The 288,358-nt window shown below is 37.4% G+C and overlaps 5 protein-coding genes, 9 long non-coding RNA genes and 3 pseudogenes across 33 annotated transcripts; 11 read left to right on the top strand and 6 right to left on the bottom strand.

Moving 5' to 3' along the window:
• Positions 1-15,374: 15,374 nt before the first annotated feature.
• Positions 15,375-16,097, bottom strand: LOC112203811 (annotated as a pseudogene).
• A 28,912-nt stretch (positions 16,098-45,009) lies between these two features.
• On the top strand, positions 45,010-45,834 carry LOC121049518. The gene is made up of 3 exons (XR_005800594.1): positions 45,010-45,084; positions 45,259-45,440; positions 45,749-45,834. It is a non-coding gene; the product is annotated as an uncharacterized LOC121049518 (long non-coding RNA).
• An 84-nt stretch (positions 45,835-45,918) lies between these two features.
• Positions 45,919-51,492, top strand: LOC112202557. 3 transcript variants are annotated; one of them, XR_005800593.1, is made up of 16 exons: positions 45,919-45,992; positions 46,082-46,192; positions 46,276-46,418; positions 46,499-46,516; positions 46,642-46,678; positions 46,758-47,933; positions 48,492-48,593; positions 48,760-48,815; positions 48,896-49,081; positions 49,171-49,417; positions 49,506-49,612; positions 49,687-49,805; positions 49,903-50,026; positions 50,118-50,176; positions 51,020-51,071; positions 51,162-51,492. It is a non-coding gene; the product is annotated as an uncharacterized LOC112202557 (long non-coding RNA). The 3 variants fall into 3 exon arrangements; XR_005800592.1 differs by having other exon boundaries at positions 46,499-46,678; positions 46,758-47,921; XR_002937432.2 differs by having other exon boundaries at positions 46,499-46,678.
• Positions 51,493-84,987: 33,495 nt separating this feature from the next.
• Positions 84,988-90,660, top strand: LOC112202558. Its single transcript, XR_002937433.2, has 3 exons — positions 84,988-85,097; positions 90,473-90,529; positions 90,614-90,660. It is a non-coding gene; the product is annotated as an uncharacterized LOC112202558 (long non-coding RNA).
• Positions 90,661-90,761: 101 nt separating this feature from the next.
• LOC112202559 lies at positions 90,762-93,629 on the top strand. 2 transcript variants are annotated; one of them, XR_002937434.2, is made up of 3 exons: positions 90,762-90,951; positions 92,919-93,008; positions 93,526-93,629. It is a non-coding gene; the product is annotated as an uncharacterized LOC112202559 (long non-coding RNA). The 2 variants fall into 2 exon arrangements; XR_002937435.2 differs by having other exon boundaries at positions 90,768-90,951; positions 92,922-93,008.
• A 3,144-nt stretch (positions 93,630-96,773) lies between these two features.
• On the top strand, positions 96,774-97,388 carry LOC121049104. The gene is made up of 2 exons (XR_005799325.1): positions 96,774-96,949; positions 97,312-97,388. It is a non-coding gene; the product is annotated as an uncharacterized LOC121049104 (long non-coding RNA).
• A 485-nt stretch (positions 97,389-97,873) lies between these two features.
• Positions 97,874-101,358, bottom strand: LOC112203810. The gene is made up of 6 exons (XM_024344727.1): positions 100,713-101,358; positions 100,259-100,573; positions 99,706-99,929; positions 98,816-99,574; positions 98,081-98,293; positions 97,874-97,984 (listed from the first exon to the last, which is right to left on the bottom strand). The coding sequence occupies exons 1-6, from the start codon at positions 101,356-101,358 to the stop codon at positions 97,874-97,876; spliced, it is 2,268 nt and encodes a 755-aa protein (XP_024200495.1).
• Positions 101,359-107,565: 6,207 nt separating this feature from the next.
• Positions 107,566-111,261, top strand: LOC112202555 (annotated as a pseudogene).
• Positions 111,262-119,971: 8,710 nt separating this feature from the next.
• LOC112202556 lies at positions 119,972-122,580 on the top strand. 8 transcript variants are annotated; one of them, XR_005799065.1, is made up of 5 exons: positions 119,977-120,505; positions 120,636-121,010; positions 121,292-121,337; positions 121,864-121,990; positions 122,100-122,580. It is a non-coding gene; the product is annotated as an uncharacterized LOC112202556 (long non-coding RNA). The 8 variants fall into 8 exon arrangements; XR_002937423.2 differs by having other exon boundaries at positions 119,973-120,184; positions 120,340-120,505; positions 120,636-121,990; XR_002937426.2 differs by having other exon boundaries at positions 119,973-120,505; positions 121,292-121,990.
• A 311-nt stretch (positions 122,581-122,891) lies between these two features.
• On the bottom strand, positions 122,892-192,085 carry LOC112202553 (factor of DNA methylation 4). 2 transcript variants are annotated; one of them, XR_002937421.2, is made up of 10 exons: positions 191,575-192,085; positions 191,440-191,477; positions 126,912-126,983; positions 126,696-126,806; positions 126,074-126,139; positions 125,759-125,989; positions 125,226-125,438; positions 124,888-125,129; positions 123,099-123,196; positions 122,892-122,910 (listed from the first exon to the last, which is right to left on the bottom strand). XR_002937421.2 is itself a non-coding variant. In XM_024343564.2 (9 exons), exons 1-8 carry the CDS (start codon positions 191,882-191,884, stop codon positions 124,890-124,892), a joined length of 1,281 nt encoding a protein of 426 aa, XP_024199332.1. In that variant the 5' UTR covers positions 191,885-192,084; the 3' UTR covers positions 124,283-124,584; positions 124,888-124,889. The 2 variants fall into 2 exon arrangements, 1 of the variants encoding a protein (XP_024199332.1); XM_024343564.2 differs by lacking the exons at positions 122,892-122,910; positions 123,099-123,196 and adding an exon at positions 124,283-124,584 and having other exon boundaries at positions 191,575-192,084.
• A 1,151-nt stretch (positions 192,086-193,236) lies between these two features.
• On the top strand, positions 193,237-196,866 carry LOC112168165 (4-hydroxybenzoate polyprenyltransferase, mitochondrial). The gene is made up of 9 exons (XM_024305288.2): positions 193,237-194,013; positions 194,324-194,459; positions 194,795-194,916; positions 195,030-195,099; positions 195,205-195,354; positions 195,621-195,756; positions 195,902-195,998; positions 196,202-196,273; positions 196,373-196,866. Exons 1-8 carry the CDS (start codon positions 193,646-193,648, stop codon positions 196,269-196,271), a joined length of 1,149 nt encoding a protein of 382 aa, XP_024161056.1. The 5' UTR covers positions 193,237-193,645; the 3' UTR covers positions 196,272-196,273; positions 196,373-196,866.
• Positions 196,867-197,258: 392 nt separating this feature from the next.
• LOC112168154 (protein transport protein SEC24) lies at positions 197,259-205,655 on the bottom strand. Of its 2 annotated transcripts, none has more exons than XM_040506865.1 (14): positions 205,229-205,655; positions 205,083-205,145; positions 204,402-204,455; positions 204,138-204,310; positions 203,824-204,010; positions 203,541-203,689; positions 203,311-203,465; positions 202,434-202,515; positions 202,209-202,324; positions 201,010-201,108; positions 199,564-199,687; positions 198,395-198,672; positions 197,821-198,035; positions 197,259-197,740 (listed from the first exon to the last, which is right to left on the bottom strand). In XM_040506865.1, exons 1-14 carry the CDS (start codon positions 205,554-205,556, stop codon positions 197,526-197,528), a joined length of 2,238 nt encoding a protein of 745 aa, XP_040362799.1. In that variant the 5' UTR covers positions 205,557-205,655; the 3' UTR covers positions 197,259-197,525. The 2 variants fall into 2 exon arrangements, with proteins under 2 accessions (XP_040362799.1, XP_024161042.1); XM_024305274.2 differs by having other exon boundaries at positions 203,541-203,686; positions 205,229-205,654.
• A 14,213-nt stretch (positions 205,656-219,868) lies between these two features.
• LOC112203809 lies at positions 219,869-223,451 on the bottom strand (annotated as a pseudogene).
• An 11,683-nt stretch (positions 223,452-235,134) lies between these two features.
• On the top strand, positions 235,135-236,963 carry LOC112168164. The gene is made up of 3 exons (XR_002924118.2): positions 235,135-235,588; positions 236,645-236,703; positions 236,918-236,963. It is a non-coding gene; the product is annotated as an uncharacterized LOC112168164 (long non-coding RNA).
• Positions 236,964-240,479: 3,516 nt separating this feature from the next.
• Positions 240,480-242,199, top strand: LOC112168157 (blue copper protein). Its single transcript, XM_024305284.2, has 2 exons — positions 240,480-240,738; positions 241,674-242,199. Exons 1-2 carry the CDS (start codon positions 240,552-240,554, stop codon positions 242,165-242,167), a joined length of 681 nt encoding a protein of 226 aa, XP_024161052.1. The 5' UTR covers positions 240,480-240,551; the 3' UTR covers positions 242,168-242,199.
• A 253-nt stretch (positions 242,200-242,452) lies between these two features.
• Positions 242,453-248,449, bottom strand: LOC112168162. Of its 6 annotated transcripts, none has more exons than XR_002924108.2 (9): positions 248,179-248,446; positions 246,545-246,826; positions 246,148-246,390; positions 245,816-245,897; positions 244,564-244,685; positions 243,767-244,075; positions 243,360-243,419; positions 243,064-243,127; positions 242,453-242,762 (listed from the first exon to the last, which is right to left on the bottom strand). It is a non-coding gene; the product is annotated as an uncharacterized LOC112168162 (long non-coding RNA). The 6 variants fall into 6 exon arrangements; XR_002924109.2 differs by having other exon boundaries at positions 246,148-246,663; positions 246,784-246,826; XR_002924107.2 differs by having other exon boundaries at positions 245,761-245,897; positions 246,148-246,826; positions 248,179-248,449.
• Positions 248,450-263,886: 15,437 nt separating this feature from the next.
• On the top strand, positions 263,887-266,068 carry LOC112168161. Of its 3 annotated transcripts, none has more exons than XR_005800248.1 (5): positions 263,887-264,418; positions 264,818-264,899; positions 265,104-265,179; positions 265,445-265,549; positions 265,772-266,068. It is a non-coding gene; the product is annotated as an uncharacterized LOC112168161 (long non-coding RNA). The 3 variants fall into 3 exon arrangements; XR_005800247.1 differs by having other exon boundaries at positions 263,890-264,418; positions 264,821-264,899; XR_005800246.1 differs by having other exon boundaries at positions 263,893-264,899.
• The last annotated feature ends 22,290 nt before the right edge of the window (positions 266,069-288,358 follow it).

Raw genomic sequence — 288,358 nt, 5'->3', positions numbered from 1 at the left:
TTCCATGTTTCATGCCTATCAGCGGTCTGAGCATACCCATATATGCCTGTTAAACGCCATTCATCCGGTGCTCCTCTTACCCTAATGGCTACGTCAACGTGCCTTGAAGAATAATTCCTAATCCTCACCGGTACATCATTCATCCATAAGAAAGCCACTCCCCTTGAATTCTCATCATCTTTAGGCCAACCCAAACAGTTATCAAACCCTACCTTGACTCGTAGAGTGTCCAGTTGTTTTGTATCGCAAAGAGTCTCCGAGAGAAAAAGAATCTTTGGTTTCTCCTGCCGGATCAAATCGATCAGAGCTCGTCGCCTGGAGTTTCCTACAATCCCTCTGCAATTCCAAGCAAGTATGCGAAAAGCCATCTCCTCACTAGTGCCAACGCCGCCGTAGGGAACCCTAATCGGCCTAAAGCAATCAAAGTTGCTGTTTTGCTAGATGTTAAGTATACTTGGAATCACTACATGTATTTTATTGTTAATTATTTTGTTATTATCAGTAGTGTGTATTACCATGTATTGTGGAATGCTATAATATGATGACCAGGAAAAAAAAAGGTAAAAGAAGAAAATCTCCAGTGTGGGGCCATATTTATAAAGGAAAAAAAATGACACCACCTTTTTAAAAAAAATTTGGTGCACGTTTCCCACCATTCAAAGAGTTGCTAAGTGAAAACATAAATAATGTAAAAGATGACGTGGCACTTGACAAAATAAATGTGAGGGGGTGATGTGACAACCATGTCGGTTTGGTAAAAATTTTCTCATCAATAACATATTGATATATGCCCTATGCTCTAAAGGAAACTGGAACAAAGGGCACTCTCAAGCTGTGGGTGGCTGCATAGTGGCTAATGAAGATTTTGGTGGCTTTTGTGAACAATGAGCAACCTTAATGGAGGGTGTCCTTCGGCCAATTTTGTATTAGTGAGCCTGTAATTAGAGGGGAACAAATAACTGTTCTGATTCATGGTTTATGGAGATGCAGTATTGCAGCAACCAAAATGTTGTTAGTAAGAAAATTAAAGAACAGTAGCAACTGTGAATCGTCTACTAGACAATTAATTAAGAAACAATCTAAATCCTCAATTACAGCAACATCATATATGAACAAGATCAAATAATATATTACATGTATTATTTCTTATTGCATAGTACAACTGAAAGCAAAAATTGAATCGAGAAACATTAATTTCCACAATGAATAAAACAAGATCAAATAATATATTACATGTATTATTTCTTATTGCATAGTACAACTGAACGCAAAAATTGAATAGAGAAACATTAATTTCCACAATGAATAAAAACAATCGTATTATTTCTTATTATACTTGGGGCTCATTTGTTAACTACATACCTTATTGTTTTGGTAGTTTCTTCCAAAGGTCGGAGGCCAAATGGAGATTGATGAATGGTATATATGAAGGGAAAGAATACCAGAAGAAAAATGGTATCAAATGAGCCCTTTAGTAACTATATATGTATTATCAACATATGAAACAGAAGCACAAAAAGCTAGCTTCTGCACAATACGTCATTTGATTTGCTTATTTCTCTCTGTTTTTAAAAAAACAATCTTTAGTAGTTGGCTGAACCACGGGCCGACTAATTCGTGGATTTGTATTTGAATTTGATGGGGGTTCCTTGCGCAACAAAATGCCCATGGCATTAGGTTGAGAAGAAGTAGAACCAGTAGTTGGTTGAGTCGCCACGGACTGACTACTAACTGGTGGTTTTGAATTTTCCTTGCGCCACAAACTGCCCATGGCATTGGTTTGAGAAGAAGTAGAACCAGAAGACATGATAAATGGCTTGCTGCTTTATCTTGTATGAAAGATATCTTAGAACTTATGGCTTATACACAGGTCACATATGTCTATATATAGTTGAGGAAGTGAGTTGCTTGGTGTACAATTTTGGTTTGGGAAATTAAAGGGATGTTGTGTTGGGATTAGGGAGAACCTTACCATGGATGGATTAAACTTGATAAGTAAACATTCAAAACAAAAAGAAGAAATTTACCAAGAAAATTTCTGTGATCGTCTGTTAACTCAAACATAATCGTGAACTATGACAGCAAGTTCATGTTGTGTAGTTTACAAGAACTTGTTGCTGAAAATTGGGGTATGGAAACAAGTAACCCTAATGTCAAAGCAACACTATTTCCAGTTAGTTTCATTTTCTATGAAGGGTTTATTGTGGTATTGAACCAACTTTCTGACCTTGGATTGACATACAGAACTTTTGTACAAAGCTAGGACTTGTATTATTTTAAACAGATTATAGAATATATCTCTTTCGAATTCCCTTCTTGTTCTTCTTTTCTTTACAAACATTGCTGCATCGCAGCATACTTAGAATTTGAAATTTCCGTCTCTGCCGGCTAGCTGTTATACAGAATTACGTGATTTCTTGAGGAATTGCTTCTCTAAGGGGCGCCCGCTTTCCTTCTTATTTCTCATTGTTTTCCTTGAGAAGATTAGTTATTTGAATTTCCTTCTATAATTAACTAACGTTATTAATTAATTGACTTCAAAACCAATCGGTTAATAAAGATGACCAGAAAATACAGATTAGCCCACAGCTGCACTGCACACGAATCCATTCGTGATCAAATCCATACGTACAAGCTAGGAAATTGATTGGGACATACTAACTAATGAGATCTCAAATGACGTACAGAAGAAATGGTGAAGAGCGACCGACCAAAGAGAGTGCAGCAAGTTCTATCTACTTGACCATTCACAGACCCCAGAAACAAATTCACAGAAGACTGGGGAAAATCTATAGTAGTTCCTGCAGGAATTGCTATGCGATTCAGAGGAACTTGCATAACTTCACTCAGATAAATTCTAAACCGCGTTTAAACCAAAGGTTTGGCGGGTCTGAGTCCCATCTTCATTGCCACGTTCTGGTACACGTAGCTTGCTTGGTATTATATCTTTGGCCTGTAGATTTCGTTCCCAATTCATTGTTTTCTCATTAGTTACTTTATTTCATTCGGGCAACTCTTGAGACCAAGATAGAAATCCCGCGTCGTTTCCTTGCAGATTTCTGAGGGTATTGGTTTCATAGTCTTCTGTTAAAGCTGTTTCGGGGAAATATTTGAGGACATTCGTTCTACACCAATTTTTTCAGGCAGTGGTTGGGTGCTGTTCACACAAGCAGGACCGTCATAAACTGCCTAATGAGGTGGAGCGCTAGACTTTTGTACACCGTATTTCATTTTTTAAAAGTCTTCATTTCTCAAGGGCAAAAGTGGTTAGTGGGCTTGGGCCTGATGCTAAGGATAGCTGCCTAACATTCATTTTAAGTGTTTCTTACAATTAGTTTAAGTGAATTTCCAAGTACCACAATTAGTCCATTGATGAAGGTATACATATTTAATTTTAATCTTGTATAAGAAGACTGGCCATGATTTTCCTTATTAAATAAGTGTGCGTCAATATTCTAGTGAATGGTACTAGTTATGTCTAAACTACTTGCCCATTAATGTAGGACACAACTATATGATGTTATTCTATGTATCATTCAATTTGCCTATGGACTAATGAAATATTCTGTTTATTTGAAAAAAAAAAAAAAGCTCAAGTTTCCCATTATTTTGCTCCCAGTCTCCCACGAACCCTTGGAGTTTATATCAACTCAACTAATGGGAAGAGTCTTCAATAAGGTCTTTGTTTGGTTCATGAAAATGAAATTCTGGTATGTTTAATGAGTTAAATATATATGCAAAATGAAAATTTTAATTGCACATCTTGAACTACTATTTAATACACATCTCTATGTTTTTTTCTTTTCTTTTTTGCTCTTTTATCTCCATAACTTCCTATATTACCGCTGGTGATAACTAAATATAATGGCAGCTCTGCATCCACCACCACCATACTCCTTCATCAGCCCACTCTACCAAACTTTCTCATAAACTCACAACTCCATCACTCAATTTCCGTAATTTGTGATGGGTTTGTCTAGGAAAATGAAATACTGAAACGACACATCAAGCAAAAAGAAAAGCAAAGAATCAGGATCATAGCTCGTAATTGAAGACACCAATCGAGCACCTCCATCTTAATTCAATAATTCATCAAGCTTGTGTCACAATAATATAGCAATATATATATATATATATATAGACACACACACACACTTGTGTCACAATAATATAGCAATATATATATATATATATATATATGATTAATTTCCTTTTGTGCTCAATTTGGATCCAAGTTGAAAAAAGAAAAAAATTGTGCCTCAGTTACTTTGACGAAATCATTATCTTACCTTTCATGCGCTAAACCTCATCCTTCTTTCTCAATTTGTGAGTAAAGTTTACATGGAAATTGAGTTCTTATGTTTTCATTGCTTGTAGAAATTAATTCCCAAACATTACTTTTCCATTATTGAGAATGCATATCTTTTTATTGAAATTGTGATAGTCATGCAATAATAGGCCATTCTGTAATGATTGACACGTTCTTTATTAAATTGGTATTGTAACATGAATTTTATTGTCACTAAGTATATTATAGAAAATTTATTGTTTGACAATAAGAAATAAAATTGAAATTCATATCACCACTTTCATCTCTCATTATTCTATATATGCAGTTGCAAGAAAGGTTATGTATCAAAATTCATCATTGTCAAAAGTAATGGCAGAGATCCTATTCATGTCCAAAACAAACCCAAAATACATTAAATTTGTACAAATAACTTTTCTATTTTCTTGTACTAGACTATTGGTTGTTCTTGTTGCTACTGTATTTCTTTGGTTGGCGATCTTTTAAGTCGGCCTATAATGTGCCCAATTGAGAAGCATGTACCTATAGAGGAACCTGATCTGGTTAATGAAGTTGTTATGACTAGCCTCCTCTCCAAAGAAGCTGAAGGAATTGTTGCCAGAACTGCTGAACAAATATGCAGATGTGCCTACAAATTAAGAAGCTGAGGATGCCAGATTCACTACAAAGTTCTCTGCTAAGTCTCTTGGCATGATCAAGGCTCCATGAAGCCTTTTGGTGACTAAGGAAGCTGTACATGAGGAGAAAGTTGAACCAAAGAAGAAAAGGGGCACACCGCCACTTGGTTCCAAGAACAAAAACCCCACCAAGTCAAAGAAGGTAGCTGAAGCATAGGAAATTTCCCCAGCTTATCTTATAAAGCCTCATAGCCCTAGTTTGAAGGGCAAGGAGAAAATTTAAGTTTTATTTTCTTTTTAACTTAACCTATTTATTATGTTATTTCATAGTTCATAGGCTAATTTTAATAAGTGAACATTTGATGTTTTAATGAGTGTTGCCTTTTATATGTCACTTTTCTTATTTGCTTGTCTTCATGACAATAAAAAGATATGTAACGTGTCACTCTGGTTTGAGTTAAATGAGAAATCATTGTGATTTGATTAAAAAAAAAGTCAGCAAGTAATTAGCGAGGAAGAAATAACTGTTCTGGTTCACGGTTTAGGGAGATGTCCCTGTGCAGCGACCAACATTTTGTTAGTTAGAAAATTAAAGAACAGCAACAACTTTGAATCGTCTACTAGACAATCAATTAAGAAACAATCTAAATCCTCAAGTACAGCAACATCGTATATGAACAAGATCAAATAATATATTACATGTATTTCTTATTGCATAGTACAACTGAAAGCAAAAATTAAATAGAGAACATTAATTTCTACAATGAATAAAAACAATCGTATTATTATACTTAGGGCCCATTTGGTAACTACTTTCCTCTTTTGGTAGTTTCTTTGTACCAAATGGAGATTGTTGATAGAAATGGTAAATGTGAAGGAAAAGAATACCACAAAGAAAAATTGTGTCAAATGAGCCCTTCAGTTGCTGTGTATTATCAACATATGAAACAGAAGCACAAAAAGCTAGCTTAAAAACTGGTGCACATTACGTCATTTGATTTTCTTATCTCCCTTTGTTTTTTGCTAGACAAGCTTGAGCAGTTGGCTGAGTAGCCACAGGCTGACTAACTGGTGGATTTGAATTTGATCCGAGTTCCTTGCGCCAAATAGCTTCACGGACACTGGGTTGAGAAGAAGCAGAACCAGAAGACATGATAAATGGTTTGCTGCTTTATCTTGTATGAATGATGTCTTAGAACTTATGGCTTATACCCAGGTCACATGTCTCTATATATAGAGTTGAGGGAGTGAGTTGCTTGCGTACATTTTTGAGTTTGGGAAATTTAAGAGATGTTGTGTTGGGATTAGGGAGAACCTTACCATGGATGGATCAACTTGATAAGTAAACATTCAAAACAAAGCATGAATGATGACAGCAAGTTCATGTTGTGTAGTTTACAAGAACTTGATGTTGAGAATTGGGGTATGGAAACAAGTAATTAACCCTAATGTCAAAGCAACACTATTTCCAATTAGTTTCGTTTTCTATGAAGAGTTTATGATAGAATTGAACCAACTTTTCGTACCAAAGAGTTTTGTGGTTTGGTGTTCAGAGAATAAGTGGGTTTGAATGGTATGTGATTGCTTCTAGGATTGCTTCTCCCAAATCACACATTCCTGGAAAAGGAAAAGAAACTTTTGGCTGATTATGGTTTTACACTTTTACTTCACGAAGGTTTCTTTCTTGTATGTTTTTATATTAGTTGTTTGATCTTTGATCTGAAGTGGCTTCTGTAAATAAATGTTATTGACTTTGAAAACCATCGAAGAAGATGAACAGAAATCAGGGATAGGTATGTGAATCAGAAGATGTATATGATCAAATTACAGAAGAAATAATCAAACTTAACGGATCAACAATTAATTCTGGTCGACCATGCAGGCATTTTCTTATTATCTCCTGAGAAACAATCGGACATGGCATGCCAGCTGCACAGATCGATGACCAAACAAACAGAGCTAGAGAGATTGAGGCACAAGGAATCGACGCGTACAAGTTATATATGTAGCTTACTGCATCCAATTCTGCGAAAATAAGCCCAAAGCAAAAAATTGAACCCGCAATGTCGGCAACGACCATTAGAGCAACCCAACCAATTGTGAGGCTTTAGGGGAAATATATGAGCAATACGGCAGCAGTTTTTTCAACAGTCGAAATTTTCTATCCCTCTTTCCTTTTTCTTTTTCTTTTTTTTCCCTTAGTTTTTCTACGGTAAATGTAGTAATATGGATCTAATTAAAAGATTGCTCTCAAATGTGGTTCGACTAAGACCTACGGATGGGTATTTTAGCCTGAAAGCCCGGCCCTTGTTACGGCCCTACCTAAGTGGTCTGGCTTTTTTGAAAATCTGAGTGTTTTAAAAAAGGGAGGTCATATTCATATTTTCAAAATTGGTACTTAGACCTCCCCACTTAATAGGCATTCAACTTACTTTTACAAATAACCAATATGTCTCCCTAATTTTTCCAAAATGCTCATCGTCTTATGAAATCAATAAAAGCCTTTAATTTTTAAGAGGCTCTATTCATACCTTCAAAATCGGTAGTTGCCTCTTAATTTTTTAAAATTTTGCAATCCTATTTTACATTTGATACGAGAGCTGAAAAAAATAAAAATAAAAAAATAAATAAACTTCAGGTGGTAGTCGTTCCTCTATGCTACTTTTATATATCTCTCTCTCGGAAATACAAGGCATGGCGATTTCCCAAGTTTTTCAATTTCAATACAGTGAGCAATTTTTTCTTTTGATTGCAGAGAAGTGTGTCAACATGGAGTCGTGTATGGTTTTCATGTTAAGAATTGATTTGTGGGCATTGAAGTCGAGTAACAGAACTGTGGGGTGAAAATTTTGGGATTAGTTTTAAAAACTCAATAAGAAGGTATCTCATCGAGAATGGTATATCTTGTCAAAGAGGTGATATCTCGTTTAGGAAAAGATATCTTGTTGAGTAATAATAGAACCCATCGAGGAAGATCTTGATAAGGCAAATTCCATTGAGGTCAGATTGGAATTCATCGAGGAAGATCTCGACAAGGTACCCTTTGAAGAGGATCTCAATAAAGTAAAATCCTTCAAGGAGGATTTCAATGAGGTGACCAATTTCTTGACCGCCAAAGGTTTCACTCCCGCTCCAGTCCAAAGAAGCAGGTGATAAAATTTGCTAATTGATTTTCAAAAATTTAATGTCAAATCCCTAAACTGATGTATATTTTAGAGTTTATGTTGGAGGAGAAAGTTTTCTCCAAGTTGAAGACTACTACTGTTCATAGAGGTAAGAAGAGACTTATGTTTCCCTCTTTCGTGTCTTTATTGGTAACTTTGACATGAGTTGACAAAGTCAACTATTACTTAGAAAAAGAGAGAGATCCAAATACCAAGTTTAAAGGTATGAAGGGGCGGAACTAAAATTTAACTTTTAGGGGGTCCAAACATAAAGTATTAATCATACAACCGAATTATTATAACATAATTTGAAACTCAAAAATCTATTAGTATCGTACGGCTTATTTTGACTTGCTATAAATTATCTCGAGAGGTTGAGAGCAATGATAGGGTTCCTTGGCGGCGTTCTAGCAATTTTGGGTGGAGGGTTTGGATTTTCTGCTATCTCTATCTACCTTGTGGATGACAGCGGCGGTGGAAGGTTTCTTTATTGCTAAAAGGGTGGGGTGATAGGAACGAAATTGCTCCTTGTTCCTCTGGTTATCTTTGCTGGTGAAGGCTGGTGGCACGCTTGGAACTACTGCCTAGATCGAGAGGTTCGGGTACTGACCCTTGGTGGCACGTCGGCTACTATTGTTACTGACAATGGAGAGGTTGCGGTTAGATTTGCAGCTGGGGGGTACCGTTAATCTCAAGTAACTGGCTATGTCATTGGCCATGCCACAATCATAAATATGACACTGAACATATAACTGTCAAAGTCATTGACCAAGTAACTGTCAATCACATGCCACTTGTCAAGTCACTAGTAAAGTCACTGTTATATCCATGTCATCGGTCAGGTCACATTGCATGTCATTGACCATGTCACTGTTATGCACATGTCACTGACCAAATCACTGGCTAGGTCCCTAGTTAGTGCCAACTCACTGTTAATCTCAAGTCACTGGCTATTTCACTGGCCGTGTCACAGTCATGAACATGTCATTGATCATGTAACTATCAAAGTCACTGATGATCTTCTCATTTTCACAATTTTGTATAGGTTATACAAACAAGACACATGGGTCGGAGTAGAAGAAAACAGAGGGAAGAAAGTGAAGAAGAAGATAATTATGAAGAAGAAGTAGAAGTTCCAGTCAAGAAGAAAAAAGTTATGAATAAGAGTAGTGAGTATAGAAGAAATTTTAGAAATTTGTTTATTGCTTAAGATGCAAGTCACTGACCAGTTTGTTGGCCACATAAAACTTCAAGTTAGTGAATTTGAACAGTATAACAATAAAGTAACATTTTAACGTGTTGTATACTTACGAGGCTTCTTCTTGTGAAAATGAGAAGATTATCATTGACTTTGATAGTTACATAATCATTAACATGGTCAGTGACATGTTCATTACTATGACATGGCCAGTGACTTGAGGTTAACAGTTTTACCTGGCCAATGACCTGGATATATCAGTGATCAGAAAATTTCAAAATATGTTAGTGACATGTAATGTGACTTGGTTAGTGACGTGTATAATAATGGCATGGTCAGTGACATGCAATGTGATCTAGCCAGTGATATGTGATTGACAGTAAATTAGCTACTAACTTGTGATCAACATTGGACGTGACCAGTGACTCAGTCAATGCAATTAACATACTCTTACTAACTGCTGCAGAGCTACTGAACGAGCACCATAGGCGACAGCTCCTGTATAAAGCCCTCTTACAATCGAGGTCAACAATATGATGGAACCTCCTAACTTATGATCTCGCATTCTTCTGCCAACGGCCTTTACCGGAAACCAAGCAGACATCAAATTTATCTTCATTATCTGTTTAAACTCATCTTCAGATAATGCAGATATGCTCTTGCATCTCTCAAGAGCAAGTACCACTTCCAACATACACATCGACATAAAATTGTCAAATCTTATTTCAAAGGTGAGTATGGGGAATACAGGACTAACAAACAATCATCAAAAGAACACCTATTTTACATTACACGATACAAATGCCTCTTACAGTGGAGATATAGAACCACTATGAGATGACGGCTAAGATAATACGCTTGGCTTTTGCCAGCCAATCACAGGATCTATTCGGTTCCAGTGGTCTTCCTCTTAAACACATCAATATATGTCTCTAGCTAGTTCTTTTCTGCTCTACTGATAACAAAATAGAATTGGCACTTGTTAGAATTATCTAGTTTACATGCCAATTCAAGTGCTGTAGTTCTAATAGTTGTTAAAAATTATGAGCAATGCCTCATCTTGTAGAAAATAATGACATGCAGCTTTAAATTGATAGTTCTAAACTTACCTTGAAGAGTAGGTAACGGTAGACGAACCAACCAGTATATCCTAGCCCTACCAACTCCAGGACCTTCGGAAGCTGAGGCAGCAGAGAATCAATCAATTCAGAGTGCCTTGATTGATATTTAGCGTAAGAAAAACAAATGTTCAGAAAATCTATAATGCAGAATCAAATCAATTAAGTGTAAAGGCATTCATCATTTTTGATGAAATAAAATTGAAGAATCTAAAGCCTTGTGGTTTTTTAAGAAATAAAATCGAATAGACAGCACCAACAAGTATTGAAGACAGCCACACAACGACGATTGCCCCACCTCCATACAGAAGTATTGTTGACTTGTTTTCAACTGCATGCCTTTGATGAAGAGAACATAAAGTTTATCATTCTTAAACCAACCATAGGTGTCACTCCCTTTACAACAACAAACAGCAAAATCTAAGTACATAGAAAAGATTCAATGCAAAGGGAAACAAACTGCTTGCTATGAAGTAGTAAGCTTATTGTTTACCTTCTCCTTCAAGTATGATATCAGTTCACCAGTGTAAACAGAAGTGGATGTCTCTTCCGAAGATGATGCTGCGATCTGAAGGGAACGCCTCTGGGACTCTGAAAAACATAAATAAACTCAATAAGCTTATAGTCTCAATTCATTTGATGCATTCCATAAAAAAGAGAAGCAGACAGAAAAATAAGAAGTTAAGAACTCGACTCCAAAGTATTCAATGAATACTGAAGAGGACTCAATACTCATGAGCTAAACTTAGGAACTATAGAAACAACCAAATGAGCCAAGAAATTGGGATAATGACGTGTGATTACACTCCAAATCTTCTAATTATCATCTCAAGGTGAAGTCTTTTATTACATGCATGTGCTATAGAGTTGCACAAACAACAAGCATAGTACATTTGCCGACTGTAGCTTTTGCACAGTACATGGGACTTAGATGATGCAGCAGAGAGCAACAGTAGGTGAGAGTATGATTTGGGTGGTTTGGGAGAGTTGAGAGAATAAGAAAGCAGAATGATTTAGAAGAAACAAAGGGTTCTTAGCTGTAGAAGGGAGAAATAGAGCGAGAAAGGTAAGGGGAGAGAGAAACCAAGGCACAAGCCTTCAAAAGGATTTAACTTTAATTCATTCAAATCTGATTTTGCTTACAATAGATAACCATATTTATAGGCTCCAAACACAACCCTTAGACTCCTAGCACACCAAAAGACTACTAAAGACTTATTAATAATAAGACTCTTCAATACTTATTAAATAGACATAAAGACACACTCAAGACCCTTGAATACTCACCCTAAGATTTTAATACTCTTAAAAGCACTAGGCTCATAATTATTCTACATAAAACTGAAAATTAACCTGACAAGACCCTTAGACTACCATGGAGACTTTCCTTCGGACCAAAATGGGGTGGGCTTAATCTTAGGTTTCCAAAGCGGATATTTCTTTTCTAACCAAGTCATTGCTGCTGCATTAATTCTCCCCCTCTGAAAAGAACTCGACTCAGTCGAGTTTGGAATTGGACCAAGTATAGAATCATCACTTTCAGTCTGTTTAAGGAGGAATGTGCCAGCTGTCTTCTTGAGCTTTATGGTTGACAAACCATTAGTTGGTAAGAATTTGAACTCAGAACTTCCATCTTTGAAGGAATATGTGTTGTTATAGCCACAGTGTTGTACCTTCTTATCATATAACCATGGTCGACCCAGAAGAATATGACACACTTTCATGGGCAGCACATCACAGGTCACGCTGTCAACCAATTTCCCAATAGAGTATGTCACCAAACAACGATCATTGACCTTGAGATTTGTGTTATTTACCCATGCCACTTTGTAAGGACTTGGATGTGGTTCGGTAGGCAACCCAAGCTTGAGAACAGCTTCCTCAGAAATGACATTAGAGCAACTCCCTCCATCTATAACTAGGGTACACAACTGACCATTGCACCGAACATGGGTCTGGAAAATGTTACTCCTTCGCCAATCTTCCTCATGCTCTTTTTGCGTAGTGAGAACCGGACGTAGTACTAAGCATGGGTCATACACTTCTACCTCCATCTCTTGCTCAGCTTGCAATTCAACAACTTCATTTGCCTTTTGTTCAGGGTTGGCGGATGTAATAGGATCTTCCTTATCTGCAAAAGCAACTAACCGATTTGGGCATTGTCCCATCAAGTGTCCAAAGCCTTTACATTTCCAGCATCTAATTTCATTCCTCATATTAGAGGCAGGACCAGCAGCCTTTTGTGCACTCTTAAGAGTAGAACTCACTAACTGGTTGGAAGATGAGGAACCACCATGAGTTTTCTCATTTGAATCGCTAGTTGTAGATTTGAATCCTCCAGAAGATTTGTCAAGTGTCTTCCCTTTGTTTGAAATTGACATGGACGATTTCTTCTTATACTCTTCCTCCATTTGGTATGCAATATGGACAGCATCATTCATAGTATAAATTCGATTTGCTGCTAATCCCGAAGAAATATGAGGATTCAAGCCCTTGCAGTACATCGATATCATGATGTCTTCATTCCATGGAAAATCTGATTTTGCAGCCAAACTAAGGAACTTATTTGTATACTCTTCCACTGATAGGCTTCCTTGCACCAATTCTACGAATTGCAAGTGTACCCGTTGCTTGTAATTAGGTGGCACAAAGAAACGTGTCAAAGTCATCTTTATGTCTTCCCAAGTTCTAGTCACCGCAAAATGAGTTTGTTGGTATTTTTCCCACCAAACTCTAGCTGTCCCCTTCAATTTAGCTTCTGCAAAAGATATTTTTAGCTCCTCTGCCAACTGATGCCATTTGAAGTAACTTTCCAAACTATGTAGCCAATCAAGGAACACCTCAGGATTGCTGTCTCCATTAAAATCAGTAACATCCAGTTTCACACCCTTTGCTGAACCAGATTGTCTTGAGTCTTCGTGCCTAGAATCTGAAAATAAATTCTGGCCTATGCTACTTTCACCATCTTTTGACTTCTCTTTAACCAAAGCAGACATAGATTGAAAACCATGTTCCAAGGAATTCAATTTTTCAAGCACCTATTTGAACATCTTCTTATAACCTTCAGATTCTTGAGACAAACTGTCCACTTTGGATGAAAGCTCTGCGTTAGTAACCATTGTAGATCTAAGTGTAGGGATATGAATGAGCAGTTAGGATGTTTTGCTCTGATACCAAAACTGATGCAGCAGAGAGCAACAGTAGGTAAGAGTATGATTTGGGTGGTTTGGGAGAGTTGAGAGAATAAGAAAGCAGAACTATTTTAGAAGAAACAGAGGGTTCTTAGCTGTAGAAGGGAGAAATAGAGCGAGGAAGGGAAGGGGAGAGAGAAACCAAGGCACAAGCCTTCAAAAGGATTTAACTTTAATTTATTCCAATCTGATTTAGCTTACAATAGATAACCATATTTATAGGCTCCAAACACAACCCTTAGACTCCTAGGACACCAAAAGACTACTAAAGACTTATTAATAATAAGACTCTTTAATACTCATTAAATAGACATAAAGACACACTCAAGACCCTTGAATACTCACCCTAAGATTTTAATACTCTTAAAAGCACTAGGCTCATAATTATTCTACATAAAACTGAAAATTAACCTGACAAGACCCTTAGTCTACCATGGAGACTTTCCTTTGGACCAAAAAGGGGTGGGCTTAATCTTAGGTTTCCAAAGCGGATATTTCTTTCCCTGGCACCATTTCCCACTCCAAAATATGAAAACTCTGATTGGCTAATTAACGTGAAAAGAAAGAAAATTAAGAGTAAAAAAAAAAATGGTCATTAGTTCATCCACTTTCAATGCACTATATCAGCAACAAACCCACAATTACTAAGTGCTAAGGCGCACACAGGTGTTGGAAAAGAAAGAAGGAAAAAAAAATCTTACCACCTTCAGAGAGTCTGTCGAAAGTTGATACTGATTTCACTAATGGAGCTAAAGATGAAATCTTGCAGGCGCATTATAAAGTATTGAACTTAATCAACTCAAATTCAGGAACAAACATTCACCTTCCTAGCTTCTTCATACCTTCATTATCTGTTTATTAAAGAACATCCACAAAATTCCTCCACTTACCCATTGCCTCTCTCATATAACATTTATGACATCCCACATAATAGTTGACATTCATATTCATCTGTCAAACTACTTTAGTTTCTAAAACCATCAAGAACAGGAGCAGAGCCAGCTACTTGAATTTGAAGTCCACCCAGTTATCTAGAACATGCTGATAAGCTCATTGAAACCCACGTAATTAATTCTCAAACAAATCCAATCCCCAAAACCATTTCCCACTCTCCCACATTTTTATCAGCTACCAAAAACAGCAACAAAAAAACACACACAACTTCACCAGCACAACATTCAAGAACAACCCACAAAACCCAACAAGACAAAAACCTCATAAACCAAAAACACAACCTCAAAAATCTTGCTTCCAACTTCATTCCAATTAAACTACATCAACCTTAATCTCAGCACATATAAATGCTCAAAACTGAATGGGAAGTAAAGAATGACACAAAAATTCATAGAAGAAGGCCTTTACATTTCTATTTACAAGATCGTTTCCAAGAGGCATCATTTTTACTACTGAATGTAAAAACATATGCAAGAGGGGAAACAGATTGACCTTGTTGTCAATCAATTCAATTCTACGTAGGCATTTTTGTTTTTCCAGCAAAACTATGGTTTCTTCCAGTTTTGTCTTCTTCTTTTTTTGTAAACAAGCCTTCAAACAACTCATTACGAGCAGCAAACTCTTCAGATGAAAGCCCTTTAACATTATGCAGCAAACTCTTCAGCATACTGCATTTATAAACCTCACTGCACAAACCCTAAGCAATCAGGAATTCTATACAAAATAGGTAAAATTGACAACTCAACTACACGATCTTCCTCTTCAATTTACTATCAAGTACTAAAATACCGTATCCGAGTGTAATCATCTTTCAATTTTCAGTCTTGAGTAGAATGTAGCACACTAAACATCAATTTCTCAAACAATTTTATGAAATGCACAATTACGAAGAAGCACGATAATAGATTTGATTCAAACAGTGGAGCTAGTAAAATATAAACGCAGATGCCTTACTTCTAGTTTCTTCGCCGCTTCGTGTTCTTAAGCACGGTCCATTGCTTTAGAATGTAAGCAACTCCCTCTTTAAGTGTTGCCTTCCTCCCTGCTTTAAAATTCCAAAGCTCTTGTATCTTATACCTCCCACTGGAATTATGATCATTCAATTCCATTAACGAAGTGGTCACCACCTTGTATACTTCATCCCCCAACGATCAGTCTTCAAATTTTTCAACTTTTTATCTTCTTCATCAATAATTTCCTGTATTTACATCAAAATCAAACAAAGTGAACAATAGTAAAAGAAATGTCCAGTATGACATGCTAAATTGAGGGATGTATTTAGTTCATCATATACCATTCTTTTTCCTGTCTCATCCATAATAACCTTGTATGGGTTCCATTTAGAACCCCCAACATAATCCTCCCACATAGAGCACAACTCCACTGCCCTCTCATTTGCTTCTTCTAATGCAGTATATCTTCTCTTGGCTGCAACTTGAAATGCCTTCAAGTCAAGATCACCCAATGTCTTCACGCCAATATATATTTGTGAATGATTTTTTAGTCCCTACAGAGAGCAAAAATTAGACAAAATCCAAAACACTTGTTCTAAAAAATAAAAATAAAAAGGTAAAAAAGAATCCGTCTATTTTGTTCCACCCAAAATACCCAATACATAGCTGGCACACTACATATCCAAAAATGCCTTCCCCTTTCTTCCCAACAAAATCGATTATCAAAAATAGTGAATCAACAAATATGACTGAGAGACAAACTTATTCAAGGCATTCTGATTTTAATCATGCATTAGTTCCAATATATAGTGTAGGGAAATAGTTTATAAACTATATCGAAAACATGCTTAGAATATGAACATACATCAATTAACTCTTTACGGGCCCCCTGTAGCTCATCATTATTGCTCCTCTCCTTGAAAATCAGTGCATTGTAAAATTCTGACAGATCAGTAAGCTCCTACTCTTTCTCCTTTAACATTTGTTCAAGTGCTTTAACATTCTTCTGGGCCTCAAAATCCTCATTCACTGCCTGTTTGGCTTGGAGCTGGTCTTTCAATTCAATTATTTCTGAGTGAAGCTTCTCATTTTTTTCTGCAATTACCAATAAAGCGCAAGAAATATCAGAGATTTATTCATCCAAATCTCAAGGTTCCGAAAAGAAAATAGACTACAAACCTTTCTCTTTTCTGCAAGCGCTATCAGATTTTCTGCTTTCTTCTGCTCTGATTCTTCTCTCTCATTCTTACATAAATAACCACAGTATTAGCTCATATCAAATAACATATGCCGAGAATATAAGCCAATCATATTGTGGCCTTTAGATTACCCAAAGGAGTGAACTAAACAAATAAAAGATAAGAAAAATGATGTATACTTAAACTAGAAAACAAAGTAGAGCATTACTAAAAATGGAACTTGAAAATGAGGTTGACGTTGCATCACCCCATGGTACCCTCTCACTAACTTAATCTAAATCCTACTCGAACAATTTTTTCTAATTCATTATATCTTCATCAAATATTAGATAAGTGGACAAGAATAAAGTTGGAGGAAACTTCATTGGTTTTTTATTTCTTTCACGTCATTTCTCCCAGTTACCATTCTCTCCTCCCTCTGAAAATTTGATTCCCAATGAAGGCACACAATAGTCCACAAACTATATTCCAAATCAGAATGCGTATGAAAGAATATCATATACAAGCCGGAAATATATGTGAGTAGTAAAACCATTATAACAGTCCAATAGAGTCTAAGTTGATAGATATTAACATTTCAACAGTATGATTACCATATGCTGTAGCTCCTTGGGGCAGTGCTCCAGCTCATTCTTTTTCATATCAATCTGATTCTCCAATTCAATGTTCTTTAGTTGAAGCTGATGCTTTTCTCTCTGCCATAGCTGGTCAATCATGAAAAATACAAATTAATCTCAAACTTTCATGTACACATGTGATTGCTCCAACCAACCAAATTACCAAGTAAAAGAAAACAAGTACAGCAAACCTCTCTCTCTTCTGCTAACATTAGCTCCAGTTCATAAGTGTCCTTCTTTCCCTCTGTGCTAGTTGTCTCATTCTGTAAGAGAGGCTACATTAGCTCCTAGCATGTCAACTAAACAAGTTCTGAACACTAGAGAAATAAACAACCAAAAAGTTATTTTGCAAAGGCAGAGATGCTAATTAATCAAGACAAGTATCAGAACCAAGGAGCAAATAGTAACGGCTCCAACGAATGCCTATGCACCCAATGATCAAGACAGTGTTTTCTGAAGCTCAACCTCTTTCTCAAGATACTTCTTTTCAGCTTCAGATTTCAAGAAGCCATATCCTATTCTGAGAATGCCTTTTCAAAGTAGCCATGTACATTATTGCAAAACTTTCTATTTAAACAACACATAACATGAAAAGATAAACATTTCCAATTTTACAACTTCATGACTCATAAATTTTTAACCTTTCTTCAGGAACAGAATCAGAAATATCAACCTTAGACTCACAGATATCTCATTCTGCTGTGTGATACAGTAAACCTAATACACAGACACGAAATCGAGTAACTATGAGAGTGAATTTTACTAATATCAAAATTCAACTATAGAGACCCAGGGCCTCTAAAACTTTTTTTTTGACTTTGTCAAGGGGAACCCAAAGGCTTCCTAGGCCCAAGATAAACCACTTCGGCGCATGTGAAATTCTCCAACTGTGCATTGTAGCACAGTGCCTAGCCACTTTGACAGTTTCGGGGTTCGAACCTAGGTTGGGGAGCACACCCAACTAGGCAAGAACCACTAGGCCACTTGCAGTGGTTCAGGGCCTCTAAAACTTTGTTACCTGGTGATGAAGGCGGAGGAAGTGAAGGTATATGAGAAGGCTGAGCCAGGAAAGAGAAACACTTGGTGCGTTTGGGTTGTGGGTTTTCATCGAAGTAATCTAAGGCCAACCCAGCAACACAGCACTCGGCTTCTTTCTTAGAGGTCAGCATAGCTTTAGTGTTGAAGGTGAAGCCATGGACGAGCACAGAGGCTGAGAAGCGAGGTCGGTGAGGTGGGCCTTGCTGGTTGCTGCTGTACTTGGGGAAGGTCCAACCTCTGGCTTGGCACATCTCCTGAAGCTTGGATTTGTTCAAGTTCATGGTGATTCTTAATTTGGAGGCTGCTAAGGCAATGTGGGTTCTTTTATTGCTTTTGAGCTTGTTGCTGAAATGGAAATGCTGACCAGAATTGAGGGTGAGAGGTTTTGGTGATCAGGGATTAGGCTTGGTAGGGATTTTGGTTACAACAGCTAGCTATGAGCCCAGCTGCCTTCTTTTTTTCTTCTGTTTTCTGTCTTTCTTTTAGAGGTATGAAAACACAGAAAAATTTGATCAAACTAAAAACCCAGAAAAAATATTTGTTTGTTTTTTTCATGAGAAGGACAAATGTTTTTGTAATTGTCTCTTTTATGCAATGAAAAATTAGCGCTTTATTTATTGCCCTAGCTACTTTTTCATTGTTGAGATCGAAATAAATCAAACAATACAACAACCCTAAACAGACTTAATTTTTTTATTTGAGCAGTTAATTTAGTTCTCAATAATTTTCAGGTAGTCAAACCATATTGCCATTGACCTATTACTACAAGAATTTTGACATCTTTGATTTTATAAATATTGTGAAATATCCTTGGTGGATCGAAGGAAATCAAATTTTAGCAACTTTTCAACTCCAAAAGGAAACCAAAACATAGTGAAATTTGTTTCTCCCTTATTCGCTATAGTGCATCCATCGGGATTTCGGCTCTACCTCTAAATTTCTTTTCACATGTATCGGGAAAGGCTTTTGTTGAATTTCGAGGTTCGAGCCCCTTTTGCATGGAATTTTATATGACAAGTGTTTTTTTGGTTTCAACGTACTATTTAATTTCATTCTTGCATTGCTTTGTTGCCACTTGGTAATTTTCTTAAATTAGTCATTAAAGTAAGTTACTTTTTGAAAAACTTAATGCTGGCTAACCATTTCTTTGGTATTATTATTTCTTAGGTCCCGAAGGAGATCACTTGTCTCCAAAGAGCGCCCAGTCAATCATGTTTCTTTATTTTTTAATTGTATTATGAAATTACTCATGTTTAATTAAAATGAAATACTCAAAATGCATCTTGCATAGACACATGGGCGTGCCAGCTGCTCTACCTAAAAATTCCTTGTCCTATCCACTAATATCTCGACATGTGTCATCTCATTTTTTTTTTTTGTCCCTTCTCTCGCTTTGAGGGTTAGGGTTTTATCTTCCGCGACGAGGATAAAGCAGAGTCTTTGTGACGGATGTTTTGGGGGGTTCGTGTTATTGTCAAAGGCTATCTTGCGTTGTCTCGGAGTCTTTGTTCAATGGAGAAAGTTGTCGGAAGCTTTGCTAAGAAGCTTGCGTTGGTTGAAACGGAGGTTGAGGTGATCTTTCCATCAGAGATAGTGGAGGAAGAGCCACGGCGGTGGTTCCTGGTTGCTGAATTGCTTTCTGGGAAGTCGTATAGGGTGGAGTCCCTGATGAGCACAATGAAAAGCTTGTGAATCCCTAAATCGGAACCACCGGATCGGACGAGAATTAGGGCTTGCCCTCTAGGAGGAGGAAAGAGGATTTTATTTTCGTTTAAATATGAAGCAGATTTGAAGAGGGCGTTGAGGGGTTGCCCGTGGTCCTTTGACAAATATCTACTAGCGGTGGCTGTTACTGATGGCAAGGAAGATCCGTTGTCTGTCTCCTTGTCCATGCAGTTTTTCTGGATTCGGATTAGAGGATTGCCACCGAGGTATCTAGAGGAGGAGATGATGGCAGGCGTGGGTAGGTGCATTGGCCAGACCATTGGGCAGTTTGTCAGGGCGTCTAAGGGATGTGGCGTGAGTTGTCTAGGGGAATTCTTGAAAATTAAGGTTGGTGTGAATGTCGATATTCCTTTACTCAAATGGGTGATCTTTATGTTGGAGACGTTGGAGTTTCAAAATGGATGGTTTGTTAGGGTTGTTTTAATTCAGTTGTTAATAACTCCTATTTGTGAGGAGCACGTTTTTATTCAGCTAGGTTTTTGACTTTGTCTTCAACTAATTAACCACGATCTTAGGGTTGTTACAGACGTGGATTGTTATTTGTTTCTGTTGCTTGTAATGGCTTTATAAGCCAACGTACTTTCATTCAATAAAGTGTGTGATCATCCATCAGATTAGAGAGTTTGTGTTTGCTTGGAACTGGTTTCCAACAATTTGGTATTAGAGCCCCACACGGGGCCTGATTGTGAGAGAAAGAAGAGATAGAGATAGAGAGATTGAAGAAAAGAGAAGGAGAGATGGCTACAGAAGCAAAGTAACTTTGTTCAACCAGCGATTCCAAAGTTTGATGGTTATTATGACCATTGGTTGATGTTGATGGAAAACTTCCTTCGTTCGAAGGAATATTGGAGTTTAGTAGAGACAGGAATTGCTATGCCTCCTAGTGGGTCAAAACCAACAGATGTTCAACGTAAGCAGATAGAGGATCAGAAGCTGAAAGACCTCAAGGTCAAGAACTACTTGTTCCAGTCTATAGATCGAGCAATAATGGAGACAATTCTTGTCAAGGATACAGCAAAACAGATATGGGACTCGATGAAATTGAAGTACCAAGGGTCAACCAGAGTGAAGATAGCTCAACTACAAGCCCTAAGAAGAGAGTTCGAGGTTTTACAAATGAAGGAAGGAGAAGGAGTTGACGAGTATTTTGCTCGCACTCTAACAATTGCCAACAAAATGAAGATTCACGGAGAGAGGATGGAGCAAGTGGTTATAATTGAGAAGATCTTACGATCTATGACTGCTCGCTTTGACTATGTCGTTTGCTCAGTGGAAGAATCTAATGATTTGGACACTTTGACAATTGATGAACTACAGAGTAGCTTGCTGGTACACGAACAAAGAATGAAGGGCCATGGAGGTGAGGAACAAGTACTCAAGGTCTCGTTTGAGGACAAGTTTGGAAGTAGAGGAAGGGGACGAGGAGCATTCAGGGCAAGAGGCCGAGGTAGAGGCAGACTAGGGTTCAACAAAGCAATGATTGAGTGTTATAAATGCTACAAGCTAGGGCATTTTCAATACGAATGCCCTAGTTGGGAGAAGGCTGCAAACTATGCTGAGTTAGATGAGGATGAGGAGCTTCTTCTGATGTCCTACGTTGAACTCAACAATTCGAAAAGGGAAGTCGTGTGGTTTCTCGATTCAGGTTGTTCTAACCACATGACCGGGAACAAGCAGTGGTTTGAAGATTTGGATGAGCAATTCAGACATTCAGTGAAGCTAGGGAATGACTCAAGAATGCCGGTGATGGGAAAAGGTAGAATCAAGCTCGAGGTTGGAGGAGTAACTCAGGTAGTAACTGATGTTTTCTACATTCCTGATTTGAAAAACAATGTTTTAAGCATTGGTCAGCTACAAGAGAAGGGGTTAGCAATTTTAATACAAGATGGAGCATGTAGGTTCTATCATCCTAGAAGAGGGCTCATTATGCAGACACAAATGTCAGCGAACAGGATGTTCGTGTTATTAGCAAACTTGACACCTCAGCTACCTACATGCCTCAACATAGCTTCTGAAGATACCTCCGATCTTTGGCATCGAAGATTTGGTCACTTGAGTCACAAGAATCTTAGAAGATTGCAGTACAAGAAACTAGTAAAAGGGCTACCTCAGTTCAAAGCTTTAGGCAAGATATGTGAGAGTTGCATGGTTGGGAAGCAGCACCGAGAAGCTATGCCTAGAAAGAGTCAATGGAGAGCATCCCAACAACTCCAGTTGATACATGCTGATATATGTGGTCCCGTAACTCCTACTTCAAACAGCAACAAAAGGTATCTCTTGACTTTTATCGATGACTATAGTAGAAAAACGTGGGTATACTTTCTTGCTGAAAAATGTGAAGCCTTTACAATCTTCAAGCATTACAAAAATCTTGTGGAAAAAGAAATAGGAATGTCTGTATGTTGCTTGAGAACAGATAGGGGTGGAGAATTCACATCGAAGGAGTTCAATGATTTTTGCAAGACTCATGGTATTAGGCGTCAGCTCACTACAGCCTATACACCCCAACAAAATGGGGTTGCAGAGCGCAAAAATCATACCATCATGAACATGGTTCGATGTTTGCTATCTGAGAAGGAAATGCCAAAGTCTTTCTGGCCAGAAGCTGTTAGGTGGACTGTCCATGTACTTAACCGGAGTCCTACCTTGGCGGTGAAGGATAAGACACCTGAAGAATGTTGGAGTGGAGATAAACCAAGCGTGGAGTACTTCAGAGTGTTTGGTTGCATAGGACATGTGCATGTACCAGATGCAAAAAGACTGAAGCTGGATGACAAAAGCCGCAAGTGTGTGTTGCTCGGTTTGAGTGAGGAGTCAAAGGGCTACAAGTTATTTGATCCTACAACTAAGAAAGTTGTGATTAGTCGAGATGTGGTGTTTGATGAAAATGAGAGCTGGAACTGGGGGAGAAATGAAGAAGAAGTCCGTCTTGATGTTCTTGAGTGGGGAGATAGTGATGTTAGTGATGAAGAAATGAGTAATTCTGAAGGTAGTGAAGTTGACACAGAAGAGGAGCAGCAGAATGTGGAATCTAGCTCAAATGAGTCTCCTAAAACAAGTGTGCCAAGTTCACCTATAAGAGATACACCGAATTCACCAAAAGTAAGGAATCGGAGGGTGCCTGTGTGGATGCAGGATTATACAAGTGGAGAAGGCCTATCCAAGGAGGAAGATGTGCAGAACTTGGCTATGTTTATCTCTCATGAAGATCCAACAAGGTACGAAGAAGCTGTAAGAAGTGAGAAGTGGAGAACGGCAATGGATTTGGAGATTGAGGCCATAGTTAAAAATGATACTTGGGAGCTGGTACAACTACCAAAAGGAGCTAAGAAGATCGGGGTAAAATGGGTGTACAAGACAAAGCAAAATGAGAATGGAGAAATTGATAAATGTAAAGCTCGCTTAGTTGCAAAGGGTTATGCGCAAGAACATGGAGTGGATTATAACGAAGTGTTTGCTCCTGTGGCACGTTGGGATACTATACGAATGGTTTTGGCTTTGGCTGCTGAAAAGGGTTGGTTGGTATTTCAGCTAGATGTCAAAAGTGCTTTCTTGCACGGGGAGTTAAAGGAAGCTGTGTTCATTGAACAGCCACAAGGTTATGAGCAAAAAGGTGAAGAAGAGAAGGTGTACAAACTCAAGAAGGCCTTATATGGTCTAAAGCAGGCACCGAGGGCTTGGTACAGTAAGATAGAGGGTTATTTTCTCAAAGAAGGCTTCGAAAAATGCAGCTATGAGCCTACCTTGTTTGTCAAAGTGGAAGATGGAGGGAAAATTCTGATTGTAAGTCTTTATGTTGACGATTTAATTTTTACTGGTAATGATGCTTGCTTGATCGAGAAGTTTAAATGTTCCATGAAGTCGGAGTTCGAAATGCCAGACCTAGGAAAAATGAAATATTTCCTAGGAGTTGAGGTTCAGCAAAGTTCGAAAGGTATTCACTTGTGTCAGAAGAAGTATGCTCGAGAAATCCTTGAGAGATTTGGTATGGGAAATTGCAACTCAATTAAAAATCCCATAGTTCCTGGTACAAGATTGACAAAGGATGGTGAAGGAGGCAGTGTGGATGGAACGTTGTACAAACAGATGATCGGTAGCCTCATGTACCTGACGGCTACCAGACCGGATTTAATGTACAGTGTTTGTCTTATCAGCAGGTTCATGGCTAATCCAACTGAGATACATTTGTTTGCTGCAAAAAGAGTGCTTAGGTATCTACAAGGAACCACTGAACTAGGAATGTTCTATGAGAGAGGAACTGCAGATGAACTGATGGCTTATACGGACAGCGATTATGCCGATGATCGTGATGATAGCAAAAGCACCTCAGGCTATGTGTTTATGCTGAGTGGAGGTGCTGTGGCTTGGTCTTCGAAGAAGCAGCCAATTGTAACTCTTTCTACTACGGAGGCGGAATATGTGGCAGCAGCGGCATGTGCTTGTCAGAGTATTTGGATGAAGAGAGTGCTCAATCATTTCAGTCCTTGTCAAAGTAAGTGTATTACTGGGTTTTGCGATAACTCATCTACCATTAAGTTGTCAAGAAATCCAGTTTTTCATGGGAGAAGCAAACATATATATGTGAGGTTTCACTTTCTACGTGATCTCACGAAGAATGGTGTTGTTGAATTGAAGTTTTGTGGTACGGGTGAGCAGCTTGCAGACATTATGACAAAGCCTTTGAAGTTGGAGAGCTTTATAAAACTTCGAGGGCTGCTAGGAATGAAGTTCTTGAATGAGTTAAACTGATTGCTTTCAGCAATTTCAGTTTAGGGGAGAAAATGTTGGAGACGTTGGAGTTTCAAAATGGATGGTTTGTTAGGGTTGTTTTAATTCAGTGGTTAATAACTCCTATTTGTGAGGAGCACGTTTTTATTCAGCTAGGTTTTTGACTTTGTCTTCAACTAATTAACCACGATCTTAGGGTTGTTACAGACGTGGATTGTTATTTGTTTTTGTTGCTTGTAATGGCTTTATAAGCCAACGTACTTTCATTCAATAAAGTGTGTGATCATCCATCAGATTAGAGAGTTTGTGTTTGCTTGGAACTGGTTTCCAACACTTTAAACCTCTGGGGTGGGCAGAGAATGCCAGATTTGATCTTGAATATGAGCGACTTCCACACTTCTGTTTCTTCTGTGGCTTACTTTCTCATACTGGAGGAAAATGCCCTAGACGTAAGGCTGGGGAGTTAACAAAGCAGGCCTACGATTCACTCCTCAATGCGGCGAAGAAGGAGGAGTGGTTACTGGAACAGCTCCGATTGCGTTCTCAAGAGCAAGGGCTATCTGGTGGGGGTTGTAGGTTTGGGTTGAGGCCTCAGAAGAAAACTGGATGGATTATGACTGCGCCGGAATTATCAGTTGCTGGTTTCACTCGTACTAGGGCGGAGAGAGACGCCGATATGTCGGAGCATGGGTCTGTTTCCGCTGGAGCAATGGAGGTGGATCTGGTGGCCTCTCAGGAGGATGAGCCGGCACAACCGTTAGCAAAGAAAAGGAAAACGGTGGCGCTGGGTGACCGGATTTCAGATACGACGGCGAATCATGATTCTGGGAATGTTTTGAGGGATGTGCCTGTGTTCATGGCGCCGAATGTGGAGTCTGCTTTAATTAATTTCCCTATTGGGGGGACTGAGATAGGGAAGATGCGTGAGGCTGGGGTGGAGTTGATTAATGTTCCTTGTCTAGATCCGGATCCCCTTGCGTCCACCATTTGTGATTGAGCCTGTCATTGCGTCTTTTTTGAATTTTCCTAGGTGGGACTATGGGGTTTTGAATGTTAATGGGTTGAATGGGTCTTCATCTGTGGCGAGGCCCAAGAGAACAAAAAAGAGTGTTTCTCATTTGGATGATAAGAGAGTCAGCGAGATTGGGCTAGAAGTGGTTAGTGATTGTAGGCAAAAGTGTGGGGCCAGCCCCATGCATCTTCTGTACGTACTAACAAGGTGGCTAGGAAAGGGTATGTGATGAGTAAGGTGGTTGTGGGTTCAATTTCTCCGAAGAAGAGTAATGGGCGTACTCGTGAACGCTCGTCCGTGATGGCGAGTAAACCTTTAAATCTCCAAAATACCCTTGGAGTTAACAGAGAAAACAGACTGAATGACCAAAGTGATATGCGATGATATAGTTCGATGACCAAAATGAAGTTTTTAAAAGTTGAATGACCAAAATGTCGAGCGAGCCATAGTTCGATGACTAAAGTGATATTTCTGCCTTTTGCATAAGACTGGTGATTTTCTCTTTCCCTGCAAAACCCCTAGAAAACTCAGCAATTGAGTCCCAAATTAAACCCCATTGGCCCGCGCCCCTTCTTTTCCTTTCTCGTTCGCTCACCTTCTCCATTGTCTTGCTTACCACGAAGAAACCCACTCACCCTCTAAACCATTCCTCCTGGAGGAATCCTCCATTGCCATGCTAAATCATAACTTAGTTTGGAAGCCACTCTTTTGATTTGGTCGAGTGTTGCATTCGAACCAGTCCTCAAAATGACGTCGTTTCCGCTCTTGTCTCGGGCATAGCGTAGGCTTCTAAAGCCTCCTTCACTCTCTCGCTCCCATCTCTCTGCTGTAGTCTCTACCTATCACCCAACCACCAAACCCAACCCTAAAGAAATGCCCTTCATCCCATTTAATCTCAGGCATCGTTGGATTCCCAGTTATCTTGATTATGATCTCAGGCTTGTAGCACACATATCCACTTCATCGAACAAGGACGACAATCGGGTCAGCGATGACCCGAAGGACCAAGCTTCTTGGATCGACGCTTATTTGCCCAGGTAGGCCCGCCCTTATGCTAAGCTGGCTCTCCTAGACAAGCCCATTGGCACCTGGTTGCTTGCTTACTTTTTAACACACTGCTTAATTTTACTGCATTGTTTGGTTGGATTCATAGCAATTTGGCTTAGTCGAACTAAAAACGAAGCAACTTATTCTTTTTTATTGCATTCAAAGTGATAGCAATTTTGGGTTAGTTGAACTAAAAAGTAAGTAATTGTAATTTTTACTGCATTAATTTTGTCGAAGACTTGAAGTAATAGCAATTTGGCTTGGTTGAACTAAAAAGTAAGGCGCTTTCTTTTTTTAATAAGTGCATTGTTTGGTTCAGGTGATAGCAATTTGGCTTAATTGAACTAAGAAGTAAGGCGGTTTTGGTTAAAATTAATGGTCTGAGATACATGGATGTTAGTTTGTGCAGGTTAATAACATTGGCAGCAAGCCCGGGACACCTTCCTGTATTAAGATGTTGACACTATTTGCATGTGGGGCTTTGCTTTTAAGGGGCGCTGGATATACCGTAAATAATCTCCTTGATCGAGATATTGACACCATGGTAATACTCATTACCCATACACTTTTTTTGAGTATGACTACCCTCTTGTGTTGGTGACTGGTGCAGAAGTACATTGTCAATTTTCTGTGTAGACATGATGGTGTACATACGAATATATTAGAGTTTTGAGTGGTATTGGATCAATTGTTAGTTTTAGATCAAGAGGAGAGGATGAACCGCCGTGAGGATAACAAGTTTCATTTGAAGGTGGAAGGGGTTTACCATACTGTGAATCAATGTTGTATCCACCACCGTAAGGTGTTGGATCATAATCATCATAATCATCAATTTCAGGGTGATTGAACTCATGGAAACAGAGTAAGAAATCAGAAATTGAGTCACACCAGTCTCATAACTCTGTTCATAGAATTTTGGGGGTCATATTGAATTGAAATGGGGTTGCTGTAAGCAGAGGCAGAGTGGTAATTGGCATGATAATATGGAGTTGGGTTTGGATATTGATATTCAAGCAAGTTCTGAAAGCTGGGATCTTCATAGCTAGAATAAGAAATTGGAGCAGAATCATCAGGATTATGAGTATAAGAGGTTAAGTAATACTCACCATGATCATCATGACCAGTTTGATAGTAGCTGGAGCTGTAGTAGGCCATTTTACATCCACACAGAGCTTATCTATTGAACTATGAACTGAGAATTGGAAAGCTGAGAACTTTGGATTGAAAGATTTGGATTTTTGAATTTTTAGTTTGTTCATTGGGGGTTTGGACTTTGGAGGATTTAGAAGTGGATGAGTCGTGCCAGTATGCCATCATGTGGAGGCTGCACTAAAGTCACTCCATTCGTTGTTGTTGGTGGCTTGTCTCTGTCACTCATGGTCCCATAAGAAAAAACGGATCCAATTGATCCAACGTTACCTCTGTTTGGCCCTTGGGTGATGCTAAATTGCTAGTCATGCTATAGTTTGATAGAACAATACAAATCCAATTAACAGTGGAAAGTGTTGTAAATACTAAAATTATGTGGCTGTCCACGAAATTAGTTTGGGACAACGGATCAATTGTTAGTTGCTAAGCTGTTTTTTTTTTTTTTTTTCAATTTGAGATGCTTAATGCCTAGGGAATGCTAAATCAAATGACTGATATGGAAATTGAAGGGGAGAAAAATTGCAGGGCTTAAAAGTTAAAAAAAAACCTTTTGTTTCTCTAGACATGAACTTATTTGTAACTTTCTCTTATCAAAGGGTTGTAATTCAGGTGGAACGTACAAAGTTGCGGCCAATTGCGAGTGGTCTTTTGACACCTTTTAAAGGGTTGTGTTTTCTCGGATTTCAATTGCTTTTGGGTCTTGGAATTCTCCTCCAACTGAATAATTATAGGTTAGTACCTCACTTTTGGGTCTTGGAATTGCTCACTTTTAATCTTTAAATCTGGATAAGCCACTAGTAACTTCGAAAATATGAAGAGTGGGATATTGTATTGATGTTAACAGCAATGTTTTAGGGGCTTCATCTTTGTTGCTAGTTTTCTCCTATCCCCTCATGAAAAGGTTGACATTCTAGGTAAGCTAGGCGACTAGACTTACTATTTGGGGGAGTTAGGTTGTGAAGGTTTGGTCTTTTGGTTTTCAATCTCGAACCAATCAACTCATTTTGTTTGTAATGAAGGTTACCTATCATTTTGTTTGGCGGCTTGTGCCAAATATGATTTTGGTATAAGACATCATTTGATGGAAGTGCATTTTGGCCATGAATAAGTAATGAAATTATTTATTCTCTTAAAAAAAATTAAAAAAATAACAGACCAGAACATTTTGATCCAAAAATATTGCATGTTTGAAGGCCGATTTCACATACCCGATGCCATCTCCTCTTCGATCATACACACGTCTAGCACTAACATGAAGACCAACCCCAGCAACCATAGCCGATTTTGGTATATGAATTTTGAGACTTTTAGTAATGCATGAGAAACAAAGAGATTAAGAGATTGATGATGAGAGGTTAAGAGATTGAGAGTTTGCTAAAGATATTTGAATGATTTGATGAAGGATCAAAGATTGAGAGATTAATTAACTGGATATGGCCCTAGTGCTTGAAGAGAGGAACTAAAGAAGAAAGGTTTGGAGATTTGGTACGTAGAATAGAAGACGAGAGTTTAAGAAGGAAAATATTAAGAAAACCTCCATGTAGAATGAAATGAACCGTAGTTTCTCTCAAAAGGCGTTGTGCGGGCATCGAAGGCAATGGCTCCGACCATGATCTCATTTTAGGACGTCTCCGTTTGATTTTACCAAAGATTAGCGAATCTCTCCTCTCTTCCCTATCATTTGATACTGCTCCTCGAGTTTCTACTGTTTTTTTTGGGGGGGGGGGGGGGGGACTAGGCGTCTCTTCATCATTGGTTCAATGGCTTTCTTGGGCCGGTGGCCTGCATCTGCGATTTCAGTTGAACATGAGAGACTTTCTGTTGCTCTTGCCCGGGCTAACATCTGGGCTCGATTACTCACATTCCTATCTAGATAGGTTTGATAGCCAATTTGCAATTCTCTGCATAGCGTCGTCAAGCCCATGTTCTTCGGTGATGCAAAGTTTGGTGGTTGGCGACTTCCATTTTGATGACGACAGTGTGGGTCTATCCGTGGTGGACTTTTTGGGCCGTCGGTTGACCCTAGTGCTTTGCAAATGGATTTTGGGTCCAAAATACTTATTGGGTTTCTATACCCATTATTTAGTGTTTTTTTTTGTTAGCTAGCCTATTACTATTTAATTTTTTTTTGTTAGCTAGCCAGCCTATTACTATGGGGTACTGGTTCATAGTTCAATAGGCTTACTTTAAATAAGTGAGTAAGGCACGTCAGATGGATGGTCATATCTTATGTATCACAGTGGTGTTTCACCACAATTTCTTAGTCTATCTATATATGGTAGTGGAAGGATATGTAAATATGAAATGGTCATTCTGGCCTCTCCTTTATATCAATGAAAACCCCCAAATGGTTTTACTCAAAAAAAAGAAATATATATATATATATATATATTTTTTTTTTTTGACAGAGTAATAGAGATTTCATTTAATCCCAAAGCCAGAACGACACATACAAATAAAGCCTATATGCTTGTACCCTAAATCAGTGGCCAAGCAGGTAAGGGAATATGGGTACCATCCACTAGTACAATGATGCTCATTTGAATTTACGAGCCTACACAACTACAAATCTCAGCGTACACTAAGAAAACTATTTCGAATCTCCCTTCGTCAATGCACTCAATTGTGGTACTCGAGGAGATTCATTAACTTGGTGTAAGAAGAAACCATAGCTATATAGACTAAAGCCCACTAAAAAAGCAAGCCTAAACTGGGCCAAAACTCACTACTTTCCCCAAACAAACTAGGGAGTTATTGGAATTTAAAAAGAAAAACCTTAAAAAACTAGGGAATGATTGTAAATAGATAACACTAAAAAACAAAGGTTAAAGCCAAAAAGCAGCCCCAAGAGATTGGGCTCAGCTCAAAGCCCAGCAGCAGAAAGATGACCTGAGCCCACCAGCTCCAGCCCCAAGAGATTGGGCTCATCCCCAACCTCCAGTCATCGACCATGCTACCCTGATCAAACAACGTCATGACCTTTGTCACGAAATCGCACAGAAACTTATTAGCCACGCCGCCACCACGATCCGCTCAAATCCATCGTAGCCACGCCGCCCCAACGATCCTCCCAGACCACTAGAGCCTCACCGCCACACTGATCTACCACAAAACTGCCATAGCCACGCAGTCACAGGCCCTAGAAATCCCCTGCCGAAGATGCACGCCGCCACAGATCCTGGAAACACTCGACCCCCACTGTCCCTGCCTAAGCTGACCAAAACCGGACTCCACCGTCGCCCTTTCCACTCAAAGCCTTGAACGTCACCCCACCCATGAGACTACCCAAGCGATAGCTGTCAGGTCCCCGCCAGGCAACCACCTAAAACTGGCATGGCGAAAACCAACGCCGATCTCAAGCACCGCCGAACGAGAAGGAAGTCTCGAAAAAACCTAGACGCAGGCGATATCTGTTTTAGGTTTTGATAATAGGGTATGGTGTTTTTTTTTTACTTTTAAAAAGGAAAAATATTAAGAAAGAAAAGGAACTAAAAAAGGTCGCATATAAAGATAAAAAGTGTTTTCAAAATTTAATGCCCTATATATGGACGTTAATAACTACAATATCAAGTGTTTTCAAAATTTAATGTCCCGCATAACGAAAAAAAACTATACCAAATGCGGTGTATGCTTTTTAAAAGAATTAAGGAACAAATATATATATATATATATATATATATATATATATATGAGAGTTTTTCTATTGCAACCTCTAAATTTCTCATTCTGTCCCTTTTCTTTTTAATAATCAAATTACTTATTTATCTTAACATAAAATTACTATTATAGACAACAAAGATTTTTTTTTTTTTGTGTGGTTATTGTCACCCTATTAACTACTTTGTTCACCATACATTCTCTTCTCACCCTACAGATATTTTTAATGGGTCCTTGACCCAAAGCACAAAATTGAGCAAATGTATTCCTACTTACTCCATCAGCAAAATTTTATTCTTACTAACCCAATTTAAAGTAAAATGTCAATTTTGCCCTTAACCTAATTAATAAACTACATTTTATGCCTCTCTCTCTCTCTCTCTCTCTCTAAAATTCTCTGCTTACTTCGACTTCCGCCAGCGACACAAACCCCGCAGCCGACGACATCAACCTCTCCTTCCCAACAACTTCTTTGACGTAGTCGTCTGCGCCAAGACCGCCCTTGAGCTTACCTCCCAACACAGGGTCTTTCTTGGACGACGCCGGAGCCCTGTTAGCGTTTGCTATCCTCAAATCAAGACCATCCATCTCTGTCGATCCTCCTCCACGCAGTGGTCTCTGCGGCGACGCCATCAGTTCGGCCTCAGCGTCAAGAACCGACATTGCTATCCGCCATCAGTTTGAACTCAGATCTCGATTTGTTGATAGGCTGCAAAGAATCACAATTGCGAACTTAGGGTTCCATCTTGGGTCTGCAACCGGCGAATTCGAAGGGAGAAGACTGGGTGCCCAAATCAAATTTTTTTTTTCTTCTAAAGAAAAGAAAATTCCATTTTTTTTTAGTCAAAATATTGCAGGTTTGATTACTATCCATATTTGTTATACATGACAAAAAAAAAATCTAGTAGTATAACACAAAAGAGTAATCTCATTTATTGGGGGGCAATAAAATATTTTTCAACATTTAGTTTTGTGTGATGCCCCGGAAATTTATATTTATTTTCCGAGGATTTTCCGGAATTTAATTTTTTTGGTTATTGGACGGTTTCGTGGCTCATGGATGGAGCGGAAGTGTTTTGGGCGAATAATTATTCAGAAAGCGTCATTTTTGGGGGGGGGGGGGGCAAATGTTGACCTTTTATTCGTTGGGTTTCTCTGAAAATTTCCTTCATGAAAGTTGTAGTGCACGTCGATACGAGTTCGTGGATATGTGGAACGCGGAAATCGGAGTTCATATGAGAAAGTTATGAGCGTTTGAAAATTCATAAAGTTACTATAAGTAGGAGTTTCCATTTTCAAAACTTACTGTTTCCATTTTTCCATTTTCCTTTTCTGGAAACTAGAAATGCTCCGTTCTCTCTCCTCACCCACGTCTGACCCGACCTGAATTTTCCAGCCAACTCCGACTACCTCTTCCGGTGAAACCTTCCAAATCGGTTAGTCGTTGTCGTCCGCTCCTCCCTATGGTGTCCTCTAGCGGCGATTCGCAGTGGTGACAGTGCTAGAAGGCGGCGAAATTTGGTGTATTCAGACCCGATTGGAAAACGCAGTTCCAGCGACGTCGTGGCTTCATGCTTCTTTAGTTGAGTTCAGAGAAGGCGGTCAATCTGTGGTGGTTGTTTGGATCGATTTACGTGGAAATCAGTTCAACTCAGATTGAGCAAAAATTCAAAGCTTGTGAGGTAGTTTTCGACCCTTTATGCTGGTTTTCTGACTTAGAGCTAGTTATGAAAATTCACAAGCATGCTTAGATGAACAACTTTGATGTTGGGAGTTTTATGAAATATTGAGTTTTGGCCGGCGGCTGTGCGCCACCGCCTGTGGGGCCGTTCTGGTGGCCTTCCGGCCATGTAGGGAACCGTTTTTGGTATTATATATGTTCTACTTATTGATACGAGCGTTTCGATATATAATATGAAAATTTTGGAGTTCGTATGGATTTGTTATGATTTTTACGGTTTTAGACCGTTTGATGATTCGATCCGTGAGGATCCGAGCGTCCGATCAACTTGTGGTTTGGACATATCGATTGTGGAAGTATTCCAAAGACATTGGGTGGTCTCAGATGTGGTTTCACCTCGATTGGCTCCACTTTGGGGATTTTAGTTCAAAACAGGGGTTTCAGACTTAAATCGTTTGTGAATTGTTAATAAGTCGAGACCTTATGTGTTTAGGTACTTGACAGGCATGTGTTGAGCGGATTGCAGCGATTTGTGCTTGTCTTGGTTAGTGTGTGAAGACGTAGCGGGATTCTGAGGTGAGTAAATCTCACGATATTTGTTATGAGCCTAGTTACCATATTGTCTTGGAGTTATAGGATTAACTGTGACTATAGTGGTAGTAGTGGCATTCTTGAGTGGATGATCATGTATATATATATATATTTGTGTGATATATATATATATATATATATATGCATTTGTGGAATCTGTGTGATGAGTTGGATGATAGCTATCTGTGTGATAACTGATGAAATTGTGTATTGAGTTGTGATTGTAGGATATCATGTGTTAAGATACCATGAGTCTAATATGACTATCTTAAGTGAGATTTAAGATATGGTAAAGCTTGTGTAGGAATATCTATGTGATGAATTGATGACATCAGTGTGATGAATCTTTGTGATGATTATCATGTAAAGCTTGTGTAGGAATATCTGTGTGATGAATTGATGACATTAGTGTGATGAATCTTTGTGATGATTATCATGTAAAGCTTGTGTAGGGATATTTGTGTGAGAAATCGTTGAAGTCTGTGTGATGATTGCTATCTGTGTGATAACCAGCAATGAGTCTTTGTGATGATTGCTATCTGTGTGATGATCGCTATCTGTGTGATGATGATAGGAGCATAAAATGCAACGAATTTATAGTTCAAACCTTTATACTTTCGCTTAGTTTATTCCTTAAAAAGATCAATTTAACTTGGTTATTTTCTTAGGTACTTTGAGCAGTTAAGGAGAAAAGAGAGCTACAATGGTGAAATCAAGTCACTTCACATGAAGTAGTGATGCAAAGGATGGATTCTAGTCATTCATTGGTCCTAAAACTCAAGGGAAGATGGAGAAAGTTTCCGTGAAAACAGTTGCAGAGAAGCAGAAAACAGAGTACAAGAGTCTGCCTTATTTTCTTCTGTCTTGGGAAGCTGTTTTGAAGAACTTTCGAGTGGAATTATGAAGGAAGGCCTAACAATATTTGAAGACCATATGTTCTACTATAATTAAAGGCAAAGATTTGGTCCAGAATGATAAAGAGGAAGGCGGAGGCTGTGCTCAAAGTTGGTACCCCGAGAAGACTGTTTCTATCAGCTTTTCAGGAAGCTTTTTTAGGGACCTTTCTACTGGACTTAAGGGATGAAAATCATGATTTTCTCTACCCAGATTTGAAGAATATATGTTTTAGAGAATTTCAAAATCAAGAATAATCCAGAAAGGTGGCGGGATGCATAAGTTATGATGCTGCAAACATGAGCAGAGGATAAGGAAAATCTGGAATTTATGACAGTCTTTCTGCGAAGCATTTTCAAGACCGTTGTTGGGCCACGTTTCAAGAAGCTTTCTAGAAGTTTTTTTTGTACGGTTTTGAAGAGTGACATCAGGAGTATTATGTGGCAGAATATCACCTTCGAATCTGCTAGGAACCCTTGTCAAACATGGAGAGGAAAATCAATCCTAGTTGAGAAAGAAAAGTGAATTAAAGGCTATATTTTCTGAAGATATTCTTGGCAGATTTTGGGACGAATTTTATTGGATTTTTACTGCATTATACTTATCAAGGGATGGTTAGAAAGACTTAAGGAAGGTCCAAAAGAATGTGTGGAAGCTAAGCAAGTGGAATTGGAGAAGAATAAGGAGAACTCAACTCGGTTTTGAGGAGAAAAGCTAGGGGTTTGTAAACCATAAAAATAGGAGGCTTCTTAGCATCATTGGCATACGATATCAGACAGATTTCACGCCTCAAAACACCCCTAGCTCTCTGATTTTTGAACCATACAAGCATAAGGAAAACAAGCCGCCAAAGTCACCATCTGCCACAACCATGAACATCCATCTTCAAGCAACATCCACCGTGCCTCTTCACTCCCTTTTCTGCGACTTTGTCTTCTTATTTTCAATATGTTACTGTGTGTTTTGCCTTAAAACAATGAGTAGCTGAATACTTTTGTGTTAGGGGCTAGTTGGAAGCCCTAAACTATGGTTCAAGTTTCATAATAAATTTCTATGTTTTAGTTACTTTGTTGATGAGATTGTTCTTTGGTTCTGGATTAGATGAGTCTTTTATATGTATGTTTTATGTGGTTGAAAACATATAGGATATGCGTGTAATTGGTGCTAGGTTAAATAGCAATTCACCTAATAGTTTTGTGATTTTAACTGAAGTAGTAAAGCCTCTTGCCTAGGTGTGTACCAAAGATGAGGAATGCAACTAGACACGCTTGTTGTACTAGTTTGTAGACTTTGAGTGACATCCTTCCATATGTGCTTAATGCTTTAGAACTTGCTAAATGTAGGAGCCGCTTGTGATCTCTATGTTGCATGTTTTCAAAAGGTTAAAATAACGGCACTTGTTATTGTTATAACATTATAGGGAAGTAATATAAGGTACTTAGCTTGCTTCTAGCTTTGCAACTTGGTCAATCTCTTTCTCATGACCTAGTAATAAACATAGGAAGAAAAATTGGAACTTGGATTGTGTTTAGTGGTGGATAACGAACTCCTAACTGCTCATCATCATATTCACAAACTTTACTTTAAATTCATCTTTTGTTCTTACTTTATTTTCAGCATAATTAATCAACAATTCCCCCCATTTGTGTTTTTCAATTTGTTCTATATTGTAGTTTAACATTCTAGTTTATTTTGTTTTGTAGGTTACATAAATTGAAGGTGAACCCTTGATCCTTGGCGTAGAACGATCCCTTACTTTCACTGCTACAACTTGACAACAAAAAGGGTTTTAAATTGCGGGCTATTTTTAGCAGAGCAGATGATCGGCGATATATGTGTGATGATTAGTTGGATGATCGTTATCTGTGTGATGACCTGCGATATCTGTGTGATGATTAGTTGGATGATCGCTATCTGTGTAATGATCAGTAGGATGATGGCTATTTGTGTGATGATCGGTGAAATCTGTGTGATGATCAGTGTGAGGACAGCTCGGTAGTGGAGTTGAATTGTTATTAAGTTAACAAAGATCGAGATGACTACTGTGATAGTCAGAGCTACCTATGGATGTCAGAGTGTGGGGTTATGATGATTACTATGACTTGTTTTGCTTGTTTTGAATTGTGATTGCCTTGTTTTCTTCTTGATTTGATTGATTGATGGTTTGATTTATCTTGAAGACCATAGTGGTGACGATTGTGCTCTGTGTGAGATAGGAAGGTGATTCATTGTTTTCACCTTGATGTCATGTTGATGACAAGGCTTCTGGTGGGAATGAAATGAGTATGATCCTTGTGACTCACCATTGTGCGTCAAGGGATTTCCAAACATTATCTGAGGAGGTTTTGTTTGACGGGAAATTTGTGTAATGGGATGCTAGGTTGAGAATCTGAGCATGTAGTTTAGTCACGAGTTGACCTACGTAAGCATGAGATGGAAGATTATGAAACAGATGGCTGTAGGTGTGAGATGTATGCTTATCGTTGTTTAGGTTGAGGTGACTTAAGAAATGTGTTTTGCTTTGTGGTTTTGAGTTTACTCATACTGGCTTGCAAAAGCTTACTGGGTTTGTTGTGTGGCAACCCGGTGCACCATTCAAATGGTGTAGGGGTTAATCTTGCAGGTCAGGATAATCGTGGCTGAACCTGAGGTGGCGTGCTGGCAGCATAACGGTAGGAAGCCAATTTTGTGACTTTACCGTTATAAAGACTTCCGCTTGTAGTGAACTCTGAAGAGCATTTACGTTTTATTTTGTTGTTGATAATTTAATTCGTAAGCTCGTGTAATATGTGACTCTGTGGAGCGAGTCAATATTGGAAATGTGGGTTCAGGGCATCAATATGTACTTGACTTAAAGGGTTTAGGGAAGATGTCTCCATGTATTTTGTATTGATGGCTGAACGATCGCGCATATATAATTATGAGATTATATATCGATTTTTATTGTGTTAAAAATAGGGGGCGTGACATTTTGAATTGATGTAATCTCCTCATCTTGTTCTTTAATCAAAGTTTTATTTGTCTAATTTTAGAGAGATTAATTCTCATTCCGGTGACTTAAAAGTTTATTAGGTCTAATAGTGGGTTTGTTGGAGGGGTAATAAAGCTTTATTGGGGGACAATAAACGTTTATTAGAGGGCAATAAACCTCTCCGGTGATCTCTTTGGGGACCTCCAGCAAGGGTTTTAAAGAAGTCCGATGGCCGGCGACCAGTGATTGGATTCCAGGGACCGGTGAGGCGGTGACTTGAGTCTCACGGCCGGTGACTGGACTTCGGCGAAGTCTTCTATGGCTTCTCTCTCTCTCTATCTCTATGTAACAAAGGGATGAGGCCAAAATAGTCTAAAAAAATAATAATAAAAACTTAATTGGGTATTAGGAAAGACCTTATTAGAGTCTTTATGGGTAAGTGGGAAAAAAAAAGTTGGTGGTGTAAGGGGAAAAAAAAAATCCTCCTAGAATTAGGGTAAATGGTCAAAAACCCTTTTTTAATTTCATGTTTATTTTGTTCACCCATTTGCAGTACCCAAAATACCCTTTTTGCATATAGGGTTTAACTCGAATTCTTTTTCTATTTGGCTCACTCTGCGTCTCTCTCAATTATTTTTGGCTTTCTCCTTGTCTCTCTCAATCAATCTCATAAAGTCTTAGTCACTATGTCTCACTGGATTTAACGATGAATGAAAAGATTAAGAATAAAATTTAAGCACATATTCTGTAAGGATAATAAGAAAAACTGATTGTAATTTTTAAATAAGATATTGTCCTTTATTGTAATTTCATATTAGGATATTTTAGTATTTTATCAAGGGAAAATGGCCCAAACAGTGTCCCACCTTTTTGACATTCTAAACTTTCATACCTCAGCTTCCAAAATATCAGATTGGTATCTGTGGTTCTCACCCGGGCCCAATTTCGGTATCTGGAGCAGTTAGCTCCGTTATTGTGTGTGCCACGTGGCATATTTGAAGGGTATTTTCGTCCCTTCATATTTTAATATATTATTTTATTTTTTTTTCTGATCTCTAAGTTTTTTTTTTTTTTTTGGTAAAATCGTCCAAACAGTGTCTGAAATTTTCCAGACTATTAATTTTCATACCTATACTTTAAAAAACCTCAAAATGGTACCTGAAGTTTTGGCCCCGACCCAATTTCCGTACCTAGCAACAGTAAAATCGTTAATAGAGTTAACTTTTGAAGGATATTTTTGTCCTTTCACTATTCATCTTCTTCCTGGTTCGTGTTCTTCCTCTCCGACCTCAAATCCTCCTCATCTTTCTTCCTATACTACGTTATTAACATCCGCAATTTTCATTTTTCATATAGAAAAAAGGGTTTTACCCTCTTAAACCCCATTTGACATTTATCTCCCACTCCCAGTGTCCTACTCGCCGACCCCAAATCCAAAATGTTCTTGCTTCAGTGGCGTTGCGCCTCCGCCCTCTCCGCACCCCTCCAACTCCGGCACTACACCCAATCTGCCGCAGCCGCTCTCATCGACGACGATTCCAACCCGGAGTCCTTCCCCAGACCCGACCCAAAATACGACCAGACCATCCTTGTCGTCCCGCGCTTAGTCTCCTGCAAAAGCATCTCCACGAAAGAGCAGAAGGCCGGCCGCGTCCCCGGCATCATGTTTGAGTAAGATGACGACCAGCATGGCGGCAACAAGCGGTTGATCTCCGTCTACACCAACTAAATCCGCAAGCTCCTCAATCATCTCAGCCGCTTTTTCTTCCTCTCGCGCCTCTTCCACCTCGAAGTCCGCTCCGACTTAGATGCAAATGACGTCGCTGAGAAAGTCCACCTCTTCATCCAAAGATACCCACCATTCCAATTTCTTCCTGAGCTTCTTAGGCTCACTGTTGGTGCTCGGAGAAGAAACCCATTCGATATTAGGCCTCTCTTTCTTAATCTCACTCATAATCCACTCCATTACAGTCCTTTACCAATCTGATCTTATCTCTTTTTGTGCAGTAGTAGTGGTAAAGAAATTGGGTAGCTTTAGCCTTTACTATAATCTTCTTGCATAAACCCAAAATGCAGGAAATTGTGCAGATTTTCTGGGAATAGAGCAAAAGAGAAGGAAATTGGGTTTAAAATTGTTTGATTTTTGTTTCCAATTTATCGTTGTCTTGTGTCATATCATAAAGATATAGAGCCAAATTGATTTTCGTTGTTTCCAATTGTTGTTTCCAATTGGGAGGAGTTGTTGATGAACGTTGAATGAAGATGAGAGAGATGGCAGAGAGAACAGAGAACAGAGAACAAAGAAAAGATGAGAGAGAGAGAGAGAGTCATTGTATTTTCACGGAAGGAGGAGTTCAGTAAGGAGCTTAGTAAGAAGAAGAAGAGGGGTTTCGATTCGGGTTGTGGTGGTAGAAAGATGAGGAGGATTTGAGGTCGGAGAGGAAGAACACGAACCAGGAAGAAGATGAATAGTGAAAGGACAAAAATACCCTTCAAAAGTTAACTCTGTTAACGATTTTACTGTTGCTAGGTACGGAAATTGGGTCGGGGCCAAAACTTCATGTACCATTTTGAGGTTTTTTAAAGTATAGGTATGAAAATTAACAGTCTGGAAAAGTTCAGACACTATTTGGACGATTTTCCCTTCTTTTTTTTTACTTCTCTCTCTCTCTCTCTCTCCGCAACTCGTCTCTACTCTAACCACGGTTTAATCTCTGCTTTTCTACATTTTCGTTCCCTTCTGAATCTCTTGCTTCTCTACCTCACTCTTTTTCTCTCTCGTTTCTAATCATAATGAAGGAAATCGTGGGAAACCCTCTTCATCAGAAAGCCTGGATCATTTGATTTTGATGGGGCATCGTTATTCGGGTATGGACTTGGAATCGGAAGGAGTTAAAATTAGAATAGTTGACTCCAATTTCGAAGAGGAAGAAGAGAAAGAGGGACCAGGTTGGGCCACTAGAGGGACGAAGGCATCTTTGGGCTTCTGGGTTTGGGAGAGATGGAGATGGGGTGGTGGGGGTTTGGCTTGTGATGGGGGCTTTGAGGGTGTCAAGAAGGAAATAAAGTTGCATAGAGAGGAAGAGGCAGCCATGGATTGAGTTTGGTGAAGATTGTGGACATTCTGATTTTGGGCGCAGATTTGGAGTCGGGGTTCTGATTTTGGCTGTTACCGGTTGTAGTAGTGGGGGGGGGGGGGGGGGGGGGGGGGGGGGGGGGGGGGGGTGGTGGGTTGGACTTGAGCGCGGCAGTTGTGGCAGTGTCGGTGACGGGTTGGGGTTGCGGGTCCAGTTCTGGAGCCTTGGCGAAGCCGTTCTTGGAGGGTTGGGCGGTGGCCATTTGGGGAGAGAAGGGTTAGGTTAAAGTTAGACAGTAAGAGATGGGAGAAAACGGGAAAGGGGTTTTGGTGAAGCCCAGTATTGCAGAAGAAAAGACTATTAATTGGGGAGTTGTTAAGATTTTTGTTTTTGGTTAAGACCAAAATCCAGTTTGATTATCTAATGTAACAAACCCAGATCAAAACGCAAAGCTCAATTCCTCTCTTTTCGTCCTTGCTTCTTCTCATCCAATCCCAATCACGAGCTCTCATCCTTTTTCTTCCTCAAAAACCCAGATCACCATAAAAAAGATAAGAAAAGTCCAAAATCCCAATTCTATCAAAGCTAATTGTTTTGAAAATGAGTTGAAAACGATAAAGAATGAACAACAGGAAGATGCTTGATATGATGCAAGATCACCAAGACCAGCCAGATTAGATGAAAAGAACAAAATAGAGAGAGATTAGACTGAGGAGCAAAGGAAGAGAAGAAAGTAGGAAAAAATAAAAAGATACTTACAAAAAAAAAGAATTAAAATATGGAGGGATGAAAATACCTTTCAAAATATGCCACATAGCTGACACCACGGAGCTAACGGCTCTAGATACCGAAATTCGGTACTGGTGAGAACTTCTGATACCAATCTGATAGTTTTGGAAGCTGAGGTACAAAAGTTTAGAATGGCAAAAAGGTGAGACACTGTTTGGGCTATTTTCCCTTTTATTAAATCAGAAACTTGTAGGGTGAGTAAAACAGTTAGCAGGGTAGCAATAACCGCACCCTTTTTTAATTGAGACATTCAAATTTCTTTCTATATAACTTTAGTGAGTGACGTTTTCTTAAAAATTTGACAAAAGAAAATTCTTAAAGCCTCCTAAAAATGTTAAACAAGATTCGAAATTTTTTTATGATTTACCATCTAAATAACTAATAAACTGGATAAATCTTGATCTGAGAAGTAACATAAATACCAAATCATAAAACAAGAGACTAAGGTCACATGCTGGCGTAAAATTAATTATTGAAAATGAAATTAGTCTTCAAAATTAAATCTACTAGAGATCGGATAGCCATAGACATACGTGTCCAGCGACGAGGTGTTAAGAAAATTCATGCCAAAAATGGAACACTCGTAGGGCAATTCATTCGAACCGGCACATTGTGATTGATACGCGCGCGTGGGAGTTGACATTAAGATGCAATAGAGTTAACAAGTTCGCATTGGACTAAAAGTCCATCCTTCACAGTATTTATCAAGAAAGTGTCACGTCACGAGTCATGACCGCCGTAAACAGAATAGCAACGTGCCGAAAAGAAAATCAAAAGCAGAATGTTGATGATCATGCCCTAATTAATTAAAGTTGGAGTTAAAAAATCTAATTGAACAGTAGAGACAGAGACATGCATAATTCGAATTGAACCATATATATATCTACGAAAAATTAGTGATTAGTGTCCAAAACTAAAAGTCCATTTCATGATCTAGCTCCATATTAATAAGAGATAATTATATGGAGCCATGGATATATTAGAGCCCAGTTTTCATATATGCATGGCTTTTAGCTCCCCATTTGCAACAAATTAGAAAAGTAACGTTTCATTCTACTATTTAAATTTAACTAAAGCAACATAATTAAAAAACAAAATGAAATAATGAACATATATATTATATTTCTTCTATATATCTATTACACACAGTGGGATTTTACAATACAACACTTGAATGAAATGGTTACATCTGGGAATCTGATTGAAATGTGTACAAAGAATAAAGATTCTAAAATGTAAATAAGTTTAATTGTTTAGAGCAGACGCAAATACTTCGTACGTTGCCATGAATTTATGCATGTTTATCAATTGACAATAACCTGAAAACATATGTAAGAGACATCATTCTGCACAACTGCGATCCGGCCTTGCTTCTGTTTCTATTTGCCGCAGACATCTTGCGCAGTCGGTGGAGATCCACCACTTCCATTAGAACTACCCTTTACACTTGAATTTTTTCCAAACATTTCTTGAGGGGAAGGCATGGTTGTATCTAGTTAATAATAATCTTGTGTCTATACGTATGTTGCTCAGGCATATTTATATACAAATTAATGAGCTTGCTAGGGAAATTGGGGGGAACTTTACTGTAATGAGTTACGTAGCCTAATGTCCAAGTAACACAGAAACTTCAATTTCTTTACCATAATGAGTTTTATTAAACTAAACCAAATTGTCTTACCAAATAGGACGTTCTCACGAGATATGGTTAACTTGTTTTCAGTGCAATACGAAGCGATGCAAATATGCAATAGGTCCTCAAACAGAAGTGTAATTTGTTGAACGTACGGTTGGTTCTCCATGCTTTCTTCCCTATTTCTCATTGATTACCTTAATTAGATTGTTTAATTTGAATTTTCTAAAGTTTTTAATCAACTAATGTCATCGTCCACCAGAGGTCCAAAACCTTCAAGCTGATTAGGTCGGTCCATCGTTTTCAGTGCAACACGATACGATGCAAATATGCAATAGGTTCTTAAACGGAAGTGTGTATTTTGTTGAACGTACGGTTGGTTCTCCATGCTTTCTTCCCTATTTCTCATTGATTACCTTAATTAGATTGTTTATTTGAATTTTCTTAAGTTTTTAATCAACTGATGTCGTCGTCCACCAAAACCTTCGAGCTCATTATAGCTAGCATATTGTTTAAATTACAAAATTAAACTCTTGTGAATGCACGTGGATAGCGGAGCTTCTTCTACCCACCCAGGTGGGTGCTCACCTAGGGTCTCCAACGGTGCGTGTAATATACGCGCTGTTAGGATCCTAAGCCAAAAAAACGTCTAGGTCGCAGTAAAACAAGTTTTACCACACTCACCCTTGCACGTGATATATGAGATAACGTAAAACAAAAAGAGATAAGAGAATTTTCAGCCGCATAGAACGGTTAGAACCCAAATGAGAAGAGGAGACGCAGAAATTGGGAAGGAGAGATCGAATCAAGCTGATTAAACCTCAGCATCGGTGCCTTCTGCCGATTCTCCTCTTTCTTGAAGTCGACGCCGCCGTTCCCGAATCAGGACCTCCCCTTTCCGGCTACTTCGGTGCCTTCCGCCGATTCCCCTGTTTCTTGAAGTCGACGCCGTCCCGGAATCAGGACCTCCCCCTTCCCCTCATTTTAAAACTGCCCCGCTGATTCCCCTCTGTCGGTCTGGTGTGATCCTATGTCAATGGTATAGTCGTCGGCAACAATCGCAAGTTGGCGTAAATTGAATCCGAGTGAGTTCGAGTCACTGGAATTGTGAAGGATTCCATTATTTGGGTTACTGGGTTTTGGGCGATTTGATCTTTGGGGCTGCGCTTTCAGGACCAGAACAACATTAGCAGGTTATTCATCTGTGATTTTTGTATAGTCAATTGTTTTTGTTTATATTTGTTCCTGCGTATCATAAATATTGAATAGTGAATTAGAGTTTTAGCAGAATGTATCACCGGAATTACTGAACAGGTGATGGGCTTCATGATGGAGGAGCATAATCAGAAGAATTTTGAAGAGTCCAACTCAGGACCAAAAGGGGTACATTTGGTGGATTCGGCTAATTTGGATGTCGCATGTTTAGAAACAGAAATTGGGAGGTTGACATACACAGTTGATTGCATGGAACCCAAGCTGGAGGATTTAAGATTACATGTATATAACTTAGAACATGCGATGCTTGAAATATTGAACGGTGATTGTATTGAGGAAATTGTTTCTGAGGTTGTCGAAATTGTGAGTTTAAAGGCCAATAAGACTCATAACCTGTTGAGTCGAACTGTTGGTACAACCTTTGTGGAGCAAATGGATGAGGATTTGTTTGGTGAACATGGGAGAAGCAGTGAAGACCCACTAAAAAATTGACCAAGTCACCAGTGCTGGATGGCTATGCTGATGAGGGACCCCATGAGGAACTCATACATGATGAGGTAGCTTCGTGAACACTCCCACCCCCTTGATAAACTGATTAATGTACATAATGCTATATTCTTTTTAAGCCATTTTTCAACTAAAATTATGTGATACTATTAGAAAATTATATTGTCACCGCTCTCATATCAACGCCGCTCTAACTTGCAAACTCTATTTGTTGGTGAACACAGCACAAACCTGACCACGTTACGAGGGTTAAACAGCAGCCCCAAAAGACTCTTCGTTCTCGGAAGCAACAAAGGAGTAAACCCAAAGCCCCAATTTTTGCAATAAGCGGTCTCATCACACCTGAGAATGCACATCTCATGAAATTTTTATTTAGGAAGAATGGAATTGGAGAAGACAAGTGGAGGTAAAAAATCATGCTATTATTTTGTGTAATTACTTATCATTATAATTGTAGGCTCTGATATATGTTCCTAAGTTATTGTAATTGTAGTTTAGTCTGATATGAACCTGGTTATCTCTTTATTCATGAAATTTTATCCACTGTTGTCAAACTAATATTGGATTTAATAGCATAATACTATATCTAAGTTCATCTGTGTATGTTGGAACCCGGTCATGTTATTATACTGAAAGTAGGAGTAGGAGCCTTCAGTTAATCAATACAGGGTCAGATTTATATTCCTAACTAAACACTCTTAAATATTCGTGCAGTGAAGTAGTAGCTAGTTATGGTGACTACGCCGTTACTAGAAAGGAATTTCAGTGTCTCTCTCCAGCAACTCCACTATCTTGCAAGGCTAGACTCTCATCTATTTCCCATTGTACATATAATTGATTAGATATTTATTTTCACACTCATTTAATGTCCAGTTATTATAACCAGGTCATAAACATATCTGCGGCGTATTTGAATGAGCCGGAGTCAGAACATTGGTTTCTCCCTTCCTTTTTTGGGGTATGAACATCTGTTGCCCAAAACATTGCTAGAAAATTTGAAATTATTGCATCCTCATGGTTTGGCTAACAAATCATTTCATATCGCAGGAACGAGCGAGGGTAAAAGATGAATCATGTAGCTATGCTAAGTGGCTCACATCAACCATTGAGATGTGTGGTCTGAAGAGGTTTCATCGCCGTCTCCAACAATGCTCCAAGGTAAATTTCTGCAGCCATAGTTCCATTATACTTGAATTTTTATTGAATGTATATTCTTTACCGTATTGAGGACTATGATGTAGATATTCATTCCCTTGCACGACAATATGGAAGACCACTGGATTCTGTTGGTCATGCACCTCCCTGGAAAAAAAAGGCAGAGGTGCTGGACAGCTTCCCTGATGTAAGGTCATGTGAAAGGCGAATGGATCATGCAAGAGATGTGGTTAGTTCCACATAGACAATGCCCCTTTTTATTAATTGCATTCTTTGTCTATGATTATGATGTGATATCAATGTGGGCAGATGGCAATGTTGCAGAAGGTATTTGGTACTGAAACAACATGGTCAAACTCCAAATTTTATCATTTTCCATCATTCACTCTTAACTTTTCGGACTTTAACCCAACGCATGAACAAAAATCTGAGAGCGGGGTATTTGTTATAAGGCACATGCAGTACTACCGTGGCATGTGGTCAACAATGGTTAGTACTGCAACTTACCTAACAACTTTTTTGATGCAATAGACTGATTAAATATTTACTTTTTGTACTTTGGTGTCAGTTTCATTCGGAGGACCAGCGTACTCGATTGGCACTTGAAATTGTTCTTCATCCAAGGAATGAACACCGTCAAATATTGATTGGAGCAGCAGCAGGAGCTTCGATGCCGCCAATAGGTGAAAGTGAGCTATTCAAAAATATTCCTCTTCCACCAACCGGAAGAAAGTTTCGTAGCCACCGTAAGCGGCGAGATCATGTGTCGAAGGACGTCTAGGTTATATCTTGGTCTTAAGTATTAATTAAATGACAGTTTGAGTAATTTATTGTGAGAGCCCATACCCAAAACAGGGTCATTTTTATTTTGTTTTTGTTTGGTTGTTGCGGTAGTCATATTTTCAGTTTTGGCATCACTTTATCAGTTTATCTAGTGCTACTGTTTTCATAGACTTTGTGGTATCCTTGTGTATTATTTTTGTTTCCATGGTCTAGTGTTTGTAATTTTTGTTTGTTTGTTTGGCAGCAATTTGTCTAGTCTTCGTAATTTTTATTTTAGATGCATTACTTATAGTTATATACTGTGTTAGCTTTTTTATTTGAATCCTTTTCTTTTTATTTCTTGAAGCATCCAAACTAAGTTTGAAATTTTGGCCTGGAACAATTTTGAAAGAGAAGAAATTTTTGGTGGCTGTGTATGTTTATGTGTTTTTGATTTAGAGCTTTCAAATATTGAGATATATTTTGAAATGGATACACAACTGCTCGGTACTATATATAGCTATTGAAGTTTCGAGAAGTATGAGTCAAGGTTAGCACTACTACAAAGCTTTAAGACGATGTAAATAGTAATATAGGAATTCCGTCAGAAGTTAAGGTTTCCAGTTTTTAAGGTGATGCTAATCTGCATATAATCTTGCAATTTTTACAACTTCATTAGTATTCCCTGTTTCCATTTTAATTTAGGTTGATAAGGTGGTCTGGGTTGGAGCTTTTTCACTGTTTTGTTTGTTTGGACTTTGGAAATTGATATTAACTCTTACTTTACGCAATTGTCTTGAAACTCTTACTATAATTTTATAAATGTATATCACTTCTCTTGATAATGACAAGGATTCTTTTTTTGAGATCTCTAGACGATTAATTTCTTTGAAGTTGTAAGTTATGAAACAGGGTTTTGGTTAGATTGCTCTATGGTCTCTTACCGCTGGATCTCACCGGGAAAATGCAGGTATATCAATAGGTATAGATTTTCAACTGCTATTTTTTTTGTTGTTGAAGAAAGACAAGTTGATTTGTACCAATTATGGCAGACGTTCTGATTTTGTTCATAGTTTTCTGTCCTGAAGCTTATTGATTTATGTACCTGCTATGATTCTCATATTGGTAAGGTGATTTTGTACTTTGCACACAGTGTTTTGAAAATGGAAACTATGGGAAGAACAAATTGAAGTTAGATTTCAACTATAACAACCAGTACGTTGAAAAGAGTGGTAATACTGGAGTTGAGTGGATTGAATCAGAAACTTCCTTTAACACCTAGAAAACTATACTTCTGTCCAAAATTTGTGTGTGATATTATTTGCTTTCTATGACATAGTCAGAAAACCTAGAATTGGAATTTGAAGTTTTTTGATAGATTGTGTTCCCTTGGGGTTCAATTCTCCAGGTGGTTTTGGATGCCACACCTAAATTGAAGAAATTTTTGTATTCATTTTCTTTATGGCATTGATATTCGAATAATTGTTGATTTGCTTTTTGTGTTGTTTCTGGGAATTCTTATTAGTGTGTTATTGTTTAGGGTTTGATCTTGGAATTTCAAGATGCTGGCCAATTTTGTTCATAGAATGAATCGACCAACACCTTTTTGAGTGTAGAGTGTAGTACTCTTGCTGCCTGCCAGGTTTGTTTACATTAGTATGTTCTTTCTGATACCATGAGTGGCATGTTGTTTATATTAGAATGAATGGACCAACACTTTGTGGGTGTAGTACTCTATGATTACATAGATACTGTCCTCTTCTTATCCTTTTCGTTGACAGTTCTTACTTGATCAATGCTCTCATCAGGGAATTCGACTGAAGTTTCAGGCGCATCTGACATTGTTTCATCAAACTTGTTGCAGGTACTTTAACATTATCACTACCGAAATGTGTCACTGTTATAACTGAACGGAACTTTGAAATTTTGATTTTGATGAGGCAGGTAATCCTGTTGAATGACAATACTGAAGTCCGCACTATTAGATTAGGACTTCAGTTGCCTGAGCCTTGCATCGACATGGAGATTATTGTTCAAAGCGTTAGACTAATGAAGGTTGATGGTTCTGTACTTTCTCTGAACATAAATCACAGCTCAAGACATCTTGCTGTGGGATCTAGTAAAGGACATGTAAGCTTAGTATCTAATGTGATCATTTCCTTTCTCAACCAGTCTTCTCCTATTCCCCTTAATTGATTGTGAATATCTTCTCCTCACAGGTTTCAGTTATTGATATAGAAGGGCCCACTCTATTATATAAAATCCACATTGCAAGTGAAATTTCTACCCGCATCATCTCTCTGCAGTTTGAAACCTGCAGTTTTCATGGTTTCGACAAGAATGTCTTAGCTGTTGCAACAGAGGACTCATCTGTTTTGGCTCTTGATAGTGATAATGGAAACACATTGAGCACTAGTCTGGTTCATCCCAAGAAACCCACTAGAGCACTTTTAATGTAGATATTGGGTAAGTTTTTCTCAGGATGGAATCTTGTCATTTTGACAACATTGAACAATCTCACAGAAATTTTCTTTTAAATGTATTAATGGTCTAGACTCCAGCAAAGGGAGTAGTGTTGAGGATGCCATGCAAAAGCAGTCTTTGCTACTGCTATGTTCCGAAAAAGCAGCATACATATATTCCTTCACACATGTCATGCTGGTAATTAGTACTTCATCTTATGTAGGCACTACAAATCTGATTATGTCCTCTTATCTTTCTTTCTTTCAACTCAGGGAGTTAAGAAGGTAATATACAAGAAGAAATTTCAATCATCTTGTTGCTGGGCATCGACATTCTACACCTCTGATGTTGGCCTTATACTCGTTTTTACAACTGGAAAAATTGAGATAAGGTGGTGACATGTCATAGTTTTTTTCTTTTGTTTTTCTTTATTTGAATATATTCACAAGTAAATTACATAGCCTAAAAACCTGTCTATGAAATGTTAGGTCCTTGCATGACTTATCTTTGATAAAGGAGACTTCAATAAGGGCCTTCACATATTCCACATCAAAACTAAATTCACATGCTGGCAATTCGATATGCTCTTCATCCGAAGGAGAACTTGTTATGGTATAGTATTAGATTCCAACCTTTTGATAACAGTTGCTTCAGGGGTGATTTAGTAAAATCTTTATCATATGATTTTCTCATCCTTGCACAGGTGAACAGTGATCAGGAAATCTTTCTCTTCTCTCTCATTTTCCAGAAGCAAAGCTTTAGGTAAATGTATATTTGAAAGTTTCTATAATGATTTTGAGTGACTAATTGCTATTGTAATTTGTAGGGATGGCAATAATCCCCATAGGGTAGGGTACCCATCGGGTATTCGACCCTAATGGGGAGAAATTTTGGGGAAATCGGGTAACGGGGATGGGGATCCCCAGTATTCGAATTCTGAAATCGGGTACGGGGTGGGGATGGTATTTTGATCCCCATCCCCATACCCACCCAATAAGAATTATCTAAAATATATATATATATATATATTTATTATATATATTTTTGATATTATTTATAAATATATATATATCTATGTAAACTTCATCTTTTTGTCAATAGTTAAATTCTGTCAATATATTTTTGATATTATTCAATTCACCTTGTTCGAGTGAATGAGTAAGTTGTTAGGTTACATGAAGCAGTTGATTGTGGAATTTTTTTGTCGAATGCAGACTTCTATTGTTTTTTTTCTAAGCAAGACTTATATTTGTTTTTGTTTGATTGAAATAAAATTTTTTATTTTATGTTGATGTTTGATTTTAACTTCATAGTTTACAATCGATAATTATTTGAATGAATTTTTATATAATAAATTAGTAATATTGTTAACGGGGATTGGGGTGGGTATAGGGACCTAATCCCCAATGGGGACGGGGACGGGGAATCCCCAGTTTCTTATTACGGGGATTGGGGCGGGTAAGGGGATGGGGAATGAAGTCGGGTATGGGGATGGTAATTTAATCCCCTTACCCTACCCTCCCCATTGCCATCCCTAGTAATTTGTAAAGGAAAGCTCTTCTAGGCCATAGTTTTCTTACTTTTCAGTGTCTTTCCTCATTCAAGGCTTTTAGACTCCTTCAACATGCAGCATTATGGCACACAATGGAATGAGGATGTGAGTGGCCTCAAAACAAGAATCTAATGTTGCATAAGGTATTACTAATTATACAAAACAAATATACTTATACACTGTTCGTGGATGCAGTATGTTTCAGACGAGCACCGCGCAAATTTGGTCCTTGAGTGTGTCAATCACCCTCGCAATAAGGTGGAAAATGTAAGAGAAATGGTGGCAGATTGTTTGTCGCAACGAGGGGGGGATGCGGTGGATGGAAACAAGCATGAATTTTGTAATCTGTGTTCAAGTTGCACATCTGACCTGCAGTGAAAACTGGGTGAAATAGGTCATGGAACTGTTTTTATTTATTTATTTATGCATGAATTACCATTGGGTATCCAAGGTGATGACCAGTGAACCATATTGAATGATTGTGATTTAAATTTGAACCTAAAGTTATGGACAAAAATAATAATGACATGGCTCGTCTTTGCTTGAATGCATCTTTTTATTTTTTATTTTTTTTTATGGTTGTGAGGACCCTGTTCAATTTATCGTGCCAAGTCTAGCTACAGTTAGATTATGGTATCAGTCATATCGATGCTTATCAGCCAGTACTTTACACAGTAACTTGAAAAATTACATATCAAGTACTGAAAACTTTTTCTGTTCCTAATTGAACCTTACTACTTCACAAGGATCCAAACATTGCAGTCACAGTAGAGCTTGCCTCAAATGAGATTCCCAATATTTTCTTAATTAGCTGAAAATAAAAGAAACTCCTCCTACCTCTATCTGTAAATAGCTGCATTTAATATAAAGAATCATGAAAAATGAGAATGGCACTATGAAATATGGGATCTGCCTCACATTTTCTAGAATCAATTGATCTATGAGTAATTGTCAACAGCCAAAAGAGGTATTTTTATTCATTGAAGATGCTATATTTTACAGAGTCACCCAACAATACTACGTGTATTTCTCAAATTATTTGCTACATGGAGCCCTAAAAACTTGTGAGTAGGAAGCTCACCTTATCTCTGACTGTTTCATTATGCATTGAATTCTTATCCCAATATCAACAACCCCAAACATCTCAACCATAATGATGAAAATCAAACACATAATTAGTCACCTAATCAATGATTCTAATCAAATTTGCTAACCAATGTCCATTCAAAACTTACTTGTATAGAAAGCTGTGATCATGGAGTCCAAGAACAAGCTCAGAAGCCCCAATCTCCCTCACCATTGCTGCAATCTTCTTCCTTTCTTCATCTCCTTCTATCACAACCATTTTGCACCAATTTCTGTATTGGCACCAATCATCACATACACTGGTTTGATCATAAAAACTAATCAAATGGGCGACTATATATCTGAATCCTGAATAACACATAAAGTTTGAAACTTTGAATCCAAACTTTTTGAATTAATACCTTTCCTTAAATTGAGATTGAAAGCCCTATTCAGTCTCCTCCGTAGGTAAGAACCAAAATCAAACCCCTAGATCTCTTTTACTGAAAGAACCCAGAAAAACCCCAACTTGGAAATGAGGCTGTTCCCACACACCCAAATCAACCCCATTGCCAAAATCTCCAAAAACAAAACATAGACTAGCAAACATATATACAACAACAACCTTATAAACTGCCAGTAGTTACCTCACAAAAACAACAACAAATCTGCGACTAGGTAAAAAGATTACAAAAGACTCACCTTAACTGTTCCAATGGTTCTGCAGATAGTCCATTGATAATGTAAGTTTCTTATCTTCTTCGTTTTTGGTCTAGTCCCTTAAACGAACTTAAACCAGAATGTTTGTCATAAACTGTTTCGCCGAAATTAAAACACAAGTAAATACTCATGATGACCAGCGAATAATGTCTGAACAAAAACAAGTACATAGACAAAATACTCATGCTTTTCTGACTATAAAGTTTCGCACTACTGATCTATAAATATATTAGTACCACAACTATTTCATTGCCTGTCAGTCCTCCAAACTTCTGGTAATGAATTTTCTTGGAAGTCTTGAGAACATGTTCACATACCAAGATTTTACTCTGACCTCCGGCAGGCTGTGTCAATAAAAGAAATGTTTATTGTCAAGTTATAGAAAAGAAAAGTTATCTTTTCAGATACTTTAGCATTATCCATGTTACTATAGTTCAACACAGCTAATTAAGCAAGTAAGACCAATACACACCTGCAATTGATGCTCAGAAAGGCTGCACGAATGTGTTCCCACCATTTAGATTTGCAGATGGAGCACTCAAGGAAGCCAAAAAGGTGTCGTGACCGGTAAAAAAGTCAAACGTCCTAGATTCTTCAACATGATGCAACATATGTTGACTGCTAGTTTGATTGAGGAAAGCATCATCCTCATCAATCTGACCAATCTTTGTGAAACCAGCTGGACCCTTGTATCTATTGGAACCCGGAGTAGACTGCAAGCTAGCATCAATGGAACTGTTCCGTGCTCTTTGGAGATGAGGTTCATCCTTCCCCCCCCCCCATTTTGTGCAGCTAGCAGTGCACAAGTGCGTACATTATGACCTGGCCGGCTGCAAAATCCACAACCCCTCCCTCCTGGCTGATCCCTCTCAACCTCAACACTGGTGGAATGCCTGGAATGAGTGCCCTTGGTTTTGCACACGTTCGGAAAAGACCAATTCTCTCTTACTCCTCCTTCACTCTCAGTTTCATAGCATACCAGAGCAATTGATTTCGACCGCAATGTTCATTTGACCACGAAATCTTCAATCCACTGCTAAATCAAAACCCACGAAATTGAATTACATATCAATCCTTAACCCTTAAAATTGCCCCAAATTGAATTGATTAAATTGAAATCATACTCACATCGAATTGATTGATTGCCTGGAATTGAAGAGGGAGACTGACAGAAGTAGAGAGGGTAAAAGTCTGAAAGACTGAGAGGAAGTGAAAGGATTCGTCCGGCGAACAGGTCATACACTCGGCCACACGGGGTTCCAGTTCGCCACTTCGACAGTTTATTGCTTCGGGTGGGCTTGACAATCCTACACCCAATTGGTAAAACCAAACATAAAAAAAATATATACCAAATTCTTCCGGTGGGCTACAGTCCTCCCAAGCCAATACCACTAAGTTACCTCATATTTATTTTTTTTATTGAAATCTTTTTAGTAAGTTATACCTCAAAATTTATGTCAATAATTAACATTAGTCACATAAACATTTGCATGTCAAAAAAAGGACCAATTAACCCAAAAAAAAATTGTGAAAATATATTGTTAAGTTATTTTTCAAGTGGACGTAATAATCATTTGAATAATGTATTAATATAGTAAATGAATAGCTCAAGTTGATAATTTTACACAATACCTACTAAGACGCTATAAATATATGTGTAATCTCAAATTTATCAATTAATACATCTCATAACCAAAAAGGCTGAGGAAATAGAATTCATGAAATTCAACCGTTGGATGTTTTCATGACATGAAGAAATGGTTATGATCAAAATTTCAACTATTTTCATCTTCGTTTGGGTCTCGATCTTTGTGGTCAACGGTAAACCCTAAACCCTATTTATATTTTTCAAATTAAATCCATTTGATTTTCATGTCACTAATTGCCACCAAATTTGAGATAATAAATTCAGTTTATTATAAATTGAACCAAAAAACAAAAAAAACAAAACAAAGTGAAAACCAAAAGGGGGTGAGATTTCTCCAACCGCACTTTTCTATTTTTTTTTAATCAATTTTTATAATTTTAAGTTTCATAAATTCATTAAAAATATTTTATGTGTTTCCAAAAATTCCCATGAGCTCATCACACAATTTATTTTCAAACTTTTAAATTTGAGATTTCTCCTCAATAAAAATTTTGAAAAATTTAAGATGTCACTATTAGGTTTGTAACCGATGTAAGTTTTGTAACTATTATGTTGATTAATGATGTATCCACCAACAACCATGCCATTAATTTCACACGACATATGTAACTACTCGATGGATACATCTAAAGAGTTGAAAATAAACTTTATCAACTGATTTGGTTATTAGAAAATAATATCAAGACGCCTAGTACTGTTGTATATATAACTTGTTCATTACATATAGGAATATGACTTTCAAAATCGATTGCGTGGTGAAAACTTAATTTCGAGAAGCCGACCATTGGATGAGTGGATTACATTTTTTTGATTCCCAATTTTGATTATATGGATTGCACAAAATCCTTATATGCATACTAATGTGATCTAACTTGTTTAGTAGTTATATCGAGAAGTAAACCTTCCATGAGCAACAAGGTGGACTGGTGGAGTAAATAGAAATGATCAAAATCGACCGTTAGATGTTACCATGATAAGAAGAAATGGTTATGGTCAAAATTTCATCAATTTTCTTCATCGTTTGGGCCTCGATCTACTAGGTCAACTCTAAACCATAAATACTACATAAAATTAATATGCTCATAACTAGTCATTCGCAATTTCTTTTTTCGATCTGTCAGCTATCACACTCTCGTGGATATGAGATATATCAACTAATGTAAAACTTTTCAGGAAGTTTATCTCTTCGTGGTATAGCTTCCCTTAGGGATGTATAAGTGTATAAAGAGTTGATCGCTTTAAGGAGATATCGAAATGACGGTGGATCGGATTAAATTTTTTACTCAGTACCTATTGATACGCTATAAATAGATAGGTAATGTCACATTTATCGATTCCTAGTTTTGATTTTTTGGATCGCACAAAATCCTTATATGACTTCTAATGTGGTCCAACTTGTTTATTATGTGTATAAAAATATAAACCTTTCACAAGCAACAAGGTGGAGGAAATAGAATTTATTAAAATAGACCGTTAGATTTTATCATGATAAGAAGAAAAGGATATGGTCAAAATTTCAGTTATTTTCGTCATCATTTGGGTCTCGATCTACTAGGTCAACTTTAAACCAGAAATACCACATAAAACTAATATACTTATAACCAGTCATTCGCAGTTTTTTTTCTTCAATCTACCAGCTCTCACACTCTCGTGGGCATGAAATATATCAACCAATGTAAAACTTTCGAGAAATTTATCTTCTCGTGGTATACCTCCCCTTATGGAAGTGTAAGTGTGTAAAGAGTTCACTGCTTTGTTTGATGTCAAAATGACAGTGGATCGGGATACTTTTCTTACATAATACCTATTCATATACTATAAATTATAGATGAGTAATGTCACATTTATCGATTTTCTAGTTTAGATTTTTTGGATCGCACAAAATCCTTATATATGCCTACTAATGTGGTCTAACATGTTTATTATGTGTATAAAAATATAAACCTTTCACAAGCAACAAGGTGGAGGAAATCAACTTTATTAAAATCGACCGTCGGATTTTATCATGATAAGAAGAAATGGGTATCGTCAAAATTTCAGCTATTTTCGTTATCGTTTGGATCTCAATTTATTAGGTCAACCCTAAACCATAAATACCACATAAAACTAATAGGATTAATTTCAGTTTACCCCCCTGAGATTTCAACCCCTCAACTTTCAATTTTGAATTTTTACCCCCTAAACTTTTCAATTTCAATCAGCCGTGTCCAATTTTTACTGTTCCGTCCAAATTGGACGTTAAGTTTGACTTTTGAGGGTTAAAATGGTCATTTCAACATAAAAAAAAATAAAAATAATAAAAATAATAAAAAAATTCTGTTTTTTTTTTTTTTTTTTTTCTGTTTCTTCATTTTTTTTTTAAATTTTGTCTCCAACCTATATACCACAAGTTATAATAGGTTTATAAAAACAAAAAAATACTCTGGGTAGTTGAAAGCCGCTCATTGGTCTACGATATTTGTGACATATCTCCGATAAAGTGAAGAAATATTTGTAAAAAATAATTTTACACTTTATCTGTAAATAAATATCTGTATATTCCCAATAAAGTAAAGAAATATCTGTGTAAAATCATTTTTGGTCTGCGATATTTGTGATATATATCCAATATTTATCTGTAAATAAATATCTGTAAAAAATGATTTTACACAGATATTTCTTCACTTTATTGTGGATATACAGATATTTACAGATAAAGTGTAAAATCATTTTTTACAGATATTTCTTCACTTTATTGGAGATATATCCTAAAATTCTTCAATTTATTGGACATATATCACAAATATCGTAGACCAAAAATGATTTTACACAGATATTTCTTCACTTTATTGGGAATATACAGATATTTATTTACAGATAAAGTGTAAAATTATTTTTTACAAATATTTCTTCACTTTATTTGGGATATATCCTAAATTCTTCACTTTATCAGAGATATGTCACAAATATCGTAAACCAGCGAGCGGCTTTCAACTACCTAGAGTATTTTTTTGTTTTTATAAACCTATTATAACTTGTGGTATATAGGTTGGAGACAAAATTAAAAAATTTAAAATTAAAAAAAAATGAAGAAACAGAAAAAAAAAAAAAAATTATTTTTTATTATTTTTTATTTTTTTATGTTGAAATGACCATTTTAACCCTCAAAAGTCAAACTTAACGTCCAATTTGGACGGAACAGTAAAAATTGGACACGGCTGATTGAAATTGAAAAGTTTAGGGGGTAAAAATTCAAAATTGAAAGTTGAGGGGGTGAAATGATTTCACCCCCAAACCTCAGGGGGGTAAACTGAAATTAATCCTCCAAACTAATATGCCCATAACTAGTCATTCACAATTTTTAATTTTTTTTTATCTATCAGCTCTCACACTCTTCTGGGTCTCAGCTATATCAATTAATGTAAAAATTTTGGAAAGTTTATCTCCTCGTGGTATTGTTTCTCTTAGGGAAGTATAAGTGTTTAAAGGGTTGATGGTTTTGTTTGATGCCCAAATAACGGCGGATCAGGTTAATTTTGCACACAGGACGTACTAATACATTATAAATAGATGGATAATGTCAAATTTATTAATTTCATTTTTTAAGAATGAAATTGAAAATCGATAAATTTAACAAAAAGTTTATTACTACTAGGAAAAATTTAAGGTGGAATACATGAGTAAGGTAATATCAAATATTACTACTGTCAAATAATGGGTACATATCACTACTCGAAAAAAAATTAACGAATTAAAGAGGAATTATTAGAAATTGAGTATATGGTTTCGGTGATTGTTTAGAGATCTCGGAAATATTTTCTAAATTTTTCTTGATGTAAAATCTCCATTTTATAGGTTCGATAATAAAAGACGTGACGTGACGAATCCGTGAGAATTTTCTGAAAATTTTTCAGAACTTGAGCTATTTATTACAATTTTTAAAAATTATATAAAAATATTTAAAGAAAAGGAAATCAACACGGTGCAATCTGAGCCGTCTATAAACTCACCGCTTGACATGAGCCGTTGACCAAAATATAATTCTTGGCTGTATATACCCAATTCAGATCGAAGAGCCAAGAAGCATCGAGACTGTTGACCCGTTTTCTTGACCCGCGAAGCAACAACTGTATCTCCCAGGTTAGGCCGCGTCCCTTCCGACCTGCCTCTTGATCGCCGATGTCTCTATGGTCTTTAGTTTGTCCATCAGTCGAGATTGGAGGGAGAATCGAAGGCTGAAAGCTTCGACAGCTCCGGTGGTTCTACGATTCAATTTTCCGGCGACTCAGTCACCATTGGCGGTGCTCTTTGGCTCTGGTAACGGCCATGTTTTCCTCTTTTTCCTTACTTTTCATAGATACAGCAATCGAAATGAAGTAGTAAAGCTCATTAGCTAATTATTTCACTCTAAACATTTATATCCTCTCGCTTTGTCTCTGTTCCCCCTCTCTGCAGCTCTTCTCATTCTCAGACCCAAACTCCACAACAAAAGAAAATCAATTCCACCTTGGGATTATGAATGAAAAAGGAGGTTGAAAAACTATAACTTCCAGGTCAATCTCATCTAATTAGGTGCAGACAAATTCGAAACAGTTGAATCTAATGATTGAAAGTTTGAAACGCTAAATTGCTTGCCTGCACAAGAAATTTTTGGTTAGGTTTGCAGGCGGCAATGGTGATTATATGTTGACTTCCCTATCAATTAACACGATTGAAATTTAGTTCCTAAACCATATATTCTAAATCAAACACGATTTGTTTCTTGTTTGGCTACTTCTTGATTCCGGCTATGAGGCAGTGTAGTCGACGCCCTAGACGATGAAGGCCTTGCGGCCGGCGTAGCGACTGTGGAGGAGGATCACCGCATTGGTTGGCCTCAGACACTTCACCGTGCTGGCAGCCTCTCTCCTGGGTTCTTTCAAAGCTCTCGCTGCTCCCGCTTGAAATCACCCAAAACAAGGAAGAAGAAACAGAGACCCGAATTAATCGTGACCCATTCATTGATTTTTTACCGCATATATTGAAGAGTTTTTTGGCCAACAATATTCGAAACCGTGAACATATCTCCGTCTATTCACTAACGACTGATCCAATGGCCTACATTGGCTAGTCGTGTAAGGAGGCCAGATCTCTTGACAGCACACGAGGTGACCACCCACCTAGGTGGGTGGAAGAATTTTCGCGTGGATAGATATCAAAATATTACAAAAGAAATGGTCAAGACCGACCCAATAGCAACAATTTCTCTCTGCACAGACCCAAAAATATTTACCAGACAAATGATGAAGGAAAGAGACAATTATGTGTTTATTAGACACATACCGAAGAATCCGGAATGTTGTAAACCGCGTTAAAAACGTGGGGTTTGACAGGTAGATCCGTAATTAACCCATTTTTCATTGTCAACTAAAACTGTCTACTGGTGTACGTAGTGTGCTTCATTATAACTCTGGCCGGATTGCTTGAATCCACGCCAGTTCATTGTTTCCTTATTTATTTGTTTAACTTGGATGTCATCACCTTTTCCAAGCAGGGTTGAATACACCTTCGTGGTTTCGGATGATATTGTATAGACGTACGTAGTTTCCTCTCCCGGTAGTTGTTTCTGGGAAATATTAATTTGATACGGTGGTGGATTGGGTGTTGTCCAAGCAACCCGTCATATATAAACAAGGTGGTTTACACGTACACTGTTATTTATAAAAGTCTTGCTCAAGTGTAATTTCCCGTGTATTTTTGCTACGAAAGATTTGAAAATGGGCGACCAATTTTTTTTTGAAATTTTGAATAAGGTTATGGAATGTTAATATATAGGAAAACACAAGGTGGCAACTGTGGAAAAACATAATGGGAAACCCTAGCAGAGCGGCTCTGCTAGGGGTGGGAGTTTGCCGCCTTTGGCCTGGCTTCTCAAGAATTGTCCCCCATCCTCGATGGGGTTCGTTTCCGATACCGTCATTGGGATTGGATGAAGTGTTCTCGTTGTCTGGCGTTGCCAAGCAACATGGGCTGTTGTGTGGTCAGAGGATTAGAATCTGTGGGTTGGGATCGGGCTCTGGCCAAGGATTGAAGGCGTTGTCGGACATCGGCCTAGTCAGAACTTTGGTTGAGCGTTTGAGACCCAATTTGAAAGGTGCGGTGTTCGGTGGTGTACAGGTTAGTGTGACAGATTGGAACGTTTGTGGCTTGTCAATTCAATCTCTGGGAGGATCAATGGAGGCGGAGTGCAGCGGCAGTATGGAGCGGCCTCGACTGTCGCAGCTTAAAGATGGGGGTGCAGATCCGTCCGATGTAGGTGACAGCCCTTGGCGTCAAGTTGATGGGGCCGGTGGCATTGCTGGCTACGGTTGGCATCGAGTAGGTGAGGCTGGAATGACCTTTCTCCGACGAAAGGCGGTGGAGCAGAGGTCAGAGTCGAGGCAAGGGATGGGATGGGTGCCAAAAGAGGTTTTGGGTGCCCAAAGCAGGATTTTGTAGGCCTGGGCTTCTTCTTTGTTGGACTGCTCAAACATGCATAGCATGGGATTGAGCCTTTATTCTTGGGGCTTTGCAACTAGTGTATGGGCTCATTGTTGTTAGGGTTCGTATTTGGGATAAGGGAGACGTTTCATGGACCCCAAATTTTTTTGCATTTTGGACTGACTCCGTTGGTTGCTTAGGTAGGAGATTGCTTTCTTTTCAACGTATTTTTATGCGTGGATTAGGAAAGGTCGGTCACACTACCACTGGTTACCTTGATAGAAGGTTACCCTCTATGCAACGTTTATATCTACGTGGAAGTATGGTCGACCATACTATTGGTACCATTTTACTTAGTCCGGATTCTGTTTGTGGCTTCATCAAATGCTTTATTGCATCCCTTAGTACTCTTGTTAGGTTTTATTTCCGATGCCTTATTGCATCTAGTATTGTTCTTGTTATTTTATATTTTGATGTAGTTTCTACATTTAGAAGTTGTAAGTTTTCTTATAACTAGTATTAATAAAGTGGTTGACTATTACTCTAAAAAAAAAAAAATTAGTACGTTAATATATATTTCTCATACATATCTTATTTTATGGAATATATACCATTTTGATGACTCATGAAGAACTAACATGATAAATTGATAACTAGAGATAAAAAATCCTTATTAATTAAGGTAAATAATATCACCATTACAGTAAAATAAGTACTAGTCTTATTTTAATGGACTAAATTTTGCTTACTACCCTGTACTTTTAAGAGTTCATCAATTCAGTCCCTGCACTTATAATTTAATCAGAAAAGTCATTGCACTCTCCAATTTCATCAAATCAATCCAATCTGTCACCACTTCGTCAATTTTTGGGCAAAATTTTCAAACTACTCATCTGCATTCATAACACTAACGCATCGGCGGACTGTCTAGTGATGGGTAGCTTGAGAATTTTCTCTGTGAGAAGGTCCCACGTCAGCATTTTAACAGCGAAAATTGACGGAATAGTGACTGATTGGATTAATTTGATGAAATTGGAGAGTGCAAGGACTATTCTGATTAAATTAGAAATACAGGGACTGAACTAATGAACCCTTAAAAGTACAAGGTAGTAAGCAAAATTTAATCCTATTTTAATAATTAAGTCCTATGTGTGATGCCCCAGAAATTCGTTATTATTTTCTGAGAATTTTTCAGAATCTAATTTGTGGTTATTGGACTGTTTCGTGGTTCGAGGATGGAGCAGAAGTGTTTCGGACAAATTTTTATTCGGAAAGTATGACTTTAGGGGGGGCGCAAAGGTTGACTTTTTATACGTTCGGTTTCTCTGAAAACTTCCTTCACGAAAGTTATAGAGCGCATCGATACGAGTTCATGGATATGTGGATCACGGAAATCAGAGTTCGTATGAGAAAGTTATGATCGATTAAAAAATTGGGAAATTTCTATAAATAGCAAAAATTCCGGGATTTTTCATAAAACCCCAAAATTTCCCTTTTTCCATTTTCTCCCCCAGAATTTTCTCTATTCTCTCTCCTCCACGCGACCCGACCCGAGACGATACCCGGCGATTCGACCCGATTCAATCTCGCAACTCCGGCCACCTCCGGTGACGGGACAAGCCAAGGACGACTCAGACTTGCCTTGCTGACTTCCCTGTAGTGGTGGGTTGCTCGGAGCCTCGCCGGAAGTAGCAGATCAGAGCGCCCAAAGTTTACGCTTTCGGGATCCGACCGGAATTCCCGATTTCGGCATCCCTTCGGGCAGATCGTCAGCTTTCTAGAAACGTCTTCTCCTCTAGATCACTCCCATACCCACCTTGAAGGACAATTCAAAGTGTAGAGTGAAAGATCAAGTTTTGAAGATTTAGACGGCTCTGGTTGAATCTGGAAACGTGATTAGACGACCGAGATTAATCTAACTTCCAAGCTTGATCTAGGACGATCTAGACCGAATCTCGCTTAGCTCCAGGTATGAAGGTTGCTCATCTCTTCTATATGAACAAGTTTGTAGTTGACGACTTTTGCATTGGAGGTGGTTGACCCGGCTTTGACCGCCACCGTTGACCACACGCTGACCCGCCGCTTGTGATGGCACGTGGCGGAGCGTCCAGCGTCCTTTTTGTGTTCTGTTTTTAGTTTCTTCATCTATGCATCGATGCGGTCGTTTTGATATATTATAAGATCAGTTTGGAGAAAGTTGATGCATGCTAGGGTTTCGGTTTTATGAGTTATCTTCGGTTTGCAATTCGCGAGGATCCCAACGTTGGATCTTTGTATAATTTTGATACGATGATCCTAAGCGCGATCCGTGAGAATCCGACCGTTGGATCTTCGTTTAAGTGCGTTATGTATCAATTGCTAAGTTAGGATCGTATTTTGATTAGGTGATTGACGGTTTTGGTTGGGTGGACGGTTGTGATTGTGATTTTGGGCTGTATTGAAGACGCAGCTGGATTTGAGGTGAGTAAATCTCATAGTGTTTCGGTCGATAAATTAGTTATGTTTAATTTAGTAGATTTAATTGTTAGTATGCAAAATCATATTTATCAAAATAAATTATTTGTTTTAAAATGTATGAACTTGATCGACAACGGTTCATGGGTAAGTGAAAACAATGTTTTGATATAAAATGATTTTCGAGAAGTATAAATTATAAAACTATAGTTGGTATTAGTGGTCATTCCTGCGTGAATGACTACGTATATATATAATTACGTGGAATATATATATCTGGATGGTGTGGCATTGTGATATGTAGACTTTTGATGATTTATATTGTTGAAAGAGTGATTTGGAGTTGTGATGTGACAATTGTGAGTCGGAAGGTTTCAGTTGTAAACCTGGGTTTGTTCTGAGGGCAGAATGGTCCGAAGTCCAAAGGTTACAGTGGTAAACCTGGGTATTATTCTGAGGACCGAGGGTCTGAAGTTTGAAGGTTACAGTGGTAACTTGGATTTCTATTCTGAGGACCGAAGAGTCTGAAATTTGGTCGTAAGGTTGAACCTCGACAGAGGTGACAGGTTACGATTCAGTTGAGCTCGAGTCTGTCGTTGTTCAGGGAAGTTTTTTTGGGGTTTTTCGTTTGTGTTTACGTGAGATTGAGATTTCTATTAATTCTATTGTTTTCTTTAATTGTAATCTCCTGAACTAAAATGCGACGTAGGGATTACTATAATTTGAATTGGGCGACTTTGGTGATCTCCTGAACTAAACTTTCGATGCAGGGATTACTAATTGTTACCTAGTGTGATTGTATGTTTGGTTGTGTTTGTGATCTTAAATGTTGTTGCTTTAATTAGCTCATGAATTGAGATATTATAAGCATGCGTGACGTGAGTCACTTTATTTGAGTTTACTCATACGGGCTTAAAAAGCATACCGGGATTGTTTTGTTCAACCCGGTGCACTATTCTATGGTGTAGGGTTTATTGTGCAGGTTAGAATATCGATTAATCGTCGTCGAAGCTGAGGGGTACGTTCTATAGCGTGGACGTCGAAGGGTAATCTTAGTTTTAAGTCTTCTACTGTGTAGTGAGTTGTGGTGGGTGTGTTTACTTATTGAATTGTCATTCAGTTTAATTTGTAAACTATCTGTAATGTAATATGTGACTCTAAAGAATGAGTCGGTATTGACATTGTAAGCTCAGTTTGTTTAGTTGCTTAATTTAAATGAAAAATTTTCTATGTGTTTTTCTTATGCTTGTTAAGTTATCGCGTTTCGGATTTGAATTTATTTATTCAAAATTCGGGGCGTGACAATATGTATGTCATCCATTCATATTGTAGAATTTTCTTAAAACTCTTTCTTAATTTAGAATGCTTGGCACTTATTTACTTTTTATATAAAAGTGTACAGCCTCTCAAGTAACTAGATAAGTTTAACAAGTAAATTGAATTACATAGTAAGTTGACTTGCAAAGCAATGTATTTAACTTATTGTCACAAAGAGGAAAGGAAGAAAAATAAGATATCGATCTCTCAATTCTCACTGCAGAATATCCTTAGTATTCAACTCAAACAACTTTTCAAAAAATTAGAAGTAATAACTAATTCACACTAGCAAGGATTAAATGATATTGACTCCTCTGCAGTACATGCACACACACCTCCAAAGGAGACCATCACAATGGGAAACCCACTGCTTGTCCCTTGTTAGAAATTTTATGAAACAATGTACAAAGAAATGAGGGTAAATGTTGAGTTACAATTTACTCATGTAATTGTGCCCCAAAGCTATGGAAATTGCTTTGTCTTCCATATTTTTTTTATTACCTTTAGTACATTTTCTTTTTCTTTATAGGAAACCGTGCATTGAGTGAAAAAAAGACCAAATGAGGCTTGAAATGCAAAGAAGTGAAGTTAGGAGGAGAAGACATGGAATTTGGAAAAAATACAAATCAGATTTTCTGGCGAGCCGCCACTCATGGAGGACCCTTTGTCCAACCAAGGAGAACCATGGTTGTGGAAATCTTCCACCACTTGAAATTCAAACATCTCCCTACATCTTGTTCTTTCGTCACCTTGTAATTTTGGGACCATTTGGTGGACAAGGGTATAAGGGCATCTCTTTCACATCTTGGAACCAAAGGGGCATAGCTGATCAAAAGAGGCCAAGGACCTTATCTTGAACCATCCTTGGCTCCATTCCGTCATCAGCATCTCACCAAGACATCCTCTTTTCCCTCTACAACACTTTACACCACCATTTCCATTTCCACTTCCATAACCACCATTTCCTCCACCAAACTCATCTTCCCACCAATTCCATAACCCTCCATCACCATAAGTCATTACTAGATACTCTTACTTTCACCATTCCCACGCATTATCAAGAGCTTGGGAGCAAAGAAAATGAGACATCCACCACATTATGAGCTTGGAGATCCATCTCCACCACCACTGTTGGTATCACCACTAACAGTGGCGGAACTATGAGCTGAACCTTGGAGGGGCCGAAAAAAATAAAATAACATTTTTTTTTTGTTTGGAACCCAGTCAAGCTGGGAGGCTCATCCCCACGCCTATTTTATTAGTTGCATAAACAAAGTACAACCAGGGGGATGGGGGGGGGGGGGGGGGGGGGACTTGAATCCTAAACCATGTCCATAAAATCACAATATAACCAATTTTTTTTTTTTAAGTACAAAAATTATTTAAATAGTACTCTATGCTCTTTCATAGAACTAAAATCATCAAGTAAAGAATCAAAATTGAAACTCTTAGCAATTTCTCTCTCAATGTAGACCTTCAAGTTATCGGCCAAAAAATCATCCTCCATTTTGTTTCTAAGCCTTGTTTTAATGAAGATGATATGTCGAAATAGATTGACTCCCTTTTGCTTTCTACTTTGTATACTAATGACTATTTAATTATTTATAATAATAAAATACGAAAAGCATTGAAGTAGAAGATAATAGCTAGAAAGTATAAATGATGAGGTTGCATGGGATATTCAAAAGCCACTATCGTGGGAATAGTAAAAAGCTAGAAGAGTAGAAGTCTAGAAAGTTAGAAATCTTAATTAAATAAAAAACAAAACAGATGAGAAGTTTAAAAATTGATAATTTGATAAATAGTGAGGGCCACAAAGGTACAAATCTATTGACTTCATGTATTTTATATGTATCTTGTTAACAAAATTTAAAAACGTTGGGAGGGGCCAGGGCCCCTGCCATTGACCACTAGTCACTATTTACTCTCTAACTCTTTATTCTTGATGTATCTTAGAATGTTGAAGTTTGTATATATATATAGTTATGAGTGAGTAGTGAATTTGTTGGGATTCGGGTTGTAAGCCCTAGCCAATCTTATATGATAGTAATGTGAGTACAATGTTTGATGCAATCTTCTATTACCACCTTCACATGCTAATTCAAAAAGTGAATGCTTATATTTGATTTTGACTAGTTTAAGTATAATGCATTTGTCATCTCATGATTAGTGTTTTGAGATTTGTCACCTCTAAACACTAAGACCATAAAAGCACACCATGTGTGCATGTGAGGGTAGTGAGTTAAAATCACCTAGGCATAGGATTGGTTTGCTTGCTTGGTTATCTAAACTCTAATCTTTATGCATCTAAAAACAATAAATTGAGACTTGCCTGGTAATAGGATTTGTTCTTAGGTAGTTAATTCTATACTTTTCCGGTTGAAATTGATAAAATTCAAAGGAGTTTAGGCCTTAGTAATCTTGCCTGGATGCCAAAAGGGTAATTCGATATTTGAGATTGCATCACTTGTAGTTTAAGCATCAATGATACAAGGGAGGCTATAGTGGACAAACTAAGCTCTAACTCCCATCCATTTGATAATAACTTGTTTAGCTTAGCTTAATTTACACTTGCTCTAGTTGTTTCAATTAATTTGAATCGACACTATTCCAAACATCAAATCAAATCACTAGACAGCACATTGCACATACTCATCAAGAACTTGGGTTCACTTGTGACCTTTGTATGTGATTGTACATTTACAATTTGCATATTCTCTCAAGTTTACCTTAGGACTTCCTTAACTAAAGTGAGATTTACCAATCCTTTGGGTACGACATTCCTTACTTCTAAAACCTCACTACACTATAGCTTAGCCCTTATAGTTGAAGTTGGCTCTAATGCTACCTATAAAGTCTAGGCTAAGACCACCCTCAATCGAGCAATATTACATTGCCAAGCGAAATAACGAAATAAAAAAATAAACATAAAAGCTAAGAAACCAACTAAAACAATATGTCAACTAAAGAAAACACAACTATCATCGTGACGAAGTGGTGTTAGCTCAGTGGTTAGAGTGCCCATTACCTAAGATCGAGATCATAGGTTCGAGTCACCATGGGGGTAGGAGTAAAATCATTTGATCATCTTATTAAAAAAAAATAATAATAAATAAATAAAACACAACTGTCATCAGGATCATCATCATTAGGTCTATCAATTATCTTTTAAGGGTTAAATACTGTTTACTCCCTAAACTTTTACCCAAAAAACACTTCAGTCCCTGTCCTTCTAATTTCACATGTTTACTCCTTGTACTCTCAATTTTGGACCAATAAGTCCATTCCGTTACTTTCTGTCTAAAAATTCCGTTAAATCGCTGACGTGGTGATATTTCTGCATTGAAATGTCTGTTATACCCTCACTCATTTTTATTTATTTATTTATTTATTTTTATTTTTTGGTTTTCTCTTCTTCTTCTTCCAGCTCTCCTCCATCTAGCGTCCAGTTCTATTCTTCGATCTTCTTCTGATTCATCATTCTTCTTTCTTGTTTGCTTCTTCTTCTTTTTATTCTTCTTTCTTCTTCGTAATTGTCTTTTCTTTAGAATTTCTCCTTCATTCTTCTTTTGGCATCATTCTTTTATTCGCGAGTGATTGCTTGTTTCACCGTGCGATCATTGTTGGTGTATAAGCAACTAGGATGCATAAACCATTTTATCCCTGCAGAGTTGCCTAAAAAGATGATAAGAAATTAGAAATTTGACAAGTCCAAACAGAGGAGATATGACAACTGGTGAAGGCAGCCTTGAAATTACAAGAAAAATTTAAAATTGTGAACATGGAAGAAATTTACAATAGGATGCACTGAACCACAATAGCCTTTGTAATGAACTAGAAAGCTTGAAGATTGTATTTACAATATCAAAAGGACCAAAAAAATAGAGACCATAACACTACGCACAACAAGCCAACGCACACAAATCCCACACCTTCGTTTCCAAAACAAAGCACAAGAACATCAACAAGTGTGAAAAATCCCAAATTCTGCAAACCCAGATATGGAAAATCCATTATTTGTCAATTAAGCTTAAAATCCTAGATTCTGCAAACCCAGATGCTTAGTTCATCTCCAAACCCAGATTCTCCATTGATCTAATCATGATAATCAAAATCAAAGCAAAACCCATGAACGGAAACCTACAAATTCAATAACTTTGGCAGATCAAAACTCAATCCCAGTCCCTTTTCAACCTCTTCATTATTAACAAACAAAAAAAATCAAAAGTAAACTCACATCTATACCCATACCCATACCCAATACCGTTACAAAACAAGATGGCGGCCGAAATTCAGCAACGGGGAAAGAGACAAGCGGGACCGGTGCCGGACTTGAACTGGAAGAGCAAGCAGTCGCGGCTACACTCCTTGAGGCTGGTCTCGACGCGATCGATCTTCTTGGTCTTGGTCTGGATTGTGAGATTGTCTGAGTATTTGAAGCTTGAGAGGAAAGAAAAGGTCACCATTCGAAGAAGGTGAAAGGAAATCTGATGGGAAAAACTTGGTGCAAGTTAGATCTAATGAAGAAGAAGAGAAAACCAAAAAATAAAAAGAAAAAAAAAATAAATAAAAATGAGTGAGGGTATAACAGACATTTCAATGCAGAAATATCGCCACGTCAGCAAGTTAACCGAATTTTTAGACAGAAAGTAACGGAATGGACCTATTGGTCCAAAATTGAGAGTACAAGGAGTAAACGTGTGAAATTAGAAGGACAGGGACTGAAGCGTTTTTTGGGTAAAAGTTTAAGGAGTAAACAGTATTTAACCCATCTTTTAAATAATCTCTTCATCAGTAGGCTTTTCTAGTAGTGCATCATTTTCACTTGAATAATTCAAAAGAAGTTCCACATATGTCGGCCTTCTATAATTTAGAGTAGAAACGACTTGAGATAATTTTGTGATGCCTTCATCTTCACCACTTTATGTTTGAGAAGCAATGCCTTCAACTGAGCGGATCTTGCAATGCCGGAACTAATTTACAATAGTGGTTGCCTTGTCATCAGTCCAAGCCACATTAATAAAGTTATAACACTTAATCTTTTATGGAATTGTTAATTTGTTGTATATCTTGATTTTATGTATATCTTGATTTGATATATGCACTATGTATAGACATACTAATGTCAAGTGTATATCTTGATTTGATGTATGCATTATGTATGTACATACTAATTTCAATATACATCGAACATAAAATTCTACATTATTTTATTGACAAACTAATAATTATTAATTTAACAATGAAATAATAATCTTGCTAAATTAATAATTTTCCGGTGTTCTAACTTTATTAATTTATTGTAGTTTTACCGTATCTATACTTATGAACACTTATAAAAGAGATCTAAATTTGAAACTCTATCTTCTTAACATATTAAAGAGAAAAAAAATTAGAGATCAATATAATTACTCTACAGGGTGTTAAGAAAACTCATGCCAAAAGGCTACACACATATAACTTTGAAATAAATTCATTTGAACTTTTACGCCCTGAAATTAATCTACACACTGGTAGAGGTGGCAAATGGGCCTCCAAGCCTAAGTACGGTACAGCCTGTGTATGATTAAGAGTGAACCAGGCCAACACGGCCCATTCTTGTGGGCTGGGTTGAGGTATATTGGCCCATCTGCCTAACTTGGCTGAGCCCGCTATGGATCTGGCATAGCCCAAGCACAACATATTATGGGCCGGCCCATTATAAACATAAAATCTTCTTTTATTTTTAAAAATATAAACGATTTTCCATGATGAGATTTAAACATTAGACATCTCTATTCAAAATTTTATAACAACTCCACCGTGCTATTCTATTAACTTTGACAAAGTAATGAAAATAAAACATTGGATCCTTGACCCAAAGCACAAAAAATGGCCAAAACTATCCCGCTTACCCCAGCAATAGATTTTTATACCCACTAATCGAATTTAAATTTAAATAACAATTTTACCCTTAATCTAACTAATGAATTACAACCATTGCCATGCCATTCTCTCTCTCTCTCTCTCTCTCTCTCTCTCTCTCTCTCTCTCTCTCTCTCTCTCTCTCTCTCTCTCTCTCTCTCTCTCTCTCTCCCCCCTAACCAGTGCATGGCCTTCATCTCCAATCTCTGGTCTAGATGGCCAGCGGTGAGACGAGGACGACGATGATGTTGATGGAGGTGATACTCAGTGAAGGCGCAGATCCGACGCCATCGATCGTCGCTAATGTTGGTGGATCGGCGATCGCAATTCATAGCGAGTTTATGTGCGTTGCCGATGGCCTCAGTTGCGTATCCTCCGGTGGTTTCTTGAAAATGAAGATATTTGTTCAACGTCGATCAAATGCTTTCTTCTCCTCCTCAATTGTCAATTTCAACTTCTGTTCGATACTCTTCTAAATGAAATTCAATTTCTACTCTTTCATTTCTTTCAAATCAAATTCTACACCCTGCTCCTTAATCGCCCTCTGAATCTGATTCAGTTCCTCACAAGATTTCTTCAACTTCTCTCCTATATTCCTCTCAACCCCATTCAATTCTTGTGGCAGAGGAGAAAGATAATTGGGTGCCTAGAGCTTTTCTTTGGGTGCCCAAATCAATTTCTCTCTTTCATTTTTTTTTTGGTAAAATGGGGACAGAAGGCCCAAAAGGAAAGAAAAAATGAAAAAAAAAAAGTTCTATTAGGGCAATAGAAGTCTGTTAAAGGTCTTTAATCAAAGTTTTATTTGTCTAAATTTAGCAAGACTAGTTTCCATTCCAGTGACTGAAAGTTCTATTGGGAGGCAATAGACATTTTGAATTGATGTAATCTCCTCGTTTTTTTCTTTAATCAAAGTTTTATTTGTCAAAATTTAGAGAGATTTGTTTCTATTCAGGAGACCGAAAGTTCTATTGGGAGAAAATAAATGTCTATTGGGGGGGGGGGGCAATAGATGTTTATTGCCCCTCTATTGGTGGGTAATAGAGATCTTGTGAGGGCAATTTTGTGTTTTGGATCTTTTGCAGCAGGGCCTTCTTGATTAAGCGAGACTAGGCCCAAAATTGATCAAAGGTTGGACCTAAGAACAACTTTGTTGTGACCAGCTAGAAAATAACAGTAGCGATTGGATTAGATGACAACAACAGCGATTGGATTAGATGATAACAGCAGCGATTGGAGTTAGTTTCATGGGAACAGAGCTTATAGGTGGATATAGTGTGCGAGCTAGATGCATGGAAGTTTAGCAGGGAGAGAGTTCCAGCAATGGCATGGTTCTGGGTTTTGGGTAGATTGGGGGAATTGATGGATAGGGATTCAGAAATGAAGTTTGATCTCCTGCTTGATGTTTTGGGGTTGTTGTGGTCTGGTTTCCAACAACAGTGAACTCGCTTTTTATAGCGAAGATAGGCGGGGAAGATTCGTGCTAAGAATCGGGTGTTTTGAAGTGGTATTCTTAGTTTTGGTGGGATAATCCTAAAGCTCTCAATTTGTTTTCTCCATGAAACCAAAAGGGTGAAAGTTGGTTCTGACTATGAAGATGAAGGTCGGTGGTATAGGCATAGGACAGTGAAGATCCCAGATTATATGCTGCTATGATCTTTGAGGGATTCTAATCCCTTATTTTCTATAAGACCTCAGAAATTTGTTATTAATTCCTAAATGTTTCCTAGGATTAATCAAGTGTTCATTTGTATGATTTCGTGATTCGAGGGTGGAGTGGAATTATTTTCGGACGAATAATTATTCGAAGTGCACGTTTTAGGGGGTTCACAAAGTTTGACTTTTTATACGTTTAAATTCTGTGAGAACTTCCTTTATGAAAGTTGTAGAGCGCATCGATACGAGTTCGTGGACATGTGGAACGCGAGAATCAGAGTTCGTATGAGAAAGTTATGAGCGATTGAAATTTAGAAAATTTCTATAAATATAAGAAAATCCGAGATTCTTTCATAAATCCCAAAACTTCCGAAATTTCCATTTTCTTCCCCAGAATTCTCTCTGATCTCTCTCCTTCGCACAACCCGACCCAAGGCGAAACCCGGCATCCCGACCCGACTGGATCTTTCATCTCCGGCCACCTCTGGCGACGGGACAAGCCAAGGAACACTCAGACTTGCCTCGCTGACTTCCTTGTGGTGGTGGGTTGATCGGTGCCTCGCCGAAAGTAGCAGATCGGAGCACCCAAAGTTTATGCTTTCGGGATCCGACCGGTTTTCCTATCTCTGGCTACTTCTCGGCCTATCTCTTCGCGATTCTGGGATTGCTTCTTCCTGCTGATCATCCCCATATAGGCCTTGCATCTCGATTTGGGGTGTAGAGCACTAGATCAAGGTTTGACTTTTTCGATGGTCCTGATTCGATCTAGGATCTGATCAGACGCACGAGAGTGATCCAACTTCCAAGCTTGATCTAGGATGATCTAGACCGAATCTCACTTTCCTCCAGGTATGAAAGTGGCTCATCTCTTCATTTTGAACATGTTTGTAGTTGGTGACTTTGGCATCGGAGGTGGTTGATCCGGCGTTGACTGCCGTGGTTGACCACAATATGAACCACCGCTTGTGGCGGCGCGTTTGGCCTTATTTTTTGTGTTCTGTTTTCAGTTTATGCATCTATGCATCGATACAGTCGTTTTGATATATTATAAGGTTATTTTGGAGAAAGTTGATGCATGTTAGGATTTTAGGGTTTTCGATTCGTTTCAGTTTTCGATCCGTGAGGATTTTGACGGTCCGATCGACTTGTAGTTTTGATTTGTTGATCATAGAAGTGTTCCGAAGACGTTGGATGGTCTCGGATGAGGATCCGACTGTTGGATCGTCGTGTAATTGTGTTTTGTAAATTGTGTGATTTGTGTTATATTGAGTGTGACCTTGATGTGATTAGGTGATTGACGGAATTGTGTGAGCAGAGTTTGGATGATTTTGTGCTTGTCTTGGTATTTGTGTGAAGACACAGCTAGAGTTAGAGGTGAGTAAATCTCATGGTGTTTCGATCGATAGTTTAGTTATGTTTAATTTAGTAGATTTAATTGTTAATATGCAAAATCGTATTTATCAAAATAAATTATATGTTTTAAAATATATGAACTTGATTGACAACGGTTCATGAGTAGGTTAAAACAATGTTTTGATATAAAATGATTTTCGAGAAGTATAATTTATAAAACTATAGTTGGTATTAGTAGTCATCCCTGCGTGAATGACTACGTGTGTGTATATATAAATATATATATATATATATGTATATATATATTGGATGGTGTGACATTGGTGAAGTAATGATTGAGAGTTGATTGAATTGTTGAACATGTGGTGAGAAAGTTGTCCTGTATGTTGCGAAATTTGGATTTAGGGTCGACGTAGTGACCGGTATAAGGGAATTGGATGCTCTAATCTTAGGCGGTTGATGGGCTACAATTAGTTGAGGGTATCAGATGCTCTAATCTTAGGCTGATGATGGGCTACGATTAGTTGAGGGTATCGGATGCTCTAACCCTAGGCGGTTGACGGGCTACGATTAGTTGAGTGTATCGGATGCTCCAACTCTAGGCGGTTGACCGGCTACGATTGAGGTAACGATGTCGAGTTTTGAAACGAGTTATTTTGTGAGATGGTGTATTTGGAGTTGAAGGGTGAAGTCTTGGTTTTAGCATGAGTTGTTGATTTCTTTAATTAATTTCCTTTTTCATTTCTATTGTTTGGTTTCTTTTTCTCTTCTATAATTGATTTTTAATGTAATCTCCTCAACTAAGTTATATGCAGGGATTACTGTCTTTTGAATTGTTTGTTTTAATGTAATCTCCTGAACTAAGACATATGCAGGGATTACCGCTTTTTGTATTATTTGTTTTAATGTAAATTCCTGAACTAAACTCTATGCAGGGATTTATATGATTTCTTTTGTTTGTTTTCATGTGATCTCCTAAACTAAGTTTCTATGCAAGGATTATTGATTTTACTTAATTCTTATTGTGGGTACAGTTGTGGATTGTGATCTGTAGTGATTGAGGAATGAGTTGTGAGGTCATCGTTTTGACAAATGCTTTATGTTGAGGGGAAGTGAGTGTGATTTGTCGTTGAGATGATATGATATGATATGATATGAACTTGATGTTTGGTCGTGTTTTGTGAAATTAAATATTGATGCTTTAATTCTTCTCACAAGTTGAGAAATTATAGGCATGCGTGAGGTGAGTCACTTTATTTAAGTTTACTCATACGGGCTTAAAAAGCTTACCGGGTTTGTTTTGTTCAATCCTGGTGCACTATTCTATGGTGTAGGGGTTTTGTGCAGGTTAGAATATCGTTTAATCGTTATTAAAGCTGAGGTGTACGTTCGATGGCGTGGACGTGGACGGGTGCTCTTAGTTTTAAGTTTTCCGCTTGGTAATGAGTTGTGGTGGGTGTGTTTACTTATTGAATTGTCATTCAGTTTGATTTGTAAACTATCTGTAATGTATTATGTGACTCTAAAGAACGAGTCGGTATTGACATTGTGAGCTCAGTTTGTTTAGTTACTTAATTTAAATGAAAAATTTTCTATGTGTGTTTTCTTGTGTTTGTCCTCGCGTTTCAGATTTGAATTTTCTTTATTCAAAATTCGGGGCATGACATTTTCTGCTATTGTAAATTATGATCACAAAGTTTGAGGGGTATTGGAAATTGAAACTGGATTGCTGGGTATATGAATCAAAAAACTTCTCCATAGATTATGGGTTCTTGCCAGAAATGGTGAAGCACTAATCCCAGCAGTAATTTTGATAGAATGACATTCTGGTTTGGGGAAGAAGATGGTTTCAACGGGCTTGGGCTAGACTGTTGTAATGGGCTTTCGGTAAGGAGATAATTCTAATGGGCTTTGACTTTTGCTAGGGCTGCTTTCATCTCTCTACTAGTATTTGTTAAGATTTTAACCCCTCAAGCATGAATTTTGGCCCCCAAGCCCAAAATTGTTGATGGGCCTTATCTTAATAACAGGCCTCACAGAATCCGTTATCTTCTACACCACACCCTTCCGTATAAGCCCCAAAACGTAGCTTGGGTCTACGTGTATCGCACAGTAAATAAGCGTGTCAGTTTCTTTAAAAATGCATGTTAGTCATTTGAATGTTCGGGCTTGTCGTATCTCTTGCTAACTAGAGGGCCTCCTTTTGACATGAAGTGAGCTTGCTTGAAGGCCTAATTAGGTCACTAGGTTGATGACTCGTTCCATTTGCTTGTCACTCGTTAAATTTGAACTTGTGGAAATTTAGGTATAAACATTAGCCCCCTTGATTATATGGGCCATGAAGAACATTGTAATGGGCCATATAATCAAATTCTGAAATTGAGGCCCAATAGCTAAGCGTAAAGTTTAACAGAGTTTGCTTGGCTTGTCTCATCTTTTCCGAATTGAAACATTAGTAGCTCGTCAAAATCTCCTCTTTCTTCTGTTGATATTGGAGTATGGATCAACATGGGTGCTTCAACAGGTCTGGTTAGGATTTTCTGTGTTGTAGCTGCTATCGCCATATCCCTTAAAATTCATCGACTTCTCATTGTTATTTCAACGTATATTGGTTTGCTACCGTGATTGCTTCCTGTCTTGTTAGCTGCTGTGATTGAATTTGAAGCCTCACAATCTGTAAGCCACATGTTCTTTTCCTTACTCTCCTGATTATTTTAGCAGCATAATGCATCATGATAATCATGACAGACATCAGCATATGCGATCTATAGTATTTTGGTTGGCGTGATATTTGAATTCGTCAGAATTCCCAATTGTCTTCAAATTGATCGTTTCTGATGTTTGACAGTACCAATAAGTTTCTTCTGTATTTACCGCTGGGATTTGAATGTGCTCAACAATTTTAACAACTGACTGAATGTGAATGACTCTTGATATTGCATTCGGATTGCTCATCGTGAAGCTCCACCAATTTCAAACTTATATGCTCTTGTTTTTGTTTTGTTTGACAAGATAGCAGTCTTGATCTTAGCATGGTAGTAGTTGGAGTAGAGCGATCTTCTAGTATTTAAACCATTCTAGCATTGATCTTCTTGCTTGGCTTCAATTGACGATTTTGATTGTTATTGCTTGAGAGTTCACAAAGACTGCTTGGAAACTTTGCTTGCACGAAATAAGATCTGGGAATAATTGTTGAAGCATGTGGTATTATCTACTCAGCTAATATTACATCATAGCTTTGCTTGAACTGTTTTGCTTGATTTTCATGGCTCTGTTTTGGTATATTTTGACTTGTTTTTGTCCTAACAATTGTGGGTAAGTAACTGAGGCTTGTGCAGGAGTCCTTGCAGATCAAGGGTTGTCAATTGGGAGAGTAAGAAATAAAGGAAACAAGTTGTGAAAAACTAGCGAATTAAGATCAAAGTGTGTTGGGTACAAGAGCTCAGGCTAAAATTAGAAAGAATAACTAGATGCAAACAAATACCACAAGACAATGAAGAGATTTTTAGTAAAAGAATTTGGGTGACGATGAGAGATCTAAACTTGCTGTTGCTTATAATAAAATAGAGAGAAATACTGATTTTGCTTGAGGGAATGTGTTTTTACTAGATAAATTTGGTATGTTTGTTAATGCTAGTCACAGTTTGCTCGATGAGGCTCGCATGCCTGTTGTAATCTACAAATTAAAATGCATGTAGCTTGGCATGTAAAGTCTTCTTTGCTTGGTTTTAATTTCTTTATTTTGCTTGCTTAGAGTTATTTAAGCATGTAGTAGATTTGCTTGGGCATGTGCTTTGGAAGCTTGACCTTGTGGCTACCTTAAGTATTTTGAGTGATCAACTGAGAGCGATTCGATATTGAAAAGAATGAGCATAATTTCTTGGCATGACCCTCATATGTTATGTGGGAGATGCACGACCTTAGGGAGGAGCTTGGCATGGCTTTGCATGTATGTTTGATCCTTGTATGCATAGTATCATGCTTGCTTGGATTATTTTTTTTTGCCTAGCATGAACTTGCTTAAAGGCTTGGCGTGTTCCTCTTGGTCATGGATTTGCTTGGCTTGAGCATGAGCTTGGCATGATGTTTGGGTGGCATGAGCACAAGCTTGGAATTAGCATGGAGTTGGCATGAATTTGAGTTAAGAGTAGGTATAAGCCTAATATTGAAATCATAGCATGTGACGGTTCCTGAATTTATATATGCATGTGTTGTCTTTGATTTTTTTTTTTTTTTGTTTCAATATCTTGATTGCATTTGTAAACATGAGCTTTGCTTGGTCAATGAGGACCTTGATCACTATGGTAAAGAAGTGAGGCTTGAAGGTATTTTCGAGTAATGATGCCTGCATTTATTATGACTTCTTCAAATATTTTTTGAACTATCCTATCAGAATTTTTTTTTTTTGGATGAGATTGCCATGCCTTGATCTGAATATGGAGCATTTGCTGATAGCAGCTTCACTTTGGCAATGATGGAGATAGAAAACATCATATAACAACCTCAATCACAACAGTAACTATAGCAATCATGAACAAGGTCTTAATCAGTCAGCCCCCAAGTGTCTTTGCAAAGATTTGAGATGCCATTTTGAAATAGGGAGGCTTAGGACTAAGTTCAAATTGGTTTAGGTTCTTCAAAAATGAGGAGGGTAGTTGTAGCACTCAATTGGTGGTTGGAAAAAGTATGCTGTGATATGAGCAATAAAGTCTTGAAATTTGATAGCTATTGCTTTGCATGTTGCTTGGCTTCATTGCTTATTATATACATGATTTTTCCACTATAACTCTATAAGCTAGTTTCAAATTTGGCAGAGTAATGGCTTGAGAGAGGAACTCTGCTAAAAGAGCATGAATAGATTGATTAACTCTTGGTACATGATTTTAGGCTTAATGGAAAATCTTAGTGTTATAATATTGAATAAGTGATAATAGTTTAGGAAAAGTTTACAGCAGCTCATAACTCTACAAGTTGGTTGATATTTGGAGTAGGCTTGGCTTGAGACATTATACCTTAGGAAAGAGCGTGAATAAAAGCTTAAGTGCTAAACTAGCTCTTGGTACTTATTTTCAGGCTTGAATGGAGGACCTTGGTGCCATGTATAGTACTGAATTACTAGCAGTAGCTAAGGGAATGTTAACAACAGCTCAAATTTTGGCTATGAAATCTACTAGTTTGAAAGAATGCATGGTGGTGCAATAACATGGCTAGGAGATCAGGTTTTAGAGAGTAGGTTTACTAAGATTTGTGTGTTTGACTATGGTTTTGGGTTTAAAGAAAGTTCACAACAGCTCATATTTCTGTAAGCTAGCTTGATATTTGGCATAGGCATGGCTTGAGAAAGTATTTCTTAGGAAAGAGCATGAATAGATGACTTAGGAGTTTGATTAGCTCTTGGTAACTCTTTTTTTTTTTTTTTTTTGTCTATCAATGACCCCTTTCTTTGCTTGGCTTTGGCATGATTGAATATTCTTTGCATACCCGTATGATTTTTTTGAAGTTTGATCCAATCTTCGGCATGGGTCTTAACTAACTTGGCTTGGCTTCACTTTGAAGAAGTACCTTCAATTTCACATCTCGATCACTTTGTTTTTATAGCGGCTGAGTTGTTGATTGAATGACCATGACATAGTTCTTTTGGTTTTCTTTTATAGGAGTATCAATAATTGAAAACTGGAAAACAAAGCTTCATTCTGGTAGTAAATTCCAGCAGCTCAGCCCCTAGGTAAGAATGTATAGTGCAGATGCTAACTTTCTTCGATTCGTATTAATCCCCCCAAAAGAAGCTTGCTTGCTTTGTCATTATCAAATCATTCAAATTGGCATGAGAATGATATAATTGTTAGCTTGGAGAATTTAAGAATCTTCAGTCTTGGATATGTGATTTGGTAATGAAGGCTCTTTTAAATATCCTTAAGCATGACTATTGATTTAAATGGAACACCACCACCTTTAACAATGGCATAAGGCTTTGCTTGTTGGCTTGTTAGCTTGCTCGAAAAGGATACTTCTAATTATGAGCTTTTAGTTGATTTAGGAAAACGGTGATTATAAAGATGAAACTTAGTTCTAACTTATCGGTAAAATAATGCCTAGTTAAGGGTATGGCTTTAAAAAGTGAATTTATATGAAATGAGGACCTAGTTTAGGACGATATATTTTCCTTGCATGTTGGTTTGTTGTTGTGCTTGTTTTGCTCTGTGCTCAATGTGTAGCCTTAACATATGCACAAGAATAAAAGATTCTAATACTAAGGCTGGCAAGATTTCAGTAGTGGTTATCAGGATGTCTAGCATGTGGACTTTGGATGCTAATAGGAAGAAAAGATAAGCATGGGTAGCTAAAAATGGGGATGACGATGTCAGCATGATTATTGAGGAGCTTTTATGTTAATGCTGACTATATAACAAATGAGGGTAAATGGTTCCTAATGATGCAAATTTTGGAATTTGGTTTAGTGTATTTTGGTTTTTTGCTGAGAAGCTTTTTTCTTAATGAAGCTAATGGTCACTACAACAGAAATGCTAATTTGTGAGGAACAAATTTGTCGCTGAAAATTGAGATTTCCTCACCGTAGTGTTTTCGCGAGGAAAATATTTTGGTCACCCGTTCCTCGCGGTAGGGTGGTCAAGAAAAGTTTCCGCGAGAAAAATACTATTTCCTCGCCAATCCCTTTTCTCGATGAATATATTTTTTTCTCGCCGTTATTCTTTAGCTACAATTTTTTTCCTCGCCTAAACTCATACTTTTTTTCTCACTAAAAATTTCTGAAGACTAAAAAATAGTCGTTAAATATATTTCCCGATAAAATAAATTTCATCGCTAAAGTATTATTTCCTCGCTAATGATATGTAAATAATTTAGAAATTATAAATAATAAAAAAAAATTTTCGTCGTTGTAGGTATCTTTTGGCAAGGAAGTCTTTCCTCACTATAAGCAATCTTTAATGAGGAAATTTATTTTCTTCCTTATATGTATCTTGTACGAGGGAAAACTATTCCTCGCTAAAGGTACTCAATGACGAGGAAATTTACATTTGTCGATGTAGGTTATATGGTGTATTCCTCTCCAAAGGTACTCAATGACGAGGAACTTTACATTTGTCGATATAGGTTATAAGGTTTATAGCGAGGAAATTTACTTTTGTCATTGTAGGTTGTATTTGCTATAGCGAGGAAATTTACTTTTGTCGTTGTAAGTTGCATAGTGTATAGCGAGGAAATTAATCTTTTGTCGTTGTATGTTGTATAGTCTATAGCAAGGAATTTTACTTTTGTCGTTGTAGGTTGTATAGTCTATAGCGAGGAAATTTACTTTTGACGTTGTAGATTGTATAGTCTATAGTGTAGAATTTTACTTTTGTCGTTGTAGGTTGTATAATCTATAGCGATGAAATTTACTTTAATCATCATACATATTATAAATTTTAACGAGGAAATTTATTTTTGTCGTCATAAGTTGTGTATTGTATAGTGATGAATTTTTTTTTCGTCGTTATACATTCTATAGCCTATAGCGAGGAAATTCTTTTTCATTACAATTGATTGCTTATTACGAGGAAAATGTTGACAATACATATGGTTTTGTCACCGATTGTTCTCTACCATATTACATAAAAATATTTAAAACTAATTGAAATAGTCAAACCAATAATAAATCTCATAATAATAAAACCAAAGTAACAATCAAAGTGTTTCCTAACATAAGGAGTAACGAAAATAGTCTAAAACCAATAACAAAATCAAGATGATCTAAAAAATTATTTCTCCATGTTTAAGTTCTCTAATAAAGATACTAACTTGATGGATGTTGCCTGGAAAAGTTAGCCATGAACTCCTCAAACTTTTTGGCTTGCTCATCCAATCTTTGGATCACCTCATTTTGTGCATCAATCTTTTATTGTTGAGTCCCTACAAGGTGTTGGGTCTCTTGAAGTTGTTCTTGTAACACTTTGTTCTTTTCAGACATTTCATTTATCGACGAATGAGAGACTTGTGATGCCCCGGAAATTCGTATTTATTTTCCAAGGATTTTCCAGAATCTAATTTAAGGTTATTGGACGGTTTCATGGATCGTGAATGGAGCAGAAGTGTTTCGGATGAATTTCTATTCGGAAAGTATGACTTTAGAAGGGGGCTCAAGGTTGACTTTTTATACATTGGGATTCTCTAAAAACTTCCCTCACGAAAGTTGTAGAGCGCGTCGATACGACTTCGTGGACATGTGGAATGCGGAAATCAGAGTTCGTATGTGAAAGTTATGAGTATTTGAAGTTTTGGGAAAGTTCTATAAATAGGAGTTTCCATTTTCGGAAACTTAGTATTTTCATTTTTTCACTTTTTCTTTTCCGGAAATCAAAAGCTCTGTTCTCTCTCTTCTTTGTGCGTGACCCGACCCGGACCCGACAACTTGACCAGGCGCCATTTCTGATTCCGGTGACCTCTACCGGTGAAACTCTCTAGATAGGCTCGTCTCCACCGTGCGCTCCTCTCTGTGGTGTCCTCTAGCATCAATTCACAACGGCGACGGTGCAGCAAGGCGACGAACTTTGGTGCAGTTAGACTTGATCGGTTCTCCGATCTCCGACGACGGTGGGGCTTCAAGTTTTCTTGAGTGAGTTCAGAGGAGCCTCCTTGATCGATATGTGGTGGTTGTTTGGATCGATTCACGTGAAACTTGGTTCAACTCGGATTGAACAGTAATCCACGGGTTGTGAGGTAGTTTTCGACCCTTTATGCTAGTTTTCTGACTTCGAGCTAGTTATGAAAATTCACAAGCATGCTTAGATGAATACCTTTGATGTTGGAAGTTTTGTGAAATATTGAGTTTTGGTTGGCGGCGGTGCGCCATCGCCTGTGGGGGATTTCTGGAGGCGTTCTGGCCATGTAAGGGACTATTTCTGGTATTATATATCTTCTACTCGTCGATACGAGCATTTCGATATATAATAAGTAATTTTTGGAGTTCGTATGAAATTGTTATGATTTTTACGGTTTCATACCGGTCGATTTATTCGATCCGTGAGGATCCGAGCGTTCGATCGACTTGTGGTTTGGACATATCGATCATAGAAGTATTCTGGAGACATTGGGTGGTCTCAGATGTGGTTTCGCCTCAATTGGCGTCACTTTGGAAATTTTGGTTCGATTTAGGGTTTCGAACGTTATTCCTTGTGTTTCATTGACTGAATCAAGGCTGTACTTTTCTTAGGTGCTTGACAGAGTGCATTCTGTAAGTAGTCTAGTGGTGTGAAGAAGCAGCGGGAATTGCAAGGTGAGTAATCTCACAAGGTTCATTAATGAACGGAATACCTTTATTTTTTAGAGTTAATGAACTATCTTTTATCATATTATAAAAGATATGATACAAGATAGTTCTGCAGCCGTTTAAGGTTTCTTATATATGGGAAAAGAAATCCTAGGACGACTAACAATGAAACCCTAAAGCCCACGGATTAAAACAAAACAAATCCAAAATAAACTAGAAAACCTAAAATAAAAAGAATGTAAAACTAGCCTAAAAATATTAAATCACGAATCGGATAATTAAGACGATACATTTTGGCCTAAATCTGATAGGGCTTACTAAAGTGAGTCTTGACCATCTCGTCGTTCCCATTCTGGAAATGTATCATGTGTATCAAACAGACATTATGACCAAAAGTTAGTCAAATCTGATTCAAAATCAAAACCTGACTTTTCGGACGAAAAACCCGAAAAGTCCAAAACCAAATCTTCTTGAATATTCCAACGGCTAGTAACCTGATTATGCGTGAGTTACCTATTTTCCAATCACTTTTCTTGATTTTACGCCGCTTCTTTACTTTTATGGTTTTTCGGCTAAACTGGGTCTATTATCATCCTACATCAATTGTCCTTCCTTTCGTGCTCTAAACCTCATCCTTCTTCCTCAATTGTGAATAAAAGTTAACATGGAAATTGAGATGTTTCGATTGCATGTAGAAATTAATTCCCGAACATTACTTTTTCATTATTAAGAATGCATACCTTTTTATTGAAAATGTGATGTTCCAGATAACTTAAACTCAAGTCATAATTCTATTTGTGCCCTCCTATAATGATTGGCTAGTTCTTTATGAAATTGGTATTGTAACATGAATTTTATTGTCAGACAATAAATTATAAAAAATTTATTGTCTGACAATAAAAAATCAAATTGAAATTGAATCACCATTTTCATCTCTTATTAATCTATATAGTTGCAACGAAGTTTATGTATCAAAATTCATCATTGTCAAAAGTAATGGCAGAGATCCTATCCATGTTGAAAACGAACCCAAAATGCATTAAATTTGTACCAATAACTTCTCTATTTTCTTGTATTAATTGGACTACTGGTTGTTCTTGTTGCTACTGTATTTCTTTGGTTGGCGATCTTTTAAGTTGTCCTGTAATGTGCCCAGTTGAGAAGCATGTGCTTATTATAGAGGAACCTGATCTGGTTAATAAAGCTGTTATAACCAAACGGCGCAGGCCAACTTCACCAGCCTCCTCTCCAAAGAAGCTGAAGCTGATGGAGTTCACTACCAAGTTTTCTACTAAGTCTCTTGGCATAGTCGAGGATCCAGGAAGCACTTTGGTGCATAAGGAGAAAGTTGAACCAAAGAAGAAAAGGGGCAGACTGCCACTTTGCCTAGCTTATCTTACAAAGCCTCCTAGCCCTAGTTTGAGGGGCAATGAGAAAATTTAAGTTTTATTTTATTTTCAGACTAGGCCTGTTTACTATATATGTTATTTCATAGTTCATAGACTCATTTTCATAAGTGAACGTTTGATGTTTTGATGAGCGGTATCTTTTATATGCCACTTTTTTTATTTGCCTATGTTTATGGCAATTTAAAAGGCATGCAACATGCCACTCAGGCTTGAGTTAATTGAGAAATCGTTGTGATTTGATTAAAAAAAAAAAGTCAGCCTGTAATTAGAGGGAAGAAATAGCTATTCTGGTTCATGGTTTAGGGAGATGCAACAGTGCAGTGACCAAAATGTTGTTAGTAAGAAAATTAAAGAACAGAAGCAACTTTGAATCGTCTACTAGACAATTAATTAAGAAATAATCTAAATGCTCTTTACAGCAACATCACACATGAACAAGATCGAATAACATATTACAAATATTATTTCTTATTGCAATGTAGTACAACTAAAAGCAAAAATTGAATACAGAACATTAATTTCTACAATGAATGAAAACAATCGTTTTATTCTTAATATACTAAAGTTCGGTTGACACTGTACACTGTTCATCTGGGTCCGAAATGAAGTGACGATTTTGTCCTTGATACTTACCTTGACTACGGTTTTGCCATTACTTTTAGACAGCAATTCTGAGAGGGAAGAAACATTAGAGGTTTGGATTAGTTTTGGAAGAGGTTCGGTTTCAGTACAGAGAGAGGGAGAGGCAGAAACACTGAAAGCGAAGTAGAGGTCATGGGATTGGGATTGGGTTTGGGTTTGGGAGGGATCTTTCAGGAAAAGAAGAGGTGTGGCTTGATGTGGAAGAAGTGTGTGCCTAGATTTTGATTGAGTTTAAGAGACAGGTTTTAGGAGCAAAAGAGGTATGTGTTTGATTGGTTTTTTCAATTCTATTAAGTTAAGATTTTGTTCTTTTTTCTTTGTTGCGATTTGGGTTTTTTTTTGGGTGTGTCAATTTCTGGTCTCGATTGAGCGTTTTGTTTATGAATTTTATGTTTTTTTTGTATGAAGATTTGAATAGAAAGCATTATGGATTCAAATTTCGGTTTGAATGTGACAGGACCCGACCCAGATTTCACCCTGAAATCCGAGGTGGCCCTGCGGGGCCCATCTTAGAAGAAATTCTTCCAAAAATTTGGCAGAACTTCTCCTAAAATGGACTACCCAAAACCTGTAGGAAGGAAATTTACACTTCTAAGTCATTCATCCTTATTCTCCTGGAGCCACCCTGCTCCCCAAATCACAACATCGTCCAATTCACATAACACAAAACACAACTTGAATAACATTAATCCTACAGGTAATCAGAGCAATTCTAATAGAAAGGTAAATGAGGAAAACCTAATTCAAAGGCAAACGCGGAAGCCATGCAGTTGACTATGCCTCAACTCCATGTACGCCCGACCTCAACTAATTTTGCCTACAAACTGGGCATTTGAAACCGAAGGGCCCAGGGGAAAGTAGACAAAAAACGTTAGCGTTCGTGGACAAAAATAAACAATTTTAAAGGAAAAGAAATTCATACTTTCCCACATTTATTTCATTAAAAACCGATGCATGCAACAATTAGAAAACACAATTAGCTTTAAATCCGAGGATTTCAAACGATAAACCGACTAGCCTCGCTAGTCACAACATTCGAAAAGATATATCGTAAAACCGAAATCTCATTTCTCAACAAGATAAGACTAGCCCCGTTGGCTAAAGTGAAAATCAGACTAGCCCCGCTAGTCAAGCAACGATAAGAAAAGATTGAAACTCTGATACTCAAGAAATAAGACCAGCCTCGCTGGTTAAACGGAAAATCGGACTAGTCCCGCTAGTTAAGAATATAATGAGTAGGGGAAGATGATAGCCATACGAGTGAGCCTCCCAGGCTCGGGTGATAGCCTCCCAGGCTAAAGTACTCCCATTACTCCCGTAATATACCCTTACGCCACTATGTGTAGCGATAGGATACTGGGCTTGAGAATTACTGTCACAGAGACAGTAGCCAGCGCCACAAAGGCGGAGGGCTTCAGTGATCCCATCACCTCGCCACAAAGGCGGAAGATCAATGCTAGCAATGATAATGGTCACCCAAAGTATGGCAACAGAAATCCGAAAACCAAGTAAATCCATAAATACATAAGGCTTCCCCATCTCTCGTAAAAGAGTTTCCAATGACGTGTCCCACACGCCAAGATAATCTCAAATTCAAATAAATAGGAAGAAAATAATAATAAGCATGTTTTCCATAAACCGAAACAAAACCAATTTCAAAATCATCATCAAGGCATTCCCAATGCCAAAACTGAAGTCGATAAATAAATAAGGAATATAACTCCATCGAAATCCCATTTCGAAAATCCTTTAAAAGTCTCAAATCGAAATAGAATATAATTAAGGGTATAATTTCGGAAATCACCTCAGAAATAAATAATTCGTCAAAGAAGATTATAAATCATAATCAACTTCGGAAACAAATCATTATCGAAAGCACTTATATGAGATAAAGCGAAATCAATCTCTGAGATTAAAATCACACGCTCGAAATGTAAATTGATAAATAAATAGAGCATATTCAAAGAAATAAATGCATGCGTCATTTAAAGTAAAAGTCCACTCACAGTGTACGGCTAAGCCTGCCGTTGATCCGAACACTCCTCGAGGGAAACCTCCTCACGTCCTATACAATATAACGTTCGTAAACCCTTAATTACTGGATGGACAACTAAATTACGATAAATAAAACCAAACCCTAACATTGTCTTTATATGCCCAAAACCTCCCAAACTTCTTCACCAATGTTATTCCCTTAATGAATGGGCTTTAGGGTAGAATCAAGGAAATTCGATGGATGGATTCCTCGTAATTCAATTAACAATTTCCACCCTTGAATAAACATCGAAATCCATACTCCCTCTTCTCTAATTCCATCCCAAAGCTACCATTAAGAAACTAAAGGTATAATTGACTAATTATCTCAACAACAGAAGTCAAAGTCCAGCCAAACACTGTCTCACGCGCCACCAACAATGGCGGCGCGTGGCACCCACTCGCCGGTACCAACCTCCACCACCGGCTACCAAATTCCATGTACAACAACAACTCAACCCACTGATTAATTTTCTCAACTACAACACATTCAAATTTTACCTAGAAATAGTCGAATCCGGCCGACGAAGATAACCCAGAAAACTCAAGAACCCTAGATTGTCGATTCAGCCTCTACACGACAAATTGGAATGCAAGTTCTTAGGGGAAATGATCTCCGTCGAAAACCGAGCCTTCGACACCAGTTTGGTGACCGGAGATGGCCGGAATCGCCGGAAATCAGCAAGAATCACAAATTGCTACAGTAACCTTCCCAGCTCAAAATCGAGCTCCTCCGGCCAAATCTCTACAAAACACCACTACATATGCGTCAAGGGGGAGGAGACGAGCTTGGGGATAGCCGGATTTCGTCGTGGGTCGGCCGGAGGGGGAAGAAATCAAAGGGAGAAAAATCAGGCCGAAAGGGAGGAAGGGTCGGGGAAGAAGAGAGAGTTACCGGGGGCTAGGTAGAATTTCCGAAAATGGAAATCTACCAACAGTAACTTCCATATATATTAATTACCATGAACAGTAACTTCTACATTTTTGGCCATAACTCTCACATACTAAGTCCAATTTTTACGCACCACATATGCACGCGCTCGGTTTATAGTCCTCTACAACTTTCATGAAGAACTTTTTCTCAAATTTTGACTCGAACAGAAAGTCATCTTTTAGGGCTCCCTAAAAGTACCGAAACGACAGTAAAAGTGAAAGTAAAGGTCGTTTACCGTCCAAATGACTAGTAAACAGGTAAATTAAGATACGGGACGTTACAGAATGGATAGCATAGTGATCATGGTTTTGGTATGCAAATAGGAGGATTTATCAATAGCAGAAATTATTTGTTTTGTTCCAGGTTAACAACATTAGGTAATTGTTGATGTTGAAATGAGTTGCAATTGTTTCTCATGTAGAGAAAGTGAGATGTACTGTGAAGGATTTTTTTTTATTTATTTATTTATTTATTTTTTTTATCTTGAGAGAATATTTATAGTGAGGTTTATTGTTTAGAACATCGTATGAATAATGAAAAGAAGTGTTAGTGTTTTGGGTTAATCAGATTTTAGCTGAAGTAGAAGAATGTTATTGTTTTCTGTTCGAATTGAATTACTTTGTTTTGTAATTGCAACTTCTCTTGCTTTCTCTGTTTAAGGTCTGTATGTTATGAATTTGTTCTTATTTCACTTCTCTCTTTGGAAAAATATAATACTGAGCTTCTCACACATTCTAATCAGTGTGGGTTTATTGAAATAGTATCTTCTTTAATATTTATTATTTCCAAAACTGGGCTTTTGTTATAGGTGAATGAAGATGGTTTGTTTTTAGGGGCCGCGACCACTTACCTAATTTCATCATGAACATTGCCTACTTACTCCACCAAGAGTTTTTTAACCCCAATTACCCAATCTAACATTTTTTGACAGTTTTGACCTTATTTTAATTATTAAATTACAATCATCATCTCTCTCTGTTTCTCTCGCCCCTCTTACCCCATGAACCGAGTCCACCTGCATCTCAGATCGGCGGCTTGCTGGCTCAGTCGTCGTCAAGCTCTGACTCTAGGATCATGGATTAGAGCTCATCCTCCATCTCCGGAAATCTCTCTGTCTCTCTCGCCCCTCTTACCCCCATGAACCAAGTCCACCTCCATCTCAGATCGACGGCTTGCTGGCTCAGTCGCCGTCGAGCTCTAGGATCATGGATCAGAGCTCGTCCTCCATCGCCGGAAGCTCTTCATGAATAAGTTGAGGTCTTGAATTGCCGGAACACGAATCGTCGTCTCTGAGTCACAATTCAGTATACCACCTTCGCTGCGACGAAGATCATGGCCTTGCTGGTCATCAAGTGCAACCCGGAAGGATCCAACCCGGTCATATTGGCCAACGCCTTCGATACTTCCCACTTCGGCTACTTCCAGAGGTCCAGCGTCAGGAGTTCATCGTCTTCGTCGGCCGCACAGTTACCAAACACACCCCTCCCCGGTCAACGCCAGTCCGTCAAGCCCGAATGTTTGTTTTCTCCGGTTGCTGCGTTTTTTTTTTTTTTAAGAATTGTTGTTCAGTTTTTTTTTTTTGGCAAGGAATAGGTTTTTTTTTTTTTTTGAATGTTTATTGGATTGGAGGCCAATGATCTACTATCTGTTCAACAATGTGAGTAATCTGACATTGCAATGTAACTGTGGGGTTTGTTTGATTGTCTACTGGGGGGCAGTAGACACATTATTGGCCCCCAGTAGACTTTGATACGAGGGACAGGGATCACTATAGTGTGGTGTTTTGATAAGTTACATGTTGTTTTCTGTGTATTAAAGTCAAATTATTTGTGAATCCTACAAAAAAGTGCATTTTTGGTGGTCTATTGGGAGGCAGTAGAGACATTGGACTTTGTATTGGGGGGCAATAATATGATTATTGGGAGCCAATAATATGATTATAAATTGATCAATTGTGCCTGTAGTGTATTTATTTTGGTTTTGGGAGTTCATACAATTCACTGGACGGCAATAATATGATTTTTGGGAGGCAATAATATGATTATTGGGGGGCAATAATATGATTACTGGGGGGCAATAATATGCTTACTGGATATTATTAGGGACCGGTCGTCGGATTCCGGTCATAGTCACCGGATTCCAGTCACCGTTCGCCGGATTCTGGTCACCGGTCGCCGGCGCCCTGCCACTGGTCACCGGAGGCCGGCAAGGTGGAGGATGACTTCTCCCTCTAAGTGAAAAAGAAGGAGAGGGCAAAAAAGTCTCAAAAAAAATAAAAAAGAATTAATTGGGTAAAGGGGAAATAATCCTTTAGAGTATTTTGGGTAAATAGGGTTAAAAAACAGTTGGTGGAGCAAGTGGGCAATTTTTAGCCTAAAATCGGGTAAATGATCCCCTTGTTTTTAATCTCTCTGATCAATAGTACTTGATGTAATTGCTTTATGGGATTTCCTTTTGCGTTTAGTTTGCTGTCAACTTACACCTGTACCAATGTAAAGAAGTCCTTTTAATTTTTGGATTTTATTTCGTGGGGCCATTACATTATCTAATTTTCTCGATTGTTCAATGTATTTGATTGAAAGTCAAAGTAAAATTTCCAAGTAAAAGTCAGTGAGGGTTCTTTTGTCTTTGCTTCAAACTTGACCACCCTTTTGTGTTCTTTTTTAGAGATTTGGCTGAGCTTTTGGAGTGAAGTGCATTGCAACTCACTATATGCTACTGCAGGTGATGGACTAAACTGCTATTACTCAAATATCCTGTTTACAATTTTTTTACTTTTTATTTTATTTTTCGACAATCTATTTACAGATGTTCCCACAAGAAGTCCTAGAAAGAACTATTGGTTTTTCTACAGTGAATTAGCAAGCAGACAGACCATGATATGATCTTAGTCTGCGTGCTGGTATCCATTCTACTGTCTTTGGCAGATATAGTAAATTTCAAGGCACCTCCAATCTTGCAGGTAGTGTGTATAACATCTTATATATTAATAGTGAATTGGTGTTTGTTGTTTTTAAGAACTTTGTGATATGTAGTGTTTTGACACTTTCTCCTTGGGTATTCTGTGCAATATGCAGGAATTTGCTTTAACTCGGGCGATGTATTTATAAAAAAATATTGTGGTCAAGGCTGCAGATTATGTTGAGGTAAGATCTTGATATTCTTGGTTATTGCGTGCATTAACGGGATTCATGTGAAAGAAGTAGAATTTAGGGCTAATTACTGTTTAGTACCCTGTGGTTTTAGTCAAACATCAATTCAGTCCCTCGACTTTTAATTTCATCAAAAACACCCCTGCAATATCATTTTCTCGTCCAATAGGTCCCTCCGTCGGGATTCCGTCAATTTCAGCAGTTAACTGCTGACGTGGCAGTCCAACTCAACAAAAGTGGGATCCACATGAAAGTCAAATACCGAAAATGACCCTGGCCAACTAGATATGGAAAAATCCAAAACAAACCCCCAATTTTGGGGTTAGGGAAATTCGAACCCAGATCACCATGATTGCAAGGCAAAGCCCCAACCACCATGCCACTTGCACGACATTTATATATGCCAAACAACATAATATATATATATCTGTATATGTCAACAAAATGTGGAAAAATCCAAAATAAACCCCCAATTTTGGGGTTAGGGAGATTCGAACCCAGATCACCATGCATGCAAAGCAAAGCCCCAACCACCATGCCACTTGCACGACATTAATATATGCCAAACAACATAATATATATATATATATATATATATATATCTGTATATGTCAACAATATATATATATATAATATTTATATTTATTATATATGTCAATAAATATATATATATTATATATTATATATGTCAATAAATATGTAATATATATATCTGTATATGTCAACAAAATCTGGAAAAATCCAAAATAAACCCCCAATTTTGGGGTTAGGGAGATTCGAACTCAAATCACCATGCATGCAAAGCCCCAACAACCATGCCACTTGCACGACATTGATATATGCCAAACAACATAATATATATATATATGTCAACATAATATATATTTATATATATTACATATTTATTGACATATATAATAAATATATATAATATATAATATATATATATTTATTGACATATATAATAAATATAAATATATTATATATATATATATATATTGTTGACATATACAGATATATATATATATCTATACTAATATTAATAGAACAGGCTTTGTTAGCCAAAACTAAAAAAATGTACTAAAATACCCTTAAAATATTAAAAAACAAAGCACAATTTTCATTCTACAGGACATAATCGTCAAAACACTAAAACAATAAAAATATATATTAACTACCCATTTTTAAACTGATAACCACCCACTTTTCCACACCCAGAGGGTGTGAACAGTTTCTAGTATATATTATGTCAACATAATATATATTTATATATATTACATAATTATTGACATATACAATATATAATATATATATATATATATTTATTGACATATATAATAAATATAAATATTATATATATATATATATTGTTGACATATACAGATATATATATATATATATTATGTTGTTTGGCATATATCAATGTCGTGCAAGTGGCATGGTGGTTGGGGCTTTGCTTTGCATGCATGGTGATCTGGGTTCGAATCTCTATCCCCAAAATTAGGGGTTTATTTTGGATTTTTCCAAATTTTGTTGACATATATATATATATATATATATATTATGTTGTTTGGCATATATAAATGTCGTGCAAGTGGCATGGTGGTTAGGGCTTTGCCTTGCAATCATGGTGATCTGGGTTCGAATCTCCTTAACCCCAAAATTGGGGGTTTATTTTGGATTTTTCCATATCTGGTTGGCCAGGGTCATTTTCGGTATTTGACTTTCATGTGAGTCCCACTTTTGTTGAGTTGGACTGCCACGTCAGCAGTTAACGGCTGAAATTGACGGAATCCGGACGGAGGTACCTATTGGACGAGAAAATGATATTACAGGGGTGTTTTTGATGAAATTAAAAGTCGAGGGACTGAATTGATGTTGGACTAAAACCACAGGGTACTAAACAGTAATTAGCCCTAGAATTTATATATATTTTCTAATGTTCTTGAGGTTTTATGCAGCAGGTACATGATGGGAAATTGATGGTGAATGGTGAAATTCAAAATGAAAATTACATATTGGAGCCTCTTGCCTATGAAATGGAACCAATCGTAAGATCGTGTTCTTGCTTCTCTTTTTATTCAGTTTGTTGCATATAATAACATGTTCAATTTACTTACGAGGCATGTGTTGCCTGTTTTGCTTGATTGTACAACAACAGCTGGAGCATCCAGTTTTTTTAACCAACTCCTGCAGCATTGCGGTTTTTCAATTGTTGTTTTTGCAAGTAGCTAAAGTTCTAATTTAACAAAAACTTATCAAGGGGTTATTGGATTTTGATTTGGGGAGGAAGCTCTCAGATGTTTGTATTCTTTGTGTGAATAATTGTTTGTTTTTCTTTTCTATCACACATGTTTTGAAAAAAACGGTTGCATGATGTTTTTGAATAGATGGGTTCTTGGGTTTAGTTTGATTAAGTGTGCCTTCTTTAAAAACAACAGAAGAACGTGTCAAGAGTAAAATGGTTCTGAGTTCTCTATATTTGGTTTGTTTTGTTCACAATTGCTGTTTCTTTTTTCTTTATTTGTCTTTAGCTATTGAAAATTTGAATTGTTGTTCTTTGTGTAGTTGGAGCTCAAAAGTTGCATATATTCAAGAAGTCGTGAAGACCAAGTTTTGTAAAATCCTAGAGACAGAGGTATGGGAGTTTAGGATTGTGTTCCAAGGTTGGTATTCTCGGTTTCTATATGTTCTCTGTCAAAAAAGAAGTTCAAATATATTTTCTGCTCAAGAGTTTCAAACTAGGTGTTGCTTAATTTATTTGTTTTTCGGGTATCGTTGGTACATTTGGAATTTCTCTTCGAAATTGGTGTGGAAAAGTGATAACTTGAAGATTATAGTCTCTGAAATTTGTTTACTTGGCTCTTGGGGCAGCTGCTACAACATTTCTATTCATTTACTTCAGCATTCCTTGCTCCCTGCAATACTTGATGTTGTGATAGAATGCTTTAATAGAATGTTATGGTAAATTGCAATAATTAAACTCAAACAATTTTAGAGAGACAAAATTTTGTCTCTTATATTATCACTTTGATTATGAATCAAGTCCTTTTCATTCGTGTCATTATTATAAATTATTACCAATAACAAATCCCGCAGCAAAGCGCGGGTACTATTGCTAGTTTCTTATTATACTTGGGGCCATTTGGTAACTACCCTCCTCTTTTGGTAGTTTCTTTTGAAGGTCGGAGGCCAAATGGAGATTGATGATAGGAATGGTAAATGTGAAGGAAAAGAATACCAGAAAGAAAAATGGTATCAAATGAGCCCTTTAGTTATTATGTATTATCAACATATGAAACAGAATCACAAAAAGCTAGTGCGCGCACAATATGTCATCTGATTTGCTTATCTCCCTTTGTTTTTTGTTAAACAAGCTTGAGCAGTTGGCTGAGTCGCCACGGGCTGACTAACTGTTGGATTTGAATTTGATCCGGGTTCCTTGCGCCAAATAGCTTCACGGACACTGGGTTGAGAAGAATTATTTCTATTGTAAATTAATGATTTGCTGCTTTATCTTGCATGAAGGATATCTTAGAACTTATGGCTTATACCCAGGTCACATATAGACCTATATATATAGCTGAGGAAGTGAGTTGCTTGTTTACATTTTTGGTTTGGGAAATTAAAGGGATGTTGTGTTGGGATTAGGGAGAACCTTACCATGGATGGATCAACTTGATAAGTAAACATTCAAAACAAAAAAGAAATTTCACCAAGAAAATTTCTGTAATCGTCGGTCAGCAAGAAGAAAAGATCGAACTCGAACATAAATATGAACTATGACAGCAAGTTCATGTTGTGTAGTTTACAAGAACTTGATGTTTAGAATTGGGGTATGGAGACAAGTAACCCTAATGTCAGAGGCCAGAGCAACACTATTTCCAATTAGTTTCGTTTTCTATGAACCAACCTTCTTTCTGACCTTGGAAAGACGCACAACTTTTGTACAAAGCCAAGTCCTATTTTAAACAGATTATAAAATATATCTCTTTCAAATTCCCTTCTTGTTCTTCTTTTCTTTACAAACATTGCTGCATCTCAGCATACTTAGAATTTGAAATTTAAGTCTCTGCCGGCTGTTATACAGAATTACATGATTTCTTGAAGAATTGCTTCTCTTAGTGGTGCCCGCTTTCCTTCTTATTTCTCGCTGGTTTCCTCGAGAAGGATCCGGCTTCTCTAAAGTGAGGAGTGTGTGAATTTACTTTAATTTCATAAAATCTAGACGCTTCATATAATCTAAGGGTCACAACATTTGACACATCACTCTATTAAATTTTTTATGGGATTTCAGATTAAATAACGGTAACTCACCGTTAACACCCAAAAAAAAAAACTAGGGATTTGACGTGATGTTTCTCCTGTGCATCATTGATTCACAGCTGAGTTTGGCTTTGTGCTTCCATAGAAACTCATCCATGGTTGAAGAATAAATCTCTGAAAATCATTAAGGTCTTTATATACACAATTATAGAATTCTAAGGATAAATACGATCGAGGTGCATGTTGATAACTTTGAGTTCTCTCCTTAATCAAGAAGAATACTAACTCTTTATTAATGTTTGATTGAATCAAATTGTACAGCAAAGTTAAATTCATAAGTCCCTTCGATTGCTTTGTAGCTTTTGGTGATTTTTTCGATTTGCAATTTAAATTCATTAATATAAACCCCTGATGATTGAATCCAATTAACAAGGGTATACGGATCTGCCAATGCTTCTTCAGATCCCAGAGCCAACAGTCAAAACGATCACCTCCACCACACCATTGAAATCGAAACCATAACCAACTTACACACATTACTCACAGGACTAAACCCAAATCCACTAACAAATTTACAATCGACTTTACCCCCAGGTATACACCGCTATGATTAGATATTAATTGGTTGAAGCACTTCTGTTTGTTTCAAGTTATTACTGGCATGGTGGATTGACGAGATGCAAACTACATAAGTATCAACTATGGACGAGTTTCCATGGAAGAAAGAGCAAACGCAGCGGTGGCGCACAGGAGAAAGACATTAATTTATTTATTTTTCAACCTAAAGAAAACGACAAGTTAGTGTAGGTTAGATCTAAAATCCCAAAAAAATATTGATAGAGTGATGTGTTAAATGTTATGACCCTTAGATTATATGGAGCATCTAGATTTTATGAAATTGAAGTAAATTCACACTCTCTTCACTTTAGAGGAGCCGGATCCCCTCGAGAAGATTAGTTATTTGAATTTCCTTCTGCAATTAACTAATGTTATTAATTAATTGACTTCAAAACCAGTCGGTTGATAAAGATGACCAGAAAATACGGATTAACCCACAGCTGCACTGCACACGAATCCATCCTTGATCAAATCCATGCGTACAAGCTAGGAAATTGATTGGGACATACCAACTAATGAGATCTCAAATGACGTACAGAAGAAATGGTGAAGAGCGACCGACCAAAGAGAGTGCAGCAAGTTCTATCTACTTGACCATTCACAGACCCAGAAACAAATTCACAGAAGACCGGGGAAAATCTATAGTTGTTCCTGCAGGAATTGCTATGCGATTCAGAGGAACTTGCATAACTTCACTCAGACAAATTCTAAACCGCGTTTAAACCAAAGGTTTGATGGGGTCTGAGTCCCATCTTCATTGCCACCTTCTGGTACACGTAGCTTGCTTGGTATTATATCTTTGGCCTGTAGATTTCGTTCCCAATCATTGTTTTCTCATTACTTTATTTCATTCGGGCAACTCTTGAGCAAGTACCACTTCCAATATACACATCATATAGCTCAATAGTCAATACAATGAAGCTTATAAACTTGTTCACTACAAGAACGGAAGTTCAGTGACTGCCCAAATTGATGTTGCATTCTCACAATGCCCCGAACTGCAGCCTTTACCCCGATTAGTTTTTGCATTGCTTCGAAATCCTCTGCTCCTTTTTCATGAAGAAGGTGTTCACCCCGATTACCGAATCTACCTACAGTGTCTTTTCAGGTATTTGATGGTCAAACTGTTATTAACGAAAATCTACCAGGATTCTGTTACGGGGTTTTAACTATCAGTTATGAACTATCAGATGAAATACTGAGCTTGTTCTGCTTTATTTTGCCCACTACTCATCATTGTATACATGTTGCCACATTTTGTGACGTGACTTCTTTGTCTAAGTTGATAGTTGTCTTACAAAAGGTTAATTTAATATGTATTTTTGGTTCTTTAGTCTTGAAATATCTTCAGCCACACAATTTGATGTTTGGAGAATTGATTATGCTCTCTCTCTCTCTTTTCTGATGGAGCATAAACTCTACAATTATTATTCTCTGATTTTTTATTTATTGCTTTATTTCTTTTTGCAGTGCACTTGAACCAAGTTCACTTCATCGTGCCGTGTATCCAGTCCTCACCTCATATTCTACTCCCGATAAACTAGCATTCCCACGCCATTCATTGAGTCGTGCTGCACTGATTACCAGTGGTAGTCCGATATTTTTCCTTGATGCATTCACTGCACTTATTGTGTTCTATTCTTCAACGGCAGACCCTACTCTACCTTTTCCTCCACCCCATGACTGTAAGTTTTTCTGCATTGAAGCTTATAGTGAACAAGTTTATATGCTTCATTGTATTGAGCTATATGATGTGTACTTTCTCAAGAGCAAGTACCACTTCCAACATACACATCGACATAAAATTGTCAAATCTTATTTCAAAGATGAGTATGGGGAATACAGGACTAGCAAACAATTATCAAAAGAACACATATTTTACATTACACGATACAAATGCCTCTTACAGTGGAGATATAGAACCACTATGAAATGACGGCTAAGATAATACGCTTGGCCTTTGCCAGCCAATCACAGGATCTATTCGGTTCCAGCGATCTTCCTCTTTAACGCATCAATGTCTGTAGCTAGTTCATTTCTGCTCTACTGATAACAAAATAGAATTGGCACTTGTTAGAATTATATGGTTTACATGCTCAGTCTTCAAATTTTTCAACTTTTTATCTTCTTCATCAATAATTTCCTGTATTTACATCAAAATCAAACAAAGTGAACAATAGTAAAAGAAATGTCCAGTATGACATGCTAAATTGAGGGATGTATTTAGTTCATCATATACCATTCTTTTTCCTGTCTCATCCATAATAACCTTGTATGGGTTCCAATTAGAATCCTCAACATAATCCTCCCACATAGAGCACAACTCCACTGCCCTATCATTTGCTTCTTCTAATGCAGTATATCTTCTCTTGGCTGCAACTTGAAATGCCTTCAAGTCAAGATCACCCAATGTCTTCACGCCAATATAGATTTTTGAATGATTTTTCAGTCCCTACAGAAAACAAAAATTAGACAAAATCCAAAACACTTGCTCTTAAAAAAATAAAAAAATAAATAAAAGGTAAAAAAGAATCCTTCTATTTCATTCCACCCAAAATACCCAATACATAGCTGGCACACTACATATCCAAAAATGCCTTCCCCTTTCTTCCCAACAAAATCGATTATCAAAAATAGTGAATCAACAAATATGACCGAGAGACAGTAACTTTTTTTTTTTTTTTGAAAATAAATTTCATTGAATCAATTAACGATTACAATCGTTTCGAATGACATCCCTTATAAATTCGGGAGCTATGACAGACCAAGTTTGACTATCACTATTTCTTAAGACATGAGAAGCAAATCCATGAGCTACTGTATTTGCTTCCCTTGGTACATAATTAATTCTATAACCACCATGATTTTGCAGCACTAGTCTGATCTCATCAAGCAACATACTCATTGTAGACAAATCCGGTTCAGTTGAATGCAAAGCTTGAACCAATAAAGAGCAATCAGATTCAAACAGTACCTGCTCATGCTGTAATGCCACTGCCAAATTGATCCCTTCCTTTAACACCATCAATTCCGCATGGAAAGGCGACGTTACTAAAGGGAGAAGTCTAGCAGCACCAGCTTGAAAATCACCATTAGCATCTCGAATCACAACTCCAGCACCCCCCTTTCTTGTTGCCAGCTGGTATGCACCATCACAATTAACCTTCATCCAATTCGCTTGTGGTCTTGTCCATTTCACCAATTGTCTCCTACTCTCCGTTGGCTGCACATTTACTTTTTTGAATTCCTCATACCAACCCATAGTGAGCAACACAGCCTCAGATGCATGTTGTCTCTGATGTTCCCATAATTGACTATTCCTGTTTTTCCAAATCCTCCATAAGAGCATCAAACACCTAGCTATCTGCTCCTTTGTCAAACTATTGATTGCACCCAAAAACCAATCTATAAAATTGTCACCCGGCCCAGTAGGCAGCTGTAAACCAGCTCTATGCCAAACTTCCTGTGCATATGGACAATCAACAAAAACATGCAAGCTGTTTTCCAAAGTATGAAGACACAATAAACACCCCATCTCTCCATTATAGCCTTTAGTACTCAATCCCACCCGTGTAGGAAGAATATTAACTGCTGTCTTCCATGCATGTAGAGCTAACTTGCTAGGTACTTTAGCATCCCATATTGCCTTCCAAATTGCCTTATAAGAATCAATAGGTGGTGGAGGGGCTAAAATTAATCCCAAAGCCAAATCACGAGCAACAAAGTATGCACACTATTTGTAGTAAAGAAACCCTTCTTGTGAAAATGCCAAATTTGTCTATCACTCTGTGCATGCCTTGTCAATGGAATGCTCAATATCAAATCAATATCAGTTTGGGTAAAGTACCTAGCAAGTAGATTTACATCCCAATTCCGAGTAATTGAGTCAATGAGCTCCTCAACAAAACGGGGTGCACCATACAGAGGAGGTGAAGACGGCCCTCTGGGGTACACATCTGGAATCCAATTATGATTCCATATCTCAATACGCTCAAAATTCCCAACTTGCCATCTGAGGCCCTGTACTAACACCTGCCTAGCTTCCACAATGCTCCTCCATGAAAATGAGGGTGTATCCCCTAAACCAGCTGTGAGATACTCACCATTAGGAAAATAAATAGCTTTACACAATCTAGCTATCAATGAATTTGGATTCTGTATCAACCGCCAACTTTGTTTAGCCAACATAGTCTTATTAAACCAATGCAAATCTTAAAGCCCATACCACCCTCCTTCTTAGGAATACATAACCGTTCCCAAGATCTCCAGTGAATTTTACTTTTCTCCTCTGAATCCCCCCACCAGAAACTGGCACATAACTGATGCATATCATCACAGAGACCCAAAGAGAGCATATAGCAATTCATCACATACATTGGAACAGTTTGAGCAACAGCTTTAATTAGAATTTCTTTACCTGCACCGCTTAATAATTTGGCTCTCCAGCTGGCGACTTTCTTTGTAAGTTTCTCTTTCAAGTAAGCAAATGCAGCTGTCTTTGATCTTCCAACATGGGTAGGCAAGCCAAGATATTTCTCATGTTTATCCACCCTTTGCACCCCAAGGATATCTGCCAGATACAATTGTCTGTCCATACTAACATTCTTACTAAAACCGACATTGCTTTTCTGTAGATTTACTCTCTGCCCAGAAGCTATCTCGTAGGCATATAAAATATTTCTGAATTGCTGACATTCCTCTTCAGTTGCAGCGCCAAACAGAAAACTATCATCTGCAAACAATAAATGATGCAAAATCGGTGCAGTAGGAGTAACCTTGATATCTTGAATTCACTGCTGCTGTGCAAAAAATTCAATCAGAGAAGACAACCCTTTAACACATAAGATAAATATCAGGTGACAATGGATCACCTTGTCTAATACCCCTAGATGGTCGAACATAACCCCGGACTTCTCCATTCACTAAGAAGGAATAGTTGACTGTTTGAATACTAGCCATCACTAGATCCACCCACTCTTCTGCAAACCCTAACTTTAAAAGGATCTGTCTCAAAAAATTCCACTCCAGCTTGTCGTACGCTTTACTAATGTCAAGTTTTAGAGAGAAATACTCCTCCCCGCTTCTCTTCTTATGTAGAAAATGAGCCACCTCAGTGGCCACTAAAGTATTGTCAGAGATCAATCGGCCTGGTACAAATGCACTCTGTAGTGGAGATATAACCTCTCCCAAAATCTTCTTCAATCTATTGGCCAACACTTTAGAGCAAATTCGGTATACCACATTACATAGTGCAATAGGCCTTAACTCAGTCATATCTTTCGGGTCCTTCACCTTTGGAATAAGGGTGACATGAGTAAAGTTCACCTCTCTGATAAGATTTCTAGAAACCAGAAAAGAGCGTACTGCCCTACATACATCACTACCTACAATGTCCCAATACTTCTGGAAGAAGAAAGGAGACATGCCGTCTGGACCCGGGGCCTTGGAAGGATGCATCTGAAATAATGCTGCCTGAATTTCATCATCTGTATACGCTGCCAATAATTGCTGATTCATCTCAAATGTAACTTTGAGATGGACAGTATTCAAAATTCCAAAGCTGCCTCATTTGTGCCTTCCGTAGAGAACAAGTGACGATAATACTGAGTCACTACATTCTCAATATCATTTGGTTCTGTTACCCAAGCTCCATCTGCATTCTTCAACCTCTTGATCGTATTCCGTTGTCTCCTGTTTGATGCTCTTCTATGAAAATAAGCTGTATTCCTATCTCCCTCTTTCAACCACATTGCCTTGGATCGTTAACTCCAAATAGTTTCCTCCTCTGTCAACATCTCCTGTAACCTGCCATTTCATTCCTGCTTCTCAACATTCATCGCAACATCAAAGGGGGCTTGTAACAGTTCATCTAGCCTCGCCCTAATAGCTCGCATCTCCGTCTGTCGAAAGAGAAAAGTATTACGCTGCCATGTAGCCAACTGCTTCCCTGTCTTCTTAATTTGCTGACAAACCTTTTGCATAGGGTCCCCTTCAGTAGCCCCCTACCATCCATTCTGAACCACAGCCTCACAATCACTATGCCGTGCCCAAAACTCTTCCAACTTGTCTGCGTTACAGAGTCATTACAAATATCAATCAAGAGTGAACTATGATTAGAGGAACTCGGGTGGAGGTGTGTAGTGCGTGAATGCCTGAACAAATCGCGCAACTCCACGTTCCACAGACTGCGGTCTAAATGTTCCTTCGTTTGATGATCAGACCATGTATACAGGCTGTCGTAAAACCCCATATCAATCAGAGAACAATCTGTAATGGCCTTCCGGAAAGCTTGCATCTGCCCAAGCCTCCTAACCCCACCGCCAGACTTCTCATTGCTATCCACAATCTAGTTAAAATCATGATGCGCCTGAAAGCAAGCGCATAATTTAACCCTGAAATGTCATTAGTAGTAAAAGTAAGTAGGGATCGTTCTATTCCGGGGATTGAGGGTACACCTGTCATTATCAAACAATTAAACAATTAAAATTAAAACAAAGTGTAATATTTACAAAGATATAACAAAATATATACATATTTACGAAAAGGGGGGATTTTGTTTTGGGTTTTTCGAAAATAAAACTAAGTTAACAAAACAATTAAAATGCAAAAACATAAAAATACAAATGGAATGAGAGAACAAAGATCAAAACCGAAACTTATGATTAAAATTGATTCAAACCCTAATATTGTTCATCTAAGTCATGAGAAAGGAGTTGATCATGTGAAACATTCGAAAGCAAATGATTTCCCATATTTTACTTTTCAATGCTAATTAACCTAAGCGAAAGCACCTAGATCAATCCTATCAAACATGCATTCAAGCACTAGAAAGCTAGTTAATCATAACATGTTTAACGCATTACACATAGAGAAAGGCTATCAACTCAAGTGTACAACTTAGTATGGAAAAGTCCACCTAATTGCAATCCTCTTCAATTAAATTCGATCTTTGTACAAAACCTTTACTACTTTGATTCAAGTTTACACAAAACGAAAAGTCGATTTCATGTTCTTAAACCTAGCACCAATTATATCGAAACCCTAAGTGTTTGCAACCACATAAGATTAAAATACAAAAGTTATCTATAACGCAAATTTAATTAAACAAACCCACATAAGCAACTCTCGAAGAACAATAATATGAATCTGAAAATTCTCAATTAATCATAAAATTCCAGAAATTAATATTTGTTCAAACACATATGTCAACTAGTTCATAACCAACGAAATTCAAAGCAAAGGTTACAAAGGAGAATCGGATTACACCGTGAGATGGAGATGGTGATGAACGATTGATGTGGTGGTCTCTTGAATCTCGAAAGCAAGCTTCAAGGTTGGAGATGGATGATGGATGCTCACGGCTATGCTTCTTCTCCCTTGGCCTTGCTTGAACTCGTGGAGATGACTAGAGGATGGAGAAACTCACGGCTATGCTAAGAAGATTTTCTGATTTTTTTCTAAAGTGTAAATTGTATGGGAGAGGACCCCTTTTCAACGTCAAAGAGGTGGGTATATATAGGAGCACGGCTAGGGTTCACAAAGCAATCAGAATTTTCCACATAGCTTCAACCAATGATAATTCGCCAAGTAAGCTTGTGATGTGGTCCAACCAATCATAGAATGCCAAGTAAGCCTTGTGATGTGTTCCAACCAATCATAATTCTCTAAAATACCTCCCTAATATTTAATTGCCGAATTTCCTTGAAATTATTCTGATTTTCTTCATGAATTTCGGCCAACATTCCTTTAGGGAATTTAGGGATGAATCTGGACGCCTTTTGAGATTTTCCTTGGTGCACACATATTTTCCTTCCATAAATATCTCCCTTGAATCTCTCTTTGCGTCATCTCCTTGATTATTTCTGATTTTCACGTTGGCAATCACACCAATTTACTCCTCCAACAATATTTCTTTCCATAAAAATCTCCCAAGAAAATCTCTCCTTGAAATCCTCAATCAATCATCTTCAATTCCCACGTTGTCACCTTATTTTTCCTTAAGTATTACACGGCAAATTTAATCCCCAAGGAAAATATATTTTCCTTTTTTAAAAAAAAAAACTCTTCCTTGATTCTCTCCTTGCCATGTCATCTTCATGAAGCTTCTCTTTCCATTTATGAACTCAATTCAGCTTATTTATTCCAAAGACCTGAAAATAGAAGCTTTCTAAAATAAGAAATGGAAACTTTCCTAAACTAAAATAGAAACTTTCTAAAATTAGAAAATAGAAACTACAAAACGGAAACTTTCTACAATTAGGGACTTTCCCATTCGAAGAATGGAAACTTTCCTAAACAGAGTTTTATTAAGGAAATAACGCAGAAAATATAGGGAAATAACAGTTAAAACGTCGCATTAAAATGCTCCTATCAAATCACCGCATAGCAGCCACGATAGATTTATCTCCGCCGCCAACTGCCGCATCAGAGCCCAAGTTGCCCTTCTGTCCCCGGTTTGAGCGAAACCATATATACCCGTAAGCCTTCATTCATCAGGTGAGCCTCTTACCCCCACAGTCACATCGACATGCCGTATGGAATAGTTTCTCACGTTGACTGGAGCATCATTTTGCCATAACAGTGCCACACCCCTCGAACCATTCCTTTTAGGATACCCCAAACACTAGTCAAACCCGACCATGATTCTCAAAGTTTCCCGTTGCCTTTTATCACAGAGAGTCTCGGAGAGGAAGAGAATGCGAGGTTTCTCTTGCCTGATTAAATCGATCAACGCTCTGCGTCAATAGCACTGCAATGCCTCTGCAATTCCAGGTGAGAATGCGGTAAGCCATCACAGCCTTGTACGCCGCTGTCGTGGCGATACTCAGAGCGCCGTTGCGACTCTGCTAGGGTTTTTTCTCACGTCGAGACTTTATTTTTTTGTCTCATGAATATGCTTATGAGAGACTGTAACTTATTCAAGGCATTCTGATTTTAATCATGCATTAGTTCCAATATATAGTGTAGGGAAATAGTTTATAAACTATATCGAAAACATGCTTAGAATATGAACATACATCAATTAACTCTTTACGGGGCCCCTGCAGCTCATCATTATTGCTCCTTTCCTTGAAAATCAGTGCATTGTATAATTCTGACAGATCAGTAAGCTCCTGCACCTTCTCCTTTAACATTTGTTCAAGTGCTTTAACATTCTTCTGGGCCTCAAAATCCTCATTCACTGCCTGTTTGGCTTGGAGCTGGTCTTTCAATTCAATTATTTCTGAGTGAAGCTTCTCATTTTCTCTCTGCAATTACCAATAAAACGCAAGAAATATCAGAGATTTATTTATCCAAATCTCAAAGTTCCGAAATGAAAATAGACTACAAACCTTTCTCTTTTCTGCCAGTGCTATCAAATTTTCTGCGTTCTTCTGCTCTCTCATTCTTACATAAATAACCACAGTATTAGCTCATATCAATTAACATATGCCGAGAATATAAGCCGATCATATTTTGGCCTTTAGATTACCCAAAGGAGAGAACTAAACAAATAAATGATAAGAAAAATGATGTATACTTACACTAGAAAACAAAGTAGAGCATTACTAAAAATGGAACTTGAAAATGAGGTTGGCGTTGCACCACCCTATGGTACCTTCTCACTAACTCAATCTAAATCCTACTAGAACAATTTTTTTCTGATTCATTATATTTTCATCGAATATCAGATAAGTGGACAAGAAAAAAAGTTGGAGGAAACTTCATTGGTGTTTTTGATTCTTTCACGTCATTTCTCCTAGTTACCATTCTCTCCTCCCTCTGAAAATTTGATTCCCAGTGAAGGCACACAATAGTCCACAAACTATATTCCAAATCCGAGTGCGTATGAACGAATATCATATACAAGCCAGAAATATATGTGAGTAGTAAAATCATTATAACATCCCAATAGAGTCTAAGTTCGTTGCAACAGTATGATTACCATATGCTGTAGCTCCTTGCGGCAGTGCTCCAGCTCATTCTTTTTCATATCAATCTGATTCTCCAATTCAACATTCTTTAGTTGAAGCTGATGCTTTTCTCTCTGCCATAGCTGAATCATGAAAAATAAAAATTAATCTCAAAGTTTCATGTACACATGTGATTGCTCCAACCTAGGCCTGACATTTAAACTCGTAACCCGCAAACCCGCACGCTAAAAACCCACACAAACCCGTCTGTTTATTAACGAGTTTTGCGCGTTAAACCCATTGGAACCCGTTAACTCAAAACCCTTCTCGAAACCCATTTCCCATTACCCATACTGGTTCCCCATTTTTTTATTTTTGTTTTCAATTAGGGCATTTTTATAATTTTTCTTATTCCCCATGAGGATCCGACAGTTGGATATTTGTATAATTGTGAAAAGACGATTCAAAAGGAGATCCGTGAGGATTCAACTGTTGGATCGTCGTATAATTTTGTGAGGATGATTCTAAAGGCGATCTGGAACGATTCAACCGTTGGATCTTCACATAATTTTGAGAGGATAATCCTAAGGGCAATCCATGAGGATCCGACCATTGGATCTTCGTATAATAGTGAAAAGATGATTCAAAAGGCAATCCGTGAGTATCCGACCGTTGGATAGTCATATAATTTTGTAAAGATGATTCTAAGGGCGATTCAGGACGATCTAACCGTTGGATATTCGTATAATTTTGAGAAGATGAACCTAAGGGTGTTCTGTGAGGATTTGACTGTTGGATCATCGTATAAATCGATAAAGATGACCCTCTAGGTGATCAGACCGTTGGATCTTCGTATAATTTTGAGAGGATGAACCTAAGGGCGATCCGTGAGAATCCGACCGTTGGATCATCGTATAAATCTGTAAAGATGATCCTCTAAGTGATCCGACCGTTGGATCTTCATATAATTTTGAGAGGATGAACCTAAGGGTGATCTATGATGATCCGACCGTTGGCTCGTCGTATAAATTGGTAAAGATGATCCTCTAGGTGATCTGTGAGGATCCGATCGTTGGATCGTCGTATAATTGTGATTTGTGAATTATTTTTTGGCAAAAAAGGAAAGAATAAAAAATCTAAAAAGATAGAAAATAAAAATATTCAAAATAGAAAACCAAAAAAGTTCATATAGAGAAAATGGCAAATGCGGGGTTATATACATAAGTTTTAATTTGTTTAGTTGCTTTGATAAAAAGTTAAAAATAAAAAAAATAAAAAATGTTTACGGGTTCCAACGGATAACCTGCAAACCCGCTGGGTTTAGCCCTCGAAATCCGTTAAGCTAACGGGTTCTTACCGGGTTGACCCGTTAAGAACTTGGCCCGTTAAGAACCTGCAAGGTACTCGCACGTTGCCAGTCCTACTCCAACCAACCAAATTACCAAGTAAAAGAAAACAAAGTACAGCAAACCTTTCTCTCTTCTGTGAATGCCTTGACGTAGCCATGTACATTATTGCAAAACTTTCTATTATAATAATAATAAGTAGACTCCAAACACACCCTATGGGTGTGAATAATTACATGGGAAGTTATTCCGCAGAATGTGGAGAAAATTGCTGTAAATATTTTGTTTTTGATTTTTAATTTTGTTTTGTTTTTCTTTTATTTGTGAATTGACCATTTTGTCTTTCTGAAATATTTGAGTTCAAATGTTTTTTAATATTTGAGTCTTTGAGAGATATTTTGATAAAAAATTTCAATTTTGGAGAGCAAGCTCTATTCTCTTACTAATAGTATAGATAATAATAATCATAATGATAATGATAATAATTCAATAACCCGAAGTCTTGAATCTCTCTTCCCCTGCAAAGTCAACCTCCAGAAAACCCTGCAATTGAGTCCTCTGAACTATTCCTCCATTGCCATGCTAAATCATAGCCTAGTTTGGAAGCCACTCTCGACTTGGCCAAGTGATGCAGTCGAACCAGTCCTCAAAATGACGTCGTTTCGGCTCTTGTCAGGGGCATCGCGTAGGCTTCTGAAGCCTCCTTCACTCTCTCGCTCCCATCTCTCTGCTGCAGTCTCTACCTATCCCCCAACCACCAAACCCAGCCCTAAAGAAACGCCTTTCATTCCATTTCATCTCAGGCACCGTTGGATTCCCAGTTATCATCTTGATTCTGATCCCAGGATCGCAGCCCACATATGCACTTCATCGAACAAGGACGACAATCGGGTCAGCGATGACCCGAAAGCCCAAGCTTCTTGGATCGACGCTTATTTGCCTACGCAGGCCCGCCCTTATGCTAAGCTGGCTCGCCTCGACAAGCCCATTGGCACCTGGTTGCTTGCTTGGCCTTGTATGTGGTAAGTAATGCTTCAATTTTTAACACTCTACTTAATTTTACTGCATTGTTTGGTTGAATTCATAGCAATTTGGCTTTTTTTTTTAAGAAGATTGCAATTTGGCTTAGTCGAACTAAAAAGGAAGCAACTTATTCTTTTTTACTACATTTGGAGTGATAGCAGTAATTTTAATTTTTGCTGCATTAATTTTGTTGAAGAGTTGAAGTGATAGCAATTTGGCTTGGTTGAACTAAAAGGTTAGGCGTTTTTTTTTTTTAATTAGTGCGTTGTTTGATTCAAGTGATAGCAATTTGGCTTCGTTGAACTAAGAAGTTAAGGCGGTTTTGGTTAAAATTAATGGTCTGAGATACATTCATGTTGGTTTACATGCATGTTGGTTTGTGCAGGTCAATAACATTGGCAGCAAGTCCAGGACACCTTAATATCGATGTTGACACTACTTGGATGTTGGGCTTTTTTTTTAAGAGGCGCCGCATGTACCATAAATGATATCCTTGATCGAGATATTGACGCCATGGTAATATTTATTGGCCATGCACTTCTTTTGAGTTTGACTACCCTCTTGTGTTGGCGACTGCTGCCTGAGTACATTATCGATTTTCCTCGTAGACATGGTGGTGTGCGTATGAATATATTAGAATTTTGAGTGGCATTGGGATCAATTGTTAGTTGCTAAGCTGTTTTTTTAATTTGAAACGCTTAGGCCTCGTTTGGTTCATGGAAAGGAAAGTAATTCCTTTATCTTTTCCATGAGAAGGGAAATGAAATTTCCCAACAACTTTTCATTCCGATGTTTGGGTAATGTAAGGAAAGTTGTTAAAAAGTTTGTAAATAATATAATAAAATAATATGTTATGAGTCATAAATGTAAGTAAAGAAGGGGGGAAAGTGATTCCTTTGAGATTTGTAAGGAACCGCTTTCCCCCTTATTTTCCCTTCCTTTAGGAAACGATTTCCTTTCCTTTTGCATCCCTAAAGCGATTTCCTTTCCTTTTGCATCCCAAACACAGGAAAGGAACACGTTTCCTATCCTAACGCTTACTTTCCCCAAACCAAACGTGGCCTTAATGCCTGGGGAATGCTAAATCAAATGACTGATATGGAAATTGAAGGGAAAAATTGCAGGGTTTAAAAGTTCAAAACCTTTTGTTTCTCTAGACATGAACTTGTTTGTAACTTTCTCTTATCAAATGGCTGTAATTCAGGTGGAACGTACAAAGTTGCGGCCAATTGCGAGTGGTCTTTTAACACCTTTTCAAGGGTTGTGTTTTCTCGGATTTCAATTGCTTTTTGTTCTTGGGACTCTCCTCCAACTGAATAATTATAGGTTAGTACCTCACTTTTGGGTCTTGGAATTCCTCATTTTTAGTCTTTAAATTTGGATAAGTCTCCAGTAACTCTGAACATATGAAGGGTGGGATATTGTATTGATATTGACAGCCGTGTTTTGGGGGCTTCGTCTTTGTTGCTATTTTTCTCCTATCCCCTCATGAAAAGGTTGACATTCTGGGTAAGGAAACCTTGGTTTTATTATTATTATTATTATTATTTATAATTAACCTGAAGTAAGCCTTGGACTGTAGTTCATGATAATTGACCAAGTGATTGATAAATAGTATGATATTTTCTACAGCCTCAAGCATACCTAGGTTTGACCTTTAACTGGGGAGCTTTGTTAGGATGGGCTGCAATTAAAGGGAGCATTGATCCAGCTATAGTACTTCCATTGTACATTTCTGGAGTATTTTGGACACTTGTGTATGATACGATATATGCACATCAGGTACCACAATAAGTACTGAATATATGCACTATCGTTTTCTTCCCCCTCTTCTTGATAGTTTATTTTCTAAAGAACATGTTACTATCTTATTGTCCAAATAAAAAAAGAAAAACAAAACGTCATTAGCCTCTAGTCGAGTTTCCAGAATATGGAGATACCTATGAAAATAAATAGAATCTTTCTTGTACTTAGATATGGAATATGTAGGAGTAACATAACTTTTTCATTACAGTGTAATAAAAGATGTTTATTTCCATGCTTGCAGGATAAAGAAGATGATCTGAAGATTGGTGTCAAATCTACCGCTTTGAAGTTTGGTGATTCAACAAAGGAGTGGATTACTGGGTTTGGAATCCTGTGCATCAGTAGTCTTGCCCTCAGTGGATATATTGCCGAAATTGGTTTTCCCATCCTTTCTTTCTTTTTATATATAATTTATAGGTATATTTTTTAATTACTGTTATTGGAACCTCAGCCTAATCTTTCTTTTTCTTTCTGCTCCCACGCCCAAAATGTCAACCATGGAATAGGCTGGCCATATTATGCACTTCTGGCAGTTGCATCTGGACAATTAGCTTGGCAGATATGGACGGTTGACCTTTCATCTAGGCTTGATTGCAATAGAAAGTATGTATCATTGTAACTGGATATCTATTTCATTTGCTAATTTGAAAGGTGGAGAGGTGTGCGGTTTACTTATGATGGTTTCCAATGGATTATTGTGTGGCGGTTCTTCTGTCTCTGAAAGAGAAAATATTATGGTGGAAAATGATTCCTTGTTTAGTTTTGAACACTAAAACTTGGCTTAGCATTCTCTCGTCTTGGTTATAGGTTTGTGTCGAACAAGTGGTTTGGTGCTATTATTTGCAGTGGAATCTTATTGGGAAGACTTTCATCATAGAAGTAAGGTTACATTTAGAATTTTTACTCGAGTCCTTTATACTCCTAGTATGCCCTCTTCTCTTAACTACAGTTCTTCGTCTATTGCTTGGAATGTGCATGACAGCATTATTTATATGGCCAAAGTTCAGATGATTTATGGGGTCATGCTAGTTGAATTTGCAAGGAAGATCCCCAAACAGAGGTAGCAAAACCATTGCTATGCAGCGTTCAAATTGCAAGGATTTGTATATCACATCTTTAGTCGTCAAGAACTGAGATACATATACTTCAAACTACCCTTTAGTTTAACACTGGAGATACATATACTTCAAACTAGAGTGATAGACCCTTTCCTTGGGGGTGTTTGAAACTACCCTTTAGTAATATTGTACTGTTTTCCATTGTTGTATTATCATGCTTTCAGTAGTTGAGGATATTGTTGTAATTAAGATCATGCTGATTTTTAAGGGATCCCTCTTCTTAACTATTTATAACTAATTTCAGTACTTTGGTCTTATGCTTATTGACTAACACTAGGATAATGCCGTCTTACCATAACTTCCCTAAGAAAAAAAAGAGAGAAGGAAAACATGAACGGTAGAAATCTCTGTTAGCTCAGGTGGTAGAGCACGCCCTTGCCCTTTGTGCCTAGGCTGTGAGGTCTCTCAGTTAGATGGTTAGTTCAATATGCTCATCAGCGGCTCAGCGCCTTACCCTGAGATGTGGATTGTCCAGCACATTAGTGTGATGTACTTCTTCAGTGAAGTCTTCATTAAGGGGGGGGGGAAAATTGCCGAAGAATTTATAACAAAATGTCACCTTTATAGTGTATACCAAGCGCAGGCACCTGTAAAAGTCACTTTTAGCACAGTATGAGACATATATTCAGGACTTGGCCAGAAATGTGGATCTCTATGCAGGGCAGAAAATCTGCAACTATGCTTTACAACAATTATTCGACTTTGATTTTTATGTAATCGTACAGGCCGACCATAAAAAGGAAAGGGAAAACATCACAAATGGTGTATGAACTTTAGGCGATTCTACACTTTGGTGTACCAACTTTCATAACTATCAGAATGGTGTATCAAGTTTGCTCAAATATTTCATTTTGGTGTACACCGTTAAATTTTCCGTTATCTTTACCAAAAAAAAAACTGACAAAACTAAAGGAAAGATAACTGAATTTTTTTTTTTTGGCCAAGATAACGGAAAATTTAACGACATACACTAAAATGAAAGATTTGAGCAAACTTGATACACCATTCTGATAGTTATGAAAGTTGGTACACCAAAATGTAGAATCGCCTAAAGTTCATACACCATTTGTGAAGATATCCCAAAAGGAAATGATTACTAGCGGCTTCCCCACTCAATCAGCACAATGGGAATTCTCAACCTCGGAATTTAAACAAATTTTGGTAGACTAGGTACCACACCTTCTTTCTGTGATATAAGCACCTCTTAAATGTGCAAGTTACACCTTGTTTCCTGTACTTTGTAATTAAATTCTACAGAATTTTGATATCAAGACTTGATGTATTCTAACACACTTTGTGTAATATCTTCAAGAAAGGAAACAAAACCCATAATGCTTGTTATACCACTTCCGTCAACGTCTTGTTCCTCGATGAGATAGTTTTCAAAAGCTGTGGCATCGTCCTGCCCTCCTCTGATAAATATGAGTTTAGGGGTAATACATCTCTCTTGCTTTAATTTGTTGATCTCAGTCCGCAGCAAACCTTTTTTTTTTTTTTTTTTTCAGAATAGAAAATAACCATTAATCAACAAAGCTTACATTGGGGGGGACATGAACCAAAACCCCAAGAAACAGCGGTTACAGAGACCATTAGGCCAAAGGGCCCGAACTATTTCCATGGCTACGTTGAGCATATAAACCCGAAAATTCCAGTAAAACCTCGTAATCAACCGCGAAGAAGACAGTGTCCTCTTTAACACTGTGTCCGAAAGTGCTAGACCACGTGTAAAGGATCGCTTATCAGCAAATCGACCACAAAAGTAAACCAGAGTTGAACAAAATCGTCCTCGTCCTCGGGAATGACACCATTTACATGGCATAACACCTAGACCAATTCCTAGCTCAAGAGAGTAGGAAACCAACCCTAGCTCAGTAGAGTAGGGACTTATTAAACCTAAACAAACCAAACTAAAAACCCTAACTAAAACCAAACTAAAAACTCTAACTAAAACCAAACGACACCAAAGCCCAAAGATAGGGGCCCGACCCAGACCCCACTTCCCCCAACAGCAACCAAGCACTGCAGACAATCAATCCCACCACCGACAAACACCATCGTCATCACCCCACTGCCTCGCCATCACCCCACTGCCTCGCCACTACCTCTCCACGCCCAAGTCGAAGTTGACCAGCTTCAGTTCTGCTGCACCGCCAGCCCGCCTGCAAATCCCATGTTTTCCTACCACCGGAAACATCACCGGCTGCCCCTGCTTTACGTCGAGATCCCTCCATCCCACCATCAATCTCAGACCGCCAACAAGGAGACTCATCCTTACCACCATCCACCATCCTCGGATCGAACTCTAGCAACCCAAACCAGATCGCTATCTGCCGATCTGATCTGCGCGCCACAGATTCCAACGATGCAGCCACACCCCTATCGCCATTCGGTGACGTCGTATCACGCGCCACCCAATCGGTCCACGTACCAGACTCCGAGCTCCACACCACCAGCCACCCCTTCCTCTCCCTGGCAACAACCCCAAGCGTTCTAACCAGCGAAGCATCTGCCACGTTGCCATTCCATCGACTGGACGAATCACCGAACATGAGGTCCCCGTTGGCCCGTCCGCCGCCGCTGCCGCAAGGCCGTGCCGTCGGATAGGGCATGAGCCTTGACTAAAGAGACCTAGATGGGCGGCGCTGTAGGTCAGAGAAAACTTATTCCACTGTAACAAAACTCCAGTCCGCAACAAACCTAAAAACATCTTGTATTAGAAGTGAAGCAAACAATCTTCCATGTGATGTCCTATTTCATCATGATATTTTCATGTACGTCATTAACAGTCTCCATATCATTATCTCTATCTATAATTTCAAGCAAATTGCCAAAGTTCTGTCTTAATCCACTTTTTACCTACTAGTTAGGCCAACACATGGAGATGAATAAATAATTAAAACAAATAATAGGGCACAGATCAGTAAGTTTCGAGATATTGAACAAACAATAGGAGGATCATCCGTAAATGTTGGAGTAAATGCAGTTATTAGCAGTCATCGGGCCATGAACCCCCATTGTTATGCTAAAGGGGTTAAGGCCAACCAAGGACATATTATATTTGCATATGCAGCCTACGACGATTTACAGAGATCCTCGTCAGATTCAAATATGTCTTTGGTCGGTCCTAACCCTTTCAGCCTAAGAATGGTATTTTTCACGGCCCAACTACTCTTAATAGCTATATCTACTCCAAAATTTAGAGTAGCCGGGTGGCGGTGCTGGTCAGTAGTATTTTGTTTTTGTTTTTTTGGAAGGTAAAACATAGACTGAAATTTGTTGAATCAAGTAGGAGGAGGAAGCTCTTTTTGTACAAGGTCTTTGATGCAGTCAGGTGTGTGGTTCACCCAACTATTACGCTGCTGGGATTCATATGCTAAGCTAGCTAGCCTATGTGTAGCCTTGTTACATGTTCAGGGAGCAAAACAAAGTTTGACCTGTGGCAAGTTCTTTAAGGTACCTTGGATGTCTTCAATAAGAATACCATAATATGTAAGAACAACAACAGAGCTATTGATGTCCTGCACAGTAACTTTCCAGTATGTTTCGATAAGCACTGTATAAACGTGTTGCTGCTGTATTGTTGTAAAAAATATGAGATGGAATTTCTGTAAAATAAAATAATATGGAAATATCTTGGAAAATAAAAATTGAGATATAGATAAGAAAATGAAATAAAGTAAGAAAATAATATAATATATAGATTTTATATAGGAAAACTTATTGAGTCGAGGCGTGCAAGCGCACTGTCCTACGAGAAGATTCGTCCCCTACTGCACAGGGTTGAATGACGAACTTTCCCCAAGATACAACAACTCTTCGAGCTCCGTCGTGCAGCTAAGAAGCCCCATTGAACCTTTATCACCCGTGCACTCAAAACGGTGTATAAGTAAAGTATGTATATGTATAGTTTGTAAGAATATCTTTAGTAGAGGTATTTGGCTAGAATGGTTGCATTATGGTGGATTATACCGTCATGTATACCCTCATTATCCGACAATCTAAACTCCCACACATGTGCATGTTTCATATCTCACCATATGCCTTCCAACCATAGCCACGTACCCTTATATAGGGCACACTTACCATACCATCAATAGCCTCATTAACCATATAACGGTCAAATAATAATCATATATTTAAAACATAAAACCGTTAAACCATAAATAGAGAAATAAACACAAAATAAATAAAGAAATAATTAAAATATATTTTAATTTTAACTCATAAAATTTCCAACAATCCCCCATTGATTTAAAATTAAAATAAAATCATTTAAAAAAAAGTGAGTGCTTTTACTAAGCAATCGGCATAGGTACGTACCTTTCGGGTTTGAACCTAGCTTAGTGTGATAGTCTCCATTTGAGGAACCAAAGTGACACAGTCTTGAACTTTGATACCTTTGACCAAACTTTAACATATCACACACACAGTACGGGTAATTAGACAGGTTCGCGTGTTGGCGCATTTATGGCCGTGCGCGTATCTTGATTCTCATGAGAGTATTAGAGAACATCCCAATTCTCATTGTCGCGGCCTCACGAACAACTCTCACTTAGGTGAGTTCTCTAAGGGTACATGTGCCCGAACCCCGCGGGAGTTTGCCCGCCTCGAAACTCATTCAGGGTGTCATTGTTTTCCCTTCCTAACGTCACATTTAATATAGCACTTAATGCCTTAGGGATGCACATGATAATATATCTTTTGGATATATCCTTAAAATTTATGTGTGCTATATTTGAGTCACGCAATATGGATTGTTTCTACCACATTGAACTTCCTTCATGGGATCTCCACTCACAGAAGTTGGGTTACCTCCCTAGGTGACTCCCTTATGGGCTTAAGCACATCCCCCTTCAGCAATTTTATATATATAGTCTCCTCCTCGAGATATAAGAGCCTCATCCGGGAGACATATATATGACTTATGTCATATTTTATTTTTCCTTTGGTCATATCTTGCTTGTCCCTTTAGCTCGCAAAACCCTGTATTTTAATTTGTCTGCAAGTCTCAAATAAACCATCAGCCACAATTCTCATAGGAGTGTTTTCCCTCCATATGAGAATAAGATAATTTATAATTCTACACAAATTATTTAATTATCATGTAAGATAAATCATTGCGAGTGTTACCCCCACATTACCATAGGGCATTTAAAAATATCATTGAAGTAAATAGTAAATGATGACTAGAAATATAGATCATAACCCCCACATTACTTGATATTAAATGTTCTTAAAGACATGTTTATAAATATTTACAGGAGTTATAGCTAGAGCTTACACCCACATCACCAAGATAGATGCTCTTCATGAGAGAACACTAAATGCTAAGAGTACTCATAACAGAATCAGATATATAAGACCAACGGTAATAATAAGCATTAAAGAATACTAATGAAACAGTTAAAATTTCAAATAGTAACCCCACTATTGAAATTGAAAATAGCTTCTTACTGACTCATTAAAGCAAAATGAAATCTTCTCACAAACTGAACTTACAAGTATCCTTGGAGCATTCTCGTCTATGAGATAACCAATAGCATATGTATATCTCGTAATGTATATATAAATTAATTTTTAGAGTAGAAGAAAACATACCATCACTATTTTCTTTCTCTGCAATCACTCAGAAGCTCAATAAATGTTACAGCTAATAGCTCTATTAAAATCTAATAATGAGACAAAATTAATACTTATCACCAAAACTTGGAATAGCATCATTTTAGATATGAAAGAAAGATAATTAATCATTAATTATGATATGCAACTCGAAATATATGCTTCTCCTCGAAACAAAAGGCAAAGGTCATTTGTAACTGACATGATAACATATAAAGCACTATAATAGACTTTAAGGTCAATCACATTCATAATATAATTGATATTTTCAATGGTACGCTGTACGCAAAATAATTACTAATATGTATGTAAATACAATGGAATAAGTACTCATAAAATCAGTAATCAAGTACGTACCTCAAGTAACAACGTTTTATATATTATAGGCAATATCAATTTCATATAACAGTCAACAAATCATAAGTATAGCCAACCTGATCTCATGGCAGATTAATTGTTAGTGAAAGCAAATTTAATTTGCAAATATGACTAAATGGAAAATAAGCTCATATATATAAACTTAACTATAACATGCACATAGACGTACCTGCTGGTTGGCTACTAATATGTATTTTAATCACAATCTTTTAATTTGGTTATGTATGGAAAAGACCTCATATGCATTAAATATGAATTTATATGCCAAATAATATAATTGTAACTCAAAATGTTAAGTAATCAATGTGCATGATTGAGAAGGAGTGAGACTAAGAATACATGAGTACATGACTGAACGATCTCATGAATATAATAAAATATAAATATATATTTCTTACAGAATAAAATCAAGTTATGATATAGAAGTGACTTTGAATTCCTCTGTTGTGTTGGAAGCAACTTAGGCAAGTGCATGCATATTGCGTAACTAATTGCTCCATCAACTTTAGCCTTTGAGAGATTTTTTCTACCAAGAGTTAGTTGATATTAAATTATTAATTAGTACATGCAAAGCAAAATGCAATTAGCATATTCAAGGCCAATATAAACTAATAATTGAAAGAAAAATATTAAGGTATTCATAAGTTGAGAAATAAAGAAGAAGCCAAATGTGCGATATTGATTATGACTCCTCGAACTTCATATTGTCCGTCGTTGTCAGAAATTCTGCTTGAATCTTCTCTTAGATTGTTGTAAAAAATATGAGATGGAATTTCTGTAAAATAAAATAATATGGAAATATCTTGGAAAATAAAAATTGAGATATAGATAAGAAAATGAAATAAAGTAAGAAAATAATATAATATATACATTTTATATAGGAAAACTTATCGAGTCGAGGCGTGCAAGCGTACTGTCCTACGAGAAGATTCGTCCCCTACTGCACAGGGTTGAATGACGAACTTCCCCCAAGATACAACAACTCTTCGAGCTCAGTCGTGCAGCTAAGAAGCCCCATTGAACCTTTATCACCCGTGCACTCAAAACGGTGTATAAGTAAAGTATGTATATGTATAGTTTGTAAGAATATCTTTAGTAAATGTATTTGGCTAGAGTGGTTGCATTATGGTGGATTATACCATCATGTATACCCTCATTATCCGACAATCTAAACTACCACACATGTGCATATTTCATATCTCACCGTATGCCTTCCAACCATAGCCACGTACCCTTATATAGGGCACACTTACCATACCATCAATAGCCTCATTAACCATATAACGGTCAAATAATAATCATATATTTAAAACATAAAACCGTTAAACCATAAATAGAGAAATAAACACAAAATAAATAAAGAAATAATTAAAATATATTTTAATTTTAAATCATAAAATTTCCAACAGTACGAATTCCAGCCCGGCTTAAATAGCAAGTATCTCCACATGCATCGCTGAACTGACCAACTGGACAACAGATTGAAATACAGCAACCGCCACTCCATTAGAGTTTCAAGGTACACCTCCAATCCCACCTCTTGTTAGCTGTGGTATAAATGGTCCATCCATGTTGAGCTTGAACTCGTTCCCGAATGTAGGTTGCCATATATGTGTGATTCTTTGCTTCCATGCTGCATTAATGGTGTTCGACTTCTGAAACTCTTCCAACCAAGTCATAGAGTTGAAGAAGATATCAGACGTAGTACGAGCTGGGTCCTCCCATAAGTTGGTGTTTCGATTTGTCCACAGACCCCATATGATCATTAGTAACTTCTCAAAGACCTCCGTTTTGAGGTGTATAGCTTGGTTCAACATCCATTCATTGAAAGGGATTTGAGGGAGCATGGAATGCTGAAGGTGAAAGGGTGCTTGTGACACAAAGTAGAGGCTGTGGGACACTTACAGGATATATGAGATGTATCCTCAATCTGATAGTTAAACAGAGGATAGTTGAATACTCCCTCATAACCCTTCATATAGTAAGTCGTTCTCTAGTAGGCAACAGATTATTGCAGGCTCTCCAGACACAGATTTGAACCTTGCTAGGGACTTTAGCTTTCCAGAGTTTCCTCCACAGCTCTCTAAATCGGTCTCTATTGGAGGATGATGCAAGAGCATTGTTGAGAACTTGTTCTCAAGCAATCTAATATGCTCTCTTGACTGTAAACCAACCACGTCTATCCAAACTCCAATATTGTTTGTCAGGATTGCCATGTCTACTAAGAGGAATACTAAAGATTTTGACAATCACTATAGGGCGAAATACAGCATGAATAATGTCCGGAATCCACTGCCTAGTGTGTGAGTCAATCAGGTCCGCCACTAATTCAACAGGAGATATTGTATGTCTTTGAATGAGGGACTGAGCAGTTTGGAACCCAAATCGTTCTTGCTAGAATTTTTGTGCCATCTCCAACTCACCATCGAGTTCTTGCCTTCAACACTGGTCTTCCTGCAAGAATACTCCTCCAAGAGAAGGAGGTGCATCACCTGGGTCTGCTTGCCAAAATTCACAGTTTGGGAAGTACCTCGTTTTATATAGTCGAGCAATAAGTGAGGTACTATTTGTGAATTTGATATTTGGACCAACCAGTATATCCTAGCCCTACCAACTCCAGGACCTTTGGATGCTGAGGAAGCAAAGAATCAATCAATTCAGAGTAGGTTGATTGATTTAGCGTATGAAAAACAAACGTTCAGAAAATCGATAATGCAGAATCAAATCAATTAAGTGTAAAGGCATTCATCATTTCTGATGACATAAAATTGAAGAATCTAAAGCTATGTGCTTTTTAAAGAAATTATACATATACTAAAGCCCCTAGAGCGGCACTGTTCCTAGCACTGTACATATGAAAGTACGTTTTTGCCCTCTATTTTTCGTGATTTACGGCTGGCCATTGCAGAGATAGTAGGGTTGTGCTTCTTTACACGTGTTCCATTTAGCTACTCTAGACATAAAGCCACAATCCACCGCTTCTGTTTTTTTCTTGCTCATTCTAGACTTCTTCATCAGTCTTCGAGAACGACTGCTGTAAACCCAAAGCTTTCCATCTTTGATTCAGCAAAGATTAAATTGAAGCTAGAAGAGGCGAAGGAAGCTACTCTTACTTTTAATCTTTGATTCAGCAATCGACAATCTACCTTTTACTCTTGCTGTGCGTTTATTTTAGCGGCTTTGGGTTGATGAATTAATTGATTCTGTGTTGCTCAATTCATCGTTTTTGAATGGGTTTTGTGTTGCTCTTTGGGATACATTTCTTTCTTTCTCGGATTGTATGTTTTTGCTAACATTTGTTTTGGGTTTTTGTAGGTGATCTTCATGTTTTGGGTACCACAATCGATGACGCTTGGAAAGAGATTGAAGGGAGTAGAGGAACAAGTTCCGATGTCTACTGCCTATCCAACCCGGAGACTCTTATTCACGGTTGAGTGTTGGTCCTTCCTTCACATATGAAGCATTTTCGCCTTTTTTCTAGGTTTGGCTCCAGTTCTTCAAAGCGATCACTCATCTTTTTCCTTCTTCTTTTGTATTTTTGTTGATTGCGATTTCATCTTCTTCTGCTTAACAACTAAAACCCCAAAATCCCTAAACCATTTTGTCAACAGCAGGAGCAAAGGTCGTCGCAAGGGTCCATTCAATCTTCAAAACTAAAAGCATATCCAGACCAACGAGGTGTTGTTTATGAATCTGTTTTTCAATCTGGGTGTTGCTTATATAATCTCGGTTTCTTGATGTTATTATTTTCTTTGTATGATTCTGCAAAATGAAGGTATACCTGAAAATAAAGTGGCTAATCTGTTGCTTAAAGTCTTTGTTTGTACCTGCAAGATGAACATCACAAATAATTAATGAATGGATAACTATTAAAAGGGAAAGATTACCTGAAAATTTTCAACTGAGTGCTCAGTTATTGAAGTTGACTTGGTGGACTTGATTCCGGCAACAAATTTGAAGTCTTGCTTTGAAAAAAACCAATTTTGGTAAGATTTCAAGCTTTTTACTTTGTTTGTTATTAAAGAGTTGTTTTCATTGTTACTTACTTTGATTTACCTTCATGTTCTGAAGATTTTTTTGATCTTAAGGTTATCCAATGTTCTTTGTCAGCTAATGAGCTTGGCCAATTGTTAAGACATTTGCTTGAATTGGTTATGTATTCGTTTGCTTTGCCTATGTTCCAATTTTATATTTGTTTGAATTGGTTATGTATACACGTTTTTAACTTGCTTTCTTTACTTCTATTTGTAATGGTAATGATTTAAAGGGAGGAGACACGACGATAGATGAGGTGAGACAACTGAGGTTTATAGGTATGTGGTTAATGATTGTAATCTAATCGCCTTCCCATTAGAATCTGAAATTTGGAATCGATAAATTCACTTCAGAGGGAGTTAACAGCCTCTCATGGTCTCTTTGTTAGTCCTTGCCCTGCTTTTCTAGGTACATACTGGGAGGTTTTTTTTTTTTTGTCCACTTCTGTTTCACAAGTTGGAACAAATGATACAAAATTCTTTGATATAATTTATTTTTACATTTTTGGACACCTCTTGGATTTTGTTACAGCAAATAGATACACTAGGTACTACTTTGATGCACTGTCCCGAAAACAATAAGGCTTTTAAGTTTGTTATTGTGGAGCTCTGATGTTGTTAAATGAATACTATGTAAATGAAGTGGCTGTTGAACAATTGAATTTGAATTCATTGTCATTTATTTATGTGCTTACCTATGGCATCAGATACATTGCATGGTCTGTTTGATTTTGCATTCAATTTTACGAAATTTTTTTTTTTTTTTTGATAATGTCCAATTTATTCTGATTCATTCTTCTTCCAGATTTACCTGTGGGGAGTAACATCCTTCCAATTCTGAACGTCCGCCATGTGTATACTGAAACGAAAAGATTTTGCCTTTTTTCCCTTTAGAGAAGAGCATGACGGGAGAGCCTGGAGATGTATAATGGGTATTTTTCAGCCTTTTTCCTCATTTCATATGAAAATAGTCACAATAGCCTTTTGCTTATTTTATGTTTAAATGACTGATCCTCTACTTTTCTTATTCTTCTTTTTTAGCTCAGTGCTCATTGCTCATTCCGAACACGGAACATGCCAACATGGGGTTGAAGGCCAGTTACCTTTTTAATAGTTTAGTTAGCAGCAAATCTATAATTTAGAGTTGTGATTTGTTGGAAGGGTGGAGTAGCAAGGAACTTTATTCACTTTTGGTGTAATGACACAGCTACCTACACTATAGTGAAGTGCTTGGGTTTAGATTGTTGGGACAATATCTTGACATTTCTGTGTGATGGAATAAATTTTGATCAGCTACCATCTCTAGCTTGCAGAGAGATTGAAATGTATGCGAAGCATAGAACTATCATTTTAGCGGTCTTGATATTTTTCCTTCCTACAAGCAAGAAAAAACAACGAAGGAATAGAAAGAACAAAGCATATGCAGTTGTCGGACACTCAAAAGTGGGGAGATTGCCTCCATCTATATGGCAATCTTTTATAGTGAAATCACATCTACCATTTTGTGATGAGATAATGGTTACATGTATATAGAATGTAGCTTCCACAGCTGAGTAGACACAATGTAATTTTACTCAAATAATTTTGCTTCATTTTATTACATCCATCTTTCAGTTTGATTTAGTGTAGCTAATTTGTTTTTATTATTCAAATCACTGAACTTCAAAATTCTTAAAAAATTCTTAAAAAATAACAAAAATTACCACAACTTTTCACCCCGCGGGTTCTTTTTCTAGTAAGTTACTAGTGGCACTGAATAGACGGCACCAACAACTATTGAAGACAGCCACACAGCTACGATTGCCCCACCTCCATACAGAAGTACTGTTGACTTGTTTTCAACTGCATGCCACTGATGAAGAGAACATAAAGTTTATCATTCTTAAACCAACCATAGGTTTCACTCCCTTTTTTTTTTTTTTGAGAATGATAAGTTTCACTCCCTTTAGAACAACAAACAGCAAAATCTAAGTACATAGAAAAGATTCGATGCAAAGGGAAACAAACTGCTTGCTATGAAGTAGTAAGTTTATTGCTTACTTTCTCCTTCAAGTCTGATATCAGTTCACCAGTGTAAACAGAAGTGGATGTCTCTTCCGAAGATGATGCTCTCATCTGAAGGGAACACCTCCGGGACTCTGAAAAACATAAATAAACTCAATTAAGCTTATAGTTTCAATTCATTTGATGCAGTCCATAAAAAAGAGAAACAAACAGAAAAATAAGAACTCAACTCCGAAGTATTCAATGAATAGTGAAGACGACTCAATACCATGAGCTAAACTTTGGAACTATAGAAACAACCAAATGAGCCAAGAAATTGGGATAATGACGTGTGATTACACTTCAAATCTTCTAATTATCATCTTAAGGTGAAGTCTTTTATTACATGCATGTGCTTTAGAGTTGCAAAAACAACACGCAGAGTACATTTGCCGACGGTAGCTTCTTCACAGTACATGGGACTTAAGTCTCACATATTTCGACCGCATCATTCAACTTGGATGCCCTAGCACTATTTCCCAGTCCAAAATATGAAAACTCTGATTGGCTAATAACGTGAAAAGAAAAAAATTAAGAGTACCAAAAAAAAAAAAATTGGTCTTTCAATGCACACAGGTGTTGGAAACCAAAAAAAAAAAAACACCCAATCTTGCCACCTTGAGAAAGTCTGTCAAAACTGATTTCACTACTGGAGCTAAAGATGAAATCTTGCAGGCGCATTATAAAGTATTGAACTTAATCAACTCAAATTCAGGAACAAACATTCACCTTCCTAGCTTCTTCATACCTTCATCATGTGTTTATTAAAGAACATCCACCAAATTCCTCCACTTAACGTTTGCCTCTCTCATATAACATTTATGACATCCCATATAATAGTAGACATTCATATTCATCTCAGTCAAACTACTTTAGTTTCTAAAACCATCAAGAACAGGAGCAGAACCAGCTACTTGAATATGAATTCCACCCAGTTATCTAGAACAAGCTGATAAGCTCATTGAAACCCACCTAATTAATTCTCAAAAAAATCCAATCCCCAAAACCATTTCCCACTCTCCCACATTTTTCTCAGCAACAAAAAAACACACACAACTTCACCAGCACAAAAGTCAAGAACAACCCACAAAACCCAACAAGACAAAAACCTCAGAAACCAAACACACAACCTCAAAAATCTTGCTTCCAACTTCATTCCAACGAAACTACATCAACCTTACTCTCAGCACAGAGAAATGCTCAAAACTGAATGGGAAGTAAAGAATGACACAAAAATTCATAGAAGAAGGCCTTTACATTTCAATTTACAAGATCCTTTCCAAGAGGCATCAGTTTTAGAACTGAATGTAAAAACATATGCAAGAGGGGAAACTGATTGACCTTGTTGTCAATCAATTCAATTCTACTTGGGCATTTTTTTTTTCCAGCAAAACTGTGGTTACTTCCAGTTGTCTTTTTTTGTAAACAAGCCTTCAACCAACTCATTACGAGCAGCAAACTCTTCAGATGAAAGCCCTTTAACCTGTGAGCAAATAGTAGCATTTATAAACCTCACTGCACAAACCCTTCTCAATCAGGAATTCTATACTAAATAGGTAAAATTGACAACTCAACTACACATGTTCTTCCACTTCAATTTACTATAGAGTACTAAAATACCGTATCCGAGTGTAATCATCTTCCAATTTTCAGTCTTGAGTAGAATGCAGCACACTAAACATCAATTTCTCACACAATTTTATGAAATGCACAATTACGAAGAAGCACGATAATAGATTTGCTTCAAACAGTGGAGCTAGTAAAATATTAAACACATATGCCTTACTTCTAGTTTCTTCGCCGCTTGGTGTTCTTAAGCGTGTTCCATTGCTTCAGAATGTAAGCAACTCCCTCTTTAAGTGTTGCCTTCCTCCCTGCTTTAAAATTCCAAAGCTCTTGTATCTTATACCTCCCACTGGAATTATGTTCATTCAATTCCATTAACGAAGTTGTCACCACCTTGTATACTTCGTCACCCAGCTCAGTCTTCAAATTTTTCAACTTTTTATCTTCTTCATCAATAATTTCCTGTATTTACATCAAAATCAAACAAAGTGAACAATAGTAAAAGAAATGTCCAGTATGACATGCTAAATTGAGGGATGTATTTAGTTCATCATATACCGTTCTTTTTCCTGTCTCATCCATAATAACCTTGTATGGGTTCCATTTAGAATCCCCAACATAATCCTCCCACATAGAGCACAACTCCACTGCCCTCTCATTTGCTTCTTCTAATGCAGTACATCTTCTCTTGGCTGCAATTTGAAATGCCTTCAAGTCAAGATCACCCAATGTCTTCACGCCAATATAGATTTTTGAATGATTTTTCAGTCCCTACATAGAACAAAAATTAGACAAAATCCAAAACACTTGTTCTAAAAAAAAATAAAAAAATAAAAAAAAGTAAAATAGAATCCTTCTATTTCATACCACCCAAAATACCCAATACATAGCTGGCACACTACATATCCAAAAATGCCTTCCCCTTTCTTCCCAACAAAATCGATTATCAAAAATAGTGAATCAACAAAGATGACCAAGAGACTGTAACTTATTCAAGGCATTCTGATTTTAATCATGCATTAGTTCCAATATATAGTGTAGGGAAATAGTTTATAAACTATATCAATTTCATGTTTAGAATATGAACATGCCTCAATTAACTCTCTACGGGCCCCCTGCAGCTCATCATTATTGCTCCTCTCCTTGAAAATCAGTGGATTGTAAAATTCTGACAGATCAGTAAGCTCCTGCGCCTTCTCCTTTAACATTTGTTCAAGTGCTTTAATCTTCTTCTGGGCTTCAAAATCCTCATTTACTGCCTGTTTGGCTTGGAGCTGGTCTTTCAATTCAATTATTTCTGAGTGAAGCTTCTCATTTTCTCTCTGCAATTACCAATAAAGTGCAAGAAATATCAGAGATTTATTCATCCAAATCTCAAAGTTTCGAAAAGAAAATAGACTACAAACCTTTCTCTTTTCTGCCAGCGCTATCAGATTATCTGCTTTCTTCTGCTCTGATTCTGCTCTCTCATTCTTACATAAATAACCACAGTATTAGCTCATATCAAATAACATATGCCGAGAATATAAGCCAATCATATTGTGGCCTTTAGATTACCCAAAGGAGAGAACTAAACAAATAAAAGATAAGAAAAATGATGTATACTTAAACTAGAAAACAAAGTAGAGCATTACTAAAAATGGAACTTGAAAATGAGGTTGGCGTTGCACCACCCTATGGTACCTTCTCACTAACTCAATCTAAATCATACTAGAACAATTTTTTCTGATTCATTATATTTTCATCGAATATCAGATAAGTGGACAAGAATAAAGTTGGAGGAAACTTCATTGGTGTTTTTATTTCTTTCACGTCATTTCTCCCAGTTACCATTCTCTCCTCCCTCTGAAAATTTGATTCCGAATGAAGGCACACAATAGTCCACAAACTATATTCCAAATCAGAGTGCGTATGAACGAATATCATATACAAGCCGGAAAGGCGGAAATATATGTGAGTAGTAAAATCATTATAACATTCCAATAGAGTCTAAGTTGATCGATATTAACATTTCAACAGTATGATTACCATATGTTGTAGCTCCTTGCAGCAGTGCTCCAGCTCATTCTTTTTCATATCAATCTGATTCTCCAATTCAATGTTCTTTAGTTGAAGCTGATGCTTTTCTCTCTGCCATAGCTGGTCAATCATGAAAAATACAAATTAATCTCAAAGTTTCATGTACACATGTGATTGCTCCAACCAACCAAATTACCAAGTAAAAGAAAACAAAGTACAGCAAACCTTTCTCTCTTCTGCCAACATTAGCTCCAGTTCGTAAGTGTCCTTCTTTCCCTCTGTGCTAGTTGTCTCATTCTGAAAGAGAGGCTACATTAGCTCCTAGCATGTCAACAAAACAAGTTCTGAACACTAGAGAAATAAACAACCAAAAAGTTATTCTGCAAAGGCAGAGATGCTGATTAATCAAGACAAGTATCAGAACCAAGGAGCAAATAGTAACGGCTCCAACGAATGCCTATGCACCCAATGATCAAGACAGTGTTTTCTGAAGCTCAACCTCTTTCTCAAGATACTTCTTTTCAGCTTCAGATTTCAAAAAGCCTTATCCTATTCTGAGAATGCCTTTTCAAAGTAGCCATGTACATTATTGCAAAACTTTCTATTTAAACAACACATGACATGAAAAGATAAACATTTCCAATTTTACAATTTCATGACTCAGAAATTTTTAACCTTTCTTCAGGAACAGAATCAGAAATATCAACCTTAAAAAACAGAGACTCACCCATATCTCATTCTGCTTGTGATACAGCAAACCTGATCACAGACACGAAATCGAGTAACTATGAGAGTGAATTTTACTAATATCAAAATTCAACTACAGTGACCCAGAGCCTCTAAACCTTGGTACCTGGTGATGAAGGTGGAGCAAGTGAAGGTATATGAGAAGGCTGAGCCGGGAAAGAGAAACACTTGGGGCGTTTGGGCTGGGGTGGTTGTGGGTTTTCATCGAAGTAATCCAAGGCCAACCCAGCAGCACAGCACTCGGCTTCTTTCTTAGAGGTCAGCATAGTTTTAGTGTTGAAGGTGAAGCCATGGACGAGCACAGAGGCTGAGAAGCGAGGTCGGTGAGGTGGGCCTTGCTGGTTGCTGCTGTACTTGGGGAAGGTCCAACCTCTGGCTTGGCACATCTCCTGAAGCTTGGATTTGTTCAAGTTCATGGTGATTCTTAATTTGGAGGCTGCTAAGGCAATGTGGGTTCTTTTGTTGCTTTTGAGCTTGTTGCTGAAATAGAATTGAGGGTGAGAGGTTTTGGTGATCAGGGTTTAGGCTTGGTAGGGGAGCGGTTACCACAGCTAGCTACGAGCCCAGCTGCCTTTTTCTTTTTTCTGTTTTCTGTCCTTCTTTTAGAGTTATGAAAACACAGACAAATTTGACAAAATATTTGTTTATTTTTTTTATGAGAAGGACAAATGTTTTTGTAAATTGACTCTTTTATGAAATGAAAAATTAGCGCTTTATTTATTTCCCTGACTACTTTTTCATTGTTTGGATTGAAATAAATCAAACAATACAAGAACTCTTAATAGATTTTTTTTTTGAGCCGTGACCACTTATCCAATTTCAACCAAAAAAATGCCCACTTACTCCACTAAGATTTTTTTGACCTCATTTACCCAATTCAACATCTACTGACAGTTTTACCCCTATTAATCAAACTAAAACTCACAGATCTCAATCCTCTCAGACTCTCTCTCCTCCCGGACTCTCTCTCTCTCTCTCTCTCTCTCTCTCTCTCTCTCTCTCTCTCTCTCTCCATCCGGCAGTGGCAACCACGCCTTCAACACCTTCTTCGTCGACCTCGATCCCAGCGCCGGCTAGCACATCCCAAGCCATCATCTTCGTCGACCTCTGCCAATCACCAAACACCGTTCTGGTGCCGATCACTGATTTGGTGCCAACCATCCTCAATCATGGATCACCGATCTGAAGCTCCCATCCCGCTGCTGTGCCGGAACCTCATCAAACTGAGACCGGTCGGAGATGGGCTGCAGGTGACCGACTAGAGAAGAGGACATGGGGAAGACGAAGGCGGAGATGGACTACAGGTGAGCGACTGGAGATAGGCTGCATCGGGGCTGGGACCGGTCGGAGATGGGCTGCAGGTGAGCGACTGGAGAAGAGGACCTAGAGAAGATGAAGGCGGTCCGATCGGAATCGTGCCGGAATCAGGCTGGAGAAGCATGGGTCTCCACAGGGGAACTTTGGGTGGCTGGAGAAAAATTCTGTTGTTTTTTTTTGGTTGGTTTTTTTTTTTTTTTTTTAATTCTGATTTTGCTGGTTTTTTTTTTTTCCTGATCTCGATGGGAAGAGCTCCGAGAATGGGGAAGGAAAAAAAAGAAAAAAAAAGTGAACGTTTAAAATTAAACATATAAATTGATCAATTGTGTCTGTAGTGTATTCATTTTGGTTTACTTAAGGGCAATAATATAATTATTGGAGGGTAATAATATGATTATTGGGGCAATAATATGATTACTGGGGGGCAATAATATGATCAATTGTGACCTATAATGTATTCATTTTGGTTTTGGGAGTTTATACAATTCATTGGACGGAAATAATATGAATTTGGGAGGCAATAATATGATTACTGGGGGGCAATAATATGATTACTGGGGGAAATAATATGATCAATTGTGACCTATAGTGTATTCATTTTGGTTTGGGGAGTTTATACAATTCATTGGACGGAAATAATATTGATTTGGGAGGCAATAATATGATTACTGGGGGGCAATAATATGGTTACTGGATATTATTAAGGACCGGTCGCCTGATTCCGGTCACCGGTCGTCGGATTCCGGTCGCCGTTCACCGGATTCCGGTCACCAGTCGTCGGCGCCCTGCCACTGGTCACCGGAGGCCGGCAAGGTGGAGGATGACTTCTCCCTCTAAGTGAAAAAGAAGGAGAGGGCAAAAAAATCTCAAAAAAAAATAAAAAAGAATTAATTGGGTAAAGGGGAAATAATCTCTTAGAGTGTTTTGGGTAAATGGGGTTAAAAAACAGTTGGTGGAGCAAGTGGGCAATTTTTAGCCTAAAATCGGGTAAATGATCATTTCCCCTTTTTTTTTCTTTATTTGAGCAGTTAATTTAGTTCTGAGTAATTTTTAGGTAATGAAACCATATTGTTATCGACCTATTATTACAAGAATTTTGACATCTTCGATTTTATAAATATTGTGAAATATCCTTAGTGGATCAGAGGAAATCAAATTTTAGCAACTTTTCAACTTCAAAGGGTAACCAAAACATAGTGAAATTTGTTTCTACCTTATTCGCTATAGTGCATCCATCGGGATTTCAGCTCTACCTCTAAATTTCTTTTCACATGTATCAAGAAAGGGTTTTGTTGAATTTCGAGGTTCGAGCCCTTTTTGAATGGAATTTTCTATGACAAGTGTTTTATGGGTTTCAACGTACTATTTAATTTCTTTCTTGCATTGCTTTGTTGCCTCTTGGTAATTTTCTTAAATTAGTCATTAGAGTAAGTTACTTTCTAAAAAACTTAATGCGGGCTAACCATTTCTTTGCTATAAAGAGCCCCCAGTCAATCATGTTTCTTTATTTTTTAATTGTATTCTGAAATTACTCATGTTCAGTTAAAACGAAATACTCAAAATACATCTTGCATGGACACTGATTAGTTGGCGCGTACCACCACGTGGCCCACCTGCTCTACCTAAAAATTGCCTGTCCCATTATGTGCCATCCACTAATATCTTGACACGTATCATCTCAATTAACTAAAGCTAACTTTGTTAGCAAAAAAAAAAAAAAAAAATCAATAAACAAGAAATAGTACAGGGATCTACATGAGACTTCACTGGAATCCAGTCACTAGTGTCAGAATCCCGTTGCCGGTAGCCTGACTTCTCTGAAAACCTCGCCAGAGGTCCCCGAAGAGGTTGTCGGAGATCTTTTGGTCACCTGAGACTTTTATTACCCCCCAAATAAACGTTTATTTCATCCTAATAAAAGTTTTTTTCTTCTTGGGCGGCAATAAACATTTATTAGGAGTAATAAAAGTTTATAAGGGAGTATGGGGACTAATTTCCCTAAAATTAGATAAATAAAATTTTGATTGAGGTCAAAAATACGGAGGTTACAGCAATTCAAATTGTTTTGTTGGGAGTCAATAAACGTTAATTGGGAGGCAATACCCTAATAAAATTTTTATTCATAGTCAATAATCAGTTAAAAATATCACCGGCGAAATTTGACATATTCCATAATCCACATTTGCTTAAATGTACAAAAAGCCTTACTATTCGCAAAATTCTTCACAAACCCAGATGTAACCGGGAAAGAATGATTGAATTCCATATTGGAAGTGGATCGGATGATCTCTTGCATGAAAGATTATACCAAACAGAGTGTTACGTCCCGAACCTAAATTTATTGGTTTACTAGTCATTTAGACAGTAAACGAAAATTACTTTCACTTTTTACTCTGTTTCGATACTTTTAGTGGCCCTAAAAGATGACTTTTTTTTAATCAAAATTTGAGAAAATTGCCTTCATAAAAGTCGTAGAGGACGTTAAACCGAGTCCGTGCATATATGGTGCGTAAAAATCGGAGTTCATATGCAAAAGTTATAGCTAAAATATTAAAGTTACTGTTTATGGTAACTTCCTATATATAGGAAAAGTTACCTAAGTAAGTTTCTATTACCGTCGGTCTCTCTCTCCTCCCACTCTCTCTCTCCCCGATTCTCTCTCCCTCTTTGACCTCTTCACTTTCTTCAGACCATAACTCCTTCATCCGGCTACGGATTTTGTTAGGACCCCAATTTCCTATTAGGCTTACTATGACTACCCAGTCCATCCTTATGGCCCATTACTGATTTATGCAAGCTGACGGTGTCGTTTTGGTCTAGAGATAAGTTGACTCTTTGGAACTATATAGCTCAGTTTCTCGTTCTGTATTCGGAAGCTTGAAATGAATGAAGTTTGGTTTTACTTTTCTCTGCAATTTCCATTTCGTATTAGTTTAGGGTCCTATTATGTGGTATCAGAGCCCATCAATTGGGCCGATGGGGCAAGGGCCACCGGAGCTGTCGGTTGATGCGAGGCAATATCGGGTTTCACCTAGTTTTGCACCGACGAGGACGGCGGTGTTGGACGACAGTTTTGCTCAACCTACTAGTACATACATTGGTTTCTCTCTCTATTCGCATTCATATACACCACCGCAATACTACCCACCATCACAATCGTTTACCCAAAATCCTCAATTTCCATCAGCCCATACTCACCATTCACTTGATTCTACCCCAAATCCCGGGATCTATCCGTCGATTTCACAAAGCCATTCCTATGAACCATCAGTTACCGGTGTTAATTCACACTTCGTCTCCACCAAAACCGTGCCTACACCACCTAATTACCATTCTGCTCCTTCACCTCCCGTTTGTGAGCAACCACATACAAATTCATATTCAAATCTATTATGTCCCATACCCGCGTCGGGCCCTTCACGAATTTCTCTTCACACAGACCAGCTGCATAATTGGGAGGTCCCAATTGTTGAGTTTAGCGGCTACTCTCTCATACTTGAGCCTACGGTCAAGCTTAAGGAGGCTGAGAAACCACATTCACCACCAGAAGGTTTCGACAAATCGCAAGAATCGGTGAAAAGTTCGATGGATACCTTCATATTTGAATTCAGGGAGGAGCTACAATTGTTAAGGGGTTCATTGCAATCTCCGACAAGCCAAGTTGATAACCCACTAAAGTTTGGCTCTCCGCCGCTGTCGTCAACACCCAAATTGATTCCGGCTGCAACTGAGGCTTCTTCATCACTTTTTCCTGCTGATAATGGTATTATTCAAAAAACCCATGTGGATAGTGGCTTGAATTTATCTCACACTGATGTGATATTAGGATTTAATGATAATACTAGTACGGATCATGTTGTGGGTTTTGTGTTTGGTATTGATGAGAATTTAGAAACTGGGGAGGGAGAGAGTTCTAATAAGCGGGTTGAGGTGAATAGTGGAGATGGTAGAGAGTTCAATGAGCTTGAGAGTGTCAGTGCTAAGCAGGATGATTTGGGATTGATTTTGTGCGGGGAGGAGAGAATGTAGCGCTGATAAAAGTGGAAAAGGGATATTGGAGAATGAAATTGAGTATGATCAGAACCGTTCGACTCCAAATTTGAATATTGGCTTTAGCAACACCAACACCTTTAATCAACCAGAGTCAAGCAACATAAGTGGCGTCGTTGGTTTAGCAGGCATTTCTGGTCAGAGCAACTTTGGACAATGGTCTGTAGCTCAAGGCTTTGCAGCTGTACAACCAATACCTGTTACAAGCCCAATTGGAACGCTTACTGTGATGCCTCAGATGTCAATTGCTCGTGGGGGAACTGCACCATCAATTCAATATGGATTTTCAAGCATGCCTGTCATACCTGCCACTAGGTTAAATAGTTGTAAGTCTCAGTTAAGTACTATGCAGATGACTGCTTGTATGGTGAAGAACAAACATTTTGGGTGTAAAATTGGTAGAAATGATGAGCCTGCACTTCTAGGTTCTTTATTACAACTACAGGAATCCGTTGAATCAATGAGCTCGCTGCCGTCAATTAAGACTTCTTCAGGACCAGTTCAGCTGAGGTCTCCAACTAGAAGTCTTGTATCAGAGGAGGGAGATGTCGTCAAAAAGAAGACTGGTGAACTTACAGAGCTTGATAATCTATCGACTAAGGTAGGCAATTACTTCCAATATGCCTTGCCTAAGTGTTGTGGGTATGGAAAGGATATTAGTGCATGTTCTGCGGTGAATGTTTTTAATGCAATGAGTGTAATGCTTAAGCATTACATTGAGAGTCCAAAGAAGATTAATCACTATGTTCTGCAACTATGCTTCTCTAGGTTTGATAAGAAGGTACGTGATAAAGGTAGTGGCCACACTAGCTTAACATATGAATTTTCTATCCTGAATAGAAAGTTTGCAGAGAATATGAGGCTACTTGGCATTGATTTTGGTGTAATGAAAGTTGTTGTAGAAAATGCCAATGATCTTAATGCAGCTGTCAATGATGTGCTGAATGAGGTTCTCCTTTTCTTGAACAAGTGTCCTGAAAGTCCTCCAAATGTTCAGTCTCCTAGCAGCCATTCAACTGCAGCTGAATTTGAAGAGCAGAGTAAAGAATTGATTCACCAGCAGGTAGATAAGGAAGTAGAGGTTGAGCTATTTCAAGCAGCAGGATTCTCTGATGTTGTATCTAAAATCAGTGCTCATGAGGAAGAAGGAAAATATTCTTCATGGGTAAGGAAGTAGAGGTTGAGCTATTTCAAGCAGCAGGATTCTCTGATGTTGTATCTAAAATCAGTGCTCATGAGGAAGAAGGAATGTATTCTCCATGGGATGAAGAATATTTTCTAGAGGAAATTGTTAGTACGAGACCTAATCCAAGAAATATTGTGCAGCAATATGAATATTCAAATATTGGAGCTACTGAATTGATTTTATCAAATGGCATGAGAATTAGCTTGAGCTTGTTGCTGAAATGGAAATGCTGACCAGAATTGAGGGTGAGAGGTTTTGGTGATCAGGGATTAGGCTTGGTAAGGGAGCAGTTACCACAGCTAGCTACGAGCCCAGCTGCCTTTTTTTTTTTTTTTTTTTTTTTTTCCTTCCTGTTTTCTGTCTTTCTTTTAGAGTTATAAAAACACAGACAAATTTGATCAAAATAAAAACCCAGACAAAATATTTGTTTGTTTTTTCATGAGAAAGACAAATGTTTTTGTAATTGTCTCTTTTATGCAATGAAAAATTAGCACTTTATTTATTTCCCTAGCTACTTTTTCATTTTTGGGATCGAAATAAATGAAACAATACAACAACCCTAAACAGACTTAATTTTTTTATTTGAGCAGTTAATTTAGTTCTCATTAATTTTCAGGTAGTGAAACCATATTGTCATCGACCTATTACTACAAGAATTTTGACATCTTCGATTTTATAAATATTGTGAAATATCCTTAGTGGATCAGAGGAAATCAAATTTTAGCAACTTTTCAACTCCAAAAGGAAACCAAAACATAGTGAAATTTGTTTCTCCCTTATTCGCTATAGTGCATCCATCGGGATTTCAGCTGTACCTCTAAATTTGTTTTCACATGTATCAGGAAAGGCTTTTGTTGAATTTCGAGGTTCGAGCCCTTTTTGCATGGAATTTTCTATGACAAGTGTTTTTTGGGTTTCAACATACTATTTAATTTCTTTCTTGCATTGCTTTGTTGCCTCTTGGTAATTTTCTTAAATTAGTCAATCATTAAAGTAAGTTACTTTCTAAAAAACTTAATGCAGGCTAACCATTTCTTTGCTACTATTATTTCTTAGGTCCCAAAGGAGATCACTTGTCTCTAAAGAGCGCCCATTCAATCATGTTTCTTTATTTTTTTAATTGTATTATGAAATTACTCATATTTAATTAAAATGAAATACTTAAAATACATCTTGCATAGATACTGATTAGCTGCACGTGGTACGCTTGCTCTACCTAAAAATTGCCTGTCCCATTCTGTCCCATCCACTAATATCTCGACACGTATCATCTCAGTTAACAACAGCTAACTTTGTTAGCAAAAAAAAAAAAAATCAATAAACCCAAATTCTTTTCCTTTTGCAGAAAATTGGTGATTTTTCTCTTCCCCTGCAAAACCCCCAGAATTGAGTCCCAAATTAAACCCCATTGGCCCGTGCCCCTTCTTTTCCTTTCTCATTTTCTCACCTTCTATATTGTCTTGATTACCACGAAGAAACCCACTCACCCTCTGAACCATTCCTCCTGGAGGAATCCTCCATTGTCATGCTAAATCATAGCTTAGTTTGGAAGCCACTCTCTTGATTTGGCCTAGTGTTGCATTTGAACCAGTCCTCAAAATGACGTCCGTTCTGCTCTTGTCTCGGGCATCGCGTAGACTTCTAAAGCCTCCTTCACTCTCTCGCTCCCATCTCTCTGCTACAGTCTCTACCTATCACCCAACCACCAAATCCAACCCTAAAGAAATGCCCTTCATCCCATTTAATCTTAGGCACCGTTAGATTCTCAGTTATCTTGATTATGATCTTAGGCTCGTAGCACATATATCCACTTCATTGAACAAGGACGACAATCAGGTCAGTGATGACTCGAAGGCCCTAGCTTCTTGGATCTACGCTTATTTGCCCAGGCAAGCCCGCCCTTATGCTAAGCTGGCTCGCCTCGACAAGCCCATTTGCACCTGGTTGCTTGCTTGGCCTTGTATGTGGTAAGTAATACTTCAATTTTTAACACTCTACTTAATTTTACTGCATTGTTTGGTCGGATTCATAGCAATATGGCTTAGTTGAACTAAAAGGAAGTAACTTATTCTTTTTTACTGCATTCGAAGTGATAGCAATTTTGGGTTACTTGAACTAAAAAGTAAGTAATTGTAATTTTTACTGCATTAATTTTGTTGAAGACTTGAAGTAATAGCAATTTGGCTTGGTTGAAACAAAAAGTATAGAAAATTACTCATAAGTGTCACTTTGAAACTTTAATTAGTCATAAGGCCACCTAAATTCTATTGTACACATAAGGCCACTTTTATCTTCAAATTATTTTGTCTATGACAATTGTGCCCTTCCACAATTTCTGACCTCTCAAATATTATCTCTCTAGTTTCAAAATAAATAAATAAAATCCCCTCTCTCTCTGTCTCTCTAACCGAGATGCCATTGCAGACTCACGAGCTCGCCAGCGACGACACCTAGAGGCATGGCGCAACTCTCCCTCACAAACCAAATCGATGCCGTTGCAGACCTCATGAGCTCGCTGGCGACGACCTAGAGGCATGGCGCGACCAGCACAGATCGAAACGATGTCGTTACATACCTCACAAGCTCATCGGTGACGACTTGGAGGCATGGCGCGATCTACAAGACAAAGTTGTTATGGTCTCCGGCTCTTTGATGAGGCCATCCACCTGACCTGCATCGGAACCTTAAATGAGGCTTCTTCTCCGGCAACGACAACAAGGCCCGCGACCTCTTCATCTCGAATCGAAATCCCTAACCGGTGGCTTTCTCTTCACATTTGATCTCAACCACCACCAGGAATACTGTACGGCACCTCAAATCCTAGATCTCCAGCTCTTCTCTTCGATTTGCATTTCATCTTTTCAATCGCTGTTTCTGCTTTTCATTTTGTTCTTGTAATCGATTTCCATGTGCCTGATTTGATGCATTGTTGGCTTTTGTCACTGGATTTTGTGGTTGATTTATGGACATGTAGTGATTAACTTTCTCTGTTGGTAGATTTGTGTGTTGAGACCATATAGTTTCTGCATGTTTCAAAGGAATATACAGTCTGACTGCATTTGGTAATTACAGATATGTATATGTGCTTCCTATGATTGATTATTGAATAATGAAGAATAGACCAAAATGCATATTTCAAAAGTTTTCCACATCCTTTTTACATGCTGAAATGGAGTGAAGTAAGAAGTATTAGTTTAAGTGTAGTTTTGACGTAAATTATGCTAGATTACATGCTTGGGAAGATTATCATATGCAATGACATTATGACCATCAAAACTTCATTCTTGGCCCCTCTTTTCATGATATTTGATTCAGTTTTTTAAGAATGAATTGTGTACTTTAGCCTTAACTAGATGGTCTGCCTATCCTCATGTTGTTTTGTTATGGAATATCTATAATCAATATTATGTTTTGGATGCTCGAAAACATTACAAGAGCCTTGGCAAGCCATTTTCTTTTGCGTTTGCAGACCTTGTGCTCATGTGTCCTTGAACATAAATGGCCTCCTGGTGATTTGACTTGTTTGTGAGAGTAGGAGTGTAGAATTGTCCCCTGCTCAGTGAACCTTATATATATGTCCTCATGTTGTTTTGTTATGGAATATCTATAATAAATATTTATGTCAGTATCTTTTTATTACTGGTCCAGCAGCTTTGTACATGTGTTATAGTAGATTTATATACCTATGTTAGTAGCTTTTTATTACTGGTCCACTAGTTTTCCGTACCTATGTCAGTAGCTTTTTATTACTAGTCCAGTAGCTTTGTACGTGTGTTGTAGTAGCTTTCAGTACTTATGACATGAGCTTTTTAGATTGCTTATTTATAATTATCTAGTTGATAAGAAGTGCTACAATTGTGGCGCAACGGTACATTGCTGCTTTTAGTTTTCATTTCAAATATTAATATTTTGTTGTATCTTTATTTTTGCAGAGTTCTTCCCCTTTGCATTTGTAGTAGTAGATTTCAAAAATCATGTGAATTGGATATTGAAGCCTCCATTGACCAAGAGATTATTCGGCCAACCAAGAAATATTGAAATGAAGTGGCAAAATTATGCCTATAGGTTTAGAGCGTCACCATTGAAAAAAGACAGTAGCATTATACAACTATTGTAATAGATTTTCATAAATATGGTAGTGGCTTTTGACAACTATGGAAGTTGCTTTTTACATAGTTATATCACTATTGAACCCTGTGTACTTTTTTTACCATTGAATATGTTTTATTTTCTCGATTGTAGTAGCATTTTTATTTTGGTTGTATCCTTTACATTTTCATAGCTTTGTTAGTCACTGGATAGCTTTCTCAATCTCTATAAGTAGTTTTTGTTTTGCTTGGTTATAGCTTTTGGCATTTATGAGAGTAGCTTTTGGTGATGGTGAGAGTAGTTTTCTGGTGTTGATGACAGTAGTTTTTATTGTTGATGACAATAGTTTTTGGTATTTGTAACATTAGATTTTGTTGGTGGGGATAGTAGATTTTGGTTTTGAGGAGTGTAGCTTTTGTTAGTGATAATAGCTTTTATTGCTGGTAACAGTAGCTTTTTGTGACCTTGCCGGAGGTTGCCGGAAATCTCACAAGAGTAGCTTTTGTTGCTAGTGACACTAGTTTTTGTTGGTAGCAGTATCTTTTGCGGCTAGTGACAATAGCTTTTTTGTGGTAACAGTAGTTTTTATTGCAGGTGACAGTAGCTTTTCTGACCTCATTGGAAATCTCACCAGCATAGTTTTTATTTGTGACAATAGCTTTTGTTGCTGGTGACAGTAGCTTTTGCGACCTCGCCGGAAATCTCACCAGCGTAGCTTTTGTTGCTAGTGACAGTAGCTTTAATTGCTAGTGATAGTAGCTTTTGTGACCTCTCCGGAGGTCGCCTGAAATCTCATCAAAGTAGCTTTTGGTATTAGTGACAGTAGCTTTTGTGGTCGCCGGAAGTTGGCCGGAGACTAGCCGGAAGTCGACCGGAGACCTCGCCGGAGAGGAGACAGAGAATGGTGTTGACTTTTTACTCTAGTGGCATTTATGTAAATATATTAGTTTTTATATCCAAAATATAACACCATTTTTAATCTAGTGGCCTTATGAGGGAAAAAATTAGTTGGTGGCCTTATGGCTAAAAAAACATTCAAAGTTACATTTATATGTAATTAACTCTAAAAAGTAAGGTGCTTTCTTTTTTTAATAAGTGCATTGTTTGGTTCAGGTGATAGCAATTTGGCTTAGTTGAACTAAGAAGTAAGGCGGTTTTGGTTAAAATTAATGGTTTTGAGATTCATGGATGTTGGTTTGTGCAGGTCAATAACATTGGCAGCAAGCCCAGGACACCTTCTTGATATTAAGATGTTGACACTATTTGGATGTGGGGCTTTGCTTTTAAGGGGCGCCAGATGTACCGTAAATGATCTCCTTGATCGGGATATTGATACCATGATAATACTCATTGCCCATGCACTTTTTTTGAGTATGACTACCCTCTTGTGTTGGTGACTGCTGCATAAGTACATTGTCGATTTTCTGTGTAGACATGGTGGTGTGTATATGAATATATTAGAGTTTTGAGTGGCATTGGCTAAGCTGTTTTTTTTTTCAATTTGAAATGCTTAATGCCTAGGGAATGCTAAATCAAATGACTAATATGGAAATTGAAGAGGAGAAAAATTGCAGGGCTTAAAAGTTAAAAACCTTTTGTTTCTCTAGACATGAACTTATTCGTAACTTTCTCTCATCAAAGGGTTGTAATTCAGGTGGAACGTACAAAGTTGCGGCCAGTTGCTAATGGTCTTTTGACACCTTTTAAAGGGTTGTGTTTTCTCGGATTTCAATTGCTTTTGGGTCTTGGAATTCTCCTCCAACTAAATAATTATAGGTTAGTACCTCACTTTTGGGTCTTGGAATTCCTCACTTTTAGTCTTTAAATCTGGATAAGCCAATAGTAACTCTGAACATATGAAGAGTGGGATATTATATTGATGTTAACACCCGTGTTTGGGGGGCTTCATCTTTGTTGCTAGTTTTCTCCTATCCCATCATGAAAGGGTTGACATTATGGGTAAGCTAGGCGACTGGACTTACTATTTGGGGGAGTTAGGTTGTGAAGGTTTGGTCTTTTGGTTTTCAAGCTCAAACGAGTCAGCTCATTTTGTTTGTAATGAAGGTTACCTATCATTTTTCTTGGCGGCTTATGCCAAATATGATTTTGGTATAAGACATCATTTGATGGAAGTGCATTCTGGCCATGAATAAGTAATGAAATTATTTATTCTCTTAAAATATATATATATATATATATATATATATCATACCAGAACATTTTGATCCAAAAATATTGCAAGTTTGAAGGTCGATTTCACATACTCCATGCCATCTCCTCTTTGATCATGCACACGTCTAGCACTAACATGAGGACCAACCCCAGCAAGCATAGCTGATTTTGGTATATGAATTTTGAGACTTTTAGTAATGCATGAGAAACAAAGTGATAGGTTAAGAGATTGAGAGTTTGCTAAAGAATATGTGAATGATTTGATGAAGGATCGAAGATTGAGAGATTAATTAACTGGATGTGGACCTAGTGCTTGAAGAGAGGAACTAAAGAAGAAAGGTTTGGAGATTTGGTACATAGAATAGAAGACAAGAGAGTTTAAGAAAGAAAATATTAAGAAAACCTTCATGCAAAATGAAATGAACCGTAGTTTCTCTCAAAAGGCGTTATGGTGGCACCGAAGGCAATGGCTCCGGCCACAATCTCATTCCAGGATGTCTCCGTCCGATTTTACCAAAGATTAGCGAATCTCTCCTCTCTTCCCTATCATTTGATACTGCTCCTCGAGTTTCTACTGTTTTTTTTTTGGGGGGGAGGGGACTAGGCGTCTCTTCATCATTGGTTCAATGGCTTTCTTGGGCCTGTGGCCTGCATCTGCGATTTCAGCTGAACATGGGAGGCTTTCTGTTGCTCTAGCCCAGGCTAACATCTGGGCTCGATTACTCATATTCCTGTCTAGATAGGTTTGATAGCCAATTTGCAATTCTCCGCATAGCGTCGTCAAGCCCATGTTCTTCGGTGATGCAAAGTTTGGTGGTTGGCGACGTCCATTTTGATGACGATAGTGTGGGTCTATCCTTGGTGGACTTTTTGGGCAGTCGGTTGACCTTAGTGCATTGCAAATGAATTTTGGGTTGGGATTTATTGGGTCCAAAGTACTTATTGGGTCGTTATAACCATTATTTAGTTTTTTTTGTTTTTGTTTAGCTAGCCTATTTCTATGCGGTACTAGTTCATAGTTGAATAGGCTTACTTTAAATAAGTGAGCAAGACACGTCAGATGAATGGTCATATCTTATGTATCATAGTGGTGTTTCACCACAATTTCTTGTCTATCTGTATATGGTAGCGGAAGGATATGTAATGGTCATTCTGGCCTCTCCTTTATATCAATGAAAACCCTCAAACGGTTTTACTCAAAAAAAGAAAAAATATTAAGAAAGAAAAAGAACTAAAAAAAAGTCGCATATAAAGATAAAAAGTGTTTTCAAAATTTAATGCCTTATATATGGACGTTAATAACTACAATATCAAGAGTTTTCAAAATATAATGCCCCACATAATGAAAAAAAATTATACCAAATGTGGCGTATGCTTTTTAAAAGAATTAAGGAACAAATATATATGTGTTCAAGTAAATCTCTATTTTGTGTTTGGCCCAAACTCTAGGTTACTTAACCTAGTGGTAATAGGGTTACATTAAAAGGATCTAGATCCCTATTCAATGTACGATTACTTTCCTTGTATGATTTAGATTCCATGTATTGTAATCCTCTATATAAAGAAGCCCCTATTATCAATGAGAATACACAGCGATTTTCTCTCAATTTCTGATTTCCTAAAACACGATATCAGCACGAAGACCTAACCCTGAAACCCTAATATCGTAGCCTTCAAATCCCAACATCCACCGCCTTACATATTGATGTCCTAGCCCTAACCAAAACTGGCGGCGGAACCACCGGAACCGGCCAAAAACCACCTGAACCGGTCGTCGGAAAAATCAGACCTGTCCCTGCCCTGCCTTGTGCCTGCCCCCTGCAAGCACCTGCCGAGACCTGGCGAGCCCCTGGCGAGGACCCTGCATGCGCCTGCCGAAAGCTTCCGACAATCCCCACACGCGTTTGCCGAGTCCCTCTCGACATCTGTCAACAGATCCTGCCAGCCCTTGCACGAGCCTGTGCGCGCCCCCGCGCTCAACAGCACCTCGCACACCTGTCAACAACCCCTACGACCCCTGCGAGCTTTGCACGCAGTCCCTACAACCCCTTGTACCATCTGCCGACAGCACCTGCACACACCTGCACAGCCTCCGCAAGCAACCTGCCTCGCTCCGGCCACCACTGCCAGCCATCAGCTTCTGGCCAATTTTCCGGCGAACCCAGACACTCTTTTTCCGGCCATCTTCAACATCTTTTCCAGTCAAGAATTCCGGCATCTTTTCAAGGTAAACTTTTCTAAAAGTTCCCCTTTTTGAAGTTTTTATTACTTTTATCTTCTTTTTCTCGGGGACTTCCAACATCCCTTCTTCTACCCCCATTTCTTCTTCATAGGGGAGACCAAAAGCTGAACTGTGGGGGTTCGTACTCGCTCCAAGCTTGGAGCTTATAGAGTCCTCCAAACTTAGAGTTTGTTGAGAAGAAAATGATCGACCACATACATCGTTGTTTTGATCTAATCCAAAACCCCTCTTGGAATCAGATTTTCTTGGAAGCGACTACGCTAAGAAAATCCCTAAATTTCTTGGAAGCGACTACGCTCAGAAATTTAATAGTTTTTCGTGGTAGCCCTTTTCACTCCGAAACTAATTATAATCTTGTGTTGTTTTTCAGGATGAGCAACCTGAACAAGTTGAACTTTGTTCCACTGGAGACAACTGGCGTAGGATACCATAGGTGGGTCCGAGATGTGCGCCAACATCTTAGGGCTGATGGACTTCTAGAAACCATCCAAGAGCCTAGTCAGAACGTGCTCTCGATTGAGCAAGCTACTGCTTTTGAAGCAAATGAAGCTAAACCCATAATTCTCATGACAAGACACATGAATGACGCGCTCTAAAGTGAATACCTCAATGAGGAAGACCCCAGAAAACTATGGCTGGAACTTGAGCAGTGATTTGGCAAAGTTCGTGACTCCCTGCTTCCTGATTTAGAAGTGAGATGGCATAGCCTCCACTTCTGTGATTTCAAGTCTGTGCTTGATTATAACTCGGAAGCTCTTCGTATCAAGTCTTTGATGGAGTTTTGTGGCAAAACCATAACTTATACGATGTTGATCAAGAAGACTCTCTCTACCTTCCCAGTCTCTGCCCTAATGATTTCAAAGAATTATCGGATTGATGTGAATGCAGGACGTATCACAAGATTTCATGAGCTCATTGGCGCCATGAACGTAGCTGAGAAGCATGACAATATCCTTGTGAAGAACTATAATGCTAGACCCGTAGGAACCAAGTCTATTCCGGAGTCTAACTATAGTTGCGCCCCCAAGGGAGGACGCAAGGAGCGAAACCCTAAGAGTGGGGACAATTCTGGACGTTCTGGTCCATATTCTAGCCCTAAAGAGGAAGGAAATCGCCAACAGAGGCATACACGGAACCGTGGAGGTCAACGTATGAAGAGAGAGAGAGGCGGAGCCTTTGGTCATGGTGGTGACGCCACCAAGAGCAATGATCGTCCAAATCGCGCCCCAAAGGCATCTCAATCATGGGAGCCTGACCATAATGATGTTTGTCTTCGATATGGATCAACTGGACATTACGCAAAGGCGTGTAAAGCATCCCAGAATGTTGCAAACCCATACAAGATGTATCGTGCAGCAAGGGAGGCAAATTACATGGAACAAAGAAGATCAAGATGGCGATCTCGATCTAAGGGTGGAAGATTGCAAGGATCAAGACCCAGAAACTGGCGATTTTGATTAAGTCTTTTTATTTTCCAAGAGATGTAGGCAATTTCCATATTATTTTTGTAGTAGATGCCAATGATATTAGTCTTTCTTTAAAGTAGGCATACTCAATATAATTAAGTGTGATGTCTAGGAAGGTTTTGAGATAAGTGGTACTTAAGCGAGCTTTCCTCCACCGACATCTCTCTACTCACCTGGTCACATTTGCATTGGAATTACTGAAAGGAGTTAGACGACTACCATTGTTTTGCATCAGCTAGTTTATTGGATTAGATTTTCTTTGGTTAAAGAAACGATGATGTAATTCCATTTGGCTTATTAATAAAAGTTGAGTTCTTTTCTTTATGATTCCTTTTTTAATTATGAGCTTTTCTTTTAGGAATGGATGAACTACAATGTCTTGCGGATAGTGCGATTACGCACACCATTCTACGACATAGGCAATTATTCTTGGAGATATTGCCTACATATTCCTCTGTGGAATGGCCCAATTCCTATTGCCAAATGGCACCTTGATTAAAGTCATTGAAGCTCTCTACGCTCCTAAGGCATATCGAACCTTATTGAGCTTTAAAGATATAAGAGCCAACAGATTCCATGTGGAAATGCATACTGAGAACGGAAAAGAGTTCCTTTGCATTACCTCTAATGATTGCGGATGAAAGCGCATCTTAGAGAAGCTTATGTGTCAATCTTGTGGACTTTATATCACTACAATTCGACCAATTGAATCCAACAAGGTGATAAGAGAAGATCTCTTGGATTCTGACACATATTGGCTTTCGCATGACCGACTAGGACATCTTGGTCATGATATGATGCTCCGTATACTAAAGACTTCACACGGATATCCATTCTTTAGAGTGAGAAGAAGCAAGAATCGAAAATTGATTCCTGGACTTAGCAAGACCGCAACAATTGCAACATCTGGCGTTGCAGCCGTCTTAGGGAGCCATAGGGCCGCCCAAGTCCTACGTGATGACGCCATTAATGGCGCCAACCATGAGCATGATGCCATGGTTGTTCCTCCTCCTGGCCATGACACCATAAACAACAATTTCCATGGTTCAAATGCCATGATGGGAGATGTTGTCACACATTTTGCTTCTAATAGCACTACAGACTCGCAGGCCCAACCAAAATCCTCATTGGTTGCTTCTAAGGCCCCTCCCTCATTTTACAGAGCCTGTTCCTTCTGGAAATTAGGACCAAGACCGTCCTACGCAAAGGATCCCAAAATACTTATTCCGTTCTTACAGAGAATCCAATGGGATATTTGTGGACCAATTCAACCATCATGCGAACCTTTTAAATAATTTATGGTATTGGTTGATGTGTCGACACGTTGGTCACATATCGCGCTGTTGTCCACTCGAAATGCTGCTTATGCTGAACTCCTTTCCCATATTATCCGTCTATGGGCTCACTACCCTGACCATCCAATTAAGTCAATTTGACTTGATAATGCTGGGGAGTTTACATCGAAAACGTTCGATGACTATTGCATGTCATTGGGGATTGATGTAGGGTATCCAGTTCCCCATGTTCATACCCAAAATGGTCTCGCAGAAGCCGCTATCAAACGACTATAGATGATAGCACGAACATTGGTTACGCGCACCAGTCTCCCTGTTTCTGCTTGGGGATATGCAATACTACATGCAGTGACGCTAATTCATCTACGACCCACTGCAACCCAATCTTACTCTGCGTTACAGCTAGTGACTGGGTACGAGCCTGATATCTCGCACTTACTCATTTTTGGGTGTGCCATTTATGTGCCTATTATGCAGCCACAGCGTACTAAGATGGGTCCACAACGATGAATGGGCATTTATGTTGGATATGAATCTCCAGCTATCGTCCGCTATCTTGAACCCTTGACAGGCGATCTCTTTACAGCTAGATTTGCGGATTGTCACTTTGATGAGACAATCTTCCCATCGTTAGGGGGAGATAAGAACACATATGTTCAACAGGAACGACAGAAATTGTCTTGGTCTGTCCCCACTATGTCTCATCTCGATCCTCGTACCGCATAGTCTGAACTTGAAGTGAGACGAATAATCGAGCTCCAGAACGTAGCAGACACTCTGCATGATGCGTTTTCTGATGTTGCCAAAGTGACGAGATCACACATACCTGTTGCAAACGTGTCTACAAGGATTAATGTCCAGAATAATGGACATAACGCCACTCCTGTGACACCAGGAGATGGCGCCATTACCCAGCATGGCAATTATGTGGCTTCTATGGCTGCAGGTCCCGCGAGGAAGCTTGGTAGACTAATTGGTTCGAAGGATACTCGCCCTAGAAAGAGAGCGAATGAAGCACAAACAAATCCTTTGATCATCGATACTCAAAATCCATCCCATGAGAATGTTCCGGATTATGGTTATGTCCAAGAGACATCATTGGGGGACGCCTCAATGTCAGAACCTATCCCTGAGAACGTAGAGATCTCTGTAAATTACACTAGTGTACATGGGACGTGGGAACGAAGCTCCATCATCATTGATGATGTATATTCACGTATTCTGTAGCACATGAGATTATTGAGACCGATGATATCGAACCATGCTCCGTTGATGAATGCCAACGTAGAGCTGATTGGCCAAAATGGAAAGATGCGATCCAGGCAGAACTTGATTCTCTAGTGAAAAGAAAGGTATTTGGCAAAGTTGTACCAATACCGCCCAACACCAAACCAGTTGGTCACAAATGGGTATTCGTTAGAAAGCTTAATGAGAGAAACGAGATTGTAAGATACAAAGCTCGCCTCGTGGCCCAAGGCTTCTCACAACGCCCTGGAATCGACTACGAGGAGACTTATTCTCCAGTAATGGACGTTATTACGTTCCGCTACTTTGTCAGTTTGGTAGTTTTCGAAAAACTGAACATGCAGCTTATGGATGTGGTTACTGCGTATCTATATGGGGATCTAGATACAGAAATATACATAAAGATTCCATATGGAATTCAGTTACCCAAATCAAGTGGCTCTAAACCACGGAGCGCGTTTGCTATAAGATTAAAACACTCACTATATGGATTGAAACAATCCGGACGGATGTGGTATAACCGTCTAAGTGACTATTTGATTGGAAAGGGATATGTCAACAATGAACTATGCCCATGTGTGTTCATAAAAATGACAAGTTTCGGATTTGCAATAGTAGCGGTTTATATCGATGACATGAACATAATTGGCACCCTTAAAGAGTTAAGGGAAACTACTGAACACTTGAAATCCGAGTTTGAGATGAAAGATCTTGGGAAAACACGGTTTGGCTCGATTTAGAACTTGAGCACCATAGAGATGGTATCCTGATTCATCAATCAGCTTATACCCAAAAGATGCTTTGGCATTTCAACACTGACAAGATTAAGCCTTCATGCACCCCAATGGTCGTCCGTAGTCTTGATCCAGAGAAGAATCCATTTCGCCCAAAAGATGACGAAGAAGAAGTGCTAAAGGCAGAAGTGCCCTACCTAAGTGCAATAGGCGCATTATTGTACTTAGCACAATGCACAAGACCGGACATCTCATTGGTTGTGAACTTGCTAGCTAGATATAACTCTGCGCCAACACGACGCCATTGGACTGGTGTTAAAGATACATTTCGATACCTAAGTGGTACGATTGATATGGGCTTGTTCTATCCCTACAGAGAGAAGATGGATTCGGACCCATCAAGTGCTAGGGATGCCACACATGGTGGATTGCATTCCCTCTCCCCATCCCAAAACGATATAAGGGTTTTGGAAGGTTTTGCTGATGCTGGGTACCTCTCTGACCCACACAAAGGTCGCTCCCAAACTAGCTATGTATTCACCATGGGAAAGACCGTAATATCTTGGAGGTCTACAAAGAAGACCTTAGTCGCTACCTCTTCGAATCATGCAGAGATTATTGCTCTTCACGAAGCAGTTAATGAATGTATATGTCTTCAATCCATAGTTACGCATGTTCGAAGCAATTGTGGTCTGAAGTCTACCACGAATGAGCTAATGAGCATTTATGAGGATAATGCTGCTTGCATTAAACAAATGAAGCAAGGCTACATCAAAGGCGACAACACCAAGCATATATCGCCCAAATTCTTCTACAATCAACAACAACAGAAGCTCCTCAAGATCAAAGTAAACCAGGTTCGATCTGAGGACAATGTGGCAGACTTGTTTACTAAGTCATTGCCCAAATCCACGTTCGAGAAACATGTGGCAAGAATTGGCTTGCGGAAATTATCTGAACTTCCATGATCATGGTCATCAGGGGGGGGGGATGTCTACATTTTCGTCTCAAAGCATGAAGGGTGTGTTGTGCTCTTTTTCCCCTTCGACCGAGGTTATTTTTGTCCCACTGGGTTTTTGTTACTCGGGCAAGGTTTTTAGTGAGGCAACTAGAGAAGCACCGCGTTTGGGCAACACAAGGGGGGTGTTCAAGTAAATCTCTATTTTGTGTTTGGCCCAAACTCTAGGTTACTTAACCTAGTGGTAATAGGGTTACATTAGAAGGATCTAGATCCCTATTCAATGTACGATTACTTTCCTTGTATGATTTAGATTCCATGTATTGTAATCCTCTATACAAAGAGGCCCCTATTATCAATGAGAATACACAGCGATTTTCTCTCAATTTCTGATTCTCTAAAACAATATGAGAGTTTTTCTATTGCGACCTCTAAATTTCTCATTTTATCTCTTTCCGTTTTGAATTATCAAATTACTTATTTATCTTAATATAAAATTACTATTATAGACAACAAAGAGTTTTTTATTTTGTAGCTATTGCCACCCTACTAATTACTTTGTTCACCTTACATTCTCTTATCACCCTACACATATTTTTTTAATGGGTCCTTGACCCAAAGCACAAAATTGAGTAAATGTATTTCCACTTACCCCATCAACAAAATTTTATTCCTACTAACCCTATTTAAAGTAAAATTTCAATTTTGCCCTTAACCTAATTAATAAACTACATTTTCGTCTCAAAGTGTGAAAGGTGTGTTGTGCTCTTTTTCCCCTTCGACCGAGGTTATTTTTGTCCCACTGGGTTTTTGTTACTCGGCAAGGATTTTAGTGAGGCAACTAGAGAAGCACCGCGTTTGGGCAACACAAGGAGGAGTGTTCAAGTAAATCTCTATTTTGTGTTTGGCCCAAACTCTAGGTTACTTAACCTAGTGGTAATAGGGTTACATTAGAAGGATCTAGATCCCTATTCAATGTACGATTACTTTCCTTGTATGATTTAGATTCCATGTATTGTAATCCTCTATACAAAGAGGCCCCTATTATCAATGAGAATACACAGCGATTTTCTCTCAATTTCTGATTCCCTAAAACAATATGAGAGTTTTTCTATTGCGACCTCTAAATTTCTCATTTTATCTCTTTCCTTTTTGAATTATCAAATTACTTATTTATCTTAATATAAAATTGCTATTATAGACAACAAAGAGTTTTTTATTTTATTTTTTATTTTGTAGCTATTGCCACCCTACATTCTCTTATCACCCTACACATATTTTTTTAATGGGTCCTTGACCCAAAGCACAAAATTGAGTAAATGTATTTCCACTTACCCCATCAACAAAATTTTATTCCTACTAACCCAATTTAAAGTAAAATGTCAATTTTTCCCTTAACCTAATTAATAAACTACATTTTATGCCTCTCTCTCTCTCAAATTCTCTACTGACTTCGACTTCCGCCGGCGACATCACCCTCACCTCGGCGATGACACAAACCTCGCAGCCGGCGACATCAACCTCTCCTTCCCAGCAACTCCTTTGATGTCGTCGTCTACGCCAAGACCGCCCTTGACCTCGCCTCCCAACACCGGGTCTCTCTTGGACGACGCCGGAGCTCTATTAGCATTTGCTCTCCTCGGGGTCAAGACCAGCTAGCTATGTCAATCCTCCTCCATGCTGTGGTCTCTGCGGCGACGCCATCAGTTCGGCCTCAACATCAAGACACGGCATAGCTCTCCGCCATTAGTTCGAACTCAGATCTCGATTTGTTGGTAAGCTGCAAAGAATCACAATTGCGAACTTAAGGTTCTGTTCCCGAGTCTGCAACAGGCAAATTCGAAGGGAGAAGACTGGGTGCGCAAGTCAATTTTTTTTTTCTTCTAAAAAAAAAAAAAAATTCAATTTTTTTGTGTCAAAATATTGCAGGTTTGATTACTATCCATATTTGTTATCCAGGACAAAAAAAAATCGAGTAGTTGTATAACACAAAAGAGTAATCTCATTTATTGGGGGCAATAAAACATTTTTCAACATTTAGTTTTGAATTTATGTAATCACCTCATCTTGTTCCTTAATCAAAGTTTAATTATTTGTCTAATTTTACTGAAATTAGTTCCCATTCCGGCGACTTAAAGGTTTATTTGGGGCCAATAGAGGGCTTGTTGGAGGGGCAATAAAGCTTTATTGGGGGGCAATAAACGTTTATTAGAGGGCAATAAACCTCTCCGGTGATCTATGAGATCTCCGACGATCTCTTTAGGAACCTCTAGCAAGGTTTTCAGAGAAGTTCGGTGGCCGATGACCAGTGACCGGATTCCAGGGACCGATGACCTGAGCCCCGCAACCGGTGACTGGACTCCGGCAAAGTCTCCGGCAAAGTCTCCGGCAAAGTCTTCCATTCTCTCTCTCTCTCTCTCTCTCTCTCTCTCTCTCTCTCTCTGTAACAAAGGGATGAGGGTAAAATAGTCTAAAAAATAAAAATAAAAACTTAATTGGGTATTTGGGAAGACCTTATTAGAGTCTTTATGGGTAACTGGGAAAAAAAAAAGTTTGTGGTGGAAGGGAAAAAAAAATCCTCCTAGAATTCAGGTAAATGGTCAAAAACCATTTTCTAATTCATGTTTATTTTCTTCATCCATTTGCTAGGGCTGCACGCGGATTGGATTGGATCGGTTTTGACTCCAAACCGTCTCTATGCCAAAGTAAGCGGTTTAGACATTTTAGAGAACGGGTCATCGAAAAAAATAAGCTTAGTCCGATCCAATCCAATCCATTTAAAGATGGTTTGGTTCGGTCGGTAAGGCGGTTTTAACCTATATAGCATTAACGTTTTGTTTACGAAAAACTCATAGTAGAATACTAAAACTCAATCTCAATAATAAAAATTTAATAATCAAAATCCAAAACTAATATTCAAAGAACAAAATCAAAAATAGTTTTAAAATTTTCTCAAAAAAAAAAAAGTTTCAAAATGATTCACTTATTTGGGTTTTAAGCCTTTGGGTCTAGGATTCAATATGGTAGTATATCATTTTGAAAATCAAATTATAATTGGAGATTTAGAACTTACTTATAAAAGACTACCCACAAATATATATATATATATATATATATATTATGTATATAATTTTAATTTTTTTTTCTATTATATTTAATACATACCGGTCGGTTTGGATTTCGTGGTTTAAGTAAAAGAAAAACCAAACCAAGCCAATTCATAAACGGTTTGGTTCGGTATTGAACCGGCTTTCATATTTTAACGTTAAAAAACCTTAACCAAACTATATTTACCGGTCGGTTTCGACCGGTTTGGCCGGTTTGTACCGTGTTTTGCACACCCATACCATTTGCAGTACCCAAAATACCTTTTTTCCATGTAGGGATTAACTCGAATTCTTTTTCTATTTGGCTCCCTCTACGTCTCTCTCAGTTATTTTTGGCTTTCTCCTCGTCTCTCTCAATCAATCTCATAAAGTCTTAGTCAATCAGTCTCACTGAGTTTAATGATGAATGAAAAGATTAATAATGAAATTTAAGTACGTATTCTGTAAGGATAATAAGAAAAACTAATTGTAATTTTTAATAAGATATTGTCCTTTACTGTAATTTCATATTATGATATTTTAGTATTTTATCAGGGGAAAATGGCCCAAACAGTGACCCACCTTTTTGCCATTCTAAACTTTCGTACCTCAGGAGTAGTGGCTACTATAGTGGGTTTGGGCCTTATGTTTAAGTGAGCTTTTAGCCTGGATTCTATGAAGCATTTTTGACCATTTAACTTAATTTTAGGGATTTTTTTTCCTGTCTTACACCACTTATTTATTTTTCTTTCTCATTTACCCATAATAACTCTAATAAGTTGTTCCCTAGCTAAAATAAGGACTAGTTGAGGACTATCTAATTAATGGTTTAGTTGGGCCCACTTTTCGATTACATTCCGGCAAATCACTAATTAGATATTTATGTGTGCATGAATTATTTTTGAAAATTTTTTGCCAAATTACTAATTAATTGTTAAGGTACCGAACTATATTAAATTAATGGATGAACCAAATCTGTCAAACATGAACCGTTCATGTTCATAATTGGTAAATCACGATTATGAATGTCTATTTGGTTGAAAATTTTCATAAATGATCTCCAAATAATTTTCTAAACATCTAATGGTTGATTTGCCGAAATATAATTGAAAAGTGGGTTTAGCACAAAAGTCATCAACTAGTCCTCATTTTAGTTGTCTTCATTAGAAGGGCTCCGTGTTCCCTAATACCAAATTAAGTTTTTTTTTTTTTTTGATTTTTTTTAGACTATTTTGCCCTTACCCCTTTATCACATAGAAAGAGAACATGGAAGAGAGAGAAGCCATATGAGACTTCGTCGGAATCCGGTCACTAGTTGTCAGAATCTCGTCGCAGGTCTCCAGACTTCTCCGAAAACCTCGCCAGAGGTCTCCGAAGAGGTCGTTGGAAATCTTTAGGTCACCTAAGACTTTTATTACCCCCCAAAAAAACGTTTATTTCCGCCAAATAATTTTTTTTTCTTGGGCTGCAATAAACGTTTGTTGGGAGTAATAAAAGTTTATCAGGGAGTATGAGGACTAATTTCCCTAAAATTAAATAAATAAAAATTTGATTGAGGTCGAAAATACAGAAATTACAGCAATTCAAATTGTTTTGTTGGGAGTCAATAAACGTTAATTGGGGGCAATACCCTAATAAATTTTTTTTATTCATAGTCAATAATCAGTTAAAAATATCACTGGAGAAATTGGACATATTCCATAATCCAAGATTTGCTTAAATTTACAAAAAGCCTTACTGTTCGCAAAATTCTTCACAAACCCAGATATAACCGGGAAAGAAATGATTGAATTCCATATTGGATGTGGATGATCTCTTGCATGACAGATTATACCAAATAGAACAACCACGTGGTTACCGCTCTGGGTTTTTTAACTCACTTTTCACATGAGAATGAAACCCATGTGTCAAATTAAGATCCTCCCATGCATGATTTGATTTGATAGCTCTAATCAAGGATGCAAAACAATACAAGATGAGTAAGTTTTAAAAACAAATTTAGGCAAGCAAACACAAGAACACGCACACATCAGCATCTGTTCTTTTAGTAACAAATGACTACCTTCCATGACATAGCCTAAGACTTTCTGCCGATTTAATTGAATGTCTAAATGAACAGATTAAGCGTCAGCATCTGTTCATTTATTAAGCAAGTCAAATTTCAAACTTGAGATTACTGACGAAAGTGCCTGCTTGTCTCTATTTACACAGCTTATATATTAACATCGGAAATTAATTACATGTAAAGCATGCAGCAAATAAACTCCAACAAAAGAACTATGCTTTGAAGGGAAATTAATGTACTGCTAAATGCCCACAGACAGCCAAAGCAACTCCTTCAAAAGCAAGGAGAATAATGTAGCTTGGGATGTTCCACAGAAGATGTAGGTAAGCTCCAGCAGCTGAAGCAACAAGTGCCAAAAAGATCTGATGGAAGTGAAAGCAGCCCATCGTTGAAGGAGGTGCGGTCGTCGGAGGCGATGGTAGAGGCAGAGGTTTTTTCCGGTCTTCGGTGGTAGAGGCGGAGGTTTTTTCGGGTCTTCGGTGGTAGAGGCGGTGGTTCATAGAATCGTAGTGATCACTGGACAAGCTTCTTCGACCCGATTTACTGGGTAAGCTCCTCCACGGTTCCAACGATTTTAGAAGGCTCAACGCTGGAACCGGAATTGGCTTCATGAGACCGGAACCCGGTCTCAACATCTAGAAGCCCCTCCATGGCTTCATGGAATCGGAATTGGATTTGGGGGGGGGAGAGAGAGAGAGAGAGAGAGAGAGAGAGAGAGAGAGAGATCGAAGGTATGAGAGACAAGAGCGGCATAATGTGATTCTTTAATTAGGCTTAGGGTAAAATTATTATTTTATGCTTAAATTCGATAAATGAGAATTTTATGCTTAAATTCGATAAATGAGAATAAGAATATGTTGGTGGTGTAAATAGGAATACTTTGACCCAATTTTTTACACTTAGTTTAAGTGGATCTTTGAGTATCACATTTATTCAATTGATAAAGTGGATCTTTGAGTATCACAATTATTCAATTGATAAAGATATACATATTTAATTTTAATCTCGTATAAGAAAGACTAGTCCTAATCTTTTTCTCATTGAACAAGTGCGCGTTAAAGTTCTAGAAATGGTATTGGTTTAAACTACTTGCCCATGCATTAATGTAGGACACAACTATATGATGTTATTTTATTGTTATACAATTAGCCTATAGACTAATGAAATCTTCTGTTTATTAAAAAAAAAAAAGGGTCAAGTTGTCCATTAATTTGCTCTCACATATTCTTGGAGTTTATTTCAACTTAGTAAACACACCAGAATTTCATTTATGTGAACCAAACAAAGATTTTATTGAAGACTTTCTCCATTAGTTATGCAAAATTAAAATTTTAATCGCACATGTTCAACTACTATTAATACACACATATATATATATAAAATATATATATTTTTTAATCATTTTATCTCCATAACTTCCTATTTTACTGGTAATAACTAAATATACACCTCCATCCATTTAGTGGCAGCTCTACATCCACCACCGCCGCACTCCTTCATTAGCCCACTCTACCTAGCTTCGTCACAACTCCATCACCCAATTTCCGTAGCACAGGAACTTGGTTCCAAGAACCAAAAACCTTCTAGTCTGAAGGGCAAGGGGAAAATTGTAGTTTTATTTTCTTTTTAGACTTAGCCTGTTTACTATGTTATTTACTATGTACCTTTGAACGTGCAAACTCCCGTCTCTCTCCTCTCTCCTCTCCTTTGTTGACCACCCGACCCAAATTGTCTAGATCTACAAAAATTTCAAAATTCAGTCAGACGCCGATTAGTCCTTGGCCTCAACCTCCGGATCTCCCACTCTCCTCGATCTCTAGTCTCTGGCTATCTCACTTGATGGTTACCTCATCTCTATTTTGGTGTCGCTATCGATCCTTTTCCATAGAAAATGAATCCGGGATAACCAAGCCTACAGCATGGTTATATTACTTTTCTTTTTCTTCTTTTGTTTTTGCTACAGCGGAATCTAGAGATTCAAAGAAAATATTAATTCTCAATTTTATTTTAATTTTCCAAATGTTTGTTCTCAATATATATGGAGGAAGATAGTTTCGGTATACATGTCTTTTATGCAAGTCTGATTTTGCCTATTATTTTTCCTACAAAAATCACTTACGGTGCGTTCGGACACAGTGTTGAAGAGGACGCTATCTTCTTTGCGGTTGATTACAAGGTTTTACTGGAATTTTCAGGTTTATATGTTCAAAGTAGACTTGGAAATAGGCATTTGGTGGTTAGAGTTTGGGCCCTTTGGCCTGATGGTATCTGTAACCGCGGTTTCTTGGGGTTTTGGTTCATGTCCCCCCCCCAATGTAAGCTTTGTTGATTAATTGGTTATTTCTTTTTCTCAAAAAAAAAATGAGAAAATTATAAAATCCGTAGGAATTTATAAATGATGGAATCTTTAACTCCATCAATCTAAAATTCTATTAATTGCAATTTCTATTGTTTGGTTGCATCTATTTAGGATTTGAAATGTGTAATAAATTAAGAAAATTTATTAAAAAAAAAAAAAAAGGTCTTTTTTTGGAAATAAAAATTGAATACTGCAAAGGAATTCGTAAATGACATCTATTTTGGTGGAAATTGAAGTGAGGAATTTAAATAACGAATTCCTTCGTTTTTTTCCATAGAGAAATTTAAAATTACCAATCTGATAATGCCAAACAAAGGAATTGACTTTTAGGAATTATGAAATCCTCACTTTCAATTAAATTCCTTCATTTTTTTCCCTCATCCAAACACACTCTTAATCACTTTGTATTAGGTCTATTGGTCTGCATGTCCGTTTTGGTCCAATTTCTGAAATATTTAGTTGATTACTTATTTTAAAATTATTGTTCTCCGATGCTATGAGTCACTTAATAGCAAAAGTCTGAATCATACTCTAACTATCCATGAGCAAAGAAATCAGATTTCATGTCTGAGAAAATCTGAGCATGAGGGAGTTGTAGTGATTAATTTATAATGGAGTATAAATGGTGACTTAATTAATATATTAGGGCAGCATTTAGACATTAATGTTTGATTACATTGTACCTATAGTGGTTCTAAAGGTGAATGATATTGGGTTAATTTTGTTTCATTTGTACGCACTTGTTTTATAGAAGATTTAGGTTATAATTTTGGTTGTTTTTATTGGACACATATGCTATAAACTTTGATTAGTAGAGAACTTTGTTATTTAGCTTACCATTACAATTGGGTTTCGTATTTATTTTTAGGGATGCAGCCTCAGGAGGACACTCTGTAGAATTGGGGCTGTTGCTATACATGTCATGAAATCGAGGTATCATGGTGTAGTGCACGTCACCTATAGGAAACATTATATTTATATTAAAGAATGAAGTGTAGTAAATAAAAATTATTATTGTGCTTTCTTTCCAATAATCTGTGTTTGAATCCTCAGTAAATTTTTTGGACCATTGTCTTTTTTTTTTTGAAATAGGGTCAGTACGGCTGCCCTCAAGCCTTGATCATTAATGAAACCGTAGAATACATGGGGAGAACATTTTGCCTAAACCCCAAAATACAATAAGCATAAAGAGAACAACCCGAGATAATAACAGGTGTCTCAACTAAACATATGTATTCTAACAAGCACCAATTAGCGAAGAGCGCACAATTGGCTTCTCTATTCGCTTCGGCGACACACCGGAAAAATATTCCTCATGCACAGCCATAATTTTCTACTATTATCAGCTTTCCCACTATGTTGCCACCGGAAAGACAATACGGTAGCACTCAGTTTCATCCTGCAACTGGGAGGTTGAGACCATTTGACGAAGCAAGGAACTCGCCGCCTAACCAGAGCAGACAAGGCACACAAGGTGCGCAGTCCGGGACAAAGCCCACGTCGCCCTACCACAATAGGGTAGGGACTTATTGCCCATTGTCTTTGATTATCTGAGATTTTGTCTCTTTAGATGTTTCAAGTTTGACTATGATTTGTTTCTTAGAAGCACTTCTTTCCTAATGCACTACACTTGCATTTATGTTGCTCTAAGTTGTTTTTATTTGATATGCCTACTGAAGGGGGCATGGTCGTTTAATTATATTAGTGTAGTAATTGAAGTACTTTGATTTTTTTTTATTGTAATGTATATATTTTTCCCTTGATTTTCGTATCATCTGTCTATACTTATCAACTGATGAAAATTTGCTATTTTATGGTTTCAAATTTCAGGTTATGATGAAAACCATAAAAGTTGCTTCCAAAAGTACATTGGAAAGGAAACTTGAAAACTAATTATCACTCCTTTTATTACTCTCTTATGTGCCTTATTGGAGTCATAAGCAGGTGTGTGATTGGTTTGTCAGTTTGTAATTTGGCCATGTATAGCTAAAAGATATCATCTCCTTCAAATTCTTTTTTGAGTGTTCTACATTGTGAACTTTGTTCTTTATAAGATTATGCAGCGGTATCTTCATCATATTTGCTTTTTGATTGAGGTCACAACCCTCTTTTTGATCTTTTTTCTTGGATATGTAGAAAGCTAATAAGTATTGTTGCTTCTGACAGATTTGCCCCCTATTGTTGTTCATGAGACCGGTCTTTTAGTTTATGGTCCAATTTGCACTGGGCGATTGTGTTCATTCTGGTTGAAGGTAATATACTTGTGGATTATTGTTTCATCCATCTTTGCTTTGTTTTCTTACTGTGGTGTAAAATTCACACTTAATGTGTTCATTTTATGTTTTCTCCTTTCTGGTACTCTTTTAGCTGTAGAATGTGCACGGAATGCACTTCTGATGGTACCTTGGTGCATTCTTTGATGGGTCACAGTGAATCTGCTAGTCTGGGATGTGAGTTTCCAGATTCCTTATTCTACTTGGAATTTTTCATAAGTTTTCTGTTCTTGAATGTTTTACTTGGGATATGTGTGCCTGTGTGGTTATGTATTTTGCCAATGTTGCAAATGATTTTCAATGATTACTTACTGTACTTCTATACACTTGTTAATGCTTTGATGAGATCGACTCCCCATCTTCTAATACTTTTATTGCTGTGATATTCTTTTTTTCTGAACTGTAGGTACCTATTCAATTCTCAATTGCTTTGAAGGCTTGCACTTGCAGGTACGAGTTATTATGCTTTTCTACATGGGGTAGCTTCTTTACCATAAGTTATTATGCATTTCTACATGGGGTGGCTTCTTTATCACAAGTTATTATGCTTTTGTAATTTGGGGCACTTAGAATTAGACTAATATTTTGTTTTCTTTTTTAAGATTTGGTTTAGTATACAAACAAATGGTGACAGGATTGTACTTGGTGTTGTGTATGTTCACACATTAGTCTATATATAGCCTGCTAAGTGTTTAACATTTTACAGGCGGACTTGAAAAGTTGGACAGAGCTAAAGACCAGAGAGGGTCTTCATAGAGCGCAAATTGCTAGTACTCTGTAACTTATTGTTTAATTTCAGATGTTCAATATACTTGGAATCACTAAATGTATTTTATTGTTAATTCTTTTGTTATTATCAATAGTGTGTATTACCATGTATTATGGAATGCTATAATATGATGACCAAGAAGAAAAAAGGAAAAAGAAGAAAATCTCCAGTGTGGGGCCATATTTATGAAGAAAAAAAATGGCACCACCTTTTAAAAAAATTATTTGGTGCACGTTTCCCACCATTCGAAGAGTTGCTAAGTGAAGACATAAATGGTGTAAAAGATGACGTGGCACTTGACAAAAGTAATGTGAGGGGGTGATGTGACAACAATGTCAGTTTGGTAAAAGTTTTCCCACCGATAATGTATTGGTGCCCTATGCTCTAAAGGAAACTAAAACAAAGGCACTCTCAAGCTAGATAACGTATTGATGCCATATGCTCTAAAGGAAACTGAAACAAAGGGCACTCTCAAGCTGTGGGTGGCTACATAGTGGCTAATGAAGATTTTGGTGGCTTTTGTGAACAATGAGCACCCTTAATGGAGGGCGTCCTTTGGCAAATTTTGTAGTAGTGAGCCTGTAATTAGAGGGGAAGAAATAACTGTTCTGATTCATGGTTTATGGAGATGCAATATTGCAGCAACCAAAATGTTGTTATTAGGAAAATTAAAGAACAGAAGCTACTGTGAATCGTCGACTAGACAATTAATTAAGAAACAATCTAAATCCTCAATTACAGCAACATCATATATGAACAAGATCAAATAATATATTACATGTATTATTTCTTATTGCAGAGTACAACTTATGATAGCAAAAATTGAATAGAGAAACATTAATTTCCACAATGAATAAAACAAGATCAAATAATATATTACATGTATTATTTCTTATTGCAGAGTACAACTTATGATAGCAAAAATTGAATAGAGAAACATTAATTTCCACAATGAATAAAACAAGATCAAATAATATATTACATGTATTATTTCTTATTGCATATAGTACAACTGAAAGCAAAAATTGAATAGAGAAACATTAATTTCCACAATGAATAAAAACAATCGTATTATTTCTTATTATACTTGGGGCTCATTTGTTAACTACATACCTTCTTCTTTTGGTAGTTTCTTCCGAAGGTCAGAGGCCAAATGGAGATTGATGAATGGTAAATATGGTATCAAATGAGCCCTTTAGTTACGTATCAACATATGAAACAGAGCACAAAAAGCTAGCTTGTGCACAATACGTCATTTGATTTGCTTATTTCTCATTGCTTTTTTTTTTTTTTGAGAATGATATTTCTCTTTGTTTTTAAAAAAACAATCTTTAGTAGTTGGCTGAGTCACCACGGACTGATCAGTAGTTGGCTGAGTCGCCACGGACTGATCACTATCTGGTCGATTTGAATTTGATTCGGGTTCCCTGCGCCAAAAAATGTCGCCGGCAGTGGGTTGAGAAGTAGAACCAGAAGACATGATAAATGGCTTGCTGCTTTATCTTGTATGAAAGATATCTGAGAACTTATGGCTTATACACAGGTCACATATGTCTATATATAGTTGAGGAAGTGAGTTGCTTGGTGTACAATTTTGGTTTGGGAAATTAAAGGGATGTTGTGTTGGGATTAGGGAGAACCTTACCATGGATAGATTAAACTTGATAAGTAAACATTCAAAACAAAAAAAAGAAATTTACCAAGAAAATTTCGGTAATCGTCTGTTAACTCAAACATAACCATGAACTATGACAGCAAGTTCATGTTGTTTAGTTTACAAGAACTTGTTGCTGAAAATTGGGGTATGGAAACAAGTAACCCTAATGTCAAAGCAACACTATTTCCAGTTAGTTTCATTTTCTATGAAGGGTTTATTATGGTATTGAACCAACCTTCTGACCTTGGATAGATATACAACTCTTGTACAAAGCTAGGACTTGTATTATTTTAAATATATCTCTTTCGAATTCCCTTCTTGTTCTTCTTTTGTTTACAAACATTGCTACATCGCAGCATACTTAGAATTTGAAATTTCCGTCTCTGCCGGCTGTTATACAGAATTACATGATTTCTTGAAGAATTGCTTCTCTAAGTGGTGCCCGCTTTCCTTCTTATTTCTCATTGTTTTCGTTGAGAAGATTAGTTATTTGAATTTCCTTCTGTAATTAACCAACGTTATCAATTAATTGACTTCAAAACCAGTCGGTTGATAAAGATGACCAGAAAATACGGATTAGCCCACAGCTGCACTGCACACAAATCTGTCCTTGATCAAATCCATACGTACAAGCTAGGAAATTGATTGGGACATACTAACTAATGAGATCTCAAATGACGTACAGAAGAAATGGTGAAGAGCGGCCGACCAAAGAGAGTGCAGCAAGTTCTATCTACTTGACCATTCACAGACGCCAGAAACAAATTCACAGAAGACTGGGGAAAATCTATAGTAGTTCCTGCAGGAATTGCTATGCGATTCAGAGGAACTTGCATAACTTCACTCAGATAAATTCTAAACCGCGTTTAAACCAAACATTTGACGGGTCTGAGTCCCATCTTCATTACCTAAGGTGTGTTGATGTTTGTCATACATCAACTTTTTAATAAATATATATTAAATTAAATTAGTTGGTGAAACCTGTTATATAGGTCAACAGGTTATCCACTTATAATTTGACATGTGTACTTTAAAAAAAAAATTACCATATTAAGTACTTATTAATTGTTTTATACATAAATCGTTCAAAAACTTGTAATAAATATCGTAAATATAGTAATTACTTTGATTACAACTATAATTATCACTAAATACGTCAAATATGGTGGTTTGTTGTAAAGTATCTCATCGAAGATATAATTTACAAAAGAAATGACTCTAGTTACAAAAATAACAACTAGATTACAAGAATAAGGACTTGAGAAGTTTTAGGTCTAATATGATCATTTACCATATCGACAAAACATTTGTTGTAACATTCGTAAAGTGATCGTTTTTTGGGTAAATGGAATCATATTTCAAGTAATTATCATAAATACAACCATAATTACCACTTTACACGTCAATTGTTGTAATTTATAGTAAAATGCATTGTCAGACGAGTAATTATCTCATAGATGATGAGATTTACACAAGAAAAGTATTAGTTACAAAATAGAGAACTTTAATACACAATTAAGGACTCACGCCTCATTTACAATATATAAATAAAGTTTTACCACTTTGACAACAATTCGTTGTCACATTAGTAAAATGGTTCTCAGACTTGTAATATAAAAATTACCACAAATAAGAGTTTGATTAGTACTTCTACAACAATTCGTTGTCAAACTTGTAATATTGAAGAATTACCACAAATACAACCTTGGTTACTACTTTGGACCTCAATTGTCATAAAATCAGGAAAAAACATCGTCAAATTAGTAAATAATTCCTAAATGACAGTAGTTACAAAATAGACAACCTTATTACACCCTAAAGGACTCACCGCAAATTTACTTAAATATATGAAGTTTCACTAGTACAGCAACACATTCGTTGTTTTATTAGTAAAGTGATTATGAAAACTTGTAATAGTGAAGTATTAACACTTGTAACAAATAGATTGACATGTTTTACCACAATTAGTTGTGTCATTGGTAACATGGTTCTCAAACTTGTAATAATGAAGTGTTTCATTTCAAAAAAAAAAAAAAATTATACCCAGGAAAAATGTTAACCCGACAGTGAAGGTATTGTATGTTTTCTGGTTAAGAAGATCAAAGAGAGGATCTCCCCTCTCCCCCCCCCCCCCCCCCCCCCCCCCCGGCGCCTTCTTCCCCTTCTTCTTCTTTCAAGCTTCATTATCATAATTGACTAATTAATTAATCCTCAATAATTTACTACGACTGAGTGGATGATCATGAGGAGGAACCATTTACCCATGGCTTGTTAGAGAGGTTTCAGGTTTTTGTTCTCTTTGAAGGACCGGTTACATCCATATTAAAATCTCATGTATCTAGTAAGAGGATGAATTATATCTATTCATGCATGATTGATGAGCCATTCCTTATGGAGCAATTCAATTTGGAATTCTGGGTAAAATGAATTGACAGAAAGAGGGAAAAATGGAAATCTGAGAAAAAGAAAGAAATTAGGTAGGGCAACGTCAAAGTACAGTTTTTAGTTTATTTTATTTTAATAATAATAATAAGAAAACAAATGTATGGTTTTGTCTGGATATATAATTTAGAATTTTTTCAAAAAAAAAAAAAAATTTGTTTATTTAGGCTAATGGGTAAGCAGGTTACCATTATTGAATATTCTAAACCGTTAGATATATTCACATTTTAATTATATCCAACGGCCTAAAATATTCAAAAAAGTTAATGTATAACATACATTAACATACACTAGAATTTTCCTTATATCTTTGGCCTGTAGATTTCGTTCCCAATTCATTGTTTTCTCATTAATTTCTTTATTTCATTCGGGCAACTCTTGAGACCAAGATAGAAATCCCGCGTCGTTTCCTTGCAGATTTCTGAGGGTATTGGTTTCATAGTCTTCTGTTAAAGCTGTTTCGGGGAAATATTTGAGGATATTCGTTCTACACCAATTTTTTCAGGCAGTCGTTGGTTGCTGTTCACACAAGCAGGACCGTCATAAACTGCCTAATCAGGTGGAGCGCTAGACTTTTGTACACGTATTTCATTTTTTAAAAGTCTTCATTTCTCAAGGGCAAGTGGTTAGTGGGCTTGGGCCTCATGCTTAGGCTAGCTGCTTACAATTAGTTTAAGTGAATTTCCAAGTACCACAATTAGTCCATTGATGAAGGTATACATATTTAATTTTAATTTTGTATAAGAAGACTGGCCATGATTTTCCTTATTAAATAAGTGTGCATCAATATTCTAGTGAATGGTACTAGATATGTCTAAACTACTTTCCCATTAATGTAGGACACAACTATATGATGTTATTCTATATATCATTCAATTTGCCTATGGACTAATGAAATATTCTGTTTATTTATTATTTTTTTTTTTAAAGGCTCAAGTTTCCCATTATTTTGCCCCCACGAACCCTTGGAGTTTATATCAACTCAACTAATGGGGAGAGTCTTCAATAAAGTTTTTGTTTGGTTCATGGAAATGAAATTCTGGTATGTTTGATTAGTTAAATATATATGTAAAATGAAAATTTTAATCGCACATCTTGAACTACTATTTAATACACATCTCTATGTTTTTTTCTTCTCTTTTTTGTTCTTTTATCTCCATAACCTCCTATAGTACCGCTGGTGATAACTAGATATACACCTTCATCCATTTAATGGCAGCTCTACATCCACCACCACCATACTCCTTCATCAGCCCACTCTACCTAACTTTCTCACAAACTCACAACTCCATCACTCAATTTCCGTAATTTGTGATGGGTTTGTCCAGGAAAATGAAATACTGAAACAACGCATCAAGCAAAAAGAAAAGGGAAGAATCAGGATCATAGCTCGTAATTGAAGACACCAATCGAACAGCTCCATCTTAATTAAATAATTCATCAAGTTTGTGTCACAATAATATAGCAAAATATATATATATATATATATGTTTTATGTACTACCAAAAATAAACAAGTTTTAGCATACCGAAACCTAGGGTTTTGTGCAGCAATGCGGCGGTGTCGGTTTTGTTCACTTCCTGCTAGAGAATGTCTTCCGACGTCGATCTTGTCTGGTGTGCAGCGGCAGGGGTTTGAAGGCAAGGCGAGTCTGGACTGATTTACGGCGCTGGTTATGGATTTGGGTTTTGAGTTGCACGGCGGCGGAGGTCTCCGATTCTCTGCTAATTGAGCGGTGAGGCTCGACACCGGCTGATTAGGTAACCAAAGGAGACGATTGGATCGTAAGTGAATCAAGCGGTTGTAACGTCGACAAAGGCAAGCTTTGGGCCGATGGGATAGTTGTTGTGGATCCGTATCTGGGGAGGCCACCAGACTGAACCAGGGGCATCAACAGCTCTGGCAGTCTTGCTAGGGTTCCGACGCGAACTAGTCTGAGTGTAGGGATGAGGTCAGTGGGAATGGGTTGGGCCTGTTGGGTCAAGCCCACTTTTCCTCCTCTCTCTGACTTGGGTTGGTTTCGCTGTTGGGCCTTGGTGAGCCCGTTCGGGGCTGGACTCAACACTATCCTATTTTGAAGCTATTCACTGCAGGTCTGGTGGAAGGGTACACCAAGAGGTATTAGGCCCCAAGCCAGTCAAGGCAGATGCGGAGAATTAGGGTTGTGTAGGAATAAATTTAGTTGTTTTTTGCATTTTCCTTTTGGATTTTAGTGTTTCTCGTTTTCCTTTTTTAGGATTTTAGTTTTTGCATCTTCCTTTGGGAAGTGTGCCTGACTACGGTCAGTGGAGTAGTGAATGTAATGGGTGACCTTCGGATCTCCTCAAATGACCTTGTATGGTCGTATGATCTTTTCGATCACAAGAATATATTTTCCTTTCCCCTCAAAATTTTTTTTTATATATATATAGCAATATATATATATATATATATATATATATATATGATTAATTTCCTTTTGTGCTCAATTTGGATCCAAGTTGGAAAAAATATATATATTGTGCCTCAGTTACTTTGATGAAATCATTATCTTACCTTTTGTGTCTTATGTGAAAATACAAGGACAGAATGTGTTTTTCTGGAAAATAGGGATTGTAGTGCACGGATCTATCCTTACTGGGCAGCAGAAACCAAAATTAACAAACAAAACACTAGATTTTGGTTACGCAGTGAAAACCTCAAATATGAGATTAAAAACATTGCGGGGCTTTTACTCTTGAGAGCCCAAAATAAGAATCATCTTATTATGAAAGATATGTTCTTTTACAAACTTGAATAGCACTAACTCGGCTACAATGATTAGACAAAGACTAATACAAAGTTTGTCTTCCTTCTTGAACTCCTTCACTTGAACAATCACCAAATATCGCTCTTCTTTCTTCACAGCTCCTCTACTAATCTCAAGAGAAGTTATGCATATGAAACAATGATCAAAAATACTTAAACATGGACCAAGTGTTTTGACTCTTGTGAAGACTCAATCTCAAGCAAACAAGCAAGACTCTACCAATATTCTTGCGTTCCAAAAAACCCACCTATGGCTGTATGTTTTCTCAATATCTCCATAGGTGCTGTGCAAAACCCACAATATATAAATAGGTGCCGTGCAAAACCCAATCAAACAGATTTCTAACCTAATTCCACTTCTACAAGGAAACCTTCTTTTGTGTTAAAGATAATTAACAAATAAAGACACCAAAACCTAAAATATTTAGGCAATTAAAAATTCAATTTGACACATAGAAAAATATCTTTAAATAAATAAAAGACATTAAACCCCAAAGATACTTTCCTAGACCAACACCTAATTTATGCATGTATGCATGGATGCATTTACCTGAAATTCTCTCGGATCAGCATGTAAGATACTTCAAGGTTTTGTATGGGAATGCCAACACACCATAAATAGTTCTTGTACCTACATTATGTTTTCATTGCTTGTAGAAATTAAATCCCAAACATTACTTTTCCATTATTGAGAATGCATATCTTTTTATTGAAATTGTGATGTTTCAAATAACATAAGTCATGCAATAATAGGCCCTTCTGTAATGATTGACACTTTCTTTATTAAATTGGTATTGTAACATGAATTTTATTGTCACTAAGTATATTATAGAAAATTTATTGTCTGACAATAAGAAATAAAATTGAAATTCATATCACCACTTTCATCTCTCATTAATCTATATACGTAGTTGCAAGAAAGGTTATGTATCAAAATTCATCATTGTCAAAAGTAATGGCAGAGATCCTATTCATGTCCAAAACAAACCCAAAATAAATTAAATTTGTACCAATAACTTTTCTATTTTCTTGTACTAGACTATTGGTTGTTCTTGTTGCTATTTTATTTCTTTGGTTGGTGATCTTTTAAGTCGGCCTGTAATGTGCCTAGTTGAGAAGCATGTACCTATAGAGGAACCTGATTTGGTTAATGAAGTAGTTATCACTAGCCTCCTCTCCAAAGAAGCTAAAGGTATTGTTGCTAGAACTGTTGAACAAATATACGGATGCGCCTACAAAGAAGCTGAGGCTGCCGGATTCACTACAAAGTTCTCTCTGCGAAGTCTCTTGGCATGATCAAGGCTCCATGAAGCATTTTGGTGCCTAAGGAAGCTGTACATGAGGAGAAAGTTGAACCAAAGAAGAAAAGGGGCACACCGCCACTTGGTTCCAAGAACAAAAACCCCACCAAGTCAAAGAAGGTAGCTGAAGCACAGGAACTTTGCCTTGCTTATCTTACAAAGCCTCATAGCCCTAGTTTGAAGGGCAAGAAGAAAATTTAAGTTTTATTTTCTTTTTAACTTAACTTATTTATTATGTTATTTCATAGTTCATAGGCTAATTTTAATAAGCGAACATTTGATGTTTTAATGACTGTTGCCTTTTATATGTCACTTCTCTCATTTGCTTGTGTTCATGACAATAGAAAGATATGTAACGTGTCACTCTGGTTTGAGTTAAATGAGAAATCATCGTGATTTGATTAAAAAAAAAAAGTCAGCAAGTAATTAGTGAGGAAGAAATAATTGTTTTGGTTCATGGTTTAGGAGATGCAATAGTGCAGCAACCACCATTTTGTTAGTTAGAAAATTAAAGAACAGCAACAACTTTCAAGCGTCTACTAGACAATCAATTAAGAAACAATCTAAATCCTCAAGTATAGCAACATCATATACATTGATTTCTACAATGAATAAAAACAAGGGGTTTTGCCCGTTTGCCCAAAAACACTACGTATTTAATTTGCCCAATCAATCCAACAAGTTGGTATTTTGCCCAATTACACAATCCTTGGGGGAAAAGACTCATAAAGGTAGTCCTTCCTAAAGTAGTGCCTAATATATCCTATGCTGACTTTTGGGGTCAAAACTCACTTTTTCTTAGAAAAAATTACTCAAACTTCTGAGAAAAACAAAATTAGCCTTCAGGATGCCCAAGTTTTTCACCTAAAAGCTCCCTGCCTAGCGGTTACTTTAACAGGCGGAATCACTGCTGCTTGTTTCTATCCTAAGCCGAGACAACTCTTTCTAAGAAACAGAAAATCTTGAACTTTACAGTTAATATAGGATAAAGGCTGAACACAACAATTAATGACAACAAAAAACTTGAAAATTAAAGACTTGATGAAGTGGATGAGCACACTGAAATTATTTATTTAAACATAATTACAAGCTAAGAATTCAGAGTCTCATTCTCAGGTACACAGCTAAAAAACTGTTTAGCTATCCATAAGAATGATTACAAATACTTACTTGTAACGAAAGCACACTACTTCACACTAGACAGGAAAGAAAGACCACACTGCTACTATGGCTACTTCTTGAGAGGAGACTTTTCTGCTCAATTTTCTAATCTAGAACTGATATGAAAATTTTCTGATGGTTGAAATTTTCGATGCCTAACAAACTGAACCTAAAGGTCCTTATATAGGGAGCAGACCTCAAACTAGAATTCAAAACCCAAAAATGTACAGCACAACTCCATTATTTTTGCTTTCGTGAGTGCTCCTGATAGTGGAGGTCGGTTGGCGAAAAGCATATTCCTTTTGGTGAAAAGTTTTTCACCTTGTTCTTTTCTGAAAAGCGAAAAGCATCTTTAGGAAAAGCCAAAGTTGCTTTCGGTGCTTTTTATACCTGCTGCTTCACATGTTTTCATCTGTTTCAGAATTGTGGCCTAGGACAAGAGAGTTGTCATCCATCCTAGCTTTAACTTCATTATCTTCTACGTCTGTATCTGCATACATCTTGTAGTGGTTGCCATTTTCAAGCTTCTGGATCCACTACAAGCATGCCAACGTAGAGTCGATTTCCTTTCTCTTGAGAGATAGAAAAAGGTCACTGCTTACCACTTTAGGGTGATCATGATTAAGATTTTCTCTCCTGCTGCCAGGAATGTATTTTCTTTATCTTTTTTGATGATCTTTTGGATATAGTCTAGGGACATGGCCTTCATCCAAGGGATGCTAGAGTTTGGCTGGCCGTTGTATCCCACACATGCAGGCTGAAGATACCGTCCTTGGATAATCCTCACATAATGATATGGAGAAATATATTCAACTTCACCATTTCTATTTTGGATCCATTCTGGAGGAGTTGATATGAATTTCAACCTGAGGATACAGTCATTCTTTCTGACATTCTTGACTGTGTTGACTATGATAGGTGGTAATCCCTTGAGATCATCATTGGTCTTAGTCCAAAGATTATGGACAAAACCATTTTCAACAATTCAGAGCTTGTGTTCTTGAGGATGTTCACTCTGAACATTGACCACATATCTTCCAACATAAGGTCTAGGGATGACAAAGAGAGTTGGAGGAAATGAGGCAGAATTCTGACTTCCAATAAGATTATGAAAGTCATGCTAGTCTGGTTTTGTTAGTGCTAAAACAAGAACTCTAGCACTTTCAAGATTTTCAAGATACTTAATTTTCTTATTCTGGACAGCACTCTGCTGTGTGTTTTCATGAACTTCTTCAAACTGTGGTCTAGCATTTTCATGAAGTTCTTCAACTAATGTAAACAGAGTTGGGAACATAATTCCACTATTTCTTTCTTGAAAAGCAAATAAGAGATTATCTAGGATTGCTTTCTGGTGGTAGGCTAGCCTCCTGCCAGTTATGAACACAGGATCAGCGAAAGTTTTTAGTTCATAGTTAAAAACATTTATAACTCCAGTTGGAGTTGATTTGCTTTTTGGCAAAGCAACAGCCTTCAATGGTCTTGATGAGCCTTTATCGTCTGCAGTTTGAGATGGGCTAGCCAATCCTTTACCTTGGGATTAATCAGTTGTGGCTAGTCCTTTTGGACTTAGCAGGAACCTTTTGAGGATTTTTTTTTTCTTTAGGATTCTCAGCAGTTTCATGTTCTTTCCCAATTCTTCTGTTTCTGGAATTGCGACCTTCGTCGTCATCTCTTTGGCTTAACATTGCCATTTCTCTGGTTAGTGCGTTCGGAAGATAGTTCTTATTTCCTGCAATTAATTCAACATTATAATCATATTGGTAAAGAAATAATTGCCAGTTTGCTAATCTTCCTCTATCAGCAGCTTTGTCAAGTTTAAAATTTTTGAAATTCTTTACTCTAACACAATCGGTGTAGACAGTAAAGGGTTTTTCCAAGAAAAGTTGGAGAATTTAAAATTATTTTCTTGACAGCCAAAATTTCTTTTTCTCCTGTAGGATAATTTTGTTCTGCAGGGCTAAATTTGCCACTACAAAATTTACAGATCTTTTCAATGTTAGTTCCAGGCGTTTTTGCCATAACAACACCCGACCAGTAATTATCACTAGCATCTGTTTGGAGAATGATTTCATCATTGTCCTCTGGTGTTTGGAGAGGAGGGAGATTTTTACAAAGAGTTTTTATCTACTTCACAATTTTTTCATCATCTTCTGTGAAGTTCCATTTTGTTTTGGAACTTGTTTTAGGAGATAACATTGCTGTTAGTCCTGAGATTTTGGGAATGAAATCTCTCCCATAATTAATGACTCCTAAGAATCTCTCTAGACTCTTAGCATAAGGAATTCTATCTGGGAATTTCCAGATTTTCTCAAGGTTGTAAGGTTGGAGTTTTATCACTCCATTCTTGATGTTTATTCCAAGGAAATCAACCTCATCTAGGATAAAGAAGATTTTCTTCTCTCCTAAAATGATTCCATGCTGAACTATCAGCTTTACAACCTCATGGAGGTGTTTCATGTGTTCTTCTCTGTTTTTGGAGAAGACAAGAATGTCATCAATGTAGACGACGCAGAATTCAGCAACATGTTTGAAGATGTCATCCATCTTTCTCTGGAAGATTGAAGGGGCTTGTTTTAGGCCAAAGGGCATTACTAACCATTCGTAATGACCTTGTGGTGTTCCAAATGCAGTGAGAGGAACACTTTCTGGAAGCATCTTGACTTGCCAAAAACCTGACTTTGCATCAAATTTTGAAAAGACTTTAGATCCTCTGAGTTGATTGATCAGTACTCTTACTTGAGCAATTTGATAACCGTCTTTAACAGTCTTCTTATTGACATTTCTGAAGTCAATTACCATTCTAGCTTTTCCTCTGATATTCTCTGCATGATTTCTCACATAGAATGCTGGAGCATGGTGAGGGCTAGTGGATGGTTGAATTAATCTCTTGTTCAGGAGATCTTCAATGTCTTTTCTGAATTCCTTTTGATCTTCCTATTTGTACTGGGGAATGGGTTTGACATGACAAATAGCATTCATGTCATTTACTCTTAATTCACAGACCACTGGGTCTTTTTCCCAAAATTTCTGAGGGTCGACATCTATATTCTGTTCGAGCATTTTCTTGATTTTATCAAGAGTAGGAATTTTCTAAGATTCAAGCTTATTCTGGAAGTGCTTGAGGTTATGCTCATGGATGAAACTAGCTTCTTCCACTACTACAAAATGGTCATCAGACGACGGTGGATTTGTGTTGTGTGATGACCAAGCTCACCGTGGTCTAAGTGAGTGTTGTGTGATTGAAAAATCAGACAACGGTGATTTCACCGTTGTGTGATAGTACTTTGCTCAACAGAATACTAGTTTCCATTGTGTGAATTCTGCGCAGGCATGTGCCTGGCATGGCATGCGGGGGGATGCAGCGGCACAGTCAGACAACAGAAAAGGAAATTTGCCGTTGTCTGAGATTCATAACACACAATAGATATAACTCATTCTTTGTTGTCTGAGATTCATAACACACAACAGATATAACTCATTTTTTGTTGTCTGAGATTAATAACACACAACGGTAATAATTCATTCTTTGTTGTCTGAGATATGTAACACACAACCAAAGTGAAAATATCTCCCTTGTCTGTTGATCACTCAGACAACAGAGATGATTTTATTTCTGTTGTGTGTTATGAATCTCACACAACATAAATTTGTTTTTTTGTGTTGTTGGTTATTAGTTCACACAATAACTATATCAGCTTAGCTGTGGTGTGAATGTTGTAATCAAATTAGCTAATAACCAATTACTGTTGTAGGAGAAGCCTTAATTTTGAACTCTTTTACAGTCATACAACACAATACAAAATAATGTGTTGTATGACTGAACCTTGAACAACAACAAGAATATCAATTTAAATGTTTGTTCAGAATAATACTCAATATATTACCATATAAACAGTACTCTAATCCATATCATTCAAGTACCATTATTCAGGCATTCATACATTCAAATAACTAGATAATACACTAAACAAGAGCATTCCTAGTTAGCTACACAATAATTAAAAACATTCCTATTCTCTATAGCTCTTAGCCTTCAACTGCTTTTGGCTTTCAACAAAACCTGGAATGTCTCTCTCACAAGTGGCCTGCAAGATGCAAACTTGTTTAGTGATTTGATGAAATTTGACAATGTCTACATCAAGCACAACATGATTTAATGGTACGTTGCAGAAGAAATATAATAGAAAACTGCATGGGAATGTGAAGAGCAGTGAAACAAGAAAACCAAAATGCAGGAAATTAACAGCAAAGAACAGAGAGTCCAAGTGAAACCAAAACCAGCAAAGTCCAGAAATCACAATATAAATACGTTGATTTCCACCATTACCACATGAGTACATGACTCATGACTCTAGGTACAAAATGGACATGTTCTTTTACTCTAGGTACAAAATGGACATATTCCTCCCTCCATGTTCCATTCTCAATAAGTTCTGAGGCATTCTCAATATGATTTAGCGGCATAATGAGACAAAATGATATATGTTCGGATAGATTCTATATATATATGTCATCACAATACCTTTACCAATTATAGTGGTAATGCACAGAATGCAAAAAGCATTATCTCCACGTCTCCTGGTTCTGAAAGCTATTCATGTGCCTCAAGAAGACTTTTCCCCTATACTAATTGCAATAAGACATTTATGTTATATTAAGATTTTCCAAAAATCTCATATCTATCAAAATAACATTATAAATAACTGAAGGTTTAATGCTGCTGAATAGCAGTCACATACAATCATGATGACATGCTAGATTTAACCAGCATTACGCATTTAGTAACACATTACAGAAACTAGCTAGCTAGCACAGAAATAAATATGAATTATATAATCTAAATAACCCCTTTACATTTATGAAGAAGTTCAATTTATTGGGAAACCCATTTTTGTATATGTACTTCTTACAGTACATAACGAAGAATGGGAAACATGACCTATGACCACCAATGCCCACTGCAGTAACAATGGAGAAATATTTGCTCATGTTTAGAGAATAGAACCTAAGAATACACTAGCATTACATATTCATGAACTAGGGACCATTCAGATGTTTAAGAATAAGAACGGTTTGCACACATAGGTTAAATGATCTTGAATTAATTATTACCTTAGACTTGGCTTGCAAATTATTCTTCTCCATCTCCTTTGCACGTAAGCATGGCCTTGAAAAACTTGAAAACACCAATTTCTGACTTGAGCTTCAGGGAAAAGCTTTTCCTTATTTTCATAAGCTGGTACAGATTAAACTCTTGCAATAAAATATATGGCATTATAGCAATGACACTCTTCAATAACATTATAACAAACAATAGCAAGTTCTGAGACACTACTGACCATATATTCAAACACAAAGTACAAGATGTCATGTTCTCTGATGACTTCCTTGAGCTTTACAATATTTGGATGATTCATTCTACGCAATGACTGCAGAGGAACATGTGATTAGATTTATAAAATCAAACAAATAGCGCTTTTTAAAGTGGATGTGGTTACTCAAATCACCTTAACTTCTTGAAGACTTATGCACTCCTCCCACAAATAATGGCATATTGGCATGGAAGGCATGAAAGAACAAGTACCACAGGACATATCGAAACCGATTTAAGACCAGACCAGAGCAATTGGTACCGCCAACAAGAACAACTCCTAGTTGAAGACAATGTCACCCAAATTTTATAAACTTAACTAATAGCTTTTCATCTATACTAAGCAAACATCGATCAGTACGGAATTGATATCTTACTTCTCATAGTACCCATCAAGAGTAACAAGAAAATAATAGCTATGTAATAAATAGTCTGCATCAAAAGAACAGAAGCATACAAAGTATATTTTCTCGGTAACTGCTTTCCTTAAAAGTGTTTTTGTCTCCAGTTGCCAATAGAGTATTTATTTGGATAAGAAGGTTAACTAATGAGTGAAAGGAAGTAAGAGTACAACCCACATACCACAGTAACTGAAATAAATGACAGAGAATGGCAAGATATAGTTATCTAAGAAAATAAGCAGTAGTACAGGCAGCAAACTAGAACATGAAACGGAGTGGGATGGATTTCAAAAACAAAACAGAGGGATGGAGGACATCCATGAAAGATTAGAAGAGGAAAGCTTCCATTAATATAAGTGTTATAATCAATGAAACAAGGTTGTTCATTATAAGCTGAATCTAGAGCTAACCTCTAAAATTATATCTTCTTTTGTTCTTCTCCAGCCACTTCTAGTGAACCATCTGTTACATAAAACATCAGGTGTTATGTATAACAAAAGAAAGGAAGAATAAAGAGCAAAATGCCAAGTAATCAAATTTGATAGTTGCGTAGAGAAACTGAAGCTAAGAGAATTCAATAAAATTCTACAACCATATTCTTTAAAAAGAAAGCAAATTGGACAACAAAAGTGTGTGTGTGCGTATGAGTATACATATAGCATAAAGAAATAAGCCACCTCTAACTGGTTTCCATTACCTAAATAAGTACAGGAGGAAGATAGTGCATAGCAAGTTCTAGTAGTACAACTAAATTTTGATGGTTACTAAATAAAAGAGATTCTATCTCCAACCTAGTGAAAACTGAAAATGCATATATAAAACTGCAACTAACTCTCAGTAGAGTTCCATTACTATGAAAGCTTGTTCTAATTACAACAATTACATGCATGCAGTTCCAAAATTCCCAAAACATGCAAAATAAGACCCAGACCAAACTTCGTCTTATATATGTATAGCTAAATAATCCAATCTAGCAGTTTCACTATACCATATTAACTTATTTATAGAATTAAAATCTGCCTATCATTAATTGGCCCCTAAACACTTGGTCTAAATCAAAGTAATTCTTTTAAATGAGTGAAAAATTCAACCAAAGTCCAAATTTACAAGTTCAACCCATCAAAATATACACTACTAAAGCAGCCCCTAAACATTTGGTCCAAATCAACGTGATTCTTTTAAATGAGTGAACAAATTCAACCAAAGTCCAAATTTACAAGTTCAACCCATCAAAATATACACCGAAATGTTTGATTGATATCACCTAAAGTTTCCATCAAAAGAAATAATCTCCATCACAAATAAATTGACCAAAATCCTCCAAGGGGCCAATCCAATATTGAAATGACTAAAATTAGTAGAAAACAAGTATACCCAGAAGCTGATTTAAAGAAAAGTGAAACCTGAAATATAGAACGTCTATTGGGCTCACCAAAAATCCTCTTTGATCCACTATCCTAGTCGCTCACTCCAAGTTCTTACCATAAAAGAAATGCAACCTGGATTTACAGTAACAAACATTCAAATAATTAGACCTATTTGAAGAAAACAATAGCTTTCTCAAGCACAAACAGAAGCATACCAATAACAAACAAATAGATGCAAAAAGAGATATACTTAAACAAAATGACAATGCATACATCAGCTATGCCCTCAGATGCAATATCAGCATATGTATCAAACGATATACTGCTAACCCATATTGTAATCTGCATTTGATAAAAGATTAAAAGAAGCTATTCTCAATATTATCATTAAAGCTAAAAAAAAAAACAATTTATCATACCCATATAAATCTGGAAGCAATCTTTGGCCTCCACTCCAGCATCTACCTCCCAAATCCATGAAAACGAACAAAAGAAATCAACAAATTAGCTTCAAAACAAAAGAAATAGCAACAGAGTGGGAGAATCAGCATTTCAAACTAGAATCAGAAACAACCAACCCAAAACAATACTGAGATGAGAGCTTCCTCGAGAGTTCGAGCCTCGAACTGCTTGGAGAAGATGTACTTGGCTGTCTTGGTGGCCAAATCAAGTAAAACTGCAACAATAAGAAAGAAAACACCAAATGTTAAAACCAAATCGGAACCAATTAAACCTGAAAATCAAGGAAAATTTTAGATAGTGGGAAAGGGATTTGAACATTTATGTCACTAGGAGACGAAGGAGGATGAGGGAGATTCGGGCTTCGAGAGCGGACATGGTCCTTCTTCGCTACGGCGGAGAAGATACGGCAGCCCGGGCGGCCATGGAGATGTTAGCCTGTTAGAGTTTCGTGACAGGGAGCTTGAAGAGTCTGTTAGTCTTCTGCATCTCTTCAATTGACCATAGTTTGAAGGTGAGGAGGAGGAGATCTAAGGAGATATGGGGATTTGGATTGGTATATCAGCGAAGAAAGGCTAAGGAGGAGTGTGAGAGAGGACTGAGATTTCCTTTCCTGTCGAGAGAGTGTCGAGTGTCGAGTGTCGAGTATCGAGAGAAGACTAAGTGGAAGGCTTTGTTTTCTTTTGTTTAAACCTAGTAAAAAAATTTCAAAGTTATTCACACAACATAAATCTCTCTCACTGTCGTCTGAGTGCATCACTAAAAATTAAAATGTGAAATCATGGAGGGAAACATGGCGCCTTCATCATTTTTGGTTAAAATGTTGCCGCCCAGTTGCATGTTCACACAATAGAAAATCTTAAATCTGTTGTACAATTACAATAGCTTGCACTAGGCCTATCTAGGTGAAGACATTTAAGCAAGCATCCTTCAACTTTGGTGCTTAGTTTTTGAATCACACAACGGCAATAGTAAAACCCGTTTTCCTAGTAGCTGAAATTTTAGTTTTTCAAGATCCAACCAAAACTCCAAAGTGGAGGGAAATCTGCCGCTAAATTTTTTAAGGCTCAGACGATGGACCATGCTTAATTCCGTTGTGCAATGTAGTTCTGATAAAAAAATTATCACTTTGTTAGCATTCACACAACAGAATATAACTAGCACCGTTGTATAACAAAACTGACTTCAACACACAACAGATGATTTGTGTTCCGTTGTGTGATTAACTTTTTGTACTAGTGTTCATCTTCACTAGTTTCTTCTTCTTCAAAAGATTCTTCAACAAGTAATTCTTCTTGTTGTTTTATTTGAAGCACAGGTTCAAATTTGGGCTGGTAATGATCACCACTATTTTGTTGCGATCTCTGATATTGCGTAGTAAAGTTTGGACCTACTACAATTTTTGCTTGCATAAGCCGATCTGCCCAGAACACCCGTTCTCCTTTTCTGAAGCCTATCGCTTCTTCATCTTGAATAAATCTCTGTTGGAGAATAAAATCATTTCCCAACAAGAAATCTGATCCTTGGCCTTCTGATTGCCAAAGAGTGTGAATGATAAATGTTCCTCCACCAATGGTGATATAAACATTTTTTGCTACTTTATTCATTGTCAGATGGCTTCCATCAAACTGGACACCAGTAGCTATTCTTTTCTTATCTTCTTTCCAGAGTTCTTCTGGAATTGCAAATCTCTTTGCAACAGTGAATCCCGATCCATTATCTACAAATGCATGTAGATGATATTTCTTGTGATCAGGGAATTTTAATCCAATCTCTATGTAGTTGCTGTACCTACTAGTAGAGACGATCTTTGATTGGTGAAGCTCATTTTCTTGAGCTTGTTCCTGTGGTATGAATAGTTTGCATTCTTCTAGAACATTTTCTGGTGGTTCAACCAGTTCTATAGTTTCATCGATCTTTTCTTCCTTTATCTTTGAGGAAGAGGGTTCCATAATTTCTTGGAACAAAGTTTCTACTTCTTTCTCTTTTTGCTTAGAGAAATATTCTTCATATTCTTGTTCTACCAATTGGCTGACAAGGCCATTCTTGGTTTTTCTTCTTGCTTCAGCCATGAAACATTCTTTGTGATAGTCTTTTTTGACTCTTCACAAAACATAGGGAGCCCATTCTTTTCGTGACATAAGCAGTAGTCACAAATGAATGTACCAGGGGTCACCTGATAGGAAGACATTATTGCTTATGTCTTGCTTTCTTCCTAGTTTTTTATTCGAAGAACATTCATCTGTCTGGATTCTAAGTATTCTACTTCAGAATCTATTTTGGAGTCAGATGATTCTTCTTCTTCAGACCAGGCAGAGTAAACTGACCTGTCATCTTCTTCATCATCAGAATAGGCTATTTCGTAGCCCTTCATATTTGCTGTTTCTACTATAGGCTAGTATTCTTCAAATAGAGCTTTTGTAGATCTTTTAACCTTTTCTGGGCATTCATTGGCGTAGTGCCCTTCAGCTTTACATAACCAGCATCTGCAAGCTTTCTTGCTTGTCTGTTTATTCTTATGGTTGTTTTGATGATTCTTCTTTTTCTTGAAGAACTTCTTTTTTGGATCTTCATCCAATTGTTTCTTGAAATTGGAACTTTTCTTAAATTTCCAATCTTTCCTCTTATTACTCTTTCTGAATCTTTTCGAGTAATATTTTTCTTTTCTTTTTCTATGGAACTTGGATTCATGACATCCCCAGTTGGTTGGCATATCCATTATTCCATAACAGAAATTTTCAACTCCTTTGAGTTGTTTCTTAGCCATCTTGGCTCTAAGATTAGCTTTGCATTGCTCTTTTAGTAATTGCCTGATTCTGTCAGCAATACCTCCAACTGAAAATCTTTCAATTGGTTTTTCAGCTATGCTTTCTCTCACAGCTATTCTCCATGGGTCAGGGAGTTTCCTGTGTAACAGGTTTACTAGATCAGTATTTTCTAGTTCACCGATTATACAGTAATATTCTTGAAATTCATTCAAGTATTCTTCAAAATATCTCATGTCACAGATTTTGAGAGCATAGATATTTGATTTGTTCGTTTCTTTAGCCTTTTCACTCAGATTCGAGAGATCCCCACAGAACTGATCGTACAGGGGTACTGCAAAATCATACAGAGATTTTGAATTTTTAATTTCTTCTAGCTAGTCTCTTCCTCTGGCAGTATCTTTGAAAGACAGATAATACTTTTTGGCTACTCTGGTGAGAGTAGTTTCATAGTATACCTGAAGATCTGGTGCTTCGAACTTTCCAAGAGTAAGAGCAGAGGCCATCATCAGGCTATCTACCCATTGATCAAGAGTTTTTCTCTTCTCTAGAGCTTTCTCTAGACTTAGCCATATTCCATAATTTGTGATTGGAACTCTAGGCATATTGTCCTCTGGGACAAATCTTTGAGAATTTCTTTCTTCTTTTCTGCCTGTAGGGCTTTCTGCACAGGGAGTTTCAATTTTCCCTTTTCTCGGATGATGAAAGTTTGGGAGCTTTCTCCGTCTTCCATTTCTATATCTTGATAGGGAAGGAGTTTTCTTTCCTTTCCTGGTTTGAAATTTTTTATTTCTTCGATTAGTTTTTCTAATCGTTCAGGATTTTCGCAAGATTCTGCTTCATCATAGAGTTTATAGAGCTTTTCTGCTCTAAGCATATTAACTGGTCTATTTAGATCAGATTCTAATTCTTCTTCAGTAATAAGATCTGTTAGTTCTTCAATAGAGAATTTGGTACCACTAACACTAGCTTCTCTAGTGCTGTAGCTTCTTCGGAGAAGACTTTTGTTTATCTTGATATTTTCAGGACATACGTCACTTTTTCTGTGATCGTCAAATTTTAGACTGATATCTCCAGTCTTTCTTCTTTCAAAAATTGCCACTTTGGCATTTTCTGCTGGTTTTTTCAGACCAAATAATTTCCATTCAATAGGAAACATTACTTCATTCCAAGTAACCTTGTGAATATGTTGTGAATGGTTCTTCTGACTGGTGAGGAATCCAGTAGTAAGACCTAAGATATTGGATATCCTTGTCTTAGGTTCTACTGTGGTACTCATCAATTTATAGTATATTCTGTATACTATTGCGAGTTCTTGCATATCCTTTTTCATTGATATGCCATTTATCTTGACTCTCAGTCTCAAACAGTGTGCTGCATCTTTTAAGCTGGTTGAGAAATTTGGAAAGCAGTTGAAATATGTCACTTGATTGCACAAAGATGCTTCAAGTGTTTCCAACAGACTAGCTTGAAAATCTATTAGTCTATTGTCTTGTAAGACACATAGAACTGAACAGTTTATGCCTTCTCGGGCAAGAACTTTTATGCCTACTTGGACTGCTCCAATATGCATAATTGATAATTCTTTGTTCTTGCTCGGGCAACTTCATCAGGAGTGATCATCAAGAGATCTGTTTCTCCTGTTGTAGATGGGGTTGTAAATTCCAATAATTTGAAGTGATGGCTATCCATTAGTTCAAACTTTCCCCTTTTGTAGATTTGTTTAAAATCTAACTTTGGAATTGAGGAGTTTTTTACCTCCTGTTCAATTTCATTGTATTCGAATTCTTCAGCATTTAGGAGTTGTATTCCTTTCTTTTTTCCGAAGATGCTCATCATTTTGACATCTCTTGATTCCAAATGTTTCCGTTTTTCATACCGAATACTAGTCAGACTAGTAGATGGTTCTAGAAAAATCATGTTTGGAACAGGATTCTTATATTGTTTTTCTAATGGTTTGAATCCGTTAGCTTTCTTTTTTACTGTAGGCACTTTCTTGTCCTTCAGTATATTTTTCATAGAATCTAGGGTTTTTTGCTGTTCAGTGATTTTTCTACTAACATTTGTTAGCTTTTCTTCTTCCGTTTTTAGAAGTTCTTTGATATAATCTATTTTGTTCTCCAATTTTTCTAATTGGGAGATTATATTTGGTATTTTTTCTAGATGATTTTGACATCTAGATACTTCTTGTACCAGGTTCTGATATTTCTCATCAGAAGATTTTAGTAGAGAATTCAACTTCTCTAATAGTAATTCAGACATTGTCCCCATTGGGGATTCCCCTTTTGAGCTCTTTGCAAGCTCTGATACCAGTGATTTGCGGATCTAACCAATGCTCAAATAATCAAGAGGTTTTTGTTCCTCGCGGAGGATATATTCCAGATTTCCGATTGATTTTTCAACTTTGTAAATTCTTTTCTGGATGATGAAGATAATATCCCAATAATCGGGAGTTTCTCTTCTAAGCCTTAACCTATAATCTTTTAGCTTTCTCAACTTTTCTCTTTCTTCAGCTAACTCTTTACTTGTATGTTTGCAAATAGCAATCAATTCTAATCTGTCTACGATTGAAATTATGAATAGTGAAATCTTAACTGTTTTCCTTTGAATAGAGGATGAATTTTAACTGCAATTATAATCTAGACAAATAAATTCAAGATGGGCCCACCATGTTTCATAAAAAAAAAGAGGGAAAGCAAACTTAACTTAATAGTAATAAGCAAAGATCGGAGAGAGAGTTGAAGAAAGGGTACTAATGGTATAAACATTAAGTGAAAAGAATAGTTTTTTTTTTTTGGTTGAAAGTGAAAAGAATAGTTGAAAGGAAAAGGAAAAACTTTTGTGTGAATGGGGATAAAAATAAGTTGGTGGAGTGTATGGGATGTATTTTGGTATTTTGTGGGTAAGTGGTCATTATCCCTAAAAAGAATCGTATTATTACACAAATGTGGTAACTACTTTCCTCTTTTGGTAGTTTCTTTCTACCAAATGGAGATTGATGATAGAAATGGTAAATGTGAAGTAAAAGACCACAAAGAAAAATGGTGTCAAATGAGCCCTTTAGTTACTATGTATTATCAACATATGAAACAGAAGCACAAAAAGCTAGCTTAAAAGCTAGTGCACATTACGTCATTTGATTTGCTTATCTCCCTTTGTTTTTTGTTAGACAAGCTTGAGCAGTTGGCTGAGTAGCCATGGGCTGACTAACTGGTGGATTTGAATTTCATCCGAGTTCCTTGCGCCAAATATCTTCACGGACACTGGGTTGAGAAGAAGCAGAACCAGAAGACATGATAAATGGTTTGCTGCTTTATCTCGTATGAATGATGTCTTAGAACTTATGGCTTATACCCAGGTCACATGTCTCTATATATAGAGTTGAGGGAGTGAGTTGCTTGCGTACATTTTTGAGTTTGGGAAATTTAAGAGATGTTGTGTTGGGATTAGGGAGAACCTCACCATGGATGGATCAACTTGATAAGTAAACATTCAAAACAAAACATGAACTACGACAGCAAGTTCATGTTGTGTAGTTTACAAGAACTTGATGTTGAGAATTGGGGTATGGAAACAAGTAATTAACCCTAATGTCAAAGCAAAACTATTTCCAATTAGTTTCATTTTCTATGAAGAGTTTATGATGGAATTGAACCAACCTTTCGTACGTACCAAGGAGTTTTGTGGTTTGCTGTTCAGAGAATAAGTGGGTTTGAATGGTAATTAAGTGATTGCTTCTAGGATTACTCCTCCTAAATGACACATTCCTAGAAAAGGAAAAGAAACTTTTGGCTGATTATGGTTTAACTTCACGAAGGTTTCTTTCTTGTATGTTTTCATATTAGGAGTTTGATCTTTGATCTGAAGTGGCTTCTGTAAATAAATGTTATTGACTTTGAAAACCATCGAAGAAGATGAACAGAAATCAGGGATAGGTATGTGGATCAGAAGATGTATATGATCAAATTACAGAAGAAATCATCAAACTTAACGGATCAACAATTAATTCTGGTCGACCATGCAGGCATTTTCTTATTATCTTCTGAGAAACAGTCGGACATGGCATGCCTGCCTAGACCGATGACCAAACAAACAGAGCTAGAGAGATGGAGGCACAAGGAATCGACGTGTATGCATTACTGCATACAGTTCTGCGAAAATAAGCCCAATGCACAAAATTGAACCCGCAATGTCGGCAATGACCATTAGAGCAACCCAACCAATTGTGACCCCGTTGGCTTTAGGGGAAATATATGAGCAACACGGCAGCAGTTTTTTCAACAGTCGAAATTTTCTATCCCTCTTTCCTTTTTCTTTTTTCTTTTTGTCCCTTCGTTTTTCTACGGTAAATGAAGTATATGGATCTAATTAAAAGATTGCTCTCAAATGTGGTTCGACTAAGACCTACGGATGGGTATTTTAGCCCGAAAGCCCGGCCCCTGTTACAAATGTGGTTCGAAGTGGTCCGGCTTTTTTGAAAATTTGAGTGTTTTTTTACAAAAGGAAGGTCATATTCATATTTTCAAAATTGGTATTTAGACCTCCCTACTTAATAAACATTCAACTTACTTTTACAAATAACCAATATGTCTCCCTAATTTTTTCAAAATGCTCATAGTCTTATGAAATCAATAATAGCCTTAAATTTTAAGAGGCTCTATTCATACCCAGTGGCGGAACTAGAAAATTATTTCTGGAGGGGCCAAAAAAGTAATAAATAATTATTTATAAAAAATACATAAAATATATTTATTCTTTTCATTAAGAGCGTAGATATTAAAGCATGTATTAATGTTTTCCATTTAAATTTGATTCCTTAACATGCATTTTTCCTTTCTCGAAAGCACTAACTAATAGGTTGAAATCTCATACATCAAGAAATTTATTAGTATTTTCCTTTCACAAAGCATATAAAATAGAGTAATTTGAAATGTGGAGGGGCCACAACATAATTATTTTTCAATTTTCCAATAAACTCCAGCCAATTATACATGGCCACATCAGATTATAATATGTCTTGGGGGGCCCGGGCCATCTCTGGCCCCAATGACGTTCCGCCTCTGTTCATACCTTCAAAATCGGTAGTTGCCTCTCTAATTTTTTTAAATTGTGCAATCCTATTTTACATTTGATACGATTAAGCTGGAAAAAAAAAAAAAAAAAACTAAACTAAACTTCAGGTGGTAGTCGTTCCTCTATGCTGTTTTTACACACACACACACACACACACACACATATATATATATATATATATATCTCAAATACAAGGCATGGAGATTTTCCAAGCTTTTCAATTTCAATACCGTGAGCAATTTTTTCTTTTGGTTGCAGAGAAGTGTGTCAACATGGAGTCGTGTATAGTTTTCATGTTAAAAATTGATTTGTGGGCATTGAAGTCATCAAGTAACAGAACTGTGGGGTGAAAATTTTGGGAATAGTTTGAAAAACTCAATAAGAAGGTATCTCATCAAGAATGGTATATCTTGTCAAAGATATCTCGTCTAGGAAAAGATATCTTGTCGAGTAATAATAGAACCCATCGAGGAAGATCTTGATAAGGTAAATTCCATCGAGAACAAATTGGAATTCATCGAGGAAGATCTCGACGAGGTACCCTTCGAAGAGGATCTCAATAAAGTAAAATCCTTCGAGGAGGATTTCAATGAGGTGACCAATTTCTTGACCGCCAAAGGTTTCACTCCCGCTCCAGTCCAAAGAAGCAGGTTATAAAATTTCTATTGATTTTCAAAAATTTAATGTCAAAGCCCTTTACTGATGTATATTTTAGAGTTTACGTTGGAGGAGAAAGTTTTCTCCAAGTTGAAGACTAGCTACTACTGTTCATAGAGGTAAGAAGAGACTTATGTTTCCCTCTTTCGAGTCTTTATTGGTAACTTTGACATGAGTTGACAAAGTCAACTATTACTTAAAAAAAAAAAAAGATCCAAATACCAAGTTTGAAGGTATGAAGGGGCGGAACCAAAATTTAACTTTTAGGGGGTACAAACATAAAGTATTAATCATACAACGGAATTATTATAACATAATTTGAAAGTCAAAAATCTATTAGTATCGTACGGCTTATTTTGATTCGCTATAAACTCTCTCGAGAGGTTGAGAGCAATGCCAGGGTTCCTCTGCGGCATTCTGGCAATTTTGGGTTGAGGGTTTGGATTTCCTGCTGCTCTCTCTGCCTACCTTGTTGATGACGGCGGTGGTGGAAGGTTTCTTTATCACCGAATGGGTGGGGTGATAGGAACGAGGTTGCTCCTTGTTCCTCTAGTTGTCTTTGCTGGTGAAGGCTGGTGGCACGCTTGCAACGGTGGCCCAGATCGAGTGGTTAGGGTACTGACCCTTGGTGGCACGTCGGCTACATTGTTAGTGACGATGGAGAGGTTGCGGTTAGATTTGCAGCTGGGGGGGTACCGTTAATCTCAAGTAACTGGCTATGTCATTGGCCATGTCACAGTCATGAATATGACACTGAACATGTAACTGTCAAAGTCATTGACCAAGTAACTGTCAATCACATGCCACTTGACAAGTCACTGGTAAAGTCATTGTTATATGCATGTCATTGGTCAGGTCACATTGCATGTCATTGACCATGTCACTGTTATGCACATGTCACTGACCAAGTCACTGGTTAGGTCCCTAGTTAGTGCCAACTCACTGTTAACCTCAAGTCACTGGCTATTTCATTGGCCGTGTCACAGTCATGAACATGTCATTGATCATGTAACTATCAAAGTCACTAATGATCTTCTCATTTTCACAATTTTGTATAGGTTATACAAACATGACACATGGGCCAGGGTAAAAGAAAACAGAGGGAAGAAAGTGAAGAAGAAGATTATCAAGAAGAAGTAGAAGTTCCAGTCAAGAAGAAAAAGGTTAGTAGCGAGTATAGAAGAAATTTTAGAAATTTGTTTATTGCTTAAGATGCAAGTCACTGACCAGTTTGTTGGCCATATAAAACTTCAAGTTAGTGAATTTGAACAGTATAACAATAAAGTAACATTTTAAAGTGTTGTATACTTACGAGGATTCTTCTTGTGAAAAGGAGAAGATTTTCATTGACTTTAATAGTTACATAATCATTGACATGGTCAGTGACATGCATGTTCATTACTATGACATGACCCGTGACTTGAGGTTAACAGTTTTACCTGGCCAATGACCAGGATATATCAGTGACCAGAAAATTTCAAAATATGTTAGTGACATGTAATGTGACTTGGTTAGTGACGTGTATAATAATGGCATGGTCAGTGATATGCAATGTGATCTAGCCAGTGATATATGATTGATAGTAAACTTAGGTACTGACTTGTGATCAACATTAGACGTGACCAATGGCCTAGCAAGTGACTTGACCAGTGACTCAGTCAATGCAATTAACATACTTACTAACTGCTGCAGTGCTGCTAAACGAGCACCATAGGCGGCAGCTCCTGTATAAAGCCCTCTTACAATCGAGGTCAACAATATGATGGAATCTCCTGACTTATGATCTCGCATTCTTCTGCCAACGGCCTTTACCGGAAACCAAGCAGACATCAAATTTATCTTCATTATCTGTTTAAACTCATCTTCAGATAATTGCAGATGCTCTTGCATCTCTCAAGAGCAAGTACCACTTCCAACATACACATCGACATAAAATTGTCAAATCTTATTTCAAAGATGAGTATAGGGAATACAGGACTAACAAACAATCATCAAAAGAACACCTATTTTACATTACACGATACAAATGCCTCTTACAGTGGAGATATAGAACCACTATGAAATGACGGCTAAGATAATACGCTTGGCCTTTGCTAGCCAATCACAGGATCTCTTCGGTTCCAGCGATCTTCCTCTTTAACGCATCAATGTCAGCAGCTAGTTCTTTTCTGCTCTACTGATAACAAAATAGAATTGGCACTTATTAGAATTATGGTTTACATGCCAATTCAAGTGCTGTAGTTCTAATAGTTGTTAAAAATTATGAGCAATGCCTCATCTTGTAGAAAATAATGACATGCAACGTTAAATTGATAGTTTTAAACTTGCCTTGAAGAGTAGGTAACGGTAGACGAACCAACCATTATATCCTAGCCCTACAAACTCCAGGACCTTCGGAAGCTAAGGAAGCAGAGAATCAATCAATTCAGAGTGCGTTGATTGATTTAGCGTAAGAAAAACAAACGTTCAGAAAATCTATAATGCAGAATCAAATCAATTGTGTAAAGGCATTCATCATTTCTGATGAAATAAAATTGAAGAATCTAAAGCTATGTGCTTTTTTAAGAAATAAGTTACCAGTGGCACTGAATAGACGGCACCAACAGGTATTGAAGGCAGCCACACAGCGACGATTGCCCCACCTCCAAACAGAAGTACTGTTGACTTGTTTTCAACTGCATGCCATTGATGAAGAGAACATAAAGTTTGTCATTCTTAAACCAACCATAGGTGTCACTTCCTTTAGAACAACAAACAGCAAAATCTAAGTACATAGAAAAGATTCAATGCAAAGGGAAACAAACTGCTTGCTATGAAGTAGTAAGTTTATTGCTTACCTTCTCCTTCAAGTATGATATCAGTTCACCAGTGTAAACAGAAGTGGATGTCTCTTTCCGAAGATGATGCTCTGATCTGAAGGGAACGCCTCCAGGACACTGAAAAACATAAATAAACTCAATAAGTTTATAGTTTCAATTCATTTGATACAGTCCATAAAAAAGAGAAGCAAACAGAAAAATAAGAAGTTAAGAACTTGACTCCAAAGTATTCAATGAATAGTGAAGACGACTCAATACTCATGAGCTAAACTTAGGAACTATAGAAACAACCAAATGAGCCAAGAAATTGGGATAATGACGTGTAATTACACTCCAAATCTTCTAATTATTATTTTAAGGTGAAGTCTTTTATTACATGCATGTGCTATAGAGTTGCACAAACAACAAGCAGAGTACATTTGCCGACTATAGCTTTTGCACAGTACATGGGACTTACGTCTCACATATTTTGATGGCATCATTCAACTTGGATGCCCTGGCACCATTTCCCACTCCAAAACATGAAAACTCTGATTGGCTAATTAACGTGAAAAGAAAGAAAATTAAGAGTAAAAAAAAATGGTCATTAGTTCATCTACTTTCAATGCACTATGTCAGCAACAAACCCACAATTACTAAGTGCTAAGGCACACACAGGTGTTGGAAAAGAAAGAAAGAAAGAAAGAACAAAAAAAATCTGCCACCTTGAGAGAGTCTGTCGAAAGTCGAAACTGATTTCACTAATGGAGGTAAAGATGAAATCTTGCAGGCGCATTATAAAGTATTGAACTTAATCAACTCAAATTCAGGAACAAACATTCACCTTCCTAGCTTCTTCATACCTTCATTATCTATTTATTAAAGAACATCCACAAAATTCCTCCACCTACTCATTGCCTCTCTCATATAACATTTATGACATCCCATATAATAGTAGACATTCATATTCATCTCAGTCGAACTACTTTAGTTTCTAAAACCATCAAGAACAGGAGCAGAGCCAGCTACTTGAATTTGAATTCTACCCAGTTATCTAGAACAAGCTGATAAGCTCATTGAAACCGATCTAATTAATTCTCAAACAAATCCAATCCCCAAAACCATTTCCCACTCTCCCACATTTTTATCAGCTACCAAAGACAGCAACAAAAAAATACACACAACTTCACCAGCACAAAATTCAAGAACAACCCACAAAACCCAACAAGACAAAAACCTCAGAAACCAAAAACACAACCTCAAAAATCTTGCTTCCAACTTCATTCCAACTAAACTACATCAACCTTAATCTCAGCACATAGAAATGCTCAAAACTGAATGGGAAGTAAAGAATAACACAAAAAATTCATAGATGAAGGCCTTTACATTTCAATTTACAAGATCGTTTCCAAGAGGCATCATTTTTAGTACTGAATGTAAAAACATATGCAAGAGGGGAAACTGATTGACCTTGTTGTCAATCAATTCAATTCTACATAGGCATTTTTTTTTCCCAGCAAAACTGGTTTCTACCAGTTTTGTCCTTTTTTTTTTTTTTTTTTGTTTGTAAACAAGCCTTCAACCAACTCATTACAAGCAGCAAACTCTTCAGATGAAAGCCATTTAACCTGTGAGCAAATAGTAGCATTTATAAACCTCACTGCACAAACCCTAAGCAATCAGGAATTCTATACTAAATAGGTAAAATTGACAACTCAACTACACATGTTCTTCCACTTCAATTTACTATCGAGTACTAAAATACCGTATCCGAGTGTAATCATCTTTCAATTTTCAGTCTTGAATAGAATGCAGCACACTAAACATCAATTTCTCAAACAATTTTATGAAATGCACAATTACGAAGAAGCACGATAATAGATTTGATTCAAACAGTGGAGCTAGTAAAATATAAACACATATGCCTTACTTCTAGTTTCTTTGCCGCTTCATGTTCTTAAGCGCGTTCCATTGCTTCAGAATGTAAGCAACTCCCTCTTTAAGTGTTGCCTTCCTCCCTGCTTTAAAATTCCAAAGCTCTTGTATCTTATACCTCCCACTGGAATTATGTTCATTCAATTCCATTAAAGATGTTATCACCACCTTGTATACTTCATCCCCCAGCTCAGTCTTCAAATTTTTCAACTTTTTATCTTCTTCATCAATAATTTCCTGTATTTACATCAAAATCAAACAAAGTGAACAATAGTAAAAGAAATGTCCAGTATGACATGCTAAATTGAGGGATGTATTTAGTTCATCATATACCATTCTTTTTCCTGTCTCATCCATAATAACCTTGTATGGGTTCCAATTAGAATCCCCAACATAATCCTCCCACATAGAGCACAACTCCACTGCCCTCTCATTTGCTTCTTCTAATGCAGTATATCTTCTCTTGGCTGCAACTTGAAATGCCTTCAAGTCAAGATCACCCAATGTCTTCACGTACACCAATATAGATTTTTGAATGATTTTTCAGTCCCTACAGTGAACTAAAATTAGACAAAATCCAAAACACTTGTTCTTTTAAAAAAAAGGTAAAAAAGAATCCTTCTATTTCATTCCACCCAAAATACCTAATACATAGCTGGCACACTACATATCCAAAAATGCCTTCCCCTTTCTTCCCAACAAAATCGATTATCAAAAATAGTGAACCAACAGATATGACTGAGAGACTGTATCTTATTCAAGGCATTCTGATTTTAATCATGCATTAGTTCCAATATATAGTGTAGGGAAATAGTTTATAAACTATATCAAAAACATGTTTAGAATATGAACATACAACAATTTCATGTTTAGAATATGAACATACCTCAATTAACTCTCTACGGGCCCCCTGCAGCTCATCATTATTGCTCCTCTCCTTGAAAATCAGTGCATTGTAAAATTCTGACAGATCAGTAAGCTCCTGCGCCTTCTCCTTTAACATTTGTTCAAGTGCTTTAATCTTCTTCTGGGCTTCAAAATCCTCATTTACTGCCTGTTTGGCTTGGAGCTGGTCTTTCAATTCAATTATTTCTGAGTGAAGCTTCTCATTTTCTCTCTGCAATTACCAATAAAGCGCAAGAAATATCAGAGATTTATTCATCCAAATCTCAAAGTTCCGAAAAGAAAATAGACTACAAACCTTTCTCTTTTCTGCCAGGGCTATCAGATTTTCTGCTTTCTTCTGCTCTGATTCTGCTCTCTCATTCTTACATAAATAACCACAGTATTAGCTCATATCAAATAACATATGCCGAGAATATGATTGGCTCATACTGTGGCCTTTAGATTACCCAAAGGAGAGAACTAAACAAATAAAAGATAAGAAAAATGATGTATACTTAAACTAGAAAACAAAGTCGAGCATTACTAAAAATGGAACTTGAAAATGAGGTTGACGTTGCACCACCCCATGGTACCTTCTCACTAACTCAATCTAAATCCTACTAGAACAATTTTTTCTGATTCATTATATTTTCATCGAATATCAGATAAGTGGACAAGAATAAAGTTGGAGGAAACTTCATTGGTGTTTTTAATTCTTTCACGTCATTTCTCCTAGTTACCATTCTCTCCTCCCTCTACAAATTTGATTCCCAGTGAAGGCAGACAATAGTCCACAAACTATATTCCAAATCAGAGAGTGTATGAACGAATATCATATACAAGCCGGAAATATATGTGAGTAGTAAAATCATTATAACATTCCAGTAGAGTCTAAGTTGATTGATATTAACATTTGCAACGGTATGATTACCATATGCTGTAGCTCCGTGCGGCAGTGCTCCAGCTCAATCTTTTTCATATCAATCTGATTCTCCAATTCAATGTTCTTTAGTTGAAGTTGATGCTTTTCTCTCTGCCATAGCTGGTCAAGCATGAAAAATACAGATTAATCTCAAAGTTTCATGTACACATGTGATTACTCCAACCAACCAAATTACCAAGTAAAAGAAAACAAAGTACAGCAAACCTTTCTCTCTTCTGAAGTGTCCTTCTTTCCCTCTGTGCTAGTTGTCTCATTCTGAAAGAGAGGCTACATTAGCTCCTAGCATGTCAACAAAACAAGTTCTGAACACCAGAGATTAGCAAAAGAGAAATTAACAACCAAAAAGTTATTCTGCAAAGGCAGAGATGCTAATTAATCCAGACAAGTATCAGAGCCAAGGAGCAAATAGAAACGGCTCCACCAAATGCCTATGCACCCATTGATCAAGACAGTGTCTTCTGAAGCTCAAGCTCTTTCTCAAGATACTTCTTTTCAGCATCAGATTTCAAAAAGTCTTATCGTATCCCGGGAATGCTTGTCAAAGTAGCCATGTACATTATTGCAAAACTTCCTATTTAAACAACACATAGCATGAAAAGATAAAACATTTCCAATTTCACAACTTCATGACTCAGAAATTTTTAACCTTTCTTCAGGAACAGAATCAGAAATATCACCCTTAAAAAACAGAGACTCACCCATATCTCTTTCTCCTTGTATGTGAGATACGGCAAACCTGATACACAGACACAGAACATAAAACTAGAAACAGTTAATACTACTAAAAATAAAAATTCAACTATAGAGACCCAGGGCCTCTAAAACTTTGTTACCTGGTGATGAAGGTTGAGGAAGTGAAGGTATATGAGAAGGCTGAGCCGGGAAAGAGAAACACTTGGTGCATTTGGGCCGGGGTGGTTGTGGGTTTTCATCGAAGTAAGCCAAGGCCAACCTAGCAGCACAGCACTCGGCTTCTTTCTTAGAGGTCAGCATAGTTTTAGTGTTGAAGGTGAAGCCATGGACGAGCACAGAGGCTGAGAAGCGAGGTCGGTGAGGTGGGCCTTGCTGGTTGCTGCTGTACTTGGGGAAGGTCCAACCTCTGGCTTGGCACATCTCCTGAAGCTTGGATTTGTTCAAGTTCATGGTGATTCTTAATTTGGAGGCTGCTAAGGCAATGTGGGTTCTTTTGCTGCTTGAGCTTGTTGCTGAAATGGAAATGCTGACCAGAATTGAGGGTGAGAGGTTTTGGTGATCAGGGATTAGGCTTGGTAGGGAAGCAGCTACCACAGCTAGCTACGAGCCTAGCTGCCTTTTTTTTTTTTTCTGTTTTCTGTCCTTCTTTTAGAGGTATGAAAACACAGACAAATTTGATCAAAATAAAAACCCAGACAAAATATTTGTTTATTTTTTTATGAGAAGGACAAATGTTTTTGTAAATTGAATCTTTATTTCCGTGGCTACTTTTTCATTGTTTTTTTTTTTGAAAGAAGTCAAAGCCAATATATTGATCAACAGCCAGAATGGCCCTTACATACCCTTCCGCTCCATCTAAGACAGATAAGAAGATGTGTTAGTACCCACAGTGGTACATAGAAACTAGGTCACTCATTTGACAGTGAATACATCATAGACATAGCGGGATCCCCCTTTGGTACTACGCCGGAGGCGACGCCGGAGGCGTTAGAAAGATCCGGCCCTCCCAACCTAACTCTTTAACCAATAAACCTAGCTGCCTAGAGACCTCAATTGGTGTACACCTAGATCCATTGAGAAGTGGCTACTTTTTCATTGTTGGGATTGAAATAAATCAAACAATACAAGAACCCTGAACGGACTTAATTTCTTTATTTGGGCAGTTAATTTAGTTTTAAGTAATTTTCAATTAGTGAAACCATATTGTCATTGACCTATTACTATAAGAATTTTGACATCTTTGATTTTATAAATATTGTGAAATATCCTTAGTGGCTTGGAGGAAATCAAATTTTAGCAATTTTTCAATTCCAAAAGGTAACCAAAACATAGTGAAATTTGTTTCTCCCTTATTCGCTATAATGCATCCATCGGGATTTCGGCTCTACCTCTAAATTTCTTTTCACATGTATCAAAAAAGATTTTTGTTGAATTTCGAGGTTCGAGCCCTTTTGCATGGAATTTTCTATGACAACTGTTTTTTGAGTATCATCATACCATTTTCAATTTCTTTATGGCATTGCTTTGTTGCCTCTTGGTAATTTTCTTAAATTAGTCATTAGAATAAGCTACTTTCTTAAAAACTTAATGCGGGTTAATCATTTTTTTGGTATTATTATTTCTCAAGTCTCTAGTTCGGAGGCCACATAATACGCTTGCTTCATCTTCCAAAATATCCTGTCCCATTCTGTCTCGACACGTGTCATCTCAATTAACTAGAACTAACTGTTAGCAATAAAAAAATAAAAAATAAAAAAATAATAATAATAAAACCAAATCCTTTGCCTTTTGCAAAAGACAGCCCTGCAAAACCCCCAGAAAAGTAGAAAACCCTGCAATTGAGTCCCAAATCAAACCCCATTGGCCCAGGCCCCTTCTTCTCCTTTCTCGTTCGCTCACCTTCTCCATTGTCTTGCTTACCACGAAGAAACCCACTCACCCTCTGAACCAGTCAACCCCTAAATTCCAAATCCCAACTCAAATCCAAGTATGGAGAAATCGAGCGGCTCATAAAAAAAAATGGCTACTTTTCTATTCAGTTCAAATCCATTATATACGAGGGTGAGCATGATATTTAAAATACCCATCAGCTAACCCACCTGTCACTCCAATTCTGACTTCCCATTCCTCCATTGCCATGCTAAATCATAGCCTAGTTTGGAAGCCACTCTCTCAACTTGGCTGAGGGTTGCATCCGAACCATTCCTCAAAATGACGTCGTTTCGGCTCTTGTCTCTGGCATCGCGTAGGCTTCTGAAGCCTCCTTCACTCTCTCGCTCCCATCTCTCTGCTGCAGTCTCTACCTATCACCCAACCACCAAACCCAGCCCTAAAGAAACGCCTTTCATCCCTTTTAATCTCAGGCACCGTTGGATTCCCAGTTATCTTGATTCTGATCTCAGGCTCGTAGCGCACATATCCACTTCATCGAACAAGGACGACAACCGAGTCAGCGATGACCCGAAAGCCCAAGCTTCTTGGATCGACGCTTATTTGCCCAGGCAGGCCCGCCCTTATGCTAAGCTCGCTCGCCTCGACAAGCCCATTGGCACCTGGTTGCTTGCTTGGCCTTGCATGTGGTAAGTAGTGCTTCAATTTTTATCGCTCCCTTAATTTTACTGCATTGTTTGGTTGGAGTGATAGCAATTTGGGTTACTCGCACTAAAAAGTAAGTATTTAAATTTTTACTGCATTACTTTGTTGAAGACTTGAAGTGATAGCAATTTGGCTTGGTTGAACTAAAGAAGTAAGGCGCTTTTTTTTTTTTTTTTTTTTGTAATTAGTGCATTGTTTGGTTCAGGTGATAGCAATTTGGCTTAGTTGAACGAAGAAGTAAGGCGGTTTTGGTTAAAACTAATGGTCTGGATACATGCATGTTGGCTTTTGCAGGTCAATAACATTGGCAGCAACCCCTGGACACCTTCCTGATATTAAGATGTTGACACTATTTGGATGTGGGGCTTTGCTTTTAAGGGGCGCTGGATGTACCGTAAATGATCTCCTTGATCGGGATATTGACACCATGGTAATCCTCATTGGCCATGCACTTCTTTTGAGTTTGACTACCTTCTTGAGTTGGTGACTGGTGCCGAAGTATATTATCAATTTTCTGTGTAGACAACTAGACATGGTGGTGTGCATGTGAATATATTAGAGTTTTGAGTGGCATTGGGATCAATTGTTAGTTGCTAAGCTGTTTTTTTCAATTTGAAATGCTTAATGCCTGGGGATTGCTAAATCAAATGACTGATATGGAAATTGAAGAGGAGAAAAATTGCAGGGTTCAAAAGTTCAAAACCTTTTGTTTCTCTAGACATGAACTTGTTTGTAACTTTCTCTGATCAAAGGGCTTTAATTCAGGTGGAACGTACAAAGTTGCGGCCAGTTGCGAGTGGTCTTTTGACACCTTTTAAAGGGTTGTGTTTTCTTGGATTTCAATTGCTTTTGGGTCTTGGAATTCTCCTCCAACTGAATAATTATAGGTTAGTGCCTCACTTTTGGGTCTTGGAATTCCTCACTTTTAGTCTTTAAATCTGGATAAGTCACCAGTAACTCCAAACATATGAAGAGTCGGATATTGTATTGATATTAACAGCCGTGTTTTGGGGGCTTCGTCTTTGTTGCTAGTTTTCTCCTATCCCCTCATGAAAAGGTTGACATTCTGGGTAAGTAAACATTTGTGTTTTTTTTTTAAAAAAAAATTAACCTGAAGTAAGCCTTGGAAGCACTTTCATGATAATTGACCAAGTGTGGTTTGATACTGTCTGCAGCCTCAAGCATACCTAGGTTTGACCTTTAACTGGGGAGCTTTGTTAGGATGGGCTGCAATTAAAGGAAGCATTGATCCAGCTATAATAGTTCCGTTGTACATTTCTGGAGTATTTTGGACACTTGTGTATGATACGATATATGCGCATCAGGTACCACAAATATGTACTGAATATATGCACTATTGTTTTCTTCCCCCACTTCTTGATAGTTTATCTTCTAAAGAACATGTTACTATCTAAGTGTCGAAATAAAAAAAGAAAAACAATACGTCTTTAGCCTCTAGTTGAGTTTCCAGAATATGGAGATACCTATGAAAATAAATAAAATCTTTTTTGTACTTAGATATGGAATATGTTGGAGTAACATAACCTTTTCAATACAGTCTAATAAAAGATGTTTCTTTCCATCCTTGCAGGATAAAGAAGATGATCTGAAGGTTGGTGTCAAATCTACCGCTTTGAGGTTTGGTGATTCAACAAAGGAGTGGATTACTGGGTTTGGAATCCTGTGCATCAGTAGTCTTGCCCTCAGTGGATATAATGCCGAAATTGGTTTTCCCATCCTTTCTTTCTTTTCATTTCTATTTTCTCTTATATATAATTTATAGATATATTTTTTAATTACTGTTATTGGAACCTCAGCCTAATTTTTCTTTTTCTTTCTTCTCCCACGTCCAAACTGTCAACCATGGAACAGGCTGGCCATATTATGCACTTTTGGCAGTCGCATCTGGACAATTAGCGTGGCAGATATGGACAGTTGACCTTTCATCCAGGCTTGATTGCAATAGAAAGTATGTATCATTGTAACTGGATATCTATTTCATTTGCTAATTTAAAAGGTGTAGAGGTGTGGTTTACTTGTGATGGTTTCCGATGGTTTATTGTGTGGCGGTTCTTCTGTCTCTGAAAGAGAAAATATTATGGTGGAAAATGATGCCTTGTTTAGTTTTGAACACTAAAAGCTTGGCTTAGCATTCTCTCGTCTTGGTTATAGGTTTGTGTCGAACAAGTGGTTTGGTGCTATTATTTGCAGTGGAATCTTATTGGGAAGACTTTCATCATAGGGGTAAGGTTACATTTAGAATATTTACTCGAGTCCTATATACTCCTAGTATGCCCTCTTCTCTTAACTACAGTTCTTCGTTTTTTGCTTCGAATGTGACAGCATTATTTATATGGCCAAAGTTCAGATGATTTATGGGGTACTGCTTGTTGAATTTGCAAGGAAGATCCCCAAACGGAGGTAGCAGAATCATTGCTGTGCAGCATTCAAATTGCAGGGATTTGTATGTCACATCTATAGTCGTCAAGAACTGAGATACACATACTTCAAACTAATCTTTAGTGAAACACTGGAGATCATATACTTCAAACTAGAGTGATAGACCCTTTCCTTGGGGGTGTTTGAAATTTTCTTTTTTTCTTTATAAAAAGAGAATCAAAGAGTTTCACTCCTGCCCCCATGGTGTTTGAAATTAAATGTATTATTGATACCTTTTTTTTTTTTTGGGGGGGGGCGGGGGTGTAATATTGTACTGTTTTCCATTGTTGTAATATCATTCTTTCAGTAGTTGAGGATATTGTTGTAAGATCATGCTGGTTTTTAAGGGTCCTCCCTCTTCTTAACTATTTATAACTAATTTCAGTACTTTGGTCTTATGTTCACTGACCAACGCTAGGATAATGCTGTCTACCATAACTTTGAGAAAAAAATAGAGAAAAGGAAAACATGAACTGTAGAATTCTCTGTTAGCTCAGTGGTAGAGCACGCCCCTTGTGCCTAGGCTATGAGGTCTCTCAGTCAGATCGTTAGTTCAATATGCTCATCAGCGGCTCAGCGCCTTACCCTGAGATGTGGATCGTCCATGGCACATTAGTGTGACGTACTTCTTCGGTGAAGTCTTCATTACGGGGGGGGGGGAATTGTTGAAGAATTTATAACAAAATGTCACCTTTATAGTGTATACCAAGCACAGGCACCTGTAAAAGTCACTTTTAGCACAGTATGAGACCTATATTCAGGACTTGGCCAGAAATGTGGATCTCTTTGCTGGGCAGAAAATCTGCAACTTTAGAACAATTATTCAACTTTGATTTTTATGTAATCGTACAGACCGACCTCAAAAAGGAAATGATTACTAGCGGCTTCCCCACTCAATCAGCACAACAGGAATTCTCAACCTCGGAGTTTAAACAAATTTTGGTAGACTAGGTACCAAGAAACTAGCACCTTCTTTCTGTGATATAAGCACCTCTTAAATGTGCAAGTTACACCTTGTTTCCTGTACTTTGTAATTAAATTCTACAGAATTTTGATATCAAGACTTGATGTATTCTAACACACTTTGTGTAATATCTTCAAGAAAGGAAACAAAACCCATAACGCTTGTTATACCACTTCCGTCAACATCCTGTTCCTCGATGAGATAGTTTTCAAAAGCTGTGGCATCGTCCTGCCCTCCTCTGATAAATATGAGTTTAGGGGTAATACATCTCTCTTGCTTTAATCTATTGATCTCAGTCCGCAGCAAACCTAAAAATATATTGTATTAGAGGTGAAGCAAATAAACCATGTATTTGCTAAGAAAGCACCAAGCAATGCAGAAAACTTACAATCATGGGGTGGAGGAAAAGGTAGAGTAGGGTCTGCCGTTGAAGAATAGAACACAATAAGAGCAGTGAATGCATCAAGGAAAAATATCGGACTACCACTGGTAATCAGTGCAGCACGACTCAATGAATGGCGTGGGTATGCTAGTTTATCGGGAGTAGAATATGAGGTGAGGACTGGATACACGGCACGATGAAGTGAACTTGGTTCAAGTGCACTGCAAAAAATAAATAAATAAAAAAATAAAAAATCAGAGAATAATAATTGCAGAGTTCATGCTCCATCAGAAAAGAGAGAGAGCATAATCAATTCCCCAAACATCAAATTATGTGGCTGAAGATATTTCAAGACTAAAGAACCAAAAATACATATTAAATTAACCTTTTGTAAGACAACCATCAACTTAGACAAAGAAGTCATGTCGCAAAATGTGGCAACAAGTATACAATGATGAGTAGTGGGCAAAATAAAGCAGAACAAACTCAGTATTTGATCTGATAGTTCATAACTGAAAGTTAAAACCCTGTAACAGAATCCTGGAAGATTTTCGTTATTAACAGTTTGACCATCAAATACCTGAAAAGACACTGTAGGTAGATTCGGTAATCGGGATGAACACCTTCTTCATGAAAAAGGAGCAGAGGATTTCGAAGCAATGCAAAAACTAATCGGGGTAAAGGCTGCAGTTCGGGGCATTGTGAGAATGCAACATCAATTTGGGCAGTCACTGAACTTCCGTTCTTGTAGTGAACAATTTTATAAGCTTCATTGTATTGAGCTGTTAGAATCACAAGCCAATCGTGCAATAACAGTCTTCCTTCCCGAACCCCTTGCTCCAAGGAGGCTAATATAACCTATAGAATTCACAAATTTGTAATAAGCAATTCGTTACCAACTTCTCTCCTACGCATTATGTTAAATCGGTATATCTACCCATAAAAGGCTCTAGTATGATCATGCCCAAAATTTGGTCAATTCTCTCATGACGGTATATTTCTTTATAACAAAAAATACAGAGCCTATCTCTCAAAACTGGTACCATACAAAAAATTTCCTCAGTCAAGGAACAATGAATTGGACAGAAGTATTTTACATCAATCAACACAAAAGAGAAAGAGCTTTTGCATCAGTAAATAGTCTCTCAAATGTGAGTTATTAGTGTAAACATATCACAACTTTACTTTCCAGCCTCCAAATAAAAACCTTCTGCAGGATCGCAGGAGATTATATCTCCAGTTAGGAGAGCAAGAATGAACACATCACATACAGAAGAAATTCAAGCAAACCATACAATAGCTTATCATTTTTCAGACGTTAAGCCTCCAAGCGTAAGACATTTTAAAACATTCATATGCCATTCAAAACATCATGTATAATATTCCACACTATGCCAGTCGAAAGCATAATAATATTTTTATTTGGACCCATTTGGAGAAATATTAAACTATCCTTAACAATGTAAATATCCGTATAATATTCCTGAGTTATGCCTAAGCTAAACTACACTAGAAATGTAAATCAGGAATATTATACAGAATATTATCCTGTATAAATTATTTATCTATATAAAAACCTTACTAACTCAGACTAACTCACTTATATTCAAGCTTGACAGTCCTTTAGTCAACTTTAAGAAAACAAAAGTAATAGTTATATCAGGAATTACATTTATGCTTGCATGGTGCAATATGATAACAAAGGCAATATGAACACAACAAAAACTATGGAAAAACTGGGAGAAATACCTTGTGAACAAGTAATGAGAGAACCACTTCAGGATCAACACTGTCATAGAGTTCATTCATGTTTTGGGCGACTCCACATTGCAAAGTCCGAATCCTTAATCGTCGTTTAAGAGAATGCTTGCCTCTACATTGAACATTCAGCAAGCTCAGCCCAAACGGTAGAATCCAAACAGTTAGAGAAGCATAACAAGGCAAGATCTGTATTTTAATCACACCATTTCTCAAGCACCATCATAGTTCTTTGGCATAATGCAATCCAATATTGGATGTCAATGGAAACACATTTAACTATAACAAGCACCACAAGGCACCCACGGAAAGAAACACAGTTACCAATGGTCAAGAAGCGTAGAAATGAGACTCTTTTTTGAAAGTGTACTGAACTTTGTTTTCCTATATGGTTTTATCTTAGAGAAACCAAGTGCGAATGCAGCATACTAAAAATGTCCACCGAAATCAACATTATCCTACGTGAGAAAACCTTTGCTAAACAAGAGATCTGAACTCTCATCCTCTAACTCTCTAAGTAACAAGTCCATATAATACGTGCATAAAACTCAGTCCGCCATTCCCATTTTTTGCTGTAATTCACACCTTCTCAAAAGTCAGATCTGGCATACGCCAGTGCAAAAAGGTCCTTGTTAGGTTCCTATCATATAGATCTATTTGATTAGGCTCACCCTTAGTCACGCCAAGACATGTTGCTTCTCAACACTCCAGGAAATGTCAAGCCACGTGCAGCTAAACATGCTTAATTACCAAATCTAACAAAATCATAGGTAAGACACCTTAAATCAAGTGCAGCTGAGGCACAAACCCATGCACTTTTTCTTATAAGAAAATCATTCAACTGCTACATTTTAAATGACAGCAGATTTCCCATACCCGGCACATTCCTTTATCTGTAGTAGAAGTTGATAATAAGAAAATGCGTTTAGTACAATCTGAGCAAACGATATATTAAAGTCTTTCATCCTAATTATGACGACGCTAAAACATTTTAGTTCTGTTAGAAACAGTAGCATAATGTCTAAGACCCAAAGATACCTCGAACCTGTCCTCATCTATTGAAATCTTTTGTTTTACAATTAGAAGCATAGCTCAAGGCATTCGAATTCTTGGATCTGGTGTCCATGATGACTTGGGAATGTTGATAGTTGGCAAAAGGCCACTTCAGAGCAATTCTTCAAATCAGAAGCTTTAAAGAACCACCACAGAAACTTGGCATTAATCAAATAGAAGCATCAGAGAGGTGAACTTCTACTCAGGTAATCAGTTAAAATACATAATGGAGACCAGATTCACTTTAATATGTAGGAAAAATCTACCTAATGTTAACATTTGAATCATCAAAATAGAAAATACAATTTAATGTCAGAGATAGCTTTGGTCCATTTATTGGAAGAAAACGAACAATTAACAACTCATATAGTAAAACACCAATACCTAACTGAGGAAACCAATCCCGAATCGGTGAGCTCCTCAGGAGGCAGAACGACTGTGTATTGAAACGCAATCTGTATAATAGGAGGTTCTGATCCATGTCTGCAGTAGTACAACAGTCACCCAGGAAGGGATTTGAGAGGCAAAATCAAGAGCTTTATATCAGTAAGTGATACTATGCAGTAATATGGCTTAGTAATTAAAAATACAACCGTGAGACAGAGACGATAGAAGCTGAAAAAATATCAAACCTACATGGAAATCCCACTAAAATCAAAGAATCTATTTCTGGAAAGTAACAAGGTGACTGAAATACAATTGGAACTATCTAGAAGAAATATCATCCACTTTCATATAAATGATTCTTTAAGTTGTATGCAAATATAACAAATTTTTCCTTTAATTATTGCAGAACTGTTAAATAATCATATTTCTCAATGGATGTAATGGAAGCTGAAATAGGTTTCTTTAACATCATTGTCTTTCAAAATTTGATTGTTTGTTAGAGAACCAGCTTGTATATTAGCAAGACCAAATTTTGTTGGGTAGAGAGAGTCAATGGTGGACCATATAAAGGAAATGACCTTTCAAATAACAGAAGGGTTATATCCGCAGAGTTCTTTTTCCCCTACACAGGTGATTCAATCTTATCTACCACTGTTTACACCAACCCAAAAGAAAAGAAGACAAAGCCCTAGTACATACTACCTAGACCAGATTACCAATTATTATTGAATAACAAAATTGTGCAACTTCTCAACAAATTTTCCTCTTACAAACTTGACAACACCAACTTATATAATTAGAGGCAAGAAATATTTAATATTATAAACAAAATAATTTGGCCTTGACAGAGTAAATAACTAGAAATTGAACATAGTCAATGGTCTTTTGAACTAGAAAAATATAAAGCTGCACAGTAAGCTATTATCCATTACTGGATGGTTCCTACAAACGGAGGTGGGCTGTTGTTTGGGATCTAAATGTGCTTCCAGAGCTCTTTAAAGTGACAAATGAAGAAAGTAGAAATCATGGAACATGCATGATTCTCAAGTATAGCTTTCACTATGAAAATTAACCTTAACCAACAGCACTGGAATCCCTTAGTATCTTCCAACTCAAAAACATATATAGTAATCAAGCATTATTTTGTTTCAGTCAAAAGGAAGATACCATGATGGCAATCTGAGCTACATACTTACTTTGAAAATTCCTTGGTAGCTTCAAACTCAAAGTCATAAGCATATGTGGCGTAAGAATCACAACAGATAATGTGTTGAACATTCTCATACTGTGGATCTGGAAAGAAGTGACCATACTGCAAAAATAATAATAATAATAATGAATTATGTTATTATTACTATTATTATAATAATAAATGGTGCATTACTAGCAGTGACTCTGACAGCAAACAACAGGACACTTACAGAATGACCAGTTTTGAATTCAGATGATGTCCTCAATCGCAGTACACAGCCAAAAGCATATGGTCGACTTAGCATCCGGTACCTGCAAATCATGCATCTCAGTCACTAGAACCTAGATATGTTCTGTATGCTTAGAACCTTTACATCTTTTGTCGAGAAGGGTGAGAACCAGTTAGAATTGGCCCAGCTCCAATGAGGGCACCCTCTAAGATAATTTAATATTCTCGAAACCTAAAAACTTATATGTCACTCCATCCAATAGCTTACTATATCTATCTCCATCAAAATTAGAAGCAAAGATAAGATATTCATTAAAGTATAAATAATACATACTAGATGGAATTTAACTGCATCACTTGCTAACATATTTAATAACCAATAACACAGACATATACATGCATACACATGGATGAGAAAACAAAAATTGGCCTTTTGAACCATATCACATGTATTGACTTTCCCATGCTCTTTGATAATTTATTATCTTGAGACCATTTTCATTCTGAAATTCCAAGCAATCCTCCATTATATTAATTCATCTTTACACCTGAGTTTGAATCCTATAAATTGCTTATAATTTATTTACTGATAATCCAAGCACATGACAAAATAAATGATTTACGACTTGCACTGAAATATGAGGAAATAAGAACCTAAAAGAAAGGAGGATGCACTTTGAATTGATCTTCTAAGGAACTTAACGTGGGAATAAAACTGCTTTCTTTTATTTGAATTTTCTAATATGTAGTGCAGCACGCCTGCTAAATGAGCTTCGAAGTCTTAACTAATACTGAAGTTAATTGGTCTAGTTAAGTTCTATCCCGCATCACACACTAGAATATCAATATAAATCTACAGTATTTCAAGGAATACTCACATGTCCTGTGGAAGTGTTGAATCATCAGTATTTGAATAAAAGTACAATGAGCCTCCACTTTCTACGCTAAGAAACTTCAGAGACGCCAAATCTGTATACTCATTTGTAACAGCAAAGATGTCTACGCAAACACCAGCTTGAACAGCGACAGCAGCCTGTAAAATATGTCAATGCTTACACTTACAGAAAGATATTCAACACGATACCACAGACAAGTAAGATTAAATTACCAAATCTTTATAGAAAGGTGTCTGCTCAGGAAGCAATGCACGGTCCGCATCCTCTCCTCTACTAGCATATTGTTCACCATACCGTCTTGTATCTAGTTGCCCAGCTCCATAGTCAGGAGGACCAGACAAAAAGGCAAAGACTCTACCTGCAGTTACATGCAAAGGGGACAACAACCTATATCATGCTTTTCTATGTCATGTGATGATAAGAACACGAGTTTAACCTCTGATTATAACAGAGCACTGCTATAGAAAATATTGAGCTCTGAGATTCACCACCTACCTAGTGCAAATGTGCTTCCATATTCAGATCCAAGGTAGTTCAAAAGGGCTTCAATTGCCACCCCAAAACCTCGCCCACCCATCAAAACACCATCTACTCCTTGCCCTGCTGCTGTTGTTCTCTCCCATGAAGTTGTTGGTCTAATTGTTTCAAGTGCTGATCCAATACGGTCCTTACAAGTTTCCACCTGTGACAATGTTACCAATGTTACGGATATAGTGAATTGTTCACACAATAAACTGTAACAAAACAACCCAATCACTAAATCAGAAACATATTGCACAACAGAAAAGATAAAGAGTGATTTTACATACTGGAGCCAAGAACTGTAACAAGGGCATGACATCTTCAAGCTCAATTGGTAGGCTGCCCTCTGTTTCCGGGGGAATGAAAACATTTTTTACAACTGGTATAGGGCCTTGAACATCATACAATCCTAGTTTGTGGCTAAAGGTAGCAAGACCAAACAGCGAACCAGGCCCAAGAGCTGCAATCAAAGTTAGAACAGAGTTTTAGCAGTCCAACTACGGGATTCAGGAAGCAGAAAACAAAATCAATTTGATCTAGCCACTATCAACCTTCCAAAGCTGCCAGCAATGCACTTTTAGTAAGTTCCAAAAATTCTTCTGAAGCTGCAGTAAAATCCATAAAAAAAAATGTGTCATTTCTCTGAAATAAGGCACTCGAATTATAAATGAGTCTAACTGCGCCAAAGTTACCATATGTACATTGCCTTGACAAAAAACTGTCAGGCAAGTGTTAATAGTCTGCCAATTCAACACCAATAGAACCCTTACTTTAACTGGACAAACCAAATGATGGAAATCAGAACAATACCCTATTCTTAACATCTTCTTTGATATATGAATTCAGTAAAAGAGAAGCGCCAAACAAGCACTGAACAATATGCAACAGCTCCAGTCCATCTGGTTTGCATTTAAGTGTTTAGGCTTTCATGAGATTACGCTTCAATTTCTATATCCTAAAACATATAGCCCCTTATAAACCCGACATAGAAATGATTTGGACACAACCTAACTGAATATTGACTTCCATTGCCATCCCAACATAGAAATGATCATCCTGATCAGTGAACTAGGTCAATAATAACTTGAAACTTCAACTCAATGACCTCAACTTCCTCAACCAGCAAAGTTCAACAATATCTTTCGTTTCAAAACAAACGCTAGTCAATCATTAACAACTCCACAGTACAAACAAAGGTAATGTAGGCGATCCAAATAGCAATGTAAACTTACAGGACAAATCAATGGCCGCAACATAAACCGGGCGAGGTTGCATTGCCTCATCCGACTCTTCCACTGCACAAAACAAACAGGAACAAACAATCAGCACTAACAATGGAGAAAAAAAGCAGATGAATTTTGGTGAGACTGAGACGAACCAGGAAGCTCTAGATCTACGAAGGAGGAGATCATCTCGGGGCAAGACTGAGGGTGAGAGTATCGAGCAATGGCCTCAGAGGAAAGTCCCTGGGGGTTGCCGCAGAGGGCACAGTTCCATGACCACTGGTCCAGCTCGCAGTAAGAGTTGAAGTAAGCCCAGCAGTTCTCGCACCGCGGCAGCAATTGACCGCCGGATCCATACGCCGGAGGTTGACCGTTCTCGTCTTTGCTAGCGAACGGCGTCACGGTGAGGCCCCATGGTATGCCGGAGTTCTCGTGCGCGCCGGCGTCGATAGGGAAGCGCGAGACGGTGGCTCGGACCGCCATGGTTTTGACTTGTGGGGTTTTGGTGAAGGAATTCTTTCTTTCTCGGCGTTTGCGTTTCTCCTCTGGAAAGAAAGGGAAATGGGATGTGACTTGTTTGCTGTGGAGTGACACATAGGTTGGACCAGTGGTTTTGTGCCAGGTCAGAAAAACGTATCTGATGATTCAGCAACCGAAGGTCCTAGGCAGCAGAGACATGAAATTGTAGCATCTCAAAAACAATTAGACGATTTTAGCTCTTCAGTGACGGCCGGATTTAATATTTTATTAGACTCTAGAATCGATGAAATTATGCTAAAATTACTATGCTTTCTCAACTTGTCGGTCGTTTTGCATGGATATCTGATGCGGCTACTAAAAGAGTCAGTATTATTGGGATGAATCCAGCTGAAATCACAAGCATTCTACAAGCATTAGCAATTCTCATTCATGATACGCTAAGACCAGATGCTATTGAGGCTTTTGCACTATGGCATGAATTATATTACTATAAGCAAATTGGCGTAGGCCAAGTAGAGACAGTAGGAGATGCTCTTAATGTTCTTAATCTTGTAGCATCATCTTCTATGGATCCAAGTCATATTGGTTGTTTTTTTTTTTTAATGGAATCCAAAACATGATGAGAGAATTTAAATTAAGGGTTACACTATTTACCCCATTAAGTTTTTTTAATTCATTTTTACCAAAAACACTTTAAGGAAGTCTTCTCTAATCCCCAAGTTTTTTTTTGTTTACTTAATTCCTCCTTACACCCAAAACACTCTGTTGTTGTCCTTACATATTATGGTACCCAAAACACTCTGTTGTTGTCCTTACATACTATTGATGTCCTGCACAGTAACTTTGCAGTATGTTTCGATAAGCACGTCCTTACATAGTATGTAAGGACTACTATGGTATGTAAGAACAACAACAGAGCTATTGATGTCCTGCACAGTAACTTTGCAGTATGTTTCGATAAGCACGTCCTTACATAGTATGTAAGGACTACTATGGTATGTAAGGACAACAACAGAGCTATTGATGTCCTGCACAGTAACTTTGCAGTATGTTTCGATAAGCACGTCCTTACATAGTATGTAAGGACTACTATGGTATGTAAGGACAACAACAGAGCTATTGATGTCCTGCACAGTAACTTTGCAGTATGTTTCGATAAGCACGTCCTTACATAGTATGTAAGGACAACAACAGAGCTATTGATGTCCTGCACAGTAACTTTGCAGTATGTTTCGATAAGCACTGACTGGACATGTTGCTGTTAAACAGCGACAAGCGTGGCCCGTGGCCCACCATTGTACCGATATTGTCCCAACTTAACCACCTGTTAGGTGTTGGGTTTTAATCACAAAAGGCCTCGGTACAATTGGGTGAGATCCACCCACTACACGCCCTCTCACGTGCAACCTAGCTCTAGGTATGCACGTAGAATTAATTGACAAACCTGATTCCACATTGGAAATCGGGTCACAAGTCCCATATTAGAGACTTAACCAATCACATAACAATCCAAGGCCCACATCGGACACTTGGCAATAATCCAATCGGAAACTTCCGATGGCCAATTTTAATGAACCCAAACTACGTCCATGATTGGAGAGGAGATTGGTGAATCAATTAATGAATGAACCCATATCCGGGTCCATGATGGCAACGTATTGAAGGGCGACCCGCTCTGATAACATGTTAAACAGCGACAAGCGTGGCCCGTGGCTCACTATTGTACCGATATTGTCCCAACTTAACCACCTGTTAGGTGTTGGGTTTTAATCACAAAAGGCCTCGGTACAATTGGGTGAGATCCACCCACTTATAAGTTATATTTTATTTATCACTTTTCCAATGTGGGATCTTTCCTCTCCAACAGTTGCTGCTGTACGAATTCTGGCCCGGCTTGGATAACAAGTATCTCCACATGCATCGCTGAACTGACCAACTGGACAACAGATTGAAATACAGTAACCGCCACTCCATTAGAGTTTCGAAGTACACCTCCAATCCCACCTCTTGTTAGCTGTGGTATAAATGCTCCATCTATGTTGAGCTTGAACTCGTTCTCGCATGTAGGTTGCCATATATGTGTGATTCTTTGCTTCCATGCTACATTAATGGTGTTCGACATCTGAAACTCTTCCAACCAAGTCATAGAGCTGAAGAAGATATTAGACGCATTACTAGCGGTGTCCTATAATTTGGTGTTTCGATTTGTCCACAGACCCCATATGATCATTAGTAACTTCTCAAAAACCTCCATTCCTTGAAAGGGATTTGAGGGAGCATGGATTGCTAATGGATAAGGATGCTTGTGACAACAAAGTAGAGGCTGTGGGACACTTACAGAATAAATGAGATGTATCCTCAATCTGATAGTTGCACAGAGGATAGTTGAATACTCCCTCATACCCCTTTATATAGTAAGTCATTCTCTGGTCGGCAACTGATTACTGCAGGCTCTCCAAACACATATTTGAACCTTGCTAGGGACTTTAGCTTTCCAGAGTTTCCTCCACAGCTCCCTAAATAGGTCTCTATTGGAGGATGATGTAAGAGCATTGTTGAGAACTTGTTCTCTAGCAATTCTCTTGACTGTAAACCAACCACGTCCATCCAAACTCCAAAATTGTTTGTCAGGAGTGCCATGTCTACTAAGAGGAATACTGAAGATTTTGACAATCACTATAGGGTGAAATACAGCATGAATAATGTCCGGAATCCACTGCCTAGTGTTTGAGTCAATCAGGTCTGCCATGCCACTAATTCAACAGGAGACATTATAGGTCTTTGAATAAGGTACTGTGAGCAGTTGGAACTCAAACAACTGTATAAGTCACCAGTAACTCCAAACATATGAAGAGTGGGATATTGTATTGATATTAACAGCCGTGTTGTGGGGGCTTCGTCTTTGTTGCTAGTTTTCTCCTATACCCTCATGAAAAGGTTGACATTCTGGGTAAGTAAACATTTGTTTTTTTTTTTTTTTAAATTAACCTGAAGTAAGCCTTGGAAACACTTTCATGATAATTGACCAAGTGATTAATAAATGGTATGATACTTTTTGCAGCCTCAAGCATACCTAGGTTTGACCTTTAACTGGGGAGCTTTGTTAGGATGGGCTGCAATTAAAGGAAGCATGGATCCAGCTATAGTACTTCCAATGTACATTTATGGAGTATTTTGGACACTTGTGTATGATACGATATATGCGCATCAGGTACCACAAATATGTACTAAATATATGCACTATTGTTTTCTTCCCCCTCTTCTTGATAGTTTATCTTCTAAAGAACATGTTACTATCTGAGTGTCCAAATAAAAAAAAGAAAAACAATACGTCTTTAGCCTCTAGTTGAGTTTCCAGAATATGGAGATACCTATGAAAATAAATAAAATCTTTTTTTGTACATAAATGAAAACTTGAAGATGTGTCATTTTGCATCCACTCATTTATAGAGCAATTTAGTATGAATTTGATATTTAACAGGTTTGAACAAAAAGCTATCAAATAATTAGTAAGTAAATGGATCAAATTCATCTCTTGAAATTTTTACAACAGTTAAGGTAGGCTGCTCAACTGCTTATTAATTTGAAGATGAATATTTGCTTCTTAGCGACGCCAAGTACTCTTCTTTTGGTTAATGTTTCAACAGATCAATTTCATTCTCATAATCCTACACCGGAAAATTTGTAAAAGTTGATGCTCCCCGCTACTTGACTGCTGCCAACTCATATGCTTTTGCCATAAATTCTTCATAAGCCCCTGCATATACATTTTGTGTTAGATGATTGAAGATATGTTTATCTGACAATCAAGTAGTTTTGAGCAGTCTAGCTAGTAATTAAGTACTTGCCTATTTTCCCTTCTTCCTTTGTGTTGGATTCAAAGACCCTTTGTTCCATAAATGAGCTTCATATCTCCCCGTCCATCTATGCCTGCATATAATTTTTTAACGTTAAGCTCTTCAACATTTAAATTTACCTGAAAACATAAAAACAAATGGGAATTTCATACATCAAATTCAATAACCAACTTTCAAACTACTCTTAAGAAATTCAGGCCTAGACTACAAATTAGAATCAAATTGACCCAAGATTATACTATTTCCCTCCAACTCCTTGCACATAACTTTCCTGACCTATTTCAAACCACACAAAAAAAAAAAAAAAAAGAACAACTTTCCAGACTTGATTTCTCTAGTTTTCACAACAAATTGAAATAGAATTATATATTCATCAATAGCAGATGTATTGAACCAATCAGAAACAAAAAAGCACCAAAGAAAACAACGAAGTTCAATAAAATGACCTTCTTCCTATGGTGTCGGGTGACCAGTTTCACCTCCTCAGAAAATCGTAAAGTAGAACGAAGATGCTTCGAGTGCAGTTTCCAGTCCTTTGCCAAATCTTCTTCTCTCACCCATTAGCATGAGAATAAATGATCTCAGGTGCTAAATGTTCCTGAAATCACAAACCATAGAATTTGAGATTTAGTCTGACCTAAAATGAGTTTTAAAACTGTTTTACTTACCGAGATAAAACCATGCCTCAGAGTCAGGTACTCATAGTAACTGCCTGAAAAACTGTCTGAAGAAGCACACCTGATTAGAAAAGAAGAATACCCTTAAACCTTGTTGTCATAGCTTTTACATACTCCATGCTTTACTGAGTTAATTATTTGTAAAATCCAACAATTGCAAGTATAAATTCCTATTAACAATGCAATAAAGCTCAACTTCAAAGTAGTGCTTTACGTACAAAGCAAAGGAAAACTGATGACTGGCTCCAGAAGTTCAAATGAGTCTTTCAAAATGATGCATCCCTTGCGTACATAAACCTTTATGAATCTGCAATTATGGAAAACTAAAAGAGGACACTATCATGAAGAAATATATCATGCCTAAATGGACAAACAGGCATCAACCCTTTTCCTCTTCTTCTTCTTATTTTCTCAAGCAATCATGTAAATTCATGCAAAACATTGAAAAGTATTCATTCAGGAAAACCAAAAATGATATAGAGTAAATGTTAGTACTTACAAAGAAATCTGGCCATTAAAGGAGTGCAGTAACACACCTTGCCTGATACCTCAGGAATGATATGATTCACTTGAAGTCAGTTTCAAAGAAATTACACAGAGGTCAACCAATCGACATGATAATCTGTTGAATACCCAAATGCAAATTGATCTAAACACACCAAGTTGTATTTTCGATTAATTAGACAAAGAACTTGTACATCTCTTTAAACTTAATTAAATGTATGCATTGAAGTTTCATGGACTTTAATCATCTCTTTTTGATCTGATTTTTCGATTTCGGATCATGCAACTCGAATCATGCTTGATTGAATTCAATTAATTGCTCTTAAATCTCAGCTACCCACTACTTCAAAACCCACAAATCGTTCAACTCAAATTGAAAAACAAATTTCAAAATCCAATTCTCACCACCATGCATGGCAAACCAACCTTGCAAGTTCAATCAAGAACTGAAATACCACAACTTGATGTATCGAATTGTTCTTCCTCTTCCCGTCTCCTGTCCTTCCTCTCTATGGGATAAGCCTTCACTCTCACTCTCTCTCGCAGAAGACTCATATCTCTCTTATAACTGTCAGTCCTTTTTTTTTTTTTTTTTGAGATGACTTTTAACTGTGAGTCTGAGATAGGTGGGTTATTCGTAAGAATAGAGAGGAAGCAGGGGCAAAGTCGCCAATCCACTATTCATAAGGCAAACACTCCTTTAGTATATAGTATAATTTCACATACCTGCACTCTATATGCTTAGATTCCTTGCGTAACGTGCTCTACAATATCACAGCCTGTTTGATAAGGCAGCGGTTACAAATAAAGTTTGACGTGAAAAAATATACAAAAGAAACTAAATATGATTACCTAAAACTAAATTTAAATGATACATATACAAATGATAAATAACATTTAGTCACTGAAATAAAATGTTACATAGCAAGCAGGTAGACACTGAATTTGAGAAAAAAATTCAAATCAAAGACACAACTCTTCTTTTATGGAAAGCTTCCTCGCACACTCAATCAAAATAAAGGCCAAAAAATTTAATGTATACATTGTGTCGATTTAAATCAATGTTGGAAGTCAAATTAAATAAACATGGATAACACTGTGTCACTCATCTAGAAACAAACATCGATAAAATGCAAATCTTTTACCATCCAGTAATTCAATGAATTACAGCTAAAATTTGACAGCATAATCCAGGGAAATTTTCTTTTCTTTCAGCCGATGGATTTTTAGACAAAATGAAGAAACAATTAAGAAGTTCCTCATGTACCTACCAATATCAACAGTAAATAAATTAAACCGTAGTCAATCAAACTAAATAGAAGACGCCAACTCTCAGACCAGCAACATGAAACATGAACAATGCCCCAGGTTAAAATGAAGAAGGGGAAAATAAATCCCATCATGCCAACAAAAATTGAAAGATTTTAGAAACATGTTAAAAGAAAAAAGAATTAAATCAGATAAACTCCAGAAACTAAAGTCTTGATGTTGAAACCGAGGTGTGAGAATAAAAAGAGAAGCCCCACTTCAGATTTCAGATCACAGACAATAGAGCAACAAAACAAAAAGAGAAGTCCATTCAGATCTATCTGTTTTCTATTTTTCCTCTCTCCGACTACCTTCACCAAAAGCAGGTGACCTCTCATATAATAACGGGGACTCTTTATTACTCCAAAGCAAGTGGCAGCACAAATTCTCAATAATAATGGGTACCTAAAATAATGAAATGCGATCCAAATTGGGGCAACTGGAATACTGGATAATAGCCAAACTCTGAACTACCCAACCCCTGAGATATATCATACTCTTGCTATTAAAATTCAATCCTAGACGTGCACATAACATTTAGATTGTCTAAAATGGCAAGGTAGTACCTTAAAATCTTACATTCTAAACCTCAACTATATGACAAAAAGAATAGTAGTCAAAATATCTATGAAATCACAGGACATCAAGACTATAGTGGTTTCCTATGTTAAATGCTCATAAACTCATAAACTATATTTATCCAAATCCAATATTTTACTTTATTCAACATTTTACAAAAACTATCTGCTCAAAACGATCTTACTGCTGCTGCATCGATTAATTCGATCAATCTGAAAATTTTCTCATTCCTTTGATCATCAGGTGAAATACGTTCACTAATAGAAATTGCAAATCTATACTAAATTTGACCAATCACTGCAGTTAGTTTTAAAACGTCTAACCTTTAAAGGCCAAAGAAGCCAACTTAATATCCTCAAAATGCCATTGATCTTGATTATGTAACAACTGTGTGATCGGACGAATATTTTCTATGTTTTTAGTGCATTTCTCTCTACATTTTACTTAGTTATTTCCTTAACAATATCATTTCTAACTTAGTTTTGTGTTTTTAGGTATAAATGAGCTTCAAACGCAAGAAATGAGGTAAGAAGAGCTAGAAATGAAGAAAATGAAGGCAAGGAGGAAATGAAACGCATAAATGAGAAGAAATGGAGAAATGAAGCTTTCCTAATCCTACCAGGAAAAGGAATCCCAGTTGAAGTAGGAATCCTAATGCAACTAGGAGTGAGCTCGGAAAAATGGCAGGTGGAAATGAAGAAATGACAGAGTCCCAGTTGGACTAGGAAACCTGATGACACTAGGAGTCCTGGTGGTGTTAGGAGATGCTGTGGCTTCAAAATGACTCAAGATAACTCAAGAATGTTCTAGAATGCATAAGAAATTTAAGCAATTGAAGAATGGGCTTTGAAATTGTCCAATTAAGAAGTCTGGCCCAAAGATTGAAGCATGTGACTTGCACATGAGTTTCTAGACCCTTTTTGACGTCTTGGAGGAGCCCTAAACTGATTCTAATTGGTTTTTACTGTGAAAAGATAAAGAATATTTAAGAAGATTTTGGAAATCCCAAAAAGGGAGAGTTTTTAGGAATATGCCTGTGCAGATCAGTCAACTTCGACAGATCCCTGAGGACATCTTAGAGCTCAGAAAATTTCGATCAATATATGGTTTGAAAGCTACGGATGTCAAGTTTCCAGAAATTTTTACGGTTTGTCAATATCAATTTTCTAGAAGAACTTATGGCCGATTTAGTACATGGAGGTCAATCTGCCCGGAAATCGGTTTTGTGTGAATAAAGAGAGTTTCGGATGTGAATATCTTTTGGGACGACTTTGGGAAGGTCTCTACTCCATATTTGATATGATTTTGAGGATATATTGCAGCCATGATGATGTGGACCAATGAGAAAATTCAAAAGGAAGTCGACATCAACACAAAGAAGAAAGAAGAATCAGAATTGAAGACGAAGAACGTCTAGAGCTTCTCTATATATACACACCTATTTTGGACGTTTTTGTGAACATTCCTTCACTCCATTCAGCCATCTCTCTCCCTCCATACACGTCCATCCACTCCACAACTCAAAAATATCATCAAACCCAGAATCAAAACGCAAATCCTCTCCCTTTACTCTCTAAATTTCGGATCCTCACCATTGTTCAAGCATGGAAGCCATGAAGCATCTCCACCTCCTTGCCATAGTCATCATCAACATCCTCCATCCTTTTGACGATCATCTTGTGTCCTTGAAGTTCTTCAAAAGTGGAACCATGTCATTCTATCTTTTGTTTTTGGTTTCTTATGTTTGTAACGTTAAAAACAATTTCACTTGCGTTCTTGGATTTTGTTTTAAATGGATGTTTCAAATATTTATGAGATTAAAGAGTATGTATTGATGTTTAGTTTTCTATAACCATGAAGCATGATAAACGTTTTAGGATTTTCATATTGTAATTTGCGATATCTCTATGTGATGATGATTGTTTGTTGATTGTGTGCTTTAATCCAACCTTTTATGTGTTTATCTTAAGATATGCTTTAATCGAAACAATTAGGGTTTGCATGTAATTGAATCCAAATTAAGATATGCTAGCGTTCTAGGTCTTAATTGGTTAAGTGGAAAACCTATAATTCTTAGGTAAATCAACAATGAGCTTTGCATGAGAAGATTAGTGTTCTAACTTGTTGTCTTTGCTTAAATCGATCAAACTTCCACATGTCCTTAATGCGTTAATTGTGTTTTGTTAATGAAATGATCACTCACTAGCTTTGCATGATTAATATGGTTAATTATGGTGCGTTCATCTAGTTAATCTAATTAAGGGAAGTAAAAAGAACTTTAGCATGCGTTCATGGTTTGTTCTTGATTGATTTCTATCTTCATCATATGTTGATTCGTGATTTATGATTTGATGTTCTGTTTTCATGTTAATGGTTGATAACTGCATCTTACATCTTATCCGTCCATATTTTCCTTGCTTCATGGTTGATCAATCACTTGTATTATATAATTAGATTAGAATATAAACACTTTTGAAATCCCCCTTATCTTGTAATTTTCGTATATACTTATACTTTTCTATTCTTTCTTTCATCTCGATCTACATCCAAAAACCCCTCAAACTTCCTTATTCTTTCTTTCATCTCGATCTACATCCAGAAACCCTCAAACTTTCCTATTCTTTCTTTCATCTCGATCTACATCAATTCAATTCAAATGGCTTCTTCTTCTTCTTCTTCAATTTCTTGTTTCATGAGCCTGGAAGACCTTGATGTGGGGGTTGTGAAAACATTCCACCCCACTGATTCTGATTTAGTGGGAAGCTATCTCTACAACATAATCAAATCCCCAACCCAATTGGAAAACAAACATTCCCTGAGATTGAAATATATGGCACCACAGGTTTACCACAGTGGGATATATGGAGAATTTATGAGCCTTCCAAATTTCCACATCAAGATTATATCTATTTCTTCTCCCGGGTCAAGAAATTGCGTTCCCGCTGTTTTCACAGAATTGGCTGCGATGGGGGCACATGGAGCGAGACTGAAGCTGCTAAACCTGTCTATGTCAGTGGAATTGAAGAGCCTTATGGGAAACTAAGGAAATTTATATATGAAAACAACAAAGACAAAGGCTGTGAACACCATGCTGCTTGGTTGATGGATGAGTTCACCATCAACCAAGCACCCGATTTGGCTTTGTGCCGACTCAAAGTCAATGACAAAGGAGGAGGAAGAAAAAAGAGGAAGAAGAGTTCTGATGAGACTAATGAGGATGAGAATCACAGAAAGACAATGACTTTCAAAAACCGAAAACTTGAACCGAAAAGAGTTCAAGTTCAAAACAACATGTGTGAGCAACAAAAGGGGAGTGCCTCATTTAGTAGTACTAGCACTACACAGCAACTGCCCCCACAATGTGATGATCATGATTACTGTGTGGATGAGAACCTAGTGTTCTCTCCAACTGGCTTGGTTGATGATTATCATGACATTTTGAATAGTGATCAGTTTATGGCTTCTCTTGATCAATGGTATGAGGAACAACAACAACAGTTTTCGGATTCTTCACTACTAGTGCCGCAACAACAAGTAGAACCTAACAACAGTTGTGAGGAACAACAACAGCAACAAGATGAGCAAAAATTGCGGCCTTCTCCCTCTCTTGTACACGAGCAGCAGCTCTGTGGTGGTTTTGATCTGATGGTTTATGGTTATCAGGACCCTGATATTGCACTCGATACTCCCTACTTACAGTCTGACTAATTTAATGGATTTGATCAAGATCAGCCTAAAGCACTGTATCAGTATTTTGACGTTTTGTAGTGACAATCTTTCTTATTTGGGTAAATTCCTCCTTTGGTACCTGCGGTATTGCTACTTGGATAGTTTGATACCCGATGTATTAAAGGGGACAGTTTGGTACTTGAAGTTAGACTCTATTTGACACTTTGGTACTTCTGTTAATTTTTCTATTAAATGTAAGGATAAAATTGACATTTAGAATATATTTATAAAAACATGAGTTTGTGGGTTGATTGCCGTTCTTCGTAATTTTATAGGTATGAATTAATGTTTATGAGTTATGTTGAAGGTGAAATATTAGAATTTTATGTTAAAGAAATATAATAATCAGATATTTTTTTTGTACTATTCTCTATGAATCCACTGATTTTTCCTCCAAAGTTGGATTTTTCCTCCTCTTCATAAACACAATGCGATGATATTATTTGGTATTATTTTAGGTCTTCATCATTTTTTGGGTCATTTAGGAGAAAATGAAAATGAATTAATGCTTTTGGGTTATGTTAAAGTTGACATTATTGAATTTTATGTTTAAAAAAAATTTAGTTGTACGAGACTAGTACGTTTCAATTGAGTACTCTCATGGGTGTTCACTATATGATTACTATATTTCTTAAACATAAAATTCGAATATTTCACTTTCAACATAACCCATGAGCATTAATTCATACCTATAACCAATTATAGAGAGAGAGAGAGAGAGTTTAATGCTTTAGCCAATTAATAGGCATCTCTGGTTACAAGAGGCAGCAGACGTTATGTATCTGCATGCTAAAAAAGTTGCAGCAGAACACTACAGCGTACGTTCCACACTACCATGTATGAAAATTATATATTATGATCTAGCTTCTTTGAATCTTTTGGAATGGTTTCAGTGGAGCAATCATGTTATGTTCATGGTTCACAAAAAAAAATGAAAAATAAAAATGTTGATCGATCATGGCTAACAGACCCAGCTAGCTCTTATTGATCTTATCAGCTTGTCTAGTTTAATTAGGAGAACGCATGGAATTAAGGCAATACCGTCTATGTCTATATGTTACTTTTGTTAATGAACTCAAGGTTGTTCATGATCTTTCAACCACATATATTTATTTTATTTTTATTTTTAAATAGCTGGGGCAGCCTAATCGTAAGCATATTTCTCGTAGGTGCTCAAATGGTGATGAAGAAGAAGACAAGGAAGTTGGTTGGAAATACCTTCATGGTGATGTTTTCAGACAACCTTCAAACATACCACTGTTTTGTGCCGTCTTGTTCAAGATCCAAAGACACCGATCTGGAAAACCTCGGAAAGGATGTTATTCATCATTCTTGAATTATTGATATGGATTTTGAAATTCCAAAGTTTTGTATAGATACTTGATTAGATTTAAGCAGATCCTATTTTTTCATTAGTCCATTTGATCAGAGAGAACTAATCTGCATTTTTTTATGTGGTTGTTTGGTTGTTCTCCGGTGACTTCTCTTTGCACTTGATTTGGTTGGATGACAAAATTTTCGCAGTTGGTTTGTTTGCTAATTTGTTTAGGCTCTTTATGTTTGTAACATATTTGCTTACTTGATGCGAACCAAAAACTAATTGTTATTAATGTTACTAATATATTTGTACAAGTTATTTTTAAAATTGTCCAATATTAATCATATATGGTCACCATGATTTATAAAAATTGAAATTTAACAAAAATTAATAAGGACATAATAAAGATTAAAAATAATAACAAGAGCATTTGAAGAACTTTGTATTACCAAACAATCAAAGCAAAATAATCTCTCATGTCCAATTTGGTCATTCTACAAACAAAAAGGACAAGCCAGTTTGATTTACCAAACACTTTGCCACTGCTGCTGCCACTGACAGCTCTTATAAAAAGCCAGTTTACCAAACACTCAGCAGCTTTGCTTTTCAGCCACTTATTCTCAGAAATAAGCAGAAGCCAGCTTTTCTGAAAAGCCCAGCCATACCAAACATAGCCTATGAAGAAAATCAACCCACAAACTCATGTTTTTTTATTATATTTTTATACATATATTCTAAATGTCAATTTTATCTTTACATTTAATAGAAAAATTAACAGAAGTACCAAAGTGTCAAACAGAGTCTAACCTCAAGTACCAAACTGTTCCCTTTAATACATCAGGTATCAAACTGTCCAAGTAGGAATACCTCAGGTACCATAGGAGGAATTTACCCTTCTTATTTCTACATGTAGAGTTTCTTACAATGGTCAGCATCAGTATTTGGATAATTGACCACAGGCATTCCTCGACTCCAACTTCTTCCTCCCCTCGAGGCAACTTCTTTTGGCGGCCAAGTTCAATGTATTGGCTGGACTACTGCTTGTATATTTTAGTTTTAGCTAGGGAGATCTTTGTAGATTTCTTTTTTATTCTGAACACAGTAATTAATTACTAGTTAGTATACTACACTGTAATGTAATTTCTCTTCAAGGAAGTCAAATACTTTGCATTTGTTTTTCACTCTTTAGTTGGCTGTTACACTTGATCTTTGTAATGTAGTGTGTACATGTACTGCACCATTTTCAGTAACACGAAAAATTATGAATCATGTTCAAAATGAATCTCAACTGAAAGGAAATATCTACTTCTGGCCAATTCAAGACCACATCTTGAAACTAAAGTAATCCAAATTATTGGTTTCTGCTCAAGTTTTCTTCCTCTAGTAGTTTCAACTTCATATATCTGAATTCTGTAACCTAGAGTATGGTAATGAGAAAGCCAACATCAGACACCGGTTTAGGTAAATTCAACGTTTAACAATCAGTTATATTTGTACACACATAATTGTGAGAGGGATATATGTTACTGCCAACTCTTCAACACTGACTGCATCTTTGGTGTAGTGTTGGAGAACAGACACTGAATGAAGTGTGTCTGTTCCTAGTTCGAGAACAGAAATAAGCTGTGTGTATCATCATAGTCACACACCAGAGTACAATTGTATTTGATAATTAGGGCAATGATGCAGACAGCAATATGATCTCGAACGTTACCAATAGCATATAATCTGTTCATAATTTTAGGTGACCATTCATCTGTTCATATATGATTCCCCTCAATTATTTCCTGTTACATGAAGTGTGGTGGCAATTCTGGTGAACTAAAAGTGAATGTGTTTTACACGTACATTTATGGGGGTGATCGGAACTACTCTCAACAATGGTCCAAAGACATAAACATGCGTTTCTAGAGTTCAAGGACTTGAAAGGGAGATCATTCGGAGACTCAAGATTACCGTCCACCTCCAAGGCTTGTTCTCGTAGAGTTTTGAAATGAACAATAACAATCGGTTGAAAAAAAATATGAACACCTCTGCAACCATTTCTGTATTAAATTTTTGACCAATGTGTCGTCAGCATCATCAAACCAATGTTTTCATGTTATCAACCAACAATTTCAATCATCTCCATCAAACCTATCGTTTTCCTTTAAATTTTTGTCAATACAAAACCTTTTAAAGCCTTTGTTTTCATGTACCTAAACCTTTTAAAGCCTCTGTTTTCATATACCGTTGTAACCATGTAATGCAAATGCAAATCCATGTAATGCAAATGCAAATTCACGACATTCCCATTTCTTACTGCGACAACAGAAAATGTCCTCGTTCATAATACTGAAAATGTACTCGTTCATAATACTCGTTCATAATACTTAAAAGACTTGGCAAATGATTCTTACAAGTTACAAAAAATTTTGTTAGTCATTTGAAAATCTGCAATCTTATGCCAACCAACCCATATGATGGGTACATAAAAAGGTACAAATGAGAGGTGAGATATACATCAGACTATTTCGGAAGTTTCCTATTGCTTTTTATGCAGTCTTGAGTTAGATGAGTTACAACGCAAGGGTGAGAGAGGTTGTCTTGCTGATTCTTGGTCACTGAAATCGTTCTTCCCCTGAATCGGGCTGCTGCTCATCACCTTAGAGCTAGATTTTCACTTGTTTGACTGCAAAAGGGGAGAATGCATAAAATTAGATCCTACTACAATTTCATGGACATGAAATGCCAAGGAAAGTATAAGAGCATAGTAAAACATGCAATCAAAGCTATTCTTCTCCCTTTCTCTCACCTTTGTTGATACATCAGTATGCTTTCCATCAGAACCAGAATTGTTTCTTTCCTTGCAGTACTGCTTTAGTAATCTTTTGTTAGCTTCATCTAACACTTTGTTTTCTTCGAAAAGCAATTTGACCTGCATTCATCATAATATATATGGGATATCATTAGTTCATTACACTATGTCAGGTTTGACATGGAAGTGGAAGAATCAATATTAGAAAACGTTCTGCTCTTCTCAACTCCTCTTCAGCAGAAAGAAGATTGATCCTTAGATGTTCTTTATCCTTCTCAAGTGTTTCATTATTCTTCTGAAGTGTTTTCAACTCAGCAACTAGCGATAAAACTTTTTGAGATGACGGCCTCAAGCTGCCATCTAAACGAAAAGAAATTTTAAGCATTCTTTGACTTCAGAAAATAGAAATTGACACCCATATGTCAGCAGCAGATGAAAGTAGACTGGGCAATTCAAAATGTTGGCAGTAAAACAATAGTCTGCCACAAAAACGACTCAAAAAGGAACAATGCACAGTGGTAAACAAACTCACCCATTCCACATATTTAGCAACCTTTGACATGACCCATTTCAGCTATTGGCTCCAAAAATGCACATGCCGCCCCAGTCTCATCTTTGGTCGATGTTGCTAAAACAGACTCCACTAGTTTCTCTTCAACAGGTGAGCCTTCAGCAGATGAATCAACCTTCAACATAGAAATATTCATCAGCCTTCGCAAAATCACAGTAAAAGAGACTCTGACTCATAATACCTATTTTTCTATATCATCATCAACAGGAAATACAAAAACTGCCAAAGAAGTGATTCTTACTGATATTTAAGCCTGTTTTGCAATTACAAAATCCAATCTTATTTGATTGATAAAGTGATAATAAGTTCTACATGACCTTTGTAACACAATACCTAAATGGGTTAACCAGATTTGCAGGTATATTATGTCACGTAAATTGTAGCTAATAATCAACTGCCCATATGCAGACATTGCTAACTGTCACTAATACGTTCAGTGGGATAACAATTGATATTCTTCATATACATTCCGCATGATCTCTCATTAATCATTATACAACCAATGAGTGGCATACGATGGACTCAGTGACTTACATTCTAAACCAATCGGCAATTAGATTCAAATTTTTCCAAAAAACAACAACAAAGCATGCATTAAGACAATCAAATTAACTTCTGACTTCATGTTTTAAAAAATCGGAAAATAAAATTCATGAGAAATGAGGTCAAGTTTTCCATAAATGCTATAATTTTGTTAAGAGTGAGATAGAATTATAGAATGATACATCTTTCTAGAATCCTGGTCCCAAATATACACAGTTGCAGCACTGAATCTGAAATGGAAGGGACTAAAGCTTAAAGTTAGGTTAAACTGCCAATCTTATACACACAGTTATATTAGAATCCTGGTCCCAAATATGTACAGTAGCAGCGCTGAATCTAAAATGGAAGGGACTAAAGCCTAAAGTTAGGTTAAAGTGCCAATCTTATACACATAGTTTATATTAAGCTTCCCAAATTCCACATCTAGCAGCACTCTACTGAGATGGAAGAGAGTAAAGCTCAAGTTTGAGTGATAACGCAAGTTGTCAAACTCTGAATCCTATACACAGTGTTCAGCAGATACCCCTAACTGGCTTCACATTTACCCTCTCGAAAAATTGACAACAGGTTAAGTTTTTACAAAGGATTGAGATAAAGAGGGTACCATTAGGCATATCTCTTCAAAACCAATTACCAATAAGGCAATAACTGATTACTACCCCTTAGAGCAAAAATATGCACATTGAACTTTTGCAATAGCAACAAAGGAACATGAGAACTTCTGATTCATGGCTAGACACGTCCTACATTGAAGAAAACTAATATTTTGGTACGACTTGATGGCTTCAGTTGATTGGGCTCATACTTTGCCTTAAACACTATTATTCCCATCAAGATCAAACCAAGTTTACATACAATGTATTGTAATAAGTAATCTAAATGCTTGAAAGAAAAACAAGAATAGAGCACCGGGTGTGTTTTTAGTGGAGTTATAACTTTAACCTTACAATCTGAATATCAGACAAGTTGAGCAAAAGCAGCAATCAAACAATTTCTCCTGTCATCCATCCAATGGAACATGAGTTGCCGCACATAAAAGATTATGAAGCACAACTATCCAAACTATTTAGATTGTTCTAATTCAACAAATGAATTTCGTAACAGGCAGCATGCCACAGGAATCATTTCAACAAGCACAAAAGGAAAAACAACAGAACTTGAGTTCTCGAATAACCTTGCACAATTCACAGCTAATTACCAAAGAATCAAATCAAACAAGTCCAATTTCATTCAATCCATGAAAAACTAATAACTAGACAAATAAAAGATAGTCAGAAAGAATTACCGAAAGCCTCTCGTATTCATTCCTTGTAAAACTTCAATTCTTCCCTCAGTTCTCCCAGTTCATCCTCCAACTCAGCCTCCTTGGTCTGCCTCGTTTCCGAAATCCATCAAAGCCTCTCGGTCATGATCATAGAGCGAGCACTCCTTCTCCAACTTGTTACACTGACTCACCAGATGCGCACACTCTGCCGCTAGTCTCTGATTCTCCTCCACAAACTTCCTTAAAGCCTGAGCGTTCATACAAGCCTCGGCCTGAAACCAAAAACACATAAGAAACCCAACCAAATCGGTCCAGAGCTTGATCCTTCTCCTTCAATTTGGCGAGTAGAACCGTGTACTGCTCGCGCAGCCGTCGCTTCGCGGCTTCCGAGCACCGGAGCTTCAATTCGAGAATCTGTGCGGACACGGGGAGGCCGAGGGTGTGTTCAATCGACTCTCTGATGTAATCGCCGACTTCTTGCGGAAGAGGATCCATTCTTGCCGGTTCTTCATATCGGAAACCCTAGACCGGCGGAAAAGTTTGAAATTAGAAGAAAGAATGAGGGAAATTGAAAGCCTAAGGGTTCGATCCAAGGGGGTTGGTGATTGGGGAGAGTCTGAAAGTGAATTGAAACACTAGAAGGATTGGGGATTTGGGGTGTGGAATCGAAAGGTCGGGTAAGTTTGGGAGTGGGAAAACTTTTCACACACACTGTTTTGCTCTCAGGGATTTTAAGGGAAAAGGGGAAATTGATTTGAAACTCTAGTCGTTATACAGGTAGGAGGAGGGAAAAAAACAAAGTGGTTGTTTTGCCTAAAAATCTAAAATACTATTGCGAAATAAAATCGAAAATAACTTTAAAAGTATTTTGGCTGACTTGGGTTGTAACTGTCGTAATTGTCAACTCCACACAGCTTGGTCTGGCTCAAAATAATGTACAGCTCTCAACCTGTGATCTCTTTGCTCGCTATAATGAACCGACTGTGATCTCTAGCGTCCGGCAACATTCGGGCATCAAGTTGGAAGTGTCTGAACCATCTTGACAGCTCGAATCTAACTATGGACTCTCAGTGGCAGATTCAGGAATTTAGGTTTACTGGGGCACACAAAAAAGTAGAAATATAAAAACATACAAAATCTTTAAATGTAATTTCTATCTATTACAATGATTTATCCTCGACGAGATTTTATATTTTGAAATCGTTGCATGATAGTCTCATTATCTATACTAGTAAAAATGTCTTTCTCAACATATGAAATCAAGCAATCATTCATAAACTTGTCACCCATTCGACTGCGTAAACGAGTCTTTACAATGTTCATAGCAGAAAATACTATTTCTACACTTGCAGTCACAACTGGTACAATCAATGCTAACAACAAAAGTAAGTACATCGGTGAATATGTGTCACATCTTTTTTGGTCTGAACTATATGTCACAGATCTGTATTATATATTTTTAGAAATTTTTTATTGAATTTAAAATTTTGTAAGTAGTAAGAAATATGAATCTTTAATCATAACAAATTCTATTATTGATGTCAAAGAAATTTAGGAAAAAAAAATATTATATAATATTACTAAAAGTTCAAACGTGTTCCTCCTCAAACAATCCCATAAAAAAAATTAAAAACAAAAACAAAAGAGGAGCACCTAAGCACTTCGGATTAAGTTGAGAAAAAATAATATAAAAATCTATAATACAAATATGATATTAATATAATATTAAACTATATGTTGTAGGGAATCAGAAATTGAGAGATAATCGCTGTGTATTCTCATTGATAATAGGGGCCTCTTTATATAGAGGATTACAATGCATAGAGTTAGAATCATACAAAGAAAGAGAATCTTTAGATTCTTCTAATTGAATCCTATTACCACTAGGTCAAGTAACCTAGAGTTTGGATTAAACACAAATAGAGATATCCTTAAACACTCCCCCTTGTGTTGTGTTGTCCAAACGCGGTGCTTCTCTCGTTGCCTCGTTAAAAACCTTGCCGAGTAACAAAAACCCAATGGGACAAAAATAACCTCGGTCGAAGGGGAAAATGAGCACAACACACCCTTCACGTTTCGAGGTGAACATGTAGACATCTCCCCCTGATGTCTGCGCCTCCCCCTGATGACTACGATCATGGGAATTCAGATAATTTCCGCAAGCCAATTCTTGCCACATGTTTCTCGAACGTGGATTTGGGCAATGACTTAGTAAACAAGTCTGCCTCACTGTCCTCAGATCGAACCTAGTTCACTTTGATCTCGAGGAGAGTCTGTTGTTGCTGATTATGCTTGGTGTTGTCGCTTTTGATGTAGCCTTGCCTCATTTGTTCAAAACAAGCAGCATTATCCTAAATGCTCGTAGGCTCATATGTGGTAGACTTCAAACCACAATTATTCGAACATGCGTAATTATGAATCCAATCCATATTCATTCACGAACCACTTCATGAAGAGCAATGATCTCTGAATTGTTCAAAGATATAGCGACGGTCTATTCTGTAGACCTCCAAGATATCATGGTCTTTTCCCATGGTGTACACTTAACCAGTTTGGGAGTGACATTTGTGTGGGTCAGAGAGATACCCAACATCAGCAAAACCTTCCAAAACACATGTCGTTTTGGGATGGGGATAATGGATGCAGGCCAGTGTTGGCGGCGTTCTTGGTGTGTGATGGGTCCGAATCCATCATCTCTTTGTAGGGATAGAACAAGCCCATATCACTCATACATCTCACGTATCGAAAGATATCTTTTACACCAATCCAATGGCGTCGCGTTGGCGCAGAGCTATATCTAGCTAACAAGTTCACAACATATGAGATGTCCGGTCTTGCGCATTGGGATAAGTACAACAATGAGCCTATTGTACTAAGTAAGGCACTTCTGCTTCTAGCACATCTTCGTCATCATCCTTTCGACGAATAGGGTCCTTTTCAAGATCATGACTACGGACGATCATGGGGGTGCTTGAAGGCTTGACCTTGTCAAAATGCCTAAGCATCTATCGACATGATACTCAAGTTCCAAACCGAGACATAATCGTGTTCTCCCAAAATCCTTCATCTCAAACTCGGATTTCAAGTGTTCAGCGGTTTCTCTTAACTTTTTAAGGGCCTCTAATGAAGATAATGTCCAACATGAACCGCGATAGAATCCGAAACTTGTGATAGAAACGCGTGGGCATATCCCTTCCCAATCAAGTAGTCACTTTAGTGAGCGTTTCAACCTTATTGTAAACGCGCTCCGTGGTCTAGAACCTCTTGACTTGGGTAAATGAAGTTTGCCATGAACCTTCATGTATATTCCGTATCTAGATCCCTATAGAGATACGTAGTGACCAAATTTGTAAGCTACATGTTCAGTTATTCGGAAACTACCAAATTGACAGGGTAGTGGAGTGCAATGACATCTATTACGAGAGAATATGTCTCATCGTAGTCGATTCTAGGGCGTTTTGTGAGAAGCTTTGCGCCATAAGGCGAGATTACCATCTCTTTTTCTCACTATGCTTTCTAACGAAGACCCCATTAGTCAACAGGATTTATCTTAGGAGGTGTTGGCATCTCTAGCTCGAAAACCTTCCTCTTCGTTAGAGAATCCATCTTAACCTGGATCGCATCTTTCCATTTAGGCCAAAAACTTTCTACGTTGGCGTTCATTCATCAACGGAGCGTGGTTCGATATCATCTGACTCAACAAACTCATGTGCAACGAAATACGCAACTACATCATCAATTATGATGGAGTTTCTATCCCACGTCTCATGTACACTAGTGTAAGTTTCATAGAGCTCTATATTCTCAGGAATAGGTTCTGACGTTGAGGCATCCCCCAATGATAACCATAACCCGGAAGATACTTATGAGACGGATTTTGAGTCTTGATGATCAAAGGATTGGAATGTGCCAAAGTATCATTCGAACCCACGGGTCTCCCACTCATCCTAGCTGGGGCCATGGCCTGTAACGCCAGAGTGCCACTCTCTTTGGCATTGGCGCCATGCCTACCTCCGTGTAGGGTGGCACTACATCCTCTCGTAGGGACGTCCTTCCTTGCAGGCATGTTTGCAGCATATTTGTGTGATCTCGTCACTTTAATAGGGATCGAGATGAGACATAGTGGGGACAGACCACGACAATTCCTATCGTTCCTGTTGAACATCTGTGTTCTTATCTCCCCTGAACGACAGGAAGACTGTCTCATCAAAGTGACAACCCACAAATCTAGCTGTAAAGAGATCGCCTTGCAAGGGCATGAAGTAACTGACGATTGTTGGAGTCTCAAATCCAACGTAGTTTCCCATTCGTTTGTAAGGACCCATCAGAGAGCGCTGTGGCGGTGCAATTGGCACATAAATGGCTCACTCAAATGTGCGTAAGTACAAAATACGTGTACCCAGTCACTAGCGGCAACGCAGAGGTACATTGAGTGGCGGTAGGTCATAGACGAATTAGCATAGCTGCATGCGATATTGCATCACCCCAAGCGGATGTAAGAAGATTGGTGCGCATTACCAATGTCCGGACGACCAACGTAGTTGTTTCTGCGAGACCATTTGGGTGTGTACGAGGGAATATGATGTCCAACATCAGTCCCATTATAATATCCATCGAAAGTCTTTCGATGTAAACTCTCTAGCATAGTCAAATCCAATTGACTGAATATGATGATTTGGGGAGTGAGCCCGTTGTCATATGATATGTGCTAGGAGTGTAGCGTAAGCAGCATTTATAGGTGGACAATGGCACAACAAGTGACCAGCGTGTTTGCGTGTCAACCAACATCATGAAATATTTAAGCGTCCGCAAGTTGGTTGAATCAATCCAAAAAATCCCTACGGATTCTTTGTAAGAACAGAATGAGTATTGTTATATCCCTTGCATAGGACGGTCTCAGTCCTAGTTTCCCTAAGGAACGGGCTTTGTAAAACGAGCGAGAGGCCTTAGAAGCAACCATTGAGTATTTTGGTTAGGCCTGAGTGTCCAAAACGCTATTCGAAGCAAGTTGGTGATTGCAGCATCACCTGGGGCGCCATCACCATGATGTATGCCATCCATGGCGTCATGGATAGGGACTGCACCAGCCCTAGGCTGGTGGTGGACTAAGGCAGTGCCCTAGGCAGCTGCGTCGGTCACACTTAGTCTGGAAATCAATTTTTGATTCATGCTTCGTTTCGCTCGAGAGAAAGGATGTCCATATGAAGCCTTTGTAGACGGATCATCATATCATGACCAGGATGACCTATCCTGTCGTGACAAAGCCAATATGTGTCTAAATCTAAGAGATCTTCTCTCGTAACTTTATTGAATTAATAGCTCGAATAGTGACATAGAATCCACTAGAGAGACACATAAACTTCTCTAAGATGCGCCTTTATTCGCAATCATTAGAGGTAATGCAAAGGAACTCATTTCCGTTCTCGACATGCATTTTCGCATGGAATTCGTTGGCTATTCATAGGGTACGATTTGCCCTAAGGGCGTAGAGAGTGTATGTGACAGCTGTAATCAAGGTGCCATTTGGCAAGTGAAACTTGGGCTATTCCATGTCCTTGAAGTAATACTGATGGCCCAGCCATCGTAGTCACAAAGTCATAAGTTCAGAATCAAAATTGAGTCATAATGAAAAGAACTCGAAATTTTATTCATAAGCCAACGAAGTACATCATTGTTTCTTTGATCAAAGAAAATCTAATCCAATAAAAAGTAATATGGCAATCGCCTACATCTCTTGGAAAATAAAAAGACTTAATCAAAATCGCCAGTTTCTGGGTCTTGATCCTTGTAGTCTTCCACCCTTAGATCTAGATCGCCATCTTGATCTTCTTGTTCCATGTAATTTGCTTCCCTTGCTTCACGATACGTCTTGTATGCATTTGCAACATTCTGGGGTGCTGTACATGTTTTGGCCCAATGTTCAGTTGATCCACATTGAAAACAAACATCATTATGGTCAGGCTCCCTTGATCGAGGAGCCATTGGGGCGCGATTTGGACGACCTATGCTCTTGGTGGCGTTACCACCATGGTCGGAGGCTCCGCCTCTCTCTCTCTTCACACGTTGACCTCCACGGTTCCGTGCACGCCTCTCTCGGCGATTTCCTTCCTCTTTAGGGCGAACATAAGGACCAGAATGTCCAGAATTGTCCCTACTCTTAGGGTTTCGCTCCTTGCGTCCTCCATTGGGGGCGCGACTATGGTTAGACTCTGGAATAGGCTTAGTTCCCATGGGTCTAGCATTATAGTTCTTCACAAGAATATTGTCGTGATTTTCAGCTACGTTCATGGCGCCAATGAGCTCATGAAACCTTGTGATACGTCCTGCATTTACATCAATCCGATAATTCTTTGAAATCATCAGTGCAGAGACGGGGAAGGTAGAGAGAGTCTTCTCGATCAACATCGTATCAGTTATGGCTTGGCCACAAAACTCCATCAGAGACTTGATACGAAGAGCTTCCGAGTTATAATCAAGCACAGACTTGAAATCACAAAAGCGGAGGCTATGCCATCGCACTTCTAAATCAGGAAGTAGGGAGTCACGAACGTTGCCAAATCGCTGCTCAAGTTCTACCCATAGCTTTCTTGGGTCTTCCTCATTGAGGTATTCATTTTGGAGTGCGTCATTCATGTGCCTTGTCATGAGAATTATGACTTTAACTTATTTTGCTTCAAAAGCAGTAGCTTGCTCAATGGAGAGCACGTTCTGACTAGGCTCTTAGATGGCTTCCAGAAGTCCATCAGCCTTAAGATGTTGGCGCACATCTCGGACCCACCTATGGTATCCTGCGCCAGTTGTCTCTAGTGGAACAAAGTTCAACTTGTTCAGGTAACTCATCCTGAAAAACAACATAAGATTAGGGTTAGTTTCGGAGCGAAAAGGGCTACCACAAAAAGCTATTAAATTTCTGAGCGTAGTCGCTTCCAAGAAATTAGGGGTTTTCTGAGCGTAGTCGCTTCTAAGAAAATTCGATTCTAAGAGGGGTTTTGGATTAGATCGAAACAACGATGTACGTGGTCGATCGTTTTCTTCTCAACAAACTCTAAGTTTGGAGGACTCTACAAGCTCCAAGCTTGGAGTGAGCACGAACCCCCACAATTCGGCTTTTGGTCTCCCCTATGTAGAGAAAGGGGGGTAGAAGAAAGGATGATGGAAGTCCCCGAGAAAAGAAGAAGAAATTGAAAAACTTCAAAAAAACGGGAACTTTTAGAAAAGTTTACCTTAAAAATTGGCCGGAAAACTTGACTGAAAAGTTGGCCTGAAAAATGTCACCGGAAAGTGGCTGGAAAAGTCGCAGGAAAAGTGTTGACCGGAGGGTTGACCGACATTGACTTAACGTTGACCGAGGGTGCTGACGTGGCAGGTCGGAGCTGACGTGGCAGAGCTGACTGGATGCTGACATGGCAGCTGACGTCAGTGGGCCGCGTTGCTGGGCTTCAGGGCTGTGGCTTGGGCTGCCTCTTCCCTTCCTTTTTTTCTTTTTTCTTCTTTCCTGCCGGTTTTTCTGCCGGACCTATAGTTGGCCGGTTCAACAGGTTTTAGATCAGTTTTCTGGGAATTTCTTCCGGTTCCGGTAATCTGGGATCAGATTGCAGCTTCTGGTGGAGTATGGCTGTAGGAGGCTGGGAGGAAAGGTTTGAACAGGGCAGAGGGACTTTCACTACTTCCGGTGGCCGGTTCGGTGGTTTTCCGGTAGGGTCTCGGGGTGGGGCCGCTGGTTCTGGACTCCTGGAGTTGAGATTTCAAGGTGGGCGGCAGTGGTTTCTGGGATTTGAAGGCTACGAATTTAGGATTTCAGGGTTCGGGCTTTGTGCTGATAACGTGTTGTAGGGAATCAGAAATTGAGAGATAATCGCTGTGTATTCTCATTGATAATAGGGGCCTCTTTATATAGAGGATTACAATGCATATAGTTAGAATCATACAAGGAAAGAGAATCTCTAGATTCTTCTAATTGAACCCTATTACCACTAGGTCAAGTAACCTAGAGTTTGGATTAAACACAAATAGAGATATCCTTAAACACTATATACATATATTAATTTTTTTCTGAAAATCTGAGTGGGGCATGGGACCCAGTGGGCCCCTGCCTCCCTCCGCCCCTGTGGACTCTGGTTGCCTAACCAAGCTACCACATCAGCAAAATTAAAATTAAGTTTTGGTGTTTCCGGCGGATTTTCTGCATATTTCGGCTACTCTAATGATCGATGATGAAAAATGAGATATGAGCTCTACAATTTGTATAATTGAATTTCAATTTTGGTTAAAGTTTTGGGCTTTTGGTCACTATACGGGCTCACTATGCACATTAATCATTTCAAACCTCAATTAATTCATATGTTTAGAACCTTGGATACAAAATAATTAATAGACCCTCGGTTGGTACTGTAATGCCCTGAAAATTCTAATTATTTTCTGTTGACTTTTAGAAATAATTTCGTGGCTATGGGCGCGATTACAAAGCTTGGAGAAGTGGAGGAGTTAGTTCGAACGATTTTAATTCTAAAAATGAACGTTTTAGAGGGTTCGTGAAAATCGACTTTTTATACGTACGGAATTTGGGAAAACTTTCTTCACGAAAGTCATAGAGCTCATCGATACGAGTTCGTGCATATGCGGAACGCAAGAATTGGAGTTCGTACGAAGAAGTTATCGAGCTTGTAAAAGTTTCCATTCCAGGTATAAATACCTAACTATTTTTGGAAACTTTCCAAAAATATCAGAGTTTCCTTTTTGGGTAGCCGACCCTATTTTCTCTCTCTCCTCTCCCCGAGCTCGAAACAGGGTATTTCTTTGCCGGTTGTTTTCTCCCTCCTCCGGCCACCTCACGATTCTAGACCAAGCCCCACACCTTCGCCTCAACCTTACGCAGCTGCCAGTGGCAGCCTTACTCCCCGGAATGGACGGCAGAGGCCGCGGGAGCACGGTTTCGGTTTGAGGCTGTTTTGAGTTCGACGGCGATATCTCGAGATTTAGGCCATCAATCTTCGAGTTTCTTAGCTCATTAGACTCACCTAAACTTCCTGAACAAGAAAAAATAAGGCCCGGACATGAAGTATCGATTTCATGCTCGTCGGAGCTGTCGTCGGTTTCTGGAAAATTTCTGGCCAAACCGGATTGATTTTAGGTATTTTCGACCACTTCCACTCATTTTCTGACTTCGAGATACTTATGAAAGTTTCTCAGATCGATAAAACGAAGAGGAGTAGCCTGGCCCCGACGCCGTTGGCGGTGGTCGGTGGCGACTCTGCCTCTAACTCCGGCAGCCTTTTCCGGCCACCTCTGGGGGTCTCAAGGGCAGTTTCTGCCCATTTTAATGTTCTACATGTTGTTAAGATCATTTCGATATATAGCATGTAAATTTTGGAGATCGTATGATTAAGTTATGAATTTTACAATTTCGATAGATTCCGATCGTTCGATTTGTGATCTGTGAAGATCGGACCGTCCAATGGACTTATAGTTTTGATATAAAGATATTAGGACTGTCTTGATGACCTAGTGTGGTCACGGGTGAAGATCCGACCGTTAGATCTTCGTATAAGTGTGTTTTATGAATTGTGTGCTAAGTTGAGACCGTATTTGGTTAGGTGATTGACAGTTTGAGTTGGCGGACGATTGTAAATCGTATTTTGAACTGTTAAGAAGATGCAGCGGAATTAGAGGTGAGTAAATCTCACAAGGTTTATTTACAAACCGAATCTCCTTATTGCTCAATTTATTGCTTTGTGTGAAAAATGGGTTAAGAAAATGAGTTTTAAAGTATATAAAAATGAATTTCTCGGTTTTTACTACGTATGAACTATAGTTGGTATTAGTGGTCACTCCTGTGTGGGTGACTACGTATATATATATATATATATATATATATATATATATATTTACGTGGAATATATATATTGGATGATATGGCATTGGATGAGGTATTGATTTGATTGATTGATTTATCATTCCGAGCATTACTCTTCGAAGATATAAATTATCATATAGTATTGAATTGATTTTGATAAAGGGTAATTGAGTAAGTGTGATCCTTTCATTTATTATCCATGAGGGACTTGAATCATTATTGGTTGTGGTGTTGATTGTATGACTTGATTGATTCATGATTTGATTTGGGAAATTATTAAGCATGTGGGATTCGATTTTGATGATGGCTTGGAGATGAGAACATATTATTTCGAATTGGTTTTGCTATTATTAAGGTTGTGGGAGATGAAGAAACAATATTATGTGGTGATCTGGGTGAGTACATGTGTGGTGATCTGTGTGAGTGCCTATGTGATGGCATGTGTGATGATCTGTGATGATTTGTGTGAGTGCCTGTGTGATGGCATGAGTGATGATCTGTGTGAGTACCTGTGTGGTCATCTGTGAGATGTGAATCGGACGCCATAATCCTGAGTGGATGATGAGCTGCGATTGAGATGTGAATCAGACGCCATAATCCTGAGTGGATGACGGGCTACGATTGGGTTGTGAATCGGACGCCATAATCCTGAGTGGATGACGGGCTACGATTGAGATGTGAATCCGACGCCATAATCCTGGGTGGATGACAGGCTACAATGACCTGTGCGGTGATTATGTTATTAATAGATAATTGTGCATTGTATTCTATTTCCTTTCTATTATTGAATTATTTGTTTGTTTAATGTAATCTCCTGAACTAAGTTTCTCTGCAGGGATTACTATGATTTCTTTTGTTTGTTTGAATGTGATCTCCTGAACTAAGTTTCTCTGCAGGGATTACTGATTTTACTTAATTATTGTTGTGAGTACGGTTGTGGGTTGTGATCTGTAGCGATCGTGAAATGAGTTGGGATGTCATGTTTTTGGCAAACACTTTATGTTGAGGGGAAATGAGTATGATTTTGTGGTTGTGCTGTTGAGGCAAATGATTGGTGATCTGATAGATTGTGGAGACGTAAAATGTTTAACATATATGGAGTTAATTGTGTAATTGGAGTTGTGGGAAAAGAGATAAAATGAATTGAGAGACAGAGCATGTGGGTTTTAGTTGAGTTAATTGATTTAAGCATGATATTGATTGTTATGGACTTGACGTTATTTGTTGTGATAATTGCATATTGATTTTGTTATACTAAGATGGTGAAAGCATGTTTTTGTGGAATTAAATGTTGATGCTTTAATTGTCTCACGAATTGAGGAATTATAAGCATGCGTGACGTGAGTCACTTTAATTGAGTTTACTCATACGGGCTGGAAAGCTTACCGGGTTTGTGGTTTGCAATCCCGGTGCACTATTTCTATGGTGTAGGGTTATTGTGCAGGTTAAAATATCAAGTGATCGTTATCGAAGCTGAGGTGGACTTTTCGTCACGTGGGTGTAGAAGGGCGCTTATACTTGTAGTCTTCCGCTGTGTAGTGAGTTGGTGAGTGTGGTTACATGTTGAAGATGAGGCAGGAAGAGTGAAGTCTTTAAGGGAACATAGAGGGTTTTAAGGTCTCTCTGGAGAAGTGAAGAAGAAGAGCAATGGTAGAAGCCAATGGCAAGAAAGGCGAGTAGGGAGAGCAAAATCAAAGGAAGAAGAAGAAGAATATATGGTAACAAGGGGTAGTTTGGACAATTCATGCAACTGAGGGTCAAAGGCTAAAAAATGAGCCTTCATGTCAGTGCCAAGTCAACTTATGACGTTATGATTGGAGCCAACTTTGAAATTTGGACGCGGGTAATAGAAATTAGAAGTGCAGGGACGATCATGATTAAAAAAAATAAAAATCATAAACCAAACTGATTTTTGCTCCAAAGTTGGAGGGGGTAAACTGAATTTAGTCCTAACATTTTTCTCTACATTCACTACAAGAAATCTGGGCTTTTACCGCCTAAAATTTACGGCGTGCATATTATGCGCGCCGTAAAAGACTCCTCTCTGTAGCCTTTTACAGCGTGCTCCAAATGAGCGCCGTAAAAGACTCCTCTTGCTTAGTCTTTTATGGCGTGCTTTGAATGCGCGTCGTAAAAGACTCCTCTCTGTTAGCCTTTTACGGCGTGCTTTTAATATGTGCAAAAGCACGCCGTAAAAGACTTTTTCTAGTTGGTCTTTCACGGCATGCTTTTAATAAGTGCCAAAGCACGCCGTAAAAGACTTTTCTAGTTGGTCTTTCACGGCATGCGTTTAGAGTGTGCCGTAAATAAGTGCCCCACATATTTTGAGAACCCGCCTATTTATTTCGGCTAAAATTCTAATCTCCCACCCAATCGACCTCTTACTAATAAACCTTATAAACCCAATCTTCACAAAACAAACGCCAGACCCAAACCCTGACATTATCATCCATCCCTTCCTCTCTCTCTCTCTCTCTCTCTCTCTCTCTCTCTCTCTCTCTCTCTCTCTCTCTCTCTCTCTCTCTCGCCTTTGCATATAGAAGGAGCTCAAATCCAACATCTCCTCTTGGGGATCTCTGGGTTGGCTTCGACCTTTTTTCCTTTATTTTTCTCTTCTGGTATAGCTGGACTTCTTCCCCGAGTGGTGGTGGATTGGCGAGGGTTTCACCGGAGCGAGGTCGAGCAGCGCATCTCGATATGGTGGCTTTGGCCACTTTTTCTTGTGGCGGTGGGGCTGGCGATGAAGAGGCGGTGGGGCTAGCAATGAGAGGCGGCGGCGACTCCGGATCTGAAAGATTGGGCATGGTGGCCTGGCCACCAGTGCGGCGTTCCTTTCAAAGATGTGGTCTGCTTTGTTAGAACTGGCGGTGGCCTTGGTGTTGGCTGTGTTAATCGAGGCGATGGATTGTGGGTAGGTTGTCAGCGCAGCATCATCGATCGTGGACTTGCAGGAGCAATGGTGGAGGGCGGCGACTTCCGAATGATGGTGCTCAAATCCAATGTCAGAGCAAAGCAAATTTGCTCAGCATGAATGGGTAATCCTTCTCTCCTTTTCAATTTGTAGGTAATGGCTCTTATGGTTTGGATGTTTTTGTGCAATACCTTCTAGGCCCGGCCATGAATTGTGACAGGCTTTCCTCGATCTCCCTCTTTAGGCATTTTTTTGTTCTGGAGTAACGAGCTCTCAAGATTTATTCTTTCTGTATACATTTTGATTTTTTTTTCCTCTCTTGTTGCTCTTTTCTACGTATCGGACTCAAGTTATGATTACACATATCTGCAAAATTGACAATGTACTTGTAACTCTTTTCTCTTATATAGTTAGTGTAATGTACTTGTTCTCCTTGTGTTGTGCATAGATGTTATGATCTATAGTATACTTAAGTAGTAGAGCGATCCTCTTCAATTCTCCATGTCCTCTGTAATGTATAATATATACATGCAGCTCCGTGTTAGTATGCTAGTCTAAGTTCATTGCATATTTGTATGAGTATTACCTGATTGGCATATCATGTTTTGTTGTTGGACGGAATATTGACATATTATTACTTCAATCAGTTTTCTGATAATAGCTTGTTGAATAAAGTAAGCATTGGTGCTAACCACGAAATTAAGCTTAATCATAGGCAGCTGCATATTATTAGGGAATGGGAGTGGGGCCATCTTCTACACCTAATCGTTTTAAGCGTAATATGCAAGAGTAGTTGTGGGTGGGGCGCAATATATTTAGTTTCTGAGTTATTCTGGTAAATACATTGACATATGCGCTATGTATAATAGTTGATAAGATTGGAATTGCTAAACTATGTGCGCCCTCTTTGTAGTGTGGCATTTTCACTTAAATTATTATTACTTTGTTTAGTTTGAGTTGGCTGCTTAAATTTGAGGACATTAAAGGTACTACTCTGGACATGACCTTTTTCTTGAATGAACTATGAGGACATTAAATTCTCATTTGAATTCTCAACATGTTTAGTGACTCTGACTATCTATCTCGTGTGACTTCTCAATGCATGGGGTATGATCACAAATGCTTTGAGTCACAATTGGTGACCTATGAAACATGAAGTACCTTTCTATGTTATGTTCAGGCTTCCTCTCTCAGTCAAGCTTGGGGAGCAGCTTAAGTTTCTTCCTGATCAAATGAAAGGTAAAGCATTTTATCTACACAATTACAACCATGTGAAAATCCTCAGCTTTTGTCTATTTTGCTGGCAAGTTGAGCAATGTTTGTTAGGTATGTTCTTGTTTTCAGTTTTTTTCTTTTTCTTTTTTTGTGTCACTATTATTGATTTTCTTTATCATGGCTGAATTTTTCTTTCATTCTAATGACAAGGTCCTCTATATTTGATTTATGCTTTCAGATATGTTCAACATAAAAGGGGCAAGAACTTTCCACTTTGTGTGAAGGTGAGTTTTGTTGTTTTGGCTAATTGGTTATTTTATTAAGAATAAATCTTGAACTGAAAGCAAAGTGTAATTTTTGTGCAGTTGATCATCGCTCCCTTCTTATATTGTATATTCTCTTGTAAAAAAAAAAAAAGAACTCCTCTGTATACCATGGTGCCAAAATATTATTTGGAAGATACTATATGGTTACCACAATTCTTCTTTGACAGTTGCTGCTTGGTTTGTGAAGTGGTTGAAGTGGTCTTTATTTTAGCTAAGAATATATTCTTCATTTCATTTACTTTTTGCTCTTATGTTTTGTTGCCCCACTCTAGCTTAGCTTATTGAGTATTGATGTCGTAGTAACTGAGTTGAAGAAATTCTTTAATTTTATTTATGTTTGTGGTAAGAATATACATTTCAGAATATTGATCTTACTAGCTAACTAGGCATTATCTAGAATTGTAGGATATTCGGATTGAACTTTAAGTTCTGTGTGCATTGTGCATGTCAAACTTCTCTCCTATAGTTAGAAGCATCAATCATGTTGCAAGCATGCCTTGTCCAGTTGGTAGGAAAGACTAAGGACAGCAGGCCGTTCGAAGTTCTGTAAATGGCAATTGCATGGCCAGTTTTCTGAAATAGATAAACTATAAGTGCTAAAACAGAGGCTGTTGATCACTTTAGTTCTGAAATTTGAAAGCAAGAAATGTGATAAGATGGTGCTGCGTTTGAGCAATGGCACATCAATCACTATATTAGTTTAGTATATGTAATGTTGATAGAAAAATAAAAACAGAACACAGAGGTTGAGAGATGAACTTGTTAGACCCTCCACCTTTGGAGGATGACTATTCATTGCATCTGATGTTAGAGATCGAGTTCCAGAAGCCATAGATTCTTAATCGTAAATAGTTTTCGGTAGGCTCTGCTTCAAAATACAAGTTGGATAGGCTGGTTTCTGGAGTGGTCCAAAACGTGCACACATGCATTCAAGGTCAAAATGTTAATAAAGTGAAAAATTGTGCCATGATTATGCTTGTAGGCCTTTGTCTATGACAAACTTTTGCCTTTGTCCTTAGAGATGCAAGGAAACAACTTACCTTGCTATAATTCTGTTCCTGAGCTTGTTTTGCACTATAATTACTATTTACTTAAAGGGTTGCTCATACATAACGTAGTTTTGTCTCTTCACCTGATAACTATGCTGTTATAGAATATGTTAAACTTGAACTGTTTCACCATTTGGTTTGGGTTTTATTACACAATTCATGTGCTAGTCATTTGCTCATTTCACTGTGTGCAAGGAGCTACTTTTTTTTTTTTTATACGAGTCACCACTATAATCTTTGTTTCCTTCCTCAATTTTATTTATTTATTTTCTTTGAGTTTTTACCTTTTTTCTGGGTGTTATTTTTAGGGTGATGAACAACAGACAGTAGATGGCTTGATGCAACACCTCGGATTGGGAAAATATGCCATTATATTCAAGGCTGAGGAAGTATGTTTCTTGCTATATTTGTTCTAGTATGTTATGTGTTCACATTTTTTTAAGGATATTTAGATTTTGGTTCCTAGTTCATAACATCTTTTTGTATACAGTATCTTATTATAGGTTTGTTGGGCATCAAATCTCTCATGTGTTTATTACGTTACTACTTGATAGTGGCATGGTCTTATGACTATGTTCGAGCTCATTTGGTACTTGGTAGTTGTAGGATCCAGCATAGGAAACAAACATTATTTCCCAATCATATTAGCAAAGCAGCACATATCTGAAACTGTTTTTAAGACTTACCCAGATGGTTAAACACTGGAGTTTTGTTAGGTTAAATAGATAATTGTAAGTGAAGGAGACAATAAGTTTCTAAAATTTTTCGATTCAGCTTATTAGTAACATTTATGATCTTGTGCAGATTGATATGACTGCATTGAAGCTAAGGGAGAAAATGACCTCAAAGAGCTGGGAATACCTATGGTATTTACATTTTTCTTTCCTTTTCTGTTCTTCTGTTAGTTTGCTCACATATGGATTTGAGGTATTTACTGAGAATTTGTTGCATTAAATTTTCATACTATCAGATAATTATGAGGAGATTGTCCGAAGCGTTCAGCAATTGCTAACTAATGTTTGGTTTACTAGCTAGATAAGTACCTAATAGTTTGAAACTTTATATGAGCAGGTGGAGGGTGTGAATGGTTTGGTTTCAGAACTTGCTGTTGTAGCAGCGCAGAAGAAAGCCATGCTTGACAAATGTGAAGCATTGTTGGCTTCAGCAGCAGCTATGAATTGTTTTAATTTTTGTTTGGTCCTTTGCTTACTAGAATTTAGGGACAGGGGGTTAATTGATTGATGTAATGAATTCTACCAATACATTTCCAATTGTTACTTTGTAAATGTGATTAATTATAGTGAGGGTAATATGAATATGAATATGACATTTGAGCAATATAAATTTTTTTTTTGTTTGAAGAGACCTCATTTACGGCGCGCAGAGTGTGCCTTAAATAGGAATTCAGTCACTCTTTTACGGCGTGCATGGGTATGCCTTAAATAGAAGGTCTTTTACGGCGTGCAATGTGGGCCGTAAATGACCTCAATCACATTTGTGGAACCACTTTTATGGTGTGTTAATTGTTCTTTTATGACGCATTTTTGCGCGCCGTAAAAGACATGGGGTCTTTTACGGCGCGAGTTTTTACGGCATGCTTTTGTGCGCCATAAATAGGCTTTTACGGCGCACATGGTGGGCCGTAAAAGACCATTTTTGGTGTAGTGATTCAATAAACAAATTGTTGTTTGAGTTTACAAGATTTAGTATTTTAACCAAATTATTAGAATTTGGAAATCTTCAAACGATATAGACTTACCTATACACGTTGTGTGACTTTACAACAGACAATAGTTTATAACTATCGTTTGAATGAGGTCAATCGGACAACAGACTACTAGACAACAACAAGTTTTTCTATCAAACGATAGTTAAACAACTGTCACTGTCATGTGATTAACTTTGTTATAGCGCGTTAAACCATTCGCTAAAACCTTACATAGGAATTGGCGTTATTAGTTTCTCATGCAACCCTTTACTTGACCTGTAAGCAATTTGAAATGATGTTATAGGCTTATAGCACACATTCATTAAATGTACCATATCAACTTAGCAGGGGTGCTACGAAAAATGAAATTCATTTTGTTTTCCTGTGTCCAACATGATGAATTTTAACTGTCTAGCTTGTCATTTTATACGACTTTGTTGTTCTTTTACCCTTCTATTATTAGATCCTTTTAACATAGGTTATTATTGAAGAAGAGTCGACTTCACCGTCAGTCCCGCTCAGATTAATTATTGGTTGATTCGATACTGCTCCGTTGCGATTGAATTTAGATTTAAAGTGCAAAATAATGAGGCAGTTGAGCCTTCAATTTGACTATCAGGTTCCTATTGAATTGACTAATACATATGCGCCACGTAGAGTATCCGAGTAGCTGGCAGTAGCATTGCTCACATGATAACGAGTTGAAGTACTAAATGGATCTGCTTCCCCACGCAACAGCAGCTTGTACTAAAATCACATCTCACACACTCCGAGGACGATAGAAGAAGAATGGCTCTTATCATCAGCTCATCATGTTTTTTTCTTATTCTTGTTTCAGTTTCGAGTATTTATGTTCATGCCTACAAGAACCACACAGTGGGCGACTCCTTGGGTTGGTACGATAACCTCCAAAAGCCCGATCTTAATTACCAGAAATGGGCTGCAGCCAACAACTTCAGTTTGGGAGATTTTCTCAGTAAGCTCCTTCTTCTCTTTTATCACTTTCATCCTCCATTATTATGCGTTTCTTCTACTTTTGAATTAAGTCCTTTTGTTTCAAAGTAGATAAGAATTAATACAAAACTTTTAACGTTTCCGATTCTTGTTTTAGAAATTGGTTCTAATCATGAAGCTTTTGAACACCCTGTTCTAAAATGTATTTCATCCATTTTTTCTGGGTGAGAGAGATGTTAGTGGAAATTGGAAAAGAAAACGCTAGTTAATTAAGCTGAAAGAGGAAGAATTAAGAAAAGGACAAAGTGAGGTTACAATCGTGGACGTTTCCATAAGATGGCATGGCCATGTGTGATTCACATGTAGCCACCCACCGACGCCTTTTAGCAGCTCATACAGCTCATCATTATTCTTTTCTTCTATTTTGTGTATAGCCTTTTCTTTTCTTTTCTTTTTTTCTTTTTTGTCCTTTTGGACTACTTTTTTTTTTCCGTGGATCGAATACTGTCTTTATCTTATATAATAAAACATACAATAGGTTGGGTTAGAGTGGTACAGTGCTTCAAATATGAAAAATATAACAGGAAAGAATGTTATAAAATTCGGTTGTCGGCGTAGCAGAAAGGATGTTATATGGAATGTGGTGAAGAATACACAGTAGTCGGTCATTCTGACGCATCTGTCTGTCCTTTTTATTAAATATAAATAGGTTAGCTAAAAGTATATTTAATATATATATATATATAATATATATATATATATATATATATAGGATTAGGTCACACTTATACATTAATACTCGTCCTCAAAAAAAAATTTAAAAAAAAAATGTGGTGAACTGGTTATCAGTAAGGGGTCTTGTGTGTGTTCAAACCCCAAATTGCTAGTTTCTACTCCCTTTTTACACTATATTTGGTTGTTTCAATGGTATGGAATTAACTCTACCTGGCCATGCAGTTTTCAATACTGATACGAACCACTCGGTCATCCAAACCTATAACGTCACTACGTACAAGCTGTGCGATTACAACAATGCCGTGGAGAATGATACAATCCAATGGTCGGACGCGGAGCCGTCAAACACCGTCCCACATGATGTTTCGGTGGCGGTTCCTTTGTTGAAAGAGGGCATCACATATTTCTTTTCCGGTGATTATGATGGCGAACAGTGCAAGAATGGGCAGCACTTCAAGATAAATGTGACTCACGGACAAGGCTTGCCAAAGACTTTAGACAATTCGGCGGCAGGACCAGCAAGCAGTCCACAATCTGGCAATGGTGATGATGAATCAATCCCGGACACAATCGTCCCTAATGCCAACTTCAATGATCCCAAACCAGATGACAATGATGATATAAAGCCATCTGGAGCCGTTTCATTTTCAGTTCCTCATGTACAAGGCAATCTGATTTTCATTTTGCTCGGTCTTGTCTACTTGTTATGGTCATGATTTATCTACTCTTTCTTTCCATTTTCGTCTTCTTTATTCTGCTGCTTTTAATTACACACATGAAATTATTTGACTTGTTGATCCGAATAATAATTCTGTCTTTATTTTCTTTTTCTTGTCTTCATGTCTACCATGGACACAACAACTCACCAAAACTGAAGTTCCAATCTCACAAGACAGCAATCAATGTGGACTAGGCATCAACCCTCGCGCGATGCCATCGTGCGGGAATGTTATATGTTTAACTACTACAATTAGCTAAAATCTAAAATCAAATTTAAGAACTTGATCTATACTTAAATTTAGCCTTTAAGTAATGCTCATTGACTCGATCATTTATCGAAAGAGTCTGGCCTTTTTCACATTCATTCAGTTTTTCCACAATTTTTCAAACGATAACATTTTAGCACAGCCACTAATTCACCCTACGTTGTCAATATTGCTATCTTCAAGGTTCAATGAAATTCACCCTGCCCATACAATTTCATTTTTAAATCTTTTACAGTAAGACCATGGGCAGAAAATTCACTACTGTGATCGAGACAATGATAGCAATCATCTACTTCTCATGTCCATCATTCATTTCTGGTCGGGACTGCAGCCAACAAAGGACACAATAAGTAAGATAAGTTTGACATAACTACCGAATAAACAGATTAACAAAACTTGGCAGACAAATCCAGTTTCTGACTTTTATGATTTGCTAATTCATGTGATGTGATACAACGACAGCGAAAATATATGGATATGCCTCTAATGAAATCTTTACAATATGCCAAATTGGAACCTCTAAGCTGCCAGTTAAAAATTAAGGAGCATATTCAGAGCCAACAGAATCAGAGTCCGGAACCTAGAGATTGGTCAGGTCCAACTTTCAAAACAAATGGATCGCTTACCTTTGAGATCAGTTCTCGAGCAATATTTATAGTCCAAGGTAAGAGATGCAAAGTCAATGTTACCCTGCATGAGCAAGCATAATTAGTAGAGAATCTAGAGATATACAAGAACAAAAACAGGACTGAGAAACAGTAATTCATTATGAACAATGGGGACACAACTTTGCATTCCCAACACAGTATGCTGATTGTTGCAAGCCAAAGGTACTCATTCCTAGTTACTCAAATTTATACTCCAAATCAAATAAATCAGGAATATAATGCAAGTAAACATCATATGATCATGTCATACATACCACACATATTGTATCTGTTTCAGATCTTGGTTCTTGAGGCAATTTCCTTGAAAGCATGACCTACACGGAAGAAGTAAAGAAAGGCTGACAAATGCATGGAATCCGGAATGACAAAGGGTCAGGATTTGCAATGGTACTTTTCAAAGCAACATGACTGCAGCATATTAGCCTAACTTGATTAACTAACATTACAGGAACAATCTTCTGCCCCTTTTCTTCATTTTATGAGCTAGTATTGTTGAATCCTTATAGAATCAGAACGTTTGTTCTTGGTTTTGTTGGCAACAAACCGTCTTACTGTTACATTTTGATCCTCGTCATTCATTTACATGATTCAGTAATACGTGCCCTTTAAGAACTAACATGCTAAATTCTCAACCTTTAAGTGAAGGAGTAGTGGTTTTGACCTTGATTTCTAGCTTGTTCCATGACTGATTCCTCTTCTGCTCCTTATCCGCTTCCTGAAAACAAAAAACCATATACAAATCGAGTCGTCAACCAGAGTCCACAACAGCATAACAAAATCCGAAAATAAAAAATGTAGATGGATATTGCAGCTTTGGCTCTGAATTTGTGGTGGGCATGGATGACAGAAGCCTATGAAGCAGAAGCAGAGGCAGAGGAGTCAGAGATTTCATCATTGCTCTTGGAGCCTTGTTTTCTTCTTTGCAAACAAACCTCTTGTTTTGTGAGGCCTCCAACAGCAATTGCAACAGCTGCAAAAACTCACCATGCAATCCAAGCCATTAATATGGTGATCAAAATTAAGAAATAGCACAAAACCAATTTGTAACCATAACCAATTCACCAAATACCCATTTCCCCACAATCAAAAGCAATGAATCAGAGATAGACAGAAGAATCATGGTATACACTTTCAAAAAGAAAAATCTTTTTTATCTCACAACCCAAGAGATTTACAATTGAAGTTCAATCTCCAGGCCAAAGAGAAAACATGCACACAAAAATTCATGAAACACAAATGAGTAGCATTATGATCTGATTTTTTCGTCACTGTCAGTTCTTAGAAATCAAATCAGAGGCATGCGAATGTAGACAGACCTAATCACAGCCTCTAGAGCTCTGCTTTTATGATCCTCTTAGAAGCAAAAACAGCAAATCAAATTCGAATATATAAGGTAATACTAACAAATGTATGTCTTTAGTTTTGAAAGAAGTACAGACTAAAAATAAATAAAATTACCTCCTGAACATTACCAAAATAGTACTCAAGGTGATCTGTTCCCCCACTTGGTTTGTTACTTCATGCCACTTTCTCTCAAATTTCTCCAGAGCAATGCTGTCTGAAGACCAAAAGTAGTGCTCCTGTATTTTTAAGCAGGTAAAAGCTTAACCACCTGATTTCTTATGTATAAGTAACATAAATACCAGAGGAAAAACAAATTCTTCAAAAGAAAAAAATAATTTCACCTTGACCTTGAATTATAAAGTAAGATACAGAGTTGCAAATACATTGATGTGTTATTGATCAATATCCATCAAATATTGTAATAACCACTAAAAGATGACTGGAAAGAGCTGCACCATGTCACCATCAGTTTATGAATCTATTATTACATACTTAAGGCACTTATGCAAACTATTAAACTTACAGCCAGCATCGATTTTAAAATAAAGAAAAGTAATTACTAACACTTTCACCCTCACTTGTTCCTTAGATATTTGATTTTAAGCTATAACACATTTCAATCAGAACATTCTCATAGTGCACATTCAATTTGGCAACAAACTTTTGGAAGATCTCCTACTGCACACAATCCTGCATGAGGAATTTTAGTTTGAAGAGAAAACCATTAATCTTAGGCAAGGTGGTTTCTCTATAAACTCTATTGAAATGCTGCTATCAACAAAGCAATGAATTAAGTTTGCTAAATAATTTAGAGAAGTGTTTAAGCTAAAATGATATATTTATCACACCTCTATCCTTACGCAAGAAGTTACATGAATAAAAGTAAACCGAATATAAAAACCCACAACTAAAAAAGACATCAGGAAAGTGCATATGAAGAGACACAATGTAGTACGTTCTGTTTCAAGTCTGGTATATAATTTTGTTATTCTTTATATTCTTCTTTTCCTTTTCATTTTTCTTTTTCTTTTTCTTTGATACTTATGTGTTTGCAGTAGTTTTAGTTTCTTCATGTACTGCAGCACTCCTACATCTGCAGTCCTAGGAATATATCCATATCAAGGGAACATATCTAAATATAAGCATGCATGCCATACTTTTTCTCTTTTTTTGTTACTAAGCTTTAATGCAGCTCATCCTTTGATTGCAATACTAATCGTGTTCATATCTTTTCGATAATGATAGCTTTTGTGTTCCTTTTTCACGCAAAACAATTACAGAACCAAGCAAAGAGAGCTCTCAAGTGTTTACTTGTTAAGGAGTAGTTAAAGTTCTATCTTTGCTTCAGCAACAGCAAGATTCTCACCAAGCTTTCTACTTTGTGACTGCAGCTCCAGATTCAACCCATGTTCCTCATCCAATTCTGCCTTCAATCCCAAAAACTTAGCCTGCAAATTCATGATCAAACTCTCACTCACTTCAATCTTTTCCTGCAATTCCTTCATTATGCCAGCATACGAATTCATGCAGAACATTGAGAAGGTAAAAACCCTATACATACTACCAAAACAAAAATCAATACCCAAAACTGCAACTTCTGAGGAAAATACTCAATCACCCACGAAACCAAAGCCATATGCACCCCCCGAAACTGCATGCACCAAAATTGGAAACAAATCAAGCAAATTAGAAACCTACCTACAGCTCGATCAATCTGTGAAAGATCCTTGATAGCTCAATCAAATCCTCCTTTCTCTTTAGACGACCGATTACTTCTCAATCTCTCAAATCGCCAACGGAAATCCATCTCATAACACCAAATGTGATCTTGCTCCAATTGCTCTCCCCCTCTCTCTCTACGTCCTCCTAGCGCAAAACTGATACAACCCATCCCAGCTAATTTTGAGAGGTGGTGGCTGGGCAGATCAACAGGTGGCAAACCTTTCCAACGTGGGAGAGTATTGTTTTCAAAACATAAAAGAAAATTACAAACAAATCAGTGCTATCACAAAGTTTCTAATACAAGAGGAAAACAAAATTCAATAATTAGCTGAACAAAAGAAAAGGAAAGAAAAGAAAAAAACTCAATAATTACATTTAGAGAAGGAGAAATCTATGGAGGCCCCTTAGGTTCCTAAAGGTGCTCTGTCATCTGCCCCAGCTAGCATGATCCGCCACACAATGTCATATACTAGTTAGAGATCCCGCGCTTTGCTGCGGGTATATCACCTCGTTCAAGTTATATAACAATTATCAATTGCTTTCTAACTGAACTAACAACTAATGGTAATCAAATGAAGTTCTCTAGTTCATAGAGGGAGGGGGCCCAAGTACTTTTACAGTCTTCTCCATGTTGTAACCATCTAACACATTCCTCCTGCACATAATAGAAGATACCAACAAAGCAAGTGTGAGACTTGGCTCAAAAAGATTCCAATTCAACATGATTTTAAATTAAGTTGAAGAGACTTGGTGTCAATTATAAGCAGTGAGAAAAGCATTGATATATCAGTTATAGGACCAGTTATAATCAGTGAGAAAAGCTAATGAAATATAATCAGTGAGCAAGGAGCAAAAAGGATAACATTGTTCCAGCAAACAAAGTGAGGAGTCCAACATTTAATCTATCAACTCTTTGTTAACAAATCATGCATATATGTTACTACTTAGAACCATAGTGGGCCAGGCTATACTGATCTATACAGGGACGGAAAAGAAGTGCATCTATTCGGAATTAACTCAAACATAGAACACCGATTGCAGAACCAACCAATTCAGAAATTTAACCAACAAAACTCAAAAGCATAAATAAGAATGTCAAATTAGGCTAAAAGATAAATGATTTAATTCGCTAATAAAAATGCCATGCTGTTACTCATTCAGATTTCAAAATAGTAATTGCTGCAGGTCCATATGTACAGCATATGCAAAATCCAGGGAGGGCATAACCAATAGCTAAGCTATTAGCCCTGTGCCAATCTCTCTGCCAGACATCCTAGTAGCCCAAAACTCTGACTCTGCCCATGTAAGCAAGTCTATCTCGATAAGTTTATCCTATAATTAAAAATGTCAGTGTCTCCCCTACATATTTAGGCTATCTTCATTACCAAAAGACTCGAGATTGTACTGCAAATTATAATAGCTTGTTTGCAACCACAAATTTCAAAATTCAGTATCTTTTGCTATGGCTCTCTCTGTAATTGACAAATAATTACAGACTGCCCAAAACCCAAAATGCACTCTACACAAACCATTATCATGATCTCAAGATGTTTGTAAAAGAGTAATCAAAGAGTTCCATTCATGTTTTCAATTTCTTATATCAATTAACAATGCAAAAATTGTCCTTCAAAAAAAAAAAAAAAAAAAAGAAAAGAACAATGCAAAAATTGAGAACTATAGAAAATGAAACCACAGAAGTTCAACACAGCTGGTGGAAGGGCTAAATCAGTTGAATGAGAAGCAACAGTAATAAGTGAAATATGCAACAAAATTTACAATTCAAAAAAAAAAAAATTCACATAAAAGCAACAACATAAATGAATTGAAAAGAAAAATCAAAGTATGCTCATTCCCTCAAATCTCTCAAATTCATGAAATTGCTTAAACAAAACCTATTTCAGCCGAGAATCAGCAACATAATTTACTGGAGAACCAGAAATTGGGCAAACACAGAAATGGGCAGAACCTCAGCAATAATCCGATTAGAGAAAGCTCAGAGGACACTACCTTCAGTAAAGGCCAAAAGCAAGCAAACACCGAACACCGATCAGTCTGTGATTCTAGCTTCGGTCAACAACCAAGGGCAGAAACTCTGAACTCTCTCTCCCAATTCCTTCGTCTTCTAAGCAGAACTCTCTCTCCCAATTGCAAACTTGTGTTCTTTGATTGGTGCCTTCAAGTTGTAGCTTCTGGGCTTTCTTCAAAAACCAATTGAAATTTGAAAGAGAGGGGAGTAGGAGAGCGTGAGAGAGGAGAAAAATTCGTTTTAGGTGGAGGAGAGAGAGGCAGAAGGGAGGAAGAGAAAGTGAATGGCAGAGGCGTAAAAAAAGACAAAGTGAGGACAGAACCGTCTTTTCTGTCCCTTATGAACAGTAGTAACAGTAACCGGGCTTTAGTATATAGTATAATTTGATATTAATGATCCATTTCAAAATAGGCCTCGACGTATATACTATAATAACAATAAACATGCACTATTTACCCAAAAATTTAACATACATTACAATCGAAAGCAAATCTCCCCGCAAGCATGATGGCCGCATTCCTCTCTCGTTCTGATTCAAACAAAGGAAAGACCTTGCTTGACTTGCCAAAACAATGCCTGAGTTGCAGCACTCCCACCTCCTCTAATTAACACCGCACAACTAAGAGCAAATAACAAATAAACACCGTAGACATTGTTTAATTGCATTGAAACAGAAATACCGTTGTAAACAATATGGGCATTTAGAAAGCTGATTCTATAATCGACACTGGTTACCGATACAAAAAGTAAAGATGCACACATGGCTTGCCAATCCTAGCTCAACAACATAAAATGACGCAGTCAGAAGTAATCCAAAGTTTACAAGCAATAAACCTAAAATAAGGATTCTGGAGTCTACTAGAAATAAATGAGAAAACTCTCTATTTTGATTGATAATATGATAAAAAAAATAGGTTCTATAGCTTTTAAGGTTGCTTATATATGAGAAAAGAAACCCTAGGGCGACTAACAATGAAACCCTAAAGCACACGGGTTAAAACAAAACAAATCCAAAACAAACTAGAAAACTAAAAATTCTGAAAAATAGTAAATATATTGCAATTTTGAGGCCCTAAATGACCTCGAAAGATCGAAAAATCCCGCATGTTGTGGCAAAGCGACGATTTTTGTTCATGGCGTCGTTCCATTTCTGAAAAGCTATAGCAATCGCGATTCAGACACCGAATGCCAAAGTTGCAGCAAACCGGGTTTTTCTCCTTTTCCACGATCGAGCTGTTCTTCAATTCGAACCTCCATTCGTTCTACATCAGTCTCCTCCACCTCTGAAGAACTCGACCCTGAATTCTCTTCAAGATAAAGAACCTCATCTTCACGAAACTCATGCAGATCAGCAACATTAAAGGTGTTAGAAATGCCCATGGAATCAGGAAATGCAACAACATAAGCATTGTCGTTGATCTTCCTCAGCGAAGAGATTTCTGAGGAATGAGAGATTTCCTGTTGGTACCACAAACACAGAATCCACACCCCTTTGGGTACGGGGTAATCCCAACACAAAGTCCATAGCAAGATCCTGCCAAATATCTTCAGGAATAGGTAAAGGTAAATAAAGACCAGTATTTTGGGACTAACCCTTAGAAACCTGGCAGGTGTAGAACTTCCTCACAATAGCTCCTACATCCTTCTTCAGCTATGGCCAGAAATACCTCACCTCAAGGCTAGCAATAGTTTTATCTTGGCCCAAGTGTCCACTCAAACCCCCTCCATGCAGATCTCTGATCAGTTTCTCCCTCAATGATGAACTAGGAATACAAATTCGATTGCCCTTGAATAAATAATCATCATTCACATAGAAATTTGCAACTACATGATTGCTATTGCACTTGGCCCAAATCTCCCTAAAATTAACATCATCCTCATATAATTCCTTCAAGAGATCAAAACCCACAATCTCCTGTGCTAAAGTGATCAGCAAGGAAACCCTCCTACTCAAAGCATCTGCAACCCTATTAAGAGTACCAGATTTATGCTGAATTACAAAAGGAAATTTCTGCAGAAAACTCACCCATCTTGCATGCATCTTGTTCACAGTTTTCTGACTATTAAGGTACTTCAAGGCCTGATGATCAGTGAACAATACAAATACTCTCTGGATTAAGTAGTGCTCCTATTGCTTCAATGCCCGGAACACTGCATAAAATTCCTGATCATAAGTACTCCACTTTTGTCAAGCTTCACTCGATTTTTCACTAAAGAACGCTACTGGTCTCTTCTCTTGTGACAACACAACACCTCCTCCCACGCCACTAGCATCACATTCAACCTCAAACACCTTGTTGAAATTGGGAAGAGCAAGAACCAGTGCAGTACAAAGTTTCTCCTTGATTAAAGCAAAACTCTTTTCTTGTTCTTCTCCCCACTGGAATTTGCCTTTTTTCAAACATTCAATAATAGGAGCAGTAATGGTACTGAAATTTCTTCAAAATCTCCTGTAGAAAGTAGCCAAACCATGGAAGCTCCGCACCTCAGAAACTGTTTTTGGAGCTGGCCATTCTCTTATAGCTCATACCTTCTCTTCATCAACCTGAATGCCTTCTTCTCCAACCACAAAACCCAGAAACAATAGCTTGCTGGTATAGAAAGTACAACTTTTCAGGTTAATGTACAGTTTATTTTCCTGTAAGCTCCTAGAACTTGCCTCAAATGTACAAGATGTTCTTCTTTGGTCCTGCTATATATCAATATATCATCAAAATACACCACGATAAAAGAACCAATAAAAGGACGAAGAACCTGGTTCATAAGCCTCATAAAGGTGCTGGGTGCATTAGACAACCCGAATGGCATCACCATCCACTCATATAAGCCATCCTTGCTCTTAAAGGCTGTCTTCCACTCATCCCCTGGCTTGATTCGAATCTGGTGGTAACCACTTCGAAGATCTATCTCTGTAAACACCTTGGAACCCTCCAGCTCATCAAGCATGTCCTCCAAACGAGGAATAGGAAACCTGTACTTCACAGTTATCTTATTTATGGCCCTACTATCAACACACATCCGCCATTGATTGCCCCCTTCTTAGGAATAAGGAGGACTGGAACTGCACAAGGACTCATACTTTCACGAATGATCCCTTTCTTCAGCAAGTCTTCAATCTGCTCCCTCAAAATCTCATTCTCCTTAGGACTCATGCGGGTAATGGGGCAAATTTGGCAAACTAGCTCCAGGAACCAAATCAATCTGATGCTGAATGTCCCTCATAGGTGGTAACTCATTGGGCAGCTCATCCGAAATCAGCTCCTCAAACTCTCCCAACATATTTTGCACTTCCTTAGGGTTCACCATGTCTTCCTTTTCTGCAGTCAATAACTCTTTAATCACCACTGGACGAATAACTTCAGATTCTTTAAAGGCTTCCTCCTACTAGAATTCACTGCAAGACAAGGTCAGAAAACTCTCCCTTTTCTTTACACTAGATCTTTCAAATTGATAAACAGGAGCCATGGCAATTTTAAGACTATTCCACATAAACATCATGACATTATCTCTGCCTTTGTAAGTCACATCCACATCATATTGCCAAGGTCGCCCAAATAAAATATGACAAGCATCCATATCAATAATATCACACAGAACTTCATCTTTATAATGCTTACCAATGGATACCGGTACTTGGCAAGACTCAGCAACTCAAACTTGTGGATTCTTTCTTGACCCATCCCAGAGAATAAGGTGCCTCATGAGGCTGTGTAGGTAACTACAAATACTCCACGAACTTTCTATCTACAAAATTTTCGCAACTCCCATTATCCACAATCAGATTGCACACTTTGTTATTAATGGAACAAAGTGATATGAAAATATTGCGGTGCTGCCCATCTTCCTTAGGAGATAATAAGATCCTCTGCAACACAATATTAACCTTTTCAGGAGACCCGCCGCAAACTCAACCCCTTCATATTCATCACCTCTTCTAACTTCTTCAACATCTTCATCATAATCATCCATAAGGACAGTTTGTCTCTTCTCAGGACACACATTAGACCTATGTCCAGGCTTATTGCATCTATAGCAGATTTCTGCTGTAGGCCTCGCATAACGATTATTAGGCTTTTGATTTGGGACCCTATTTGAGCACCACTAGAACTACTAGAACTACTAGAACCGCTAGTCCCTTTAAAAGGAGGATTGGAAACCTTAGGAGCACTCTCTGTATTCTGCTGTATGGCTTGATCTTTGCCAGCTAAGGAGTTCACCAACTTTGTGCTCCTTTGATAGGTATACCTCTGGAAAGAAGAACCTCGTGAAGGCTTCTCTAATAATTATGCTTTCAATGCTAGGTTTGAAGCTTCTGTCACGGTCCACACAGTTTGCAGCCCAATTTTCTCCTGAATGGCTGGCTTCAGCTCACTAATATAGCGAGCCACCTTCTGACTTTTAGTTTCTCCTAGTTCATTACACTCTGAATAGCGTAAGAACTCAGCAGTGTACTCAGCCATGGTCCTAGTGCCTTAGACACAATCAATATACAATGTCCTGTACAAAATCTACTCATAATCATCTGGCAAGAACCTCTTCATCATCAGCTGTTTCATTCTTCGCCATGTTTTAATGCCCTGCTTCCTCTGCTTCTTTCGAGTATTCTGTAACTTATCCCACCAAACTGCAGCAGTACTTTTCAATCGCCAGGCAACATGCTTAACCTGCTTGTGTTCAAGCACCTCCATAATCTCAAAGAATCTATCCATCTGAAGATGCCAATCTAGATAATCTTCCACACCCAAGTTGCTCGAAAAGAAAGGAATTTCAGCCTTGACTTTGTAATCCTGGTCAGCTTGTCCTTGTTGTTTAGGTTGCACAATTTCTTCTTCAGAATCAGATTCTGAATTATTATCAACAACTTCACCACGTGGAGCCCTAGCTCACTGGCCTCCTTCCCTGCCTCTATTCCGATTGTTGTTGTTGTTGTTGTTGTTCATCTCTCCCAACATTCCATGAATTTCTCCAATCTGAGTATTCACGGTGTTGAAGGCAGCGGTAAACGCTGCGGTAAGAGCATCAAGATCTGCTTTTGTAACTTCACCCATTGCTACTAAGGAAAATAGGAGAGACAGGGAAGACTTGCTCTGATACCACCTGATGCAGTCGGAAGTAACCCTAGGTTTACAAGTAATAAACCTTAGGGAAAATGATCATTTACCCAATTTTGAGGTTAATTAACCCCACTTATCCAAACACTCTAAGAGATCATTTCCCTAATACCCAATTAAGTATTTTTTTTATTCCTTTTTATTTATTTTTGGGACAATTTTGCCATCTCCTTCTTTGTCACTTAGAGAGGGAAGTCATTGAAGACCTTGCCGGACTCCGGTGACCAGTGGCCGGCTGCAGACTCCTGTAACGAGTCACCGGAATCTCGAATCCTGCTACCGGACTGGTGACCAGATTCCGGAATCTGAATTTATTGCCCCCTAATAATACCCAGTAACCATATTATTGCCCCTCAATAATCATATTATTGCCTCTCAATAATCATATTATTGCCCTCCAATAATCATATTATTGCTCTCAAGTGAGTTGCATAAACTCCCAAAACCAAAATGAATACACTACCGACACAATTGATCAATTTATATGTGCAATTGTACACGTTCACTTTTTTTTTCTTTTTTTTTCCTTCCCCATTCTCAGAGCTCACAGTATACCCAAAAAAAAAAAAAGTGCTCTGGGCACCAGATAGGATCGACTGGGGCCAAAGACACCAGCGATTGCTCTCGGATTGACCGGGGATGAAGACACCAGCGATTGCTCTGGGGACGAAGACACAGGTGATTGGTGTGACTGGTGGTCGGTGGTCTGTACAGATCGACAATGACATATAGGTCTGGCTCGTCGCGGTATGGGTCGAGGAACGTTGCAGGTCATGGTTTGATGAGGAACAATCGAACAAATCTAAGAAGCTTTGATCGTTTGTTCAATGACTTCGCCACCTCCGGCTGGGATCGGTTGTTCAGAAGCTTTGATGGTAGGCTAGAGGTCAAAAAAAAGGGCGCGTGGGACGTGCTTGCTATCGCCGGTGTCAGAGAAGAAGGTGTTGAAGGCGTCGTCGCTCGGCATCTGGCAGTCTGGCTAGAGAGAGAGAGAGAGAGTCTGAGAGGAGTGTAGTTTGTTAATTAAAATGAGGGCAAAACTGTCGATAGATGTTAGATTAGGAAAGTTCATAGTGGTTTAAATCACACCTTGATTACTCTGGTGCCAAAAACTGCTTGCCCCCAGGATATGTCTTTATTTAGACCTATTAGTTTGTGTTGCACCCTTTATAAAGTGCTTTCTAAGGTTTTGGTGGCAAGAATTAGACCTCATTTGAAAAACCTTATTAGCCCCAACCAAGGTAGTTTTGTTCTTGGACGCCACATTACTATTAAGTTATTATTCCGAAGAAGTTTTGGACAAGGTTCAACACTCTGCTGGAAACAAGGGATTCATGACCTGGAAAATTGATCTTTCCAAAGCTTATGAGAGACTCAATTAGGATTTCATTACCTCTGTATTATATGCGGCTCAATTCCTGAACGGATGGTGGAGTTGATTATGGATTGTGTTACTTCTCCTTGCTTTCTGGTTTGTGTGAATGGAGATTTATCCCAGTGTTTCAAGTCTAATAGAGGCATAAGGCATGGGTACCCTCTATCTCCCTACCTATTTGTTCTTGGAAAAATTATCACACTTGATTGTTGATCAGTTCTGGTTTGACATTGGACAATGAAAACCAGTTAGAGCTTTTGGGTCTGGGCCATTTTTATCACTTATTTTGTTTGCTGACGCTACTTGCACTCAAGCTACAGGATATATTTTGCAATTATCTGGACCGGAGGTTAGCCACAGTAAATCAATGCTATATTGATCTCCTAATACTTGCAAAGTTCTTGATAGAAATATAAGCAGAATTTGTGGGTCTACTCTTACCAATAACCTTGGTAAATATCTTGGGATGCCACTGATCCACACTAAAGTTACCAAGAATACGTATGCCCATATTATTGACATAGTCTAGAGCAAACTTGCAGAATGGAAGAGTAAAGTTTTAAGTTTTGCTGGTAGGCTCACTATCCTGCAATATACTACCTCTACAATTCATATATTATATGCAGACTGTTAAGTTTCCGATTTCCTTATGCAACACTTTTGATAAACTTAACCGTGATTTCCTGTGAGGTGATTGTGATAATAGTAAGAAGATTCTTATGGTGAATTGGGACATGGTGTGTAGGCCAAAGAATAAAAGTGGTTTGGGCATCAAAGGTACACTTCATATGAACCAAGAAATGTTAGCAAAGGTAAGCTGGAGAATGTTCCAACTATATATATGCTTATGGAATGTTGTTTTACAAAGTATGTTCGAAATGATTTCAGCTTTTGTTCTCACTATATTCCCCGTGCTGGTTGCTCTAGCATTTGGAGAGCAATTGTTTTTGGGATATATTATTGACTCAAGGGTTATCTTGGAGGGTTGGTAATGGTAGTATGATAAACTTTTGGACTGATAAGTAGTTGCTTGATGGACCTCTTTTGCAAAAAGTTAATTACCCTATTAGTGTTAATCTTGAACTTAAAGTGCGGGACTGCTGGAGGGTGAAGAATGGGATGCATGTTGATATGTTGAGGTTACAGTGTTACACCTTGATGAAGCCGCTATTAGTGATATTATTAAAATATAAGTTGAGGAAGAGACAAACTAATCTGGAATACTACTTCAAATGGACGGTTCACAGTCAAGTCTCCTAATTAACATCGATATCCCATAACCCTCTCTATTAGTTTAAAGGAACAAGACAAAACTACAAAAGCACAATTCTCTTTGCTAATCATCTATCGTTCTAATCAACACAATCATCTTTGCTAATAAAAATTGAAGTGTTGACATTGTTTGAGCCCAAAAGTAATTTTGGCAAGATCCTTTAGTGGATTTAGCACAGCGGGCCGATAACTGCGACAAAAAAATAAGCCTACTTGGGTTTGGGTTACAGCTTCGCCCATTCCATGATCCATAAGGAAAACTAAGCCTTATTGGAGTCAAGTAGCAGAGATTGGATAGGAAACTTCAATCAATAATCCTTCTATAGCAAGGAACAGTCGAGACCCTAGGTATAAATACCAGGTTTAAAGGACAAAGAAAGGATATCTCTCTCAAAAATCAATCAATCCCAGCGATTACAAAGCCTCCCCGGAGCAAACCTTCAACCTCGTTGAAACCCGGTGACTGCGCGCCAGTCCTAGTCTCTCCAAGAGCCGATTGTCAGCATCACCAGATCAACCCAGCGACCGTACTTCCAGTCCTAGTCTCTCCAAGAGCCGACTGCCAGTACCATTGCCACCGAGACTCTCTCAACCAGCGAAGCAAGGGTAACGCCCTCGCAACCCAGCGAAGCTAAAGTCACGCTTTAGAAAAACCCGTGCTTTCTCCAATCTTCCCAGTGATTGCTCTACTCAGCCTACAACGTTGAGTATCGATTCGGTGACGCGAAGAGATCACATCCAAAGTCCTTATCAGTAAGGCAAGAAGTCCTTTCTCTGAAGGCTAGAGAAGAACCTTGTGGCGAGGTTGGTGCTCTCCTCGTCCAAAGCGCTTGAAGAAGAAGTCAGGTCAAGGGACTCCCCTGACGACTGCACCCCACGGTGCTGGCACGCCCGCGCACGCGCTCAAAAGAGACAGTTTGCACGCCAACTGGTTTTGGAGCCAAACAGACATATTAATAGGAAACCAGACAACAGTAAACAAAGAGAAAGGCCTCCAGTCCAGCAATCTATGGAATACATGTACAGTAGTTGTTAGAATAAAAAGTTCTAGCTAGAAATAATTCAGGATTATAAAAAATAAAAACAAAAAAATACTAAACCCTAATTCAAATCCACTTCCTCCTAAACCCTAATTTCAAACAAGCTATGCTATTTGTGTTTCATATCAAGGAAAAAAAAAAAGAATCATACGTAACTCACTCTTTCTCTTGTCAAAACCAAATCAAGTGGAACATTGAAGCATTGTTTGATCAAGCAGATTTCATACTCAAGACATGGAAGCATAAATCAAATCCCCCCTCCCCCCAACACACACACACACAATTTATTCGTGATTTCAGTAAAAAATAAAAAAGAGGAAAAAAAAAAGTAAACTAATCACGATTAGAATGGGCAAAGGCTCTATTAACAATGCTTATGAGGAAACTAAAATCAGACTGAGAATGTGTTGATCAAATCCTAATTCAAATCCACTTCCCCCTAAACCCTAATTTCAAACAAGCTATGCTATTCGTGTTTCATACTCAAGAAGAAAAAAAAAGACAAAAAAAGAAGAACTAACCACGTTTAGGCAGAGGGTTTGTTAACGATACTTGCGAGGAAACCAAGATCAAATTGAGAAGGTGTTGCTCAATTGAAGACGAGGTGAAAGGGTTGAGGAGGGGTGAGAGCAGAAGAAAAGAAAACAAACGTCTGATACAGAAGACGTTGCCCAGATAATATCACAAAGAAAAAAATAGGGTTTAAAAAATAAAATCAAGAAAGTAAAAAAGAAAAAAAGAAGAAGGAATTTTTGTAATTAAGAAAACATAGAAATATAAAAATTAGAAATTATGCTTTAATGGTATGGATATGCTACATAAGTTGCCACCTAAGGTGAGCTCTAGGTGGTTCACCGGCTTCACCTAGCATTACTCCTTCTTTGAGTAGTCAAGTCTGCTTATCTCTCTTTATTGCAGCAAGAGGACCATGTTGATTTCCCTTGGGCTTTTTCGTGGAAACTATCTATTCCACCCAAGTTAAAAACCTTCTTTTGATTGGTTTGTCAGGGAAGGTTGCTTACTGATCGATATGAAAGGACATTGATTCTACTTATCCTATATGTCGTACTTATCTTGAATTGATGCTTCATCTTCTTAGAGATTGTTCCCAAGTAAAGCGTGTATCGAATAGTATTATCTACAATGACTCCATTGGTAGAGCTATGAAGCTAGATTGGAGAGGATGGCTCTACGCAAATACTCACTATAGATTTGACTGCTACAATGGTCTGAAATGGTATGTGATTTTCATCTTTACATGTTGGTACATCTGGAAATGGAGAAAATCTTTGATGCTGACTTCTAGTTCCCCATTAATCCTATCAATGTGATTTTAGAAACCACAAAAGAATGGTGTGCTGCAGCTACACTATACCAGCTAAGATTAGAATAGAGTTGAAATGGATTAAACCCCCACTGGGATGGTTCAAGTTAAATGTCGATGGTGCCAGGAATAGAAGTGGTTAGATTGATGCAATAGGAGTTATTCATGACTCTAGGGGCTCTTGGATTTCAGATTTTGTTGCTAATAAAGGAAGGGATTCTGTATTGGAAGATGAAATATGGGGTTTATTATTGGGGCTTAAGATGGCTATTGATAACCATTGCAACCAACTGATGGTTGAATGTGATTCCGCTATTTTGGTGGAAATAATGGTGAACAATGGCATTGCTGATTTACATCCTTTGAAATCTATGAATGATAGATGCAGGTTTCTTCCAAGTAACTTCTCTGTGTGAAATTAAGCTTGTGTACAGAGAAGTGAATATGGTTGATAACATTCTCTCCAAGGCCAATGAGGTTATGAATTTGGAGTTCAATATATGTTGCAACCTCCTCCACTTGTCATCGATGTGTTATTGGACGACTTGTGACACACTCCTAGATTTAGAGAGATAGCTATATGACTTGATACACATTTACGCAAGCGTACGTATCGTTGTCAAGATAGGGAAATATTATGCCCAAAATTATCGTACCACGGGGATTAGTGGCTAACCCACAATCTTTTGGTAATCGGAAATAAAGACACTTAGCACACAAAGAAAAAAAATAAATAAATACAAATGCTACTCTAAGGCACCAAGCTTTAGCAATGCTCGGCTTTGGTTCTCACCAAAGCCTAATCAAAACTAAGAGCCTAGTGGTGGTTATTTACAATGAGTCGAAATTGTCACCGATAATTGTAATTTAAATTTCTAATAACTAAAGTGCAAGAATTTAAATGAAAACTTTAACTAACAACTAAATTAGATAAAGAAAGCAAAGTAAGACATGATATAAATATGGGATTGGTAGTTAGGGATGATTCATAACCCTAATTCAATGCTCTCGATGCTAATTTGAGTTACGTGCAATTTATTAAAGATGGTAGAAGCCGTACCCAAAGCTTTTCAAGGCTCAAGGGACGAAATTCCCTTTCATGGTATTCCTACTCCGGTTCAAGGGCCGTAAGAACTCACTTGACATGAATTAGAGCCGGATCAAGGGTCACTAATTCACATCAAGAGGCCCAGAGTTCGAAGAATTAGGCATCCAAGCTCACCATAATTGTGATCAAGCTAATCATGTAGTAAACCATGCTTGTACTTTCCACGAATATTAAATCGGGGTTCTAGCCCTAAAATCTAAAGATGTCATCTCCTAAATTTTAATCTCGACTTATTAAAACACATACCCAAGAGTTGACAATTCCTAAGCATGCATTCTAATCAATTATCACAAAACACAAGCATCCAATAATTACAAATTCCATATATAAATTAAATTAAGCATCCATTACATCAAATTTGGGCCAGGGCACACATCCCTAACCCCCAACAAAGAAATTACTCACAACCCATAATCATAGATATCAAAATTACAAAATTCGAAGATAAAAGAGTAGAGAAGTGTAGGAGAAAACAAGAATAGTCACAAATAGCTAAAAAACTAGCATGATTAGTCTTGATTTACAACTCCCACAATTACCCAAGTCTTGAATCTAAATTGAAGTCCTTGATGAATCCTTGAAGCTTTGGGTGAGGTCTCCTTGAAATCCCAATATAAAATTAAGGAAAAGATGAAAAGAAGAAAAAGAAATGGAGGAGGGAGAAGAGAAAAAGAGGTGAGAAGGGAGAGATCTCCCCAAATTCGGCCAAAAGGCCTAGGGTGTAGAAAAAATGGTCTTCAGCTTGTGAAATGTGTGTGCAAAGGTGCTTAAATACCCCCTTGGGTTGGTTCAAGGGTCAAGATTGGACTTGTACCCTAGATCCAAGGGCTCAAAAACAAGTAGAAAATGGGTATAATGAAAAAACTAAAACAACCTAATAAAAATGTAGAGAATTAGAAGATTAGAAAACATTTTGGAAAATATAAAGAAAACCGGAGGGTAAAAGTGTAAGTGAGTGTGTGTCTAGTGTAGACACAAATAAATATCACATTCACATGTGTGATGTGTGTGAGGTGTGGTCCACTATTATTATTGTCATTACATCCATTTTGAATTTGAAATTTGAATACAAAAATGTAATACAAATGGGCTTGGGTCTTCACTTGTGCTTCTTTGGTCTTGGACCTTGGACTTCATGCTATTAGGCCAAGTTGACTTGGTTGATCCGGTGGTTAACCAGTTGACTTTTCGTCCTTTTGTCGAAAACTCTAATTTTCACCATTTTTGCGTCAATCTATCTCATTTCCGCAACTCCGCTTATTTCCTACAAAATAAATAAAAGTAGATTAATTTCATAATAATTTATTTGAAGATTAGTTTAATTCAAGCGTTTTAGGTATAATTACATGCATAAAAATGCGTGTAATCACTATAACTACCTGAGCTTTGTTTTTTTTTTTTTTTTTTGGGCATTTTGGCCACCATATATCCAAAAAAAAAGTAATCCCTCCTCATTTTGATTACTATTGCTGCAGTGCGGTTCTCTTATACATGTTTATTATTTAAAATCAGGAGGAAATTGAGGAGCTGGAGCGAGAAAAATCGTCTGCATAGCTGAAGGGTTGGTTGGTTTAGTTATTTGCCCTTCTTTTGAAAGCTGTAACTGTAGAATAATGATAGCAGTCAATCGAGGTTTTATATGAATTTTATCATATCTGAAATGAATATGCTGATGAAGGCCTATAATGACTGAATGATGGAAGTCAATAGAAGTTTTGATTCTTTGAATTTCGTGACACCTGTAGGAAATGATGTTGAAGACTGAGCTTCGCAACATGGAGAGATCACAGAAGAGGGAAGGAGTAGACATGACTTACTTGAAAAATGTATTCTCAAAGCTACTTGAAACATGTACTTTTTTAAATGATTGATGCAACAAGCAAACAAGGAAAATTCTAGTGTACTTGTGGGTATCTCATACCCACATTTACAAAAGTGACAACAAATTTGTTGTCAAAGTGGTAATGTTGAGTCCTATTTTGTGTAATCTTAGTTCTAAAAATGGTAATTACACCTCTTACGACATTGTTACAAGCTTTTGAACAAATTCGTTGTCAATGTTGTAATCTTAGTTCTAATAATGGTAATTACACCTCTTACGACATTGTTATAAGCTTTTGAACAAATTTGTTGTCAATGTTGTAATTTTTGTTTAATTATATGGAAATAGTGTAAATGAATATGGTAACTTTTGTTCTCAATGTTGTAATTTTGGTTCAAATAATTATAATTTTTTGTTCAAATAGTAGTAAATGAGTGTATGAGATACCCACAAGTACCATACCTTGTCTCAGCAAACAATAATTAATTTTAACTATATTCAAATGATCATCTAGCGAGATACAAGTGACGTTTGGAATACTTATAGTTTTTGTTTACCCAAATTTGTGAAGGGGAAGCTCTATTACCTGTAGTTGGTATGCTCCTTCAGTTTAGTCCAGAAGAGGTGAAATTCTCATCTCCTACTTGATGCTGCAGTTAGTAATCGTCTATGACATGATCTTACAGATGCTCTGAAATAATTAGTAAAAATGTTTATAACTAGCTCTGCCTGATTGACTTTTAGGTGTTGTGTAACTTGTGTTGTTTTCATGGCTAGCTTGAACAACAACAATTCTCTGGTTAAACAGAAAATGAACTGTTAAAAACAAAAAAACAAAGAACATCCAGGAGAAAGGATTGCAAAAAAAAAAAAAGGAGCAAAGCAATAATAGCTACTATTAACTATTTTCTATTTCTTAACTGAATTCCTGAAGATTTTGGGCATGGTTGTTAAGTATTTGGTCCTAAATGTAGCTTAAATTTAATTTTCTGTACTTCGTGTTGCCTAGTTATGTCGCGTGTTTTTTTTTTTTTTTTTTCAAAAGTGTTCCACATTGTCCAAATTTTTATTGGATTTTATTAAATGAGTTTTCTTTGTTTGTAGATTTAAGCATACCCACACTTTTTGATAAGGTACTGTACTTTGTCATTTCAGTGGAGATTGATGTTCAATTTTATCTGATTACATGTTCAAGTCTTTAGGTATTTTTAATATTGAATGCCTAGATGTTAGAATTTCAATGTTGACTTACTAAGGGTCCTGTTTTATCCAAATCTAAAAAGAATAATTGAAAAAGTTGAATATTTTTAGTCGAATTTATTTCTTTTGTTGATGTTTGTGATTGTTTTCTGTATCTGTCTGCATTTTGTGTCTTACTGTTGATATCTGTGGTAGTCTTATGCATGATACACACACACACACACACACACCCTATCCAGAGCGAGGCCTCACTCTGAAATTAAAGTGCGAGGTTAGTGTTTAGGATCACTTTTCGGTCGCATATTCACATCTCGACCGTTCAGTTTTTAGGTACTAATGTATAGATCATGTCTGCAAACTTTCAGCCAAATTGATGGTCGTTAAGGCATTGATAACTACCTTAACGCTAGTACGGTTCAGGTTAGACAGATTTAGTTCGTCTATTGGTTTAAGCGAGTCAGATACCTTAAAGACCATCAATTTGGCTAAAATTTTGCAGAGATGATCTATACATTAGTAGCTAAAAACTGAACGGTCGAGATGAGGATAGGAGATCGAAAAGTGACCATAAACTCCAACCTCGCACTTTAATTTCATATCGAGGCCTCGCTCTGGATAGGATATATATATATATATATATATATATATATATGATGCATATACTCTCACAAGCGTACGAATCGTGTCAAGATAGGGAAGTATTTAGCCCAAAATTATCGTACTGCAGGGATTAGTGGCTGACCCACAATTCTTGGGTAGTCGAAACTAAAGTCACTAAGCAAATAAAGGAAAATAGAGTGAATAAAAATACTAATCTAAGGCACCAAGCCCTAGCAATGCTTGGCTTTGATTTTCACCAAAACCTAATCAAAACTAAGAGCCTAGTGATGGCTATCTACAATGAGGTCGGAGTTCAATATTTTGAAAGATGATTTTAGGTTAACAAAAATGTAATGAAATGTAAAGCAATTAATTAAAATGCAAAGAAAATAATAAAAGTGTAAACCAAATAGATGGGAATGTCGGGTGCTAGGGAGGTTCCTTCACCAAATCTCATGTGTCGAAAGCTAATCTAATATAGATGCAAATTTCCTACTTTGGCGATAGTCGTATCCAAGGCAGTTCAAGGCTCAAGGACCAAAATTCCCTTTCATGATATTCCTACTCCGCTTCAAGGGTCGTAGAAACTCACTTGACATGAATTAGAGCCGGTTCAAGGGTCCCTAATTCACATAAAGAGGCCTAGAGATTGAGGAATTAGACTACTAACACTACAACAAAAGTGTCTATTCATAGCATTTAGTAATAGCGTTTTTACTCGAAGTGCTATTAATTCAATTTATAATAGCTGTTTTCTTTGCAAACGCTATGAAAGAAGTTTAAAGTGAGTAAAATACGGGAGCGGGCTTCTAAAATGAAACGCGGGCTTCAAAAATGAAAAGCGCCACATCTCCCTCGTTTATAAAATTAAAACTATTTTCAACTTTGTATAAGAAAACACTTGCTTAACCCTGTTCGAGTCCTCCTGTCTCCTCCCCGAGTCCTCACATCTTTTCTCTCGTTCTCTCTTTTTTTCCTTTCTATGGAACATAATGGTAAATCGTCTTCCATTCTCCGTGTTTTCTTCTTTGTTTCCTCTATATGGGTGATTTGGATTTAGGGAAATCAATTGGGGATTAATTTTTCAGGGTTCGGGAATTTGAGATTGGGGGCTAGGGTTTCGGTCTCAATTTGAATTTTGTTAACTGTTATCCTGTATATATGTTTGACTAATCTTAGTCCGGAGATATGATTAAAAGCATTAGCAGGACAACGAGCATCTTGAAGGCGCAGTTCGTGACGGCGAAGATGTCAAGATGCCGGATCTTGTCGGCGACGGCCACACCATTGCCCAGAGCCCTTTGTCAAATTGACATGAACTACTGCAAACTGTTCTTGATCTCCGCATGTGACGACACCTAAATCATAGGTTTTTTTTTTTTGTAACTTCCTCCTTTTTTCTCTCTCTCTCTTGAAGAAGAAACTTTTAAAGTTCAATTTCTTATGTTTCTTCTCAAGCGAAACGCAAATTAAGTTTTTGAGCTGAAACTTTATTCCTAACAATTTCATTTAGATCTGGGTAATTGTAAATGATATAAGTTCTTGACTAACATTCAATATGAGTATAAATACATAATAGATTTGACTAACATTCAATAAGATTTATCTGTCTTCATATGATTTAGGAGTGAATTCAAGAAAGATACGCATGTTTTCAGTTTGAAACTCATACATGAATGGGGATGAGATTGGGCATATATATATCTATAGTCTCATTATATTTAGTTTAATGTATGAAAACTATTTGCAAATTTGTTGCTTGAACCAGCAGTCTTCATTTCACATTGTGCGGGCTATGCGGAATTTTCCTGTTGCTTGATTGTGCTGTCAAAGTTTTGGACACACTGGAGGTAGAGGTTGATTTGTCATTGAAAAATACAATATATGTTTAGTTGTTCTTGGAGTGCTAACTTGCAGTGCATGGAGTTAGGAAGTCTTGTGTAGTTGATAAATTAATATTTGAATTATTTGGTGTGGTTTTTCTTTGATAAATAGGCAAAAGCTTGAGGTGTATTTCATGAGCAGTTGACTCACACTTTTTGTCTGCTCCCCAGGTTTCGGTTGCTCATTTGTTCCATTTGTACCTGCTGCTTGCATGCTCATAAATACCTACCTACTTAGTGATCTTGGGTGAGTTCCTTAACTAGCATACATATAAATATCTAAATGCATTTGCAAACACAGAATGTGGAAAAACTCATATGTGAATTTTTAGATATTATATTACGGACTAATTAAGTCGTTCATATGTACCTCATAGAGTTGCAACATGGATATATGTCTCTCTATGGAATCAATACTGAAATTTCTGAGGTTGCTTTCAGTTCCTTTCCTAATAGATCACGTCTAATCAATGCTGTGACTTCTGACTAAGGGTGCATGTTCTATATTGCAGAATTTAGCTTGTGGTATGCCTTCAAAATTTTATAGTGATCACGAGTTCAAGGTTATTTAACAGACTAAGAGCAAGCTCAAGGGTTGAAATGTTGGAGCAATTGAGGTAATGAAATTTGTTGTTCTATACATATTTGTTCCTTGTTTGGTTTTTGTTTCTCTATTTGCATTGAAACTTTAATGCTTCAACAAAGTATCTTTAGCTTTGGCTGCTCAATACAGTTATATTCAGGGTTGTGGTGGATGGTTAGATTGTGCATTTCTTTGTCTGGTCTGGTAACCTCCATGAATTTAATGATTTATTTTTGCTTTGCCTGTAATTGAACAGGGAATTTCTGTCAGTACAATGGGAATATAACCTGAAGGACATGAATGAGGAGTTCTAATCCCCTGTAAATACTCCCAAATAAGTGGCGAAGTGACTCAACATCGAAAATTCTGGATCTGCTTTAGAGAAGTAATGGAATAGTTTTATTCTTTATTTTATTTAGATTTGTATCAATATTACACAAGGTAGGAAAACTTGTCCACTGAGACAATGCAGTAGGTGTGTAACTTTATGAATGCCACATTGTATTTTGATTGTTTTGAGATTATTAATGAAAATAATGCACTTATGATCAAAGATTTGAGGACTTATTATTATATATCCATGTTATAGTAAGTGCATAATGCGTAAAGTACAGGACAGTAACCTCATTGAAATGCTATTAGATCGTGAATAAATAGCATTTAAACAAACGCTATGGATTATTTAAGCATAGCAATTGACCAAACGCTATGAAAAGTTTAACGATAGCGTTTGTAAAGTGCTATCAAAGCCCTATTCAATAGCATTTCTAAAACGCTATGGATGTTCAACTTTTCATAGCGTTTGTAGAAATGCTATGACATACCCAAGATCTATTATAGCTCGGGCAGACATAGCGTTTACTAAAATGCTATCGTATCCTACCATAGCGTTTTTCAAATGCTATCAATAAGATTTTATGGTGTAGTGTAAGCGACCCGCCCGCGCATTCACGCAACGGGTGTAAATCACCATGCTTATAACCCATCGAATACGAAATTGAAGTTTCTAGCTTAGGAATTAGAGGGGGGTCAAGCCTCTAACTCCGTCCTAGACATGCTTAAAATACACACCCTAGAGTTTACTAGGCTCCTAAACATGCATTTTAACCTAACAATAATTGAAATAAGCATCCATCATATGAAAATTACATCATTACATTAAATTAAACATCTTTTACACAAAATTTGGGCTAGGGCACACAACTCTAACCCCCAACAAAGAAATTACTCACAACCCCTAATCATAGACATCAAGATTACAAAATTCAAATAGAAAAGAATAGAGAAGTGTAGGAGAAAACAAGAGTAGTCACAAATAGCTAAAAAGCTAGCATGACTAGCCTTGAATTACAACTCCTACAAATACCCAAATCTTGAATTTAGTAGAGGTTGAAACCCATGATGAATCCTTGAAGCTTTGTGTGAGTAGTCCTTCAAATCTCAAAATAAAATAGAAAGAAAAGAGGAAAAATGATGGAAAATGATGGGAAAGAGAGCAGCCCAAAGGGCTGTCTCTGTTTTGTGGTGCGGTTATTGTGTGTCTCCCTCAGAAGAGTGGTAAGAGGATATATATAGTTTAGGTCTTGTGTGGTCATGTGAGAGAATGGGTTGAAAAGTTGTAGGCTTGGTTCCAATTATTATAATTGTGAAACTCGTGGCTGATGGGTTTGTGAATGCAAAGGATAAATATATTCAACGCCACATGTCATGGGCTCATTGGACAAGCCAAAACATCACGTGCATGCTTGCTTGAGGACTTAATTACCAATTAAGTCATTGATCAGTTAATTGATCATTATATATATATATATATATATATATATATATATATATAATGGATGGTTGGCTTCTCTCACAATATATATATTTAAATATATATATATATATAATTAAATGAATAATTAAATATCATGGATGGTTGGCTTCTCTCACTTGCTGATATTGACCATCGTTGATTGCAGCTGCTACTTCATCTTTTTCTCGAAAATTTCATTTTGCTTCATTTTCACAATTTTTTGCTTGATTTCCGTAATTTCGCTTATTTCCTACACAATAAATAAAAATGCATTAACTATATATTAATTAACTTGAGGCTTAGTTAATTATAGTATTTTAGATATAATTACACGTATAAAAATGATGTAATCAATATATATATATATATATATATATGTATTTTTCGAACTTTAGATAATATGTATACCCCGGGAATAGGAATGGAAATAGACTTGTAAATGGATCGGATTTGAATCGGATCGACTTAAATCCAAATCTGTTTACTTAAAAAAAAAAAATTGATCCAAACCCCCTCTGTTAACCCGGCGGATCATTGATAGCTCAATCCAAATCCGTATCCGCCGGATTAACGGATACCCGATCCGCTAATCCAACCCGTTTATAATTTCAAATATTTTAAACTTTTAAATAGTAATATTAAATTTTGAGAAAAATGCACCATCAAGGCCTAAACTCTGGTGCACCGGCCAAGTTGATACCCGGACTTACAATGGTATCAATGTGATACCTGGACTCAAAATTTGCTATCAACGACATACTTCCGTTAAATTTCCGTAACGATTCCGTTAAAGAGCTGAAGTGGCAAGCACGTAGAGAAAACAGAGATGGCAAATGACCAAAATAACCCTCAATTTCTACCAATAATTTAATTAAATGATTTTTAAAATAATTTTCTCTCTCTTCTTCTTCTTCCTTTGTTCCTGGGTTTGTCGTCTGTGTTTCTATTTTGTGAAGGTGATGGTGTCCAAGCGGATCTTGAAAGAGCTCAAGGACCTCCAGAAAGATCCTCCTATCTCTTGCAGCGCTGATATTTGAGATTGAAGAGCCAACTCTATCGTCATGGCTTTCTTTGTCTTCCGAAACTCCGAAATGACACCGTAGCGCGGAAGAACCATCAATGGCATCACCGGCTGAGTTGTCATGGCTCTCTCTCTCTCTACAGAACCAACACCAGTGAATCCTCCGAAACGACAACGCACTACCGCGGGGCAAGCATCGATGGTCCACTTTGCATATGAATTGACTATCTCCCCAATCCCCATGTTCCCTGACCTGCACAGCTCCTATCACTCAACTACTCCACAGCTTCAAAACCAAGAAGCTTTCTCTGTCTTTAGAACTAACAAAACATCGATGCTGATTTTGAGATTTTTGTGTCTGCTGCTGATTTTTTTCGATTTGAATTGTATTTGTTGGTGAATATTGATGTCAAAGTTTATATCTTGCTAGGTGTTTGGAGATTTTGGCTCTGCCTTTCTCTCTTCACAGGCCACATTATAATCTATCATCTTCTTCACAGCTATAACCCAAATGAATTTACATCTGGGTTTAATTCATCAAGGGAGAAGCAGATGTGTACGGAGCCGTAGCCATGAAAGGAAGAACCTGCAAAACCCAGATTAGTATAAGGTTTCATTGAGAGGATAGGGAGGAGTCTCCGATGACGCGATGAGGAGGAGGAGTGGGGAAAAGCCATCTAGAAATGACGGATCTGGGCGGACCAATTGGGGCTGGAACAATGAGGCCCCATTTGAAGACGAGGGATTTGCTGGGTTGATGCGTAGAGATGGGAGGTGGGGTAAAGAGGGTGTGGAATGGAGGATCGACTTCGAGTAGGGCGGAGATGCGGCGGGTCAGGACTTGAAGGCACCATCGACGATCCATATCCATTCGATGTGGATTATCTTAATTAGAAGACGTCGTCTGTGCTTCGATTTGTACTAACGGAATGAATATGCTTGCTTCCTTTGGAATTTACTTAATTGAATGGGTTTGAACTTTGAAACAAAAAAAATGGACTCCTTTCAGAAATTAAGCAAGACTTGGTCACCACAGAGAAAACAGATATTCAAATTGCATTGAATTATAAAGCACACAGTTCACCACATAAACACTAGTAAAGACTTGGTCTTTACCTTCTTCATTGGACTGAACAACTGAACAAATGAAGAAGAAGAAGAAGAAGAAGAAGAAGAGGAGAGAGAAAATTGTAAAAAAAAAAAAAAAAAATTGGGCTGTATTTTGGGCAAAAAGACGTGTTTGCCCTTTTTTTTGGGCCCACGTGCTTGGCACGTGACTTTTTTAACGTCCCCGTCTGAGAAATTTGACAGAAGTATGTCAACGATAGCAAAATCATAGATTAGGTATCACATTGGTAGCACTAAGAGTCCAGGTATCAAATTGGCCGGTGCACAAGAGTTGGGGCACTGATGGTGCATTTTTCTCTTAAATTTATATCATGATACCTCATAAGATATTAATAAAATATTAAAATAACATGAAAAGTATCACTAAAAGTAGAATTACATTATCAAAATTCTTCATGCTTCTTGGAATCTTGGGTGATAGACTGTCCCTTAGATTTCTGCAAAAAATTTGTATTAGAAATTCTCCATATTTTATATTTTATATTTTAATATATTAATAAAAAAAAATTATTATTACAAAAAAAGGGCCGGATCATTAACGGAGATCGGATTGACCTAAATCCGTATTTGATCCGTTAAATAAACGGGTTAACAGATTCGGATCATTTACTGATTAACGGATCAAAATTTTCGATCCAAACCCGTCCAATAGTTACGGATCTTGAGCGGGTCCGGATCAAAATCCGATCTATTTACAAGTCTGAATGGAAAACTTTAATGTGGACCTACCAACCTCTCTTCTCATTTATATAACCTGGGAAAGGACTGATGAAAAGTTTTTCCTCGTAATACCACTCTAACCCTTTCCCTATAACCCATAACAAAATTACTGCAACTAAATAGTAGTAATGCTTTTTACAAGAATTGTATTGTTGTGTCTGTTGGGAGTGAGATTGAGAAAGCCCTCTTGCAAATGCAGAAAGACACCAACCTCATAAACCATAATCTGCAGCAAGAAAGCCTTATTATCATTTACCTAGAATCCTTGCCTTAATTGGGTGCATAACTGGGTAGTACTGTGGGATCATGCAGAAAGAGCAAAAATATCAATGGTCCTGCCTTGCTATATTCTTCTAGATCATATTCTTTATATGTGATTTGTTCATTAAGAGAAGGGAAGGAATAGGATTGCAAGGATGGTGTGTAATGCGGATTGAGGAGCTTGGATGAGATTCGTGTAATTAAAGCAAAAAGCTGTATTGCATTGCATGTACCTTTAAGCTTTTGCATTATAGGGAAACATTGAGCTGGTTTTGTACTTATTACAGGTGGACCTATAAAAAGTTTCAAAAGTTAGTTCAATTATCGAAGGGCCACTAAAACCAAAACATCATTTCATGGATATTTAATAATTAGGGCCTCCATTTAATTCCCTCTATATTGCACATAATAATCTGCTGATATGAGCCAAAAGGTTTGGTCTGAAAAAGTTTCTTAAACTTTGGTTGAACAGGATGGGCTTTCAAGAGAATTATTCGACCTGTCTTTTGATTAAGGCCTACTTCCCTTACTAAATTCTTGAGATAGCATAAAGATCAACATCCTCTTTTCTTATTTTCTCCGAAGTTTTAAAGAAAATTTGGAGTTTGAAATCACTGAAAAAGATTCAGTGTGTGGTGTTATTTGGATCTTTTTAATGGCTGGTCATAAGGTCATGGACATACATTTGCAGTGAATTACTAATACATTGAATTCAGTGTATTTCTACATTTTTCTGCATGTTGACTTACATGTAACAGCGTCTGCCTTGCCCTATTGTATTATAAACTCTGAACTGAATAAACGAGAATGCAGTATGCAGGTTTAGCTTAGGATGAGCCCAAACATATTAGGCAAGCCATTGGATTCCTGGTATCTTTTAAATCTTATGTTATACCACTTCTTTCTACTTCCAGTAGCAATGGTGAAAGCAATAAATGGTAAAGTTGTCCTGAAATTTTACATTTTCTTTTCATTTCATAAATCAAAAGCCCAAAAAACCACTTGATGAAATAAGCCATGACCTGTGCCCAGTAAGTGATATGTAGGGAAGGAAGAAGTAAATACATTTCAAATCCATTAACCACCTATTCAACCAAGCTATTTGCGCAAGGAGGTGGAGACTGAGTTGGGAACCAGGCTGATATACTTGAAGATGAGGATGAGGTGTAGTGGCATTGGTTCTGAGTGGGGAAAGGTACTGATATGATTTACCTTATTGGAGGTTTACTGACATTGGAGATGCTTACCTTATTAGTTTGGTTATAACCTGCGACATAGGCAGTCTTATTTAGCACATTATTCACATGTAGACTGTGATCGAATGCAAATCTTTTTTCTTTTTTTTTGACTTCCTCATATGATTTATGTCCAGATTTTGGGGAAGGCATTAATATAAACCTTAGAGATCCTTACTGTAGTAGTTTGTTTAATCCTGCATTGCAGGGACTCTCCTATGTGCTACATTCACGTGTGAATGCGTGAATGTGAATCAGTGCATATATAGTTGCTTGCTAACTAATATGATTTTGTGTATTGATTTCAGGTCAGTGTTTTTATAACTTCTAGCTCGACGTATGAGCCTGACAGTTGAGCAAAGAGCTTAGCCACGGAGTATGGGATTAATTACTGTAACCGGAAGATTTACTGTGCAACCCAATAAATGAATCAGGCCAATCGAATGATAGGAGCATTTTAATGCGACATTTTAACTGCATTTCCCTACATTTTTCTGCGCCATTTCCTTGAAAAATCCCTGTTATAGAAAGTTTCCATTCTTGTAAGTTTTCATTTCTCATTTCTCATTTCTCATTTTTGGAAAGTTTCTATTTCTCACTTTTAGTAAGTTTCTATTTTTCATTTTTTAGAAACTTTCCATTTCTCAATTTTAGAAAGTTTCTATTTTTCAAATTAGGTAAGTTTCCATTTTTCATACTAGTTTCTATTTTCAGGACCTCCGAGCTAAAAAGTGGAAATGAACGCACAAATGGAAAGAGGAGCTTGCGAACATCAAGACGAACGAATATGAGAGAAATCGGGCCACACAATTGAGTAGAAATGAAGAAATAAGCTTTCCTAGTCCAACCAGGAAATCCTACGAAATGGAGGAAGGCTTCCCGAGCAAGTTTCCAACGCAACCATGAAAAAGAAATGGAAAAATAATGTGTTTTGCGTTGGAAAATGAGAAGGCTTGAAGAAGAAGCAACGAGGCCCAAGAACTCTTTGGATTTTCGGCAAAATGGATCAAGGCCCATCAAAACCCATGACATTAGGGTTTGTGACGCAAACCCTAACCCTAAAAGATGTTTTGCAGTGAAAACCAAAGGGAGGAGGCAAAAGTGGCGTGAAAAATCAAGGGAAGAATCAAAGATTACGCAAGAGATTCTCTAGGGTGAAGTTTATGGAAAGAAATCAAGAAAAAGCACCAAATGGCGTCTAGATTCATTCCTAGAAACCCTAAGTATATTTTGGCCGAAAATACAAGAAGAAAATCAGAAAATATTCAAGGGATTTCGGCAAGAATATATTAGGGAATCTTCTTGGAGTTTTGTGATTGGTTGGATGACACACTAGGGCTTATTTGGCAAATTCTCATTGGTGGAAGGCATGTGGAATTAATAATTTAATTCCTTGGAAAATAAATCAGAAAATCACGGCTTGGAGGCCAAGCATTGCCGTTCCCTATATATACAAGCACCCTAGACGTCTCAAAGACACCACTACACAATTCAGAAAATTCTCTCTACGCGCGGAAGCTCTCTCCATTCTCTAGTTCAACCTTTGGCGTTTTCAAGCAAGGAAGGAAGAAGCAAGCTTAGGCCGTGAGCATCATCATCCATTCCACCTTGAAGCCGTGCACTTTGAAGCTTGCTTTCAAGCTTCATTCGTTCATTGTTCAAGTTATTCATCCATCTCTCCATTCACGGTGTAATTCAACCTTCTTTCTTGTAATCACTTTTGATTCTCCTTGTTTGATTTCGTTGGATGTTGTTCTAGTTAACATTGATGTTTGAACAAGGTTTATATTCTGAAATTTTATGATTGAATAAAGGATTTTCGATTTCTATGTTGTGATTCCAAAGTTGCTTATGTGTGATTGTTCGATTGAATTTGCTTTATAGATAACTTTTGTATTTTAATCTTATGTGGTTCGAAACACTTAGGGTTTTGATATGAATGGTGCTAGATTTAAGAACATGAAATCAACTTTTTGTTTTGTGTAACTTGAATCAAAAGTAGTAAAGGTTTTGACAAAAATCGAATTCAATTGAAGAGAATTGCAATTAGGTGAACTTATTCATACTAAGTTGTGCACTTGAGTTGATAGCCTTTCTATGTGTTTCATGCGTTGAATATGTATGATTGACTAGCTTTCTAGGGCTTGATTACATGTTTGATAGGATTAGTCTTTGTGCTTTCACTTAGATTAATTAGCCTTGAAAGTAAAATATGGGAAATCGTTTGCTTTCGAATGTTTCACATGATCAACTCCTTTCACATGACTTGGAAGAACAATATGAAGTTAATTCGAATTTAATCATGAACTTGGTTTTAATCTTTGTTCCTTACATTTCATTCTTGTATTTGTGTTTTTGTTTATACTTAGTTTTATTCTTTCTTTTAATTTTCGAAAAAAACCAAAAATCTAAAACCCCCCTAATTTCGTGAATAGTGTTTATATGTGTACATATTATACTTTGTTTTTATTTTAATTGTTTAAATTGTCTTACATTGACAGGTGTACCCTCAATCCCCGGAATAGAACGATCCCTACTTGCTTATACTACTAATGATATTTCTAGGGTTAAATTATACGCTTGCTCAAAGCGCATCATCGAACCATCCTAGAAAACTTTGATGTTTAGGTTTTGATGGCAGTAGATAAGAGCACGTATATTAAACAGAGATCGAGTTATGGTAAGAATGCCTGAAAAAAAAAAAAAAAAAAAAAAAAAAAAAAAAAAAACTACGGCACAAAGGAGTGACGGGGACACTTTTGCCCTCCTCGAGCTATCCGATTACTAACAAAAAAAACCTGATCCAAAGTGAGGGCTGTTTCACTAGTTTCGAGCTAATTGCCCAAGCTCTGTCTCAATCCACTCTGTACTAACCTATAAATGGACCGGATTTTAATCCGGACTGATAAAGTAATCTAGGGTTCACATCCAAAACCAATTGGCAATGGATGGAGTGGCCCAAACCCTTATAAACTCATAGGCAAGGTCCCATTTTTCCCATGTGGGATATATATATTCTCAACACGCCCCCGCACGTGTGGCGAATTTTCAAGCCATACACGTGGACAACTTTTGGGTGACGTGGAACCCGTGTGGCCGTTAGACATGCACACGTGGGTTACCCGCTCTGATACCATGATAAAGTAATCTAGGGTTCACATCCAAAACCAATTGGCAATGAATGGAGTGGCCCAAACCCTTATAAACTCATAGGCAAGGTCCCATTTTTCCCATGTGGGATATATATATTCTCAACACGGACCTTCTCCAGATCCGTGGCTATTGGACAGGTTTGGATTGAAAATTTTGATCCGTTGATACGTTAATGATCTAAATCCGTTAACCCGTTTATTTAACGGATCAAATATAGATTTAGGTCGATCCGATCCGTTAATGATCCGGCCCCTTTTTGTAATAATAAAATATTATTTTTTATTAATATATATATATATATAATATAAAATATAAAATATGAAGAATTTCTAATACAAATTTTTTGTAGAAATCTAAGGGAAAGTCCATATTACCGAAGATTCGAAGAAGCATGAAGAATTTTGATAATGTAATTCTACTTTTGGTGATACTTTTCATGTTATTTTAATATTTTATTAATATCTTATGAGGTATCATGATATAAATTTAATATTACTATTTAAAATTTTAAAATATTTGAAATTATAAACGGGTCGGATTAGCGAATCGCGTATCAGTTAATCCGGCAGATACGGATTTGGATTGAGCTATCAATGATCCGCTGGGTTAACGGAGCGGGTTTGGATCGAATTTTTTTTTTTGTAAACGGATTCAGATTTAGGTCGATCCGATCCAAATCCGGTCCATTTACAGGTCTAGGAGGCAGGTGTTAGAACTCTTCCCAATGTCTGGGATCAAAAAAACAAAAAAAAACAAAAAATCTTAGGACTGTTCTAGAATTCTAGCATTAATTAGGGTCAAGAAGGAAGTTAGACTAACCTAGCCGCTTATTAATTAAACCCCTCGATCCTCACAGTTGGTTTGCTCCCAATGATCAACTAGCTGAACATTGGTTGACATTGGCTGCATAGCTTCAAATTAGGGCTCGTCAACGGGCCCGGCCCGGCCCATTCATAGTGGGCTTGGGCCTGGCTGGGCCGGGCCTTACTATATTTTTAAATAATGGCGGGCCGGGCTTCATTGTAAATCGAAGAATCCAAGCCCGTCCATATATAGAGGGCTTTTTCGGGCCAGACCTTGCGGGCTTTTTCCGGACGAGCCTTGTGGGCTTTATTTATAATAAATATTTAAAGACTAATTTTTTTATAAATCTATATTTATATATCATGCATTCCAAAGAGCAACCTCTATCAATTCAAAGAAAATGGGAAAACCGACCGTTAGATGTGATTATTACAATAAATTATGCGTGTGCTTAAAAATTTAGTCAATTTCACCATCGTTTTGAACCCGATCGATTGGTCAACCGTAGTTATTTGTATGTTTTCTTGGTTGACCGATGGCATGACGACCGCAAAACGTGCTTATTTTTTTACATCACGTTTGTAAATATTTTATCGATGGATGTGCGTGGACATAAGATAAAAATTTCAATTTTATTTACAAATACGTTGGTCTATACCGATTTGCCTCCTAAAGTTATATAACTTATACATTGCATTTAAATTGTTGAGGTTCATTCTAAAGTAAACATGAAGTGGAAAATGAATTTGGAGAAACCAACCACTCGATGGAGAGATTGTAATGTTTTATGGTGGCTGTAAAAATTTTAGCCAATTTGGTTCTCGTTTCGAATTCGATTAACTAGGTAAAACTTAGTTATTCTTACAAACCTATATCTATATCATACACTCTAAATAGCAGCCTCTAAAAATGGAAAAACCAACCTTTGGATATGATTATTACAATAAATTATGAGTGTGGTAAAAAATTTAGCCAATTTCACCATATTTTCGAATCCGATTGAATTGGTCAACCGTCGTCACTTGTAAGTTTTCTTAGTTGACCGGTGGCATGATGACCGCGAAACGTGCTTATTTTTTCACATCACGTCTGTAAATATTCCATAGATGGATGTGTGTGAACATAAGATAAAAACTTCAATTTTAATTACAAAGACGTTGGCCTATACCAATTTGCCTCCTAAAGTTGTATAACTTATACATTACATTTAAATTGTTGAGGTTCATTCTAAAGCAAACAGGAATTGGAAAATGAATTTGGAGAAACCAACCTCTCGATAGAGAGATTGTAATATTTTATGGTGGTTGTAAAAATTTCAGTCAATTTAGTTCTCGTTTCGAATTCGATCAACTAGGTCAAACTTAGTTACTCTTACAAACCTATATTTATATATCATACATTCTAAAGAGCAACCTCTATCAATTCAAAGAAAATGGAAAAACCAACCGTTGGATATGACTATTACAATAAATTATGAGTGTGATAAAAAATTTAGCCAATTTCACCATAATTTGAAATCCGATCGAATTGGTTAACCGTTGTCACTTGTATGTCTTCTTAGTTGACCGATTGCATGATGACCGTGAAACGTGCTTATTTTTTCACATCACATCTGTAAATATTCCATAGATGGATGTGCGTGAACATAAGATAAAAACTTCAATTTTAATTACAAAGACGTTGGCCTATACCAATTTGCTTTCTAAAGTTGTATTGACTTATACATTGCATTAGGGCTGGGCTTTTAGACCCGAAAAACCGTGGAACAGGTCCGAACCGGCCGGTTCGGTGCAGTTCGGGTCAGTTTTCTCTCACAATTTAATTTTTTTTTGCGGTTCGGTTCTAAAATAGTACATATAGGTTCGGTTTCGGTTCCTAACTTTTGTTTCTTGTTTTACCCGAACCGAGAGGGTGCAACATATATTTACACTATTATGTACTTTATGTACTATCTTTTTCTCTTTTTCTCTAATAAAATACAAACCCTACTCCCATTTCTCTCTCTCTGTCTGCCCACCTGTCCCCCCTTTCTCTTTCTTTATTCTTTTTTTGACTTTTTCTGTATGCCCTTTCTCTATTATGTTCCTAGCTGATCAGTAGCACGTGATGTTCACTCCAATTCCCTAAGTTTCTCCAATAGAAAATTTTCAAGAAAATCAAAAGTCTCCTTAATCTACTTCCCACCAATTTTTTTCCATTTTTTATGGCCTATTCCACCGGTAAATGTGTCTCCAACCGTGAGAAAAGGAAAGGCCAAGAAAGATTCTTTTTTTTTCTTTTTAATCATATTCATACCAACCCCATCTCTTCCCTCTCTTAGCCGCAACCATATTCTTCTCCTTCTCTCCTCCTCCTCCTCCAATTCTGCTGTGTTCTTCAATGGAGAAACTGAGAAAATTGCAGAACATAATGTGGCTGGGAAGTTGAGAAACTGGATAGCTTTGCTGCTGTTTTGCTGGGCATACAGGAACCGGTTACAAGCCGTAACCGAACCGAACCGAACTAAACTGTTCCGGTTCCAAGTCGGTTCCGGCCAAAAAATGTAACAACACCGAATCGGGAAAACATCATCTGTTCTGGTTCCGGTTTCGAGCAAAAAAATCAAAAAACAGAACCGATCCCAACCCTACATTGCATTTAAATTGTTGAGGTTCATTCTAAAACAACCATGAAATGGAAAATGAATTTGGAGAAACCAACTGCTCGATGGAGAGATTGTAATGTTTTATGGTGGTTGTAGAAAATCCAGCCAATTTGGTTCTCGTTTCGAATTTGATCAGCTAGGTCAAACTTAATTACTCTTATAAACCTATATTTATATATCGTACACTCCAAAGGGCAACCTCTATCAATTCAAATAAAATAAAAAAACTGACTGTTGGATGAGATTATTATAATAAATTATCAGTGCGGTAAAAAATTTAGCTACTTTCACCATATTTTCAAATCCGATCGAATCGGTTAACCGTAGTCATGACATGTAGTAATATATATGCACATATTCTATATAGAAGTATGAGAACGTCCAATTTCACCATAGGCCAAATTACAACAAATTCACACTCACACACACACATATAATGATGATGTGGCACACTGAAGATTTCCAAATATATGTGTTGGGCCTTCTAGACATAAACTTGTAAAAGATGTTGCAGATTCCCGTCCAAACTTAACTGCCTTCACTTAAATTGCCATAACTCCTTATAAAAAAGTCAGAATCGCAAATCGTAAAATTCTTCAGAAACTAGACACATGGGGCTTTCCGTGCATATAGGGTACAGCTCCTAATTCTATCCAAGAGGTTCCCAGTAATTCAGCAAATTTTGGTTCTAGACATGAACTTGTAAAAGATGTTGCAGATTCCCGTCCAAGCAGAACTGCCTTCACTTAAACTGCCATAACTCCTTCTAGAAAAGTCAGAATTGCAAACCGTAAAATTATTCAAAAACTAGACACATGGGGCTTTCCGTACATATAGGGTATACCTCTTAGTTCCATCCGAGCAGTTCCCAGTAATTCAGTGAATTTGGGTATTCTGCACAACAATTTCTGTGTTGCAGATTCTAGTTCAAGCTGAACTGCCTTCACTTAAATTGCCATAACTCCTTCTAGAAAAGTTGTAATTGTAAACCGTAAACTTCTTCAAAAACTAGACACATGGGGCTTTCCGTGCATATAGGGTAGCTCCTAATTCCATCTAAGCAGTTCCCAGTAATTCAGTGAAGTTAGGTGTTCTGCACAACAGTTTCTGTGTTATTTATATAATATTTTTTGTTTGCGGGCTTTTACGGGCCTGGCCTATGGGCCGGGCAGGGTTTCAAACCCCTAAACCAAGCTTGGCCCTCTACCCACCTGGCCGGGCCTATGGCGGGCTTTTTGACGGGCCGAGCCGGGCTTTTGGCCCTCTGGGCCGGCGGGCCTCTATCGGCCCACTTGATCGCGGGCTTTTTGATGAGGCCTACTTCAAATGATCGACTTGCATGCTGAACAAACACTAATCTTACAAGACTACTTTTGTCTGTAAGAGTTATATATGTAATTGTGCTTAAATATTCTTATGGACGTCATTGCTATATGTAAATCATTGTGCCTTTAAAGAAATGCCTGATAGGTTCAATTCGATCTTGGGCATCTCCATTGACATGATGTGCTTAATGGTGACAGCTCATATTCTATATGTTAAGAAAGTTGGGAAGTTACTAGTTTCTCTGTGGCTTGTTGACTTTGAGTGGTTCTCTCAAGCCATCTAGACACCAGTGAGACAGACAACGAGAAAGGAATCGAAGTTTCGATGTAGTAGTTTTCATAGAAAGATGCTAGTCCAGAGAAATGATTTGAAACAGAAAGTTGATAGCAGTTTTATATAGAAGTTGCTTGAAAAAACATGGGGTATTTTATTGTGAAAACAGTTTATAGCCTTCTCTTGCAGCTTTCTACATGCCAATAGTTGTACATCCTCAATATCTTTGCTTTGGTTTGTGAATGGCTATGTCTTCGATCTTGTTTTCCTCTTAGCCAATGTTTTTCAATAAATAAATAATGGTCTTCCTCAACCAGTACTCCACATAATACATGCCTCATCAATAAACTAATTATTAATAAGAGAAAAGTCCATAAAGTCAAATTTTAATTGATACTTGAAATTTGAAAAAGCCGTAAAAATAAGATTTCTAAAAGCACATGTAACCCAATCGAAATCTAAAAATACAAACTTGAATAAATAGTACATGAATAGCTATGGCCGGTTTGCTTTCCAAACGGGCATCAAAGAAATAAACTTGATCCCTGACCAAAAACCTCAAAAAACTGTAAGCTTGCAATATGTCAGACTTATTATTATGCAACTTCCAATAAACAGCATAGCAACTCCTTTAGTTAGAAAACATTGCTGATTAATCATGGGTCGACCAAGCAGATAGAACTTATTGATGTTTGGTCTAGTCTTGACCATTTCTTCTGTGATCGATCCACATCCAGACTATTCTGTAGAGTTTACATCCGCGATGCCTTTGTCAACAAGTTAATTTGGATATCCAGCCCCTTAATTCAATCTGCTTTTCCAAGCAAACACTAGTAATTACAAAAGGAAATTCTCAAAAATACCAAATTGATCCAAGGAAAATAGTGGAACTATTGACTTTTAAGCCCCCACAGCCCAATCTCTATTGGTTAAAATAGAGTCTTCATCCCACTAATCCATGTTAAAGTATTCAATTTAAATATATAATCTATAATTATTATTTTTCCTAAATAAAATAAGATTTTTTTTTTTTTTTGACATAAGGACTGATCAATTGAAATGTTATTAATATTCAAAGTGTAAATGTGGTGTTTAACTAGTAATTGTTTCTATTATTTTTTTTATTTTTCATTACGCCCCAGGATAGATAGAATCCTGAGTCCGCCACTGGTTGTAATCTCTTGTTGGGTGCTAATTGCTGTGTAATTGCAGTTTATTTGAATGAATTTTCAATTGATAAAAAAAAAAAAATGTGATACATACTTACACATATGGTAAGGTTCCCCACAACTCCAAGCCAACATCCCACCTAATTTCCCAAACCCCAAATTACTAGCAATCCCCATTTGCTATAAATATACCCTAGATGGCACAAGAAAATACAAAAAACAGAGAACATCAACCCAAAAATTATTGCTATTGCATGCAAAATATGTCTTCGAAAAATAACCCTAAACCCCAAAGCATTTTTGCGCACTCTAACTTTAAGAAGGGGAAGAGTGAAAAGGTTGATACTAGTTCATCATCTCAGCATAGTCCTCAAGAACTTTTTGGGCAACCTAATCGCGATTATGTCATGGCTTCAACCAACGATAATTCGTTGTCTTTGCAACCAACTGGTCAGGAAACTCATGGAAAGTCAAATCACTCAAATGGGAAGAAGAAGAAGGTAAAGGAGCAAAGTGAATAGTACGTTATATACGCATACATATTTGCAGCTTATATAGTAAATTAAAGGTTATGTCGTACATTTGTTGTTGTCTATAGATAGCGAATAAATAGGTCACTAAAGGGCCTGTTTCGTTTAAGTTGTCATAAAACCTTCGATCAGAACAAATCGATCCCTTTGCATATGTAATATTATATATTCTTGGATTCCGTTCAAAAATGATGTAGTGAACTTCAATACTAAATAAAAAGCTGCACCAGAGACCATGAAAGTTTGTTTCTAATTCATGTAGCAATGTTTTTAATCTTCACATTCAAGTTCTTTTTTAACGATTTTGCTGAGGTTTAGATTTTTCTTCTTCTTCTGATATATACACAATTGATTAATGATTAACCAATAGTAACTAAAAGTAAAATCCTCAAATAGTGATCGCTGGATACTACAGGAACTGACTTAGAAGGAATATCAAGCTAAACAGTGAGCAACTCAATTACATTGACAACAAAATTGTTGAATTGAACAACCGTAAAATAATCATCTAATAGTTAATTGGTTAGGAAGATGATGAGAATAACCTATGGTATTAGGGCATTACTACCTCGCGCGCATATGAAGCCATGCATGAAACCATACTCATAAGAGACAAAGTATCGAGGCTGCTCAAGAGAGGTATAAGGCTTTCTGGGCTGCATTGGGAGTTTGTGCCGGTTCAATTAAGTTTCTTTTTGGACCACTTGTCCTTTAAGCAACTCTGTGAGTCTTAAACGCTTGCTGATATGTTCGGTTGTCAATGAGCTGCATCTGGATTCAAATCTATCATTCTTGGTTTCAAGGATTAAAGGATTAAACTATCGATAATGCATTTGTAAGGAAAATTTTAAAACAAAGAGATATTGAAAATATCGGGGATACTCTGGAAAAAGAAAATATTTTCTGAAAGAATCAATTTATTAGATTTATATATAAATAGATATGAATGTCAACTTCATCTACATCTAAAGAGAGACTCTAATTGGTTGAAAAGTCACTCGCTGGTCTATGAAAGTACAATAATCAGACCAAGACATATGACCCATATAGTACGAATTGTAGTGATGAACATGAGTTATATATCTCTTTGGACCGGCAGCTCTTCCCTATAAGGGAATAATAAGGATGAATCCAACTAGATGACTGCTCATGAATTTATCCATATTGATTATATCCGTAAGCTTAATAATTAACCCAATAGTCTGATGTCCTTGTCTAAAATCTTCATATAATTGATGAAAAAATAAAGTGAGTGAGTTACTTTTTGAAACATGGCTCCAAGCCCCTCCATCAATTTTTTTTTTTTTTTTTGCTGAAATTGTTCCATCATAAATTCTTCTCACCCAAATTCGTCTTGAGGGAGTTTCTCCTCACCTGAATTCCACTTCTCACTTGAAATTCCCTCGAAAAGAATACTCCTCACCCAAATTCGCTTTGAGGAGATTTCTCCTCACCCATATTTCCCTTGAGGATATCTCTCCTCACATAGATTTGCATTTAGGAATTACTTCTCACCAAGATTCGCCTTTTGAGGATTCCTCCTTAGCCAGATTCGCCTTGAAGAGATTTCGCTTTACCTAAATCTATTTTCTGAGGTTCCACTTCAAGGTATTTTTCCCAAATAGGTTAATTTGCCTCTTTATTAGGTCATATCTTGACTAGAAACTGTTGTCAAAATTTTACACTCCTACATAACCTCCATATTCCATATATAGTGTATGTTTTTTTGTGAATAATTAAGTTTTTTTTCTTTCTATTTTTTTTTTCCATCAAATTTTATAGATATTTCTTTATTTTATCAGAATATATCCTAAATATCTTATATCCTCGATATATTTGACGAAAACAGAAAAATTTCACAGAAACAATGGAAGATAAAATATTTTCCCCTATGATATATCGGTCTCTCCAAAAATGGAGATATCGAACGATATATCGGAATTATGCAGATATTTCAATCCTTAGTCAGTATATGCAGCCTTGTAAATAAGCAAAGCCATAACACCTAATTTCAGTCCAATATTTAGTTTTAATCCGTTTGAGGATTTGTTCTTTCGGTTTTACATGTGCTTGATTAGTTGGGAGTGCAAAAGTGTTTCTCTAGTGGTATATTGGTATATTTGTGTTGTAACTTTGAAGTGCATGTGAGTTGCCAAATTTTTTTTTTCCTAAATTATAAAGTCAAACTATAGATAATCACCCCGAGTACAACCAATACCTGATACATCAAAACTAAGAGTAAATGGCTGATAATAGAAGAGAGTTTCTCCAGGTGGATACATTTCCAGAATGGCTAATACTAGCTAGCACATCCCCTACGAAGTTAGCTTCTCGTCAAATGTGACAAGATTTTCATTTGCAACAAGCTGGAAAATATCATTCAACATTAATTTGCTTGATATAGATGAATGCACTTTTTGTGTTAAAAAATAAAAATATATAGAATAAAGAAACAACAATATAACCAAAAACAAAATACAAAATACAAATAACCAATAAAAAATTTGACACGGAATCTATTTAATATATTATGTGTAGGTTCAAATTTTCAACACTGTTTAGATGTAAGTTCCGGTGCAACTCGTAGGAAGCATTTCTGGCCAAAAAATTTAGACCATTGATGGTTTGAATATTGAACCATATGGCAATTGAGGACTCAAATTTAAGCACATATTTAGCAAATTCTTACTTTCTGAAGCCTGTAAGTCCACATATATATGCAGAATTGACGTGTTGCCACCTCTCGATGGAGGTATCGTGTTCGCTTTAAACATGGGTTAATTAATCCCCAATCCCCAGATATCATCTACGCATGACTTGCTTCATCCCTTCCTTACAGTTATCTGCGCAGCTGGTTATTTCCTTTTTTTTTTTAGTCATCGGTCCAAGTCCTTGTTTTCAGGGAAGATATACAGTGAGAAAGCGGTGGGTATGAAATAGAATTTGCTGCTGGTTGATTGATCTTGACTATATCATCTGTAATTTGAGAATTTCCATGTTGATTAGTTTAGATAATCCATGTTTTTTGGTAAACTTCTTCAATTGAATTCAAACTTTCAAAGTCGGTAATGTTAGCCATTCACATATCAATGAATCATCAAACTGGTCGATCAAGGAAACTAATCAGAAATAAGAAAGAAACTTCCATGGAGGGAAATCCTTCAAGAAACCCTATTACTTATATTTAACAGCAATGAATTCTTTGCTTAGTTGGGTAATGCTATAATTAGTAGGTTCACCCTAATTTCCCAAAACCCCACTCAATTTTCTATAAATAGAGTAATAGATAATACCCATGTATTGATCCATAGCCAAGATTCTTAATCAACACAGAAGAAAATATTTCTACAGTTAATTATAAGCATGCCTTCTTCTCAGGAAATGTATTCAAAGGTAAAGGGTAGTTCAAATGGAAATGGTGGCTGTTCTCCACCAACTGCTCAAGACATATACGACAGGAAATAGAAAGGGAAACATGGCAATTCTATGTAGTCTTGTCTATGCTTTAAGGTATCTCAGCTCATTGTTGTTGTAATTCTTGTTGATAAACATTTACATATCTTTATTCTTTGTATTCTACATTTAAGATGTAAAAGTTTCGTTTAAGTTTGTTGTATGTTTTTGTTGAACTGGGGGGCTGGTGTCATTGAATAAATCTCCCTAGCTGTGTAACAGATGGAAGAAATGCAATACACGTATTATTTCATTCTTTTCATACTTATCTCTTTATATCATTTTAAGAATTAGTATGCAGGGATGTCCTTCTAATTTAATTTGAAGGCGCATTCTAAATGGAGAGTGAAAACCATGAAAGCTAGGTTTAAATTGATAAGGCTTGCTCTCAATATCGACCAAACGTGTTGGAATATGCTGAGATACCAACTACTAGCATACCATTGCAGCTGAATATATATATATATATATATATATATATATATATATAGAGAGAGAGAGAGAGAGAGAGAGAGAGAGAGAGAGAGAGAGAGAGAGAGAGAGAGAGAGAGAGAGAGAGAGAGAGAGAGAGAGAGAGAGAGAGAGAGAGAGAGAGATGATAAGAATAATATGCATTTTTTTTTATTGAAAATGGGATGGTGCGGTTGCCCTCAAGTCTTGATTAATGAAATTGCAGAATACAAGGGCGGACGTAGAGCCTGAACCCCAGATTACAATAAGCATAAAAAGAACTTTATGAAATAATACCAAGACTCTCCACAAAATCTACATATTCTAACAAGCACTAAATAGTAAAGAGTGTTACTCCATTTGCTTTGATATAGCGGTGACATACTTGGAAAATAACTTTATCATGAAGAAGCATCATTACAAATAACACAGCTTTCCCACTATGTTGCCGCATAGAAATAAATCTTGTGACACTCAATTTCATCCTGCTACTAGGAGGTTGTATCCATTTGATCAAGCAAATAGCTCGCCACCACGCTAGGCCAAATAAAGCACATTGAGTGTGTATACCGGGACAATGCCCACATTGCCATAACACAAATCGGTAGAGACTTATTGCCGGGGCGTAAAGCCACACCTAATTAAAAAAAAAAATTAAAAAAACATAACATAAATAAAATATTAAATACCTTGGGCCCATAGCAATAGCCCAAGCCCACATAAACCATAGCCCAAGGCCCCCGAGACGATGGTACCGGTGGCTCGCATGGATTCCTACTGCTAGCCTTCCACCCTCCACATCCCTACCTCCGCCTTCCTCTACCCCGCCCGACCAACCCATCTCCGACCAAAGACCAGACCAACCGTGATCAGAGCCTTAGCCTTCATCCCTCCTAATCCTGCCTCTTGGATCAATCGTCTCCGACAAGCCCCCGGGACGATGGGTTGCATGATCTCAACCTGACCACGACCTCCTCTGCCAACCCATAGACCACTGCATGCCCTTCCCCTCTTCCCATCTGGAGCCCTGCGAACCAAAACCAAAAACCGGTAGCACCCAATCTTCACTTCAGCTAGGCATGCTTGAGGACCATCTCTCGGCCCTTACTTTTTGAAAAGCCCGTCCGATAAAGCAACCACAAAGGTGTGCCGTCGGACAATGCATGATTGAGCAGTGGAGATGGCCAAGAGCCTGAATAATATGCATTTATACAGGAAGTAACGGCTAATCAAATAATGAAACAAACGATGCAATTGGTATCCTAGTTTTGCACTCTTAATCTTCTTAATAAATATTTGCTATGCCGGAAGGTCTTTTCTCCTTGAATTTGAAGAAAGAACAAAAATAATAGCCCTGCCATTAGATAAATTTTTTTTTTTTTTTTGGAGGCAATTTACGCAGAAAGCAAGGAACAAGAAATCAGCTAAGATGGCTACAAATAATCCTTCTAAGTCTAGGTATCTCACTAATATCATTTAGAATGGCTTGAGTTAGAACAGGAGGGTCATTCAGTATACGTAGGCCACTATACATCTACATTCATGTTGGGAAAATGATTTGTTAACAAATTTTGTAATTACTTTCCAGAATTCAAAATGTATACATGCATGTTGGCTGGCATACAAAATCCATGATACTTTCCCAGCTATAACAGTGGGAAATGAAGAGTTATTAAGGTCTTAATTTCAAACGTGCAGTTTACATATATAAATATTGACCTTAATTAGTTTTTCACATTTCATATTTCTGGGTCTAATTAATATATGTAATTTCCACCAAAGCTCCACGTAAAATCATATAGCGAGCATAGGGTTGAATTTTTGAACTTGAAGATATTGGTATGAACATATTAAGCTTGGTATGAAAGAAAAAAAAATCACATATATATGTATACATACATGCCATAATACTTTCCTAGCTACAACAGTGGGAAATGAAGAGTTGTTAAGGTCTTAATTTCAAACATGCAGTTTACATATATAAATATTGACATTAGTTTTTCACATTTCATATTTCTGAGTCTAATTAATATATGTAATTTCCACCAAAGCTCCAAGTAAAATCATTGGGTTGAATTTTTCAACATGAAGATATTAAGCTTGGTACCAAAAAAAAAAGCCTCACATGTATATGTATACATGCATGTTGGCTGGCATACAAAATCCATAATACTTTCCGAGCTATAACAGTGGGAAATGAAGAGTTGATAAGGTCTTAATTTCAAACATGCAGTTTAAATATATAAATATTGACCTTAATTTTTCACATTTCATATTTCTAGGTCTAATTAATATATGTAATTTCCACCAAAACTCCAAGTAAAATCATATAGCTAGCATTGGGTTGAGTTTTTTTTTTTTTTTTTCAAAAAGGCTGCACACACACACACACACACACACACACACACACACACACACATATATATATATATGAATGCTAGCTATCAGTCCGTGCATGGGAAATATTGGGTTGAAACTTGAGCTTTGAATTTTGACCGCACGGGTGCTATGACTACGAGAGAGCTCCCATCAAATTAGGTCACTGTTGTGACATGGTTTGACTTCCCAATAGAAAACTGACACATGTTTAATTTCAATTTAACTTGACCTCACTTATTTAACATCGTTATTCTCAGTTAAACATCTTGAAATAAATAAATACAGCGACATCTTCTTCTTCAACTTAGTCTCATGCATCCACCAAACACATCTTCTCATGAATCTCATCACCTAAAGCAAAAACGTTTTTCTCAAATACCAATATTCAAAGATTCATTCTTCACAAAACCCTGTTCAATCATTGAAAACTTTGGTAGATCGTTTTCGATCAATTTGACCACTCTCATAATATTGGCTTGGGGTTTTTGATTTTTTTTTTTCA

Source organism: Rosa chinensis, chromosome 5, assembly GCF_002994745.2.
Source record: "Rosa chinensis cultivar Old Blush chromosome 5, RchiOBHm-V2, whole genome shotgun sequence".
Lineage (NCBI taxonomy): Eukaryota > Viridiplantae > Streptophyta > Magnoliopsida > Rosales > Rosaceae > Rosa > Rosa chinensis.
The sequence above is the reverse complement of the archived record's forward strand: the minus strand, read 5'-3'. Positions and strand labels throughout refer to the sequence as shown.

Bases quoted from the DNA above. Each gene is read 5' to 3' on its own strand.
- LOC112202553 (XM_024343564.2), bottom strand. From the start codon at position 191,884: ATGAACTTGAACAAATCCAAGCTTCAGGAGATGTGCCAAGCCAGAGGT. The intron at 126,140-126,695 runs GTAATCATACTG...TATTTATGTAAG, and splicing joins GCAAGGAGCTACAACATATG to AATGAGAGAGCAGAATCAGA. The intron at 125,990-126,073 runs GTTTGTAGTCTA...TGGTAATTGCAG, and splicing joins CGCTGGCAGAAAAGAGAAAG to AGAGAAAATGAGAAGCTTCA.
- LOC112168154 (XM_040506865.1), bottom strand. From the start codon at position 205,556: ATGGCGGTCCGAGCCACCGTCTCGCGCTTCCCTATCGACGCCGGCGCG. The intron at 205,146-205,228 runs GTTCGTCTCAGT...TGTTTTGTGCAG, and splicing joins CGTAGATCTAGAGCTTCCTG to TGGAAGAGTCGGATGAGGCA. The intron at 204,011-204,137 runs GTATGTAAAATC...ACATTGTCACAG, and splicing joins TGTTACAGTTCTTGGCTCCA to GTGGAAACTTGTAAGGACCG.
- LOC112203810 (XM_024344727.1), bottom strand. From the start codon at position 101,358: ATGAATCAGCAATTATTGGCAGCGTATACAGATGATGAAATTCAGGCA. The intron at 98,294-98,815 runs GTACTGTTTGAA...TGTTTTCTGTAG, and splicing joins TGGCATTACAGCATGAGCAG to GGACTGAAAAATCATTCAAA. The intron at 97,985-98,080 runs GTATATGATGAA...ATGTAAATACAG, and splicing joins ATGAGACAGGAAAAAGAATG to GAAATTATTGATGAAGAAGA.
- LOC112168157 (XM_024305284.2), top strand. From the start codon at position 240,552: ATGGCTCTTATCATCAGCTCATCATGTTTTTTTCTTATTCTTGTTTCA. The intron at 240,739-241,673 runs GTAAGCTCCTTC...CTGGCCATGCAG, and splicing joins CAGTTTGGGAGATTTTCTCA to TTTTCAATACTGATACGAAC.
- LOC112168165 (XM_024305288.2), top strand. From the start codon at position 193,646: ATGACGTCGTTTCGGCTCTTGTCTCTGGCATCGCGTAGGCTTCTGAAG. The intron at 194,917-195,029 runs GTTAGTGCCTCA...TGATATTAACAG, and splicing joins CTCCAACTGAATAATTATAG to CCGTGTTTTGGGGGCTTCGT. The intron at 195,355-195,620 runs GTACCACAAATA...CCATCCTTGCAG, and splicing joins ATACGATATATGCGCATCAG to GATAAAGAAGATGATCTGAA.